This window comes from Hemitrygon akajei, chromosome 22 (assembly GCF_048418815.1).
Source record: "Hemitrygon akajei chromosome 22, sHemAka1.3, whole genome shotgun sequence".
Lineage (NCBI taxonomy): Eukaryota > Metazoa > Chordata > Chondrichthyes > Myliobatiformes > Dasyatidae > Hemitrygon > Hemitrygon akajei.
The window spans coordinates 44,355,369-44,643,726 of NC_133145.1; the positions used below are offsets into that span (position 1 = coordinate 44,355,369).

A 288,358-nucleotide genomic window follows, 5' to 3' on the forward strand; every position below is an offset into this window, starting at 1 on the left:
TGATCTCTGACCTCAGTTAGATTCAAAGCACCCCATACTAGGTTCTGGAAGAGCTTAGAAGTAATTATAATGCCTTTTACACAGACTGGTCTCTAAACAGCTCTATTCAGTCATTTCTTCTCTTACAGATGGTATTTGCTAGTCCAATTTTTGTCTTAAAACAATGTTCTGTATGTTAGAATTACCTTCATTTTTTTCTCAGAATGTAATTTCCTTTCTGCTTTCAAATGCTATACAAAATGGAACAATATTTGAAAACAACACAGAAATGTAAAATAACATAAAGCAATTATTTTCAGTTACATCAACTAGGCTCATCCGGTAGTCACTTGGTTCAAGTCAGTTGGAAAGTTTAATTTCACTTTCAATTCCAAAGACTCGAACATTCCAGAGCTCTATCAGGGAAATGCATCACTGCTTGAGGAACTATTCTTCAAGCGAGATTTTCAGATGAGTTCCAGGTTTGTTCTGATCCCCAAAGAGCACCACTAAGGAAAATGTTAGTGTTTTGTCCAATCCTTGATATCACTGAGAAGAAAAAAAAATTGGTCACTTACACTCAGTGTTCACTTTATTAGGTACAATATATCTGCTTGATAATGCAATTATGCAATCAGCCAATGATGCGGCAGCAACTCATTACATAAAAGTATGCAGACGTGGTCAAGAGATTCAGTTGTTGTTCAGGCCAGTCATCAGAATGGTGGAAGAAATGTGCTTTTGACTGTGAAATGATGGTACCATACGGGATGGTTTGAGTAGCTCAGAAATAGCTGATCTTCTCAGAATTTCATGCACAACAGTCTCTAGAGTTTACAGAGAATGGTGCAAAAAATAGAAAAATTAAAATCCAGTGAACGGCAGTTCTGTGGGCACAATTGCCAAGAGAGGTCAGCAGAGAATGGCCAGACTAGCTCAAGCTGACAGGAAGATGCAGTTAACTTAAATAACCACGTGTTACAACAGCTGTGTGCAGAACAGCATCTCTGAATGTGCCACACATTGAACCTTGAAGTGGATGGGTTACAGCAGCAGAAGACCACAAACATGCACTCAATGGCCACTTTATTAGGTATAGGTGGTACCAAAATAGGATGCAGCTAATAAGTGAAGAACAAAGTCAGAGGATTGGAAAGATTTGTCTCTTTTGTGTTATTGTCATTTAGATATTTGCTAAAAAGCTGCTGGAATAAGGAATTCCACAGATTAAACATTCACTGTACAAAAAGGATTAAATTAAGTGGAGCAAAAATAGGAAGATCACTAAATACATTTCCCTCTGCCAGATTTAATACTGAAGAGTGTGGCATTATGTTTTATAAGGAAGACTGAAATAAAAGAATGAAAACTTGGGAGCACAGTTCTGAAAGGAAGTAAAAGATGTATTTCAAGGCATAGGTGAATGTTTGATTTAGGGTGGCATGCCAAGTTGACAAAGTGCTTAAAAATGTATTTTGGATCTAGGCAAGAGTACAAGAGCTGGATACAAATGCTTGATTAATAATCAAATATTTTGTTAATTTGGTTTAAGTTGATTCTGGGTGTCTCATATCAGTGGTAATCATAAGATTCTAAAATAGCAGCACACTTGCATAGTGGTTAGCATAATGCTTTACAGCACCAGCAATTGAAAGGTCAAGGTTCAATTCCTGGCACGGTCTGTAAGGAGTGTCTACATTCTCCCCATTACTGAGTTGGTATCTCCCACGTTCTCTGGTTCCTCCCACATTCCAAGAGACATACTGGTTAGGTTTTGTAAGTTGTGGGCATGCTATGTTGCCACCTGGAAGCTTGGTAACACTTGTGCGCCCAGTACATCTTTGTATTGGTCATTAATGCAAATGATGCATCACTATATGTACGTGTGAAAATAAAATTAATATTTAACTTTGAAGGTCAAAATTGACACAAGATAAACAATGGGTAGAAATCAAAGTACATCTTTTATCAAAGTAGGTATTTAAAATAATCCAAAACATAATCCATTCATTTTAGAAATAATTCAAAAGCAAAATACGCTGCCTGGCCCATTATATATTCTCAATAATTTGTGCATCATTCTAGAGCAAATACAGGCTTTCAAATCAAGAAACTGGGTGGAGTCCATAATCAAATGAAAACGTGGCAAATACTTGGCAGATAAGGCAGCCTCTGAGGAGAGATTAATAAAGTTTTGTTTCAATGATCATCGGGTTCCACTTCTTTCAGCAGATACCCCTCCAGCAGTTTTTAAATCTTATATCCAACGTCTGCCCTATTTTTTGTTTTTGAGCTAACGAGGTATTCCTGTATGGTGGGAGGACCCACTTTGCCAGGGCAACTATCGTCCAAAATTTACAAACATCTACTGTTTTCAATTCATTCCACTGGGTGATAGGCATCTCCTCTTTTTTTTTCCAGTCGCGTGGTGGCGCTTGAAAGCTTATTTTCAATTTCACTTTTAACAATCACTGCAATTGTGCACTTTAAATATAAGATGTTCTTTTTTTATTGTTGCAAAGTAGCTGAGTAGTCTGCTTGAGTAACGGCGCCAGCAGCCCATCCAGCTGTTAAAACCTTAGAGGTAACAGCAGTATCTGTGTCGAAGGCGGAGCAGGTCTAGCCAGCCTAAGTGCACATTATTCCCAATCCCGTTTTGTGGAATGACTTTTAGGGAGGGATCCCGAGTAAATGAGTCAGTGAAGAGCAGGACGGAGCACCACACTCTCCTCGCAGGAACGCCGCCCAGCTGAGGGATGCGCGTGCGCAGTGGCGGGACGGCGAACACGTCACTATGAACGCGTCTGAGGCGCGGCCCCGCCTCTCAGACGCGCGCCTCCGCCCCGCCCCCTCAGGCCCGAGGGCAGCGCAGACGCAGCGAGCAGCAGCCGTGGTTAGATGTTATCAGACGGCAGGTGAGTACCGGCTCCGCCGCTCTGCCGCCTCGCCGTGCGGCTGTGGGGCCAGCTGGGCCGTGGGGAAGCGGCAGTGGGCTGTCAGGGGCCGAGCCCGATTCGGGGCATGTCACTCGGCTGAGGGGGTGAAGGAGAAGGGCTGGGGTGGTTGCCCGGGGCCTGCTGTGCCTTGGGAGGCGATCTGGTGGGGCATTGACGGTCAGATGAGCTCGAGATGGAACGGGGGCTCCTCGGATCCGGGGCATCTCCGGTTAGAAAGCGACAGGGGGCTGTGTGCGAGTGGCAGTCGTTGTGTCGAGGCCCAGTAGCGTAGGCGGCAGTGTAGCTTGTGTGGAAATACATGTATTCAGGCGTTTCACTGAAGGAGGATCTGCGCTGGTCTGTTCCAGCGCTCGCCTGCTGGGCCATGTGGGATTTTGGAGTGGGTTGGCCTGGAATAAGGGATCAGAGTCAGTCACCTTTCATGGCACAGTCTGATTGTCCAGGGTTTTGTTTTCCCTTGATATCCCAAATAGGGTGGCAATTCGTAAATTTTGGTTTGATTAACCTGCATGGGTACAGTTGCTTCGACTGTTTGGGTTGGTATAAGTGACTCTTCAGTTGAGCTTTTAAATCGTGTAATTTTTTAAATGAGCAGGTTCACAGCCACATTGCCAAGGATTTCCCCCTGCATTTACAGTATATTATCAGTAGTTCATTGTTTTTTGTTGTTGGCTAGAGTGAATGAATGACTTTATCCAGTGGTTTCCCTTTAAATAAATAAGAGTGATCGAATGTGCAAGTTAGCTGAATTAAAGCCGTGAAGAGGAAAATTCTGTATTAACACTTTTTCAACATTTTCATAGTTCATTGGCAAATCCATGATATCTTGGTGGTATATAATATTCAGTTTGCTTTTTATCTTCTAGGCAATTTGTTACCTTGGTGCTTTGCAGTCTCTCCCATACAGTAAGGGTTGAGTAATTTCCCACTGATGGTAAACTTGAGCAACTGTTAATCTTGGCAATGTGAAATGGTGTATTTGGTATTCTGATGTTTAATCTGGATTAACAGCAGTTTGTACGTACCAAGCTCCTGCATAACCATTTTCTGGAAACCAGTTAAACTGTTAAGGTGCTGTTGAGTAGGGATAAACGTTGGGCACAGCTCCCTTAGTTTTCAAAGTACTCCCATGGGATATTTTGCCACCTTTGAAAAACAAGCGAAGTCTCACTTTGACATCTCATCCAAAAAAGGCATCTCTAAAAGGGTCACTGTCCTTACACAGAACTTGTATGTAACCATGTCTATTTGTGCTCAAGGGACTGCAAAAGCATTTAACACTCAACCTTATGTTCATTTTACCAACTGATCCACAGCTAACTTGAAACACCTCTAAATTTAGCATGTGCGTTGAAATTTATAATGCCAAGATTATCTTTGTTTAACCACCTTAGTTTTTTTGCATTATGCTTGGCATTAGGCTCAGTCAGAGCAAATATATTATCAGTTGGTGAGCTTTTTTTTACATTTTAAATACAAACTTGTCATACCTATCACTAAATAATTTTCCGACAAGATCTGCCTTTATATTGCATAAGTTTGTTATATTATCTCATAAGTATTGAGCATTGATGGCTGAGTAATTCTTCACTAGAAAGCCACTCTCCTCCCCCCCCCCCGGAACTAAGTTACCAAAACACAAATATTTGGTGAATTGGTTTATTATTGTCTCATGTACTGGGATACAGGGACGAGCTTGTCTTGCACACCATTCAAACAGATCAGTTCAATACAATAATGCGTTGAGGTTGTGCAAGTTTAGAAAAGTGCAAAATGGTAATTCTTAGTGACATGAATCTAGATTTAAGAGTAGAATGATGATGAAGGTAATGAATAAGTGTTCTGAGATTACCTCACAGAGGCACTGCTCTCTGACAACTTGCTATTCCTTTTCTTTTGCTTCAAAAAGTTCAAAGTAAATTTATTGTCAAAGTACATATTTGTCACCATATACAGTCCTGAGATTCATTTTCTTGCAGGCATGCTCAATAAATCCAATAACCATAATAGAATCAATGAAAGACTGCACCAACAGGGCAGACAACCAATGTACAAAAAAAGGTTATTAATATTATTAAAGAAATAGGCAATAAAATCGACAACATGAGATGAAGAGTATTTGAAAATAAATCTTTAGGTTGTGGGAACAGTTCAGTGATGAGGCAAGTGAAGTTATCCCCTCTGGTTTAAGAGCCTGGTGGTTGAGGGATAATAACTGTTCCTGAACTTAGTGGTGTGAGTCCTGAGACTCCTGTACCTTCTTCCTGATGGCAACAGTGAGAAGATAGCATGACTTGGGTGGTGGGACTGATGCTGCTTTCCTGTGACAACGCTCTGTGTAGATGTGCTCAGTGGTGAGGAGGGCTTTATCTGTGATCGAGGTCTTGCAGTCCCTTGTTGCTTGTTAAGCAAACAAGTAAAGAGTCATGTTAAAAAGTATAAATTTTCTGTAATGGCTGTACCAATTAAATTGTCATGTCATGGCAGGAAAATGTGTTCTAATGTATTAAGAGTACTAAATCTCTGAATTAGTCCTCTTATTTGGGAGGATAAGTGGGTGGCACAGAGATAATGAACTCATTCTCGGAACTGGCTGCCTTTCAATCTGAAGTGAGAATCAAAAAGCAGTGGATGCTGAAAACCTGAAATAAAAGAAAATGCTGGAACTATTCTTCAGGTCAGTCAGCACATGCAAAGAGGGTGGACTAACATTTCAAGTCTAAGGGCCTTCATATTCTTGAAAGCTTTGCTATACAGTGTAGGCCATTAAGCAGACATTGTACCATGGTACATTTCAGATGATTCCTTAAAAGGCAATTTTGCTATAATGTATAAGTGTTATTGTCTCCGTACATCCAGGATAAAATACATTGGCAGTCAAACCTCCATTGTATAGCTTTAAGGGAACAATCAGCTTCTAAATGACTAGTGATGGGGTCCAATTGATCTGTGGCAGATGTAGAGCACAGTTCAACCTTGATGCTGTACCAGACAGAAAAATGTGGGGCTGTCAGACGCAACTGGAAAGATTACTGATCCAGAGGTTATTGTAGGGTAAATCATTGAATGGAAAATGCACGTTCATTGATACATTCTGAGATGCATTTATGTCTATTGATCTGAGAATTTGTAAACATTGTGTGACCATGCATCACAAGACTTCCCACATTGTCTTCCTTACAGAGCTTTCATATCTTCTGTATTAAGCAACATGTGAATAGACTCTTCAGTTCTTTGATCCTGTTGTCATCCAGTTATATTATGACCTATCTATATTTTTCTCCTAATTCTAGAACTAGTTCCATAACCTTTCATTTATTTGTTTACCATGCAAAACAAGTATAAAACTTCCTTAATGGCTTTTACTAATTAAATTGCTGAGTCATGGGGAGCCTCAACAGTATCTTCATGTAGTGGGCTTTGAGGTGGGGTGTAGAGGACATCATCATTCATCAAAATCAAGTTTATATCACTGGCATTTGCTGTGAAATTTGTTATGCGGCACCACTGCATTGCAATACATAATAAAAACTGAATTACAGTAAATATATATGTTAAATAAGTAGTGGGGAAAGAAGTAGTGAGCAAGTGTTCATGGGTTCAATATCCATTTCGAAATCTGATAGTATAGGGGAAGAAGTTGCTCCTGAATTGTTGAGTGTGTGTCTTCAGGCTCCTGTACCACCTTACTAATGTTAACAATGAGAAGGCATGCCTTGGGTGATGGGAGTCCTTGATGATGGATGGCCTTTTTGAGGCATTTTTTTTCTTGAAGATGTCCTGGAAACTACGGAGGTCCATGATGGAGCCGACTGAGTTCACAATTTTCTGCATCTTGCAGAATTTCATTAATATTTCTCTGAAGAAAAGCTGCCTATCGTCATCCTATGTGATCCAACTGTAGCTTTATCATTGCACTTTTAATCTCATATATGCCTACAATCCTGCTCAAGAGAATGTAATTTTGGGATCTGACAGTAACCAAAGAAGATGGTTAATAAAAACTGTAAAATAAAAATCATCGCCATGACCAAGCTTGTAATTTACCATCCCAATACAGCGATTTTACTTGGATATAGTGGTTTTGCTAGTATCTAATTCCAACACTGAAGACACCTCTTATTAAATTAGTGATATAACAATGTTGAAGTTGGATGTAATAAGAGCATTGCAAAAGTGCTTGCTAAATTAGGATTTGGGCTGCTGTGTTTTGTTAAAATCATTTTCAAAATACAATATCGTCTCAGAAGTTCCATCAACTTATTGCGCTTAGAATGGGCAGAATTGATTAAACTGACTGCATTTGATGAAAACATTAATTGAGAGCATTATTGTTCTAATTACGTACACTTAAATTTTCTGATGTTAGTGCAGATTCAAACTGTGGTTGGAAAAACAGAAGAAAATGGTCATTTTAAATATGTTAGCTAACCAGAGTCAACTTTACATCTTAGATACATGCTGTACTTTCCACATAGCTAAGCAAAATACTCACTTGTTCCACTGAGAAAAATTGCTAAGTCATTAGATCAATTATGGATAAAACATTCTGGGGATGCAAGATAACAGTAGACTGACTTCCATTTTTTGCTACTTAGGAACTTTCTAAAACACTTTACAGAAGAGGTACAGCAGTTGTCTATCCTGTAGACCTAGGGGTCATTGTTTTTTTTTAAAAAAGATGTAACCTATTTAAGATGGATGCAGAGATTAGGTGAATTTTTGAACACTTCAAAGGGTAGTGGAAGTCAAGCCCTTGAATATTTTGAGGGATGGTTAATAGGTTCTTGATTAGCAAGGCATGAAGAGGGGGTGAGAAATCTCAAAGATTAGACAGGTTGAAATGACAAGCAAATGAGCTATAATATAAATTAGATAGCAAAGCAAGATCAAAGTGCAGACTGTCTTAACTCCTAATTTGTATGCTCATAATAGATTGGATCATGTTAAATATGACCCATGCCTCATGTTTATCTTTTCAAGAAGTCTCTTGCATTTATTTTATGTGCCAGCATGATCTTTAGCATTCTGCCAGCTTTGCTGCTGCTGAAGCTGTTTCTCGAGGCAGAGCACTGCAGGGGCAACAGGCTGGAGGTGGTGGAAACACGGGCCCCAGCCATGGATCAAGTTGTCAAAATGCCTTTCCAAATGTCTCAAAAGATTGTCAGCAGTTAAACAGTATAAATGAACATATTAAAACCACAATAAATTTAAAAAGAAAACCACTGATAATGGAAAGTCAGCAATTCCATTCGAGTGAATGTTGCGTTTCAGCTCATCAATTTACTGAACATCCCCGGACAAGGTGGCAAGTCCAGCAACAGGCAGCTGCATCTCGCCTCCATTGCATTCCATATTTTTGTCTGGCGTGCAGAGGAATAAGTGACCATGATGTATGTGTTCATCACAACTTGCTGGGTTTTTTTCCCACAAAACCACTGGCTAGCCGTCAGCAAAATCTGATCTGCTGTACAAAATGTAGCATTGACTTTGCATACATTGAAAGTAATACATTTTGATGGAGGTGTCAGTGGCCACAATACTAGTTAAAAACAATCTCTCCTGCATTTAATAGTGGAGGCTTATAACCACTAGTCAGGTCTTACTTTAACATCTGAAAGCAGCTGTGTAGCATTCTTTCACCTGCTAGGGTGTGAGTTAGAATTATGTGCTCAAACCCCTAGAGAGTGAGAATACTACTGAGTCTAGACATTTGAGTGATTGTGCTGATAAAATCTAACCAGAGCATAGTAAAATGGCTAGAGAAGGGCAACAGAACAAATTCCTTCATATTAATTAGGGCATGTTTCACCAGGAAGTACATTATTAGCTACACTGGATAAGGATTATAGATTTCACAATGAACTCGATGAGATTTCCTAAGAGGTCAATAATTTAATGACCACAGTGTCTGATACTTTTATTTCAAATTGCATAATTAATTGAATAAATTCCCCAATTGCTGTCGAATGTTTCACCAGCAGCAACCATATTGCCATCATTTTTTTAAATTGTGAAGTCTCATTGTAGCATTATAGCTATACAACTATACACTAGTATGTAAGGGAAAAGGAGTAACTAGAGGGAGAAAAGAGCCCCTCAGATACCAAAACAGACATCTTTGTGTGGAACCAAAAGGAGATGGGCAAGTCCTTAATGATTTTCTCCTCTGTTTTTACTGAGGAGAAAGACAAGGACTTTGGAACTAGAGAATGTAAGTGTGGAGGTCTCAGGATAGACTGTCTTACAATAAAGGAGGTGCTAGATGTTGTAAAAAGTATGACGGTAGACAAATCTCCAGGCCCTGACCACGTATTTCCAAAAACACTGGGAGCCGAGAGAAGAAATTGCAGGAGCCCTGGCTTAAATGTTTATTAGCCATGGGTGAGATACTGGTAAACTGGAGGGTGCCTTTATTGAAGAAGATCAGCAAAGTAAGGCCTGGGAACTATAGACTGGTAAATATACCATTTGTGGTAGGTGAATTACCAGAGCGGATTTTGAGGATAAGATATGCGTATATATGGAAAGGCAGATGTTAATTAGGATAGTCAGCATGACTTTATGCATAGATCTTGTGTTACAGACCTGATTGAGTTTTCTTAGTAATGTGACCAAGAAGGTTGATGAGGATAGGATGGTAGATGTGATTTTTATGGACTTTGATGAGGTTCTGGAAGTTTAGATTGCATGGAATCCAGGGAAAGCTGCTAATTGGATACACAGTGAAGATTGAGGCAAACAAGTCTCTCCCTTCCCACCAACCCCCCTCCCCCCATCCTAACCAATTTTATCAGGAATTGAAAGTGTCCTGACCAGCTGCATCACCATTTGATATTGAAATTGCGAGGCATCTGACCCTAGAAAGGATTGCGAGAACTGCTAAGAGGATTACTGGGGCCTCTCTTCCACCCATCCGAGATATTTATCAGGAGTTACATACACAGGGACTTTGGCATTGTCAAAGATCTGTCTCGTCCATGCCGCAATCTCTTTGAAGACTTACCATCAGGCAGAGGTACTTGATCTTCAGATATTTCCAGGTCATCCCTACTTAAAACTTTACAACTTTTTTAAAACGTTTTTTTAACCTCAAAGTTAGTGACCTTTGCCTAAATTGAAGTTCATTTTCAACAATTTTGCCTATTAATTTAATATGTAAATATCTTTTTAATCCTTTCAACTACATAGCTCACAATGCTGTTGTATCTTTGTCATGGATAAACTTTGATTCATGCCCTACAGTGTAGGACCTACACCATTATCAAAATTGTTTGTAAATGTGTTGAATTGTTGCTACTCCAATAATTTTTATTCGCCAAATCTTTGTGGGATTTGTCTAGTAGCCAATTTAGATACTGAAAATGAGTGATACTGAGTGAGATAGGAATGAGATGTGGCTGATGTCCTACGACTTGTTGGTTGAATTCAAAGTAAGATGGGGTGGTGTAGACGGAAGCAATTGTTGCTATGTCGTAACACAATTCCCCTTACTGCTTCTCCAAAATAACCCCAGCAGATACCCGGCACAAGATTGAATGACTAGGATCCGAGGATTGTGGTTTTGTGTGACACTACACTGGATTTTCATGCATAGATAACTTCTATTCAAAGTTCTGGATAATTTGCTATCCTTGGCCCTAAAGTCATTACATGTAGCTTTATAATCTTAGTTGTCTATCATTCAAGTACCTCTGGTTGGAAGATTTTGCTCCTGGTATAACTTCCTTTTTTTTTTCTCTCCACGCAATCTTGTCCTTCCATATTTCAGGAAGCGAAGACGGAGCTGTAAGGATGAGGAAAGCCAGCCTGTCCCACCACCAAAACGTCTCAGCAACAATAATTTGTTGCAGGATCTACCAAGAGACAGCTGGGATTGCGAGGTTAGATATTAACTGCAAAGTTGTTGTATTATGTAACCATAGAACAATGCTTTTCATCAACTGATGTACCAATGACCAGGTTAACATATTCTGGTATGAATTATCACCATTTGGGAAAAGGAAGAGGAGAGCAAAAATATAGAGATCCACAGGATTTCTCACCAGAAATGTGGATTTTACATCCTCTGCAGAGAGTTACTTTCTAAACTTGTCAGTATCTCATTTATTCTTTTACTTTTGTTTTATAAATTAGAGATGGCTTTATTAACCTTCCTCAAAAATATTCTTTGGTATGACACATCTTGTATATCTTGTTTATTTTGACGAAAGTGTAGGTAAAAAGTATTAATTACAATAACAATGAGCTCAGGAGTTGCCTTAGACTAAGGGAAAAAGTGGTGGCATTGGGAGGTGGAATGGATACCTTCACTTAAATTTCTCATACGATAATTGTGAGAAAACAGTGACGTAAGTTCCGAGTGGTGCTGTATATAACTGCCATTGTTTCTGAATTTGAGCTGGTGTTAAGTAAGACTGTGTCATAGTCCCAGCATTCAATCCTCCCTAGTGTGATGCTGTACCTTGCTTCCAAAATGCTTCTCAGTGGAGTGTTACTAAACTACGGGACAAATGGAGAAACTCTTCAATGTATGGTACCTCCAAACTATGGGAAATGACAGCATCCTTTATGGCAAACACAAGGAAATATGCAGAGCTGGAAATTCAAGCAACACACAAAAAATTCTGGTGGAATGCAGCAGGTCAGGCAGCATCTATAGGGAGAAGCGCTATCAACGTTTCGGGCCGAGACCCTTTGTCAGGACTAACTGAAAGGAAAGATAGTAAGAGATTTGAAAGTAGGAGGGGAAAATGCGAAATGATAGGAGAAGACCGGAGGGGGTGTGGTGAAGCTGAGAGCTGGAAAGGTGATTGGCAAAAGGGATACAGAGCTAGAGAAGGGAAAGGATCATGGGACGGGAGGCCTAGGGAGAAAGAAAGGAGGAGGGGAGCACCAGAGGGAGATGGAGAACAGAGTGATGGGCAGAAAGAGAGAAAAAACAGAGAAAAAAGGAGGGGGGGAAGCTAAATATATCAGGGATGGGGTAAGAAGTTCTAATTCCAATTCCAATTCCAACACTCCTTCCGAACGCTCTGCTCTCCGCTCCCTCCGCACCAATCCCAACCTTGCTATAGAACCCGCTAATAAGGGGGTTGCTGTTGAGGTCTAGCATACTGACCTCTACCTGGCTGAGGCACAGTGACAACTCTCTGATACCTCCTCTTATTTACCCCTTGATCATGGCCCCACTAAGGAGCACCAGGCCACTGTCTCCTATACCATCACCAACCTTATCAGCTCTGGGGATCTCCCATCCACTGCCGCCAACCTCATAGTTCCCACACCCCGCACTTCCCGTTTCTACCTCCTACCCAAGATCCACAAACCTGCCTGTCCAGGTAGACCCATTGTCTCAGCTTGCTCCTGCCTCACTGAAGTCATTTCTGCATACCTTGACACTGTTTTATCCCACCTTGTTCAATCCCTTCCCACCTATGTTTGTGACACTTCTCAGGCTTTGAATTTTTTCAATGATTTTAAGTTCCCTGGCCCCCACCGCCTTATTTTCACTATGGACATTCAGTCCCTATATACCTCCATCCCCCACCAGGAAGGTCTCAAAGCTCTCCGCTTCTTTTTGAATTCCAAACCTGGCCAATTCCCCTCTACCACCACTCTCCTCTGTCTAGTGGAATTAGTTCTTACTCCCAATAATTTCTCCTTTGGCTCCTCCCACTTCCTCCAAGCCAAAGGTGTAGCCATGGGCACCCGCATGGGTCCCTGTTATGCCTGCATTTTTGTTGGCTTTGTGGAACAGTCCATGTTCCAAGCCTATACAGGCATCCGTCCCCCTCGTTTCCCTCGCTACATCGACGACTGCATTGGTGCTGCCTCCTGCACGCATGCTGAGCTTGTTGATTTCATTAACTTTGCCTCCAACTTTCACCTTGCCCTCAAATTTACCTGGTCCATTTCTGACACCTCCCTCCCCTTTCTTGATCTTTCTGTCTCCATCTCTGGAGACAGCTTATCTACTGATATCTACTATAAGCCTACAGACTCTCACAGCTACCTGGACTATTCCTCTTCCCACCGTGTCTCTTGCAAAAATGATATCCCCTTCTCGCAATTACTACGTCTTCGCCGCATCTGCTCTCAGGATGAGGCTTTTCATACCAGGACGAAGGAGATGTCTTTTTTAAACGAAGGGGCTTCCCTTCTTCCACGATCAACTCTGCTCTCAAACACATCTCTCCCATTTCCCGCACATCTGCCCTCACCCCATCTGCCCACCACCCCGCTCAGGATAAGGTCCCCCTTGTCCTCACCTACCATCCCACCAGCCTCTGGATCCAACATATAATTCTCCGTAACTTCTGCCACCTCCAACGGGATCCCACTACCAAGCACATCTTTCCCTCCCCCCCCCCCTTCTGCTTTCCGCAGGGATCACTCCCTACGCGACTCCCTTGTCCATTCATCCCCCCCATCCCTTCCCACTGATCTCCCTCCTGGCACTTATTCTTGCAAGCGGAACAAGTGCTACACCTGCCCTTACACTTCCTCCCTCACCACCATTCAGGGCCCCAGACAGTCCTTCCAGGTGAGGCGACACTTCACCTGTGAGTCAGCTGGTGTGGTATACTGCATCCGGTGCTCCCGGTGTGGCCTTTTATATATTGGTGAGACCCGACGCAGACTGGGAGACCGTTCCGCTGAACACCTACACTCAGTCTGCCAGAGAAAGCAGGATCTCCCAGTGGCCATACATTTTAATTCCACGTCCCATTCCCATTCTGATATGTCTATCCATGGCCTCCTCTACTTTCAAAATGAAACCACACTCAGGTTGGAGGAACAACACCTTATATACCGGCTGGGTAGCCTCCAACCTGATGGCATGAACATTGACTTCTCTAACTTCCATTAATGCCCCTCCTCCCCTTCTTAACCCATTCCTGACATATTTAGCTTTTCTCCCCCCTCCTCCTTTTTTCTCTCTCTCTTTCTGCCCATCACTCTGCCTGTTCTCTGTCTCCCTCTGGTGCTCCCCTTCCCCTTTCTTTCTCCCTAGGCCTCCCGTCCCATGATCCTTTCCCTTCTCCAGATCTGTATCCCTTTTGCCAATCACCTTTCCGGCTTTCAGCTTCACCCCATCCCCTCCGGTCTTCTCCTATCATTTCGCATTTTCCTCTCTCCCTCCTACTTTCAAATCTCTTACTATCTTTCCTTTCAGTTAGTCCTGACGAAGGGTCTCGGCCCGAAACGTCGACAGTGCTTCTCCCTATAGATGCTGCCTGGCCTGCTGCGTTCCACCGGCATTTTGTGTGTGTTGCATCCTTTATGGTGCTGACACAGAAATTGAGTCCAGGGGAAGAAGGGTTAGGATTTCTGAGTGTGCAATAATGTACGGTTGCAGGAAAACGTTTATAAACCCTTTGCAATTACCTGTTTTACTACATTAGTTACTCATAAAATGTGGTCTGATCTTCATCTGAGTCATAATAATAGTCAAACACAATCTGCCTAAGCTAACACACAAATAATTGTACTTTACATGTCTTTATTGAACACATTGCTTAGTCATTCACCGTCCAGGCTGGAAAAAGTATGTGAACTATTGTATTTTAAGAATTGGTAGAATCTTCTTTAGCACAAAACATTCCCTGTACCTGCTGATTAGACGTGCACAATGGTGAGGAGGAATTTTAGACCATTCCTCTATACAAAACTTCCAGTTAATCAATATTTCTGGGATACCTTGCATGAACAGCCCTCTTCAGGTCATGCCACAACATCTCAACTGGGTTAAGATCTGGACTCTGACTTGGCCATTCCAAAATATGAATTTTCTTCTTTTTAAACCAATCTGTTGTTGATTTACTCTTGTACTTTGGATCATTTTCTTGTTGCATCATCCATCTTCTATTAAGCTTCAGATAACGGACTGCTACCCTGACATTCTCCTGTAAGGTGTCTTGATACAATTTTTAGTTAGTTGTTCCGTCAACGATTGCGTTGTCTATTTTCCCTGAGGCAGCAAAACAGCCCCAAACTAAAATGCTCCTTTCACCATGCTTCACAGTTGGGTTGAGGTTTTGGTGTTGGTGTGCAGTGCCTATTTTCCTCCAAACATAGCAGTGTGCATTTCTGCCAAAAAGTTCAACTTTTGTCTCATCTGTGTGCAGAACATTGTCACAGAAGTTTTACCAGACATCTCCTTTAGTACAAGCTACCCTACACTGATTTTCCTAATTTGTTTAACACATTGCTTGTTCCAGTGTCATTTCACTTATTAGGATTCATTTAGTTAAACATTTAACTGGTGAGATTAATATTTTTTGATTCTGATAATTGCTTATCCAACTTGGAATGAGTATTTAATTTCTTAATGTTGAACCATTTCTTGGGCCTGAATATATGCACTGTACTGTGAAGTTTGTATTTATGCAGCAATATGAAATGTTACAAATGTTGACTGATTGCATTTCTTTGAGTGAACGTACATGCAACTGTTTTAAAAAATACGAAAGCTCGATGCAGATGCTAAACAGAAGGAAAAGTCATTTCTATTTATTAACAATAGACATAGCTTAGAGTTGTTACAACACAGAAGGTGATTCAGCCCCGACTGCTGCCTCTTCATAGACCAGAACTCAGTACCATACCCTTTGTCCTCCTCCTGGAAAATGACTTTTAATCATGATTCTCTGCTTTATGTTTCTTTTCCAGGTCATTGCTGACTCTTCAATTTAGCCAGCATTTTTGTGTGTAAATTTAGTAAAAAAATTAAGAAAATCTGAGTAAACAGCATCCAAAAGATATGTTTTGTTTTTCAAAGACCAAGCTAATTATTCTTTAAAGTCACACATCTTCAAGAATCTACTCATTTCTTTTCTGATTATTGTTTCTACAAACTTCCCCACAATTAAACTTACCAACCTGTAGTTACTAGGTTTGTCTTTAACAGCACAATTTGAATAAAGTGTTACATTTGTATTCAGTTGTTTTGATAAGCAGAGATATGAATGAGCAAATCTAAAAAAAAGTTAAAAGTTCCTTTGTGTATGCTATACCTTACAGTTGTAGCTTTTGTTCTTACCAGTTAACTCAGTCTCTTTCTCTCTCTGCAGTCCTCAAGCAGTGATAGCAGCAGTATTGTCAGCAGTCCTGACAGACTGAATGGACACTTACCGGCTGAAGCCAATTTAAACTGGACCAAGCCAGGCAACAGCTCAACTATGCTTCAATTTTCTGATTCCATTGAACAGTCTGCACAAGGTCCATACTTGCAAATCAATCAGATCCTGAAAGAGGCACACTTCTATAGCTTGCATCAGCGTGGACATCAAACGTGACCAGACTGAGACTGTGTGCCTTCAATGAAGGACGGGGACTGTAAATGTAATTTTTTTTGCAGTGGATGTTTGTATTTAGATGATTGAAATTGCACAATCTTTTTCCTTTTTGCTCCATTTGGTTTAAAATAATATCATCTCTTCACTCTTCAAATGCCCTTGGACATAGATAATATCAAAATTGTGGGGACTATAACAGCACAACTGTAGCCTTGATTGCTTCATTTACCCTGTGTGGCACAAATCTGACTCAGTAAATCTATTCTCTGAAGAATTAGCCAACAATTGAGCAAAGTCTTCCCAATAATATTGCAAGAATTTGTAGTTGTTTTATAATGAGAAATAATGTGATGGTGTTTATATTTCATACACAGTAAGTTCAACTTGGTCAAAGAAATGGTTTTGTATTTCCATTGTATTTAAAAAAAATGAATCTGCTTTACAGCCAAATTGAAGGTGTTAAAAACGAATGTATAATGCACTAGGATTGCAAATTATTTTACAAACAGATCTTTGAGAGCCCATAAAGTGCATATAGTACATTTTTTAGTTTCCTGTTTAAGCTTGTACATGTGATTTGATGTGGAATCCTATATAACAAAAAAAATCAAAATGGGTTCTTTTAATCCATGGCTATATTATTCTTTTATTGAGATTCTATTTGGAAAACACCCTAAACTGCATTAAAGCAGAACAAGTACCCTTAAAGTCTTTAAATTTGGTTACAGTTATAAGCCATTCCCAGAGAAGTATTTTTTAGCTTTAACATGCAAATGAAATTGATGGCTGTGAGAAAATTGAGAAATTAGTCCACTGGTCTAGAGGTTTGATTCCCTAGTTTTTGTTACTATTTGATCTTGATTGTAAAGAGTCGAAGGCTTTTTTTTTTACTGGTTATCCATAGCAGATGTGTTCACGCAGCAAAGTGGTCAAAAACTGCTGACGGTTGGCTGGTATAAGAGAGGCAACCTATTGAGAGTCACAACTTGAGGGCAAGAGGAAAATAAAATTAAATAGTTATCTTAAGTTATTTAACTGTTGTTTGGATAAAAGCATTTCAGAAGTATTAGTCAATGACACACTTAATGACATTCCTGTTTTTATATGAAAGCCTCAGGGTGTACCAGCCTGAATCTTAATTTAGAATGGAACTGCAAATTTGATTTTTGTCAGGGATTTTTTTTTTAAATTTGTTGTAGATCTGAAATTTCATTTGTAAGACTAAAATTACCAAATTTATCCTTAGAAGAAAACTGCAAAATTATTGTAACCATTTTTGCTCAATAAAATTTAATAAGATCATTTGAAATACAATCAAGAATACAGTGATGTGGAAGTCCAGAGTACGTGAATGTTAGTTTTGACACTAACTTGCCGCTGTATTGAAGATCAGGTTCAGCCTGGAACAGTTCAGAATATTATAACATTAAGATTCTGGATAGCTTGCTCTTTAAAATGTTTTAAATAACTTTTACCTGTCAGTAAATTCATCAGTTTGTTCTTCAGTGTTCATGGGCTCTACAGTTTAATTGCACTCATTTTTCAATAAATCACTGATCAATTTGAATTGGGAACAAGTGACTACATTTTAAAGTGAGAACATTTTAAATGAGTACATATGTTGATGTTAAGTAAGAAATTGGTCTTCTGGATGATGAAAAAAATACTATATTGATACTAGCTTTAGTTAGAATTTCTTCTCATGGCAGAACTTGGATTATCACAGTTGACTTTATCATCTGGAAAAGTACTACAACAGGCATCTCACTGAGATCTACAATCACAGCGAATAATTTGAAGGATGAAATACATCCTTTCTGAAGGATTTATTTGCACTTTGCCAAGGATAAAATGCAAATAATAATTTGAAGTATGTCGGTTTGGTTTCTGCTTGCTCTACAATCTACAATACTCTACAATCATTTCACTGTGCGTTGAGGTGATGCACATTAGGGAGGCAGCAAGTAAAAAGATAATATGGACAAGGTTTTAGAATGAAGAGCCAGTACATTTTTTCCAAAATGTTATAATTTTTTTCATAAAGCAGTATGTACAAAGTGATGTTACATTGCTAGTTAGGTCATCAATAAATCTCATTAGAGCAATATGTGGAGAGCCACAATGGAAAGGAAACAGAACACTGTACCTCAAATGTGGTGTTTGCAACTTTTGACATCAGTTCCTGGCAAATAAGAAAGTACTGATCTAACTTGGCTTGCATTCAGTAACCATTTTAGGACTTAATTTTAACCAGTAAGTGTAATTTGACGGTCTTTGTTTACCCTCATACATGCAACATACAAGTAAGTGGATTTGCACAGATTAGAGTTGTTTTAAATTTTAAAATAGTTATTTTGGACATTTAAGCTGTAACAAAAATCATGGCTATTCAAGATCTCGTATTGGCAAAGCCTATTGTAGAAACTTCATTTTTTAAGAGAAGTCCATTTCTTGCTTTCAACAATTTTGAAATAAAATTTATTTTACTTAAATTTTTGATGCCTTGGTCTTTGATTTCAGAGTTATTGAAAGCACTGCCAGTTTCTTGATATTGGCCCTTCTTTAATATGTTTACCTTTGAAATTGCCTTTGTTCAATACATTGTGGAAAGTTAGTTCAGCTGATAACAAATTGTGATGGTTGCTTTATTTTAGTCTAATAGCTCATTTGATTCTTCTTATTTTAAGTGGTCTTATGGTAGTATTTGCATTTGATCTGAAATACATTCAGATTTGGGACATTGAGAAAGGTGAAGAATTTTAGCTATATTGATCTTTAATGTGTTATCACTGAGAAATGGCTAATTAATTCATGTCATGAACTAAAGGTGTGGTTCGGGCTCAAAGGAAGAAAGTAAACCAAAATTGGTTAATGTTGTGATGCCTTATGCTCTCTCATAGTTGGCCAAAGAACCAAGTAATGGATTTGATAGCTGAGATGTCTGATAAGATCGAATTCCAGGTATAAGTTGGGCATGAATATTATATAAATGTTACTGAAGACATTTTGGAAATTAATTTGTGTTGTAATTTAAGTATTCTCACCTATAAACTTGGATATACATCTCTGTGAATATAGATTTTAGAACAGTGCTTTTCGCTTAGCTATTGTATTCTATGGTTGTAAGGAAAGAAGGTGATACTGTTCACCTAAAAAGATCTTCTGTTTATACATTGTTTCTTGTGTCCACATTAGTGGTTCCATGGTATTTACATTTGGAAGAATAGTCACAAACTGAGGATCTACAATACCCCACAAAAAATGTAGCAATACCAAACTATCTGAGTGATGTTGCGGGAATAAAATAATGGATAGAACAGCAGGGACAGACATCCACACACTTAGCGGCACCATCATCAGGTCTATAGTGTATATATTAGAAAACAGATAGATTTAAATGTCTCGAGCAAAATCAGTTACATCTACTTCTGCAGCCACTCCCTCAGTACTATAGAGTCAATGGTCAACTTGGCTTTTTGTACTTGCATTTTGTGAAGTACCACTTTAACTCAACCTCACTTTGTTGAGCATGAGTATGTGTTAATAAATGAGCCACAGCTGACCTACAAGACAGATATTGCAACAGCATGGAGGCAATATAGACCACCGATTTAGAAATTTTGCTGATGCTGTAAGAGGTGCTCTGGTGCTGTTGGATTTAAGGTGTATTCTTAGATCATAGATTTCTCCACAATTTTTATAAGATTAAAATAACTCATTCTTCCCCATGAGCTGTTCAAATAACATGCTGCAGTGAAAAGTGAGACAAAATCTTCATGCTATTAGCATTCTTTCTATTCTTAAGGAAAAGCAGAACAAAATGATCCCAATGTAGATATGTACAGTGGATTCTGGTTAACTGGGACACAACAGGTCCAGTACATTTTGACCCAATTAAGCAGCTTCCCTAATTAGCCCAAGTTTCATGGAAATAGTTAAAAATGTATTTTTAAAAAAAGACAAACTACTGTTTAGTTGAGTAACAAATCAAGTATAGAACAAATTAAAGCACTAACAATACTTCCACAGTACTATAAAATTGTAGTTCCTGATAGTTATCATTGAAGGAATTTATCCAGTGTTCTTTGGATTGACTGTAGATGAACAAAATCAGCACAGACACAATTTTCATCTTACAAAAATTGTGGAGAAATCAATGATCTAGATAATAGATTGTCCTAATACTAATCTTTTGATGATTGCATCCTCCAAACCTTCATTTTTGATTTGAACATTTAAGATTATTTGCGATACTTCAGATTCTTTATGGTTCCTAACTTGAAGTGAAATCATTTCATTTTCATTCCTGGCCATGTCTAGCATCTCCAAGCCTGAACGCTTGAAACTGCAGAGAGCAAAACAATTCAAACTGGCTTGCTGCTTATTTTACATCAACTATGTGATAAAAAAATCGCTGATTTTTGATCACACACAACTGATGTTATTTAAAAACTCTCACAAAATGCTGCAAGTACTTAGTAGATCAGGTGGCATCTATGGAATTGAATAGATGGTCAACATTTCCAGCTGAAACCCTGCTTCAGGACCTGAAATGTCAACCACCTATGATTAATTCCTGACCTGCTGAATACCTCCAGCATTTTGTGTGTGTTGCTTTGGATTTCAAGCATCTGCAGACTTTCTCATGTTTACGATTTGCTATTTAAAAACTCTTCATTCTAAGCATGGTGCAGTGTTTAATGGCCACAAGTGCACACGACTCATACTAGTTAGAAACTTTTCCAACAGTCTCCTATCCCAATTAAGTGAGTGTCCCAAATAAATGAAGAGAACCCTGCCTATTTTTCCGATTTTTTTTTTGTTCTTTAAGAGTTGGCCCAATTAACTAGAATCTACTATATTTTAAAATCCTAAGCAGATTGCCTTAAAAATGAAATGCAAAAAAATACTAAAGAGAAATGTTTGGAAGGAACCAACAGAGGAGTTGGTAGAGGCAGGTAACAGTTCCATTAGCAATAAATGATAACTTTATCATGTAGGTCCTAGATGTTCTTAAGTTGAATCACACATGATGGCAAATTAGTACCATCACTTTAGATAATTCATTGGCAGAGTCTCTAAGTGCTTTCTTCAAACTTAAATGAAGCACTCTCAGGAAGACTGGGCCACATGACTGGAGTCCCAAGAACTTGATAGATCATGTGGGAACTTCCAAGGTTTACAGTCATTTAAATGGCTGAACATGGCTTGTCTCAATTGAAAGTGCTGGCAAAATCCACAGGTCTTGGGCTATAAAGGCAGTTGCTCTAGTTTTTGAGCCACATTATTTTTGATTCCCAAGGCTGATGTTTCCCCACTCCAGTAAGAAAAACTATATCATTCAGGAATCTCTGCATAATAACATGTCCTTTTACCAAATGGATAATGGCAGAAACATTGTCTGTACAAAACTGGTAGTGATCAGTATAGGTAATTGATACATGCAGAAAAAAATGGGGAAGGAATAGCAAAACAAATCAATCTGATAAATTAGAATGTTTTAAAAAAAATATTTGTATTGTTTAAGAACCTGTCTTCAAACATCTTCCTCATTCTTAATTCCAATGTATCCTTGGATTACACTGCGCATGAAAATTAACAGATTTGATACACATGACGAAATTAAATGTGTACTTGTTGCTATTTATCACCAATAAACAACACTGTATCAGCTTATGAAACACACTGGTGTGTTAGTGTCAAATAAAATGTCAGAATGAACTCAGCAAATTTAAGAACAGATGAAATCTAAAAATTATTTTTCAGGATGTAGTTCTTTAAGATGTTTATAGTTTTATTTTTGATTGTGACATATCTAGTGTAATCTACAGCTGCCATAAAGCAGGAAGTAGGCTACCACAACTTGCAATACATCAAAACACACATATTTCAGCTGCACTTCCAATACAATGAATCCATCCCTTCTCAAACTGAATAGGCAGACAGCTGTCAGAAACCAACTTCAAAATTGCAAACCATTTCATTTCATACTTGATCATAACAGTTGGCAGCCCAACTAGATAAAAGAAATCTGCTCTTGTGCTTTTTATTTATCATGATCTTTTGGAGCATGCTTTTATTGTGATATGAAACTACATAAATAATAAATACTTTTCAGTTTCATTGATATAAAGAGTTCAAGTATGCTGCAAAAGAATGTATGACATGCAATTAAATGTTTTCACAAACAATGTTAAACTGCCACATTCAATAGTCACACTTAAATGTTCCATTGTAGTATTTTGAAGGCACAAAATTAATCACTTGGCTTCAAATCGGCCTCAATTTGAGCAACAAATGTCCTCAAATTTTCTGCTTGATGGTGTTCATAGCTCTGTGTCACCCAAGTGTACAAATACTGCATTCTGAAACCAAGGCTTTGACAAACAGGTAAGGCAAAGTTCTGTGTGTCCGAGCAGGAACAAAAGTTAAAGTACCTTGTGAGGGAAAGTGCAATATTAGTTTAACCTTAATTTACAGCCAAATTGACACAAGAACTCATCCACTGCATGAAGGTGTATTAAGAAATGAGAATGCAGATGGTTGGTTAGATTCAGAGTCAGTCTGACCAAGATTACTGTGCAGAAGATTCACTTCTGTTTTACTGCACATTTTGTTCTGTTCTGTTACACTCTGCATTTCACTTGAAAATCTTTGGTTGACACAGGCCTCCAGACATGGACGAGATGCTTCATATCCCACGAGAACCATATCAGTAAACAGAGAGGGTCTATTGTCTGTCGTGTCCTCAGAGCGTGTGCTCTGGCTCTCAGTTAGTATGGTTTGCTGCTCATTATGGAAATTATGCTTGCCTGTTGGTGGCAGCGTACTTAGGTTTACAGGTGGGTTTCTATTATCAGCACCCACTATAAAGGATGTATTTTGAGTCACGTTTGTATTTTGAGCTTTGCATTCTGATGGTGGAAATAATGAGTCTTTGTTTTCCTGCGTCTCTGCTTCTTGTGAAGATGAAGGTAAGCACAATAATGATACCGGTGTTTTCTCTGATGGGAAAATCTTTTCCGAGTCAATATGAAACTGGAGTGGCGGAACCATCATCTTCTCTTTCATCCCTGAGGTGAGTCCCATTAAAGGGGTTACAGTTACACGACAGTGTTTGCCACTGGAAACAGCCTGAGAGATTTCTGATGATGAAACCTGTGTTATTGATTTATTTCCATTCAAAGCCTGAAACTGCCTCAGTATCTTGAAAAGAAATGAAAAAAATGTTAATGGATCTGAATCTTTTGATGGCTGTGACCTGTTGTCTTCAGTGTGCAATGTAACTCTGAATCGTCTGAAGATTAGAGGTCTTAATTCCTGTAAATAATGCACACATTAATAATATCAGAACATTTTCTGCCCGCTTCCAACCGAATTTCCTTCTTTAATTAACTTTTTTTTTGCTGTAAAAGTTTCTATGGCAATGCTTTCTCAAATTATCAACATTTGTAGTTGATTGTACACTCTTTGGATTAGTATTATGATGGCTACGGTAGAATTTGTGCCCAGTCCTGACCTCATAGGAAGTGCAGAGTAGGCAGCATGGTAACTCAGAAGCTAGAGCAAGCAAAACTTTGGTCCAATCTGTCCCATGCTCATATCGCTCTGGGTCTCAGAACCATTGTGGACATAGTTTGCCTGGGCTCTCTCAACAATGTTCCTATCAATTAATCCAGAAGTACCCTTCAGCAAGTTGGATCACATTGACAATGAACTGGCTGTTACAAAAATACAAAACCACCATTAACTAACATCTTTGTTAAACAGTTTCCATGGAATATTCTGGCAACCTTCCAGTGGTTATGCTGGATATCAGTGGAACCACAGGAGAGTATTGTAGCTTTCCAACCAAGTGACTATCTCAGTTAAACCCAAACAACCAAAAGTGTGACTAGTAGAAGTCCCTGGATTATGCTCTGGAGCAAGAATCATATCCAAAACATGCTGATACCAACTCCAGAAGCTGTTCTAGTTTATGGGATCACATATTTTATATTGTAACTTCATCAGACAGGAAAAGGAATTGTGAAATGCTCTTCCACAACCAACCAAATTATCCTCATGGTGCCTTCCTCACTTTTCTATCCACTGCCTGTATGCTCTCTGACCATTCTCCTTTGACCTTTCTCATTAATAATGTGTTTGCACCCACAGAACTACTGCTCACTACATGTTTTTGTTTTTCACACCATTCTTTGTAAACTCTAGAGACTGTCGTGCGTAAGATTCCCAGGAGATCAGCAATTTCTGAGATACCCATCTGGCACCAACAATCATTCTGTGGTCAACATCGCTTGGATCACATTTCTTCCCCATTCTGATATTTGGTCTGAACAATAACCAAACTTCTTGACCATGTCTGCATGCATTTATGCATTGAGTTGCTGCCACATGATTCGCTGATTAGATAATTGCATTAACAAGATGTACAGGTGTATCTAATAATGTGGCCACTGAATATATGTCCAGAAAGAATTTTTAAGTTTTTTCTGTGTTCTACTGAAAACTCTTCTGTGCAGTAACAAGAATCCTTACCCTTGGTAGTACTTCATTTGAAAAGGGGAAATTCTGCATGCACACTTCAATCACCGTCAAGGAAGAACATATATTAAGTGTATACAGGTTGGCCACCTCAAATCAAGCAATCAGTAATTTGGTTCCATTGCTGGTTCATACATGATTTTTGCTGGCCTAATTTCAAATTTCCCCCGTCGCCACTGTTTTGATAGTGCCATTAGCAGAAATAGCTGTTGGCACGGTCATTAAAAGAAGCAAGTCATTCCTGTGTTATTCTGCATTTATTTTTATAACCTGTGCTTATCTAGCCACAGTCATGTCTTTATTGAATAAAGGAAGCGCTTCTCGTGGTGTAAAGTGTAAACACCATACGTTATCTATACAAGGTGGAAGTTCTGAAAAAGCTTGATAGTGGTGTGTCTGTGGAAAGCACATGCAACTTGTATAACATTGGCTCTATCACAGTTTGTGATATAAAGAAACAAAAAGAAAATTTGCTCCAGTTTTTTGCTGACGGTGAATCTAAAAAACAGGCGTGCGTAAGGAAAACAATGAAAGATGGAAGATGTTCACAACCACATAAAGTGGTTTAAACTTCACATTAGTGAAGGTGTAGAACTGTCAAGAGAGATAGTGAAGGAAGTGAAATTAGTTGATGAAGAATTAGAACTGGATTATGAGTGTGATTACAGGGAAGAGTGGCTTCAATGTTTCAAGCAGCGACCTGGCATAACATTTCATCCAGAGCTTTCAGAGGTATTAAGTAGTTTCCAGTAAATAATGTGCCAACAAAAAAGGATGGATTACAACTGACATTACATTGCAATGGTCTGAACATTATTTTGTTTCAGAAAAGACAGCCTACTGTGACACTGGACAAAAATTGTAAAAAAAAATGCCGACTTAAAAAAAATTGCTCTGCGCATCCAAAATAAGAATCCTTGGTACTATTTACAGGGTACTTTAAAGGTAGGGCAAGGAGATTATCAAGTGGTTAGATGTGTTTGTTTATTTAGTTATAACCTAACCATCTGTGATTCCGCAAAATCATTAATCCAGCACAGGTCCCAATCACTTTGGGTTTGTGGGGTCAACCTGTATTAAGTCTCCAATCCGCATCAGGCAGGCCCAAGGTAATTCTGAAATATAGTCACTAATGTATGTGTGAGTAAATATGGAAGCAATCAAGTCCATTACAGTCCCAAGCAATAAAAATTACAAATAATCTGGAGGATTGTTTCAGGCTGTGGTGGTGGAAGGAAGAATTTTAGCCATTCAATTTCCTTGTTCTTACTGAAATTCTGCGACATTCACCTAAACAAGATCCTATCTCATTTTAGGGCACTATTCCATTGTGTTCTAAAGTGTGGGACTGTAATAATCAGCTAACAATTAAGATTTATATCTTCATAGGTCAAAGTATAACATAAAAAATTATAAATTCCAATTGACTGGAATGATATAGTTTAAGGTAAAACAACCAAACAACAGGTCGATAAGGGGAATAATTAAAAGAAAATAAAACTGAGTAACAATATACAGTACAATTTTAAAGAGTGAAATATTAACATTGAATAACTACAGCATTGACTCTTAGGCTAGAACATAAATTACTCAAACGGTTATTAAAATTAAAGGCATACGGAGAGTATTTTAAAGTATTATAAATGCTCAAAAGTTTCAGGGAAATATTTTCTTAACCACAGTAAATGGCTGATACTGACAGAAAACTTACCTTTGTGGCTCGATTGGTCACAGGTCCTGATTCACCCTCACTCAACTGTTGCAAACATTTGTGGGTGACTGCAAATATTTGGTCAGTTGATAACAGGTCGGAGCACATCAGGGTGGTAAGAATGCTCATCGATCGCTTCAGCAAACAGCATTAACAGAAAAAATACATTAAAAGAGGGCAAGCAATGTCTCCAAACACACATTAAAAATTGAACAAGTAAAGATGTATAACTTGCTTGCAGTTATTTTTAAACAGATGTGGGTTAAATAATCCAAGCTGTCTGTGGAGGTCTAGCTCTAGGATTATCAATTGCTCAGAAAGAACATCAACATCCAAGGCAGCATCTCATGAATTACTGGATGCAGTGGTTCTATATAATAAATACTAACTCAGGGAATCGCACTGAATGTCAAATTCCAGGCATCGTGCACAGGATGGTGGTTTATTAGCCTAATGTACGTATTAGCAAGTTTTGAAAAAGAAAGGCCTACATTTGCATTGTATCTTATCTATGTGATCTGTGACATTTCTGAGACTTACAAGGATAACAAAGTACAAATAAACTTTTGTTAAGAGAAAATAAAGTTCAATATTTCACAGAAAGTACCATGTTGACTATATCAGAGGGGTCCTTCAGTTTCTCGTTGAGAAGCTCTACAACCGCTTCACAGTTGAGCAATGCACACCTGAGGGCAGTCAGAAAAATATAGCGAGTTACTACAAAATGATTTTTGCAAAACAAAGCAATTTCCTAGAACGAAGTTTAAAATAGCTAAGTTGTTAAAATGGTTAATGCTGAAATACATTTTCTATATATCTTTGGTGATGTCCTTTTCTTTCTCTTAGTCTACGTTTTTTTCTGCTAGTCTTTTCTAGGAGAGGGGGATTCATGATGAGCATGGGCTGCTTTAGGACGCAGTGCTTCCCAGCTGGTCTTTCATGATACCAATTTCATATCTTATAAAGATTAGCTTTATTTGTCACATGCACATCAAAGCATACAGTCAAATCGAATCAGCGAGGATCGTGATGGGCAGCCCTCAAGTGTTGCCACGTTTCAGATGCAAACACAGCATACCCACAATTCATTAACCCATTAACCCTCAATCACACATCTTTAGAATGTGAGAGGAAACTATTGCCGTCATGGGGAGTATGTTCAAACTCCTTACACCTTAAAGACAGCAGCAGGAATCGAACCCCAATCTTACAGATGGCATGCTACGCTACCACGCCACCCACAAACAATGAGTTTGTTTGTTCATGATTTCTGTCCATAAGCAGCCATTTATCAAAGTATAACTGATTTGATTTATTTCTCTGGAGCAGTTGGGCACTTAGGCCTCAGTGATTTGGATTCTCTAACTACCTGATGAAATGGTTTTGAAAATACCATTGGTTTTCAATATTGTGAAGGAAAGGAATGTTCCTAAAACATAAATCTAAGATCAGAAACCTGAACCCAGAAATAATGCTCCTGTTTGAATTTTAGAAGACATTACTAAGGGCTACTTTACCAAGAGACCAAAGACATTAACTCTGAGTTCCCCATCTTGCAAAGCTACATGATCTACCACATTTTAGATAGATAGATAGATAGATAGATAGATAGATACTTTATTCATCCCCATGGGGAAATTCAACATTTTTTTTCCAATGTCCCATACACTTGTTGTAGCAAAAACTCATTACATACAATACTTAACTCAGTAATAATATGATATGCATCTAAATCACTAACTCAAAAAGCATTAATAATAGCTTTAAAAAATAGATTTTAAACTTTTAGTTCAGATTTGCAATATCTCCTGGATTCTGCCCTTAGATTGGCAGGAGACTAAAACAAATCTGCATTTGATTCATAAAGATAATTCAGTTTTGGCCCACTGAGTCTAATCTAATTTATACCATTTTACATAATTCCACACTAATCCTATTCTATTCTTCCCACATTCCCATCAGTTCCCCACAAATTCTACCATTTGTCAACACACTAGGAACAACTTCCAGCAAGCAATTAACACACAGCACCAGAAGCCAGATTCAAAGCCAGGTCGCTCAGGCCATGAGGCCACTGTACCATTCATTTATTTTTTTTAAAAAAGACCCTTCTCAGAACTGAAGACAAACCTTAAACCTATTAATTGCCAAGAATTTCCTTATGATAACTGATTATAATAAAACATCATTCTTGAAACTTTCAATCAGAATTTAAACTATGAGAACCCCAAATTTATTAACGGTCAGGATATCTAGATTTTAATCTTAAACGTATCAGGTTTCCACCATGAGTCCATTAAAGTGTATGTTAAATATGTAAAAATCTGCTGATGGTTACCTAACCCAAACTCATACATGTGATTTGTTTAAGTGGCTCATTAACCGAAACATACTCACTCTTTGATAAAATACTGCATTTCATCTCTGGTCAGGAACACATTAGACCCTTGGATCAGGTTGTTCACCAAACTTATTTCTTGCATGCAGTCATTCAAGTTGACTGATTCAACTCTAACAAACAAGAATCAGAGAGATTCATAAGACAGTTTAAACCTTCAAAAAAAATTCCAAACATAAATTAAATTTTGGTTTGCCTGTGAAATTTGCTGAGCTATATTAGGTCAAAATGTTTGTTAAGATCAATTGCTATTAAGTAAATAGATAACAAAAGATGTATTCATTATATTATTTTAGCCACTTTAAAAGAAACAAGCTTGGAGAATAGCAGAACTTGTTAGAAAGGCTATCTGCAGAATGTGATGATAAACTTGGAAAACTTCAGCATTGTTCATCACAGAGATCTCGGTAGGATATGGTGCCTCAGAAGGCTCTCTCTAGAAGCAGTGATTGCCTCCTGACCACAGGTCATTATTCACCATCACATTGATCTCTGGAAAGTGGGGTGCCTCCTTCCCAGAGGTCACTAATTCAGTGTCACATTATTAACAACGTATCTTGTAACAGTGTGTCGCCATGAAGCTCTCAATAAACAAGCATCCCTGCAGTAACTACTGGAGGAAGGACAATGTGGACTCAAACTGTGAGCATGTTCTGGCTCCTACTCATTCTCCATCTGCCAGAAAAGCAACAAACCACTGCATATGTACTCCTATTTTGAGAAGGACCGTCCCTTGATGAACATTCTGTGCAGTATTGATAATGGCCACTGTGAGATTTGTGGTTCTGGCATTTTCTCAGTCCTGAAGAAGGGGGTCAGCCCGAAACGTTGACGATCTACTCATTTCCACAGATGTTGCCTGACCTGCTGAGTTCCTCCAGCATTCTGTGTGTGTGTTGTGTGTGATTTATAGTGTTTGCTAATGTGGGGGTTATGCCAGATGAGAGGGGATCACAACTAAAGTGAATGGCCCAATATTATGATTGGTACAGTTTCATCTGGAAATTACTACCGATTTGATTTCCAAAGGTACAACTGAAACTGGATCTTTTTTCCCCATACTGTGCTTGGCAACAGCACTCCATCTGTCACTGTGGGCCAACTGGCTCTGCACGTTCCTCACAGTTCACTTTTCTGCCTAACTTGAATATACTTTAGCTGCTCCATTCACCCCAGTGATAACTGTGGGTTGTAAAGAGCTGAAGGCACACAGAAAAAAAAACACAAATCCAGTTCACTGTACTCAATCCTCCATGCAACCAGTCTTTTTCACCAGTTGTTTATGTTCCCAGACATCCAACTGTTAACTTCTCTGATGTTCTCAAATGCGTTTGTTGATGCTCTGTGATCAGCGACAAGGCCCACATTTGTGCTTATATTAACTCCAACAAAGGCTGGCATCAAATTGTCATGTACCTTTCCATCAAGTCTCCACTCTCTCTGCTGCCTCCTGACTGGCTGTCTGTGGCTGCTTTGCCACTGCTGCCATCTGAAATATAATTAGTCTGGGACGAATTCTGGGAACTGTGCCCACTGTCACTTTCTTCCCAGCCTCCACCTGGTTGACCAGGTTGATGACGAGACACTATAAAGGAATAGAAGTAACAATAATGGGACAAAATATAACCATAGGACAAACATGGTAATCCCTCGATGTTTGACTGGCTAATACCACGGACATAACTTTTAGAGGAAAATACGGTGGGAGGGTGGGGGGGAATGTCAGAGGTACTTTTTTAACCACAGAGAGTGGTAGGTGCGTGGAACATGCTATCGGGGTTGTGGTAGAGGCTGATACTTTAGGAACATTTAAGGGAACCTTAGAAAGGCACAAGAATGAAAGAAAAATGGAGGGCTATGTGGAAGGCAGGGTTATATTGATCTTGAAGTAGGTTAACAGATTGGCACAATTTTGTGCACCGAAGGGCCTGTACTGTACTGTAATGTTCACGTTCTTTTATATTTCAAAAGTAAATCCCTGCTGTTGTATTTGTGTAAAGATTACATATTAAAGACAAGCTAAAGGCCAAGATAGGTTAATCTAAGACATTGAGGGAGAAAGATGTTTTCAAAAATGTAATTCATTTTCAGGTTAAGAAATGTCAATTAGCTTGAAGACAAGGAAGAAATGAGAAGTGAGAAGAAATTAAAGCTTCATTTGTCCATCAGTACACTGTTCAAGTACAAGTTGATGTACGATTGAAAATTGTCTAGTGCCTGAAGGTTAACTTACATTTTGCACTCTGTGCACTAACAGGATTTTTAGGTTTTGTTTCTTTTGCTTCACAGGAGTTTGACAGCACTGGCTGGTAGCCCTCGCCATTGCAACTGTTTCCATAGTCTCTGGGACTTTCTGGAGGAAGTACAACATTCACTACTGCTTCTGCTGCTTTCTGTATCTTATTAAGAATAGCATCGCTGGCAGAACCTAACAAAAACAACAACAATTTTAACTGCTGACTGTAAGAGCCAGACTAATGACAAGCATAGGTAACTTGAAGCTACATGTTGAGGTAACACAGAGTTGATAAGTCAACACATGGAAATGTAAGCAAAAAAACATTTTTAACTCATTCATGGGTCATTGCAGGCAAAGTCAGTTTATTGTCCATTTATACCCGTCGTGAAATGGGTGGAACCACATTCATAGTGGTACAATTCATGTGGTGAAGGTACAATGGGGAGGAATGCCACAACCCAGAAAAAAAGAAAGAAATCCTGTATAACTTCAGACCAGGAAAATTAATGACATGGAGGACCGCCTTTGATTTCTAGGCAATAGAGATCACAACTTTGGGAAGTGCTGTTCAAGAATCATTATAATTAACTATAGGCCTTTTTGCAAATCATGGTGTATTGATGGTTGTGGTTGGAAATAAATATTTAAGGTGATGGATAGAAAGTTCAATGAAGCAGCCTTCCGTGTCCTCAATGGTGTTAGGCTTTTTTCTTAAATGTACAGTTAGAACTACGCTTGTTCAAGCAAATGGAAGGAATTCCATTGTACTCCTGACTTGCACCTCAGAATAACAGGAACACAACCTTTGACCTGCTCTTGTAGCCATACAAATACTCTGGCTATATCCTAATCAATAGTGACACCCAGGATGTTGATGATGGGAAATTTGTTGATTTTAACACTGTGGAACTTTAGGTGAAGATGATTAAACCCTTTTGCTCTAAACAGTCTTTGCCTGCCACATGGTGTTCATTTTACATCCCACTCATCGGATCAAATTTCAATGTTATCTGGATGTTGCTGTCCATAATGTTGTTTTTCTTTGTAAAATTAGTTTTTTTACGATCCAAAGACAAGTCTACTCCAAGAACGTCACATACTACAGGGCTATTCCATCAGTGAGCTGCTCGTTGATTGGAGTAGCTGGGCTGGTTGTCGGTAGCAGAGCCGGCTGAGGTGTTGAGGGTGCCAGCCAAGGCCGGGATGGTGGAGAAGGAGCCAGCTGAGGTGTCAAAGGAACCGGTCGGGATATCGGAGGAGCTGGTTTGGGTTCGGAGGAGCTGACTTGGCTGCAGTCCATATTGCTGCCTGCTACTCGGAGGCATCAAAGTTGGTGTAGTATAACCATGCGAGATTGTCTTGAATATTTCATTTGCGATCACAAGACTCTGTTGGACAGTGATAATCTAAGCCGCCACGGGTCTGTTACCTTTGTTGGGTGGAGGGACAGTCGACATAGGAGCTGTATAGCCTCAGCTGTAGTGAGAACTAGACCATAAGCCTCGGGCTTGCCTGCTGCTGCAGACCAGGTGGGAGACATGGAAGTGCTACAGTGTGGTTGAGCTCAGCTGGGGCATGACCTTGCCCGCCAGTGCTGCCCTTCCATGTTCAAGCGGTGGAATGACAGGTTGGATTGCGTGCGCCTGTACACTGCTGGTACTCTGTACCATCGATTTGTCGGACACTGTGATATGCTTCTTTGAATTTGCTACTCGCTTATTTCGAATGTTTGCTTGTTAAGTTTCAAAGTTTTGCACCTTGGCCCCAGAGAAACGCTGTCCCATTCAGCTGTACCTATGTATGGCTTGAATGATAATTAAACTTGATTTGACGAGCACTGGCTGGTTCATCATTTGAAGAGTTGTGATTGGAACTGAAAGCAATGCAATCATACCACTTCCACATTTGGGATGGAAAGATTGTCATTAACAAGTATCTGAAAACTATTTTAAACTGCCTCTCTACTTGTTTATGTGACCAAAGTCTGAGTGCTCTGGATGCAGCAAAGGTTGAGGCCCTGGGCAGACTTGTGCTCCTGAACTAGTTGTACCTCTAGTTTAATTTATTGCAACACATACTAGTATCTGTGGGGAAAAAATAGTCATAGAATACCTCTCATTAGAACAGAGATTAGGAGGAATTTCTTTAGCGAGAAGATAGTGAATCTATGGCACTGCACTGAGGAACTGCTGCATCAGTGGCTGATCTCAGATTAACCTTGTTATAATGAATGTTTTCATGCCACTTTCAATCATGTTTTTTAGATGTTAAGAACAATCATACAATCATACTCACCTCAGCCAGGGAACTTAACCCGTTTTTGCAAACATTAAGCATATTGTCAGTGTAGAATTAGGCCATTCGGCCTTTCAAGTCTGCTCCACCATTCCATCATGGCTGATTTACTCATTGCAACTCCATTCTCCTGCCTTCTCTCTGTAAACTTTGATGCCCTAACTAATCAACCACTTTAAATATACCCAATAACTTGGCCTCCATAGCTGTTTGTGGCAATGAATTCCACAGATACACCACCCTCTGGCTAAAGAAATTCTTCCTAATCTCTGTTCTAAAGGGAGGCATCTACAGCAATTTATTTTCCACAGATACTAGGACTGTATATGCTGCAATAAATTAAACTAGCGGTATAACTAGTCTTCAGTATCTCTGCCCAGATTTTGTCAGGGCCTCAAGCCATAGTAATGAAGTCACCCCACACGTCAAGTCATTGAGATTATCCACAAAAATACGGTATTCAAATGATAATTATTCAAGATTCAAAAACTTTATTGTCATTCTAACCGTACATCAGCTCTGCGGGGCAGAATGAGACAGCGTTTCCCAGGAGCAGTGCAATCATAACATAACAAACGCAACACTAAATAATAAACATAACAATAAATAGTAAAACACAACAGCCACATGTCAGTTAAAAACAAGTTATAAGCATCCAAAGCAGAGTCAGGTAGAGCAGCTATTTAGCAGTCTGACTGCCTGTGGGAGGAAGCTGTTTAGTAGCCTTGTGGTTTTTGTTTTGATGCTCCTGTAACGTTTGCCTGATGGCAGAAGAACAAACAGTTCATGGAGAGGGTGTGAGGGGTCTTTAATGATGTACCGTGTCTTCTGGAGGCATCGCCTCTGAAAGAGGTCTTGAACAGAAGGTAGGGAGACCCCAATAACCTTCTCTGCTCCCCTAACCACCCTCTGCAAGGCTCTTTTGTCGACAGCACTGCAGCTGGAGTACCAGTTGGAGTTAGGGGGCGGAGTTTTAAAATGCCCAAAATAAATCTCAAAGCACATAGGTGGAGGCTTTTTAAAATAAATGAACATCAAAAATCAAATAAATATCTGTGCTCAATAGCACAATCTGAGGAACAGTAATAAAATGTGATGAAAGGAAACCCAAATGGCTTCATTCCAGTCAATGCCTAACAATATGAACAAAGGTAAAGAAAGAAAGCCTCACACTAAAGCTGTGAATGTATAATTCATTACAGAGATATATTCTGCATTTCTTTAGGCAGTTTCAGGGAGAGAAGAGGCTGTGAATTAAGCGATAGTTCAGAATACATACTACAGATGCTGAAAATCTGAAATGAAAGAGAAAACGGTGGAAATACTCGGAAGGTAAAGCAGTCTCAGCCAGCTCCACCTGGCTAACAGTGAGGCACTAGCCTCCCTACCATCAAGGACATCTTCAAATGATAATAGACAATAGGTGCAGCCATTCGGCCCTTCTAGCCAGCACCGCCATTCACTGTGATCATGGCTGATCATACACAATCAGTATCCCGTTCCTGCCCTCTCCCCATATCCCTTGACCCCGCTATCTATAAGAGCTCTATCTAACTCTCTCTTGAATGCATCCAGAGACTTGGCCTCCACTGCCTTCTGGGGCAGAGCATTCCACATATCCACCACTCTCTGGTTGAAAAAGTTTTTCCGCATCTCTGTTCTAAATGGCCTACCCCTTATTCTTAAACTGTGGCCTCTAGTTCTGGACTCACCCATCAGCAGGAACATGCTTCCTGCCTCCAACGTGTTCAATCCCTTAATAATCTTATATGTTTCAATCAGATCCCCTCTCATCCTTCTAAATTCCAGTGTATACAAGCCCAGTCGCTCCAATCTTTCAACATATGACAGTCTCGCCATTCCGGGAATTAACCTTGTGAACCTACGCTGCACTCCCTCAATAGCAAGAATGTCCTTCCTCAAATTTAGAGACCAAAACTGCACACAATACTCCAGGTGGGGTCTCACCAGGGCCCTGTACAGCTGCAGAAGGACCTTTTTACTCCTATACTCAATTCCTCTTGTTATAAAGGCCAGCATGCCTGCTGTCTCAAGAAGGCAATACCCATCATTAAGAACCCTCACCATTCAGGACATGCCCTCTTCTCATTACTACAGGAGGTACAGGAGCCTGCAAACACACGTTTGAGGAACAATTTAATCTTCTCCAGCAGATTTCTGAACTGCCCATGAACCACACTATTTTTCTCCTGTTTTGCACCAATTATTTATTTTTATTATTCTTATTGTAACCTACTGCAAAGTAATTTTTTGTACTGCACTGCACTGCTACCTCAAAACAACAAATTTCACAACATCTGGCAGTGGCAGTAAACCTGATTCTGAAGCTCAGCATTGGTTAAGAAATAGTTAATGATTATAAACAGTTGAAGGTCATCAATTTGAAACATCAACTCTACTTCACTCTCCAAAAGTGTGCCTGAATTCTTGAGTACTTGTATCATGTAGAACTAAAACAATAAGCATTATATCAATTTCAGAACTCACCTGAAGACATTTTCCTTGCTGTGCACCCAAAGCCTTGCATTATGGACCTGGATGAAGGGCTTGATCCCATTCCTATAAAAGCAGGAACTTTTTTTCCCAAATTAGTTCTAATAACCTTTACTCTTCATTATATTTATAAACATATACTTATCTGCAAAACTGAACCAAAATTTGATCTCACAGTCTCTTGTACTTAGCTTTAATATACATAGACCATTTACTTGGAATGCATTAGTCAAGAACAAAGCATTTCAAATATCTAATCACTGTGATCAACTAAACCCCAATGAACATTTTGGAAATTGAAAGAAGAAACTGGTATGGAAACATCAATGCCCTTGAATGTAAATCCTACAAAAGTAGTGGAGATGGCCCAATCTATCATGGGTAAAACTCTCCGCACCATTGAGAACATCTATACAAAATGCTGTCACAGGAAAGCAGCATCCATTATCAGAAACCTACCACCCAGGATATGCTTTCTTCTCACTGCTTCCATCAGGAATAAGGTACAGGAGCCTCAGGACTCACATCACCAGGTTCATGAACAGTTATTGCCCCTCAACCATCAAGCTCTTCAACCAAAGGGTATAACTTCACTCATTTTCACTTGCCCCATCATTGAAAAGTTCCACAGCCTATGAACTCACTTTCAAGAACCCTTTATCTCGTGTTCTCATTATTTATTGCTTATTTATTTTTTATTATTATGTATTTCTTTTTGTATTTGCATTTTCTTGTTTTTTGCACACTGGATGAACACCCATTGATTCTGTTGTGGTTAATATTTTAATATGGATTTATTAAGTATGCCCACAAGAAAATGAATGTCAGGGTTGTATATGGTGACATATATGTACTTTGGTAATATATTTACTTTGAACTTTGATCATTGAATAAATGGTGTTCTTTCTTTAAAGAAGTTAGACAGTCCCAGTTATTAACTTAACCAGGGGCTTCTCTCTTTGGAGTGAAGGAGAATGACAGGTGACTTGATAAAGGTATTCAAAATGATAAGAGGCATACTGTACATTGAGTGGATAGCCAGAGACTTTATTCCCCCAGTGCAGAAATGGCTAATAAGGAGGTCATAATTTTAAGGTATTTGGAGGACAGTATAATGGAGATATCAGAGATATATTTTTTTTAAACACATGAGTGCTTGGATCGTACAGCCAGGGGTGGTGGTAGAGACAAGTACATTAAGAGCATTTAAGAAACTCTTAGATTGAAATGTATGATTGAAAAATGCAGGGCTATGTAGGAGTAAAGGTTTAGATTGATCTTAGAGTACATTAAAATGTCAGTACAACATCATGGGCCAAAGGGCCTGTATTTAATAAATTTTCAGCTAAAGGTTTCTTTGTGTTGCATATAAGGAGGTGCCTATCCCTTTCAAATAGACCTAGACCAGCTCTTTTCTGTCAATGATTAATACTCTCATTTTATTTAATCATATTGACCTGATATTTTACATAGTGGCAGGTAATAATGTATTATCTATCGATCTGAAACCACTTACTAAACTCTATTCAACACATGTAGGTATTTTCTTTCAAAGTGTTTACAGAATACATTAAATCTATCAAATGCAACATTCAGTGTTCTATGTTCAACTGATAATATTCCTTTTACAAAACAACATTTAGAAGCAACACATCAAAATATAACAAGCAGACTACACTACAAATATAATCTGGTTTAATAAGTTTTTATGATTTTAATTCAATGGCAATTTAACATTTTAAATTGTACTGTTGCTTTGACCACAGCATCTGCAGTGCACATTTTAAATTAATTTCAATGATATTGTGACTAATACATTTAAACCTTCAACACAGTTAAACAACATCAGCCTGGTTAACTGAAGTAGTTGCCCCAAAATCCAATAAACCAAATCATTATGAATAGATTTTTTTTAAAAATATGTACAAAGTCACAGACAAGGGACTCAAGAAAATGGCAAAATATTATGATAGTCAGAACTTGAAAGTAAATTACAAAATTAATTGGTGCATTTCAAACCTTAGCAGTTTATAAACAACAATCCTTACCTGTCTGTGGACCCAGTCGGGAAGGGGATGAAGTGGAAGATGATTGAAATGGCAAAGCATCAGAGAATAACAAATTTGCTAATTCCTGTCAAAAGAAAAGACAACAGTAATCACTGGCCCCACAGATTTCATGACCTCAAAATATAAATGACAACATCCACAGAACTAATATTCCATAATTTCAAACATTATTAATTTGAAAGCCAATACATGACTCAAAACACACTGATTTAACCAAGCTTTAGGAATGTAAATACCTCTGCAGTTTTTCGTACTCTTTGGTATAAAGCATTTCCATGAAGTAGATCTGGTGGCCCACTGAAAACTGGCAAAAGAGAACAACCCATTTACTAGTTAGAAACTACAGGATTGTTAGGAGCATGACTTTTACAGTCTTACAAATGACATGTCAGAGTTTTGTTTTTCAATAAAATTATCATTCGAATACACATTCCTTTTCTGGCTCAACTCATATCTGAATTTAAAAATTAGACGCAGCAACTAGTATGGTGTTCACTAAGAGTAACTGTAGATACAATGAACAAACCAGGTAAGGGAAGTGAAATTGTGGTGCAAGACTGTAATATAATAGCTGAAAAAATATTTAATTGCCAAAATACTGAAATCTTTATCAAACAAACTCAGCAGGCCGTTCCGAGACTATGAAGGCTAAATTCTGCAGCCCCTTTAAATGAGTTTGGGTTTAATTCATGCCTGTTGCTTCTAATGCAGGCTGTATGCCAACACTGAACAGTCTGCTAACTACAATGACTGTAGTGCACAGTTAGTATGAAACACCCTGTTGAATTGTCGCATTCAGATGTGGGGGGAGGTGGGGGTAGAGAGATGACGCGCAAATCTGGCACCATTTAAAGCTAGCCTCCAGTACCAAAACCCAGCCTCTGCCTGTTAGAGAGGCTCCATTGTGGCTGGAGTAGATGATATAATTCAGGGAAGGTGATCTTACTGAAACTGCAGTTATCTGACAAACTCTTCCTTCCAAGCATTGAGAGTAGATATGACATACTCCAGATAACTCTTCACCTCTCTCCGGCTCCCCACTTTCCCTGCACATGCTCTGCTATTCTCCCGCCATGAAATACTAGTGCATTCACTCCTGGGAGCAGCTGCTTTGTGCATCAGGTTTGACGGGAGAAAGCATGAGTCATTCTCAGCATGACTCCTTAGACTTGAGCAACTTTAGAAAGTGATGTACATATGTAGCAAAGGCAATAGAAATCAGTCAGCAATTCGAAAGCAGGTGATGATTCTCCTGAATAGCATTAGAGGTTATGGGGCAGTGGAGATCTTTTTGAACTGAATACACTTTCAGCCATGCATGAATAACACAGGGCTTTAGCTGGAGTGTTGAGCTCCACATTGTCAGCCCTGGCATCAAATCAATGCTGTACACTGTGAAGGACATCACGATCTGTCACGATATTTCCAGCAGACATTAGCCGCAGATGCACATGTCCCACAGAACTGAAATACTCAGTTAGATCTATAAATCAACAGCCAATTTCTTGCAATTCCTCTTGCCCTCCGGAAATAGACTTTAACATCACTATTTTCCAATTACATTCTCAGCCTTTTTGAGAACTATTCAAGATCATTGCCTCAGTTAATCCCTTGTGAGAAACTTGGTAAAAATCCTGTGAAAAATTGAGTTAATGGAAATAGGCCTCTAGTTATCAATATTCCATAGTATGACCAGTTTGTGAGATTTTGGTACAAAGGTAGTTAACTATAGTTAAATGTTATTTATCACTTTACCACAGAATAAAACTGTACTAAAATCTCAATACCCATACCTGACCTCACTAAGTTTTAAACAATCCTGGCCAGCAGCTTATCCGTTTAAAAAAAACAAGAACTTCCCCAACCTCAGCAACACAAGCTAATAACAAACAAGTTCACACTATTCATTCTAAACATACATGAACCAAACTTTGTATACTTGCCTAGTTGTTACTGAACACAAATTATAAATTCCTTCTAAAATACAGATTAATAATGGTCAGACTAAATTAACTGGGCTGCTCATTAAACACCTCATTAATGCTCTTCCGTCTTCATTAAGCAAATGCATTTCTAAGTATTCACTTTTACATTTAGCAAAACATTTTCTTGTCCACAAGTTGGAAAACCCTCTTCTCTTTAACTTCACACCTTTTTTTGAAAGAGTGTTATTACTCTTCAAATCAACAAGCTGGAAATTTTTGACAGGGGTACAATACAATGTCATCAGCCTTTTAATTCTTTCTTAATATTGATACCTCTTGAAGATGTGTGATAGACACTCTATTATAATGCATATTTCCCTTCCTCACTCTATCATAGCAAATTAGACACTCGCCAGAAGCACCTACATTTGCCATACCAAAACTCAACTCTTTGTTGTCTACACTTTCACTCTTGACACTGTTTGTAGCTGTTTCATTCTCTTCAATGTTCCCACCCAACGTCCTTCTCTTCTAGCACTGAAAACCTGCTCATAACCATCACACATGCTACTTTATCAGATGGCTCTCTTGGGTGCCATTTATAAGATTAATATTCTTTCTTTGTTCATAGCTAAAGTCCAAATTAATAACTTGTCTGTGTCTTTTTTGGTATAAGTAAATGAGGGTGTAGCTTTTTTAAAAACAATAAAACATCAGAGAACTACAGTATTTAATAAGTTTTGAGTTAAAGTTCTCTTTGTGTTGCAGACGAGGTGCCTATCCCTTTCAAATTGACCTAGAGCAGCTCTTTTCTGTCCACCATTAATACTCTCAATTATATTGACCTGATATTTTACATAGGGGCAGGCAGTAATGTATTATCTATCGATCTTATTATACTGCTTATACTAAACTCTATTCAACACATGAAGGTATTTCCTTACAAAGTGTTTATAGAATACATTAAATGCCATCAACTCATCAATGCACTGTTCACAATATAACCCCCGATAGGATACACAATCTTCATTTTTTTAATAACACCAAGCAATGTCATTAGCCTTAGACTCCAGAATGCTATTCCTTGTAGACCTTTTACAACTTAAAATAGACCAGTAAAATTAACATCTAAAACTTCAGAATCTAAAATGTTAATTAAAATATCAAAACTGTCATTAGACTGGGACTCTTAAAAAAAAGTTAAAATATCAAGATTAATACCAAAGCATGTTACCGTCACATTTAAATCCTCACCACACTTAATACCCTCAACACACACTAAAATGGAGGTCCCATAGGGAGCAAAAGGTATATAGATAACATGCATCATCCTCAAAAGTTGGAGCTCCCTAGGTAAATTCAAGCACCAGCTGGGTTGAAGAGAGCCTGTCCACATCAGATGCACTTACCTCATGAAGTTCCTGCTGAGTCCTCAGCAGGGGAACTGTTTCTCCCCAGGACCAACCACATCTACATCTGGATACCCCATTTGGTCGACCTCAGCATCATTATTTTTAAGCTACATATGCAATATCTTGTATTTCCCAATGATAAACAGTACCTACTCAGTAGATGAAGCTGCTCCTTGTATGCCCTTGCCAATTTGCTGATCCATCTTTTTGTTTATTTTCTACCATTTGAACCTTACTCCTAGCTGAGGCTAAAATTGCTCAATACTTTCTTTAGTCTATAATCTGTGTTCATCACAGATTCAAAAATAGTACACAAATATTTGAAGCATCAGTCTGGGCATGTTTAAGCTGTCAACTTAGCAGTTGACAGCGTCTCTTCCAAAACAGCGGAGGGAGCAATTTAAAGAAACTTGTAAGACAGATACTAGCAATTGACAATGAAACATGTATCATAAACCTGTGTTATTATCTACATCTCCTTTTTTAAGTCGGCTGTATTTATTCTGCTGATATATGAAGCATAGAGTTTATTGCCCATTCTTTTGCCTGCACTTTAATAATGATAACTTTAACTATTTTATAGGTGGCAGTCACAATCTCCACTCAAAGTTTATTCTTAACAATCCAAATGTTTGTAATTTGCGCTATGATTCTCTTGTTGCCACTTTACAAATAGTCACAACCAATATGGTCCTATTGCTGCTGGAGCACTGAGGTAAAGACAATATAAATGTGTTCAAATCTGCATTCTATCTGTATTTTTCCACAACACTTTGGGCTCCTTATTTAATCAGGAAATAGAGTTCCTATGTTTTGTAATGAACAATCAGCGCAAGTGTAATTATGAGCTCATTTTCAAGTCATTGTCATAAAATGAACATAGGTACAAAAAATCTTCCAGGCTTATACAAACACATGAAAATGTCAATCACCTTTATAACTTAGAGTGGTCCTAAGAAAGCCCTGGAGGTAGCCCTGGGATATTCTCTCTCAGAAATAGGTTAAATTGATTTGACTGCTGAAATGTGATTAGCACAATGTTTCATTTGGCAAAGTTACAGATGCTTCGAGTAGAAAGAGAAAAACAAATTCTCAAGTTCAATTTCTTCCTCTAATAATTTCAATTAGCTTAATAATCAATAAAAGGCATTTTCTAATGTCTGAGCAGGAAAGTCTGAATGTAGATGGCTCATATTCACTGGAGTTTAGTAAAGTGAGATGGGACCTCGATGAGGCTTACAGAATTCTAAGAGAAATGATAAGGATAGATGCCATGAGGTTGTTTGTTCAGGATAGAGGATCTAAAACTGAGGATCACAGTCGCAAGATCAGGAATTGGTCAATTCACAGAGCAATGAGAAGAAATCTTGCTACCGGGTACTTCATGGTGTGTGGATGTCATTTAAATTACGTATGTGATTTTCACTGAAGATTTGACTTTCAATAATGAAGGAAGATTATTGCTGAAACACCTGAAGGCTGTTGGATTTAGTACACTATCTTGAAGAACTGCTACACTGAGGTCCTGATTAACTTCTTAAACCTCAGCCATCTCCTTTTGCCTGACAGCCCACTCCTGCTTAGTGGGGAGTTTATTCCTTAGTTCTCGTTACTAAATCTCCTTTGAGTCAAACTCAGTGGGTTGAGCAGAAGGAGAAAAAAAAGCAACACATGGGATGCAGGTTACATTAAATTGGAAAATTCAATGTTAATACCATCAATTTGTAGGTTATCCAGGTGGAATATGAGACACTGAGTCAAATATTACTGGAATTCTTCAGCCCAGGCTTGGACCACAGCTATAATGGTATCTAAAGCAGTGATAAAGTCCAAACTGAACATCTGTGAATGAGTGCTGACTAAGTAAATACTGTTTCATACAACTTCTATCAGTACAGTCGGCCCTCCTTATCCGCGAGGGATTGGTTCCGGGACCCCTCGCGGATACCAAAATTCGCGGATGCTCAAGTCCCTTATTCAACCTGTATCAATGCGCTGGATCTTAGGACAAAGTGGAACCCAAAACCTTATTTAACCTGTCCCGGTGTGGTGGACATTAGGACCCAGCGGCAGAGATCTGAATCCGCAGCGTTTCTGTTCACGAAAATAATCACAATAATGATTGAAAATAAAGTGGAAATAATAAAACGATTGGAAAGAGGTGAAACGCCATAGGTCATTGGAAAAGCATTAGGCTACGTTGGTCAACGATCGGAACAATTTTAAAGGATAAAGTGAGAAAGGCTGTGCCCCGATGAAAGCTACAATTATTACTAAGCAAAACAGTGGTTTAATTATTGGGCTTTGGGTTCTTGATCCTCCACATCAAACCAGCACGGTGGACAGCGCACTCCATAGCAATCTGTCACTAGATTGAACTCAGGAACTTCCCCAGCCTGGCGCTGAAACATACATTTGTTTTATATGCATAGAAAGGTAAAATATATACTATATACGAATGCAAACATTTGACTAACTGATGCTAAATAATACCAGATGTACCTGTTCCGACTTAGTTAGTAAGAGAACTTCTGATTTTTTTCGATCCCAATCTACGATAACCCATGCACATCCTCCCCTATAATTTAAATCATCTCTAGATTACTTATAATACCTAATACAATGTAAATGCTATGTAAAATAGTTGTTATACTGCATTGCTTAGGGAATAATGACAAGAAAAAAAAAGTCTGTACATGCTCAAACAACAAGTGCTGGAAGAGCACTTCCGGGTTTTCGCGATTCGCGGTTGGTTGAATTCGCGGATGTGGAATTCGCGGGCAGACTGTAATTGGCAAAAGCAGCAATTAACCTGTTTTTTGCTGACTAATCATTCATGGACAATTTTCCAGTTATATAGGTGCGAATATGATAACTGTACTGAAACAGCTTGGCTATGATTGCATTTAGTTTTCAGAAGAATTCTTTGTACCATGATGGGATATTCAGAATCAAAATCAAGTTTATTATCACTGTCATATATGATGTGAAATTTGTTGTTCTGCGGTGCCAGTACAGTGCAAGACACAAAGTTATTATAAATGTTTAAAAATTGTGCAAAAATAATGAGGTGGTACTCATAAGTTAATGGACTATTCAGATATTTGCATAGGAGAAGAAGCTGTTACTGAACCATTAAGTTTTGGTCCTCAGGTTCCTACATCTCTTCTCTGATGGTACTAACAAGAAGGGGTGAGTACCCTTAAAGGCCAATTTATACTTTTGCATCGAATCTACACCCTAGGTACGGCGTAGCCACGTACCCTACTCTGTAGCCTGACGCACACTTCCCCAAAAATGTAACTACACATCACGGGAACGCAGACCGCAACAACCGTGATCGGTCCACTTGGTAGCATCGCATTTCCGAGTTGCTTCTGAACAATGAACCACATCATCAAATCTACCTGCCGACATCTGAAAATATTTGAAATGCATTTCCTCGTCCATGTCTCTCAGTGGCCCGACAAGCACAGAAAGTTCACCCTCCTTCTGCCTCAATCCGTTCAACGGTCATACACACCATCTCCTCCGATGTCTTCTCTCTTTTCTGCATTGCAGTAATTTCAATAAAAGGTAACTCTAGTTCAACGTTTATTAGCTCCGACTCCAACATGATGCGCTCAGTTTCAGTTGCCATTGTTTGAAATACACAAAGAAACTCAACACAGTGGCATAGAAACCCCACCACCACTGGCGGTGAATTGCAGAGTGATGCAGACACACCAACGCACAAGTACAAATGCTCACAATGGCGTAGGCCACTTGTGTAGTGCCTACGCAGAAGTATAAATCAGCCTTAAAGACGTCATCAATTATTATAGCTGTGATGGAGCTGGTAAAGTCTACAGTCCTCTGAAGTCTCTTGTGATCTTGTGCATTGGAGCCTCCAAACCACACAGTGATGCAAACAGTCAAAATGCTCCCAATTGTAAAAACTTGCAAGAGTCTTTGGTGACATACCAAATTTCCTTAAACTCCTACAAAGTGGAGCTACTGATGTGCCTTTTGTTCATGATTGCCATTCTATCCATACTCAATATAAGGAACCTATGTTCTCATTTGAGTTGTATTTACAGGAGTGATGATCACTCCCACCGACACCATCATGGGCAGATCCAAAGGTTCCCCCTCCATACGTGGATCCAGTCTTATGACTGTGCATTCTAGATTTGGCCAAATTAATCATTGGTTGTACTGTCAAGTCACCCCCGATGATGGACACTGAAGCCTGCCTCCCAGAATACATTCTGCTCCTGTCACTTTCAAGCTTCTTTCAGCTATTGTTCAGTACAAAGATATGGTACATTTAACAGCAGAGGGAGGTGGTAATCAATCAACAGACGTTTTTCATACCCAGACTTCATGGGGTTCTGGAGTTCCAGGGCCACTCCTTCTCAATTGTACAAGTGGTGGCTCTGTCATGACTGTGAACTTAACCTATAAATGGACTGTGATGAAGGAAAATGGAATGTTGGCTGAAATACATAATTCCATGAGTTGGCTGTTATTTAGTCTATGGGACAGCTCTGCAGATTGGACAGTCCCTATAGTCTGTGAGGAATTTTTTTGCAAGTTCAATTGGGCTGGCAATGATAACATTACATCAGTGTTTATTAATTCAATAAAGTAATAAGAAACATATTATATTGATCATTTACAACCTTCTAATTGGGGAAGTATTTAAATGCAAGTTTCTTACTAATGATGTGGTGAGACACAATAATGGTTAAAAGTACTAAACACACAATCATCAGAAATTTAATTTAGAAATAAGGAATGGAAAGTTGTTGGGAACTGAAAACAAATGGAATTTGTTTACACTCCAGATTTTCACTCTGCTTAAAGTTCCTTGAAAATCCTCTGGGCCGTCTTTGCCATCATTTTATATGCAGAAACTGAAGCTGGCACTTCGTTATATCAATAGAAACAGCATCTTTTAAAACATATTCATTTTTTTATAGCTCTTACCTGTTACCTCCTGAATAAGAGTGGCATTCCTCCGAAGCTCCAATGTAAACCGAGGGGAACCATGGCCACAGACATGCTGCAATATCTTGAGAACCTATCAATTAACACAAAGATTGAGAAGACAGTTTTGTTGCATAGTGGTGCAGTCATTCAGAATAGGACTGCGTTTGTTGTGTGTAGTTTTTCATTGATTCTAATGCATTTCTTCCACTGTGAAAGCCCGCAAGAAAATGAGTCTCAGGGGAGTATATGGTAACATATATGTACTTTGATAATAAATTTACTTTGAACTTTGGTAAATTTTTCTCTATCCATGGTTTGTTATTCTTTCTGATCTTCATACAACCAGATAAATAATGAGACTTCTCAGATACAGTAGGTTGTAGGTGTTGAATCCTTACTCAAGATGATTGGAAACAAAAGCCTCACTATGTCAAAATATTGGGAATATAACTTCTGTAATTCATTTATATATACCAGTTGTTCTTCTATTACATTGGCAAGGTAACCAAACCAAGGAAATTGCAGAAACTTGATTGGAAATCACGGACCTGAATTAACTTTGCATTTGTTGCAGTCATAAACATACGTTTATTCCTGGGGTTCCATATATTCCTTGGTTAATGGTAGGAGTCCATGGCATAAAAAAGGTTGGGAACCCCTGGTTTATTCCCTTTTTTAGCCCAAAATTTAATCTAATATATTTATGGGCAATGCTTTAATAAACATTTATATCCCTTTTGTAAATTTCAAACTAAATTATAACTACTGTATTACAAGTAACTTATTGAAATTTTAGACTGCACTAAAGACATCCTTCTAAGCTATCCAGAAGAGAAAAGAAAGTGTTAAAATAGCGATATAAATTAAATGCTGATTGCATTAAAACTACTTACCCATTGTATAGAATATCCTGAGGTAGACAATTTTAGATTAATTGGCCCAAGAACAATGTCAAGCATAGAGCATTAACTCCCGATGTTCAAGGTTAATTAGGAATCACCTAGCTCAAACAACTGCACGAATAAAAACAAACCACAAATCCCAATTCATCAAGTTTTGGGAAGGTCAACACCAACCTTCTCATTATTCCTGAATATCACAACATCCTCTTGGATACATGGCAATATAAAAGCCAATGAAATTAACATTTCAAACTAAATTTATAAACCATAGTATGTCAACCACTGTACAGACTTTATCTAATTCTCTTAGTTCCTCTATTGATCATGCTTTTATGTGTCCTAGTGCCCCTATCCAATTACCGTAGCATAACTGCTGGAAAGCTGTTCAGCTCTGTGGTTTTTTGAGCTGGTGAAACTCAGCAACTTCAGGCTGGTGTCAATGAAACAAAGCAAATAACTAAATGTTTAGTTAATCACATTTTTTTCCAGTAAACGATCATTGCAAACAATGGCATGTAATTTCCCTTTGGACTTGGAGGCAAATCAATGCAGCAGAACCGAGGTGAGGCAGCAGGCCCATTGCTGAGAGCAAGGAAGACCCAAGGTTCAATTGATTTAAGTGTGGGCCAAATTGAAAACGTCAGGTACAGGCCAAGTCAGGCGGTGGGGACAGACCCCAGAGCATATCGAAACAACAGAACCCAATACTTGGACAACGATTTAAGCACTGGGACAGACTGAAAACGTCAGGGCGTCGGGGCCGGAGGTGAGGGATAGGGCAATTGAGCTCACTGCTCTGCAAGGTTGGCCCCGTACTGAAATAAGGGTCTGTGGACGGACTCTCTTTGTTGACTTCAGTTCAGAATGTTATTTGCTTGCATTTATTGTTTGCATGATTTGCTTTTTTTTCCTCTGCACATTGGGTGTTTGACGGTCTCTTTTTTAAATGGGTTCTTTTGTGTTTCTTTGTTTTGTGGCTGCCTGTAAGGAGACAAATCACAGGGTTGTATAATGTATACATACTTTGATAACAAATGTACTTTTAACTTTTAAATGATCTCAAGCAGCTCTTGGTATGAGTGCAGTGGTCTGGATGTTTCTAACTGTGCCATAAAATGAAAAGTGGCAATTGAGGGAGCATGAAGGGTGGCATTTTAAGACTGATGTACCCGTGAGGCTCTGCCACAATGAACTAGGTCGTTGTGTCTGTGTCCAACTACATATATATTAAATAAAAGCATGCACATGGGAGATGGCTTTAACTGGTGTATTCTCATTGCAGTGAGAGAGCAAGAGCAGTGTGCATTCATAAACAGCGCACGCGCAGACAACAGATCAATACGTACTGCTGGGAGGTGGGAACTGGTCATTGCTCAAAAAGAAATAGATCCATATATTACATAGGTGATCTCTTGCAGGACAGAGATGCTGTGTTGTAACCATCATACATGCCACCATCCACATACCCCAGCCATCGGATTTAACGTCACATTTTGTTGGCACATTGTTGCAGTACATTTCCGCAAAACAGAAAAGAGCTTACAGAACAATGAAGACAAACAAGATTTTCAGAGAACTGAGGGCTTCAAAACTAACTATGCTTGATCTGTAGTGGCAAAGAATACATGAAGTCAAAGGAAAGGACCACCAACCTTCAGTTTGACATTACAGGAATTGCTTTGCAGTCGCTCCAGCAAATACTCAAGCAGGCACAGACAAGTTCCCACAGACTCATGAGAAATCTCTGTAGTTCCATTCAGTTATGGAAAAAAAAAGAAAAGAAAACTTGCACCATCCACATAAGAACATTTATTTCTCTCGCACATAATCTGCTAGATAAAAGAATAAATAGCACCAGTGTTTCATACTTTTAATGCACAATACATTTCTGAGTATCTTACAAAGGAAAAGCAACAGAAACACCAAACCAGGTAAATAATGAAAGATGTGTAAAATGAGATATGAGAAGTAGAAATAATGGATTAAAGGGTTTAGGAAGCAAGTTCCAAGTTAGACAAAGGCAAAAGATAGTTCTCCCACCGCGGGTGGCACAATGGCATAGTGGTTAGCACAATGCTTTACAGTACCAGTGACTTGGATTGATTTCCTGCCACTGCCTGTAAGGAGTTTGTACATTCTCCCCGGACTGTGTGGGTTTCCTCTGGGTGCTCCGGTTTCCTCCCACAGTCCAAATACGTACTGGTTGGTAGATTAACTGGTAACTGTAAATTGTCCCGTGATTAGGCTAGGTTAAATCAGGGGTTGCTGGACAGCACGGCTCAAAGGGCTGTAAGGGCCTGTTCTGCACTGTATCTCAATAAATAACTAACAGAGCAAGAAAGAAAGGATGCACATCAGCATTAAAAATAACATCTTGGAGGTAGGCTGTAATGAACTGATGAAAAACAAAATAAAGATATTAAAATGTAAAGAAGAGATTATTAGCTTCAATGTAACTAAAACAGGTAATGCTTTTAATTGTTATTCTGGGTATCACTGGCAGGAAGTTTGAAATGGGGGAGTGGCAAAAGAACAAAGTTGGTTGCTGAAATAAGTGATGGTTGCAATGGAGATGATATAGACAGTGCACCACAGCTTGTGGCTGACATAATTAATGTCAATGGCTTCACACAGCCCAAGGCTAAGAAATAAAATGAAATTAACTTCAACAGAACAGGCTTTGAGTTAAGGTCAGAAAATACCATCTTCGCAATGCATCAATGCACATGATCAAAAGAGGCTGCAGAGGATTGTAGACTCATACAGCTCCATCAGCGGCACAAAGCTCCCCACAATCAAGGACATCATCAAAAGGCAGTGCCTCAAGAAGGTAATATCCATCGTTAAGGACCCTCACTGTCTGGAACATGCTTTCTTATCACTACCATCAGGGAGGAGGTATTGGAGCCTGCAGACCCACACTCAACACTTTAGGAACAGCTTTTTCCCCTCTGCCGTCAGTTTTCTGAATGTTCCATGAACTCATGAACACTACCTCACTATTCCTCCTTTGTACTACATATTTATTTTAATCTTCATTGTAGCTTGGAGCAATTTTTTACGTCTTGCACTGTACTGTTACCACATGACATACAGTGTGTCAGTGATAATAAACTTGATTCTGATTCAACAGGAATCTGCAACTCACTGAAGATCTGATGTGCAACAAGCAGCCTGCCAATGCAGAGACAACTTGGGATTTATGTAGGCATAGATAAATCTATTAAAATTAAAATAAAAATGGATACAGGGCTACAGACGTTGTCAGTAAAGATTAAATGAAACAAAATGACAGGATATGTGAGACTGGAACACTGAAGGACCAGACATAAAGCTGAATAATGGAATGGGCGGTAAGAGACAAGAAATTATAATCAATTTATTAAACTTTCAATTGATTTGTTATAACCTACAAAGCTACAGGTTGGTTTGCTGTTTTACAACCGTAATGAACATGATGGATTGAAATGTTTCTGTCCGTTTCTACATCCATAGAGAACAATAAATATAGTAACAATTGTGTCACTGCCGTTTGTTTAGGCTGGCCAGATAAAATAATAGAAGGATCAGAATGTATAATTTGGGGAGATCTAGAAAAGGAGCTGGGGAGGGAAGGCATATTAGGATTTCAGAGGAAATTCATTGAAAAGAATCAGTTTCAGTCCTTTAGATTTTCCACTATGCAAGAACTTAACTACCTTTTGTAATGAAGTGAAACCAGAAATTGTTTGTTACAATCATCATCAGTTTCATTTTTCCGGATAAACACTGGGCAGTTGAAATTATTGTTCAAATAAATAAACAAATCTCTGTTTTCAGGACACCATGGTCCTGAAAAACATTGTCTCATTTTTACCATGTACTGTACCAGCAGTTATGGTCGAAATGACAATAAAACTGACTTGACTTGACTTGTTCCTCCAAATAAGTTCAAATTTTCTACTGTCTTTAGACTTGTTTGTAGCTTTTTATACAAATGTCAAGTCAAGTCAAGTCACTTTTACTGTCATTTCGACCATAACTGCTGGTACAATACATAGTAAAAATGAGACAATGTTTTTCAGGACCATGGTGTTACATGACACAGTACAAAAACTAGACTGAACTACATTAAAAAAAAACACAAAGAAAAAAACCACACAACAACTACACTAGACTACAGACCTACACTGGACTGCATAAAGTGCACAAAACAGTGCAGGCATTACAATAAATAATAAACAAGACAATAGGGCAGTAAGGTGTCAGTCCAGATTCTGGGTATTGAGGAGTCTGATGGCTTGGGGGAAGAAACTGTTACATAGTCTGGTCGTGAGAGCCCAAATGCCTTTTCCCAGATGGCAGGAGGGAGAAGAGTTTGTATGAGGGGTGCATGGGGTCCTTCATAATGCTGTTTGCTTTGCAGATGCAGCGTGTAGTGTAAATGTCCGTGATGGCGGAAAGAGAGACCCCGATGATCTTCTCAGCTCATGTGATCTTTAAGTACTTTTTCACTGTTGTCCAACTTTCACATTCGACCTTTGCACATTCACTTTGCTACCTTCCAAGCTATTCAGCTACAGAATATTCTGCAATTTCTTTTCTCACATATGCACCATTCCTTCTGGTTTCTTTTAGACTGCCTCTGAACAACATCATCCAAAACCAAGGCCCATTCCTATCTGCATACTGACACCATTTAGTTCTGTCGCGCCTCCACTGTCATTGTCAGATATTTAAAATTAATTGAGCAGGACTTACCAATTAAGTAATGAGATAATCAAATCCACTGCTCCATTCCACAAAGATCAACTCTATATTTCTCCCTGGTAGTTATCTGAGAATGGCTGGAACTTCAATATCATATCTGCCCTGAGATTAACTATAAACTGACCAGTTAACATGTCTACCATTATTCTGATCTCTTTTTATCTTCTCAACTTTTCCCTTCACATCAGGATCAGGGCATCTGCAGCCATATACCTCAATCATGTCTTTGGTAGCTCTAGACTTGACTATTCCAACACACTCCTGACCTGCCTCCTCAGTCTAGAAACTCAGGAGATCATTCAAAATATCTACTGCCCATTTCCTAACTTGCACCTTACCTTATTTCCCATCATATGTGTACGCAGTGACTCAGATTAAATACCTTGATTTTAAAACACTGATTTTTCCCTCCTTTCAAAAATATTCTCCCATACATTAAATCGTACATGAAACTCTCTGTAATCTTTTCCAGTCTTTCAAACCTTCACAAAGAAATACAGGACTTCTTTAATTTTCTTTCCAAACATTTGATTTTCATTGTTCCACCACCTGGAGGACATCTCTTCACTTATCAAGGCCCTAGACCAGGCCATTTCTCTAGCTTCCTTTACAATTACTCCTTCAAACCTAACTCATTGTCTAAGCAGTTTGTTTTGCAGTAACATTGTATATTGAAAACACTCCTTTTATGTGCCTTAGAACACAAAAGGCACATTATAATCACATTCTGTTGTTATACAGGAGATATATATAATGCCCACATCAATAAGCAATGACCCTCTCGGGAAGTCAACAAAGAATCATTTTGCAAGATCTTGAAATAATTAGACTGAAATAGAAGTATATTTTCCATTAGAATTACATTTGGTGGCTCTTTATCATAGCCATGCTCAACGAATTGGATTTTCAGAATAATACAACTTTTAAAAATGGGAATATATGGTCACGTTGTTTACTAGAAGAATCAGAATCAGGTTTAATATCACCAGTATATGTCGTGAAATTTAACTTTGTGGCAGCAGTACAATAGAAAGGAAAAAACTGTGCGTAGTTAAATAAGTAGTGCAAGAATAAGGACAGAAAAATGTAATGAGGTACTAGAAGAGTTCATCTTTAGAAAAATTCAGTATAAATCCAGGATGATGAAATTATATAGATGGTATTACACAAAATTCTAATAATTTACACGAAGATCATGACAATGAGTCAGAGCTGTTAAGTTGTTTAGCACAGAAACGGGCCCTTCAGCCCAACTTGCCGATGCTAACCATGATGCCTAACTACCTTAATCTCATCTGCCCACATTAGGCAATACACCTCCATTTGCTTCCTAGCCAGTGACCTGTCCAAATGTCTTTTAAACATTGTATCTATCTCTACCACCTCCTATACACTTTCAGCCCATGTCATCCTTTTCAGCGAATATGAACTTGCACCCCAAGCTCCTCCTGTACGTCAACACTTCTGCGGTCCCTGTCATTTACTGAATATGCCCTGAGTTGTGATTTGCTAAAATCAGACAACAGTGCAGTGCCAAGTCTCAAAAGCAGCTTTTGTTTCTTAAGTTTTGTGAATTAAGCTTTCTTATCAAGTACTTGCTATTTATCTAACAGTCCTCATAAAATACAAAATTTGGTGACCACTTTCCAAACATTTCCACTCTGTTAACAAACATGATAATACCCTCCCTGTCTCCTGCCACTACAGTTCATTCTCACTATTAAATACTGTATTTTTCTGTCTTTGGTTTATTTTCCAAAACTTCATGAAAATAGTCCACTTAATTTAAATAGTGCCCTTTAGAATGTTAATGTATAATAAAAGAAGCTAATTACCACATAACCGTCAAACAAAAGGAAATCTGCAGATGCTGGAAATCCAAGTAACACACACAAAATGCTGGAGAAACTCAGCAGACCAGGCAGTATCTATGGAAAAGAGTACAGTCGACGTTTCAGGTCAAGACCCTTCATCAGGACTGGAAAAAAGATGAGGACTCCAGCTTTTTGTGTGTGTGTTACCACATAAACCTAATTAGTTTTACAACTCGTAAACATGTTCGGATCCAATTGCAAATGATTTTGGTTTATAATGTAAAATGCCAGTACTTTTAACAACTACTGTATAATTAAATTGAGGATTTACTTGTGTACATTAGTGCTTTACTTACTTATACATATATTATCATGCAAAATGAATGTCTCCTAAATTGCACTGCAGTATTTCATAGGTTTATATTTTAATGATTATTCATTCTTTGTAACATATTTTTACATAGTCCCTTCCTAATTGCAGACTTTAACAATCATAATGATAACTCCAAATTTGTATTTCATAAATACAATGTAACTCTTCAATCAGTCAGTTCAATCAGTCTGTTTCTCATAATTAACAACACTGGGATTAACATATCTTAAATGAATCAAATACAAGGATACTGACAATCTCTTCAAACAGATACCCAGGACATGGTATTTCATCATCCGACGTGGCTTTCATTAGCATAGGAAGCTGGAAAGGAACAGTGATAATAAAGAGGTGAATGGATCTTAAATACAGCAGCCAGCTTTTGTACAGAAACAAAGTCGCAGACAATGTCTGTTGTTTAGATGTGGCATGTACAACTACTCTGCAAGACACAAACCCTAATGACCTACAACTGATTAAGCTTTTATTCATTCTGCAAAGAGTACAACCTGCCCATTGTAGTTTCTTCTTACTATCACAACTAAAAGTGTAATTTGAATTTGTCACAGCAAGAAACCAATGGGAGAGGTTTTGGAGGTGCCACGAAGACAAAGAAGCTGAGCAATAGGAAGAATTCAGAAATTCAAGCAATTGGACAAACAAGAAAATCTGAGGTTCTTAAATCCCATATTTGCTGTTTGGTGAAAAGTGCTGGACTTTAGATGGAAAAACAAAATCTACGATGATCGTGGGCCTCACATTTTAATTAGTCACCAATGAGGAGTTTCAACATAGAATATGTACATAGAATTCTATGTTCAATAACATAGAATAAATTTACCTATTAAAAGACTATGATGACTTTGCCCACAGAGCGAATTAATATAATTTGAAATTTGTGTTTATGTACATCTATTGTATGATTCCATCTCAAAGTTTAATAAAAATTGCCAAAGTACTTAGTCGGAAGGAAATTTAAAATAAAGCAATTTGATAGTACTTTCTAGATTTCTTATTGTGTAAATGGACACGGGATAAATAAGCCATTCGAATCATTTAGAAGTTACAATGTTTTACTGCTTAAAAGTTCAGGCAAGAAAGGTTTTAACTAAAAGGTTTTATGGGAACCATAAAATCGACAGCAGTGTCATTCTTTAAGAATAGTTATGTTATCCTCCTGCTTTTGCAGTATTATAAAAGTGGAAAAAAATCTCCAGGTCTAGACATAATATATTTAAGCACTTGTGGTTTATCAGCTCTATTCTTAAATACAGTAAAAGTTGAAAGCCAGCCTTGGGTTGATGTGTCAGAAATCAGTGGTTCAAACTTGTATCTGTGCACAAAGGGTATTATTTCAGAATACAGTAGTGCTGAGAAAAAACTTGGTGCCAAAGAATGAGCTTTTAAATGAGAATGAATTGAAGGGTCTCTGTTTTCTCAGATGATTGTATAATGATCCACTAACAGTAAATGAAGGAGTTTAAAGAACACCCTAGCCAATAATCTGTCAAACATCAAATAGATCATCAGGGCATTTATTGTATTGCTTTTGGGAAACTTTCTTGTATTTGTCAACAGCCATATCTTTTAAAAATTTATTTTTGGTATGTATGTCTACCCCTAATTGCAAAGGGGGAATTAAGATCTATAATGGCTCTGGAGTCACATACACTGGATGGCCAATTTACTAGGTACATCTGTATACCTGCTCGTTAATGCAAACATCTAATTAGCCAATCATGTGTCAGCACTCAAAGCATAAAAGTATACAGACATGGTCAAGAGCTTGACCAAACATCAGAATGGGGGAATAAATGTGATCCAAGTGACTTTGACTGGGGAATGAATGCTGGTGCCAGATGGGTTGGTTTGAGTATCTCAGAAATTGCTGATCTCCTGGGATTTTCAAGCACAACTGTTTCTAGAGTTTAGAGAATGGTGCGAAAAACAGAAAAAAAAGCATCCAGTGAGTGGTAGTTCTGTGGGTGATAGAAAGGTTGGACTGGTTCAAACTGAGAGGAAGATGACAGTAACTCAGCAAACCACGTGTTACAACAGTGGTGTGCAGAAGATCATCCCTGAATGCACAATCTTGAAGGCGACAGTGTACAGCAACATAAGACCACTCCTGTACCTAATAAAGTGGCCACTCAGTGGAAGCCCTTTATCAGAGAAGAACAGCAAATTCCCTTCTCCAACGAATAATTAGTCAGCCACACGGGGTTTTACAACAACCAAGTAGCTTTGTTATTGTTGCTAGTGTGACTAGCCTTTATATGAATCTTAGAATTATTGAAATACTTAAATTTAAATTCCCCAGCTGCCACTGTTGCTTTCATAATCACGTCTAGAACAATGACCTCGAACTCTGGTCACATAAAACTATGTAACTAACAAACTGATGGAGGATCTCAGCGGGCTGAGCAGCGTCTGTGGGAGGATAGGAAATGTTTACTTCTTGGATCGAAAACTTTTTTTAAAAAAGTTCTCATATCTGGAAGAGTCGTCGCAGTGGTGACACGAGAGACCTCAAATGTTGTAATGTGGAGCAGATTTCTTTTCCTCCTGCTGACTGGTTCGCTTGGATGGTTTCGAGCTTCAGATTCCAGCACCTGGGGTCTCTTGTGTCTCCTCTGTTGGGGTGTAAGGATGGTGTATTCAAGGATAATGAATACACTGACCTGCCCGTAAATTGGCTACAGTAACATTGATCTGGGATCTTGCTGATACAGTACTTGAATTATGTCTGTGGCTACCGATGGATGGAACCCAGGGCACTCGCCCCGGTCTCCCAGAGGCTTCCGGCTCTGGGAAGCGGCCAGGAGCCCGTTGTTTATAGCCCTGTGTGAATTTGAGCCGCGCCCGGGCCCCACGCTACTCCAGACCCTTCCAACTTCATGATTTACAATGGAGTCCCCTCACCCCACCCCACCCCACCCCACAACACAACACGCCGCCACCCAACATCACCTACTCTCTGCAGAAATCCCAGCTTCTCCCCGACCGTTGCCATCACCTCGACCACGTCAGACCTTAACTGGCATGTGGCTGGTCCAATCCGCTGGCCGCAGCGCTCCGCCCCGTCCCCTCAGCGGCTCCACCTGCCAATCAGTAGCCGGCGGAGGGCGGGAGTAGGAATGATGTCATTCTACCGCGACGGGGGGTGGGAGCAATTATGGCTGCGCTCTAGAGATACCTGGTTGCTGGGGCGATTTCTCTGGCTTTACTTCGGGACGATGCCGGGGAATGAGGTGTGGATCCGCACGAGAGAAAAACTCAGGAGGTTCCCGCAGATCATGGCAGCGTGCACGGAAGAAGTGAGTAAATACACTTATAATTTTGTGACATCCAACTGTTGCACCAATGTTGTTAGCTCCTCTTTTCAGGAATAACTTGTATTCAGCGCTCCTAGCACAAAGAAACACCACAGATGTAAATACTGAGGCTGCAGCTGTTATTAAGGGGCAATATATGGTGAAAATGAAGAGGGATTTTTTTTTTGGGTTGAAACACAAGTGACAAGCAGATGCCAGAATCTGGAGCAACAAAAATCTGTTGGAAAAACTCAGCAGGTCTAACAGCATCTGTGGGAGGGAAAGGAGTCTTCGACGTTTTGGGTCGAAACACTGCTTCAGGACACTTTCTAATTATTAATTTTTCAGGATCTGATGGTCGCTGGGAAGGCCATTATTTACTGACTTTCTCCAATTGCCCTTCAGTATGTAGTGGATGAGCTGCCACTTTGAACTTCTGCACTTCTGGTGAAGATTCTCCCACAGTGCTGTAGGAGGGAGTTCTAGGATCTAGACGTAGCGGGAATGGTGATATAGTGGACTCCAGATAGTTGGGCCATTAGTAAATCAGAGCAGCTGTTTATCTGGGACAACGCTTAAAGAACAAAAACTAAATCGAGAAAATAGCCAAGATTCCTTTGTTTATTTCGGACACTAGGCCACTTAATTGAGACAGGAGACTGTTGCCAAACAGTTTCTAACCAGCGACTCATCAGTCGTGTGCACTTGCATCGCCACAAGACACTACATCGTGCTTAGAGCAGTCAGTTTTTTTTAAGTAAGCAATAAGACTTTCTAAACTGTTTTGCTCACTGCAGTTTCAAGTAGTTAGGCCTGCAATAACAACTGGAAGTGAAAATGAAACAATTTTATTACTTCAAGTTAGGAATTATGAAGAATTTGAAGATATTTTGAATATTACAATGAAAATGAAGATTTGGAGGATGCAGTCGTCTAAAATATTGTATGAAGACAGTCCATTATCTGCACTAATCTGCTGATTTTGTTTATTACAGTCAATCAGAAGAACTGGGCAGATGAGTTCTTCTAGCGATAACTGAGGAATTAATAGACAGCTTTGTAGTACTATAAATGTTTTGGTAGTCTAATGCTTTCTGTATTTCATTTAAGTATATAAATTGTTACTCGGTTAAACAATAGTTTGCCTTTTTTTTAACCTTTTTAACTAGTTCCATGAAACTTTGGCTAATTGGGACAGCCACTTAATTGGGCCAAAAAGTACTGGTCCTGACGTGTCCCAATTAATCAGAATCCACTGTATTTCCAAAGCAGGCTGGTGTATGATGAACGGGGATCAGGACAGCAGTTAGTCACTGAGGCTACTGTGAGAGTGTTGTGTATTTAATATTATTGTAATATTCAAGTAAGGTTGTAAATATATTCCGTCTGTGTCCAACCCAGATGGCATGAACATCGATTTCTTGAACTTCTAGTGGTTGCCACCCCCCTTCACCATTTTCTATTCCTGTTTCCCTCTCTCACCTATCTCTTTACCTGCCCATCGCCTCCTGGTGCTCCTCCTCCAGCCCTCTATCTGTTTCACCAATCAACTTCCCAGTTCTTTACTTCACTCCTCCCCCTTTGGTTTCAGTGGAATCTACAAGAAGGGGAGTCCATTTCAGCACACATGGCTGAATTGAAGAAATTGTCTGAGCATTGTTAGTTCAGTGATGGGATTAATGATGCACTAAAAAGATTATTTAGTTTGTGGAATCTTACAAGAAAGCATTCAAAAACAGTTCCTAACTAAAGCCCAACTTATACTTAAAAGAGCAGTTGAAAACTCAGGGCAAACTGCAGAGAGAGATGCAATTGAGTTACAGTCTGGAATGAAAGTGAGCGGGAAGAAAATTGCAACGCCTAAACAAAAACCGCCTGGCCAAACAATTTGTGCTACCATTGTGGCAGGTGAAACTTACAGAATATGTAACAAAGTAGGACATAATGCAATAAGTATGACAGGCAGGCAAAAATAAATAGGCTGCACAGAGGAGAGAAAAAGTTTAAAAAGTCAAGTTGCATTTTCAAAAATAGCACAAATTTGCAGTCTGTTGTTGGACAAAGCTGATAATGAGAATGATGCAGGACTAGGTAACCTTGAGAGTTACAGTGTGAAGACTAATAATAGATAAGCAATATGACTTATACCAGAAGTGAATGGCAAATTAATTAAAATGGAACTGGACACTGGCTCAGCTGTTTCAGTCATTCCACAAAGTGGGCTTGAATGGCAATAGACAATAAACAATAGGTGCAGAAGTAGACCATTCAGCCCTACGAGCCTGCACCGCCATTTTGAGATCATGGCTGATCATCTACTATCAATACCCGGTTCCTGCCTTGTCCCCACATCGCTTGATTCCCCTATTCATAAGATAGATAGATAGATAGATACTTTATTCATCCCCATGGGGAAATTCAACTTTTTTTCCAATGTCCCATACACTTGTTGTAGCAAAACTAATTACATACAATACTTAACGCAGTAAAAAAAAATATGATATGCATCTAAATCACCGTCTCAAAAAGCATTAATAATAGCTTTTTAAAAGTTCTTAAGTCCTGGCGGTAGAATTGTAAAGCCTAATGGCATTGGGGAGTATTGACCTCTTCATCCTGTCTGAGGAGCATTGCATCGATAGTAACCTGTCACTGAAACTGCTTCTCTGTCTCTGGATGGTGCTATGTAGAGGATGTTCAGAGTTATCCATAATTGACCGTAGCTTACTCAGCGCCCTTCGCTCAGCTACCGATGTTAAACTCTCCAGTACTTTGCCCACGACAGAGCCCGCCTTCCTTACCAGCTTATTAAGACATGAGGCGTCCCTCTTCTTAATGCTTCCTCCCCAACACGCCACCACAAAGAAGAGGGCGCTCTCCACAACTGACCTATAGAACATCTTCAGCATCTCACTACAGACATTGAATGACGCCAACCTTCTTAGGAAGTACATTCGACTCTGTGCCTTCCTGCACAAGGCATCTGTGTTGGCAGTCCAGTCAAGCTTCTCGTCTAACTGTACTCCCAGATACTTGTAGGTCTTAATCCACACATTCTCCATTAATGATCACTGGCTCCATATGGGGCCTAGATCTCCTAAAGTCCACCACCATCTCCTTGGTCTTGGTGATATTGAGACGCAGGTAGTTTGAGTTGCACCATATCACAAAGTCCTGTATCAGTTTCCTATACTCCTCCTCCTGTCCATTCCTGACACACCCCACTATGGCCGTGTCATCAGCGAACTTCTGCACATGGCAGGACTCTGAGTTATATTGGAAGTCTGATGTGTACAGGGTGAACAGGACCGGAGAGAGTACGGTTCCCTGCGGCGCCCCTGTGCTGCTGACCACCGTGTCAGACCTACAGTCTCCCAACTATCTTATCTTATAGATAAGATACCTATCTAGCTCCTTCTTGAAAGCATCCAGAGAATTGGCCTCCACTACCTTCCGAGGCAGTGCATTCCAGACCCCCACAACTCTCTGGGAGAATAAGTTTTTCCTTAACAAATGGCATTTCAGAGATACTGAGCTGAAGCCTTCAGATATCCAACTAAGAACTTATTCTGGAGGAAAAGTATTTCCTGTGGGAATGACATTTGCAATATTGAAATACAACAACCAACAAGCCACATTGGGTTTATGTGTTTTCAAAACAGGAGAGCCAGCGTTGTGGGGATGTGACTGACTGAGACAACTACAACTTGATTGGAGTTCCATCTGCCATTTGTATGCCACAACTGTCTCCATGCTATACACCATGAACTGTTGCCCAACAGAGGGCAAACCTGTTGGTGCCAACCTCTGTTGGAAAGTATTTTGGACCAAGGAAATGACCATGCTGCTCAGAGAAATCATGAAAGTGGCAAAAGCAGTGGTTGAACTACAGTAGTTTCTTGTAGACATCATATCCGAGAAAGCTGCTGGTATGTTAATCAGGCAGTTACTTGCTAAATGTGGCTTGGTTTTAAACTGCAAGAGAGCTCAAGTCACTTCAGGAAAGTTGCAAGCATTTGGCATTTGTGATTACAAAGAAACAAAATCTACTCTACTTGTGTTGAGGTTATTGCATGAACTTCAAGTGGGAGACAAAAAGCTGCTTATAAAAGTAGAGGCAGAAACCAAAGTTCAGCTGGATGAATGGAATGGAGTCAATTGAGATCTGAAAACAGAGGTTTTGTCAGATGATGTTGTGCATGAGGAGAGATCAGATTGTAAAGGGAGCAATAGAAGGATTAATAAGAGAATATTCCAATGAACTAAATATACCTTCCCAATATCAAGATGCATAAACTAGAAAGAACAGAAAGGAAAAGCAAGAGGAAGATGGCATGCATGCTATCAAAATGGAAGAGGATAAACAAGACCTAATTTCGCAAGAAATTAGCAACTTCAGAGATGCTCACAAGAAACTAGAAGAAGAAAAAGGAAGACAATGTTGAAAAGGATCGAAGTAGATCCACTGAGAAAAGGAGAGGAAGACATCCAGAGTGGTTGGTGCTGCTTCCTGCAACCTGCAGACTTGACTCCTGCCACCACCATGGAGGAGGCCCTAGGGCCTGAGATTGTTTCACAGCCACAGGTCTCACCTGCCAAGTAGAGTGATCTCCCTTGTCAGAAAAGACGTTATCCCACAGAAGTAAGAAAACCTCCACGGCAATTAAATCTTTAGGACTGAATGGGATAGTTTAAAAGTTGACTAGGCTGTGGATGTCTGTTGTATTATATAGTATATAGTAGTTGTATTATATAGTATACTGTGTATATAGTTGAAATGCATTCTATAGTTAAGCAGGGCGTTGTGTTTTTAATATTTGAGTAATATTGTAAATATGTTGATTAAACATACTTGTTTAAGTAATTCATTATGGATTATGTAAAAATACGTGAATTGCATACGCCATGGCACTACCAAGTGCTACGTATGCATCTCGCTGAAAGTAAAAATGAACATACATGATTTATTTCCCGGGCTCCCATTTTTTAAATTCCAATTAGTTTTGATATTTTGGTGTTCAAGAAGGTAACAGTAACCTCTGTTGCCTTGAAGATAAAGGGCAGCAGCACATGGGAATACTGCCACCTGCAGGTTCCCCTGCAATCATACAGCTAACTAGAAAATAGATTTTCCATCTATCTTCTCAAGGTCACAGGGATGGGCAATGAAAATTGGCACAGATCTCATGATTGGTTTTAAAAAAAGAAAATTGATAACTCTAGTCTTTTGCAATAATTACCTGGAGAAAAAGAAACATATTTGGACATGAATATTAAGGAAGTTAGGTTTGTAACATTGCAGGTGACACAAAACCTGCAAATTTGCTAACCTTACTTCCATAACGTTCATATCCAAATGTTTTTTATTTTTGTGGACTTGACGGCAAGTATGTCCACGAGGATATTGATCAGTTGTTAAAATGTACAAGACAGTGGCAGATGGAATTTAATCCTGACGTGCAAAATGTTGTGTTTTGGAATGTCTAATGAAGGTAGGATATACACCATTCTCTTTGAGAGTAATGTACCCAAAGATCCCTGAAGGTGTCAGCACAGTAGTTAAGGAAGTGATGAAGGCATACAGGATACTAACTTATATTACTCAGGACCCAAAATATAAGATCAGATAGGATGTAGAACAGCTTTACACAACATTTGTAAAGCCACATCGGGAATACAGTACTGTACTGTATGCAGTTCTGGTTACCACCCTATCAGAATGATGGGATTGGACTGGAGAAGTTCCATCAGAGAATGTCTAGGATAAAGTGCTTCACTTGTAAAGTGAAGTTGGATAGGTTGAGTTTGTTTTTCCTTGGAGCAAGCGTGGACAGTGGGGTGCTGTGCATGGTGGAGATCTGATAAATGCATACAAAAATTGAGGACATAGTTTTAGGGTTTTTTCAGTGGTGTGTTTTTATTGCCTAGCTATGATCTCTTCATTCTGAAGTTATTCAGCGCAATACTTATGTGATTACCAGTCATTGTCAGGCCTGTATTATAATGGCCTGGGCTTTCATACCTGCTCTCGTCCATCTCAGCTGGCACTGGAGCTTGCCAACTGCCCACCCCATCACAAACTCCAAAACTAGCTTGGTTTTGCAAAACCATCCATTGAACCAAACCAATCATGTCCCAGGAGTGCAGTATAATGAACAAAGGAATGTGTTTTGGTGAGGTGAGGGGGGGGGGGGGGTAAGGAATCTCCAGGTATTTAAATAGTTACAGTTTTAACTGGTGCTATCAACTCATATTTGCAAAGTGTTTTATCTTGTATTCTTTCAGATATATTTTTGGAAACTAACCTTAACAAATTACTGCAATTAACTACTTCTCCATAATTTTATCTGCTTTGTCCACAACTTTTGATGCTCATCCATAATTTACATAAGCCTTGGTGATTACCTGCTGTTGCCTTTTGTTTCTTTCTTCTGCATGACTATGATAGATAGATAGATAGATACTTTATTCATCCCCATGGGGAAATTCAACTTTTTTTCCAATGTCCCATACACTTCTTGTAGCAAAACTAATTACATACAATACTTAACTCAGTAAAAAATATGATATGCATCTAAATCACTATCTCAAAAAGCATTAATAATAGCCTTTAAAAAAGTTCTTAAGTCCTGGCGGTTGAATTGTAAAACCTAATGGCATTGGGGAGTATTGACCTCTTCATCCTGTCTGAGGAACATTGCATCGATAGTAACCTGTCGCTGAAACTGCTTCTCTGTCTCTGGATGGTGCTATGTAGAGGATGTTCAGAGTTTTCCATAATTGACCGTAGCCTACTCAGCGCCCTTCGCTCAGCTACCGATGTTAAACTCTCCAGTACTTTGCCCACGACAGAGCCCGCCTTCCTTACCAGCTTATTAAGACGTGAGGCGTCCCTCTTCTTAATGCTTCCTCCCCAACACGCCACCACAAAGAAGAGGGCGCTCTCCACAACTGACCTATAGAACATCTTCAGCATCTCACTACAGACATTGAATGACGCCAACCTTCTAAGGAAGTACAGTCGACTCTGTGCCTTCCTGCACAAGGCATCTGTGTTGGCAGTCCAGTCTAGCTTCTCGTCTAACTGTACTCCCAGATACTTGTAGGTCTTAACCTGCTCCACACATTCTCCATTAATGATCACTGGCTCCATATGAGGCCTAGATCTCCTAAAGTCCACCACCATCTCCTTGGTCTTGGTGATATTGAGACGCAGGTAGTTTGAGTTGCACCATATCACAAAGTCCTGTATCAGTTTCCTATACTCCTCCTCCTGTCCATTCCTGACACACCCCACTATGGCCGTGTCATCAGCGAACTTCTGCACATGGCAGGACTCCGAGTTATATTGGAAGTCTGATGTGTACAGGGTGAACAGGACCGGAGAGAGCACGGTCCTCTGCGGCGCTCCTGTGCTGCTGACCACCGTGTCAGACCTACAGTCTCCCAACCGCACATACTGAGGTCTATCTGTCAAGTAGTCCACTATCCAATCCACCATGTGAGAGTCTACTCCCATCTCCATTAGTTTGTGCCTTAAGATCTTGGGCTGGATAGTCCACTATCCAATCCACCATGTGAGAGTCTACTCCCATCTCCGTTAGTTTGTGCCTTAAGATCTTGGGCTGGACTATGTTGCTTTTCCCTTCTGCAGTTCTACATCTAAAACATTAACCTGTCATTATAAATGTCGACTGACCTATCCTATGCATGTTCACTACTTTTAGTATAATATTAGTGCAGTTCCACGAATAATAGCCTTTTTTCCACAGTAATTTCAAACTTTCTACAGTATGTCTGCTCATTTCATCTCCTTTTTCTTGATTTAAAGGCATCAGCATATGGGAGATGTGTGGCTGCAAATGCTCAAGGAAGTCAGGACCTGAGAAAGAACATGTGTGCCAAAGAGTTTCTGGCCTTAAAGAAATGCTTTACATTAAATGTAAGTTTTACTGGTACCTGCATATTTGTTGGAAAATGGATACAGCATTGTTTCTTTAAGAATGTGAGAAATAAGAGCAGAAATTGTTCATATGTTCATCATTCATAGATTCTAGGTAGTAGCTGGTCTCTGCACTGGCGCCATTTTGCATACCCCTGGTTTCCCTAAATGCCTTGAAATTGATTACACTGTTTTTTGATTGAACATAACTGAGCTTCACAGCTATCTGAAGTAGAGAATTCTAATTCTGTACTCTCTGAGTGAAGAAATATCTCCTTCATTGCAGTCTTAAATGCCATCCCCTTATTCTCAACTGCGCCCCTGGGTCTTAGACTCATGAGTCAAGGGAAACATCCTCCATACATCTACTTTGTCAAGCGCTTTAGAATTTTGTAGGATTTCATTAAATCTTATCCCAAGTTCAATCTGATTTCTCTTGAAAAAGATCTGTTAATTCTGATTCTGACTGCTACATGATAACCAATCTTCAATCCTTACTGAACCATTTCCCCCTATACAACCGCCTTCTAAAAATGTAAATATATTAAAGCAACAGGTTATCATCTAATGTTACATGCTCGAAGAACACTAACAGATTTGTCAAGCATGATTTACCCTTTACATGGGACTAATACAAATGAAGTAATGGAGTAGTTTACTTGAGACTTGGGTGAACTAGGTCAACCTGCTATCTTTGCTACCGGTTTAGGCATTCCCTCTATGGCAAGTTTAAATTTTGAGGGTAAAGAGATCAAACCTGTATACAATAGTCCCAATGTGGTCTCACCAGGGCAATAAGACTTTTTGCCCCTCTAATCAAACTCTTATACAAGCTGATGTGCCAGTTGCGCTTGTCATCACTTGCTTCTCCTTTATATTGCCTATCATTGATTTGTGATCCCTTTGAATTTCAACCCTATATTCCACTGTCTAACAAACCTATTATATGTTATATACTTTTTATAACTGAAGAAATCTGAAATATTTTTTACAATTGCAATGTCTTTATCTCCCAAGACTAAAGTTAAAATTCTGTCCAGATTATTAATTTGAACTTTTTCACAGTTAATCATTTAAAAACCCATGTTATGGAAAATGGAGTGCTAAGATCCAAGTGAAAAGTGATCATGTTCCAACATTAGTCCTGGGTAAATGATACTTGACAGATCTACTATAATTTTTCGAGAATGTATCAAGCAGAGTCATTAAAGAAGAATCTGTAGATTTAATTTGGATTTTTGGAAGGCATACGCCAATCTGCCTTTGTGTAGAAGAGCACATGGGGGAAGTGTTTAAGCATGGATTGAAAATTGGTTATCACATAGGAGAAAAATCAGAATATATCAGTCTTTTTCAAGAGTTCCCAAGGAACAGCTCTTGGTCTTCAATTCTTTTATGATTTGTATTAATAACCTTGAGGATGAACGGTGTGTAGTGAATCTAGAGAACAGATAACACAAAAATAGCTAGCTGAGAGTGGAGCTAAGAGGACATTTAGACTCTAGCAGGATAAATAGAGAAAATCACAATCGGGTTCATTATCAATAGCTTACTGTGTGTTGAAGTTTGCTGTTATTTTTATAAGTTACAAAAATAAATAAGCAGAAGACAAATAGCAAGGTAGTGTTCATAAGTTTATGGACCATTCAGAAATCTCATGGCAGAGGGTAAGCTGCTGTCCTAAAACATTGTGTAGCGTCAGGCTCCTGTATCTCCTTACCAATGGTACTAATGTGAGGAGGGCATATACTAGAGAGTGCGGGTCTTTAATGATGAATGCCGCCTTGAAGATTCGGAAGTTCTGACGATTTTGAAGCTTAGAAAAACTTGGCAGAGCAAAGTTCAAAGTACATTTATGTCACCATATACCACGTTGAAATTCATTTTCTTGTGGGTAATTTAGGGATGGGCCATAAATGCTGGCTTAGCTGGCAACGCCCACATCCCGTAAATGAATTTTGTTTTAAATCATAATAAATACAAGAAGCACAACAGAGTCAATGAAAGACTGCACTCAATAGGGCGGACAACAACCAGCGCGCAAAATGAAGTTTAAAAACTATGCAAAAACAGAAAGAAGGGAGATAAAACAAGAAATAACAATAACTAAATAAATAAATAAACAAACAAACAAGCAAGCAAGCAATAAATATCAAGAACACAAGAACATGAGATGAAGTCTTTGAAATTGAGTCCATAGTTTGTGGGAACAGGTCTGTGATGGGGCTTTGTGCTTTAAATGGAGTTTAATATGGGAATGTTAAGGACCTTGTATTTATTAACAGGAATCAAAAAGTAGATTTTTATCTAAATGGAGAATTATTGCTGATGAGCAAAGTACAGAGGGATTGAGATGTTCTTGTGTGCAGATCATTAAAATCTCTGAGCTGGCAGTTGCAGGGAGTGTTCAGAAAAGGTGGTAGCATATTAATTCGTATTGCAAGACGATTAGAATTTAGAAAGATGCAACTATTACAGTTGTTCAGGGAATTGGTGAGATCACACATGAAGTACCATGCACTGTTCTGGTTTCATTATTTCAGAAAGGATATATTGTCATTGGAGACAGTCCAAAATAAATTAACTCAGCTAATTCCTATTATGACTATTATAAAGAAATTTATATTCTTATTGAAACATTTAGGTGAAACGTACAGGGTAGAGATGAAGATGCTTCCACTAGTGGGAGAATCTCAAGTGAGGAGGCATAGTTACAAGATTATGGACAACCAATTAAAACAGGAGTACAGAAGAATTCACAGAGGGTGTTGAATCTCAACTCCCTACTCCGGAGGGTTGTGAAAGCTAATCACTGAAGATATTTAAAGAGGAAGAATATATACTTTTGGAACATCATGGAACAGAGGATTATGGGGACTGTCACAGAAGAGAGATGCATATATTGAATGATAGTGAAGGCCCAAAGGGCCGATTAGCCAACTTTGCTCCTCTGCTCTTGTGTTTTTCTGTGTACTATGGTGTTCATCGCTGGACTGTCCCATCTGTTTTAATTTAACTCAACCCCCAATTTTTGTTAAATCTGTCATTTGAGTAATTGATACAGAAATATTCTGCAGGTTAATTCATCCTGTTGTAAGATATCAAATCTTCTGATCTGCCTCTGTGCTGTGAAAAACTGTGTCACTTTAGTAGGATAAATGACCTGTGAAGTTTATTTGTAAATTAATCATTTTGCCATACTTTGTTTTGTTCAAGTTCCAAACAGGATAACGCTGAGACTCCAGAACAGTCATTCTATAAAACAATTTTTATGAAGTCTGATTTTTCTTTCATGACTCTTTTGAAATAGAACAGCCACTGTCAAGGTTCTTGACACTCGGAGACTTGGGCCTCCCACTAACGGCGAGCTGGATATCCTGTCCTCTAACATCTCCATCCTTTTTCACCACTCATTGTACATTGTGCTTCCTGTGATTAGAGACTCATTGAGAGATGTCAACTCACTTCCTCAACACCGAACAGATTTCACAACTGATTGACTCACTTTCAAGGACTCAGCAACTCATGTTTTAAACATTATTGTTGTTGTTGTTATTGTTATTATTGTAGTTGCAATTTGTCCTATTTTGCATATTAGTTGTGTGTCCATCTTTGTGTATAGTTTTTCATTGATTGCATCATATTTCTTTGTACCTGCTGTGAATGCCCGCATATATAGTTGAATCTCAGGGTAGTATATGGTAATATATAGGTACATTGATGATAATTTTAATGTGAACTTTAAATTTATCACTGCTTTTCACATTATGTTTGATCAATGTTTTTTATTTTCTGTAACACTGATTTGACTTTTATTTCCTTCAGGCCAAGAAAGCATGGTAAGATACAAATCTGAGATCAGAAACGAGGTCTTCTGGACATCGCTGAATGAAAGGGATCTCCAGCCTGTCATCCAGAAGATTTGAACATTACCATCCATTGTAATTAAGCACTATCTTAAAGAAAAGGATGAACTCAAACACACAATTCTTTAAATTTTTCTTGTGGCTTTGTACATCTTAGATTTTTATTTGAAAGATGGTAGAAAATTAACCACTTTGCATCTTATGTTTCTGGACTTAGAAGTGATATATTGCTGGGCCCAAGATACTGAACTAGTATAACTTTGGAGTTCCCACCACACTTCCTCATTTTAATATTGAACAATGGTAGTCTAATTTGTTAAGAATAATCGGGTTTTGTTTGAGAATTAAATGGATTAAGACTTGATGTGTCTCTTTGACAAATTGCTGCTGGACCTGGTTTTCTGCCTATTTGATAGGTTGCCAATTAAATACAGTTTGTATATTAAAATAAATTTATGTTTATTTTCAGAACATTTCATGAAAGGAATATTCGTTCAACTATTAAATACATCTGCAGAACTGATCAGAGTCCCCAACTACAAGGTGTGATTGATAAGTTTGTGGCCCAAGGTAGAAGGAGTCAATTTTAGAAAACCTAGCACATTTATTTTTCAACATATTCCCCCTCCTACATTTACACACTTAGTCCAGCAGTCATGGAGCATACGGATCTTGGACCTCCAGAAAGTGTCCACAGATGGGTGATGGATAAGTTTGTGACCTAAGGTAGAAGGAGATGAGTTATACAGCTCTCGTTACATGTACATGCAGGTCAACTCTTTGAGTGACTATGCAGAAAGTTTGAAGTTAATAACTCATCTTCTTGCCTGACATCTTACCAACTCAGGTTCCCATCAGCAGCAATTCTAGTTTAAACCCAACCATGCAGCATTAACAAACCTTCCCGCTAGGATATTAGTCCCCTGTAGTTGAGGTGCAAACTGTCCCTTCCGTACAGGTCCCATCTTCCCTGGGAGAGAGCCCAATGATACAAAAATCGTCTGCCCTCCCTCCTACAACAACTCCTTAGCCACATGCTAAACTGTATAATCTTCCTAGTTCTGGCCTCACTAGCACGTGGTATGTGTAGTAATCATGAGATCTCAACCCTGGAGGTCATGCTCTTTAACTCCCTACTCAGAACCTCTGCTTTCATCCTACCCATGCTTTTGGTACCTACATGGGCTAGGGCCTCTGGTTGTTCACCCTCCCACTTAAGAATGCTGAGGACTTGATCTGAGGTGTCCTGGGCCCTGGCACCCGTGAGACAACATACCATCTGGGAATCTCATTCTTGCCCATAGAACCTCCAGTCTGTTTGCCTAACTAACAAATTCCCTATCACCACAGTCCCCCCCTCCCTTTCTGAGTCACAGAGCTAGACTCAGTGCCAGAGACCCAACCACTGTGCCTTTCCTCAGTTAAGTCAGCCCACCCCCAACAGTATCCAAAGTGATGGACCTGTTGTTGAGGGGGATGACCACAGGGGTACTCTTCACTGGCTCCTTAATCCCTTCCCCTTCCTGACTGTTACTGCACCTTGGGTGTAACTACCTCTCTATATGTCCTATCTATCACCCTTCCACCTTCCGAATAATCTGGAGTTCATCCAGCTCCAGCTCCAACTCCTTAACATGGATTGTTATAAGCTGCTACAGGATAAACTTCTCTCCAATGTTTATGGAGAAGGATAAAGATTTGACATTTTGGGCTGAGATCTTTCATCAGGCCTGAAACACTGACTCTTTATACCTCTCCATAGATGCTGTCTGACCTGCTGAGTTTCTCCAGCATTTTGTGTGTATTACTCTGGATTTTCAGCATCTGCAGAAAATCTGGTGTTTATGATTTCCTCTCCATAATGAATTTGCTGGAGGGACTGCTTGTACATAAAACATACTATTGGCCACATCTGCATGGAGATGCTGAGGAATGCTCTCCATTTGAACCTGCTGTTGATTGGTTATGTATAGGAGCACTGAGATCTCCAGGAATAGTTTAGAGTGTGGATTCTTGTGATCTGCTCCTGCCCCAACAAATAAATAAAAATGAAATAGCCTCTTGGGAAAAGTCATGAGAGCATCATCCATATCTGGAAAATTTCCCAAATATATCATTTTGTGATGGGCTTTAATTTTCCAAAATAAAGAACAAAAAATACATCTGAAGGCAAATTCTAAGCCAGTTTTTAACAGAATAATAAAATTTATTTAAATATCTCATGAAGTTACCTTGGTCATCTGAAACTACAGTTAACAGTTTTATAATGTATACATTCGAATTTCGGGATCAAGATGTCCTAATCATCAATATAAGCATTTGCTCAGTTCTGGGGCTTTCTGCCTCACTTGCATTTGCATTCAAGGCCAAGTAATTAGTAGACTTATAAGGTAGCAAGTTTACATTGCATCTTTTCCATTGGCGTAGATTGTGGTAGGCCATTTGGCCCATTGAGTGCGTTGCAGCTCCATGTCCCAGTCCCCGGCCCTGTACTCAATACCCTGCAAAATCACTGACTTTCTGATGCTACCACCTCCCTTTTGAATGCTACTAATGAATCTGTCTGCACCATTCCCCCTGAAATTATATTGCAGACCCTACCACTCTCTCCATGCAAACCATTTTCATCTCACTTTTCCACTTGACATTCTTCTGCCAATCACTGGACACAATACTCTAACTGTGGCTGAACTAGTGTTTTACAAAAGCTTAACCGTGACTTCCTTGCTCTGTACTCCATGCCTTTATTTATAAAGTCCAGAATCCTTCATGCTGTCTTTAACCACTTAGTTAACCTGCTCTGCCATTTAAAGAAATAATGCACAGATACCTTCAGAACTTTTTTTTAAGTGCTGAAGAACCCAGCAGCTCAAGCAACATCTCACTGAGTTTTTCAGAAAAATCCTTTAGGTTGTTGTCTACTGGTAGATAATTATAGTTGTTCCCCCTTCATTTCTTAGTTACTGTGTCTCTTATTGTTATTTTTACCAAAATGTAACATTTTCTCAGCATTATATTTCATCTACCACCTCGCAGTCTATTCCACCAGCCTATAAATATATCAAATCATATCCTCCCACTTCTCCACATCTCCAAGTTTGAAGTCATTTGTACATTTAGAATTTAAATCCTAACCCCCTAGATCCAAATCTTTATTATATATTTTTAAAAAAGACCCTAGGGAATCCCTCTACACACCTCCCCCTAATAAGGAAAGCAATTTTTCTTTGTCATTCATTATTTCCTGTCACTTAGCCAACATTTTATCCAAGTTAATACAGCCCCTTTTGTTTCGTACCATTCAGTCTCGAGAATGGCCTATTTTGTGGTGGCTTATCAGATGCTTTATGAGGTCTATAGTGATGCGTTTGTTAATTAACTGGACAAGTAACCTAGAAAGTTGCAGTAAAAATATGCCATGCCAGCTGTGGAATGTAAATGCAGCAACTAGTCTGGAGTTATAAACAAACTGGCCAAGCACACCAATGACATCCAGAAAAGTACTGACTTATTGTAAAAGCCGAACAGATTCACTAACATTCAGGGAAGGAAATCCCACTGCCCTTATCTGGCCTGACCTATATATGACTTTAGACTCACATCATTGTGACTAACAGCCACACCTCATAACATCCAAGAACAGGCAACAAATGCTGGCTTTGGAAAGGGCAACAATGCTCTACAGCGCAAGCAATCAGGATTTTAATTCCCATCACTGTCTGTAAGGAGTTTATAGGTTCTCCCCTGTGACTGTGTGGGTTTCTCTGGGTGTTCTGGTTTCTTCCCAATTACAAAGATATAGGGGTTGGCAAGTTGTCAGCATGCTATGCTGGCACCAGAAGCATGGTGATACCCCAGCAAATCCTTGGGCTGTTTGTCCTTGATGGAAATGATGCACTTCACTGTATGTTTTGATGTACAGTGCCTCAAAAAAGGACAAACTCCAAGGCAGAGTACAAAGTAAATGGCAGGATACTTGGAAGCATGGAGGAGCAGAGGGATCTGGGGATATATGTCCACACAGGCAGATAGGATAGTTAAGAAAGCTTATGGAGTATTAGCTTTCATAAGTCGAGGGATAGAGTTTAAGAGTAGTGGGGTAATGATGCAGCTCTATAAAACTCTAGTTAGGCCGCACTTGGAGTACTGTGTCCAGTTCTGGTCGCCTCACTATAGGAAGGATGTGGAAGCATTGGAAAGGGTGTAGAGGAGATTTACCAGGATGCTGCCTGGTTTAGAGAGTATGCATTATGATCAGAGATTAAGGGAGCTAGGGCTTTACTCTTTGGAGAGAAGGAGGATGAGAGGAGACATGATAGAGGTATACAAGATATTAAGAGGAATAGATAGAGTGGACAGCCAGCACCTCTTCCCCAGGGCACCACTGCTCAATACAAGAGGACATGGCTTTAAGGTAAGGGGAGGGAAGTTCAAGGGGGATATTAGAGGAAGGTTTTTCACTCAGAGAGTGGTTGGTGCATGGAATGCACTGCCTGAGTCAGTGGTGGAGGCAGATACACTAGTGAAATTTAAGAGACTACTAGACAGGTATATGGAGGAGTTTAAGGTGGGGGGTTATATGGGAGGCAGGGTTTGAGGGTTGGCACAACATTGTGGGCCGAAGGGCCTGTACTGTGCTGTATTGTTCTATGTTCTGTGTTAAATAAAGGGCCTAAAACTGCTCACAATACTCCATGTACAGTCTGACCAATGCCTTATAAACCCTTCTCGCGTAGAAGAAGTAGAATTAACATTGACAAGTCAGATTAGTATTGCATAAGCATGATGGTGAGCATAGATGTGATAGGTCAATGCACCTGCTTCCTCATTATACGTCTCTAGGTCTACGATTGTTCTTTCTGGAACTTTCCCAACCACTGAGCAGATTGCTTGTAGTCGCTGTGTTTATCCACAAATTGTAATTTTCAAAAGGGTGCAACGATTGTATTTTCCTTGATTGGATCCTCAATTTCATCGCTTGCAGACCCCAGTCAGTTTGAATTGGCAACAGCATCTCCTCCACAATCACCATTAGCAGAGGTACACCACAAGGCTGTGTACTTAGCCCCCTGCTCTCCTCCCCTTATATTTATGACTGTGAGGCTAAGTGCATATCCAGAGTCATATTTAAGTTTGCTGATGACAGTACTGTTTCTGCCAAATCAAAGGTGGCAGCGAATCAGCATATGAAAGGGAGATTGAAAACCTGTCTGAGAGGTGCCACAACAACCTCTCACTCAAGAGCCGATTATTGACCACAGAAAGAGGAAACCGGAGGTCTGTAAGCCAGTCTGCATCAGCATATCAGAGGTGGAGAGGGTCAGTAACTTTAAATTGCATGGCATTATCTTCTCAGAGGACCTGTCCTGGGTCCAGCAGGTAAGTGGCATTATAAAGAAGGCATGGTAGTAGTGCCTCCACTTTCTTAGAAATTTGCAAAGATTCAGCCTGTAAACTAAAATGTTGACTAATTTCTATAGATGCATAGTGGAAAGTATAATGACTGGTTGCATTATGACCTGCTACAGGAACACCAATGTCCTTGAACAGGAAAAGGTAGTGGGTACAGCCCAGTCCATCTTAGGTAAAGCCCTCGCTCCCATCGAGCACATCTACAAGGAGCGCTGTCGCAGGAAAGCAATATCCATGAACAAGGACCCCCACCATGCAGGCCATGCTCTCTTCTCACTACATCAGGAAAAGAAGCCTTGAGTCTCACAACAGAAATAGTCATTACCCCTCAGCCATCATGCACTGGAACCAGGGTGGAAAACTTCACTCACCCCAACACTGAACAGATTCCATAGCCTATAGACTCTACAACTCATGTTCTCAATATCTATTTATAGCTTTTTTTTGTATTTGCACGATCTATTGCCTTTTGCACATTAGCTGTTTATCTGTCTTTGTTGTGTGTGGTTTTTGATTGATTCTATTGTGTTTTATTGTATTTACTGTGAATATCCACAATTAATTTATCTCAGGGTAGCACGTAGTAACAAGTATATATTTTGATAATAAATTTACTTTGAACTTTCCAGTCCTCAGGCACCAACTGAATCTATAATTGCTTGGAGGAAGGTGGTTACAGGATCCGCAATATTATCCCGTTCTTCCCTAGCAGCCTTTTGGATCAGGTGGTTTATCCATTTTCAAATGTATTGGCTCTTTCGCAAAACTCCTGTTTGTCAATTATTAATGCAGTGGATGTCTCAAAGTGCTTCACAATGGCAAACAGATGGTCAATCAGATGGACAAGAAGAATTTAGGCTGATGAAAGGCAAGGATGAATATTAACTTTTGACGCTACGCTGAGAAGAAGCAAAGCAGAAAAACTGATTAGGCTTTAAAGATAGAATAATATTTGGATAGGGTAAAAGGGTCAGAGAGAACAGAGCAAAGGACCAACGAGCAGTGATGATTGGTGGAACAGGTTTCTGTCTGCTTCAAGGGTGGGTTTGAAAGGCAGTAGAGTAACATTAGTGGGTCAAAGTAAAGTGGAAGTGAGGTTAAACTTGAATGGATAAAGAGAAAATGGAAATCACTATATATTTTTACACTTGCTGATAAGAGTAGCTGAAACATGAGCTTTAAAGCTTAGCAGTACGTTGTACCCTAGTAAAAGCAGCAATATTTAAAACAAATCGGGCACAATAAAACAATGTTCTTTTCCCCAATTATCCCTCTGCAGTTCATTAAATTTTTCAGAATTGGCGCCATTGTGTCTGCTACTAGACTAAACCTCAGAGTGAGAGGATGCCCAAATGCACCAATGGAATGTAAGAGGTTGGTGAGCCAAATGGAAGTGCAATAGCAGGATGAGTGGCCACTGTAAAGACCAAGAATATTCATCTGAAAATGAGACGCATATAATAACGCCCTAGAATATGGCAAAATGTAGTGGTAACTGAGCATACAATGAGATTACGCAGCTTCTGAGCTGAATAACAATGAAGTTTTTAGAAATAAATCCATAAGACATATGTGCAGAAATAGGCCATTCAGCTCATCTATCATACCATCATGGCTGATTTATTATCCCTCTTAACCCCATTCTGTGATCCCTTAGTAATCAAGAACCTATCAACCTTTGCTTTATATATACCCAATGGCTTCACTTCCACAGTTGTCAGTGACAAGGAATTCGACAGGTTCACCACCCTCTGGCTAATGAAATTCCTGATTTCCATTCTAAAGGGACATCCTTCAGTTCTCAGGATGTGACCTGTGAACTTTCTACTGGAAACACCCTCACTGCCTAAATCCTTCAATATTCAATAGGTTTCAATTAAATTCCACCTCTGCCCCATTCTGCTAAACTCCAGCGAGTACAGGCCCAGAGCCATCAAACGCTTCTCATACACTAATCATATTTCTTGTGAACCTCTGGATCTTCTCTAATGACAGCACATCCTTTCTGAGATAAAGGCCATCTTACAAGAAAACTCATATTTTTATTTCATAAATTAATGCAATTCTATGTTTTACGTTGTTGGACAAACTATTTCTATTCCCAAAGTGAGAGATTAGGATATTTATATTTTTAAATTACTCTGTTATCCATATATGTTACATTCATTTGTGTACCTACTGTCTCATTTTAGTCTTAAAGCTTTCTAAAAGTCTTTTATTCTCCCATTGTAGCTTAGAGTAAATCCTTGTTCTCAGATGAAAAAAATCTCAATGGCTCATTTACTCAGATCTTTAATTTTCCTGAGCACTGACCTTTAGTATCTAAACATTATCATTTTTTTCTGGAATAATAAATATTACTTCTGCTTTTAATTTATACTTGCACCCAAGGTTAATATGCTTCACACTGGTCTTGGATATACATTTCATGATTCTGATTTTTAGACAGCACAGTTGGAAAGTAATTCTGTGACACTTCACTCATGTCTTTTTGTACCAGGCACAGTTCAGTTCTGATCAACTTTTCTATTTGTATCTCAGAAATGAAGATGTGATTACATAGAACTTTACAGCACAATACAGGCCCTTCAACCAATAATGTTGTGCCAAATCTTTTAACTTGCTCTGAGATCAAACTAGCCCTGCCCTTTTACACAGCACTCAATTTTTCTGTCATCCAAGTGCCTAAGAATTTCTTAAATGCCACAAATATATCTGCCTTTATCACCAACCCTGGCACAGCGTTCCACACACACAACTCACTGTGTAAAGAACTTCCCACAAGACCATCAGACATTGGAGCAGAATTTAGCCATTCAGCCCATTGAGTCTGCTCTACCACTTCATCATGGCTGACCCATTTCTCTCTCAACCCCATTCTCCTGCCTTCTCCTCATAACTTTTCACATCCTGACTAATCAAGAACCTATCAACCTCTGCCTAAACGCACCCAGTGACTTGGCATCCACAGCCACCTGTGACAATGAATTCCACAGATTCACCACCCTCTGGCTTAAGAAATTCCTCATTTCAGTTCTTCTATTCTGAGGCTGTACCCTCTGATCCTAGACTTCCCCACTACAGGAAACATCTTCTCCAGATCTTCTCTTTCATCAAGACCTCACGATATTTGGTAGGTTTCAATGAGATCTCCCCTCATTCTTCTAAATTCCACTGAGCACAGGCCCAGAGTCTTTAATCACTGCTCACATGATAACTTTTCATTCCAAAAATCATTCTTGTGAACCTCCTCTGAACCTTCTCCAACATCAGCATATCCTTTCTTAAATACGTGGTCTGAAGCTGCTCACAATACTCTAAATGAGGCCTCACCAGTGCTTTATAAAGCTTTGGCATTGCATCCTTGCTTTTATATTCTAGCTGCTCTTGAAATGAATACTAACATTACATTCACCTTCCTCACCACTGATTCAACCTGCAAATTAACCTTTAGGGATTCCTGCTTAAATCACCTTTAGCCACAGATTTTTTTAATTTTATCCCCATTTAGAAAATAGTCTATGCTTTTATTTCATCTCCCAAAGTGCGTGATCATACACTTCCCTACACTGTTTCTATCCGTCACCTCTTTGCCCATTCTCCTAATCTGCATCTTCAACACTACCGGTTGGTTCACCTACCTTCATATTGTCCAGGTGACTTAACAACCTTCTGACCTTTCAGTTTCCCAAGTATCATCTCCCTTGTAATAGCATCTGCACTCACTACTGCTTCTTGACACTCATGGACTTCTTGCATACTACTAGCGTCTTCCACAGTGAAGACTGATGCAAAATACTTATTCAGTTCATCCTCCATTTCCTTGTCCGCCACCCACCCTTACTACTCTCCAGTGACATTTTCCAGCAGTCCAATATCTATTCTCTCCTCACTACTTTTCATATAGCTGAAGAAAACTTTTGGTATCCTTTTTAATATTAATGGTTACCATACTTTTGTATTCATCATTCCTTTTGTAATGACTTTTTTAGTTGCCTAAGATTTTTTTTAAATTCTCAGTCCTCTAAAATCCCACTACTTTTCGCTCCATTATATGCCCTCCCATTTGCTTTTCATTATGGCTTTGACAGTATGGTTGTGTCATCCTGCATTTAGAAAACACCCTCTTCTTTGGGATATATCTATCCTGTGCCTTCCAAATTGCCCTCAGAAACCCCAGCCATTGCTGTTCAGTCATCCTTGCTAGTGTTCCCTTCCAATTAACTTTGGCCAGCAGCTCTCTCATGCCTCTGCAGTTCCCTTTATTCCACTGTAACATCAACACATCTGACTTTAGCCTCCCCTCTCAAATTGCAGGGTGAATTCAATCATATTATGAGTACTGCTTCCCAAGTGTTCCTCTAACTTAAGCTCCCTAATCGTATTTGGCTCATTACACAAAACCCAATCCAGAATAGCTGATCCCCTAGTGGCCTCAACCACAAGCTGCTCCAAAAAGCCATCTCAAAGACATTCCCCAAATTCTCTCTTGGTATCCAGCATCAACTTGATTTTCCCCAATCTATCTGCATATTGAAATGTTATATTAAGCTCCCAACTAAATAATCTTTCAGCTATGAATATGATACCCACATCATACCTGCCAATCTTTAACTGTGCTAAAAGATCATCTACCTTATTTCATATACTGTGTGCATTCAAATGTAACACCTTCAGTCTAGTATTTGTCCCCCTTTTATATTCCACTCACTGCAATTTTGTCCGATCATCTGCCTGTCCTTCCCGCCAGCCTCACTCTGCTTGTAAACAAACATCGCTATCCTCAACTCTATCACTCTGGTTCCCATCCCCCCACTAAATTCATTTAAATCCTCTCCAACAGCTCTAGCAAGCCTGCCAACAAGGATATTGGTTGCCCTTGGGTTCTGATGTAGTCTGTCTTTTTTTGTACAGGTCACAGATGAGCCCAGGTGAGATCTCAATGATCTATCTATGCCTTCTATCATTTATGTGCTTCTGTTTCTTGGTTATATTTGCATCTCATATAAAAACAGATTTGTTTGACAAGCCAGTTTTTAAGAAATAGATGGATATAATGTGATAAGTGCTGTATCTCTGCAGGGGACTTGTGTAGTTAGGTGTGTGGCCAGACCTGGGATCCAATGTGGTTAAATGGATCACTTGAGCTCAGGTCTGAAGTGTTTGGGCAGAGCATGGACTTGGGGACCTTTGCTGGAGCCAGGGACTGGGAGATGGCCTGCAGCTGGGCAAGCTCTGAGTGAGCCCAGGGAGAGGTAGGCACGGACACATGAAGCTTTATATACATTGTGCCTCTGGAGCAAGACCCAGCTTGGTGAAGCCCTCGTAGCAGTAGATGTATAGTGACCACCATCTGTTCAATTGTGAGAACCTACAGTTCCAGACTGATCGGAAGAGCCACCTTAGAAGCCAAAAATCTGAAGTGGAATCAAGATTTCCTTAATCGCGAGGAACTACCCAAGTAAAAGATTTTCCCCACATACCCGTACTGCTTTATTCTGCCTGTGGCTTGGGAGGTGCTGTGTGAATAATCTGAGCAAAGAACTGTAGTGCACCAAACTGAGTTTACACTTCTAAATCTTTATGGAATTTCAAACTGGAATCTCTAGGTAGAAATTAATAGAGATGCATATGCTATGGTCTGTCTGATTTGCATTCTATTACAATAGCTGGCCCAATGTAAGGGAATCCCATCATGATTGAGTTGGTTACAAGGCAGAGAGAAGAGGTTTGTGATTCCCTTCACAATCACTGGCTACTGTTAACAAACTGGCCCATTATTCAGTCCTGTTAATGCTTACATCATTACTTTAAAAATGCTAGAGAACTCTGTTATCATGGAAAAGAATTTTTGCACTATTTTAATTGTATCTTAGTATTTTTCATGTCTTGCACTGTACTGCTGTCACTAAACAACAAATTCCACAACATACGTCAATGATAATAAACCTAATTATGATCCAATGTCAGCACAAATAGGAGAATATAATTATATTGGCTGTTTCCAATCTGAATAAGGGCATAAATTGTTCAAAAATTGTGACAAAGTGGACCTACAAAGTTAGAATTGTAATATTTCATCATTTATGTGAACTATTCATATTAAAATGACAATGCTTCTGACTCAGGTAAAGGACGTGCAAAGCAAAACATTGCTCCAACATCACTGATGCAAAATTACTAATGGGATTTACATAATCAATCTTTATGTAAGAGCCTACTGAAAAAACACCGGCTTTTAAAAATTCTCAAATAAAATCAGTCCACCTCTTATCCCCATAGCAGCATAAAAATTTAATGTCCAATATAAAGTTTAATTTGAATTAATTCTTCCGTCTGGACATCAATTCAGACTGTTGCTGAATCACAACTAACAATAAAAAAACTGATAAGTAAATATGGAACTGAGAAGGGTAAGTATTAAATACATTTGGAAGTGGATTTAGATCTCAGAATCAACTCTTCAGGAAATGACCACTAAATTAATTATAATCCTTAGACACTTTTATAGTTCATTATCTTTATGCAATCAATTAATTAAAATGGAAACGGCTGACAGGGAAATAAATTTTTACTACTGCTGTACATTTAGTCGCAACATTTCCAGAAAATACAATAAATGCAATTTTATACCAGTATTTGTTAATCGCACTTTATTGATAAGCCATCCATTTACATTGGAAAACAACAATGTATCTGTGTGTTCCATTTCCTTCTCCATCTGCAGTTAATATTCATTTGGAATGTTATCTTGTACTCTCATCAGTGAAATTTTCTGACTTGTCAATGGTTTAGTTCACTTTCACTTTTTGCACTTAAAAGTTAATCCATCCTTTTTTCAAATGAAAAGGTGAACTGTTGAAAGACATCCTGAATTAACTGAGCAATAGCATCTTCAAACATTAGCAAAATGATGACAGGCTTACACAAGATCTGACCACAAGTATTAGGGGAGTATTAAATAACAGCACAATAAGTAATATTTTAAAACCTGCAATGGATGAAAATGTCGGAAAGATAGATAAAATGTAAATAACTTCCAGGAGGAATGTGAAAAATTCACTTTCATCTCAACTTTATGAAACTCAGATGCAGTTAATGTACAGGAAATACTGACCCAAAGTGTTAGCCTTTTTAAAAACTAGCTCAGTGTTTGCCATCTTTTTAACTCTGGACGGCAGTCAGATGAAAACAACTAAGGTAGAAAATGTGATAAACATTGATATTTAAATTTGGAAATTGGATTCAACTATTTCCAGCAAGAAAAATGTACTTGGTAAAAGCTACAGGAAGTAGTATGGTATTCACCTCCCATATATTGGTTTATAGACTAACAGCACCTCAAGAGAAGGCAACAAGTGGAACTCAGGCACTTATCTACAAGAAACAATGAACTCAAATGGTAAGACAATAATCATTTCTGCTTGTTTCCCATAGGGAGCTTAAGGAACACTATCCAAGGTCTGAGTACAGACCATCCATTTCTCTGAAATGTTGCAGAATGTATAACTAAACTAACAGAATATTATTTGTATAAAAAGTGTAACATTTACAGGTATTATAATGTTGCAAAAGGATACAGAAACTCATGTATCAAATGAAGACACACAGGAAATGAAACATTACTCATGGGACATGGATGATTTTAAACTTTGATTCCTTGAGGCACTGGTAATGAAAGACAGCAATTAGTAAATGAGTAATAAGTAGTTTAAGAAAAAATTATGTAACAATCATATTTGCAGTTTGTTGACAGAATGGAAAGTTAAGTCATTGGAAGAATTTTGTGGCTTAAAAATATTTGCAAAAATAATTATATTTAGGCCACATTAATGTCAGCCATTATAAATAACCTGCTTCTCTTCCCTGATCAGTTTCCATAAATAAAACTGATATTCTAACAAGGATTTGGAAATTGAAAAAAAATTACTGACTGTTCTGAACCCTATATAGAATCTATCATACCATCTGTTTTAATACTATTATTTACAAGTGTGCCGAGTTTATATAACTTTGAACATAGATCTTTAAATTAGACACATTCAGACAAAAAAAATATATCCGTGAAAAGCCTGTAAATCGGTAGTGCTAACATGGCATTATCTAAATCATCCATCTAATTCAATGCAAATAATTCCAGACTTGTGTTCATATAATTACATCAAAAATATGAATATTTAAGTACCATCTCCCAGCCCCATGAGAAAAAAGAAACTTGGTAACTACTTCGTCTTAAGGCAATTCTATGGAATGAATACAGACACCTCATATTCCAATGCTGACTGACCCTTGAGATGATGTCAGTTGTGTATGGAAAATAGTCAAGAATTGAGAACCCAGTTCTTAAACTCGAAACATAATTGGCAGCCAGAGAACAATTACATAATCGGTTTTCAAAAGTTAATTCTTCAGAAAAGTATACAAAGAAAAGTGTTTCTTTATATAAATAATGCATTGTTCCGGAATTTATTCTGGATTATTATTTAAAATATACATTTCCTTCTTCTGGGCATAAAGGCTGACCTACATACCTTGCCTACAGGTGTGCTGAGAGAGTTAGATAAATGGCTACAATTAAATATTGCACCTTTTGCCCATCATAAAACACACAATTAATTCAAAACACTGAAAATAACTCTTGAAAAATAATTTATCAGCTTTTCAGAATGCCAAAGTTATGATAGGGTAGCCATTATAAAATTCAATGCACAATGGATTAATAGAGAACCGAGCACATTTTAATGCATAAAATGTGATCTGAATTAAGTTTATTTTAGCAGGAAAAGAAAGGTCGTAAATCAACTATTGATATTTCAACCATAAAATTTGTATCTCAGAGTTTAGATGGTAACTTTCTCGTGCACACATGTAAAAAAATAGGCACTAATCAAATTATTTTATATTAAAATATACAATCAATTGCCCTAATGAATATCCATTTAGAAACATCCAATAAGAAAAGCTTGCTGTTTACATTGAACCAGCTTGCTGTCCCTGAGAGGAAACTGAAGACACTAGGAATTGGGTAGTTTAGTTGCACTTCAAAGATTTGGAAGCGGCCTTCATACAATCAATGGTACATTTAGTTGTCACGATTCCAATAGGCTGCACAGTATATTTTTTACTCATTCTTGGTGGCTTCTAGTAATAGATGTACAGAACAACAGGACTTGAATTTTTCTATAATTCAGACACTTTTAGAATTTCTTAATTATCCACTCGCTTCTAATAATCGAATGATCCAGATGCAATCATTGATTAACCTCGTTTACAATTCCTAATCAGCAGGGAACCAAATTCCAAAAGCTGTTTTTCTGAATTACTTTAAAACGCTTCTTAAAATCCTATTGTGATTTGTTGTCTGTTGACTTCATTCACGCAATGCAATGCAGATGGGAGACTATAAGCTGCATGTGGCACACAAAGGAATCTTAGTATACCAACCAAGAAATATTTTGTCTGAACCCTAATATGTCCTCTGGACGACAGACAAAAATCATGTATCACTTTCAGCACTGGTCACTTGTTTCATCTTTCGAATCTGAACTATCTGGAATGACCCTCCTGCCACCTGCTTCAGCTGGTTTTCCAGTGCACCTCGGAGATTATCAGTTTTAAAGTTCGGCACTGGATCAAGGTTGATGATCAGTTTATCTCCATTATCCTGATACCCTTCGTCCATTTGTGACCTCAGGTCCCTCTTTTTTCTGCGTAGATCACCATCTCCATCAACTTTCAGGTCTTTGTATGGTTCACCATTTTTATGGCCTGGATTCTTTTCCTTGTGTTCTGGCACAATGTTTGGGTCTGGCTGCATCTGATCATCTAAAGCTTTTCTGTGATTTTTCAAAGAATCCTCTTCAACTTGTATTTTGTTGAATTCCTGTGCTCTGTCATTGAGATTTTCTTCTGGATTTTTTGGAATTTTAGCTGCTTTCACTGGCTGCTCAATTTTGTTCTTCCCATCTTCCATGTTTCCAGCTGGATGATCATCCTTCCTCTCATATACATTCTTAGCTTCAACTTGCACTTTTTCATTCTTCTCATCTTGCCCCAGTTTTTCTATTAAAGAATCGTGCTCAATTTTCATTTCAATGCCATGAGCATCATTTTTTGATTTTACTTCAACATTGAACCTTGTATCTTTATCTGGGATCTTCAGATTTTGATCCCCAGCTTCAGCTTCCTTCCTCTGAACTCTGACCCCATTCTCTAAGGGAATGTTTGGATTTCTCAATTCACGCTCTTGGGCAGATTTAGCTGCTGCTCCAGGAACTTCAGCATCATTCTTAAGTATCATCTTTTCACCATCTTTTCTTTTCAGAAGTAGTTCTGGGGCCCCAATGTTTCGGTCAATTTCTTTCATTCCATCTTTCAGTTTTGGGGGAGCCTTTTGAGCTTCGTCGTGAATTTCCTGCTTAGGATTATTAACCTGATCCTGATTTTCTAGGGCACTGTGCTGAGCTTTGTGCAGGACATGTTTTGGATCAACATTATCTATTTTGTGATCAGCTGCTGGCAAATTTTGATCAAACTTAGGGGCGTCTCCCTTCAAACCAGCATTGATTACATGAGGCTTCTCTGCCTTTTGTTCATTGATAGCCTCGACGTGTTTTTTCCGATCTTCACTCCCTTGATCTATTTTCTCTTTCGCAAGTTTTTCATTGTCTACAGAAATTTAAACAAAAAAAGGGAAAGAGATGCAGGTGTATTATAAAAGCACAATAAGTAAACACATCAGTTTCATTAGATACAGAACAACACCGGTCATAGCAATTTTATCCATTGTGTCAGTTAAAAAGTTAGCCACTCTAATCCCACTTTCTGGTATAAGAGCTGTGGCTTGCAGTAAACCTACACGTATTTATCAAAGGTAACAAGGCTTTCTCTCTCCACCACTGTCCTGGAGAGTTCCAGAACCTTTCTACCGTCTGGGTGAAAATTGTTTTCTGTACTTTCCTTCCTATTCTACTACCTGTCTGTTAATGAAAATGGATCCTTCCTCTATACTCTGCATGGGTGTCTCACAATTTTATTTTTCACAGAGATAGAGAAACCTACAAGAATTACGACACAGACAACAGTAAAATGGAGAGGCGTTTGAGAGGAAAGGATTAGATTGATATGAGAGTAAGCTAAAAGTTCAGCACCACATTGTGGGCCAAAGGGCCTGTACTGTGCTATAATGCTCTATGTTCTATATCAGTAAACATGTCCGAAAGTGAAGAATGCTGAATGAATCTACCTTTTGAAGAGCTGTCACCCACATTAAAAGCACTGCTTAATTTTATTCTCTTCGCTATAAATGGCTCTTACCCTGCAGTCCTTTGTCCTCCTCATCATTCTTTTGCTGGTGGATCTCCTTGTGCTGTTCCTGAATGACAGCCAGTAGTTTCTCCTGTTGGTCCAACAGTCGCTTCTGCTGTTCCTGCTGCTCTTTAATCACATTCAGTAAAGCTACATGGTCCATGTGTTTACCTTCACCTATACCAGGGAAAAAAGAAAAATAAACTTAATATTTTTTCATGAAGCTACACTGCTCTGAGTGTATAGGCCAACACAATTACAATCTATGGATTCACTTTAAAGAAATTATCCTCTTTCAGTCAGTCATTCAATCTGAGCGTTAATGATTGTCAGCAAAGCCTCACTTGATCATCTTTCGATGATCTTTAACCAAACAAAAGGCATTACCAACTCCAATCGCTTTATCATCTTTCCTGGAGGATGGTCCTGGAATTCTTTTTATTACAAGTATGTGTAGAAAAATGCTCCAAATTTCATTCTAAATAACCTATTGGTAACGTAACATACATGGCCTAGCTCCTAGTTCATGGCCCCATGTCCTCAATTTCTCATCTCCAGAAGAAATTATTTCCTTGTGTCTACCTCATCCATTCCTTTTCACATTTTAAGTACCTTCAGCAGTTCACTCAATGACCTTACACTCCAGACAAGGTTACGTAATTTATCTTCATAATTAACCTCTAGATCCAATATCATTATCAGCTTCTGGTGCCAAATGTCCATCCATGTTTTCCTGACAGATAGTGCTTAAAAATGAATATGGTACTCCAGACAGGATTTGACCAAAACTCCAAATACTGTATGAAATACAAAAATTACCATCTTATTTCCAAGTAACCTTCTTTTACAGGTTGCTAAAAAGGCACTTTTAATATGTTTTTTTCTTCAAAAGTGTTTGGGGTTTAATGAAGCACCACCAACATATCGATGTAACAACCCAAATTTAACTCAAAGTTTATTAATAAGCAATATAGACTTCAAAATTTCAGAGTGGTAGAAGTGGCGCTGTTTATAATTCCCCATTTTCATGATGTACAAACTATAGCTGTTCATCCACAAGAAGAGCTATAGCTGGCTAGTTCTCAATATTTTAACACGGACAACACGCTGGAGGAACTCAGCAGGTCGGGCAGCATCCGTGGAAATGAGCAGCCAATGTTTTAATATTTTAATATTTCAATATTTTAAACTGGATATTTAGGAGGGGACCTAAAACTGGAGAGATAAATTAAAATAATTTAATTAAATATGTAAATTCTGCTGAGTTCAACTTTCAGACCACAGAGCTTTCCAGTTTTATTTTTCAATCTGATCAGTTAAGTTATGAATCATAATAGGAGTAAGCTATTATCATGCATTCTGTTTACTGGGCAAGTAAAATTATCAGAGACCAACATTTTTAAGAAATTACAACAACTTTTGCAATTATGTTTTTCAGCTTAAGCAATTTATGATGCTCTGGGAGAAATTTTAACGGACATGGAACAATAATGTTCTACAATTAATTCTACAAAAGTTAAAAAGCAATTGGTGAATAAAAAGTCTGAAAGGGGAGAGGAGGTAGTAATAAAGGCCAAAGACAACAGGATAATATAGAAAGGACAAATGAATTGCTTACAATTGTATTTGCTTTGAACCAAACACCTTCAGTCAGCTTTATAGATCAGTAAACGTCTTGCCACCACTCACCCTCTGCTATTTCTCCATCTTGCTTTATGTCGACGATTGCATTTTCACTGTCTCTCTCATCTCTGATGCGTAACTGTGGCTCTCCAGCTGCAACAACCTTTTCCAAAGATGGCACATCTTTCTTGTTACCTTTATAGCAGCGGCAGGGTGAGAGGCGTGGAGAGAAAATAGAGGAAAATATATATTCAAGTTACTCCGAATGCCAGATAAAGTACTTCGAGTATTACACTAGAACATTAACTACGAAATGTACAGAATTTCCTAACAGCCAGTTATCCATATTTGCTATGGACATACACAATTCCCTAGTTATCTTTGATAATGTAGTAGTGCTCTCCACCTCAGCCAAAACACCCTTCACCAATGTAATGAACAGAGCATTGTGTGTACAAGATGCTAAATTTAAAATATGCCAAAACTGGCAATCAAGCAAATACAGAAAATGTTGGGGGAGGGGTGAAGAGAACAGCAAATCAGACAGCATCTATGGAAAGAGACATGGTCAACATCTCAGGTCTATCACCCTTTGTCAGATCAACAATGAGATTTTCCAGCATTTCCTGTCTTTGTATGCAAAATACTACTGAACAGAGAATAGGGACCTACAACCCTTTAAACTGTTGGAGAAACAACCTTGACAAATGGCTACACTGAGTTACTCAAGTACCTGGCTGAGAAACATGAAGACTTGGTACATTTAGAAACCTTTCTGATATTCTGAAACACTTAAACATTTAACAATCCAAACTTACAAACATAAAGTGAAGTTAAAACACTTAAACGTACAAGAACATAAAAACAATCAAAACACTTAACTAACCTCAACATGTTCAATAAAAATATTACCCAGTAACGCTCTCAGCTGCTCCTCTCTTTTGAAGTGAGAGGCACTGCTGTCCCTGTGCCAAGTGTAATTTGGCAAAGATTGTGTCTATGGTTTCCCCAGTGCAATTTGTGCTCCTTGCTAGATTCATAAAGAATTCAATTCACAAAGGCAAGGAAGGAACCACCCACAAATTTAGGGCTTTAAAATTCATTCACAGTCACACACTTTCTGGTATTTAAACAGGGAAATTTTGTCATTTCCATAAAACCATAGAGTTTTTTCTATTATTTGCTTTGTCGGTAATTGTAATAATGCAATAGCAACACTAGAGGGCTTCAATAGCCTTCATAAACTCAGTGAAATTCTGAGTAAACCCAAAAAGTACATTTTTCTAGTTTATTTCAATTAACCTGTAGTTCTAGTTTGTTGTCAGTAGATAACCATCTGATAAATATTGGTGGCTCTCCTGCAGTGTATTCACAAAGAGGTAGGTATTACACTACTAATAAGGCAGGGGCACAGGGCCTGAAAACAGGAAACCTTTTTGCTGAAATGCAATAATTAAAGTTACAATGGGGAAAAAATGGAAATACAGAAGGTTTCTGTTCTGTCTGACCAAAAAATTACTGAAGTACTGATAAAACTTATAGATTGACGATGACCACAACAGATAATAGGCTCAAAATATTCAAGTATTGCCCAAATATCCTGAAGAAAAATAAGATGGCCTTGCTCCATTAAAACAACAAAGACATTGCTGTGACACCTATTAACAGATTATCAGTATAGGTGCTGGTTAAACTAGTACTATCCCCAACTTCTCTTGTTTCTGCCCAGACCACAGGGAGATTAATCAGGCTTAAAAGGTGCAGTTCTGCTGATGTTAGCTGCATTGAAGAAATTTAAGTCAGCAAATTAAAATGCAAAACCATTTTTGCTAACACACCAAATGATACTAAAATAGTTTTGGCCAAAATAAGCATCAGCAGTCATTGAGGAAATGTCCAATTTCTGCAGGAAACAATTAAATGAATGGATTAATTCATTTGAACTGTCCAAACAGGAAAACTGAAGTCCAGCAGATAGACTGCTGCAATTCTTTTTTTTTTACATTACTCAATCTCTCCTAGCTTTTCATAAATTGGCAAATAAATGTGAGGGAAAGGAGGTGGAAATAGGAAAACTGTGCCAATTTCCTCCAACAACATCTGGAATTTGGGATGAGTGGGTGGATAGGGTGAGAGGAGTGGAAGGTCACTCGTAATTAGAAGCCAACTGAATTAGACAAGCCATATTAATAACATGGCTAAAGCTAATGAGCAGATATTACACTCTGGGTTGAATAGCTCACCACTTGACTCTCCCAAGTCTACTCAACATCTTTTCCAACAAATCAATATGGCTTGGAAGTGTGAAGGAAGTTTATACTTCCATGCTGGTTGTAAACAGAAGGGAAAAAAAACTGTTCAGGAACATTCCAGACGAAGCAGAACACCCGATTAATGCCTCTGCCAATGAACATGATGTGTAGTCCACCTCTGTATATTGTCTACAGGAGCTAATGCAGTAACCTGCCAAGTTTACCTTGGATCTGACCAGATGCATCTTACCATTTTTAAATTCTTGGTTGTTCATGTTTTCTACCATTCCTCCTTGATTATGAATCACTGAATTATCGTTTCCAGGAACTTGGCCATGATTGTCCATCTTTTGTGGATGTATTTCTACACCCGCTTGGGGCAATGCATCTTTCACTTTCATTTCCACCTCCATCTTGGCTGGCTGTTCCTTCTGATCTGATTTAACTTCCGGTGCATTTCCAGGATTATTGATATCATTTCCAATTTTTTCACCTTGTTCTTTTCCCCCAGGATTAATCTTTGCTTCCTCTTTTGATTCTTTTATCTCCTTTTCTTTAAAATTTATTTTGGCATCTTCCTTTACATTATTTGCCTGCTCAGCTTTTATCATAGGTAGTTTCTTTTCGTTCGATTCATCACCATCCATACCTTCATCAACAATAACCTCATCGTGTGGATTAGGTGGTTCGTGTCGATGAGCCTCTCCAACAGGATGAGCAACACCTGCAGAGTAAAAGTTAAAAAGCTGCACATTTTTCAGAACCATACAATATCACCTGGTAATTTTTCATTTTTTTAAGTAGCCGTTATTTTAAATTTTAAAAACATTTTTGATCTTATTCCAATACTATATTCTACTCATCTAACAACAATTGCTTTACAACACTATATTCAAGACTGAACTGGTTTCAGTATGCTTCAGCATTTCTGCTTCCTATCACAACCAACATGACTGTAGTTTATTTTTCAAAAGAAGCCATTTATTTAGTTGACTTGAAAGGAAGCGATCTAGCTACTTTTCAACAACAAAATATTTATCAGGGAGTTCAGATTAAACCTTCCCAGCACAGTTGTTTATCTTGAGCAGATCAATCCACAAAATCAACTGATCAAGTCTGTTGCTCGTGGGCTGAAGGGCCTATACCGTGCTCTGATGTTCTATGTTCTAAATTAAGCGTCAGACAGCAGATGGGTAAAACTAACATCTCCTAAATTTTTGGTTGTATTTCACATTGAAAGAGAAAACAGTATGCTTCAGATTTTAAAACTGCAGATAATACTTCGTATGTAACAACTATACTTGTTTGATCTTGGTTTGCAGATGGATTTTTGTTATACTTATTTTTGATCTGGTTAATGATAGTAAACTCCAGTTCCTACTATTATTTATTAGGTTAGCAAGTGCAAAGAAAAGGTTTTCTCTCCTGAAAAGGTTCATTTCTGATTTTGTATGAACATTAAACCATTATTATATTCGAGGCATTCTCTTTTAGTAGATTACAAGCTGTTTTCCTGAAGCAATAACTTAAAGTTAGTCTAATTTCTAAAACAACCGTGGGATGGATGCAATATTGCAATCATTCCAGAAGCTGCTAAATTTTGGCATTTCCCTGCACTGAGGAGGAAATCTGGAAAGAAGATAAGCCTCTTTTTGCAAATTTCCAAGGGTTAACCTGTGCATTACAGAATGAAAACAGAAGCTGCCTTCCAAAAAAAGGCATAGAAATAATACCCCTCCACTTTTCCTCCTTGATATAAGGAAATAAAATTTTTGCACAATGTTTGGAACAAAAGCAGAACAAATAAAAAATGACGACAGAGGTCAGAACGAAGCTATCAGCTCATAAATAAAATCATCATCTTGCATTCAAAACGCATTCCACAAAGGAACACCTTGCAGTACCTTGATCAGGGCGATCCAGCTGGACTTCCTCGCCTTTGTTGTTCCTACCTTCTTCTGGCTCTATTGGGACCTTTATCTGAGGTTGTTCTACAATATTTTTCTCCAATTTTGGACGGTCTCTATCATCGTTTGCTTCCTTAATCACAATGTTTTGAGCTAAAAATACAGAAATCCAAAAATAACCCATTATTCCACACTCAAAAACTCAATGAAAATTATTGCCAAAATGAGCAATACTTAGCAGGCATCTTGTTAGCTGCCAAATTAAACAAATTTAGATAATGCTGAAATAACTTCAGTGACTTTACACTTAATTTAACTTTCTTTGTCTGCAGCAATATTCAATGTGGGTGAGGTTTTAACGTTTGAATTGCCATAACTGACCCCACAGAAATCACTCCTTTAAAATTTCAACACTGACTTTTCTTTCTGAACAGTTTGGGAGTATTATCTTTTTGCAAACCCAAATCAGTATGCACACTAGAGAGTGTGCATTCCTTTCACATTTCTTTACAAAATAATTAGATTATCCATAAAATACTGTATGCCACATTTGAACAACTTTCTTTTAACTTGTCTAAGTTAGCAGTCATTACTAAGTTGAACACATTGATCCGAATGTCAAAACATTAAGGTACAAGGTCAAAACTGCTCAAACTAATATCTTAAAAAAAACATCAGGATCATAAATAAGGTGAAAAGCACATATGAAATGCACACAAATGAAAGCATTAAGAAATGTTTTTACAGTCAAAATATTTAATTAACACATGAATAACTAGAAAATTTTATTCAATCTGTCAACTGACAGTCCCCAAAATGAACCATAGGTGGCACTGTATACCACTACAAGAATGGGTATGTAGAACTACTGAAATATAATGTCTGGAACTAACTATCATATTTAACTTTACTGTCATATTGATTGTTCTCTGCAGCTGAAAATATACTCAAAACTTTCATGGATTTCTACAACTGAATATTTAAAACAGAATTAACCAATATTAAAATTTAACACGCAACACACACAAATTGCTAGAGGAACTCAGCAGGCCAGGCAGCATCTTTGGAAAAAGAGTGCAATCGACATTTCGGGCCGAGACCTTTAGACAGTACCGCCACAACAGACAGGATCTCCCGGTTGCCACCCACTTCAACTCTGCTTCACATTCCCATTCAGATATGTCCATACATGGCCTCCTCTACTGCCATGATGAGGCCAAACTCAGGTTGGAGGAGCAACCGTCTGGGTAGTCTCCAGCCCCTTGGTATGAACATCGAATTCTCCAACTTCCGGTAATTCCCTCCCTCTCCCTTCCCCCATCCCACTTTCACTCTGCCTCCTCTGCTAGCTGCCTATCACCTCTCTCATGATTCTGCCTTCTTCTACTATCCATAGTGCTTCCCCTTTAGATTCCTTCTTCACCTCTCCTGCCTATCCCCTCCCTGCTTCCCCTCCCCCACCCCTTGATCTTTCCTCTGATTGGTTTTTCACCTGGCACCTTCCACCCTCCCCCCATCTTCTTTATAGGGCCCCTGCCCCCTCCCCCTTCAGTCCTGACGAAGGGTCTCGGCCCGAAACTTTGACTGCTCCTTTCAACGGATGCTGCCCGACCTGCTGAGTTCATCCAGTTTGTTTGTACGTGTTGATTTAACCACAGCATCTGCAGTGTACTTTGTGTTTATTTTCCATAGATGCTGCCTGGCTTGCTGAGTTCCTCCAGCATTGTGTGTGTGTTGTTTGGAATTCCAGCATCTGCAGATTTTCTCTTGTTTTAAATTTAATAAACTTATTCTAAATTTATATTCTGTTTATCCTTAATGGAACAGATTATAGGTGCAAAAGTCAAACTGTTTTTGTGCTAAATGGTTTTCTGAAACAAGTTCCAATTTCACTTTGATTAGTTAGCAATCTCAAATTGGAAGACAAATGGATTTCTATTTCCTGATAACTCATTCACCCACAGACCACACGTGCAGTAGAAACCAGGCTAATGGACAATAGCACAACCTACCACGAGGGAGTTCATTCTACTTTTGACAGTTTCAGGCACAGGTTTTGTTTTTTGTTAAAGCTTTGCCTTTGCACACACAGCCAAGATTTTGGGACTAAGAATATAGATTATCAAGACTTTATCTACCGTGACCATCCTACGACCTGTTGATGTTAGCACACTGAAGGAAATAAACAAGTTTCAGTTTATTCTCAAAGCACCACACTGCTGATTTCAAATGCACAAAATTGTTTTGCTCTGCAAGAAAATCACTTGTTATCAGGAGAACATTATGTTTTAACCAGCTGCCAGGAAGGAGGACTTTCCTGCTGCTCTCCTCTTGCTGACAAGATGATTTAATCACAGGAAGACACCACTTTTGAAGAATCATGGCAGAGACTTGCATCATTACTTGTGCACTGGCCAGTTATAACTCTACTAAGCAAATCCACTTTCCAAGTATTAGAAAATTACTTCTGCTGGTAGTTTTGAATGAGCGCTCAACACAGTATTATATAGAACACTTCTTTAAAATAATGTCCATACTACCAATTTAAAGCTAAACTTTTATTCCATTTCCTAACATTAAGGTTTTGTCTAGAAATATGCACAAAGACTCTGGTTTACTGTGAGCAAAGCTGATTTGACAGTTAAACTTTACTTCTTTTAGAACAGCCAAATCCATAATTTCAGAAATAATCAAATCAAGCATATTACAGTACTAAGCAAATTAAAATCAAATCTATAGTTAGAAATCCTGTCTTATACAATAATTATTTTCAAAATCTACTTCATATAGGTACTTAAGAGTCCATATATCACTACAAGCTGTGAACAATTTAAATAAATATTTCTTTACATGTTTGATAAACAGGAATTTCTATCCTGGAACAAATGAGCTCATGATGAAAGCTGTCAACATTTATGTTTGTGCTTTCATCAGCTCTTTCACCTAGTTCTAGTGGAGAACATATATTACAGTATACCATCCCACCAGCCTCTGCATGCAGCACGAAATTCTCTCTAACTTACGCCATCTCCAACAGGATCCCACCGCCAAGCACATTTTCCCTCCTGCCCACTTTCTGCTTTCCGCAGGGTTCGCTCCCTACACAACTCCCTTGTCCATTTCACTCCTCCCCACTGATCTCCCTCCTGGCACTTATCCTTGAAAACTGAACAAGTGCTACACCTGCTCCTACACCTCCTCCTTCACTACCATTCAGGGCCCCAAACAGTCCTTCCAGGTGAGGCGACAGACTGTTGGGGCCAACTACTGAACCTGGTGCTCCTGGTGTGGCCTTCTGTAGATCAGTGAGACCCAACATAAATTGGGAGACTGCTTTGCCAAGTACCTACTCTCTGCCCACTAGAAAAAGCAGGATCTCTCAGTGGCCACCTATTTTAATTGCACTTCCTGTTTCCACATGTCAGTCCATGGCCTCCTCTGCTGTCGCAACAAGGCCCCAGTTTGGAGGAGCAACACCTCATACTCTGGTCTGGGTAGCCTCCAACCTAATGGCATGAACATTGATTTCTTGAACGTGAACTGCCAGTAATGCCCCCCTCCTCACCATTCCCATTTCCCTCTCTCACCTTATCTTTTTACCTGCCTGTCACCTCCCTCTGCTCCTCCCCCTTTTCTTTTTTCCATGGCCTTCTGTCCTCTCCTATCAGATTCCCTCCTCTCCAGTCCTGCATTTCTTTCACCAACCAACTTCCCAGCTCTTTACTTCACCACCCCCCCCCCCACATTTTCTCCTACTACCTCGTGTTTCTTCCTTCCCTCTCCCCACCTTCTTACTCTAACTCATCTTTTTTCCTCCAGTCCTGATGGGTCTCAGCCTGAAACGTTGACTGTACTCTTTTCCATAGATGTCACTAGGTCTGCTGAGTTCCTCCAGCATTTTGTTTTCCTAACTCACTGAAAGACAAACACTTCTTGGCTTGGCTAAGCTAATATCATTAGTGAATGAATCAATGAAGTGTGATGCAGATAATGTGTTATAGATATTGGTTGTCAAACCTCACACTGCTTATATACTGCAGACAATCAAAAAGTAGCAAATATCTGTACAGAAACTTTCTTACTTTACTATATTTCTATTAGATTGCTGCCTTATAATTTCACCAGGAGTTAGAAAATGTAGTTGGCTGAGTATTTGCTAAATTAATGAAAGGATTCAACACCCATTCCACAATTGACAATTCCAATGCCGAATCACAGTAGTGTGAAGATAGCTGAATCTGTAATCACATTCCATAAACACCAGAACAAAGTAGAACATGTTGCTTTGTACATAGGGAATTTATTTCATTTCAATCATTCTGGGCCTTGACATGCAATCACCATAACACAAATTAATTATGATAGGATCCCCAAATCTCTCTACATAAACACTGAATGTACAGTACACATGTACTGCCTCTTGCTGCAGACTCAAATGAGTTTGTGCAATGAATACAATATATTTGTAACTTTTCAAAAGTAAAACTGCTGAGTTAGACATTTGTGATTGGGAAGGTGCTACCAAATTGCTAACTAGTTATTAAAACTTTCCATGCAAGTCTGCTAACTTACTGAATTATCAGTAGGCAACTAGGACTACTATCAATTTTCACATTTGGTTAACAGCACTCCACAACTTCACACGTGAATGAGATGTATTTAATGGTTTTATTAAACCATTAAATTCAGACAAATAATCAAGCATGCTTAACAGTACAGGGAATTTTTTCTTAAAAATATACTTAGTACATGACCACAACCTGGCATTTTGAAGTACATCAGATGTGTCATTTGACCCATTACAAAGAAATTACAAATATATTGTACTTGTTGCACAAGCTCATTTGAGTCTGCAGCAAGAGGTAGTACATTTGTTCTATACATTTGGTGTTTATGTAGAGAGATTTGGGGACCCTATAATGATCCTACAAAAAAGTCACCAACAACATGAATGAACTATATTAAGATGTTTAATGTATCAATGACCAAGCTTTGGCAATAGATGCTTTTTGACAGAAGGGCAAGAAAAAGAAACTGCAGCCATTTATGAAACCTATCACGTAGCCAACAAAAGCACGACATACATAGTGCCTTAGAAAATGCATGCTCCATGTAAGAAAATGAAAATAGTTACTTAGCATTAAAAAAACAGAAGCTCACGCCCCAAAGAAACATTTTATTGTAAAACTCTGATAATCCATTATCCCATTGTTTGGAAATGCCAATTATTCAGCATTTTGCTCACAGGTGCCGATTTGCAAACTGCATATATGGAAGTCCCATGTCCCCTTTAAATACAAAGGCCTCTCAACTGCCCCACCTAATTTACACTATTGCACATAATGTAAAAAGGTGAATAAAATACAATGGGTGTATTAATAGCAATAATATACAACAGTTTGGTAGATTTGTCAGTTTGGCACTCAAGTCCTGATCATGTCAGGTTAACAGTTTTATTGTAATATATTGCAAACAATTCTAAAAAATAATTACAAATTGATTTTTCTTGACATTATTCAGAAAAATAGGATAACTCGTAATTCAAATCCAACAAGAACTTTGATGCAGGCTCTTAAGAGTCAAAGCACAGAAACAGGCCTTTCAGCCCAACTCATTCATGCTGAGCAAGATGCTTAACCATGCTAGTCCTATTTTCTTTCCTGTTCATGCACCTAAACAAATGCCTTTTATATGCTATGATTGTACCTGCCTCCACATGTCCCGCAGCTTGCTCCACATACAACCCACTTGACCCTCACAACCCCTTCAAATATTAATCTTGTATCCTCTAGTTTTAAACTCCCCTATATTTGGAAAAAGATCTACCCTATCTATGGCTTGAGTAATTTTATAAACTTCCCCCCCATAAGGTCACCTGCCAGCCTCCTAAAGCCAGTAAAAACAATTTCAGCCAATCCAATCTCTCCACCATTTCAGGCAACTTCCTGGTACATCTCTTCATTTTTTAAATATATATACTATCACATCATTTCTACACTGTGGTGCCCAGAATGGCATACAATATTCCAAACTGTTATAGTCAATACCAATCTTTGAAAGCAAGCAAACCTAATGCCTTGCCCTCTACCCAATCCATCTCTGTCACCATTTTAGGGAGCTATGAATATCCCAAGGTCCTTCTATAGATCCAAGGTCCCTAGTACCACTGTATATATCCTGCTAGTATTAGATGACCCATACTTGTGTGGATTAAATTTCATCTGCCACTGTTCCACTCAATTTTCCAGCTGATTTTAAAGAATGATTAGCTTTGTTTGATTCACTTTAATTATCACATGCACATTGAATATCAAAACATATAGTGAAATGTGTCCTTTGCTTCAAAGACCAACACAGTCTGAGGATGTAATGGGGGCAGTCCGCGTCACTGTTTCCAATGGCAACACAGCATGCCCACATTACCAATCCACGTCTCTGGACTGTGGGAGGAAACTAGGGCACCTGAAGGGAGTCCACACGGTCACGGGGAGAACGAACAAACTTCTTACAGACAGCAACCGGACTTGAACCCCAATCGCTGGCACTGTAAAGAGTTATGCTATCCACGATGCAGCAACACCATTCTTGGTTTTGTTCTAAGTCGCCAAGGTCTTTTACTCTGTCAAATGCTCATGTCTGCAGAATATCCTCAAATTCACCATCCCTATCATCACTTTATCTTTGCATGATCCTAACCAATAGACTTACAACAGAGGCAACCCAGTGATCTCTGTCAAACCTTCACACTTCTTTTCTTGCAGCCATGCTGTACTTCATGGCCAAAAAACACCCCTTTGGCATGTTTCAAAAATAATGGGAAACTGTTCAACCTACAGTGGCTACAGCCCAGAACCATGATCATCCTAACCTCAGTGGTCAGGTTGTAGTCAACAGATGATGCCTGTATGTCCTTGGAGGTCCAGGCTCTAGCCTACATGCACTCAGTTCAGTATAAACATTCAACATAAATGTTTATAGACTTCAAGTAAAGAGATGAGGTAAAACAATAGCGTACAAAGAGCTCTATTTCATCTGAAAAAAATATTAAGCGATATGGATTTTAATTAGCATGTACAGTTCTGTACAGCATTTACTGAGCTGCAGGAGTTTACTTATTCTTCAAAGTAAATTTATTATCACAGTGCATTTATGTCACCATATATGATCCTGAGATCAATTTTCTTGTGGGCATTCACAGTAAATACAAGAAACACAATAGAATCAATGAAAGACTGCACCCAACAGGACAGAAAAACAACCAACGTGCACAGGACAAGATGTGCACATACAAAAAGAAACAATAATGAATAAGCAATAACTATGTGCAACTGAGGACCAACTGAGTGGCAAGTTGATTTTAAAAAATTTACTTTGGGCCAGCTGCTCTGCTTACTGTGGTACAATAGAAGTACCAGCCACTTGCTTATAAATCAAATCTTTACTTTTGTGGTGGCATTTAGCACACTAACAGGTGTCCTGTAGTAACAATGAAACTCTGGATATGGTAGAGTGCAGTGTATAGTATAAGCATTTTGAAAACAGCATTTCTTCCAAGGGAATTTCAATTACCTTAAACAATTTTCTGCATTCCATTTTTATTCAGTATTTTCCAGTCTTCCTTTTTATCTTCATTACTGCCTTTGGGAAACAGTGCCACCAGACTCTTCTGATAATTCAATAACTTAAAACTTTGACAATCATGTTGCAATATCTTTATTTTTCACAAACATAATAGAGTGTTTGCTTAAGGTACCAGAAATCATATAGGCACTGCTGTTCTCAATCCAACCATGGAGCACATAAAATGCTTCTTGATAATGAACATAGTGCATGAGGTAAACCAGTGCCTGTACTTTGCCCTCATATTCCTGCTAGACATCTAATAACACGAGACTCAGAATGCGACAGAAGGCAGCCAATGACACATGGTAATCTCACTGGTTCCAGTATCGGGTCCAGATTCATGCTCATTCTCCATTGCCCTGAAATAGTTTTCATTTATATCATTTTTCCAATTCCACACCCCCCCCCCCACCCCCACATAGTGGGTCTAAGTTGAGAATTTGAGACAGGATCTCAGAACAGTGCAACACTCCCTCAATTCTGCAAATGAACTGACATAAAACACTCAAGTCAGAGCAGAACGTGAGCACATAATTTTGAGACTCAGTAAAAATTGCTACCACAGAACCAAGATAAATGTGAGCTGGTTTAAATACCACAGTCTGAAACACTGGATTTCCAGAACTTCGTTATTTCCAGTTTGTCTTCCCTGTGGAAGGAGGGAAATCATACTAGGGAATGATGATTTTCTGCATTGCTAATGTGCAAAAAAGCTATATGTGCACGCAGGATTTCAAATATACTTAAAATTACAGGAGTATATTTGGGGATAGATGAAGTGGAATAACCTTCATCAACTGAATGCAGAAATCACAAAAATTTCAGCCATCATGGCTTTTACTGTGCCCCCCCCCCCCCACACATTAACTAGTTTATTTGTAAGAAATGCAGTTTTAAAATGGTTATTGTGGAGTTCTATGGCATATCACAGCCTCAATGTGAAAGGTAATCAGGATTATACCATTAACATTATTGTTTCTTGGCATGTTTACTAATGAAGGAATAGGAAATGATATGCTATTTTAATAAACTTAGAACATAGTGCACATAGGGTTAAATGCTAATAGAAAACAAATTAAAATGCCAAGTCTTCAAATGAATTAACATGGACAGATTTCAGGGAACTTCAATATGTGCAAAGCTTAAAACAGTATGAACCACACACTGTTCTAAATCTTAGCCACACACAAAGAGGAACTTCCTGACCAGTCAACCTTTGGCCTTTTCATCAGTGACGTACATTCAGAATGACATATAGAGCTTTCATGTGCATTCTAACAAGGCCCCCACACTAAAAAAGGGCAGGAATCTACACAAAACCAGATCCCTTTATGCATTACAAAACAGAAAGGCTTATTAGAGCCAGGAAAACCCTTCACTATGGTGCATGGCTCAAGAGGTGAAGTCTCATAGCACATCTATGGACAAAAGACTGCCAAGAATGGATAATCTGCTCTTATATGCTACAAAATTAAAGTTAGATTTTAATAAGCTTGAAGAAAACACACAGCATAAGGCTGCCTCCAACTCAAATATGGAACAATAAAGGGAGTATTGGAATATTTAATGCAGCCATGTTTTTCAAAATGTAGTTTTATCAAGCAACTTTAATCAAATTCATCTAACAATGATCTGCATATATGGCAAAGTTTCTCAAAGATGGCTTTACTGAAATCATTTTCCCTGCTTTGGACCAGAGATCAACTTCATTAGTGTGATGTAGGAATTTTTCTTGCACTACAGAAATCTCCAAGCCAGCTCATATTTATACTTCTCAGATTCTTGCATGTACGAGCTATGCCCTTTCAAGGCAGTTAGGCGTCAACATAAACCACTCGTCAGACCCCATTTGCATCAAATTTAATCACGGGCCAGATGTAGGTAAATTCTGCCCCGAATTAAGCTTTGGATTAGTCGAACCTATATTCTATACCCAGCCAGAGAGCTTACAGCAGTTATTTAGAAGTAGCCAGGTTTGTAATATTGTTTACAATTCTCTAAGTATATGGAGTATGAATAGATCACAAAATATTGAAGAGCTGTTTAATCTGAAGGTTTAATTCCTTCAACAACATGCTTTAAAGTATTAATTAAGAGTTGCCTGATAGGTCAAGTGGTCCGGCATTTGACTCCCAACTGGCAGTGAAGAGCCCCTGTTCCAGGACACCCATTACCAAGCTCGGATAATCTGATAAGCAAGCACCGCACTGCAGGGAAGTGTTTCACCTGCAAGTGAGGCTTAAGCGTTGTACTCCTGCATCTTAATGACACAGAAGAGCCAACAGCCTATGTCTTAACAATCTAATTGGAATGATATGTCAGCTGGCAAAGACCCTTCATGCTACAAGTTGTTAGTTCTGCTGTTACTCAGAGCTGAGAACTGTGATACCATACAAAATGTGGTTCTTACTGAAACAGAACAAATGCCTGAGTAGAAAGCAAAATGGTTTAACAGGCACAACTGCACATAACACTGCAGAAAGTCAATGTTTATTCCCACTTACAAGATACCCATAACTTCTTATGATCAATTGTGATACTGAAATTATAAATTTCCTGCAAATCCGATCTATACAGTGCATTCTGGAGTATACTCTGTTCAAATCATGATGTATATTTTTTGTACTGTAAGGATAGCAAGGTCCCACAGTGATGACTCTGCTACAGCAGTGAAACCTAGGTGGCAATGTTTTTCTTAATGACTACAAATCTAGCTGATTCCACAGAATTCTGTTAAACATTATTCAGATCCAATGATCTGTAACCTAATTTGCATGCTTAAAACAAACAAAAACCCAAAGACAGCCTTAAAGATGGGATTCTACCAACTGTGTAAATTAGCTAAAGATAACTTTATATAGCACCAGAAAACACATAGGCAACACTGTAATAAAATTTGATTCAAGTAAGATTATTGATAGCTTCATCACTGTAGCATGAGGTTAATGGGCAAGTCTCATTGCTGGGTTTCAAACTTGTTTCAAACTTCAAACTTCAAACTAGTAAAATTACTATTACTTGTAATAGTAATAGTAATACCATTACTATTAAGTGCATAGTAATGGTAATGCACTTAACCATTACTAAGTGCATGGTTAAAATCCAACAGCAGTGAAAGTAAGATCTGCAGACACTGCAGGTGAATTGGAATAAAAACAAGAAATTAAATTCCAACCAAGCTGGACATAACCAAGTAATGGTAATGCTCTCTATGAACCATTCACTCTCCATCTCCACACCTTCTGACTGATTACAGAAAATGCTTTGTATCAAATATGTATTTCAAGCAACTAAACGTCACTCAAGCTTGTAACTCGGTATATTCATACAATGTAACTATCAAACTTGTAACCCTATAAGTACACTCAAGGATGTACGGAAATCTACAATAGCAGAACAACTAAATGGTCAAAGGTTCCAAAAACCTCAACATTTGATAACGATTTTTATTTGCAAAATCCTAGCAGAGCTGCAAAAATTTCCTGTTTAAGAGAGTTCGGTCTAATCCTAAAGCAGCCATGCTGTAAATAGTAAAAGCTGCATTGACATAAATGTTAAACACAAGAGATCCTGCAGATGCTGGAAATCCAGGGCAACACACACAATTTGCTGGAGGAATTCAACAAATCAGGCAACATCGAAGGAGAGGAGTGAACAGTCACTGCTTCAGGTTCAAACCCTTCAACAGGACTGGATGGGAAATGGGACAAAAGCCTCATTCTGCACCCGTGCCAAGCTCACCAACTTAGTCAATTTTGCCTCCAACATCCACCCTGCACCCTACTTGGCTCATCTTTTCCATCTCTCTCTTCTTTCTCTATTTCCATCTGTGGAAACTTATCTTTTATAAATCTACTGATCCTCACAGCTATCTTGACTATACCTTTTTCCACTCTTTCACTTGTAAAAATGACATTCCCTTTTCTCAGTTCCATCGTCTCCACTGATTTTGTTCTCAAGATGGTGTTATCCATTCCAGAACATCTAAGATGTCCTCTTTCAAAGAATGGGGTTTCCCTTCCACTACCATCAATACTGCCTTCACTCTCATCTCCTCCATTTCCCTCATTGAATCTTCCCACTGCCATAACAGGGTTAGGGTTCCCATGTCTTTGCCTACTAGCCCACGAGTTTCTGTATCCAGCGTATCATTCTCTGTAACTTCTGCCATCTAAAACAGTATCTTACCACTAAGCACATTTTTCCCACCATGCTCAGATTTTCACAGGGATTGCTCTCTACATATCTCACTAGTTCACTCATTGCTCCCCAGTGATCTCCCCTCTGGCACATCCCTGCAAGTGGGACAAAAGCTACACCTGCCCCTATACCACTTCCCTCATCACCATTCAGAGGTCCAACCAGCCCTTCCAGGTGAGGCATTACTTCACCTGGGAGCCTGTCAGGGCCATCTACTATATTCACTGTGCTCTCCATCAGGCTTACTCTACATTGCTGAGACCTGACATCATTATACTCACCTATGAGATTCTTTCTTCTTCAGCCCTTTATCTCTTCCACCCATCATCTCCCAGCTACTCAGTTCATCCCTTCCCACACCCACATTTTCTCTCACCTGGTTTCTCCTATCACCTGCCAGACTGAATTCTTCCCCTCCCATCATCATATACTGGCTTAGACCGTAAGATATAGGAGCAGAATTAGGCCATTTCACCCGTAGAGTCTACTCCTCCATTTCATCATGGCTGATCCAATTTTCCTTTCAGCCCTAGTTTCCTGCCTTCTCCCTGTATCCTTCCACCTATCAACTTCTGCCTTAAATATACATAACTACGGCCCCCATCACTGACTGTGGCAAACAATTCCACAAATTCACCACCTTCCAGCTAAAGAAAACTCTCTTCAATGCTTCTTCCCCCTTCCTTTCCAGTCCTGAAGAAGGTCTCAGCATGAAACTTCAATTGTTTATTCCTCTCTATAGATATTGCTTGACCTGCTGAGTTCCTCAAGCATTTTAATATAAATACACCAATGTGCTTTGCAAAAGCGTGGGTTCAGAGACGATTTGACTGACGTCTGAAATAATGAAAGAGATAGATGACCTACTAGTTAACAAACCACTTCAATGAAATAGGTTGGCAGATCAGGGGTATAGTACCTAACATATCAACATCAAGCTGTACTCATCATAACCATAAACTCAAGGCACAAGTTGAGGTTAATGCAGTATATAGAAACATAGAAAACCTACAGCACAATACAGGCCCTTTGGCCCACAAAGTTGTGCCGAACATGTCCCTACCTTAGAAATTACTAGGCTTACCTATAGCCCTTTATTTTACTAAGCTCAATGTACCTATCTAAAAGACTCTTAAAAGACCCTATCGTATCTGCCTCCACCACCATTGCCGGCTGCTCATTCCACACACTCACCACTCTCTGCGTAAAAAACTTACCCCTGACATCTCCTCTGTACCTACTCCCCAGCACCTTAAACCTGTGTCCTCTTGTGGCAACCATTTCAACCCTGGGAAAAAACCTCTGCCTATCCACATGATCAATGCCTCTCATCATCTTGTACACCTCTATCAGGTCACTTCTCATCCTCCTTCGCTCCAAGGAGAAAAGGCCAAGTTCACTCAACCTATTCTCATAAGGCATGCTCCCCAATCCAGGCAACATCCTTGTAAATCTCCTCTGCACCCTTACTATGGTTTGCACAACCTTCCTGTAGTGAGGCGACCAAAACTGAGCACAGTACTCCAAGTGGGGTCTGACCAGGGTCCTATATAGCTGCAACATTACCTCTCGACTCCTAAATTCAATTCCACGATTGCTGAAGGCCAATACACCATATGCCTTCTTAACCACAGAGTCAATCTGCACAGCTGCTTTGAGTGTTCTACGGACTCGGACCCCAAGATCCCTCTGATCCTCCACATTACCAAGAGTATTACCATTAATACTGCCATCATATTTGACCTACCAAAATGAACCACTTCACACTTATCTGGGTTGAACTCCATCTGCCACTTCTCAGCCCAGTTTTGCATCCTATCAATGTCTCGCTGTAACCTCTGACAGCCCTCCACACTATCTACAACACCCCCAACCTTTGTGTCATCAGCAAACTTACTAACCCTTCCTCATCCAGGTCATATATAAAAATCACGAAGAGTAAGGGTCCCAGAACAGATCCCTGAGACACTCCACTGGTGACAGACCTCCATGCAGAATATGACCCATCAACAATCACTCTTTGCCTTCTGTGGGCAAGCCAGTTCTGGATCCACAAAACTGATTCATTGTTTATCTTCTTCAAGGGAACTCATGCCATTTGCATGCAAAGTAATCTTCAACCCAGCCAAAAAAATGATTACCATTTAAATAAATCATGGTCAACATAGTTTCATGGATTGGATTCAAATACCAAAGAAATTTTCCAGTTTTTGTACTGCTAATTGACCTTGGACTTTTTGCTTCTCCAAGAAACTACATAGTGTCTAAATAAAAGGAATTTTTGAAATGCTACAATAGGAGCCACAACTTCACTGGGAAAGCTAGATAGACCAGCTGATGTTTTCACATTTGGCATTGCAATGTGAATGCAAAAGACATAATACATGTAGTCTCCTTACACATGAACTACAAAGACAACAACACGACGACAAAATAAAGGTGACAAAAATAAAAGATGCCAACATCAAAGCAGGCAAACATCTCGACTAAGCAACTACTGCATGACTAAATTGTAGCTAAAACCAACTACAGGTATCTTCTTTTACCAATCATTTCAGTGGCGGTAGGTCCCAACAAAGCTGTAAAAGCAAACACGAGGAAATCTGCAGATGCTGGAAGTTCAAACAACACACACAAAATGCCGCTGGAACGCAGCAGGTCTTGGCCCAAAACGCCGACAGTGCTTCTCCTTATAGATGCTGCCTGGCCTGCTTTGTTCCACCAGCATTTTGTGTGTGAAAGCTGTAAAAGAATTGTTCTAAATAAAGGAATAAATTTTTGAAACCATATCAGTTCCTTTATTATGCACTATAATGGAAACTGGCGGCTGCACCTCAAATGAGGATTGTGGTATGGAAACATCAATGGCCAGGGAAGGAAAAGAATGCAGAAAGTGGTGGATACAGCCCAGTCCATCACACGCAAAGCCAACCCCCACCATCACCAATGAGCGCATTTACAAGGAGTGCTGCCACAAGAAAACAGCACTAATCATCAAGTAACTTCACCATCCAGGCTATGCTCCCTTCTCACTACTACCACTCTCTGGAGGTACAGGAGCATTTCATTTTCCTGTAAATGCCTACAAGAAAATGAATCTCAAGGTAGTATAATTTACTTGATAATAAATTTGCTTTGGAGGTACGAGGGTAAGTGAGTCCGAGTCCAAGGTCTGTGCAAGTCCTGGAGTCAACACTGGACAATGAAGCTCAAAATTCAAGGTTAAAGATAGCGAATCTAGAAGTTCAGATGCAATGATCAAAGCCCCTAGGTCAGGGACCAGATGTCAGCAAGACCACTGGGGGCCCAGATGGGGCCTGTACTGGGGTTGGAGGTCTGTCTGTGTGTGCATGAGTGGGTGGCTGGGTGACAGGGAGGAAAGAGGCTTGATTTGCTGCTGTTGCTTCCTTTCTGTTGTTGTGCCATTCTACATGTCAGTCCTCCTCAAGGAGGATGCAACATTGCATCAAATGTTATTTGAGTGTCAAGGGTAGTCACAATTCTCACCTCTGAAATGATGCTCTTCGCTCCAGGCTTGGAAGTTTGAAACAAAATGAGCAAATTAATAGTGAAGTCTGTAACCCATCCCAAGGAACTGGACAAAATGTTAGCTCTTAATACTATATAACATTAATGTGGAAAATGCCAGTAATGTTTAATAACTTTAATTTAAATTTTAGGCTGCAAGTAGACTTTTATTTCAAAGAAAATTGCTAAAGGTACTTCAAAGACATTATTGTTATGCAAGGATATTAAACACTGCCTTAAAATATTTTACAAATGTGTAAACTGCATTGCGACCTTTCTCTCAAGCTAGCCATTTCCACAGCAAGATATAGGATTAAAGGGAGCAAAAGGATGCAAGTTAACATATTCTTAGAGTTAAATGATCATCAAGGAGCTATATTCATCTCATAAGAAACATTCTAAGTTGGAATACATAATTATTACGGTAATCTAATAATCACCCTGGAGGTTGTTTTATATAATGCTGGCAAAATAGTGTGGCACTTAAGACTTTATGAGTGGTGTCTGCTTTTACAAGCTGAGTGTGTTGGACTATAAAACCTGCTTTCTCCCGGAATTACAATCAACAAATTCTTACAGGCTAAGCAAATTCCTGGAGCAATATCCTGAAGGTTGCTCTAGTACTGCCTACTATCTTAGCTGCAGATCTCATAAATTAATAATATGTGCTAACAAAATTTATATTTATTAGCAGGCTAATCATGAAATTCTGCTTTAGAATTTCCATTTCACAATATTTAATAGCAAGTATCAGTATTACCTATGTAAATATGGAACACGCATATTTAGAAAGCTGTATTCCCTTCTGAATAATCTTCAAGGTTCTTACTGGGGTACACAACAGTAATAAAAGCTGGATTTAAAGTAGAACAACTATCAATGCTAGAGTTGTAGCAAAGCTGTAGAAGAACAGCATCATAGGATTAGTTATCTATCCTCCAGACTTCATCAAGCGACCACAGTCAGTGCAGATTGGAAGTATCTCCTCCTCATTGACAATAAACACAGGGGCACCTCAAGGCTACATACGTAACCTGCTGCTCTGTTCTCTCTACACTAATAACAGTGTGGCTTGGCACAGCACAAACGCCATCAACATATATGTCGATGAAACTACTGTTACTGGCAGAATCTCAGATGGCAATGAGGTGGTGTACAGGAGTGAGATACCAAGCTTGTGGTGTACAGCTTGTTGAGTGTTACCAAGACAACCTTGCACTCAATGTCAGTGAGACCAAGGAATTGATTGTGGACTTCAGGAAGGGGAAGTTGGGAGAACACACGCCAGCTCTCATTAAGGGGTCAGCAGTGGAAGTGGAGTATAGCTCCAAGTTCCCAGGTGCCAACATCTCTGAGAATCTATCCTGGGCCCAACATATTGATGCAATTATGAAGGTGACATGCCAGCAACCATATTTCATTTGAAATTTGAAAAAACTTGGAAAGTCACCAAAGGCTCTATAAAATTTCCACACATATTGTGGACAGCATTTTGACTGGTTACATCAAAATTTACAACTAATATTTATCAAAATCTACAGCCAATTTTGAAAATGCAATGTAGAAATGCCTAAAAAAAAGGTTCTCAGTTAACAATAAAATTGGACTTGTACTCATTAACCTGTTAACATTTCAAATAATTAAAAGAAATAACAGTAACCTGAGAAAAGATATTTTTTTTTAGTGATAATAATTGCAGATTACTACTCCCTCTTCTAAATTGATTTTAAAATGCAGGTAATTTGAAGGATTTTGACCTTTACATTTGCAATCAGACTTCATTTTCCATGTACCCACTCTACAGATACGAGTAAAATAATTAGCTATCAAGCTTGTCAACATCAATTAGACTTGTTGAATTCAAGGGTATCAATCCTGGCCGTTTTGTTAATTATCCTCAATGGTTATGCAGAAGTTGGCATTGCCACCTCAAGTCCATAGACCCAGTTGCAAACCCAATCTTGGGTGCTTTCTGTGCAGTTTGTATGCCCTCACTGTGACACTTGGCTTTCCTCTGTGTGTTGCAGTTTTGTCCCACGTTGCAAAGATATACATGTGGGTTAATTAGCTACCCATTAGCACACATTCACGGCAAAAAAGTATCAGAGTACTCATGGGTATATGAAAGATAAAGCAAGTTACACAGAATCAGAAATACAGGAGGAATGAGAATATTTGCTTAACTGGGAGCCAAAACGAAGCTGATGGGTCTCATGTGTCATTATAAGATAAGAAACCATAGGAATAAACTACTAAGAGTCCATAATACACACAATGTGCTGGAGAAAGTCGGGCAGCATCTATGGATGGGAATAAACAGTTGACATTTCAGGCCGAGATCCTTCAACGGGAGCCAAGCTGACTAAGAATCCACAAGCTGATTACTAAGTATTATCACTGACAAATCTTTACTTAAATTAATTACAAAGTAGAACTGAAATCTCTTTTGGACACCCTACACTAAAACTGGTGCTCTATCCACCAACAGGATGCATTTCCACCACCTTCCTATTTCTTTTTCACTTTAAATTGCATTTTATTACATCTTGCATTACTAATAAACAAGCAACCTTCATAAATGCTAAATTAAAGCAGTACTTTGAATGCTTAGATCATTTAAGTAAAAAAAAAAGTAGCACATTCCTAATTTGAGTGATTCTCTCAAGAAATAAATAGGCCAGCAAACACATTAAAAAGTCAACTCTTTTGCTTATTACATAGTTACAATTCTCCCATGGTATGGAACTTTTAAAATATATTAGGGCCACCCACAGTTATCGGATTCATCACTTTATCTTTCACTTTCTGAATGACCCTCTTTATTTACACAAGCATTCCATTTTTAAGAAACCTGTCTTACAGACCGTTCAATGCCTTTTTTTGTATTAGTGAGATATTTCAGGGTATAGGATATTCAGGATTTATTAACTTACTCCTACATTTCTTGAATTAATTGGGACCGGAATGTTGGTAGTATTCAAACATGCAGAAAACTTCCATATTTTCCTCCTACAGAGAATAAGTAACTGGCTTCAAGGAACCAAGGGAGAATGTAATTGCTCTGCCAGGAGCTGCCATGGATACAATAACCTCCTATGTTGTAAATAAATAAACAAATTTGAATTCAGACGGTATAAGAATGCAAATAACAAATTATGATACAAACTTGCTACATGTTCCATGAAAAAGGTCACACTGTCCTGACAGTATAACTAGACTGGGCTAGCTCATCTGCTTCAACTTACAAAATGCTTCATGACACATTGATTTCTACTGGGTATACGCCATGCACTCATCGTAATTTCTCGCTGATGTTCTGGCCATACTGAACATCACAAATATAACTCACAGGATTACTTCAACAACAGTAAAACAACAACGAAAGCTGCTTCTTAATGTCTGTAGCATTGTTGGGTTCCAGCAAATTGAGGATTTCAAAGTTCAGTCCATGGGCCAGTTTGTCCATTCGTACACTACATGTTCCTGTTAGCCATCAATAAATAATACATTGACAAGAAATTTTTTAATTTTACCAATAACTCTATTACCTGATTGAGGATATAAACATCCACAAATTAATTACCACTTGTATAGATCAGCTTGCAGGTTAAAAGTGAATAAGGTAGGCATTTACAGTACTTTATGATTAACCACGAAAATATTCAGCTATGCCAGAAAAATAATTTAATCATTTACATACAATATATGTATACATATACACATACATACACACATATATACAGACATACATATACACACTCACAGTTGCAAGAAAATGTTTGTGAACCCTTTGCAATTACCTGGTTTTCTGCATTAATTACTTATAAAGCATGGTCTGATCATCATCTGAGTCACAATAATAGACAAACAAAATCTGCCTTTAAGTATTACTCCTATTAAAAAAAAATCAAGCTTGGTAAATAGATAATACTGCCATGTTTTTCTGGGTTTGCATCACACAAATATACAGATTATCCTCAAATTCATTTCGAATTATGATTTGCATCATTAACTCTTGGTACACCAGACAAAACTTGAACATCGAGGTGGAGTGAGCATATGGCTACATTCTAAATGAAGCCTCTTTTCAAGTATTTGTAATAACTTCCATTTAATGTACTGTATTTAGCCAACTGCTTTCTGCTCTGCCTTTCAGCTAAGTATCATTTGACACCTCATGATGGAAAAGTGCCAAACTTGATGACGAAATCCCACAAACTAGTAAATACCTTCAGCTTAATCTTATTTCTTTCACATAGCTTAAACAAGTTTTTTGAATACCTTGTGAAAGTATATGCAGAACAGCACATTTCACAAGAACATGCAAGGGAACCTTTGTATTATAGCCATGGGTCAACCTGAATAAGCCAAAATCTATCCAAATGTTGCATTATTTCAACCAATGGTTCTTAAACTACAGGTTTCCCCCACTATCCGAAAGTAGAGCGTCCCTATGAAGCTGCTCGTAAGCCAAAATGGTGTAATGCGAAGAAGCAATTACCATTAATTTATATGGGAAAATTTTTGAGCATTCCCAGACACAAAAAATAATCTACCAAATAGCACATAAAACCTCAAATAACACTGACATATAGTAAAAATAGGAATGATATCATAAATACACAGCCTATATAAAGTAAAAATTATTGCTATAATATAAAAATAGTGTAGTTTCACTTACCAGAATCAGGAAGATATAGCCAAAAACTGATTTGTAGGAAAAAAATCTGCACGTACACGCACGCACGCACGCACACTTGCCCGTGCAAGGCTTCATGGTCGTGGTAGTCTTTCTCGGGGTAAACACAAGTTTAAAGCAGGCGCCTTTTTTTGTAAAAGCAAAAATCCTCTTCAGATTTCTTTCGGTTAGCGAAAACAGATACTAATGTGGGTCTTTCGTAAAAGCGAAGTAGCGTAAAGCGAACTTTCGTAAAGCGGGTGACACCTGGATAGGTTATAAATTCTGTTTCTTTTTGATGGGTTCAATTCCTGCCATTGTCTGTAAGGAGTCTGTACTTTCTCCCTGTGATGTGGGTTTCCTCCATTTTTTCCAGCTTCTTCCCACATCCCAAAGACATATCATTAAAATAATGAGTTGTGGGCTTGTAATATTGGCATGGGAGTGTGGACAGAGCAATAGGATTGTGGGCTGCCTAGCACAATCCTCGCTGATTTGATTTGATGCAAAACAATGCATTTCACTATAACAAATAAAGCAATTTTTTTTTAAAACAAAAAGGATCCTGTAAAATGTAATCCTCACACACCAGATGGAGCTCATAAGGTGATTTTTCTGCTTGAAAACTTGGTGACATAGATTTTGGGGAGTGGGGAGTGGGCAGAGTCAGAGAGAAACCAACTGATCACAGGTCCCCAGACTATTGTCAGAAGGGATGGAAGCTGCTGGTGGCATATAGTAGTATTACCTCAAAAGAAAATAGGTGGGAACTTGTTGGGAGAGCAGAGGGCAGGAAACAACAGGAGAGAAGGAACTGAAGACAGGACACTTAGGAAAAGGGTCGAAGAATGAGAACACTTTTATAGCAGAGGACATCTGCGTGTAGGAATGCGTATACTGCCACTTTGAAATTGGAGTTTAAGGAGTAGACTTTTTTCCATAGTATTACCAACCAAGGTTTCCTAATCTTGTTCCTGCTGGCCCATAATGTCTGTAGATGTCCATTCAGATGGAATACTCATATTATAAGTACAATCCTAAACAGAATTATTCCCAAAAATAAGCGCTAAAAGCTGAATAATTGATTACATTATTTCAATTAATGGCAATTGAGTCACAAACTTTGAAAGACACAGTAGACAAAGGCAAATTGCCAGGATTAAAAGTGGGAAACACTAGCATATTCAAACACAAAACTACCGGTAGTCTTGAAAAACTGAGCCATTGCTGAGTCTGACATCAGGAAGTTTAAAATCCTTGATGTGGACTCCAGAAAGATGCAGTGCTCTGATCAAAATCCATCAAGCTGTTTGCAGAAACACACCTTGGTGTTCTTGCAGTAGTCCATAGCTTTTCTCCCTCAACTCTAACAGTTGTTTTTTTTTATTTCATGAACTCATCCTTCTGACATTGAAAACCATTCAGGTCCGTGCTTGCCCCAAGCAGAGCAAGTTCCATTAGTCCCATTCCCTCTGTAGACTTGCGCCTTATCTTCTTATGCTCATCACCTGATAGAAGGTTGTGTAAATTATAACTGACATTACAGTATTACATTTGAACAGCTTCTTTTCACTACAAAGTTTTCCATTTTTGAAAAAATGTAATTGGAAATAACATTTTGATGAGCTGTTCAGAAGCCCCAGATGTCTTGCTAAACCTTTCCCAACGACCTGTTACTTATATGCAAAATGAAGCTGACGTTTTCGGCAAGCACTGGTAATCTTCATTCAAGGCAACAGATGAGTAATACACGGTCAGACACAACCTTCTGCAAGGGATATTTGAACAGCATCAAATACCTTGATAACTTTCCCCTGCCTAATCCATAAATAACAAGTTCAACTGTGGATCCTTCATGTTCACCACGATTCAAAATACATTAGCTTTAAAGCTGGGCTTCTTAAATCTGAGACTTGCTGATTAAATTTACTGCGCCATTTTACTTTTACTTAAAGTATGAATATATTGACAATATCATTATGATACATAATACAGACGTTTAGCCTCAATAGAAACTTTTCAAAGCAAGGTAGCAAGAACAGATTTGCGAAATACACTATTTCAAAGAAGTCTTGATCAATGGAGATCTAAAAACTGCAGATGATGCGAATCTGAAACAAAAAGTGCTGAAAATACTTAGTAGGTCAAGCTGCAAACATAAGAGTCACTGCTGCATATGGATCTTTCAACAAAATTGAATGTTTAGAAAGTAGGAATAGTTAAATTGCAGGGAATGAGAAAAGGTTTTGTTAATGGTGGCAGTCAATTTATCTAGAGGTGCAAATTGGGGGAGAAGCAAAATCTGGAAATTTGAAACTAGGAAGGAAGAGAGAAAGTGCACGTGAGCTACTGCATCAGATCAATGACACCCCATCATCGCCCTGCCCTGCACCTGTCATTTCCCACTGAGCATAAAGCTACACCCATCATCCAATTACATACCACAGGCCATTAAGTACAGGAACAATGGTAGATAATGCCTATAACTGGGAAGATAAAATGTTTATACAAGTGGCATTTAACATAAGCGCTATAAACCTGCACAAATAGCTTCACTAAAAATGGGAACTATGAAGTGAACCCAGATATAGTAGAGAAAATTGTGGGGTAGGCTTTCTGGTATGGCCTAGAGACAGCAATTAAAAATCCTTGGGCAGCAGCAAGAACAAATGAAATCCTAAAACAGCACAAACACACAACAAAAATAGCAGCAGTACACTTACTCAAATTAAGAGATTTTCTTAAATTTAAAAACTTGTGTGGATAACTTCAATCATTTAATATTATATCTGGATTTAGTATTGTTATTGCCTCCAAAGATTAATGAAATATACACAATCCTTGTAGTGGCTTGGCTCCACAAAATATCAACAATCATAGCACTGACATGCAGAGATTTTAACTCCATTAATCCAGTTGACGTTGATGGTAAGAAATAATTGTCTTTAAGAAACCAAAAGGGAGAGGGAAAGAGCCATTATTACATTTTAGACATTATTTCCACTAAATAATGAGAAACTTGATCACACAATTGGTTGCGCTTTGCTGTGATATCAACAAGTCAGCCTTTGTTTTCTTCAACCTTTGTTTTTGTTGGATAAACAGACCTGGGTTTATAAAGTAAGGTATATTCACCTGCACACAAACGCACACTATTACCTTTTATGAAATTTGGAACAGTACAGTACAAGAACAGGCCCTGGGCCATCACATCTGTGCCAATCATGATGCCAATCCAAACTAAGCCCATCTGCCTGCATGTGGTCTGTACTCTTCTATCACCTGTCTGTTCATGTGCCTGAATTAATGCCTCAAACATTTCTATTGAATCCACTTTTACCACTTCCCTGGTACTGCATTCGAAACAAAAAAAAAAGTTGTCTTACAAATCTTCTTTAAACTTCCTCCTCGCACCTTAAACTTGTGCCCTCTGAAATTTGGCATTTCTACCCAGGGAAAAAAATCTACCAAATCTATCCACATTCTTCATAATTTTTAAACTTCTATCAATTTACTCCTCAGCCTCTGACACAAAAACCTTTGATCAGATACATTTCTTTTATTAATGTCCCTGAGCCTACTGGGCCTGAACACCTCCCTCTGCAACTGGATCCTAGACTTCCCAACTGGGAGACCTCAGTCAGTCCGGATTGGGAGCAGCCTCTCCAACACCATCACACAGAGCATGGGGGCCCCCCAGGGCTGCGTGCTCAGTCCACTGCTGTTCACTCTGCTGACCCACTACTGTACTGCAACACACAGCTCGAACCACATCATCAAGTTCGCCGATGACACAACCGTGGTGGGTCTCATCAGCAAGAACGACGAGTCAGCTTACAGAGAGGAGGTGCAGCGGCTAACGGACTGGTGCAGAGCCAACAACCTGTCTCTTAATGTGAACAAATCAAAAGAGATGGTTGTTGACTTCAGGAGGGCACAGAGCCACCATTCCCCGCTGAACATCAATGGCTCCTCGGTAGAGATCGTTAAGAGCACCAAATTTCTTGGTGTTCACGTGGTGGAGAATCTCACCTGGTCCCTCAACACCAGCTCCATAGCAAAGAAAGCCCAGCAGCGTCTCTACTTTTGGCGAAGGCTGAGGTAATTCCATCTCCCACCCCTCATCCTCATCACAGTCTACAGGGGTTGTATTGAGAGCATCCTGAGCAGCTGCATCACTGCCTGGTTTGGAAATTGCACCATCTCGGATCCTGCAGTGGATAGTGAGGTCAGCTGAGAAGATCATCGGGGTCTTTCTTCCCGCCATCATGGATATTTACACTACATGCTGCATCCGCAAAGGAAACAGCATTATGAAGGACCCACGCACCCCTCATACAATCTCTTCACCCTCCTGCCGTCTGGGAAAAGGCTCCGAAGCATTCAGGCTCTCACGACCAGACTATATAACAGTTTCTTCCCCCAAGCTATCAGACTCCTCAATACCCGGAGCCTGGACTGACACCTTACTGCCCTATTGTCCTGTTTATGATTTATTGTAATGCCTGCACTGTTTTTGTGCACTTTATGCAGTCCTGTGTAGGTCTGTAGTCTAGTGTAGCTTTCTCTGTATTTTTTACGTAGTTCAGTCTAGTTTTGTACTGTGTCATGTAACACCATGGTCCTGAAAAACGTTGTCTCATTTTTACTATGTACTGTACCAGCAGTTATGGTCGAAATGACAATAAAAGTGACTTGACTTGACTTGATGTCAGATTAGTCTCCTACGTGGTCTCAGACTGACTTGTAGCTGAGGCATATCAACTTTAATCCACAAAATGCGTGTAATGGAAACTGGAAACAAAATGTTGCAGTAATATGCCCTTGCATGCACCTAATATAAACAAAAACAGATTTAAAAAGATGGAGGTACAGTTTGTAGCAATGGGAGTTATTCCCTGCCTCCATTTTCATTTACACTTTCCATAAAGCAGTGCCAAATAGTTTTGACCCAAAACGACTGCTTTCATTTTTGCTCTTCACTAACAAAAACATTAACCAACTCCACCAGCCAGCCTATTAATTAAAAATCAATCTGCAGAGCAAAAACAATGTACTTGCTCAAAGTAAAACCATATGTTAAAATAAAACAAGCCTGGGTAAATTGAATGGGAAACAGATGCTTATTGATTAAGGAGAACAGGTGATGTAAAAGCTGAGTGGGTACATAGCGCACATGCTGTTAACCAGAAAGGAGATGTTTCCCAGATTCTTCAGCACATCAATAGCAGCTGCTATTTCAAGGTTAGATCTGATTATGGCTTAATTCACCTGGGCTGTTAGCTACTTGAATACTTTTCCCTCAATAGATCATCAAAACAGGGAGAAAGTACAATGCTCAAACAGTGACATTCAGAGTTAAATCGAGTTTTGAAAGATTTGCCTCATGGAAAACAATATTCTTCAATAAGTGTGCTTTTTAAAAATACTCTCATAACACAGCTGTGCAAGTACAGTAAGTTCAATATTCTTCAATATCAATCCAAAGTTGTACCCTATAACACAGCACTGAACCTTTTTCAACTTCTTCCACTAGGCACCCACGTAGCTTGATGGAATTTAACAAGCTATACACATTTAACACAATCTACACATTTCATATGATGCATGGTATATAGCTATTGAACTGCTCAGACTAATTTTAATATGGATCTTTACTATCACAGAAATTTCATACAATTTCTTCCTATTTGCTTCTACAGAGTCAACTCTTCAATTGTATTTTGCTAGATCTTTTCAGTTCATTTCAATTAATGGTTAAAGCCAAAGGAATTTTAACTCCAAATTTTAATATACATCCTTTTATAAGTAGCTTATACACAATCATAAATCAAGATGAGTCTTTGATATAATTATTTTGTCTTCAGGCTGCATGCTTCAAGATTCATGACTTCCCCATGCATACAAAAGTTAAACAAACCATCACACAGTGGACATGAAATTTGTCACTTTTTTTTCCCCTTTGCAAAGACCAACATGTGGTAAAAATAGCATATGCATTTTACATTCTGGAATTCTGTGAATCACTGCACTGACAATATGAACAAGCAAACATATTTTACCAGAATTACGCTCATTTCATATGCCATCCAGAAAAAATTAAATATTATTCTGTGAAACAAAATTTCACAATTAAAATGCCCCTGTTGCATTCATCACTTTGATCAGACATTTTCATGCTGAATACAACCACACGTGTTATCCATTCCTCGTCAAGGTTTGCTATCTACAGCCCCGTTAAGTTGTCTTGGTGGGTACAGTTAAATGCTTGTTATTAAATATGCTTGCAGATTCCTTTCCTTAATAAAGCCTTAGGATGTGGTTTAGAAATGGACTTCAAATTTTTACTATCTTTCTCTTAACGTAGCCGCATGCTAATGAACAAAGAACATCACCGTATTTTTTATTTTTATTTAAGAGATACAACATGAAACAACCCCTTCCAGCCTAATGAACAGCACCACCCGTCAACACACTTATTTAACACTAGCCTAATCACAGGACCATTTATAACATCAATTAACCGACGAACCAGTATATCTTCGGACTTTAGGAGGAAACTGGATCATCTGGTTGAAATCCACGCATTCACAGGGAGAACGTACAAACTCTTTACAGGTGGCACTGATACTGTACTCCAAACTGCCCCAAGCTGCAAGTGTCATGCTAACTGCTACTCACATTTCGTGGATTTTATTACCTATTCTCAAGGCTGATTCAACTCAGACAATAGTTGTTTACCAAGTTTTCCTTCACCGTTGGGCCTTTTCTTACGTAGACTTCTCCACGATAATGTTGGGAAAGACGCAGGTACTAGAACACCAGTTGGATTGTATTCTGCCTCAGCTGAGTTATCTGTGCTGTTCATGTCATCTGACATTAGTACATAAGCATTGAAATACTAGCAATCCAACTTTCGATTCAGTGAATCCAACTGTGAAGCAACAGGACTTTGAGCAATGGCCAAACATGCACCACATTCAGTTCCGAAAAGCAACATGGTCTTCACTGTTTATTCAAGGTAAGCAACCCTTTTCAAAGGAACAAGTATAGGTAGGTGAGTTTCCAGTTTCACCTTCATTTTTAATTTCTATTTTATACCTTAAGTTCTTATAATTTTTTCAATTATTTTTATTCAATTGAGCCGTATGAGTACATCTTTGCTAATTTAATGTAATTGTGATTATATGGGATTTAGCTACCTTAAAATAGATCGGGATATGAAAAAAATCATGATCAATTGGGATGCACACTAAAAATATGTGTATGGCTTGTAAAAAGTACTGTACTAGATCTTGCCAAAAGTCATTTGGAGAGTGAAATATATAACCCTTCTAGATTCACAGTTAAAATGCAGGGGCAAAATAAATAAAGGCTCTAGAGTTGAGAATAGCAAAAATAACTCCTCCTTAATCAACCCCTTGGGTGATTTGCCTCCGTTGTTTTTGGGCTTTGAGTTGACTGATAAGGCCAATGAGAATCACAGGCTTTTTCCACAGATGGGGTAGGAGGTGCAGGTAGACAATTTAAGAGATGGTGTATTTTTCTTGCTGTTGACACAGGTTTCTGTGCACTCTTTGATGCATGAACTCATGATCCTCAATATTGTCCCCAATGCTCTTATTCCACTTTGAGTGTTCTTGGGACATGGATTCCCAAGAATCAGTAGAGGTGCTTGCCCCAAGGAGATACCGAGTACTCCCTCATATCTTTTCCTCCATTCTCCAGGCAAACATTTCCCAAGGCACAGCGTGGAATAAACTAATTGAAATTACTTACAGCAAACCAGTAGTGGGAGCTGCTTCAACAAAAAATGGATCAAGTACAGGTTAAATACAGGTACATCAAACAGTAAAGATATATAAGCCACAGGGCAGAGTTCCATCCAACAGTACAAAAGTAAATCTTTGTCCTTGAAGGCATTATAAATGGGAATACAGAAGAAGAATACTAAGAAAATTAGAAAGAGCAAATCAAAAGACAGGATAACAGGAGAAGAAAAACAAAAGGTGATGCAAGACCACAAAGATGCTTTGAAAGCAAGTAGATTGGAAAGCTAGTAGCCACGTACATGCCCGATCAAATATCGGAGACAAATTCTCCCAGAAAATGGCTTTAAGCATAAACTTTATGACTATATCTTTATATCAGTATATCTTTATATCAGTAGTGTCTGGAATCAGCTGGGAATTACTAACCACTAAAAGAAAATAAGCTAAAACAAATATACCCCTATTCAAAAAGCTAGGAGAGCACAATCCTCTGCCTAAAGGTAATTTGAAATATTATTGAACATTTGGAAAGAAAGCAGCCAATTAGGAACTGTTAGTATTGATCCAAAAACAAATCATGATTATCCAATTCAACTATGTAATAATCACAGATCAAAAGGAGGTTGATATTTGAAAATGTGTATTATGGCAATTAATTAGATATGAAAATTAAGACATTTACTATTCAAGATATTGTTCTAAGGAGTGTCATGATACTGGACGAAAAGGAAGTTTTAATTAGATGTCTACTTTTCAGTGTGGATAGTTGCATATAAAGGCATTTGCTTTTGGTTCTATTAAAGATTCAAACATAGGCATGTTGAATTGTACTGAAACTAGGAACATTATGATCCATCAAGAATAAATAAGATTGCAAGAGGACATTGACAGGTTAACAGTTAGATAAACGGCAAATACAAATCAATGTAGAAGAATTTAAAACAATGCAATAAAGGAAAAAGCAGCAAAGATAGGTTTACCATAAATGGTAAAATTAGTTAGCAAAAAGGTGGAGAATTCAAGGACTATCTATGCAAAGATCTTTAAAAGGTTACAATGAAACTAGAGACAGCTGGAAAAAAAATAACAGAATTATAGTTGCTTAATAATAGGGGCATTATAGTGTTTTAATAATAGGGACATTATAGGATTTTAATAATGAGGCACTTAATATTAAGTCAAAGAAGTGATGCTGAATTCGTAAAAGATAATACTTGGATAACATTCAGACCATTGCGTCTAGCTTCAGGCAGGATATTACAGCCATGCAGTGGGTAAAGTTAATAATTTACTTAAAAAATAACACCGGCAAAGAAATTATTAAAAGAGCCTTTAGATAGAAAGCATTTTTTCCACGTATCGGAAGAATATAGGCCCAAATGAAAGCTTTTAAAGGGATAGGTAATGGATCAAAAAAGGGTGGGAGTTGCAAGCTCAGGATGTCATAAAAAGGGTAGTTAGAAGAGTTTCCCCCCATATTGAAAGTTAAGATTCAGAACATGGTCACGCTAACTTATTTAAACAAAGTATCAATTTAAAGGCAATCTAAATATCTAAAGAAGTAACAATATGAAGAGTGATTGGGGTGGAAATATTTTATTAGCCATCAATCTAACAATGAAAGTAGCAAATCATCATGCTGATTTTCCAGGTAGAGCTCAAACAGTTGAGTTTTATATAATTTGCAAAGCAAGCCATGGGAAGAGCTTGTTTTCAACAATGTCATTCATACACATTTTCTTTAGCAATTCCATGTCTACACATCTCCTGAAAAAAGAGTTAGTTCTTGTATTTTCTGACCTATTGAACTTGGCGATTTTAAGCAAATTATCTAGATTTGCACGGAGTCTTACATAAAAGAAATAAGCAGCTTGGGACATGCCTGTCAAACATCATCCATTCAGACCTTTGTCAAGTGGTTGCACTTGGCAGATATTCAACATTCCAGATCCATCTTGTGCCATATTTTTAATCAAAATATGTAATTCTTTTCATCTTTATTCATCACTTACTGTTCAACACTGAGAATTCTCTGAAATTTAAATATTTCCATACTGCTGTGCAATTACAACTAGTTTTCAGCCTTCTAACACAATAGGTTCATTATATTTATTTATTACAAAACATCTAAAAATTATGATACAAAAATAAAAGGAACATACCTACTTATTGAAAAATACTAAAGGTATTACTATTTAAAAGTATACTCTCCCCTGTCAACATTCTCACTGACATTTTAAATACAGCTCTATTACAGTAGCATTGCAAGCTTGAATGAGCTTTGGTGTAGTGCCAACATTTCTGCCAGAGATCAATTCTGGATAACTAACAAATAAAGCCCCCGGTTTCCAATCTCCAAACACAGAAACCACATCCAATGCTACACACTGACACAATGAGAAGAACGGAGCTGAGTATCACACTGGCTAACTGCCTTTGTTAAGAAAAAGGTATCTTGGATGCAAACAACTAAGATTATGATGTGTTGGATATAAAAGCAGTCAAATAAATAGGATCCACTGAAAGTAATATGTAGTAATGACCGGCTTGATGGTTAATAGCAATGAAAGTTATTTAGTATGTCCAATGACCCAATAACAGATTTTGATACAAATGTTATTTGTGAATGCGCTCATGGTTTTTAGGGTTGGCTTGGTGCTGTTAATTCATTTGAAGGCTTTTACTGGCAAACTTCTGACAGATTACACAACAAAGGCCCATCTGATAAATTCTTAATATGCAAAAACAGTGACATCTGACCAGTTAATTGAACTTTTTACACACAGTTCCCAGAAGTATTTAAAACATAGCCCTGTACCAAACCGAATGAAAGCAGCTAAAAGATATTTTAAAAATCCCAAAACATCAAGAGTTACACAAAGTCATTTAATAAATAATGTATCCATGTTATTAGTTCACTGCATTTTTCAGATATAATTGACAATAGTTTAAGACAATAAATTACTTAGAAGTGCACAGTCTTGTACAGGCAAGTGTAGTAACTATTTTGCATACGTTAAATTTCCAAATATAAAATACTACAAAACCCTAAAATTAATCAGTTGTTAGTGGAATTGTTGAAGGATTTAAAAGAATACACGGTTTATAATTGTATCATGTACTTTTAAGCTCCACTTGAGCCAGGGGAACAAAACACTGATTTAGTTTAATACTTCACTGCAATTGAAGGAGAATCCTACATTCAATATAATTAAAATATCAAAGGTAGTTGAAACTCAGACTTGAAAACCCAAATGAGCACTGCTGAGGAAAAATAATCAAGAGTTTACCATGAAGGCTATGTACATTACTTTTTTAACAAGCCTCCTCCACACACTTTAGAACTACATATATTTTTACAAAATTGGCAAACCACAAGTCTATATTCTATAAAGGCAATTATTTCTTCTCATAGAAACTTCTGAATTGGACATTGTGTAATAAATACAATTACAGAAAAGCACTCACAAAGAAATACTGGTCCAAGGTAACTGTAACTGAGTTACTGATACTTTCAATTAGGTTTATAAGGAATGCATTGAAAAAAGTGCTATTCAAACTTCAAGGACATATTTGTTTTAAGTTTCAATAACAAATCTATAACAGACATTATGATATAAGGTAACAGAACAATGCAGAACTAGTGGATTGTACCTCTGCCTCAACAGCCCAATGACCTGGATATAATCCCGATATGGCTGCAGAAAGTTTGCATGTTCTCCCTGTGACTTCACAACTTTCCCTATATGCTCCAGTTCATTCCCAATTATCAAAATTATGCTGAATGATAACTTGATTACTGTAAAATAATGTTCTTGATAGGAGAATCAGGGCAAGACTTGATAAGCATGTGAGAGATAATTTACTGTGAAATAAGAAGGGGATTTGGGATTATTCAGAGCTGGCATATACTTAAAGTGCTCAAAGTTCAAAGATTTTCTGTTCAAGGGCATTGGTGTTTCCGTACCAGGTCAAGATGCAACCAGTTGATACACTTTCCAATGCACATCTATAGAATTTTGTCAAAGTTTTAGATGACCACAAATCTACGCAAACTGGTAAGAAAGTAAAGGCACTGCCACACTTTCTTTGTGGCACTTGCATGCTGGACCAAAGACAGATCCTCTGAAATGATAATGCCGAGGAATTTAATGTTGCTACCGCTCTCCATCTTTGATCCCCCAATGAGGACTGGCTCATGGACCCCCAGTTTCCTCCTCCTGTAGTCAATAATCTGCTCCTTGGTCTTGCTGGAATTTTAAGAGGTGGTTGTTGTGAAACCACTCAACCAGATCTCCCTCTTATCCACTGATTTGTCAACACCTTTGATTCAGCCAACAGATGTCATCAGCAAACAAATCTAGCACTGGAGCTGTGCTTAGCTTCACATAAGTATAAAGCAAGTGGGGGGAGGGCACGCTAAAGACACAGTCTTGTGGTGCACCTCTGCTGATGGTCATTACGAAGGAGATATTGTTGTCAATCCGCATTGACTGGGGTCTGCAAGTGAGGAAATTGAGAATCCAGCTGCACAAGTTGTGAATGAGGCCTAGGTCTTGAAGATTATTGATTAGTTTTAATGGGATGATTGCACTGAATGCCGAGCTGTAGTCAATGAAGAGTATCCTGATGTATGTCAAAGTGTTCTAGAGTTGAGGGAAGAACCAATGAAATGGCACCTGTTGTGATGAAAGGCAAATTGGAGTGGATCCAAGTTGCTTCTCAGGCAGGAGTTGATATGTTTCAGCACCAACCTCTCAAAGCACTTCATCACAGTGGATGCAAGTGCTGCTGGTCGATAGTCATTGAGGCAGGTTACCACAGTCTTCTTAAGCACTGGTATAATTGAAGCCTGCTTGAAGCAGCTGGGTACTTCAGACTGCTGAAGTGAGAGGTTAAAGACATCAGTGAATAAGAATCAGCCAGTTGATCAGCACAGACCTTTAGTACTCAGCCAGGTACCCCACCTGGACCAGATGCTTTCCAAGTGTTCATCCTCCTGAAGAATGCTTTCATGTCAACATCAGAGACTAGGATCACAGGGTCAATGGGGGCTGTGGGAGTTTGTGAAGATGGTTCCATGTTTTGATGGCCAAAGCAAGCACAAAAGGAATTGAGCCTATCCGGAAGTGAAACCTTGTTGTCAGCGATATTGCTTGGTTTCACTTTGTGGAAAGTGATAGCATTCAAGCCCTGTCACTGTTCTCGAGCATCCTTCAGTGACTCAGGTTTGGTCCAGAAATGTCACTTCACAAGAGATGGCTTTCCAGAGGTTGTATCTGGACCTCTTGTATTTTACTTGGTCGTCAGACCCGAACACCACTGACCTGGCCCTCAGCAGGTATGTATCGCATGATTCATCAAGGACTTCTAGTTGGGGAAAACGCTGAATGATTTTGTGGGGACACACTCAACAACAACTGTTTCATGAAATACATGACAATCGCGGTGTAATCAGTCAGATCCTCTGATGAGTCCTCGGACACATCCCAGTCCACCACTCAAAACAATCCCATAGCTACTCCTTTGCCTCCCATGTCCTCCTCTTTGTTGCCTGCACCCCTGGAGTCATGCTCTTTAACATCTATCTGTATGCATGGAGGAGGAGGACAGCCAAATGATCAGATTTCCCAAAATGCAGTCTCGGGATGGAACAGTAAGCATTCCAGATCGTAGTATAACAGTGAAGAGTGTGTTGGGATCCTCTGTTATCTTGATAACTGGGCAGAGAGTTCTTCAAACAAGCTTAATTGAAGTTCCAGCAATGACCTGAAAAGCATCCAGGAGCAGGCTGTTTCTTGTTTACTGATTGGAGAACTCCATTCACAACACTTCAGATTCAGTGGACTGAATGGTCACCTCTTACATGAGGAAACAAAAAATAGCAGGAAAAGGTCACTTAGGTTCTTAGAAACCTAGAAATCATCTTGTGCCTGTTGCACCATTTAATAAGATCATAGTGGAATTTTAGAAGATGATAACTAAATCTTCCTTCTCTCCATAACACCTTATAAAACGTTGGATGTACATCATTTAGTCCTTGAGATTTATTAGCTTGTATGCTCATTTCTCTATAATAACATGAATATGGTGTATAAAATATACCACCACTTTATATAATACTATTCAGCTCACTTTTAAAACGAGAATTTTTAAAAACTGAGCAGTGCAGGCTAGAATAATTTTTTTTTCAGACTTTCAAAACTATGAGGAACAGTATCCCTAAAATGTGCATGTTTCAATCATTTGCGGTAGTTCAACACACATGCATTTTAAACTTGAGATCTTGTTCACAGTTGCAAGCGTTCTTTTTCTGCAACTACAAGATATACTGATTTCATCGATAAATTCTGTTTTCACTAATTCCAACATCAAAATGACGATCAAAAAACCACTTCAACAAACTCACAAGAATGACTGATTTTTGACACAGTATGGAAGTACTGGTGGTTACTTATGGTTCACAGCGCCTTAGCCATCACATTATGAAGAGAAAGAACAAAGGTACACAAAATATTGAAAACTGGATACCACTACAAGCTTCCATTCCCAAATAAGACATAATACAAGTACTTTTTTTCCCTCTTCAATTAGAAAAGCATGCAATTCCCATCCAGGAAAGTCGGGATAAGCCATGTGAAAGGATTTAGACAATTAACATAGTGACAATTACTGCCAAAGCTCGTACAATTATCATATTAAACATTACTATCATTGCGTTAAAGATAATCAATATTTTGTCTCATCAGGACTAGTTAATTTGGTAATCAATTATTGTGACAGCCCCAATGTTAAGATAATCCCCAGGATACATGTTTTACATTTGCTCTTTTGAATGCAGAATTGGAGTATTTTTACATCGGGAAAAACAGGACACAGATGGTGAAGGTCAGACCTGGGTCACATAGCACCTGCTTAAAAAGACCTTGCTGACAGGCTCTTGTTGAAGCAGGTGCCCTAAACCTAGCTCTATTTTGTAGACTTTGTACTTTAGAGCAAATTTAGAATTACTAATACCTCCAAACCTCAAATATGATGGTGGTTCTAATTTGCAAAAGCTATTGGAATGTCAAAAGAACTGAGATGTTGATATTCAGTATTAACTAAAATAAAAATCATGTTTCCTGAACATTTCAGAAACAAAATTCAGTGACTAAAAGCAGTATTTCAATTTGCCTTGACAGTGATAAACTGACAGAAAAATCGGAGGGCAGCATTTGAAATATCCAAACAAAACATTAGAATTTGTAATGATTTTGGGATGGGATATTCAAAATTTGATTATTCTGTCTGTGGTGATAGAATTAATAGGCTACAACTGTTATTGAAACTTCAAAATCTGCACTGAGATAGATCAAACAGTACTTGATGTGCAATTTTTATAAAATTAGTTTGATCAAAGATTTCAAATCAGCAGTCTTTTTCCCTACTTTTAATTTTGGTGGATCCTGCTGTCGCACCTTTTAGGATAATCATGAGCGTAAATTGTCATTTCAGCTCTGTAATCCTACCCTCTCCAATAATCTTTCACTATTTAATTACCGTTTAGCTATTTTACTTCTAAAATACTCAGACTCCTCTTCCACTGCCTTTTGAGCAAGAGTTCTAAAGACTCGTAGCACTCAAGGGAAAAATACTCCAGCCACTTTAAACGAGTGACGCCTTATTCCTGAGAGAGCAACTCCTAGTTCTAGATATCCAACAAAAGGTCAAGATCTCTCCAGTCAGGACCTTCAGGATCTTGTATGCTCCAATCAAAGTTAGGCTGAGCATGTATAAATCAATTTGTGGACATTATTACAATGACATGTAGCTGAACAGCATGTTTCACACTATTGGCTTGGCTGATTTTGTTTAGAACAGTTTATCAGTGCACTCCTGGAACAAATAACACTAGAAAACCACGAGCACAAAATCGGAGTCACTGCTTCACCTCGAGGAAACAATTCCTATAAAAAGCAAAAGGCTTGCACAAAAATACCAAGAGCAGAATCTGCACATGACTTTCATGAATGCAACACAATGGCTACAGACAAACCCATTTTTGAGTGGATCTTACACTCATTAATGCTCATGTTTAAAAAGGAATTTCCCTATCATTCACCATTACAGCGTATTTACTTCACTGTTTGATGAAGAAAATTAAAACTCAAATGCAAGAGAGTACGCAAAACAAAATTTAATGCATCCTATCCTTCACTGAAATCAATATCAAGGTCATCATACTATAAAACCAATGAAACACCTCACACACACACCACCTGGGAATAATAACTAGACAACATTTAGGCAGGGAAGTAAGGGCAACTCAAAATATTCATTGTGTTCTTATCATCATCTCAAAACAATTGTTTGCATACTGATTAATTTATTAATGCTTAAAACTGCATGATAAATATTTCATTGATGCACAAATAACTAAACTACAATTAACAAATTATACAGACTGCAGCAAAGTTTCACCTCAGATTTTACTTTCTAAATAAACAAAAATAAGACAATTAAAATGCAAAATCAGGTGGATTGCAGCCTATATCATATCTTTTTAAGGTTTACTCAATCTCAGGATTTCTAATTGAATGCTATACAGTGGTTTACTGATAACCTACATATTACTGATTACTTTAAATCTCTTGTATAATTTTACTTTGTTCCAATGAAACTCAATTTATATTGAGGAACAATGGCTCATCTTTCAGCAAATCACAATGCAACCTTTCAAGTTCTCAGCGTCATACAGCCCAGAAACAGGTTCTTCAGCTAATGGCCTGAAGTCTGCACTACCCATCAAATATCCACATAACCGCCCACATTTCCATCAACTTCTCCCACATTTAATCTCCGACATATTAAAGGCAATTTACAGTGGTCAGTTTACTTGCCAACCCACACAAGAATGGAGACGGGCTAACCCCTATTGACATCAATGGATCTGGGATTGAGAGGGTGAACAGCTTTAAGTTCCTCAGCATCCACATCACCGAGGACCTCCAGTGATTTGTACACACCAGCTGTGTGGTGAAAAAGGTGATTGACGAAGTTTATTATGGGTCCCCAAATCCTAAGAACTTTCTACAGGGGCACAATTGAGAGCATCCTGACTGGCTGCATCACTGTCTGGAATGGGAACTGTACATCCCTTAATCGTAGGATTCTGCAGAAAGTGGTGCGGACAGCCCAGCGCATCTGTAGTTGTGAACTTGCCATTGATTCAGGACGTTTACAAAGGCAGGTGTGAAAAAAGGGCCCGAAGAAGCACTGGGGACCCGAGTCACCCCAACCACAGTCTATTCCAGTTGCTACCATCCAGGAAACGGTACCACAGCATAAAAGCCATGACCAAGAGGCTCCGGGACAGCTTCTTCCACCAGGCCATCAGACTGATTAACTCACGCTGATTTGAGTGTATATCTATGTTACATTGACTGTTCTAATTATTATAAATTACTATGATTGTACATTGCACATTTAGACAGAGACGTAACATAAAGATATTTACTCCTCGAGTTTGTGAAGGATGTAAGAAATAAAGTCAATTCATCTTTGGGACATGGGACAAAATCCATGTAATCACAGGGAGCATATGCAAGCTCCACACGAACAGCAGAAGTCACGATGGAACTTGAGTTGTGAGGCAGCAGCTCTACTAGCCATGCCACAAAATTTCTGACGACATGGCTTTTCTTATTTATACCCCTTTCAATTTTTATCAGGGAAATTTAGTTATGAATTAGGCAACGTGCCAAAGAAGAGCAGGGTGAGCTGCCTCAATGACTATGGCCCAGTTGCTCTCACATCCACCGTGATGAAGTGTTTTAAGAGGTTGGTCATGACCAGAATCAACTCCTGCTTAAGCAAGGATCTTGGACCCACTGCAATTTGCCTAATTGCCACAATAGGTCTACAGTGGATGCAATCTCACTGGCTCTCCTTTCGACCTTGGATCACCTAGACAATAGCATCATCTACATCCAGCTATTGTTATTGATATCCAGCTCAGTGCTCAAGACAATAGTACCTTCAGTTCAAATGATCCTATTTATTATCAGAGAACATATACAGTATACAACTTGAAATACTTAGTCTTTGCAGACATCCACAAAAAGCAGAACACCAAAAAATGAATAACAAAAAACCTAAGAACCCCACTCCCCCATGCAAGCAGCAACAAAGCATCATCAACCTGACCCCAACCACTTCAGCAAAAAAGTGTCGGCTCCAACCACCCACCAAGTAATAGCACAGCACAAAGCGAGACCATGACCTGCAGTCATCAGAAACAATTATTTACCCAACAGTTCGACATGCTCCAAAAACCTCCAAAACCTGGGCCTCTGTACCTCCCTCTGCAACTGGATCCTCAACATCCTCACTGAGAGACCACAGTGTGAATCAGAAATAATATCTCCTTCACCCTGACCATCAGCCCTGGCACACCTCAAGGATCTGTGCTTAGTCCTCTGCTCTATTCTCTCTACACAAGACCATGTGGCTAATCAAACACCATCAATAAATTTGCTGATGAGAACTATTATTGGTAGAATTTCAGACGGTGACAAGGTGGTGTACAGAGCTAGACAGATCAGCTGGTTGAGTGGTGCCACAACAACAATCTTGCACTCAATGTCAGTAAGACTAAGGAATTGATTGTGGTCTCCAGGAAGAAGTTGAGGGAACACACACTAGTCCTCACCGAGGGATCCGCAGCGGAAAGGTGAGCAGCTGAAAGTTCCTGGGTGTCAACGTTTCTGCAGATCTACCCTGGGCCCAACTTATTGATGCAGAAAGTTATAAACTCAGAGAGCTCCATCATTGGCACTGGCCTCCCCAGTATCAAGGATACCTAAAAGGCAGTATCCATCATTAAGGACTCTCATCACTCAGATCATAACCTCCTCTCATTGCTACCATCAAGGTGGTACAGGAGCCTGAAGACACACACGTTTCAAGAACAGCTTCTTCCCCTCCATCAAATTTCTGAATGGACAGTGAACCCATGAAGGCTACCTACTCCTTTTTGCATTACTATTTAATTCAAGTTTTAAGATATACTTATTATTGTAATTTATAGGTTTTTTATTGTTATGCAAGGTACTGCTGCTGCAAAACTAATTTCACAACATATGCCCGTAACCCGATTCTGAACTAGTTTATTTGATACTCTTGGGTATGAATGCTGGAAATCAGAATGCTGACATTTTCTCAATTATGCTCTCAACATGTGTCCAACAAATAGTTCTGTGTTAGACTAAAACTGAAGATGTTGCTTGAGAAAGCCATGCCTCATTCCATCTCCATTTAGCAGAGGGGAACTGCCACAGTGGAAGGAGCATCTATTAGATTTACTTCTTTTGACTTAAATTTAGTTAAATATTTTGGTTGCTCTTAAGTGCTCTAATTAATTTAAAAAGTCTTTGTTTTTATTTACTAATTGATTAGTTTGCCAAGGTCTGAGCATTTTTTGAGTTTCTGACTGTCAGAAGGTGATGCCTCACCTATACTGCTGAGCTTAGCAACTCATTAAGGACCTGCACGCATTTGTCCAACAAATTCAAATCTAATGTAAATTAGGTTAATTTAGCTCTTGGCTTGTGGATTAGTTGCAAGTTGGCTCTGGAAAATTCAGGCCATGAATCGAGTGAAAATTGGCAGATAAAAATAAGCTTCTAATTAAATATGCAAATTTTACATTGTTTGCAATTTGTGTACACTTGCACACGTATTAATCCAGCATTGCCAATTTAAGGATGCAAAATGTCCAAGTCTGTGAAACTGACTTCAAGAATCAGGACATTTAAATCCATGCATCTAAAATTGTTCATGAATATTTTCCAACATCTGAAATTGTCAAAGTATAGTAATCTATTGCTTTGTCCATTAAATACACACCATTTTGCTTCAAAGTAAAAACATTTTGACATTCTAGAATTTTCTTTCCGTAACTAAAAGCATTTTCAACTAATAAGTGATCCATAGAGCTCTTTTGTTCCCCTAAGCACTTATGTTTATAACCTCGCCTGATTTTGGTTTCATTTAAATTAACAAAACACCAGAAAAAGTAATACTTATTACAATGTAATATTCACAAGTCCATAGTGTTGCAACGTACCATGAAATTATATTTAATCCTGTATAATTCAAGTATGGAATGAGCAGATCATAATCCAAGTTTACAAGGTGAAAAATTTAAAGAAAAACTAGCAGTTTCAGACCATAATTGCTAATGACTATTTGAGAGAGAATAAAGCACATAAAATTGTAACAACTCCTATTTAAATTGAAACACTGCTCAGTGCAAATTGCTTAAAAGGATAAAAATCCAGGGATTATTCCTGGAAGATTAGAAATTGATGCCAGAATAACTTTATTAACTTCAGCATACTATACTAGCAAAGTCAGGAAAACAAATTTTGGTTCAGTCAATATACTGATCAGCTATTTCATACTGCCTTTTCCCCATACTCACTTAGCTATATTTTTCCTCTCCTCATCTCAAAGATTACACAGTATTAACCAATTCTGGTTTTAACAACTGAAGTACAGAGCTTCATTATCAACAACACTTCTTGTAGAGAGGGTGGGCTTTTGGGAGATGAAACATGACTGCTAGTTTTTAAAAATATTCAACTATTATCAAAGATGATATCATTGTCAATAATGTTGTATTCAACAGTTTTCAATTTTCTCTCATTCCTTTTTAGGAAGCAATACTCAGTCAGTTCAATCATGAACAGTGTATCAGAACCCATAAATAATCAATGAATTAAAATCCAACATACTGGTTTTGCCCACAAACTTTCTATAGGTTATGTTCAAGTTAATAAGTTCCAAAACTGCAAAAATGCAACAGCTATCCATATAGATTGCTCATTTTTCCCAATACTTGAATTGATCACAGAAGTTTAAACATCTCACAACCACCAAGGTCTCCCTCTCTCCTCTTACCTGAGATTTTCTGCTGTGCATTAATGTCATTTTGTAACTTCTCAGGGTTAATGTCCTGAAGTGGCTTTTCAGGTGTGACAAGCTGGTCATTTGTAGCAGACAGAGTAGAAAATGTGCTGATCACCAGAATAATGAGACCAGTCCAGAGAATGATCTGAAGAAATTCAAAGATAAAGCTATATAGTATTCAACTTCGAAAACTGAAGATTTAAAATATCTAGCAGCTATAGCTTAATCATTAATAATCAATTATGACTATCAACTATGCAACTAGAGGGTTTTGTTCCTAAAAAGTCCTTTAAATGTCAGCGAAGAAACATGAGGAACATGAAAATTTGTCTAACACCCAACTTGATGTAAACCAATTTACCACAGGAGATGATCAAAATATTACCGTAATTCCATTTCCAGTAAAACTAGATCCCAGCCCTAGCTGTATGCTCACTTCTACTCTAAAACTTCATATTCTGGACTAGTAAGTGAACCAGATTGAATTACCAGGATTTCAAATAAATTAGATGCTAGGTAATCAGAATTTAATTGTATTTATGATGTATTAACATAAGTATATTCTTTAGCTACCTAAATGACTGCCCAATTCTGAATTAACCTCTTGAAATGAGCAAACCAATGTTTTTAATAACCAAATGAAGATCAAATAAAAACTGCGGAGCTACAAATCTAAAAAAAATAGAAATGCTGAAAGTATTCAGGTCAGACTGCATCTGGTTCTGATGACAGGTCTTCAACTTTAAATGTTAATTTTCTTCCCTCCCCATAGATGTGCCCTGACCAGCTGAGTATTTTCAGACTTTCCTGTTTTTGCTTTAAGAACCAGACTGAATTGTATCTCACTGTTTGAAACATAAAAAAGCTTCTGACAATGCATCACGGTCCCAGATTCAACACCAATATCAGCTCTGGAGTTAGAGAATTATATTGGACTGAAACTAGTTCCAGGGAGACAGGAAAGAACAGGCTTCCTATTATTCCAAATAATAATAAACCACACACTAATCACTTATGAATAAATTGCATTCAAATTCACTTGGTAATCAAACTACATTTTGCACATTTACTTTTAAAGAAAACAAAAAAGCTAAGACAAATTGTTATACAATGCCTGGCATTTTTAGCAACATGTGAAAAGTGCTGAAGGAACGCAGCAGGCCAGGCAGCATCTATGAAGGGGTATGCACAGTTGATGTTTCAGGCAGAGACTTTTCATCAGGACTCATTTATTATCCAGCATTTTAATTAGTTTTATCTAATCTTTGGTAGATTTACATCAATAACAAAAAAATTACTTCACTCATGTGCAAATCTTGACAATGTGCTTGAAAATATATAGTTTGACATTTATTACAGGTTTATCAAAAAGAACATCTATGTCAATTCGGTGGTGAATTCTTTGAGTTGGAAGTGCTTGCAGGTACAATGAGCTAGATCTTCCACATAAACAAATGTGCAAGAGAGGTTACTGGAGAACAGAGACTCAATCACACCGACTTTGAAACAGCTGCAATCTTCTCTCACCTCAGAGTCAGCAAGTTCAAATATATGACCTAGTCTGACACTAGTTTCATACTAATCAGCACTGCACTGGCAAATGTACTGCTCTTTCAAGAAGATGCTAATTGGAGGTTTCATCTACCATCTCAAGTGAACAAATAAACTAATTTAAACAAGATCCACATTTGCCAAAAACTAAGACAAAATAAAATTGAAATAGTAAGATAATGTTCTTCACTAAGCAGAGCACTTTGCCAAACACCATTCAGGCCACTGGATGTAAACCCACAGGACTGCATTATATCACATCGATTAATAAAACAGTTTATTAATTGAGTTAATTATAATTTATTAATTACAATTAATACATTTACTGTTAAATTTATTGAATATACAATTATAAAATTTGGTAATTTATAAACTATAGACAGGAAAAGCATAAAATTAGTCCAGTTCTTCATAACAGCCAGCAGGTCCTTGTGGAACTATCAATTTCTAGTTTTGTTAACTATGCAGAAGTCTGAGACTCTAATCTAGATAGACGGTGCAAAAACAAAGCCATTTATTTAATAGTATGTTTAATTTTCAATTTTTGTATGTATACCTACAGTACTGTGCATACGTCCTAGATAATGCACAGCCGAGACTCCAAGCAAGATCATTTGACTGCAACAATTGGCTTATTAATCATTACAGAATGTCTCTCTGGTACTTCCCACCCCCCTTTTCCCAACCATGATTCCTCTCTCCCTGCCCCTTCCCACACTCAGTCCATAATAGAGACCCAAATCAGAATCAGGTTTATCATCACTCACATATGTCATGAAATTAGTTTTTTTTTCCCTCGCTGCAGTACAGTGAGATTAGACAGATAATCTTCCTGCAGGTTATTTTCACCCCATTAGAGTTTGCTCTTTGCTTTTTGCTTTTATTGAAGAATTTGCTAAGTGTTTAGCTCAAATGAAAGTGATCCCTAGTGGCCATCTTGCACACTAGATGGCTACATCGTCAACCAGCATTGCAAGGTTCTTCTTTTAGATGTCAATAGTGGGCCTTTCCAAAGAGCTAGCTCTCTATATTAAAAAAAAGTGCTTGGGAATTTCTCTCATCGTTCACTACAAATACACCCAAATCATCAAAATTTGCAATATTATCCTTCCAAACTTTCGAGTGTACATTGTACATGGAAGCTACTTAATTCCATTGCTCAAATGAAGTAGAATTCAGATTTCAGTAACTTACTATACTTTGAGGGCCACTGAATCCTTGCAGGTTGAGTTAAGAAACTGCAAGAGTGAAAGGACCCTGATGGCAGTTCTATGCAGGCCTCCCAACAACGGCTGGGAGGTGGACCACAGATTACAACAGGAAATAGAAAAGGCAAGTCAAAAGGGCAATGTTATGATAATCATGAGAGATTTCAACATGCGGGTTGATTGGGAAAATCAGGTTGGTAAAGGATCTCAAGAGAGTGAGTTAGTTGAATAGCTAAGAGATGGCTTTTTAAGAGCAATTTGCCACTGAGCCTACTAGGGAATCAGCTACACTGGACTGGGTGTTATGTAATGAAACAGAGGTGATTAGGTAGCTTAAGATAAAAGAACCCTTAGGAACTTATGATCACAATATGATTGAGTTCAACTTGAAATTTGATAAGGAGAAAGTCTAACATAGGATTACTTCAGTGGAGTAAAGGAAATTACAGTGGTATGTGAGAGGGAGATGGCTGCAGTAAATTGGAAGGAGATGCTGGCAGGAATGACAACAGAGCAGCAATGACTTGAGTTTCTGGGGAAAAATGAGGAAGGTGCAGGATGGATGTACTCCAAAGACGAAAAAATACTCATGTCAAAATAGTACAACCGTCGTTGACATGGCAAGTCAAAGCTATAGTAAAAACAAAAGTGAAGGCATACATTAGTGGGAAGCCAGAGGACTGGGAAGCTTTTAAATACCTACAGAAAGCGCCTAAAAGAATCATGGGGTGGGGGAGTGAAATATGAAAGCAAGCTAACAAACAGTATCAAAGTAGATGGTAAAAGCTTTGTCAAGTATGAAAAAAATTAAGAGATTGAAGTGGATACATGGCCACTAAAAATGAGGCTGGAGAAATGGGGACAAGGACAGGTGAGATGAACTAAATGAGTATTTTGCATCAGTATTCCCTGTGGAAGACATCAGCAGTGTACCAGATGTTGTAGGGTGTGAGGGAAGAGAAGCGAGTGCAGTTACTATTACAAGGGAGAAGGTGCTCAAAAAGCTGAAAGACCCAAGTCACCTGGACCAGATGAACTGCATCCTAGGGTTCTGAAAGAGGTAGCAGTAGAGATTGTGGAGGCATTAGCAATGATCTTTCAAAATCACTGGAGTATGGCATGGTGCCAGGACTGGAAAATTGCAAATTTAAGAAAGGATGGAGGCAGTAGAAAGGAAATTATAGACCAGTCAGCCTAACCACAGTGGTTCGGAAGATGTTGGAATCAATTGGGATGAGGTTATGGAGTACTTGGTGACACAGGTCAAGAAAGGACAAAGTCAGAATGGTTTCCTTCAGGGAAAATCTTGCCAGATGAATCTGTTAGAATCCTTTGAGGAGATTCCAAGTCGGATTGATAAAGGGGATACAGTGGATGTTGTATATTTGGACTTTCAGAAGGCCTTTGACAAAGTGCCACACATGAGGCTGCTCACCAGGTTAAAAGCCCATGGTATTACAGGAAAGTTACTGGTATGGTTAGAGCACTGGCTGATTGGTAGGAAGCAGTGAGTGGGAATAAAAGGATCCTTCTCCGGTTGGCTGTCAGTGAGTAGTGGCATTCTGCAGGGGTCGGTGTTGGGACCATTTCTTTTAATGCTGTATATCAATGATTTAGATGATGGAATAGATGGCTTTGTTGCCAATGATATGAAGATTGGTGGAGAGACAGGTAGTGTCAAGGAAACAGGAAGGCTGCAGAAGGAATTAGACAGATTTGGAGAATGGGAAAGAAAGTGGCAAATGACATACAATGTTGAAAAATGCATGGCCACGCACTTTGGTAATAGAAATAAATGTGCCGACTATTTTCTAAGATGGGGAAAAAATCCAAAAATTTGAGCTAGAAAGTGACTTGGGAGTCCTTATGCATAACACCCTAAAGGTTAATTTGCAGGTAGAGTCGATGGTGAGGAAGGCAAATGCAATGTTAGCATTCATTTCAGGAGGTCAAGAATACAAGAGCAGGTTTGTGATGCTGAGGCTTTGTAAGGCACCGGTGAAGCCCAAAAACAGATTTGGGCTCCTTCTCTAAGAAAAGATGTGTTGGCATTGGAGGGGATACAGAGGAGGTTCACAAGAATGAAAGGAAATGAAAGAATCATACAAGGAACATTTGATAGCTCTGGGTCTGTACTCACTGGAATTTAGAAGGATGAGGGGAGATCTCATTGAAACCTTTTGAATGTTGAAAGGCCTAGACAAAGTAGATGAGGAAAGGATGTTTCCCACGGTGGGGGAAGTCTACGATGAGAAGGCACAGCCTCAGGATAGAGGGGTGTTCATTTAAAACAAAGATGCTGAGAAATTTCTTTAGCCAAAGGGAGATGAGTTTGTGGAATTTGTTCCCACAGGCAGCTGTGGAGGCCAGGTCATTGGGTGTATTAAAGGCAGAGCTTGATAGATTCTTGATTAGACATGGCATCAAAGGTCATAGGATGAAGGATGGGGAGTGGGGCTGAGGAGGGGGGAAAAGGATCAGCTATGGCTGAATGGTGAAGCAGACTCGAAGGGCCAAATGGCCTAATTCTGCTCCTGTCTTATGTTCTTATAAAAACTTTGCATAGAAGCCTCCTCAGCACAGCCTGGGGCCTAACTAGATGTCAAATCCATTCTACGGACAATACTTGCCATTTACAATAGGAAAGGGTCACTGCTTAGCCTGAACCCAGCTTAATTGAGGCAGCAAGCATCTTAACAAATATTCCATACCTAAATGTTTCCACTTTTTGAAACTGTCAAGTGAAAAGTCAAAGCTGTCAAGAAGAAATATGGCTATGACGCCATGTGCCTATGGCAAAATAATCTGGCAACATTTGCATCCAAGCTAGCAGGTAGAGTGTCGGCACACTGCTAATACATGAAGAGATATACAAGCACCTTTTGGAATACCAGAAAAGAGCACTAAGAGGGAAGAATTTTCTACTATACAATGTATTTAAAATGTAATAACAGTTTCTTATTTATAAACTTTCATATTTATTGTAGAGAAAATCTCACATTTTCTTTATACCTACTGTGATGGAAAACACACAGTAAATGCACTCCACACACACAAACACACAGAGATTTTTCTTAGTAATGGGATGTGCAAATGTGCATACATTATTTGTATACTGTACTTAAGGGAGATTCTTGTTTATTTTGTAATATGATCATAACTACATTGTGGACATCATATTCTAATTCATGTATAGTCCTATATTCATTTTGTGGGTAATTAAAGATGTTATGTCTTGATGCCAAATAAAAGGGGCTCATCGCCCCGAATGGTAGTTTTGGGGTTTGGGGGGGGGGGGGGGAGGAGAAAGAAGAGGGGCTTCTTGGAGCTCACACTGGACAGGGAGCTACTATTGTATTTTCTGGGAGATACATTTTTGTAAATATTGGCAGGTTTCTTTTCACTGTTTTCACTAATTTTTGTAAGTTTGAGTTTTGACACACCTAATAAACACCCTCGCACTAAAGTGCGAAGCGCCTCCAGCCATTTTTTCCTTTGGACATCAGAATCAGAATCAGGTTTATTATCACCGGCATGTGACGTGAAATTTGTTAACTTAGCAGCAGCAGTTCAATGCAATATAAAATACAGAAGAGAAAAAATAATTAAAATAAAATAAATAATAATTAAAAAATCAATTACACCTATTGAATAGATTAAAAATTGTGCAGAAAACAGAAATACTGTATATTTAAAAAAGTGAGGTAGAGTCTAAGGGTTCAATGTCCACTTAGGAATTGGATGGCAGAGTGGAAGTTGTTACTAAATCGCTGAGTGTGAGTCTTCAGGCTTCTGTACCTCCTACCTGACAGTAACAGTGCGAAAAAGGTATGCTCTGGGTGCTGGAGGTCCTTAATAATGGACGCTGCCTTTCTGAGACAGCGCTCCCTAAAGATGTCCTGGGTACTTTGTACGCTAGTACCCAAGATGGAGCTGACTAGATTTACAACCCTCTGCAGCTTCTTTCGGTCCTGTGCAGTAGCAACCCCCCACCCCCCATACCAGACAGTGATGCAACCTGTCAGAATGCTCTCCACGGTACATCTATAGAAGTTTTTGAGTGTATTTGTTGACATGCCAAATCTCTTCAAACTCCTAATAAATTATAGCCGCTCTTTTGCCTTCTTTATAACTACATAGATATGTTGGGTCCAGGTTAGATCCTCAGAGATCTTGACACCCAGGAACTTGAAATTGCTCACTCTCTGATCCCTCTATGAGGATTGGTATGTGTTCCTTTGTCTTACACTTCCTGAAGTCCACAATCAGCTCTTCCATCTTACTGACGTTCGTATATCACTCCTGTACATAACCCTCGTATTTAACATCTACACTCTTTCTATAATCCAAAGATCCTTCAGACATGAAAACTAAAGCTTAAAGTAATGTGTATTACCATAATTATTGCCTTGCAGGAAGTTTGTAACCATTCATAAAATGCTGCTACATTGGTCTTATTGAAGGAGATATATTAATGCTCCATTTGCCTCCGCAATGCTGATCTGAATTGGTTTATAGATCGGACCTCCTTACACCTTTGCATGAGGTGCATATTCCTTTTTAATACAGATTTTTTTATTAAAACCTACAACTGCCATAATTTGAAATCCTTCTAGCTATTTAAATTTCCTTTGATCAAAATCATAATTTAAAATGGCAACTGTGGGTTGTATTTAAGCTAAAATAAAAAAAATCTCATTACTTTAAGTGGACTCAGCAGTCCACTGGTTGGATTTCAGCCCCCCCCCAACCCCCAAGCTATATCTTAATACATGTGTCAATGTATTTTGCAACAGTTTTCTGCATGGATGACACTTCTGTGCAGGAAAATGAAACAAAAGCAGGAACTCAGCTGTCATAAAAACAGTTGACCACTTTCTCACAGAAATACAGCAGTCGCGAAGTCAAGAGAAACATCTGGTTTTCAAAGCAGGAAACAGAAAATAACATAAATAATATGCCATAAAGTCTTGGTTTTCTTTTAACAATTCCTTTATATATTGTAACATGATAGATTTCAATTTATAGTTTTAAGTATTGCCAATTTTCATAAATATAATACAATTTAAATTCCCATAAATTTAATAGCCTGTTTCGGCCACACCCAAGATTGACTTAATGGATTATAAATGGCTTTGAGAAGTGCAGGTTAGGTGACATCCCAACCTAGATTCAATAAATCTTAACTGGCAATAAAAGCATACTTTCTCTTGAGGGTACTTATTTAAAAAGAATCACAGTAATTGAAGTTTTATAAAGATTGCTCCGTAAGCTGATTGTTACAGCTAAAACAGGCTGCTACATCGAAATTTCTTAAAGTCCCAATGCTACTTGTCTCCCAAATCCACCTGCCAATTAGGAAATGTCTAATGAGAAAGTTATTAGAATTATGCCAAAATGGTTGATAAATCTGTATTGATGAAAATGAGTTTGTAATTGTATAACATTATTATAAAGGACATCTATGTAACAATGTCATATTAATGTAGATAAGTGTTAATATTTGAGTATTAGCACTTTACAAATACAAAAAAAAATTCCCATTTAAACCAGATGTGAAAATATCTGAATTTCACTGCTGTATCTGGCACTCTCAACTAACATTCTAAAAGCAATTCATCCTGAAACACCAGCTGCAATATCAATTGTCACAGCAGGGTTGAGTGATAAGTATTTCAATTTAACATTCATTGAGAATTAACTGTAATATGAGCAAGGTGTCACTAACAAGACCATTGATACAGAACAAAGAAAAACAATTAAGAGAATTGCATACCAGAAGATTAATATAATTTCTAACGTATGGATAAAAATCCAAATGCAGAATTAGATTCATGGAAGAAAGAATAAAATGTGAACTATGCTTCTAATATTTAGTTGTTTCAGTAACAAGTTGTCCTGGCCAGATAAAGGTACATCGTTTATAGGTAATCAGACAATCCAAACTCTCAAAGCACTTGTCCATAATAGTAATGACAAGCATTTAAATGCAATACCATGACCACAGATCATCAAACTGAGGAATCCAATTAAGGAGAGCTTCCATTTTTTAAAAATGTGCTTTCTGAATCAAAAGTTTAAAAATTTCTTCAAGCTGGCACAAGTGGTATACCTAGAAAGTTAAAGATATAATGGTTCCTAGCCCACCATAACGTTAAGCCTCATATAAGCTTTCATCATCTTTTATTAGTGAATTATGTTGTAGCATTTGAAGTTCAAATGCACCAAGTAAAACATGCGCGATTATGGAACAAGACCATTGACTCAATTTTCCTCCAGAGTTCCATGCAACTACCTCCCTCATAAATGAACTGCATAATTGCTAAAGGATAAATTCCTCCAATTTTTCACTAAACATGTCAACTTGAAGATCAATCAACCCTTCTAGAGATCTTACACCTTCAGATTCCCAGCCTGTTCATTCATTAACTCATCTCTTGATATCTGATACTAAGATAACAAGATAACCCAAGACTGTAAACATTAAGTGTCTTCTCAAATGTTTTAGATCACCATTAAAACTAAATAGTCAACAAAAATAATTTAAAAGCCAATGTACTGGTTTAGAAAGCCAGTTCAACCACCCCAAACAAGAGAAACAAATATGAAAGACCCAACCCCCCACCGCCTTATTTTCACCATGGACGTCCAGTCCCTATATACCTCTATCCCCCCACCAGGAACGTCTCAAAGCTCTCCACTTCTTTTGGGATTCCAGACCTAACCAATTCCCCTCTATCACCACTCTCCTCTGTCTAGCGGAATTAGTTCTTACTCTCAATAATTTCTCCTTTGGCTCCTCCCACTTCCTCCAAACCAAAGGTGTAGCCATGGGCACCCACAAGGGTCCCAGCTAGGCCTGCCTTTTTGTTGGCTTTGTGGAACAGTCCATGTTCCAAGCCTATACTGGTATCCATCCCCCTCTTTTCCTTCGCTACATCGACGACTGCACTGGCACTGCCTTCTGCACGCATGCTGAACTCGTTGACTTCATTAACTTTGCCTCCAACTTTCACCCTGCCCTCAAATTTACCTGGTCCATTTCCAACACTTCCCTCTCCTTTCTAGATCTTTCTGTCTCCATCTCTGGAGACAGCTTATCTACTGATATTTACTATAAGCCTACAGTCTCCCACAGTACCTGGACTATTCCCACCCTGTCTCTTGGAAAAATGCTATCCCCTTCTCGCAATTCTTCCGTCTCCGCCGCATCTGCTCTCAGGATGAGGATTTTCATTCCAGAACGAAGGAAATGTCTTCCTTTTTTAAACAAAGGGGCTTCCCTTCTTCCACCATCAACTCTGCTCTCAAACGCATCTCTCCCATTTCCCGCACATCTGCCCTCACCCCATCCGCCGCTATCCCACTCGGGATAGGGTTCCCCTTGTCCTCACCTACCACCCCACCAGCCTCCAGGTCCAACGTATAATTCTCCGTAACCTCTGCCACCTCCAACGGGATCCCACTACCAAGCACATCTTTCCCTCCCCCCACTTTCTGCTTTCCACAGGGATCACTCCCTATGCAACTCCCTTGTCCATTTGTCCCCCACATCCCTTCCCACCGATCTCCCTCCTGGCATTTATCCTTGTAAGCGGAACAAGTGCTACACCTGCCCTTACACTTCCTCCCTCGTCACCATTCAGGGCCCCAGACAGTCCTTCCAGGTGAGGCGACACTTCACCTGTGAGTCGGCTGGTGTGGTATACTGTGTCCGGTGTTCCCAGTATGGCCGCCTTTTTACTGGTGAGACCCAACGCAGACTGGGAGACCATTTCGCTGAACACCTACGCTTTGTCCACCAGAGAAAGCAGGATCTCCCAGTGGCCACACATTTTAATTCCACGTCCCATTCTGATATGTCTATCCATGGCCTCCTCTATTGTCAAGATGAAGCCACACTCAGGTTGGAGGAACACCACCTTATATACCACCTGGGTAGCCTCCAACCTGATGGCATGAACATTGACTTCTCTAACTTCCGTTAATGTCCCCTCTCCCCTTCTTAACCCATCCCTGATATATTTAGTTCCCCCCCCCACTTTTTTCTCTCTCTCTCTGCCCATCACTCTGCCTGTTCTCCATCTCCCTCTGGTGCTCCCCTCCCCCTTTCTTTCTCCCTAGGCCTCCCATCCCATGATCCTTTCCCTTCTCCAGCTCTGTATCCCTTTTGCCAATCACCTTTCCGGCTCTCAGCTTCACCCCACCCCCTCCGGTCTTCTCCTATCATTTTGCATTTCCCCCTCCTACTTTCAAATCTCTTACTATCTTTCCTTTCAGTTAGTCCTGACGAAGGGTCTCGGCCCTAATCGTCGACAGCGCTTCTTCCTATAGATGCTGCCTGGCCTGCTGCGTTACACCAGCATTGTGTGTGTGTTGCTTGAAAGACCCTACATTTCACTGGAACTGAATATAATGAGCTGAGAAAAATCCATTATTCCAAAATGATTTACTGTTAACTAACCTTTTTTTTTAAAATCCTCTTACCAATCTCTCATCTAAAGCCTGATGATTTTGATTTTAGGTCTACAGTGAGAAGCGAGCACAAATTTAAACCAACATCCTTGCAATACCAAGGAAAGGACTCACTTTTGGAGATGATTTCATTCAAAAGAAAGTATCTCTGACAGGCTTGCTCTTGGTAAATAGATGGCATCCATAAAGCAATAGCTCCATAAAAGTATTAAGAGCCAAGCATGGATCATGGGACTGTTATCATTCATACACCACATCAGGGCTTCATACTCCCATTTATGGAGGAAATATACTGACCCACTTGAGCTACTATAAGAATCTACTAGTTTGTTCATGTTAATCCTCAAATTTAATTACATACACTGACATGCTAGAATTTGAATTCAGGAATCCAGTAGCAGATTTTTCCAGAAACTCTATTTGGTAGCTCAGTTTCTGAAAATAATTTGGCATTGGCATTTTAAAATTTTACCCATCTAAGCCTACACCAGATAAAGAAGCAAGGATCTAGCCACTAATATTACAGTAAACTTTATAGTTTAATTGACCAAATCAAAGAATTTTTGTACGTTCGCACAGCACACTAACAGTCAAGGATTTCATTCAGTATTAAATAGCTTTCTTAGTGAAGGTTGATTTGGTCCACCAGTAATAAAGTTCCTTTCTTAAATAATTTCAGCTTGACTAAAACGTTAATGGTGTGCAATTTGATGTCCACAAAAATTTAAACATATCTTTGCAGTGTACACGGTAAAATAAATACTGCATTAAACTGTGCAGAGTGGCACTGTTTGTCCCACTCCCATCAGGGAGGAGGCTACGTTATATCTACAGTAGTCAGGACCACCAGAGTCAAAAACAATTATTTTCCTCAAGCAGTGAGGATGATCATCACCTCCACCTATGAACTCCACACTACTTTATTATTTCCTGTCAGTCACCTTACGTATAGCCTAGTATCACTTTATGGACACAATCTATGCATATAAGTTACCTTAAGTATTTGTATTTATTGTGTTTATCATTATTTTCTTAATCTTTTATATTTTTTGTGCTGCATTGGACCCAGAGTAACAATTATTTTGTTCTTCTTGCACTTGTGAACTCAGAGCCAAAGTAAAAGCAAAAGTGAGGGGATGTACAAGGAAGCCAAAACTAGTGGGAAGATAGAGGATTGGGAAGCTTTTAAAAACTTGCAGAAGGAAACTAAGAAGGTCATTAGAAAGGAAAAGATGAAATATGAAAGGAAGCTGGTGACTAATATCAAAGATACTAAAAGCTTTTTTAAGTATATAAAGGGTAAAAGAAAGTCGAGGGTAGATATAGGACCAGTAGAAAATGATGCTGGAGATATCACAATGAGAGACGCAGAGATGGCAGAGGAACTGAATGCGTATAATTTCATAGTGGAAGACACCTGCAGTATACTGGACGTTCAAGAGTGTCATGGAAGTGAAGTATGTGCAGTGAAAATTATGACCGAGAAGGTACTCAGACAGCTTAATGGTCTGAGGGTGGATAAATCTCCTGGACCTGATGGAATATACCCTTGGGTTCTGAAGGAAGTAACAGGAGAGATTGCAGAGGCATTAACAATGATCTTTCAAGAATCAATAGACTCTGGCACTATACCAGATGACTGGAAAATTGCAAATGTTACTCTGCTATTTAAGAAGGGTGGGAGGCAGCAGAAAGGAAACTATAGACCTTTTAGCCTGACATCAGTGGTTTGAAAACTGATGGAATCAATTGTTAGGGATGAGATTACAGAGTGCCTGGAGGTACATGACAAGACAGGCCAAAGCCAGCATGGTTTCCTGAAAGGAAAATCTTGCCTGACTAACCTACTGCAATTTTGAGAAATTTACAAGCAGGGTAGACAAAAGAGATGTAGTAGACGTGGTGTACTTGGATTTTCAGAAGGCCTTTGACAAGGTGCCACATGAGGCTGCTTAGCAAGATAAGAGCCCATGGAATTACAGGGAAGTCACTAGCATGGGTGGAGCATTGGCTGATCAGCAGAAAACAGAGAGTGGGAATAAAGGAATCCTATTCTGGCTGGCTGCCAGTTACCAGTGGCGTTCCACAGGGGTCAGTGTTGGGACCTCTGATTTTTACTATGTTTGTCAATAATTTGGACTATGGGATTAATGGATTTGAGGCTAAATTTGCCGATGATACAAACATTGGTGGAGGAGTGGGTAGTGTTGTAGAAACAGAGAGCCTGCAGAGTGACTTAGGTAATTTAGGGGATTGGGCAAAGAAGTGGCAAATGAAATACAATGTTGGAAAGTATATGGTCATGCTCTTTGGTGGAAGAAATAAACAGACAGACTATTATTCAGATGGGGAGAGAATTCAAAATGCATAGATGCAAAGGGACATGGGAGTCCTTGCGCAGGATACATTAAAGGTCAACCCCCAGGTTGAGTCGATGGTGAAGGCAGCCAATGCAATGTTGACATTCATTTCTAGAGGTATAGAATAGCAGAGCAGGGGTGTGATGTTGAGGCTCTATAAGGCACTCATGAGACTATATTGGAGTACTGTGTGCAGTTTTGGGCTCCTTATTTTATAAAGGATATACTGACGTTGGAGAGGGTTCACAGAAGTTTCGTGAGATTGATTCCAGGAATGAAAGGGTTACCATATGAGGAATGTCTGGAAGCTCTTGGGCTGTATTCCCTGGAGTTCAGGAGAATGAGGGGGGAACTCATGAAATATTCCGAATGTTAAAAGACCTGAACAGATTAGATATGGCAAAGTTATTTCCCATGGCAGGGGAGTCTAGATCAAGAGGGAACGACTTCAGGACTGAAGGGCATCAATTTAGAACAGAGATGCAGAAAAATTACTTTAGTCAGAGGGTGGTAAATCTGTGGAATTTGATGCCATGAGCGGCTGTGGAAGCCAAGTCATTGGGTGTATTTCAGGCAGAGATAGACAGGTTCTTGATTAGCCAGGGCATCGAAGGGTATGGGGAGAACACAGGGGAGTGGGAATGACTGGAGGGATTGGATCAGCCCATGACTGAATGGCAGAAAGACTTGATGGGCCAAATGGCCTACTTCCGCTCCTATCTTATGGTCTTGTGTAGAGTAAATGACATTAAACAATTCTGAACCTTCAGAGAAACAGGTGCAGTAGGATGCAATTAAAAGCTAAATAAAATTGCAATAATATCAGCCAAACTTCAATTGAAAACTAGTGAAGCATGTTACTGAACACTGCAAAATTTCAGTTGACAGTCACATACTCTGATAACTTTAATTTTTAGTGTTTGCACTATGCATAAGTACATTGAGTTGAATTTTAAATGCTCTAAGCCCTACCTCAAAGGGACAAGGAAAGAATTATTTTGTAATTGCAAATACTGCAGTTCATATTCTTCAATCCTACTTGACAATTCAAGAAATTAAAAAATATATACTTTTGTATACATATAAAATGCATGAATGTGTTCTGAAAGCTATAGGTCCTATTCAGTCCTTACAGTATTGTGACTGTGTCATTTAAGACAACAAAACTAGCAGCTTGGGCAGAATTTCTGGTTACAATTGCCAGAGGATAATTAAACTAGAAAAATTATGTAGGTATAAATTTACTGTGACACTGATATAATTCAGGTTATTGCAAATGGAATAAAAATGCCAGCTTTCCTTAATTGTCATCCAGTCCTCTTGAATAGAAATGCCCCAAGCAACTACAATAGATTATAAAAATGCACAGTATTTTTGTACCTCAAAACTATTCATCTCCTGTTTTTTTCTTCACTCTCTCCCACTGTGAAAGTTGCTTAATTTTACACAGCCTCTCTCAGGAAGGATGAAAAAGTAATCCCGATTATGCCATTACAAGATAAACAGACAAAAAGGGCATACTTTAAATGGAAGGATACACCTTCAGTTTCCTTTCTGCCACGGGGAACACTGCTTCGCTGCCGAATACTCTACATCATAGAATAGACTTAATTGTTCCAATAAGAGATAGTTTTTCGAGAAGTGAAATGCTTCCTCATCAGATTAACTAGTTAATGATTTACTATGTGTTTGCTTCTGAAAATTAATGTGAACTGGAGTAACATGCTTTAGAATATAACTTTTATAGGAACAGCTAAAGAAAAATACTGACTGTGTAACTGCTATGTTACTCACAAGAAAGGTACTTTATTTTTCAAAACAATTTCCCATACAAACACAATTAATAGTTTTGAAAGGAATAATGGTAGCTAGCAATACTGATGCACACAATTCAGAAGCAACAGCCAAGATGAGGATTTAAAAACACAGCTGTTACATGACAAAACTCAATACTCACTAATATAACATTAGGAAATTGAATTCTGACACCAACAATCATGGGATGTTAAAATGGGAATTTACACAACTAAAATTAAAGGCATGGCATCAGCAGTTAACCCTGAAGGGGAGGATGCAGAGCAAAAGTAAACTCATTCCAGTTTCTACTCCGGAATAGGAGAAACTAACCTGTGCAGAGAAACCATCTTTCTGAATTTTTCTGTAGATAAGGGCTGGACAAATAAAACAGATAAGACTCCCCATGGTAGCACCCGTCAATCCAAGGATAGTTTCCACTAGCAAAAGAAGAGTACAAGATGAGTGAATTATTCTTTGTTTAATGAGCAAGTACAATATAAACTAAAATAATTTTGTATTTATATAGTCTATAACTGAAATAAATAACTTGGTAACTTTAACTGAAAAACATTATTGTCCAGAACAGCAAACCATACTCTGATTTTAGCTCGACTTGATAAATATGCAAATTATTCTGAAAATAATCTAGCCACTATTGACAAGAGCCTGAAGTGTCCTTTCAAATAAATAAAACAGCTCTGCCAAAGCATCACATCAAATAAGAGTCTGACCAAGAATGAAGCAACTGATCAGCTGCTCAGTAGATGGCAGTTAAAGGCATCCACTGAGCATTCAATACCACTAAATAGCCTTTCCAAAATAGATATGCATCTTCTCTTAGCCATTTCTGAGTTGATGTAACAGTGAAAAATACACTGCCTTTGTATGAACATGGTACCACTGGTATCAAAGAACAACTTATTCTTTAGCAAAAGTTAATACAAATGCCATTAAGGTAATTGTATGTCAAACATCTACTTCCCACATCATCCATCTACACCAGTCTTGATCATCAAAATAATTTTTCTTTCATTTAGAATCATTAATGACTGCAGGACATCTCTAATCACTTCACAGCTAATGAAGTTTATTTGATATGCTGACATGCCACAGAAGGAACCCAACAGCAATTCCAGCGCAACAAACTCACAGAAAAAGCAACAGAACAATAACATAATCATATAATCTGTGGGGTTTTTTTTGAAAAGAGTGATTTTGATTAAACACTGCCAGTGCATCATCCAACTCAAAGGTGAGACTGCCTACATTGAGCCATTTCTGGCTGAACTGTCAACAACCTAAGAAAATTTCAGACAGTCAGAATTACTGTTTTAAAAGAGACTTAGCATTGGAAGGAATTTCAGGATCACGGAAAAACTGAAGTAATTGTAAGATGATGAGTAAGCAGAAAATGGTCAGCATAGGTTTAGATGAGTTCTCTTGGAAGCTGGCAGAGCAGCAGGGAGAGAAAGCAAGGCTTGAACGCTTCAAAAGGTATTGAAAATGATATCAGGAAGAAGATTGAAGACCAAGGTGAGGCAGAGCCAAGCTATATTACAGAATTAGAAACAAGCAATTTCTACATCAATTATGTTATGGGGTTGGAATTTCTGGTTCAAGCCAAATGAGAAAGGAGCTATCAAATGGCCCATTTCAGCCAAAGGTAGCAATGAGGAAACCTATGGAGTCACTGGTTTAGTGACAGGAGAAAAATGATGATCAGGATGGAATGAAAATAGTAAAATGATGGGAACAATCAGGTCAGGCTGCATCTGCAAAAGGAGAAACAGTTACTATTTCAGTTTGAATGTCTTTCATCAGAAAAAAGCACAACAGCTGTAGTCTTGTAAATATCTAATTAGAAAATTATGGCTGTCCCAATCTGCTTGTGGAGGAGCAGAAGACCTAGGTGACATTGGCTCAAGCTTAGAAGCAGACCTCATGTCTCAGAGTAATGTAACTAGGGTGGAAACGCAAACGTAGAAACAAGTATCGATTTTTTGAGATTTCATAGATAGCCAAACTTTCACGCAACACAGCGTGGTGACTAATTAAGAGACATTTCTCTTTTCTTCAATGTTATTCCCTAGCTTTTAAAGATGGCACTTAATTTCAATCTTAAACAATAAACGAATTGGAAGCTAGTCATTAAGATGATTCATAGACAGGTACTGGAAAGTACAACTGTCCTTATTGTGCTTTACTGCTAAAACATCCAAGATGTTATCGGTTATACTATACATTTTAAGTTACATTAGAATAAATCAAAAGGCATAGCAATTAAGTCAGGGAATTACTAGCTCTGTAAGAGATTAGAATACCATGTAACAATATATCATTCTAATGTTGTATCAATGTATGCATTCTATTCTTTAACAGCTATAAGTAGGTACAATATATGAACAATGCACACTAATACTGGCAATGTTTAGGGTAGCTGCTTTGTATACTGGCAAGCACTTATAAGTCACCGTTTCAAGATTATTTGAATTGACATGCTTGTTGATCCTATGTTTCTCTAAAAAATGTCAGGAAAACCCAGGAAATGATTGTTACAGCTAGAAATTATTCCGCATCTGCAACATGTAATAAACTAGAAACAATAAAAGACAAGAAAATGAGGAATAAGAGGCTAATTAAACCCTTGAGCCAGCTCCTTATTCAATCTCACAACTGATCTCAAAATCACTTTCTCCTGCTCTCCTAACATCTGACTCCCTTCTAGTTCAAATATTTGACATTGTTGGTCTTGAATATATTTAAAAGTTTCATCTCCACAGCTTTGTAAAGTAAATTTCAAAAATTCACCATTGGAAGAATTCCTCACCTCTTGCTCAATTGGGCAATAACTCATTCTGAAACTTTCACCTAATTCTCAACATCTCCTACAAGGATACTCATCCTCAAAGTATCTGTCGATCCCTATTAAAACCCTAAATGCTTCAAAAAATCTTCCATTATACTAAACCCCAAAGAATGTAAGATAAACCTTTCATATTTCAATCCCTTTATTACTCAATTCAACTTGGTTAACTTTTACTCCATTATCTGCAATGCCAGGGTAATAATTCCTTAAATATGGAAACCCAATACAAGTATAGCACACCAGATGTAGATGCACCAGCAACCTGTAAACCTGCATCAAAACCTTTATCCTTCCAATAAAAAGCCAACATTCCATTAAACTACTATTTCAAACTACAACATATGACAAGTTAAAAGTCCTTCCAAAGGCTGCATATTTTTTATTAAACTGCAAAAATAGCTAGCACACCAGTGCGACACAACATTTGTATCATCAGAGCTAGATTAATAAACAGAATTAATTTTAAGGGGCATTCATATGAACAAAGAAAACAATGAAATCCCAGTCAGGATGAACACTGCTGAAATTCAAAATATAGTCAGATGTTGGGCTCCTCATGGAGGAGCACCAATTTTCTCCGGTTTCCCCATAATTAAACTGCAAATCTGCCTACTGAAGATTCAGTGACTCATTTTAATAGACAGGGACAGCTCCATGGGAGAAAGGCACATTTCAGGTAATTTACATTTTTTATTTAATTTAAAATGTCATTGTTTAAGAGTTTTCTGAAGATTTAATAATTTGTCAAAATCTAATTTAAATCTTTAAATGTTTCAATAACATGATTAATTTTTAAACAGCAAATATTTTGCAATGTTTGTTAATGTTGCACATTGGTGAATATTCAAAGTCCTTTAACAGTTTAAACAACTATCAAGGAGGGACTGGATTTGCTGATTACAGTAAGAGGATATCTTTGGGTGCCCAACATACTGAAGTTGGTAACTGCACATAGTGAAATAGTAAACAGCTCACTGAGGCAGGATGCTGAACAAAAATATCTCTTCATTGCTCCAAACAAATGAACAGAACTTGGTTATCATTTGTCACAAAAATGAAATTCTTCCCCATTTCTGCAACATTTTTCCATCTTAAGTGGCCAGTAATTTTGACGTAATGTAATATTAAGGTTACATCACTACACACGCTCACGTTAAAAGGTGACTTCTGCCACAAACTCAAACAAGCAAATTACCAGAAGGAAATTACCTAATGGATAGGGAAAATGTTATTGGGACTTTTAACTTATTGAGGCCATAGGTTAAAGTTCATGGATCACACGGAAAAACATCATACATTGTAACAAGTATGAGAAAAGCTGTCATGCCAAATCTCTACAAGAAATAAGAACTGTATGGAAACAAAATCACTTAGATCTGAGAGCTGTAGCAAGAGAATAGATCAGCTGACTGATGGAGAATCTTTATTATTTTGCCTAGCCTCTGGGAGAAGCAAAAGCACTGTTGCAAAAACTGAAATTGTCCTGATGGATTTCTGCAAGAAAGCAAGGCTATTACACCAGTTGAAGACTTTACAGGGTAGTTGCTGCAAGAAAGAACAGTATCACATCAAACTACGTGTGACAAGCATTATGGCAAAGCGTGCTGATCCAGGGTGTCCTCGGGAGATAGAATGCCCTGACTGCTGTGGTAAACTATAGAATGAATCTCGGAGCAAAGAAGGAAGTAACTATGAAATTAAGACTAATGATGAAAGGAACTGGATGTGGCTGTGAACGCTAACCTACCTAAACATGACATGAATCATTTCTAAGAGATTTGGACACAATTTTGTCTCACTACGAGAAATGAACGCACCAGATTTATTTGTTGGGAGGTTTACGTCCATCCTGAAGCAGCGTTAAGTAAGAGAACTGAATTCATAGCAAACATGAGAAATTCACAGCATGTCACAAATAATCACTGCTAACAAAAGTTTTGGTGGCGCCACGATATCTGGCACCTGTTTCCATCCACATGTCATTTAATAGGCATCTGTAGGAGCTACTCACTCAGAAGCAAAATTAAATTTTTGATTCTCAGTCTTAGGGGCATATGGAAAGTAATATTTATTAGCTTAAAATACTCCAGTTACCCAAGTAGGATATTTAAAAAATGTTTTTTCTTTAGAAGCTTGAACTCCAAAAAGGTTCATGTAGATGGAGGTACAGACTGTATCCATATGGATTTCATTGAGGTAATTCAAAGAGGCCTGGAGTCATGGATTTAAATCGGGCTAGAGTAACAACTAGGAGTCCCCAGAGATCAAGCTTAAAGTTATTGTCATTTCAATCGTATACATGTATACAGCGACACAAAACAATCTTCCTCTGGACCATGATGCACAACAGCATGTATTATTCATGCACAATACGAAGAAATATTACAACAAATAAATTCAGAATCAGGTTTGATATCATCGGCATATGTCGCGAAATTTGTTAACTTTGTGGCAGCAGTGCAATGCAATACATGACAATATAGAAAAACTGAATTACAGTAAATATATATCAAATAGTTAAATTAAATAAGAGGTACAAAAATAGAAATACAAAAGTACTGAGGTACTGTTCATGGGTTCAATGTCCAGTCAGAAATCAGATGGCAGAGGGGAAGAAGCTGTTCCTGAATTGCTGAGTGTGCCTTCAAGGCTCCTGTACCTCCTTCCTGATGGTAGCAATGAGAACAAGACATGACCTGGATGATGATGGCCCTTAATAACGGACGCTGCCATTTTGAGGCATTGCTGCTTGAAGATGTCCTAGATACTACAGAGGATAGTGCCCATGATGGGGCTAGGTTTACAACTCTCTGCAGCTTACTTCAATCTTGTCCAGTAGCACCCCCACATACCAGACAGGAATTAAATAATAAGGTGCTTTTATGCTACAAGTTAAAAAATGAAACAGTGTAACGCTTCTGGCGCTTCATACGTGCTGACACCTGGGTTGTGGCAGGAAGTTCAGTCCTCTCACGGCCTGGAGAAAGAAGCTATTTCCCATCCGAACAGTCCTTGTCCTGATGCTATGGTACCACCTGCCTGATTGTAGGGGATCAAAGAGATTGCTGGAAGGATGGGAGGAATCATTAACAATGTTGAGGGCCCTAAATACGTAGTGCTTCTGGTAAGCATCATGGATGGGTGGAAGAGAAACCCCAATGATCCTCTCAACAGTCCTCACAGGTCTTGGAGTTTGCTGATTAGTCTTGAGGGGATGATAGTGTTAAATGCTGAGTTGTAATCGATAAAGAGCATCCTAATGTATGCATCTTTACTGTTGAGATATTCCAGGGTTGTGTGAAAGGCCAACAAGATAGCATCTGTTGTAGACTTGTTGCTTTGGTGGCAAATTGGAGTTGATCCAAGTCGCCACTCAGACAGGTGCTGATATGCTTCAACACCAGCCTCTCAAAACACCTCACTGAGTGTAAGTGCCACTGGACGACAGTCAGATATGACTACTGACAGGTATAGACAGGGTACCATGCTCTTCTTGGGCACCGGTATGATTGAAGCCTGCTTGAAGGAAGTGGGTACCACACACTGCTGGAGCAAGAGGTTGAAGATATCTGTGAATACACCAGCCAGTTGGTCAGCACAGGTCTTCATTACTCGGCCAGGTACTCCATCTGGACTGGATGCTTTCCTTGGATTCACTCTCTTGAAGTCAGTCTGTGCATCATCTTCAGATACTGAAGATGCAGATTTTGTTCTCAAAGTCACTACAGAACATCAAAATAGGATTAACCCACTTTGTTAGCGAAGATATTGGAAATTCACAAGGACTTCAATGGACCGGGGCTGCTTTAGGCAAATTTGTGCTTGCAATAAATGTGAATAGCAGATGTGGGGAATTTACTGCTCATGGCAAATTCCATTTCACAACAGTGTGCAGATTCTGAGTTACTCCACTCAGTTATGTGTTTTGCAATTTCATTTGTTAGTTTTAATGATCTGTCATTTCACTTATCGCATGGGCATGTTCAATTCCATTTTTCTTCCCTACACCTTTGAAGTGTCTCTGGACTTTCAAATTCAAGGCACAATATAAACTTAAGAAGCCCATAATAAATAGTTCCAACATCATCACCGACCACCAAGACTACTGCTAAGAAGCAAATTAATTCAAGTTTTAAGCTTACAATTTAGAATCACTGATAATAGGCCACTTCCATGACTTGACATTGAATACAGATTCCAAATGTTGAGGGGTAAAAAATATCACATTTCAAAAATATAAAGACAACTTTTAAAGTTCTTAATTCTTTACAAAACATGTTTAATATCCAAGTAACTTATTCCCATTAGCTGCTGCACAGTACCTACAACTTAACATTCAGAAATTTCTGGATTCAATCCCCATTCCTGAAATGCCCAAATATCTAAGGTCAACTTACTAATTATGATTAAGTCCTGGACTATCAAAAGTGCCATTTATCAGTAACATGTTCAAATAGATCATCTGCCCTTAGCAACTTAAACAGTGCAACATCCTGCCACCCTACCCTAATCTGACCCAAAATTGATCTCCTCAACCAATATCTTAATGGATTATCTGCTCAAGTCATATTATGGGACCCCCGTATGACAGAAAGTAATTATCACATTCCCTTGCATCAAAGCAGCAACTACACTTCAAGGTGACGAATTAGTTATGAAACACTTTGGGATATTCTGAAATGCTATGTATCTGTTTAAGTATTTTCTTTTCAAAATATATTTTATTCACTACTGTTATTTTCATGTGCTTTATGCCTCACAGTGGAATTCTCTTCATAAAATCTTATAGCATTGATGATCATTTCACCAACCTACTGCCGATTCTTTAAGGACATTGCAATTAGTCTCTATTCCCTATATTCATAATTATTATATTAATAATTATTTACTATTCCCTATAGCCCTGTAAATTTATTCTTTATGGATATTTACAGATTCCTTCTGAAAGTTACTATTGAAATACCTCTCTGTGGCCTTAGGGGAAAAAAATGGTCCAAAGTAAGTCCTCCCTCCAGCTTTTTAGTTGTGTTTTTTTAAAAACTCTCTCTCAAAAGCACCAATATATTGACATTTCCATTACTCCAGGGTGTCCACTTAATTCCTGTCTGAAGATAATTCAGGAAGCATGTGAATTTGTTTATAATAAACTTATTATTGAAGCTGTATATTCAATGTGCAGCTAATGTAAAACAACATGGGAGCCATGATTCTACTATGACCATAACACGTGATCCTGCAGGAACACAAAATAAATCTTCAACTCTTTGTACCCTTAAGACTTATCAAATGAGATGAATTAAGCTGTATAGCAGTGAAATCATGTTTGCTGAATGTACTGCCAAAGCCTTATTAAACTTAGACAACATAATTGCTTCATTCAACAGTGCTAGACCATGAGGTAGTCACATGCAGCTTAAATATGCAGAAAGCCGACTGCTTGCAATTAATTCACTGGGTACCATTTTACAAGGAACTTTAAGTAAACTATTTGTACAATTGATTCAATAACTAAATAGTTGGAAAAGATAAAGCAAGAACTTAAAAGTTTTCATGTAAGTATGTCAATCAGACGATACATTACACAGGCTGGAAATCCAACAAGTGACAGACCCAAGAAACAACTATACACAACTATTCAGTCTATAGCCAGGGTACAAATAATAGTACAAGCTTAAGCAACCAGGATAAATCTCCCGCAGTTCTTCATAAAACCTGCTACTAAGCAAGACATTTATAATTTCTTGGATGTCTGCATCACAACCTGGTACTCCAGCTGCAGTGCTGCCAACAAAAGAGCCTTGTAGAGGGTGGTTAGGGGAGCAGAGAAGGTTATTGGGGTCTCCCTACCTTCTGTCCAAGACCTCTTTCAGAGTCAATGCCTCCAGAAGACACAGTACATCATTAAAGACCCCTCACAACCTCTCCATGAACTGTTTGTTCTTTTGCCATCAGGTAAACATTACAGGAGCATCAAAACTAAAACCACAAGGCTACTGAACAGCTTCCTCCCACAGGCAGTCAGACTGCTAAATAGCTGCTCTACCTGACTCTGCTTTGGACACTTTTAACTTGCACTGGACACTTATAACTTGTTTTTAACTGACATGTGGCTGTTGTGTTTTACCATTTATTGTTATGTTTATTATTTAGTGTTGCGTTTGTTATGTTATGATTGCACTGCTCCTGGGAAACACTGTCTCATACTGCCCTGCAGAGCTGATGTACAGTTAGAATGACAATGAAGTTTTTGAATCTTGAATCAGATCAACTGAAAATACTGCCACGATTCTTTGTTTTTCAGAAACTTCACAGCAAAACTTAGTACAGACAAAATTTGCAACAATGGAAAACAAGATGAAAGACAGAGTTTGCACGTTACCAAATTATGGTGGTGCAAAATTGCAATTGCTTTGAAAAAAAATCTGAATATAATTGTTGCTAGAATTACTGAATTGTCTGAACAGGCTATTTTTTCCATTATTAAGGTGTCAGGAAGAAAGAATGAAAAAGGCATTCTATCAAAGTCAGGAGCAAACAGAGATTTGCTGTCGTTATTTAACACAACACTTCTGCACAGACATTCAATAAACTGTTTAAGTGAAGCACATCTTACCATTAGGAATGAGAATTCCACCCAACATTGTGCCAAACACTATCGCTGCTGTAATGAGCTTAAACCGCAAAGGCGGCATGTAGCCTCCTGCAGCAAAAGTACCATCTTTCTGCTGAAATAAATGGAATGGTAGATTATTCCACAGCCTTCCAAACAATAAGACCACAAAATATAACCAAATAAATGTGTAAACCCACATTTTGCAGTCAAAACCTGCTATCTTAAGATTTGAAATTAATAAAAGCATACTGTAAGTAAAGTCACCCTGCTGAACAAAAAACATTGACCATTACACTGCACTACATGTTGAATACAACTGAATTATATAGTCTATTGGCATTGAGAAAGAAGTAAATCTCATTGAATTATGTCATGTGCAAAGGATCACATCTGTGATGAGATTCAAATATGAGGGAGCACATTATTGGAAATTTTCTCATTTATGAAATAGCACAGTGCAAGAATAGGGATGAGCATGATGCCGATTAAATTATTAGCTTCTGCCTGCATCTGATCTGTTCCGTTTATTTTCTGCCTGTTCAGATGTGTACCTAAAACCTACAAATATCACTAGCATTTTCTACCATCCACTGTATTCCAGGCGCCTATTACTCTCTTTAAAAAAACTGCCTTTTAAGTTTCCTTTAAATTTTTTCTCTTTCACGTTAAACCTATGCCCACTAGCATTTGACAATTACACCCTGGGCAAAAGCTTTGAACTACCCAACCCACTTCTGTTTCACATAATTTTATATTCTTCTATCAGGTTGTCTTCTGCACTCTCTCCATAGTATCCACATCCTTCCTGTAGTGAGGTGACCAGAATTAAACACAGAACCCCAAGTGGGGTTTAACTAAGGTCTTGTATAGCTGTTAGATTACCCCATGACTCTTGAACTCAGTCCCACTGCTGGAGGAGACCAACACACCATACACCTTCTTAATAACACAGCAGCTTTGAGTGTCCTCTGGACATGGACCCCAAGATCTCTATGATCCTCCACATTGCCAAGGGTCTTACCATTAACATTGTATTCTGCCTTCAAATTTGACTTACCAAAATGAACCACCGCACTTACCTGGGTTGAATTCCATTTGCCACTCTCAGTCCAGTTCTGCATCCTATCGATGTCCCACTGTAACCGCTGACAACACCAACTTCTGTGTCATCAGCAAACTCACTAACCCACCCTTCTACTTCCTCATCCAGGTTATTTATAAAAGTAATAAAGAGGAGGGGTCCCAGAACAGATCTCTGAGGAACACCACTGGTCACCGTCCTCCATGCAGAATATGAACTATCTACAACCATTCTTTGCCTTCTGTGGGCAAGCAATTTTGGATCCACAAAGCAAGTCTCCTTGGATCCCATGCCTTCTTACTTTCTGAATGATCCTTGCATGGGAAACCTTTATCAAATGCCTTACCGAAATCCATATACACTACATCCACTGCTCTACCTTCAATGTGTTTTGTTACATGCTCAAAGAATTCAATCAGGCTCATAAGACATGACCTGTCCTTGACAAAGCCATGCTGATTATCCCTAATCAGACTATGTCTCTCCAGATGCTCAGAAATCCTGCCTCTCAGGATCTTCTCCAACAACTTGCCCACTACTGAAGTAAGACTCACTGGTCTATAATTTGATGGGTTATCTTCACTCCCTCTCTCGAACAGGATTTGAAACAATTTGCAACACTCCAGTCCTCTGGTAATTCTCCCATCCCTACTGATAATGATGATGCAAAGATCATCGCCAGAGGCTCAGCAATCTCCTCTCTCGTTTTCCACAGTAGCCTGGGGTATATCTCGTCCACACCCGGTGATTTATCTAACTTAATGCTTTTCAAAAGCTCCAGCACATCCTTTTTCTTAATGTCTATATTTTCAAGCATTTCAGTCCACTTTAAGTCATCCCCACAATTGCCAAGGTCCTTTTCAGTGAATACTGAAGTATTCATTAATTACCTCCGCTACCTCTTATGACTCCATGCACGTTTCCACTATCACACCTGATTGGTTCTATTCCCACAGCTCATTCTTTTGCTCTTCATCTACTAGTAGAATACTTTGGGGTTATCCTTATTCCTGCTCACCAAGGCCTTCTCATGGCCTCTTCTAGCTCTCCTAATTTTATTCTTAAGCTCCTTCCTGGTAACCTTGTAATTTTCTAGACCTTGAACAGTAGTTTCTTGAACCTTTTGTAAGCTTTTCTTTTCTTCTTAACTAGATTTTCAACATCCTTTGTACACCATGTTTCTTTTACCCTACCATCTTTGCCCTGCCTCAAAGAAACACACCAATGCAGAATGCCATGCAAATGTTCCCTAAACATTTTCCACATACCTGCTGTGCACTTCCCTGAGAACCTCTGCTCCCAAGTTTCTGCCTAATAGCATCATATTTCCCCCTACCCCAATGAAATGTTTTCCCAAATTGTCTGCTCCTATCCAACGCTATGGCAAAGGAGATAAGAGTTGTGATCACTACCATCAAAATGCTCTCCCACTGACAGATCTGACTCCTGACCAGATTCACTTCCCAAAACCAGATCACGTCCAGCCTCTCTAGTTGGCTTATCTACATATTGCATCAGGAAACCTTCTTGAACACACTAACACCCCATCCAAACCCCTTGCTCTAAGGATATGCCAGTCAACATTAGGAAAGTTAAAATCACCCATCATAACAACCCTATTATTATTGCATCATTCCAGAATCTGCCTTCATATCTGCTCCTTGTTGGCTCTGTTACAATTGGCAGGGGGGTCTATAAAAAACACCCAGCAGAGTTATTGGCCACTTCCTGTTTCTGACCTCCACCCACACTGACTCAGTACACAATTCCTCCATGACTTCCTCCTTTTCTGCAGCCGTGATACTATCCCTGACTAGCAATGCCACACGCCCACCTTTTCTGCCTCTCTCCGTCCTTTTTGAAACATCTGAAGCCCAGCACAATCAGCAGCATTCAGTCAGCTGAGACATCCAAGTCTCTGTAATAGCCACAACGTCAGAGTTCCATGTATTGATCAGTGTTCTAACTTCACCCATCTTGTTTATGATATTCCTTGCATTAAAATAAACACATCTCAAACCATCTGGCTGAGTGCATCTTTGCTCTATCATCTGCCTATCCTTCCTCACAAATTCCCTACTCTCTACTTGAGCACCAACCGTACCATCCTCTGCCTCTTTACTTTAGTTCCCACCCTCCTGCAAATCTATTTTAAGCCCTCCCCAATAGCATTAGCAAACCTCCCTCCCAGGATCCCCACCAGTTCAGATGCAACCTGTCCCAGTTGTACAGGTCACTCCTTCCCCAGAAAAGGTTCCAGTGATCCAAGCACTTGAAATGTGTCCCACCTGCACCATCTCCTCAGCCACTCATTCGTCTGCACTACCTTCTGTTCTGACCTTCCCTAGCTCTTTGCAGTGGGTGTAATCCAGAGATGTCCACTTTGGAGGTCCTGCTCTTCAGCCTCCTTCCTATTTCCCTAAACTTACTGTGCAGGATCTCTACCCGTCTACTGCCAATGTCACTGGTACCAATATGTACCATGACCTCTGGCTGCTCACCCTCCCTTTGAAGAATATTTTATAATTGCTCAGAGTCATCTTGGACCCTAGCACCCAGGAGGCAACACACTACCCTGGCATCTCTTTTGCTGCCGCAGATCTCCTATCTGTCCCCCTAACTATCAAGTCCCCTCCACCTGACTTCACCCTACCATTCTGAGGCTCAGAGCTGACCACAGTGCTATTGGTCTGGCTGCTGCAGCCTTGCCCAGATAGGTCATCCCCCTCATCAGTATCCAAAGGGGTCGACCTGTTGCTGAGGTGAATGGCCACTGGGGGACCCTACACTGACTTCTTTCTCCCTTTTTGGTGTTCACCCATCCACTCCCTGAAGTTTGCACTCTGGGTGTAACCACCTGCTCAAACATCTTATCTATCAATTGCTCCACCTCCCAGACCATCCTTAGTTCATCCAACTCCAGCTCCTTAATGCAGTCTTTCAGGAGCTGGAGTTGGCTGCACTTCCTGCAGGCGTAGTCATCAGGGAGACCATCAAAAATAAAAACAAGTTTCATGAAAATACATCTCAATGACATGCAATAAAAAGAGTCAACATGTGAAACAACAGATTTCAAAATTAAAGCTTAAAACATATGCTATAATAGACTATCTTAATTTTTTAATGTCACTCCATTTTGTGTACATTTGAAATCTGCTATATTTACACTGTAATTTACACTTACCTGCAATTGTTCAAAGAGAAAAGTGTTCAGAGCTTGTCTACAAGGAAGAATCATCATAGGAAACCCCACAGCAACAGACATCATAAATCCTACACGAATCATCTCTGTGACTACGTTGGAGGGGAAGTTCATCATAACATTCCCAGCAATGTTATCAGTATAGCTGATATAGCCAAAAGATCCAACCTGTAGGACAACAATATATTCACAGATATTGCAACTTTATTACTTTAACTGATTAAAACTGATTACATGATTAAATTTTATATTAATGCAATACATATTTGTGTTTGCAATGTATGAAGGTGCACCCCATTCAAAACATTGTAAGCATTGAAATAATAACAGTTGATTTATTAGGTATACAAATTTTGACGATAACAAAATAAAGAACTATCATTAGGGGTACTACATTACAGGAATAACTATGAGAGTACGTACATTAAATCTATTACTGAGAAACGCAAAAGTTGCCTTTAAAATTCAAAGTAAATATTCTGCTTAAGGTTATGATGAAATAGCAGCAATATAAAATAATTGCAAGCCATGCAGCATTTCTAAGCTTTATTTAAACACACTAGCCTAAAATTTAAAGAGAAACAATTTTCCTCAGAAAACGTATAACCTCACTATCTGAACTCTCTGTATTTCAGATTCTGCAGATCACCCTACATAACACTTCAGGCAAATGTTCACTGCTCATTACTGATGCATATCTTTCAAATAAGTCTGGGAGAATAAATGCAAATATACACATTTGCTTTTATATGGAACAAATTCATATTACTTCAACACCACTAGCAACGTCAGCACTTATTGTCCATTCCTACATGCACCTTAAATCTATTTTGTTTGCTAGACCAATTACATTTTTTTCCTGTATAAGCCCTTCACAATTTTATCTATTGAAAACTTAAAGCAATCATTTTACATTACATATGATGCTCTTTGATCTTTTTACTAGCCACAACACTAAAACACAGACAAATTTAGCCCAATTCTTGATTTGCAATATGATTCAAAGACAACAAGAGTGGCTGTCGGGGGCATCTGCACTCACTGATCGATTGCTCTCACTCTTTCTCGATGGTAAGAGAGAGTCGGGGAACTCAAAATAAAAAGCAATGCTTCAGACTGTGATTGTTACATCGAAACAGCGACTGCTCGTCTCCCCTCTCACTGTGAAAAGAACGATACCTGTCTCTTCCTCATCAGTGAGAGAGAGAAACCTGAGGGATGTCCAAATGTTGGAATGAACAGTTAGTTTTTGATGTACTGCAGTCCATGGTCTCTCTTTGAGGGCTTTGCTGTTGCTTGCACTGTAGGTATGCTGATGCTTTATGCTAGAATTTATGCTTTATGCTAGGTTGATGTTGCTTGTGTGTGGGAGAGGGAAGGGGGCTTTGGGGCTCTTACGTTTTTTTTCGGCCATTCTTTGGGGGGTTTCCTTCTGTTTCAAGGATGTCTGTGGAGAGTAGGAATCTCAGGTTGTATTTTGCCTACATTCTCTGATATTAAATGGAACCATTGAACCATTCACTTCTTATTTCAAAATCTAGCTATGCTATATTACACATGTTCTGTAATTCATTCCTAATAGGAATTACTTCTATTAAAATACTCAAGTTGCAATCAGTATAAATTAGACACTTACAGTAATGTAAAATGTATTAACAACATTGAGGGCTGATGAGAAGATCGTACTCATTCTTTTCACAGATGGTTCATCCAAACTGTCATATGTCGGCAACACTTGACTATAAAGAAATGGTGAAAATGAATTTGTAATTCCTACCAACATATTCTATTTGTCATATATCCAACGCATAAACAAGAAACCAACTTGGATCACTAATACTTTGTCTTTAATATAGGTCACTACATATCAATATTTGCATCAGATAAGTAGTTGGAACTATGGGTACCAACACCTACAAGCATGCAAAATACCAATGGATGAAAAGTTAAAAATTCAACCACCAGATAATGCAGAGATAACTCAAATGACAAGTTCAAAGAGAAACTGGCAACTGAACAAAAACTTAATTTCAGAAAATAATTAAGTTTCCATGAAACTGTGAGCTAAATTCCTAACCCATTCTTATGTAATGGAAAAACATTTACTGCTAGTTGATAAAAAGGAGTTCTCCCAGTATCATCCCAACCACTCTTCCTTCGAAAAATTAATTAATTCTTCAAGGATTCTTAATCTCATGTTCTCAATATGCATTGCTTATTTTTTTTAAAGTTTTTTTTCCTTTTTTATGTTGTCTTTTGCACACTGGTTAGACGTCCAAGTTGGTGTGGTCTTCCATTGACTATTATGGTTATTATTCTATTATAGATTTATTGAGTATGCCTGCAAGAAAATGAATCTCAGGGTTGTATATGGTGACATATATGGACTTCGATAATAAATTTATTTTGAACTTTTTATACTTCCTTTTCAGGATTATAAAATGCAAATAACAAATTTATATTTGCCTATGAATGTAATTCAGCGTATAAAATATTAAGGCTTTTGAACAGTTTCTTATAATCATCTAATTATTTTGTAGAGAAAATGTTGAATCTGAATATTTGCAAACTTTTCAGGAAAGATTTTTATTTCTATAATGTCTGGCCCATTTTATTTCATCCCAATGAACTTCACAACAAACGAAGAAACGTAATGCAAGATAAATAACCGATGATTCATAGACAGTAAGTTCAAACAATTAGCAATGCAATAATCAGATAATCAGTTTCAGTGATGTTTATTGTGGCTTTAATATTGGCCACAACATTGGTTCTGCAATGGAATGCTAGCTGTAGAAGCTTGCATCTTCGAGACAGTAGACAGGATCTCAGTTTTAACATCTTATGTGATGACAGAGCTCCTTCAACACTAGAGTCGGCCCCATGTTTTTAGAGCAAGATCCAACACACAATATACCAGCTCAGATGGAGAATGACTGACTGACCCTTAGCAAAAAGTTAACCATAAAGAATACTTCATCCCAGATGATGAAGTATTAGGTTTATTTTGCAAGTTCAATAAATTTGAGATAAAGAGAGTGAGTGAGTGAGTGAGTGAGAGTGTGTGTGTATGCACACATACACACGTTGGCAAGAAATAGTTTTAAAAAGCAATCTTATATTTTAAAATGTTTAAAGTAGCTAAGATTTTGGTTAGCTACAGCTACTGCAAAATTGACTCAGCCAGTTTGCTTAATTGTAGCAGAATTTTTTTTTGTTGCTGACAAAATGATACTTGATACATTTAAAGCACTACCTTTTATGAGGATACATCAAAATGTTATCAAACAAGCCTAATTCAGTCCTTATAAAAAATGCATAGATAAATGGATCTCCATTTTACACAAAAGATTTCACTTTAGTGGATAATGTGAATTCAGCAAAAACTACTGCTGTTTTGTATTATATCGCTATAAAAGGCAACCACAAATGGAAGTCTTTCAATGCCTCCAATTTCAAATTCTTGTCTTCATTTAAATCCCTGTGATTTCACCCCTACTATATTTTTTCAGCTAACCTACTCCACCAACAAACTTTTCATTTTCAACTTGAGCATTCCTCTCTTTTGTTCCATTATTTGTTCCATGTTTTGAAACACCTAAAATGTATGAATTTCCTCAATCCTATAAACCTCTAAGCTATCTACCTAATGATGATCTCAAATGCTGCCTCCGATCAAGTTTTGGTCACAAAGAATGTGAAAACAAAGTACTTACGATTGACAGGCAAATGACATGCCATAGATGGGAATGCATCGAAATATTCCATCCCAGCGAATATAACCAACTCTTCTCAGCCACTCACCACTGAAGAGACCGTGTTTAAATGACGACAGCACAATCTGTGCGTGAGGAACACCACAGGTAACAGCTAATAAACAATGTTCAGAGCAGTATTTCATTGACAAGTGCTATGAACTCGTGAGCACAATATAAACAAAAACGTTTATTTGGCCCACTGTATCCATTCACAAAAATTTCTAAATTATTTTTTTTATCAAAATGATTCCAGAGCTTTCACCCCATTAATACCCAGGAGCCCATTCTGCTAGATGACTTCTTGACTATGCTGACATTTCTCCTCCATCTGACTTTCAACAATTTTAGCCCAAAGCACATTGTTCTATTCTTGAAATTTAAAGCTATTTAAAAGGGATATCTCTTACACTAGTTATATTCTTTGTAAGGACATCACTCGGATGCTTCTTTTTGAGGCTAAAAACTTAATTTCCCCTAATTAATAACTCACAAATATCTTCTGGCTGGTCTCAACGTTATGTCTATTCCTAACAATTTTATGTCCAGAACTTAATGTTACACAAGGCATAATTTTTATCATAGCACTTTAAAGCCTGAGAAGTGACCTTGCCACAGTTCAGCTATATCCATCCATACAAATTAAGAACCTGTAAACTAAACCACAAATCACATCCAAAACATTTAAAAATCTAATGCAATTGTATCCCAACATTAGCAGGACGTATTTCATAAGTGCACTCCATCTCATTGTGGGATTTATAATTTGATGCATTATAATGACTCATTCCAAGTCCATGAAAAAGACCACTGATTACTGTAATGTATTAAATGCATTACAGATCAATGCAGCAATTTTTTGCAGTACGAGGCCATATATTGCACTAAGTCTCAAAGCCAAACCTCAGCCAGGCTGGAAGAACTTTAAGGCATCAAGAAAAACATCATGGGATTTCATATGGGAAGATTGGACTGAGCTGATCATGAAAATCATTATTTTGTTCAAATGGGAAAACATTACAGAGAAATCTTATGCTGTATTAACAAACCTTTGCAAGGGCTGAAAATGATTCAAAATTTTATGAAAATCTTTTAAGGTTACTTCTGGTTTCAAATCTAAATTGGAAAACAAATCTAACTGAAATATGCCTAAAATATTACAAAATGATATTAAATTAACAAATGTGAATTGTGATCAAGAAGAGGTAGAATATGGAACAGTACAGAACAGAAACAGCCCCTTTGGCTCTCGATACCTGCACTGAAGGCGATGACAAATTAAACTATTTCTTTTGCCTGTACATAATCAATATCCCTCCAGTCCCTGCATGTCCATGTGTCTACCTAAAAGTCTCAAATGTCACTATCATTTCTGCTTCCAGCACTACCGTTTTAGGCACCTACCAAGTGCGTAAAAAAAAAGCTTACAGGCCCATCATCTTTAAACTTCACCTCTTTCACCTTGAAACTTATGTCCTCTAGCACTTGCAATTTCTACCCCAGGCAAGACTGACTGCCTACCTTATCCGTGCTTCTTAACTTGTGAAATTTTAATCAGGTTTCTCTTAGCTTCCAGTGCTCCAGAGAACACAACCCTAGTATGTCCAACTTCTCCAAGTTTATACCCTAATTCCGGCAGCATCCTGGCAAAACTCTTCTGCATCTTTTCCAAAGCCTCCACAACCTTCCTTAGTGTAGCACATAATACTCCAAGTGCAGCTTCACCAAAGTTTTATTTTTGCCACAACCATGACTTCCTGACTCTTGCATTCAACATCTCAAACAACCAATAAAAGCAATCACATTATATGCCTTCTTTACAACCTGATTTATTTGCATGGTCACTTTCTGTGAGGTACGGATATACCCCAAGATCCCTCAGCATATCAGCACTACAATTTACTGTACACTTGCCCTTACGTTAGGCCTCCCAAAGTATAACATTTCACACTGGCTTGGATTAAACTCCATTTGCCATTTCTCCACTCACATTTGTAATGATCAATATTTTGCTATACCTTTTCAGAGTCCATTACATCGTCCATAACTCCACCGATCTTTGTGTCATCTGCAAACTTACTAACCCACGTATAGTCATTTTTGTTCAAGTGATTCATATATATCGCAGAGTTTCCAGCATTGTTCCAGAGAACCATTGTTCTGGAACCATTGTTCCAGAAGGTTCCAGAGAACCTTCATCCAAATTAATACACTTTAATCACTACCTTCTGTCTTCTACAGCAAAGCCAATTCTAAATTCCAACTACTCTATCACCATGGATTACCAAACACAAGGGACCTTGTCAAATGCCTTGCTGGTCTTGAGGCACATAAAAATGGATAAATCCCAGTGGCCTGATCAAGCGTACACTAGGATGCTGTGGAAGGTATGGAAAGAAACTACAGGGGTCTTGACATCCTTAGCCACAAGTGATATACTGGAACTCTGGATAGTGGCCAAGGTTGTGTCCTTATTTAAGTGCTACAAAGGCAAGCAAAGGAACTACAGGCTGGTGAGCCCAACATCATTGGCTGGAAAGTTAAAGTGGATTCTGAGACACAAAATCTATCTGCATTTGGAAAAGCAAAATCTAATTAAGGGTAGCCAGTGTGACTTTGTGCATGCTAATTCATTGCTCATGAATTTGAGTTTTTTTTGCCAAGGTGACTAAGAAGATTGACGAGGTTAGCTGGTAGACTTCATGGATTTCAGCAGAGTTTTTAGACCATAAGACCATAATACATAGGAGCAGAATTAGGCCATTCAGCCCAGAGTCTTCCGCTATTCCATCATGGCTGATTTATTACCCTCTCAGCCCTATTCTCCTGCCTTCTCCTCGTAACCTGTGACACCTTTACTCACCAAGAACCTATCAACCACCACTTTAAATAGACCCAATGACCTGGCCTCCACAGCCATCTGTAGCAAAGAATTCTACTAGTTCCTCTTCATCTTTGTTCTAAACGGACATCCCTTTATTATGAGGCTGTGCCCACTAGTCCTAGACTTCCTCAATATAGAACCCATCCTTTATCCTTTCCACAGCCATTCTCTCTAGGCCTTTCAATATTTTATAGGTTTCAATGAGACCCCTCCCCCACCCCTCTAAACTCCAGCGAATATAGGCCCTGAGCTGTCAAATGCTCTACCCATGTTAATTCTTTCATTCCCAGGACCATTCTTGTGTACAAGGTCCCACATGATAGGTTGGTCTTGAAGGTGAGATCACATGGGATCCAGGTTGGGTTTGCCAATTGGACACAAAATTAATTTAGCTGGAGGAGAAAGAATGGTAGTCGAGGGCCGTTTTCACATTGGAATCCTGTAACTCGAGATGTGCCTCAGAAATAGGTGCTGTGTCCAATGGCAGTTTTTCATATACATTACCAAAAGACGACAGGTGACATGATTAGTAAGCTTGTGGATGACACCAAAGTTGGCAGTGTGGACTAGAGTGGGGGTTGTCTAAGGCTACAACAGGATATAAATCAACTAGGGAAGTGGACCAAGAAATGGCAAATGAAATTTAACCATGAACAATTGTGAAGCATTGCATTTTAGGAAGTTAAAACAAGGCAAGACCCATGCAATAAATGACCAGGCCCTGGGGAACATGCAAAACACAGAGACCTAGTGATACAAGTACTAGCTCTCCGAAAATAGTGAAAAAAAGTGGACAATGTGAAGAACATGGAATACAGCTTGCTTGCCTTCATCTTACTGGGCATTTGAGTACAGAAGTTGGGAACAACTATTTAAGACATTAGTGAAACCTCACCCGAAATACCAGGTGCAATTCTAGTCGCCATACTAGAGAAAGGGTGTGATTCAGAGGAGGTTCCAAAAAAGATTCACAAAGATGATTGGTGGAACAAAAAGGGTTGAATTGTAAGGAGAGATTAGATAGTCTGGGACTGTTTCTCCTGGAACAAAGGAGGCCTGGGAATGATGTTATAGAGTTTGTAAATCATGAAGGACAAAAATAAGACAGTTAGTCATCCTTTTTCACAGGGTAGGGGAGTCTAAAACTAAAGAGCATAGTTTTAAGATAGAGGGGAAAATTTAAATGAGAACCAAGAGGCAAGTGTTTCCACAGAGTGTAGTGGTATATGGAATAAGCTGTCCGAGAAAATGGTAAAGACAGATAACATTTAAAATGTTTAAAAGACATTTGGACAGTTATGTGACTAGGAACTATTTAGGGAGCTACAAACCAAACACAGCAGACAAATGTAACTAGCTCATAAAGACTCCTGGGTTAGCATAGTTCAGTTGGGCCACAGGACCGCTTCTGTGCTGTACAACTCTGACTCTAAAGGCTGTGAACTGACATTAGTACATGTTTCAGTTAAAGCTTTCTGCAAATTTATTCTAGCTGCAAATACAAAACAAGAAACGACAAAAATGTTTAAGTAATCCTTTCAATGTTACCCATTTCTCTGAAGTTTATTCAAGTTTTTTAAAAATAAAGTATTATAAAATTACCAAACATGGCATTAAGTATATTCTAACAAATCTTCATGTCATATAACCATATAACAATTACAGCATGGAAACAGGCCATCTCGGCCCTTCTAGTCCACGCCAAATGCTTACTCTCACCTAGTCCCACCGACGTGCACTCAGCCCATAACCCTCCATTCCTTTCCTGTCCATATACCTATCCAATTTTTTTTTTTTTTAATAAATGACAATATCGAACCTGCCTCTACCACTTCTACTGGAAGCTCGTTCCACACAGCTACCACACTGAGTAAAGAAGTTCCCCCCTCGTGTTACCCCTAAACTTTTGACCCCTAACTCTCAACTCAAGTCCTCTTGTTTGAATCTCCCCTACTCTCAATGGAAAATGCCTATCCACATCAACTCTATCTATCCCCCTCATAATTTTAAATACTTCTATCAAATACCTCCTTAACCTTCTATGCTCCAAAGAATAAAGAGCTAACTTGTTTAACCTTTCTCTTTAACTTAGGTTCTGAAACCCAGGTAACATTCTAGTAAATCTTTTCTGTACTCTCTCTATTTTGTTGACATCTTTCCTATAACTTGGTGACCAGAACCGTACACAATACTCCAAATTTGGCCTCACCAATCCCTTGTATAATTTTAACAATTGCCTTGTACAATTTTGTCTCTGGATTATTATACAATTACAATATCAAAATTAAGTCTATTTTGCTAACATAATAATTTAGCTCCTGAACAAGAAATCATGCAGATGCTGGAAATCCAGAGCAACACACAAAACTCGAGAGGAACTCAGCATCTTTGGAGAGGAGTAAACAGTCAAGACTTTGGGCCAAGACCCAAAGGTCTGGAAATGGAGGAGGAAGCCAGAATAATAAGGTGGGGGAAGCGAAAGTAGTACAAGCTGGCTGGTGACAGGTGAGGGAGGAGGGGGATGAAGTGAGAAGCTTGAAGTTGATAGGCAGGAAAGCAAAAGAACTGAAGGAGGAATCTGATAGGAATGGGAGAAAAGGAAGGAGGAGCACAAGAGGGAGAAAATGGGCAGGTGGGAAGAAGTGAAGGGGTAAGAGTGGATCCAGAATTGGGAACTGAAAAGGGAGAAGGGGAAGGGAAAGGGAAATAAATTACCGGAAGTTAGAGATAAGACATGTTCATGCCATCAAGCTGGAAGCTACCCTGACAGAATGTGAAGTGTTACTCCTCCAACCTGAGCACGGCCTCATTGTGGCAGTAGAGAAGTAGAGACCGACATATCAAAATGGGAACGGGAAGTTGAATTAAAATGGGTAGCTATTGGGAAATTCCACCTATTGCAGCAGATGGCATGAAGGTGCTTGATGAAGCAGTCACCCAATCTACGTCAGATCTCACCAATGTAGAGGAGGCTGCACCGGGAGTACCGGATACAACTGATGACCCCCACAGATTCACAAGTGAAGAGTTGCCTGACCATGAAGGACTTGTGGGGGCCCTGAACAGTGGTGAGGAAGGAAATGAAGAAGCAGGTGTAGCATTGCCTCACTTGCAGGGATAAGTGGCAGGAGGGAGATTCAGTGGGGAGGGATGAATGGACAATGGAGTCATGGAGAGCAAAGCCTATAGAGAGTGGGCAGGGTGGGGAAGAATCTCTTTAATGGTAGGTTCCCATTGAAGATGGCAGACATTGAGGAGAATAATGTGCTGGATATGGAACTTCGTGGGATTGTAGATAAGGCCAAGGAGAACTTCATCCTTGTTATTACAATGGGAATTCAGCTCCCATTTGGGAATGTGTGCCAAAGCTTAACTATTTGGTAAAAAGGAAAGGATATTAAAACATTGTGCGCTCAGAATGATGATGGAATAATATCTTATATGTCTCTGGTAAGCAAATACTGCATAATATATTTTAAATACATTAATACATTGAATCTTTTCACTATTTTAGGAATTAACTGCTCAATATTACCTTAGAAAGATCAAAGCCAACTCCAATTACAACTTGAGGCATAATCAGCTACGTTTAAAATCTGTTCATCGAATTGCTGTGACCAAACAGAAGAAAACTGAAAATATCCTAAATAACTAGACAGCAGAACATAAATGAGGATACTTACCACAAACATGAAGAGCGTGTAGAATATTAAAGCCATAGCACTGAAGGATTGTATAGAAGCCATCATATTCCTCTGTAAACTCAATGGCAGCACTATAAATACAGAAACAGCAAACAGCAAGAACACACGGACTCCTTGCGTTACCTAAAGCAAAAAAAAGGCAGTAAAACTAAAAAGTCACACTTTTCTTACCCAGACTAGACACAGTGGATTTTTCAGGAGACATTTTCCTATAGTAAATAGATGACAAGATCTAAAAGTACATTTAACATACAAAACTGGTTGATGTAACTATAATGTACTTTGAGTACTCAGATAAAATAACCAAAGTGAATCCTAAATGGTTTATGGTTGTGACATAAAAGTTCAATTATGTCAGTTAAATGCAGCATTAGAAGTATAAAACTTAAAACTCAAGGGCTTTTGTGTAGTTGGACCATTTGACCGTAAAAAAATTCAAACTAGCTAATCCCCTAGAGAGGAAACAAAAAAATGGGCTGCAAAAGTTACTCAGTTTGGAGTTATAGACAAGTTTATGGGGTATTCAGTGAACTCAGGTTCAGAATCAGGTTTAATATCACTGGCATATACATGTCATAAAATCTGTTGTTCAACTTTTGATCACTTGAACTCCCAAAGAAATGGGAATTTTACATAATATAAATCAATTGGCATAGTTACATGACTTTAACATCCTTTAATGAGAGTACATAATCTTCTGTTGCTAATGAAATTGTAATGAACTAGGTTAGCAGTACCAATCAACTTTTAAAATACACAGTACATATACTTTTCATCTGGTTGCAGGGACTTTGTTATGTAATTGTGGCCCTCCTTAACTTTGTCGTCCAGTACAACAGTCACTCCAGCATTGTGTTTAGTTCTGGTTGCCTAGCTATAGCAAGGATGTCAAGAAAACGTGCAAGATACAGATAAACTAGATAGGCTGTAGCTTTTCTCCCCCTAAAGTTTAGAAGACTTTATGGAGATACATAAATTAGTGGGGAGGGGGGTAAGGTGAATGGTGTAGCCTTTTCCCCCATGGTATGGGAGTGTAAAACTAGAGGGCATAGGTTTAAGGTAAGAGAGAAAAGATTTAAAGAGGACCCAAGAGACAACTTTCCCCCCTACACAGAATGGTATGCATATAGAACAAGCTGCAAGAAGTGGTAGAGTACAATTATAATGCTTCAAAGTAACTTAGGGATGCAGCTAATAGGAAAAGTTTAGATTGATGGGCCAAATGTAGGAAAATGGAACCACCTCAACTAGATAGCTTTGTCAGTACAAGTGAGATGGGCTGACAGTCCTGTTTCTGTACTATCTTAATCAATGTATAGGGGTTCCCAACCTTTTTTTATCCCATGGACCAATATCACTAAGCAAGAAGTCTGGGAACCCCTGCTCTACGACCAAAGTGTTAAGTTATTCTACTCAGTTTGGTCCAACTGCCTGGGCACTTGTGCACTGCTGTCAAAATGAGTTTTTCCCAGTTTGGTTATACACAACAAAAAAATAGCCTGCTTACCTGAAGTCCAAGCAAGTGAGCAAAGAAATTTGATCCCAAATCAGCGATAACAACATAAAAAGCAATGCATGTCCCCAACATCAAGCCAATCAAGCTATAAAATAACAGAGCAAATTTTAATTAATGTCTTAACAATAAAAATCACTTCATGTCATATAAGCTATTGTTCCAGATCAAGTTATATGAAATCATAACCAACAAGGAAATCACTGTCTTAAGCTGCACTGTACTAAATAACATCTAGCTAGAATGGCAGAAGGCACCAATACTCCTTTGAGATCACCATCCAGAAACCTTTGGAGGAAAAATGCATTTGTGCAGATATTAGATAAAAATTAAATTACGTGGTTGCAACATGACAACAAATCGAATAGCCTACTAAAGTCAACCATCGTGGTAGTTATTTCAAGATTGATGGTATCAACTGCAATGAAAGAACTGCCTTTGTAGAATACTTGTAAAACAAAATGTCTGTCATGAAAAAGGTATAGGCGTCAATGGTGTGCAGTACAACTAAATTGAAACGATGCAGCAGCTGAAGCCATCTATCCCAGGTGAGAGCAAATAAATGCTTAACAGCTCAATTTTTGTCTGGTTTTTAAAATTCCATTTCAGATATGATACAGGGTTTAAAGAAATACAAACCACAGACACAGAAAAACACATTAAATACTTGTCAACTAAAACCATTAGCAATTTTTAAATTCCTCTAGTTTATTTGGGTGTATTCCCCTAATTGCCACAAAACCTATTATAACAAACAAATGCAAGGCACACATTCATCCCAATATGAGCTTTTGTTAGAGAACAAATGTGTCTTTACTGTTTAAACTGGCACTTATTCATGTACTTTTCTGACTTTTCCATTTCTAGCTTTAAGGAACAATTTAAAGTTTTAATGGTAGTTTCAACATTCAAGCATTACCCATCACACTCTCTGGACTGAATGTCATTTGGCATACTTGTGATCACTTGGGCAGTCATTAGTGTTTTCCTACAGCATAGATCTTCCTCTATCAATTTTGGTATGGTGGATTAGATATGATTAGGTAAGACTGAAAAAAGCAGAAGTAGGCAAGCAGAAACAGGTCAACATGTTAATGTAGAGGAAATAAGAACTTAAAAAATTACTGAGATGAGGAAGAAAAAAAGAGGACGAGAAATGTTAATTGAATCTAAGATCCCGATGAAGGGTCTTGGCCCGAAACGTCCAATGTACGCCTCTCCATAGATGCCACCTGGCCTGCTGAGTTCCTCCAGCATTTTGTGCGCGTTGTTCGAAGAGAAATGTTGAGATAAATTGCCAATAATTTACCTAGTATTTCAGTGCCAAATTTTGGCTAAGCAATTGGTCATAACTAGAATATCTGGATTTTATAATTAACATTGTGTGATAAGGAATTAATTTGGAAAAAAATGTTGTACAAGGTCAATCAGTTCAACACAAATATATATATATATCAAACATAACTCCTAAATGATGCAGCACTTCTTTTGTGCACCTTTGGTGTACCGTTAAACAATATGGCACAATTGTGGATCTGCCATGGAATCAATTGTTGCAGATGGCACAAAAATTCATATGGTAAACTTTTAACAAGATAGACAAGAAAATTCATTATCTGAAGATATCAGCTGTTATTGGCAAGGCTGATCAATTACACCATATACTAGAGTAAGAGTATAGTCATTCACTTCTGATGCAACCCATTTGGCAGGGACACTGGGAATCAAACTGGAAAGTATCATACATTAAAAAAAAGGATATCTAACTTGAAGCACTCAGATACTAATGTCATAAACACTCTTCTTTTATGAACGTAGATCATAATGCACACTTACAGGTCAATGTCCGCATGTCAATAAACCAGTCTGGCAAAATAGTGCACTGTGCAGTTGGCTTTCTGTACTCAGAAAAGTGTGTCAGAATGAGCAAAAGTTGTCTGCCTTAGTTTGGAAAGATTCTAGATTGCCTAAGCATCTTTTGACATATGTTCTTAACAGTGCTTATATTGAGCCAGTCCAAAGCCAGATGGTGATGATGGTGATCATTAGAAGCATTTTCATTTGAGGAAAAATACAGAAATCATGAATTTAAATTTCAAGTTCTACTACTTTATTTCCATAAAATTACAGTAGAATAACAGTATCCTGAGACAATATTAAAACAAAAAAAATTGAAAACACTTTTCTACAATTTCACAAAGCTTTATTTCAACTAAAGATGTAAAAAAGATGTCAAGCAGTAGAGACCTGTCCTTTCAGTCCAAGGCAATTATACTCTAATTACTGAAGAAAGGAAGTCTATAATTAGCAAAGAATAGTGTTCTACAATTATTCAGCTGCATAGATTAGATGTCAAGACTGAAATATTACATTTTAAATTGTAAATGACCTCTGGAGTAATGTGATCAGAGTTTTAATAGGATGCAAGTGTTAACAGTTATCAGTTGAAAATGAAAGCTTGTAGATTTCATGAGCATTTCTATCTTATATTTTCCTTTTCCTCTCTGAATATTTAAGATTTTAAAAGCTGTATAATATACTTTCTTGCTTTTCATTAAGTACCGTAGGTATATTTCACCTCTGCCAGAGTCTAACAAAACATATGAAAATATCATACAAACTAGTCCATGACACTTACACCATAATAGCACCAAGGAGATTTATTGGATGTCCCATGGAAGATGAACTCAGCAAACAGCTTTAGCCAGCATTGGAAAAATAGTCTGAAGAACTTCTCTGCAATCCCCAGAGGCAACCAAAACAAGTTCATTGGTGACTGAGACACCCACCCCACCACTTCTTTGCACACACAGTTCTGAGGAGACACTGGATTATGTAGAGGGAGAGTGAGCATAAACGAAGCGAGCAGGGGAAGTCGGCATGTGTTGCATGCCACAGGAGACACTGGATTGCATAGAGGGAGTGTTTAAAAGAAGCAAGCAGGGGCAGTGGGCACATTTTGCGCACCACAATTCCCAGACAATGGATTGTGCATATTTAGGCACTTGGCAAGGACCAATAAAAAAAAGTTAGGTTTAAGCAGAGGGGCCATTGTGGGAGAAGCCACAGTTGGAGTGGGGAGTTGAGACTTTAACTCATTGGGACTTTGGCAAGTAAAAGGTCAGGCCGTAGCTAGAATTTTTTACAATTTATTCTTTATTTCATTTTTATTGCACATTTAGAATAGTGGGCATGCCAGACAGGATACTGGACTCCTCATGCAGAACGAGGGAAGTCATGAAAACCTCCAGTGTCCCTGACAACTACACCTGCAAGGAGTGAATCCAGCAGCAGCTTCTAACGAAGTGCGTGAAAGAGCTGGAGCCAGAACAGGAAGCTGAAGAGTTGATAGACAGGATATACAGGGAGTTAGTTACACCCAAGGTGCAGGGCATGTGTAACTGGGTGACCATTAAGAAAGGGAAAGAGGTTAGGCAGCCAGTGCTGAGTACCCCTGTAGCTGTTCTCAACAAGTTATCCCACTTTGGGTACTGTTGGGTGGGGATGACTAGCAGTGGAAAGCTACAGTGGTCTGGTCTCTGGCACTGAGCCTGGCTGTGACTCAGAAGGGGGTGGGGAGGGGGAAGGAGAGAAGAAGAGGCAAGTTGCAGTGATAGGGAATTAATTGGTTCAGAGAATAGAAAGGAGAGGAACTCCAGGGTTGGATTTCAGGATTGCCACCCGTGCCAAGTGCTGGTGAGGGCATAACTAGGAAGATCATACAGTTTAACACGTGGCTAAGGAGTTGGTGCAGGAGGGAGCGCTTCAGATTTTTGGATCACTGAACACTCTTCCAGCAAAGATGGGACTTGTACAGAAGGGATGGTTTGCACCTGAAATGGAGGCGGGGGGTGGGGGGGTAAGCAGTGTTGGTGGTGGTAGTTTAAGCTAGAGTCGCAGGGGGATGGGAACCAAAGTGCCAAAACAAATAGTAAAGTGGGTGTGGAGAAAGATCTTGTTAAGCTTACATGCAAAATGAGGAAATGAAAGGTCCGGTATGGTGGAACTAAAGTTCTGAGCTGGGTATGTTTCAAAACAACAACTATTGTAAAAAAGACGAATGAGGTTAGGGGATGGATCAGTATGTGGAATTATGACATTGTAGCTATTAGTGCGTCTTGGTTACAGGAGGGGCAGAGATGGCAGCTCAGTGTTCCAGGGTTCTGTTGTTTTAGATGTGATAGAATACAGATGGGATTAAAGGAGGCGGGGTGGCATTACTAGTAGGAGAAAATGTCATGTTAATGCTCAGTCAGGACAGACTGGAGAGCTTGTCTAGTGAGGTAGAACTGAGGAATAAGAAAGCTATGATTACGTTAATGGGAATATATTATAGATTGCCCAACAGTCCACAGGATTTAGAGAGCAAATTTGTAAAGAGATCACAGACAGTTACAAGATTGTGATAGTAGTTGATTTTAAACTTCCCACATATTGGATGGGACTGTAAAAAGGGCTAGATGGGCAAGCTTGTCAAATGCGTACAGGAAAGTTTCCTTGATCAGTACATAGAAGTCACAACTACAGAGACTGCGATACTATATCTCTTATTAGGGAATGAAGCAGCAGGTGACAGATCTTTGTGTAGGGGAACCCTTTGCCTCTTGTGACCAAAATGCTATTAGTTTAAAGGTAGTTATGGAAAACATTGGGTCTGGTCCTTGGGTTGAGATTCTGAATTGGGAGAAAGGCCAATTCTGATGGCATCAGAAAAGATCTGGCAAGTGTGGATTGGGACAGGTTGCTTTCTGTTAAAGTGTACTTAGTAAGTGGGAGGTCTTCAAAAGTGAAATTTTTTTTAGAGCACAGAATTTGTATGTTCCTGTCAGAATAAAAGGATAAAAGGTTTAACTTTGGTTTTCAAACACTGAGGTGCTGGTTAAGAAAAAGAAGGTGCATAGCAGGTAGAGGCAGGCAGGAGAGGTCTTTGAGTATAAGAAATGCAAGAGAACACTTAAGGAAATCAAGAGGGTTAAAAGAACACGAGGTTGCTCTAGCAGACAAGGTGAAGGAGAATCCTAAGGGTTTCTACCAATACATTAACAGCAAAAGGATAGCAAGGGACAAAATTGGTTGTCTATGGTAATCTATGCATGAAGTCGAAAGACTCGGGAGATGGACACTGGGACTACAGATGATAGGCAAGGAAGGAGCAATGTCATAGACCCTATACAGATTACCAAGCAGGGGATGTTTGCAATCTAGAGGCAAATTAGGGTGGACAAATCCCCAGTGCCTGACAACGTGCTTCCTCAGGCCCTGTAGGAGGCTTCTGCAGAAATTTCAGGGGCCCTTGCAGACATCTAAAATACTCTTAGACAAAGGCAAGGTGTCAGTGGATTTGAGGATAGCTAATGTTGTACCATTGTTTCAGAAGGCTCGAAGAATAAGCCAAGAAATTATAGGCCAGTGAGTCTGACATCAGTAGTGGGAAAGTTACTGGAAAGTATTCTAAGGAACCAGATATACAATTATTTGGATAGATAGCGACTGATTAGGAATAGTCAATATAGCTTTGTGTGTGATTGTCGTGTCTAACCTACCTTAATGTTTTGAGGAAGTTACCAGGAAAGCTGATGAATGCAAGGCAGTGGATGGTTTCTACATGAACTTTAGCAAGGCCTTTGACAAGATCCCGCGTGGGAGGTTGGTCAAAAAAGTTTAATCCCTTGGCATTTGAGATTGGATTAAACACTGGCTTGAGGGAAGAAGCCAGAGTTATTAAAAATGGTTGTCTCTCTGACCGGAGGCCTATGACTAGATGCGTGCCGCAGGGATCAGTGCTGGAACTGTTGTTGTTTGTCACCTATGACAATGATCTGGTTGATAATGTGGTAAACTGGATCAGCAAATTTGCAGATGACACCAAGATTAGAGGTACAGTGGACAGCAAAGAAGACCATCAAAGCATGCAGTAGGACCAGCTGAAAAATGGCAGATGGAATCTAATGCAGACAAGTGTCTGCATTTGTCCACTTTGGGAGGACAAACCAGGGCAGGACTTACATGATGAACAGTAGGGCACCGAGGAGTGCAATAGAACAGAGGGATCTGGGAATACAAACCCATAATTCCTTGAAAGTACTGTCACTGATAGGTAGAGTCATAAAGACAGCTTTTGGCACATTGGCATTCATAAATCAATGTACTGAGTACAGGAGTTGGAATGTTATGTTGTAATTGTATATTGGTGAGGCCAAATTTGGAGTATTATGCCCAGTTTTGGTCACCTCCCTACAGGAAAGATACAAATAAGATTGAAAGAATGCAGAGAAAATTTACGAGGATATTGTCGGGACTTGAGGACCTGAGTTATTGGGAAAGGTTGAATAGTTAGGACCTTATTACATAGAATGTAGAAGATCGAGGAGAGATTTGATAAAGGTACAAACGTAGGAGGGGAATAGATGGAGGAACGGCAAGGAAGCTTTTTTCCAAACTGAGGTTGGGTGAGACTGCAAGAGGTCATGGGTTAAGGCCGAAAGGGGAAATTATTAAGGGGAGGCGCCAGAGGGTGGTGAATGTGTGGAATGAGCTGCCAGTGCCAAGTGGTGGATGTGGGGTCAATTTCAACATTTAAAGAAATTTGAATAGGTATACGGATGGGAGGAGTATGGAGGGTATGGTCCAGGTGCAAGTCGATGGGACTGGGCAGATTAATGGCTTGGTACAAATTTGATGCGTGGAAGGGCCTGTTTCTGTGCTGCAGTTTTCTACAACTGACTCTATAACCAACCTACCTTGCGCAGTTTTGTTGGCTTCTCAAGAACTAATGGCCTTCTTGCCAATCTGCTTAACTTCAACCCACGTTGAAATTAATTCAAAAGTTTGCAAGTTATGCCATACCATCACCAAGGTCCACTTCCTCAGCAAACCTGTCCCTTGATCTGCATTGACTTCTGGTTCCTAAGAGCTACCAATTTAAAATTATTGTGCTTTAATCTCTTCGTGGCTCTGCAGTTCCATCTATCTAACTTCCTCAAACCCATATCAACCTGCAGGTAAGGGCAGGCCTTGTGTAATATGCAGTCTGACAAGGTGTGCCCATGAAGCAGTAAAAATCCTGACAGCCAGCAAACAGGATTTACAAGGCACTTGAATATCTGATGTTCAAAACAATTTCTTAAACGGCAATTAACCAATAAAGATCAACAAAAATTAAATCTGTGAAACCAGCTCCATTATAAACAATAAACCATTTGAATTGTAGATTACGTGATAGTTACCAATCTTTGCAGCTGCTTCTATCCATTCAAATGTTGAAGCTCTATCTTCCTGTGTCAAACCTAACATGGTGCAGATTCACAGATTGCTGGTGAATTCAACGAATTTCAGCTCTACTTGTGTAATTCAAAATCAAAGCAGAGATGGGAAATCTCCAGAACTATGCCAATATGGTGTCAATTGTGGGAAAATTACAGCTAGTATTTCCCACCATCCATGACAATCATCAAACTCCCTTCAGATGCTTCCTACATTAGTTTATATTCCTGCATTATACGTTTATATACAATGAGACAATACATCTCAAAGTCATTTTTTGCAGTTGCAATAGCCTTGTAAGATTGACCTCAGAGCTTTCAAAAACCAAATATTACAATAACTAGGTCAATTTCCAAACACATGGTTCTACCCTGAATGGTTACTTTTTCAATATCCCTGCCTAATTAATATAGGGAACCGTTTACGCTCACAACCTACCATTTCTGAGAATGCACCTACGGTAGTTTCCGTAGCCAATCCAAAATCTGCACATTAATTCCACAGGGTTCTTTCTTCTTTACATCTATTTTACTGTAGATCATTCAATAAGACTGGAACATAATGCTAACATTCTATGAAGAATTTTTAACTATCCTTGAAGGATGAGATCTTAGCCAGAGCAGTGAATACATTAGCTTTTTATTAAGCAGATTACAAATGTGCAAAATAAAATCTACAGCAATGCATCAGAATTATACATTTTCAAACTAAAAATGCTTCAATGATCAGAAAATTTCCATCTGTAACAGCAGGACAAAATAATAGCAAATTGCCCAGTGACAAAAAGCTAAACAAGACTCTGCCATTTTATGGAGAATGTTTTAATTCTTGAGAGAACAGAAATAGCGTATTCACTTATGTGGAGAAAAATAACAGTGCATTTCAGATATTTAGCAGGAAATTTGGAACATTTAGCTAGCATCAACATTTTATAAGTGCCACACTGAAGAATGTCCAATTTTGCACATTTCTCAGCATATATGAAAAATACTGAAAATCTGAGAAAAGGAGGTGGAAGTGCTATTTTCCTAAACAATGATTCTTCCCTCAAAAACCTATAGAAAAGCTCTCCACTACAGAAATAAAGTCAAAACTAAACATTGCCAACTTAGGTATTGAAATATGACATCTCCCCCAATACTTCCCAGCAGTTTGGCCCATCACAGCAAAACATCAGGGTTAAACAAGTGGAACATTCTTTACAATTATGACAATCTTCATCATTTTCAATTAAGTGGCAAATTTTATGCTTAGCTTGAGCTGTGAGATTCATACAAAAAAGTTATCCTTATTCATGTATTCACAGGGACCCTTGCTGTTAAACATAAGTATTTCATTTTATCAGTCTTAGTTTGATTTTATCCAAGGTTCCAGTGGTTAAAGGCCAATGAGTTAATTCACAATGGCACTGGGTTCTACAGATGACAATTTCTTTTACCAAGAACTACCAATTAGTCTTCACATATAAAGGGTGAAGTGCATACCACAACATGTTTCAGCTGATGCCTTTCCTCCAACATGAAATGCATTATTCAGATACTTCAGAACTGCAAGTTTTTTCTGTAATATGGATTTGAGTCCCTCAATGATAGATGTCACATTGGTAACATCTTGTTTTAATCTGGAAAGCCTCATTTAAAAGAAAAACATTTTTGAAAGCTACTATGACTGTCATCTATTTAATTCATTTGACATTAACTACTGCACTGAAAAGTCAGAACAAATTTTTAAGAGCTTTTAACAGCAGTGCAAGTTAACTTAACAAAATATCACAACTTAAATTTTTTTTTACCTTGTTTCAACCAGCATTTTGCCTGCTTTTCCATAGGCATGGAAAGCTATAAAGTTGAAAAGTAATTGATTAGAAATCATTAGAGTGCCAAACACTTACATAGAATTTAAAGTTTTCATTGCATTTCATAAAACATTCTTGCATAGTAACTGTACTGAAGGAAAAATAATTTGAAAGCACATGCATGTGACATAGGATCAAGCTACGCTACATTCTCTACTGGAGTTATAAAAGCAGACCTTTAGTCATGAATCACAAATGCTAAATACTATTTCAATACAAGTCAATTCTGAAAATTGAGTTGTATCCGTTTTGCTCAAATTTTGTGTGGGAGGAGGGATTTTAAGGGGAGGGGTGTGGTTGATGTGCCTAATCCGTTTTGTGCAAGAGGAGGAATTTGGGGGTTGATATACCTGTTACGTCTTTGATCCTTTTTTGTGCCGGGAGGTGGGATTTGGGGGCTGAAGATTGTGCTGCTTTGGTTTCATGGCTACCCAGAGAATTGAAAGTTGTACACTTTGATAATAAAATGAACCACTGAAAGCAGCTAAAAAGGTTAAAAAAAAGCACTGGCATGCACTTTACCAGTAACAAACCACTCCTATGTTACGGATTTTTGGGTAATGGAAATACACCCTGACAGAAATCACAAATTGCTACTCAAAATTTTAAGATACAGAATTTGCTGAAACAGAATTTATGCACAAAACATAAATAAAAAATTTTGCTCTTTAAACCTGTGTTTCTTGACATGTGCAGATGACGCAGCTTTGTACTAGGGAAAACAACAATATGGAAAACAAACCACTCTCCTATAGCTGCATCTGATCTCCTATATTTTTTAAATAATATTTTAAAAGGAAGAGGTGCATGGATGAATATCCTTAAAGTATAGTATTCCTCTGTGGAATACTCTTGTCTCCAATGAAACCGTAATAAATCCAAAACAATAAAATGCCCATTAAGCAGAATTAGATACTAGACACAAGCCAACTAAATTCTGGTAAAAATTTAATTTGCTGTATCAGCCATTTTAAGTGCATCAACAAGAGGGAATGTTGCCATATGATATCAAGACACCCAATACTTTGGCAAACATATACTTAGCTTCATTCTGCTTTGCGTCAGTAAGCAGCACAGTAAAAATCTGATAATCAGTCACATTCACTACTTTGGAGGTACTCGGCAGGCAGATTTTACAATAATGAAATATTACTCCTATTAATACCTCAGCACATTTAAGACACTTAAAAACAATACAGTAATGTAAATGTTGCAGTGAAACCAGTGAATTGAAAGAGAAGGTTGGATTGCTCTAGATGCCAAGCTGATCTGAAGAGCTCGAGAGCAGCTTCGGGCTGGGAGATGGAATCTGTGCCTGAAGCAAGTTGCTGGGCAGCGTGGTCTAGGCCCGGTGCCTGGTTCCTAGTGCAAGGTACGATACACTGTTTAGACAATTTAAATGCCAGCCCAGATCAGAGGTGAGGGCTGATTTTGCTTGCTCTCCACATTTTTCACTCCTCTCTCCTGGGCACCAGATCCTTTAGTTGTTCCATCATTGGGTCAATTTAAACACTGGTCCAGATAGACCGAAAGGACAGTGCACCGGCTGGGATGAGAACCGAATTCACTCGCTCTCCGCGATGGTCAACTCCATGGTGCTGAGTCTATGAAGATTGTCGCAGCTGCTGTACTCTGTATCCCCGTAATATGATGAACTGATGAGCGAGGCTTTGGGCCTATTCTGGGCTGCTCCAGGGTTCAGGATCTGAGGACTCCATTTTGGTTCGGAATTGAGGGGGGCTGTTGTTGTTCACTTTAATTGTTTGCATTATTTTTTCCCTTTCTCTTACGCATCAAGTGTTGGTCTTTTACTTTTATTCTTTTTCTTTAATTGGGTTCTTTCAGGTTTGTTGAGTTGTGAGCAAGCAAATCTCAAGGTTGTACAATTTATACATTCTTTGATAATAAATGAATCTTGAAATGAGCACATAAGCAAGAGGAACCACTGGATTCCTGAACAGATATCAGATGATCTGAGGTTTAAAGACTCAGTAATACCACTTACTGTCACATGATTTTTATATTAAAGATACAGGTTCAAGAATAAGACAAGCAGCTCAATTATAAATTTAAATTTATAGATAAATATTCATTAGTGACATATCCCCAGGGTTACTACAGATTAACCCTGTAATCTCTACAGATTAAGGATCTTTAGAGGCAATGTTATGAAACAAAAAGTCAAAAGTAGCACATGAAATATAAACTTACACACAATAAAGAAACAGACTTAAAAAAACTATACAAAACATTGGTCAGGTCATAATGAAATGTGTTAAGTACTCCTCCCCACTACCTCCTTTAAAATCAGCAGTTTCGCTTAACCCAATTGTAATTTCTTCACTAAGAATTATTTGTATTCTTTCTTGAATCTCTTAACTCAGCAACTTCCCATGCATTGTGATTTAATTCTTCACCTAAGCTTTGCTCCTTTCCATTTACTCAGGTTTTGGCTATTATCTTCACTTAACTTTGATGCACCTAAACTCCCCCGAGGACATGCCCTCAGTTTTACCGTTCCCAAGTTCTGCTCTTTGAAGAGATTTTCTCTAATTACCAGATATCCAAGCCCAACACAATAGTTGTCCTGTAATTTTGACCCTATTTTTAAACTATTTGTCCTTAATTAAACTATAGTTGGGTTTCATGACCTGTGACCACCCATAACCTCTTCTCTAATCATCACCTCCCTTTCCCTGCCAATTTTCTAAACAGATGCTACCTTTTTCTTGAGCCAGTGCCCATTATCACTCACTACAAACAAATGCTGGATCCCATTCTCTTCAAAGCAATTAACAACCAGACCTTGGCACAAAATCATTTAATTCTACATACTTCCTGACAGCCATCCGATATCAAACCTCTCTTTCATCTTTAAAGTTCTGAAATAAATTGGGTTGGATTGCATTGATTGTTCCACAGAAAAGCATCGGCAAACATTAGAGCACATATCAGTGAGCTCCAGACTTGCATGCCTACACACTGCAGAACAGAAGTACAAAACATATTGGAAGAAATTCCACTCCTGGATTCATCACTAAATCCAGGTTTGGCCCTGAACCTTTTGATCATATGTTTCCTCTGCTTTACATCAGCACTAGTTGCTGAATCTAGCCCAAACATATCTGTTCAAATGGGAATGATGAATTCCTGTTACAGTATGTTGACAGGCCGACTAGGGAGAATGCCATACTAGATCTAGTATTAGGTAACGAACCGGGTCAGGTCACAGATCTGTCAGTGGGTGAGCATCTGGGGGACAGTGATCACCGCTCCCTGACCTTTAGCATTATCATGGAAAAGGATAGAATCAGAGAGGACAGGAAAATTTTTAATTGGGGAAGGGCAAATTATGAGGCTATAAGGCTAGAACTTGCGGGTGTGAATTGGGATGATGTTTTTGCAGGGAAATGTACTACGGACATGTGGTCGATGTTTAAGGATCTCTTGCAGGATGTTAGGGATAAATTTGTCCCGGTGAGGAAGATAAAGAATGGTAGGGTGAAGGAAACATGGGTGACAAGTGAGTTGGAAAATCTAGTCAGGTGGAAGAAGGCAGCATACATGAGGATATATAATGGAAGCAAGGATCAGATGGGTCTATTGAGGAATATAGGGTAGCAAGAAAGGAGCTTAAGAAAGGGCTGAGAAGAGCAAGAAGGGAGCATGAGAAGGCCTTGGTGAGTAGGGTAAAGGAAAACCCCAAGGTATTCTTCAATTATGTGAAGAACAAAAGGATGACAGGAGTGAAGGTAGGACCGATTAGAGATAAAAGTGGGAAGGTGTGCCTGGAGGCTGTGGAAGTGAGCGAGGTCCTCAATGAATACTTCTCTTCTGTATTCACTACTGAGAGGGAACTTGATGATGGTGAGGACAATATGAGTGAGGTTGATGTTCTGGAGCATGTTGATATTAAGGGAGAGGAGGTGTTGGGGAGTTGTTAAAATACATTAGGACAGTTAAGTCCCGGGGCCTGACGGAATATTTCCCAGGCTGCTCCACGAGGCAAGTGAAGAGATTGCTGAACCTCTGGCTAGGATCTTTATGTTCTCGTCCACGGGAATGGTACCGGAGGATTGGAGGGAGGCGAATGTTGTCCCCTTGTTCAAAAAAGGTAGTACGGATAGTCCAGGTAATTATAGACCAGTGAGTGTTACGTCTGTGGTGGGAAAGCTGTTGGAAAAGATTCTTAGAGATAGGATCTATGGGCATTTACAGAATCATGGTCTGATCAGGGACAGTCAGCATGGCTTTGTGAAGGGCAGATCGTGCCTAACAAGCCTGATAGAGTTCTTTGAGGAGGTGACCAGGCATATAGATGAGGGTAGTGCAGTGGATGTGATCTACATGGATTTTAATAAGGCATTTGACAAGGTTCCACACGGTAGGCTTATTCAGAAAGTCAGAAGGCATCGGATCCAGGGAAGTTTGGCCAGGTGGATTCAGAATTGGCTTGCCTGCAGAAGGCAGAGGGTTGTGGTGGAGAGAGTACATTCAGATTGGAGGGTTATGACTAGTGGAGTCCCACAAGGATCTGTTCTGGGATCTCTACTTTTTGTGATTTTTATTAACGACCTGGATGTGGGGGTAGAAGGGTGGGTTGATAAGTTTGCAGACGACACAAAGGTTGGTGGTGTTGTAGATAATGTAGAGGATTATCAAAGATTGCAGAGAGACATTGATAGGATGCAGAAGTGGGCTGAGAAGTGGCAGATGGAGTTCAACCCAGAGAAGTGTGAGGTGGTACACTTTGGAAGGACAAACTCCAAGGCAGAGTACAAAGTAAATGGCAGGATACTTAGTAGCGTGGAGGAGCAGAGGGATCTGGGGGTACATGTCCACAGATCCCTGAAAGTTGCCTCACAGGTAGATAGGGTAGTTAAGAAAGCTTATGGGGTGTTAGCTTTCATAAGTCGAGGGATAGAGTTTAAGAGACGTGATGTAATGATGCAGCTCTATAAAACTCTGGTTAGGCCACACTTGGAGTACTGTGTCCAGTTCTGGTCGCCTCACTACAGGAAGGATGTGGAAGCATTGGAAAGGGTACAGAGGAGATTTACCAGGATGCTGCCTGGTTTAGAGAGTATGGATTATGATCGGAGATTAAGGGAGCTAGGGCTTTACTCTTTGGAGAGAAGGATGAGAGGAGACATGATAGAGGTGTACAAGATATTAAGAGGAATAGACAGAGTGGACAGCCAGCACCTCTTCCCCAGGGCACCACTGCTCAGCACAAGAGGACATGGCTTTAAGGTAAGGGGAGGGAAATCCAAGGGGGATATTAGAGGAAGGATTTTTACTCAGAGAGTGGTTGGTGCGTGGAATGCACTGCCTGAGTCAGTGGTGGAGGCAGATACACTAGTGAAGTTTAAGAGACTACTAGACAGATATATGGAGGAATTTAAGGTGGGGGGTTATATGGGAGGCAGGGTTTGAGGGTCGGCACAACATTGTGGGCCGAAGGGCCTGTAATGTGCTGTACTATTCTATGTTCTATGAATCAAACTTCAATACAACTTGGTATTTTTCCCACTTTTAGTTAGTTTTTAAAATTTAGAAAAGGCGTAATTTCATTCAAATGCATTTAATTGCCTCTAAATGCCTTAGATTAGTAGAGACCATCACAATTAAGAATGGGAACAGCACAATGATGAGAAGATCTGTAGATGCTGGAAGTAACAGGACAAGCAGTCATCAGACCTATCCAGGAAAAAAAGGGCCTCATTCTCTGCCAGTTGAAGCTTAATCAGGGCATAGATTATTCTGCAGCACACCTAGCAGAGACCAGCAGCGGAGTGAGAGTAGTATGGCCTCTGGGCGTACATGCAAATACGTGCATTGCATGTAAAGCAAATGCAAGGTACAAACAGTATTTCACATCATGTAGTCCTAAATCACTTCAACTCCTGGCTGAGATGGAGGTCGTCCAGAAACACAAGTCTTCCACCTATGCAGTCCGGACATTGTCCAATCCCAAATCTTAGCTGTATCAAACGTGCAAAACTGTTTCTTGATTTTAGCCAATTATCAAGTTACATTGAACAATAATACCGCCTGCAAAGGTAGTAACCTCAAAAGGAGTTGCAGAGAAAGTAAACTTCTGCTGCACCAAGGATACCAGCCGAACTTTTTGAAGACAAACACTGAGGTTAGAAGAGGAAACAGCTTGGCACTCAGGCTAGACAATCTCCAAATTGGTCAACAATTAATTCAAGTGCAAAGAAGTTTTAATACAGACGACGGAACCCCTCCCCCAATGCCTATCAGACAGGTAAGAGAATTTAATGGTGTAACTCACAACAAGTAGTTTAGGTTTTACAACTTGCACTTGCAACTACTGGCCTGTTTCAGACAATGAGGATAAATAACATGGAAAGCTCTTGAAAATCCTGCTTGACAGCAAAATTAACCCAGCACATTAAATAAAAACACATTATCTGCACCTGTCAAGAAATGAGTCAAAAAAGTAAAAAAATAGACTAAAAATATTTTTCGCGCATTTTTTGTATTTAATGTTTACTCCCACATAAATTCCATAATAGTGAATTTTATTCCATAACTTGGATTTTTGGGTTGTCTTAGGGTCAAAGTTAGGCAGCACTAAATTGATCTTTCAGCCCAACTCACCCATGCCAAACCTTGCCTACCTAAGCTGGTCTTGTTTGGCTGCATTTGGCCCAGTTCCCTTTAAACCATTTCTATCCACATGCCTGTCCTAATATACAGAACCTATAAAACCAATTCACTCCCCTCCCCAAACGGGTTTTCATGTTTGTTTTACAACATTGAATCACAGTGGATTTAATTTGACTTTTTTTTGACACTGATCAACAGAAAACAACTCTTTCCACAAAGTGATCCAAATTAATTACAAATATAAAACAATAACTGATTGCATAAGTATTCACTCCCTTAAATATGACACACCAAATCATCACTGGTGCAGCCAACTGGTTCAGGCGTTTTAGTTATATATAAAGCTGTGTGCAGTCAAGGTGTTTCAATTGGCTGTAGTAAAAATACACCATTATCTGAAAGTTCCAACTGTTGGTGAGTCAGTATCCTGGCAAAAACTACACCACTGTTAGGGTTAATGTTAGGGTTAATTCGAGACTGCCATTACAGGTCAGGAGTGGCTCACGTAATATTAGGAGACCGGAATGCGAGGGAGGGGGGAAGCGAAACTGGGGATTCCGCTACACCAAAACTACTAGTGTCACGCGATTCAGTAAACAAAAGAAACAGGTAACTCGTGAGTGTATGGCATCGGGCCAATAAGATGGACACAAGTGCCCGATATTACCTAATATGTAGCGGGGGGTTGTGCTGGCGGGAAAAGGGGTATAAATAAGAGCAGATTGTAAGGGGAAGACAGAACGCGCCTTCTCCAGCGACTCCGTGGATTCGCTGTGCCAGTTACGAATTCTGCAATAAACCCAAGTTTTGTAATATTCCGGTGTTGGTTGTCTCTCTTCCTAAACGAACACAGGGCAGAATTTCAAGCCCAACATTACGAAGACAAAAGAACACTCCAAGCAAATCCATGAAAAATATATTGAAAGGCACAAATCAGGAGATGCATACAAGTAAATTTCCAAGTCACTGAATATCCCTTAGAGTACAGTTAAGTCAATCATCAAGAAATGGAAAGAATATGGCACAGATGTAAGTCTGCCGAGAGCAGGCTGTCCTCAAAAACTGAGTGACTGTACAAGAAGGGGACTAGTGAGGGAGGCCACTAAGAGACCAATGACAACTCTGAAAGAGTTACAAGCTTCAGTGGCTGAGATGGGAGAGCGAAAAAATTCACATGAAATCTCAGCTAGAGTTTGCCAGAAAGCATGTGGGAGACTCTGAAGTCAATTGGAAGAAGGTTCTATGGTCTGATTAAACCAAAATTGTGCTTTTTGGCCATCAGACTGAACACTATGTTTGGCGTAAGCCAAACACCACATATCATCAAAAATACACCATCCCTTCCATGAAGCATGAAGCATGCTGGTGGCTGCATCATTCTGTGGGGATGCTTCACTGGAACAGGTCCTGGAAGGCTTGTGAAGGTAGACGGTAAAATGAATGCAACAAAATACAGGGAAATCCTAGAGGAAAACCTGATGCAGTCTGCAAGAGAACTACGACTTATTTAAGCCATTCCTATGTAGCCTGGGTTTTATGCTTGAGGTTATTGTCTTGCTGGAAAACAAATCTAGTTAATGTCCTGGAGTGGCCAAGTCAGATTCCACACCTGAATCCAATTGAGAATTTGTGGCTGGACTTGAAAAGGGATGTTCACTCACAATCCCAATGCAATCCAACAGAGCTTGAGCAGTTTTGTAAAGAACGGGGAAAAACTGCAGAGTCCAGATGTGCAAAGGTGATAGAGACCTTTCGACATAGACTCAAGGCTGTAATTGCTGCCAAAGGTGCATCTACTAAATACTGACTCGAAGGGGGTGAATAATATAGGTGTTTAGTAAATGTAATTAATTTAGATCTGTTTTCACTTTGACACAAAAAACATTCTGTTGATCAGTGTCATAAAAGCCAAATTAAGTCCACTGTGATTCAATGTTGTAAAACTTCTGGGGGCCAGAGTTAATAATTTTTATAGGAACTGTATTTTAAATATAGTAATTCTACCTGCCTCTACCATTTCCTCCAACAGCTCATTCTTTATTCCAATTATTGAGTGCAAAAGCTGCCCCTCGGGTTCTCTATAAAATACTTTCCCCCTCACCTTAAATGTATGTCCCCTAGTTTTCGACTCTCCTGTCCTGAGAATAAGACTGTGACAACTCACCTCATGTATGCCTCTCACAACTGTATATACCTCAAAAACATCACCCATCAGCCTTCTACACTCCAGAGAAAATAGCCCCAGCCTACTGAGTCTCACCTCATAACTCAAGGCCTCCAGCCCCAGTAACATCCCTGCATCACTCCCAGCTGGATGACATTCTTCCTATACCTAATTATTTGAGAATTCCAAGAGCAAACTTCTATGACCATAATTCAGGCATTACCTACATTTGAACTCAACCACACACTATTTAAAAAAAACACTACAGGTTCCCATCTTTTCTTAATTTTTGGCACATTACATCACAAAAAGGTGTAAAAAGGAAATTATCAAAGTAAGAAGCAAATTGCTGGAAGAATTCCAAGCAACATCTGAGGGGGGGAAACTGTCAACATAGATTGGCATTGGTTTATTATGCTCACATTTCCTGGGGTACAGTGAAAAGGTTATCTTGCACACGGTTCATATAGATCAAATCATTACAAAGTTAAACAATAATAGTGTGCAGAATAAAGTGTAACAGCTAAAGAGAAAAAGGATCTAGGGCTTCCATATGATGAATAAACTCTTCTTGGGCTTCCAGCCAGTTATGGGTAGTTATTATAACTGACATTTCGATGACAAACTCTGCCATCTTCTTCAGGATGATGCCTGGGCATGTCTAGTCTGGTGGTAACCTTTATTCCCTTTATTTCCACGGTTTCTGGAAGAATCACCAGGATCCTGAAGAAATACCAAATTAATACCATCCACAAACCTGTGAGGAAGCTCAAATCACAGCTTCTGCGGGTCAAAAGTGACCTGGGATTCAGGACAGCTGGTGTTCACTGAATTCCCTGTGAAAGCAGAGCAGCGCATTTTGGCCGGATGGGATGCACAGTGGAAACACACATCAAGGAGCACAGGAGGTGTATCCGTTTAGGTTACCCGGAGAAATCTGTGGTAGTAGGACACTGCATTCGCAATGGCTGTAAGACTGACTTTGACGGCAAACTACTGTGCCATGCCGATGGCTTTTGGGGCAGCCTGGTAAAGGAAACAATTGAAATAAAACTAGAAGAATTTTAACAAAGACAAAGGAGCGCTCTATGTAAGAACTGGAATTCGATTGTAAACAAGTTGGGAGAGCAGAAAACTGATTAGGTAAGGACTAACCCATCAGCAGAGGTGGACTACAGGGGTATAAATACCACCTGACTAGACATGCCCAGGCATCATTCCTGAAGATGGCAGAGTTTGTCATCGAAAGGTTGGTTATAATTGATACCTATACCCAGCTGGAAGCCCGAGAAAATTTTATTAGCTACAGAGAAAACACAACACAGGTAGAAAATAAGGTACAAGATCATAACTCAATAGACTGTAAGGTCAAAAGTCCATCTTAATGTATGAGGGAATTATTCAATACACTCACAACAATGTGTACAAGCTGTCCTTGAGGCAGGTGAACCATGTATTCAGCCTTTTGTATCTTCTACCCAATGGGAAAAGGGAGAGAAGAGGATGCCCAAAGTGGGTGGATGGCATCTTTGACTATGTTGGCTGCTTTACATCCCACAGGTACTGCTAAACTCACTTAGTTCCTCAAGCAAATTGTTTTTTGCTGCAGATTCCAGACTCTGCAGTCTCATGTCTCCAGGAAACAGCCAAAGATACTTCCACTATGAACACCACCAAATAATCTCATCCTCCTGTCTCCTTACACATTTTTAAACCTGCATGGAATCTGTTGACTTTAGAGTAGTCTTGCACCAGTAATTCCTGAAGTTCACCTGAGTGCATGTCAATTGAATATGATTGTTTCAAAGTGCTTTGCGAAGTTGAGAACGTTCATTTCACTCGGTCCAGCAAAGATGCAACAGCTTAAATTGCTGTGCAAGGACTGGGTTGTAGATTTTACAAATTACATCACCTGGTACCACGCAAATGTGACTTACCAAGACCAGCATATGTCCTCCGCTTGCTCGTGTTTGCTGCCTTCACCAGGAACATACAGGACTGGTGGGTCATCCAGGAACAGAAGAGGAGCAGCACAACACCTAATGCAATTCCACACTAAGGGTTAAAAAAAAACAAGACATCTATTTTAATAGGAACACATCACCAGAGCTTATGAACCAGAGAAGAATTGATCTTACTGAACATGCATTAACAATTTTAAATCAGTTATTAATAATTCAGTCCACTCTGAACTGTTTGCCTGTCTGCCTTGTGCTGAAAGCATTTTGAATCTGACCTAAACATCAGATAATTGTATGTAACTGAGCTGTACACCTTAGTCCACAAGACTATTAAAGATGGATTTCATTTTAATTCCCAAAAATCTGAAATCAAATAAAGACATTCGTACTATTCATCTAAGTTATAGAGTCATAAAGTACTGCAGCATAGAAACAGGCCCTTTGGACCATCTGGTCTATGCTGAGCTATTAATCTGCCTAGTATTTTATTTACTTGAGTAATTCCTTATGTGCTATTATGAAAGTAGAGTTTTAAAATCCAGGAAGCTGATTTTCTTGGCCTTTAGTTAAGAATGCCTGTTCTTTAGACAGAAAGAAATAAAAGGAAGACCAATAATGAATTACAAATATTGCAGAGCAGCTGGAAATTAAAAGAGAGAAGGAAGAGTTAATGTTTCATCTTAATGAACTTTTGTTGCAACAAATGCATGAACATAAAACAGATAAAAATGAAATAACAAAATTCCCAACACCCCAAAGTGCAAAATTTCAAGATGGGCATTCGTAAAAATGGCAGTTTATTAAACACTGTGGATACAGCAATTCAAGGTTTCATTATATTTAGCAGATCAGTTATAGGACATCTCTATTTCATCTACATCCACATTTTCCAGGGAATTGATAGAATGAAGCATAGCAAAAACAAGTAATTATGGAGATACAAGGCAGGTATCACAAGAGGCAGAGGGAGCACTTCTGCCCTGGACTTGCTGCTATAAGAAAAACATGCAGCAGTAGTCAAAACACCGCTTTAGGCATGCCCCAGAGCTGCCACTTCAGCCTTTTTAGCCTAAACAACAAAAATAAGCCAAAGAGCTGCTCATCTTTAAACCAGTGAATCCTACAAGTTTCTGCGGCAGTCGTGATACCTCAAGGTCAGTAACCAAAATATTCATGCAAATCTCACATATAGTCAAAGCTATAGAGTACCTGACTATAGGCCCATTGAGTCCATGCTGAACTGTTATTCTGCCTAGTCCCATCAACTTGATCCTGGACCACAGCCCTCCATACGGCTCCCATCCATGTACTTGTGTGAATGTTACAATCAAACCCACATACAGAACTTCTGCTGGCAGTTCGTTCCACACTCACACCAATCTGTTGAAGATGTTCCCCCTCAGGTTCCCCCTCAATTCTTCCTTTGACCCCCTAACCTATGACCTCTAGTTCTAGTCTTACCCAACCTCAGTGGAAAAAGCCTGCTTGCATTTATCCTATCTATACCCTTTATGATTTTATATATCTCTATCAAATCTGCCCTCATTCTCCTATGCTTTAGAGAATGAAGTCCAAACGGATTCAACCTTTCCCTATAAATTCTTATAAATCCTTATAAATTTATGTTTTCTTTCAATCTTCTTGATACCTTTCCTATAGGTAGAAGACTAGAACTGCACAGGAGAATGGGATTCATGCCATCCCAGGATGGAAGCTACCCAGCCAAGCACCTATGCTCTGTCCATCAGGAAAAGTGGGATCTCCCAGTAGCCACCCATTTTAATTCCACTTCCCATTCCCATTCTGACATTTCAGTCCATGGCTTCCTTTACTGCCACAATGAAGCCACACTCAGGATTGGAGGAGCAACACCTTATATTCTACGCCTCCAGCCTGATGGCACGAACATCATTTTCTCAAACTTCCGGTGTCCCCCACCCCCCTCACTATTCCCCATTCTACTTCCCTCTCTCACCTTATCTCCATTCCTACCCATCACCTCTCTCTGGTACTCCTCCCTCTTCCCTTTCTTCCACTGCCTTCTGTCCTCTCATCAGATTCCGCCTTCTCCAGCCCTTTATCTCTTTCAATCGACTTCCCAGCTCTTTACTTCAACCCTCCCCTTCTCCTGGTTTCACCTGTCACCTACTACCTTGTATTTCTTCCTCCCCTCCCCCACCTTCTTACTCTGACCTCAAACACGAGGAAATCTGCAGATGCTGGAAATTCAAGCAATACACACAAAATGCTGGTGAAACGCAGCAGGCCAGGCAGCATCCATAGGAAGTACAGTCGACATTTCGGACCGAGACTCTTCATCAGAACTCTCTGACCTTGTCTTCTCCCCCCCCACCCCCCCCCCCCCCAAAGTCCTGAGGAAGATTTTTGGCCCAAAACTTTATTGTCACCAAACAATTGATACTAGAGCATACAATCATCACAGTGATATTTGTTTCTGCGTTTCGCGCTCCCTGAAGTACAAATCAAAGTATAATAAAAATTTAAATTATAAATCATAATTAGAAAATAGAAAAGGGAAAGTAAGGTAGTGCAAATCAGGTCCAGATATTTGGAAGGTACGGCCCAGATCCGGGTCAGGATCTGTTCGGCAGTCTTATCACAGTTGAAAGAAGCTGTTCCCAAATCTGGCCATACGAATCTTCATTCTCCTGAACCTTCTCCCGGAGCGAAGAGGGACAAAAAGTGTGTTGGCTGGGTGGGTCTTGTCCTTGATTATCCTGGCAGCACTGCTCCGACAGCGTGTGGTGTAAAGTGGGTCCAAGGATGGAAGATTGGTTTGTGTGATGTGCTGGGCTATGTTCCCTATCTTCTGCAGCTTCTTCCGGTCTTGGACAGGACAACTTCCATACCAGGTTGTGTAAATGTCAATTGTTACTCTTTCCTATAGAGATGCTGCCTGGCCTGTTGAGTTCCTCCAGCATTTTTGTGTGTGTTGCTTAACAATTAAGAGACAACTCCAGATTTGCCTAACACAGTGACACCATTTGATGCAGCAATCAGAGAATTTTAAATGTGGTAAAAATCTTAGTCAGCTTTTGGGCAAACCTGTCATACTGAATTGACCAGTCTTAAAAACCTTGATCAAAATAACCCCTGAAGTTTAAAAGAAACAAAAATCTACAATGATGCTTGTTGCTACTTCCTATCCAATATGACTTTACCCAGCAGGACAACCATAAAAGGTAGTCATTGATGTTAGAGTCTAACAGCTTTATGAATCTTTTAAAAGACACACAAACTACAGACATGGGCAAATCCTGTATTGAATATGGACCTAAAAGGCAAATGGGAACCAAACTGAAATGAATTAGAAACAATAAAAATGCAATTCTCTCTAATACCAAGAATCTTATGTTTAACAAAACTGAAACTCGTTAGGACCCACACTTTTCAGTAGGATTATCCTTTCAAAAGATAAAGAACACTGATTACTTTTCAGTAAAATACTGTGTGTCATGTGAGCTGAAGCCAGATGGCAAGACAATGTCTGTGAAATACCAATGAGGCATCATACAACTCTAATACCTGCTACGTTAACAATAAAAAAGATGTCTGAGAGAGATAGTGGAATGAAACATGACCCAAGCCTACAAGACATGAAAGAAGTTAATGTTACTACTGCATCTTGATTATACTTCCAGACCGTATTTACTTTTAAAATATATAATCATTGAAATTCTGTGTAAAGCAAATTTGGATTATTCAATAAATTTGTATGAGTGGATTACATTTTAATGCAATTTGGTATAAAAGCATAAGACACACCTAGGACACAGACAGTTTCAGCCATACTGGCAACATGAAAAGGGGTTAAACACCAAATGATGCCACATCTATGATAAACATTATACCAGAGAACAGATCCAAGGTTCCAATTCGGTCAAAATGTGAAAGATGCCATTCAAAATTAATGGAACCCTCGATTCCTTTCTTGAAAAGCTATATCATATATACAATAAATACGAATTCCGTAGATACTGAAAATCCAAAGCAACACACACAAATTGCTAGAGAAATGCAGCGGGTCAGGCAGCATTTATGGAAATGAAGAAACATAAGACATTTCAGGCGGAGACCCTTCTTTAAGGTTGGGAAGGATTAGGGTTGGAAGATGCTATAATAAAAAGTGGGGTAGGGGAAGGAGGATAGCTGGAAGGCGATAGGTGAGGCCAGGTGGGTAGAAAAAAGGTAAGGGCTAGAGAGGAAGGAATCTGATCAAAGTTCAAAGTAAATTTTATTATCAAAGTACAAAGGCCTGGAGAAGAAGGAATCTGATTTCTTCTATTCTCCACTCCGGCCTCACCTGTCTATAACTCCCCCAAGACCCCTCCTCCTTTCTTTTCTGCTACGGCCCACTCTCATCTCTTATCTATTCTATAGATTTACCACGTATGCCCACAGGAAAATAAATCTCAGGGTTGTATGCGGTGATATAGATGTACTTTGATAATAAAATTTACGTTTAACCTTCTAGCTATCCTCCTTCCCCTCCCCCCACCTTTTTATTCTGCCAACTTCCCACTTCCTTTCTAGTCCTGAAGAAGGGTTGATTGTTTATTCATTTCCATAGATGCTGACTGACCTGCAGAGCTCCTCCAGCATTTTGTGTGCGTTTACTTCAAGTTTTAATTTAATTACAGAAATCAGGAGATGATTGGAAAGCGACAAACTGGAGTCATGGTTAAACTACAAAAACAAAATGAGGCATGAATTTTTACATAATAATTGTGCCTCAGACAGTTTACATGCAATAAGTTCAATGTAAAATTGCTGCACAAGGTGATAAGACAAGACTGCTGTTTGAGCACACTAATGCAAAAGATTACTAAATCATGTGGTGCTTGCACAGGTGAGAATATTGTCCAAAACAGAACTTCCTCAATGAACAACGATTCCTTTGCATCAGCATTCATTTCTTCAACATTTAAATTAACTACAGAAGCAGGCAAACATCAAATTCCAAGAACAACACCTGAAGCCACACACTTTCAGTACCAAACAACAGATCTGCTGAGATTCTGTCGTCATCTATAAATTCAGCAGTTCCATCACGGGCACAAGCTGCGGAGGACATCTTCCGGAAGCAGCGCCTAAAGGCGGCTGCATCCATCATAAAGGGCTCTCGCCATCCGGGTTATGTCCTCTTCTCACTACTACCATTAGGGAGGAGGTACAGGAGCCTGGAGACCCTCATTCAATGTTTTACATCACAACTTCTCTTCAGCACTGTATTTTTATTGTGCCTTATAGTAATTTGTTATGTCTGTACTGTGGTCCTGCCACAGAACAAACTTCATGACTTATGACAATTAGCCTGATTCTCAGCCCAAAACATGGGACTCTTTTCCATAGATGCTACATGTCCTACCGAGTTCCTCCAGCACTTTTCGTGTGTTGCTTAGATTTCCAGCATCTGCACACTTTCTCATCTTTTTATGTGAATATTTTTGCCAAATGAGTAGTTTGAACCAGGGCCTCCATGCAATTTGTGGCAATTTACCTCAAAGCAGTATTCCCAATACATTTCCTCCACCTCTCCTCCCCCCACACACACAGACGCTATTTTCTGTCCTGTGTTGTCTCTTTACAATTTCACCTTCCTTCTCTACAAAGCTCCATTCTTTCCTCTTCCCACCGTATCAGCAGCAAGATTAGGAACAAGCACTAAGAGTACAAATAGCTTCAAAAACAAAGTTTGGATTTGAACCTTACTGGCATATAATTGCTATTCTCTTGCTACTTTACTGCTGCTTTGTATTTGGTTGTAAACTAATTACATAACTAGTTACATTCCCTCTTATGGTTCCTAATCACATTTCTTTCAATTCATTTCCAGAAAATTGTTTTTGAATATTTCTACATTTTAAAAGACTACATACAAATAACACTTCTTTAAAAAATCATGCTGAAGCAACATGTTGATCAACTTTAAAAAATAGTAACTCATCCACAATTTTGTAAGAGAAAGTCTGCAGATGCTGGAAATCCAAAATGCTGGAGGACTCAGCAGGCCAGGCAGCATCTATGGGGGGGAAAGTACAGTTGGCATTTCGGGCTGACGCTCTGCCAGGGTCTCAGCCTGAAAGGTTAACTGTACTCTTCCCCCACTGTATCCAGAGATACCGGCCACGTGACAGACGCACTGCCACCTGGCTGGTCGGAGGACACACCACACGCCAATCAACATTTGGTCCCTCCCAACTAATCAATGCACACCTAAATTATTGGTCACCTTAATTGGATTATCTCGCCCAGCCCCATGCTATAAAAGGTGAGACTTGGCCCTGGCTTGCGCTCTCTTACAGACCACCTCATTGAAGGTAAGTGCATTGATTTATGTTTGGGAAGGTCTATCGTTTGTCCTGGTAAGGGAGCCGTGGCTATCCAAGGTCAAGGGGGATAGCTGTCGTAGTGCTTTTCCCTTGTTCTTTGTTTGTGTAACCGTACCCTGTCCCCACACCGCTTCCTGTGTATTGTAGTTGCTTGTGTTAACCCGACTTCCCCTTGTAAATAAATTCCTTATTATTAAAACTGTGTGTGTCCAGGCCTCTACTGTTGAGACTCAAAGAACCAGTTATTTCCATCACAACATCCCCCCCCCCCCCAATAGATGCTGCCTGGCCTGCTGAGTTCCTCCAGCATTTTATGTGTGTTGCAGAGTTCTATAGGAATGGATATGAGGAGAATAGTGCAACTATTGATAAAATACCCATGCAGTGACCTCCTTATGATAACTTACTTGCAACTTTTAAAACACCAAGTTATTCCCATTTAGTTGAAGCAGTTACTGTTGATAAACATAATATTGTTTATAGATACTAACATCACTACTAACAGATGATTTTTATTGTGTAACTTACAGTACACAAGTTACAGAAGTTACAGTAATAATGAAAAATGGAAAAATTTGACAGCTTTTAAACTTGCTGGAGAAGGTGGATGTTGGGGAAACGGATGAAGGTGGTGGGAGAGACAAATGGTAAAGATGAACAATGCGAGGTATTGTTCATGGATCATTCAGAAATCTGAATTCCCTAAAACGATGAGTGTGGGTCTTCAGGCTCCTGAACCTCCTCCACAAAGGCAGTAATGGGAAGAGGAAATGTTCCACATAGTGTGGGCCTAGATGATGGATGCTGCCTTCTTGAAGTACCACCTCTTGAAGATGTCCACTATGGTGAGCAGAGTTGTGCTTGTGTTGGAGTTGACCAAGTCTACGACCTTATGACTCAGAATGCTCTCCACCAAATAAAGACATGTCTTTGGTGACATATCAAATTCCCTTAATAAAGTATGGCCACTGGTATGCCTTCTTTGTGATTGCATGTGTTGGGCCCAAGATAGATGCTCTGAGATGCTGACACTCTGTGCATACCATTGAGGTGCATCTTTCCCAGCAAAATTTGAGGAAATAATATTTTGCAATAAATATTGCAGGAATAATCCATTAACCTACTTCAATATTGTATGATAAAGTCAAGACACTAAATTTACCTACTCTTCTCCAAATAATGGCTCTTAAGGTTCTTACAGTGACTGGAGGAACCTTAAAGTCAATATTTGGAGAACAGCAGGTAAATGACAGCAACCAAACTGCATATTACTTACGTACTGCAGTAACCACAACTTCCTAGCTAAAGCGTATTTACTATCATGTCATTTAAATTGAGTCTTTCACACTTAAAAAGATTGTTAATACACAAGATACTAAAAGTATGCCTCAGCTAAACAAATCATCACTCACCTGTCTAAAGCAGAACGGCATGGTGAGTACGCTGACTCCCACGATACTGTTCACCACGTTCATGACGAGGCCCCAGGTCGAAGCAGTCATGTTTAATTATTTAGAGGAGGTAACGTACCTCAAAACTGGAAAAAAAAAGCTGACTTGTTTTGGATTACTTTTCACTTGCTGGCAAAATTATCAGGGTTGACCATCAGTAAATGTCAACGGGGAAGAGCTGCCTATCAAGTCATGTCCATATTGGGGGGGGAAAAAAACTAAATATAATTTTTCCCCCAAGTTCCAATTTTGATTTCGTTATTATAAACTGTACTAGTTACAAATAGTACAGGTTCTCAAAACCAGTGCTCTTCAAAGAAAAAAAAAGGCTTGGCATAAAAGAAAACTGATGATACCCCACCCAAAATCCTCGCTTGGAATAGCACTGACACGAGCAACCACGCCTACAGCTTTGGTCTACGACACTTAAAATTAAGTGGTCTTCTGGTTCAATAAGGTGTTGTATACAATTCGATTACAGGTAATGCTGTTCGCAAAATCGAAATATACACCCAGTAAAGACTGTTTAAGACCGTCACAATGTCTGGATGCCAAAAAAAAAAATCAAAGTTACTTTTTAAAAAAAACAAATGAGAAGGGAAAGCGTATGCAACGTGAAGGCAAATCTGGCGCAGGAGGAACGTGGAGGGTAGCGGCTGGCAGGACTTTCCGTGACGTGGCGAAACCTCGGCGCTGTGTTTACAATCCGCTGGCCCGGCCCGGCCCGGTCCCTGCCGTGACACCGGCCGTCGCCGCCGCCGCCGCTGCCGCCACCTGGGCCACTTTTCACCTGTCCCCGGGGAACACCGACAGCTCCCGAAGGCGCCGCTTCCGCGCCAGCGCCCACGCCCACTGACACACTCCCGTCCCCGCTTGTCGCCGTCCGACACCCAGCCGCCGCCAGCGAGTTTCCGCGTATTCAAATCGCCCAACGCCTCCACTCCCCTTCCCGCCGTCTCCAGGAAGTCGCGACTGACAACAAGCGAGAGATGGGCCGCCCAGCAGCCGAGGCGAGAGCCCCGACACCGGTATCCGCAGCGCCGCCCCTCTGTTTGGGAGGACTCGAAAGATGACGGAGGTTTTCGAAACCGGTGTTCTTCTAAATCCTTTCCTGGTGTTTGGCTTTTTAACATCACTTCATTCTCAATACAACAACACGTTATATTTCTGTCTTTGTGCTCACAAAGGTCTCAAATTTCTTGTTACAGAAACATAGAAAATCTACATGTACTGACTTCAGGAATTACCTAAGGTTACCCATAGCCCTCTATTTTTCTAAGGTCCATGTACCTATCCAGGAGTCTCTTAAAAGACCTTATCATATCTGCCTCCACCACAGTTGCCGGGAGCCCATTCCACACACTCACCACTCTCTGTGTTTATAAAAAAAAACTTACCCCTAACATCTCCTGTTATGAACCCCAGTTTCAACACCTGGGGCGGTATAGTATCAATCAATCTTTGCCATGGTTGAAATGTATTCGCAAAGATCTCCTCAAATTCCTTAACTTGTAATCAAACTTTAGAACCATAGAACACTACAGTACAGTACAGAATATGTACACAATGCTGGAAGAACTCAGCAGGCCAGGCTGAGAAAAGAGTAGCCAACGTTTCGGGCTGAGACCCTTCATCAGGAATGGCACAGTACGACCCATATAATCCTTTAAAAAAAGTACTAAACCCACATTACCCCATAACCTTCAATTTTTCTTTCATCCATGTGCCTGTCCAAGAGGTTCTTAAGTACCCCTAATTTTTTAGCCTCCACCACCATCCCTGGCAAGTCATTCCAGGCACTCACAACCCTCTGTGTGTGTATATATATTAAAAAACTACCCCTGTTGTCTCCCCTAAATATCCCTCCCTTAACTTTGTACATATGCCCTCTGGTGTTTGCTATTTGTGTCCTGGGAAGCAGGTACTGACTATCCACCCTATCAATGCCTCTCATAATCTTGTAGACCTCTATCGTCCCCTCTCATTCTTCTATGCTCCAAAGAGAAAAGTCCCAGCTCTGCTAACCTTGCCTCATATGACTTGTTCTCCAAACCAGGCAACATCCTGGTAAATCTCCAGAGATTTGTAGAGTTGCAACATGACCTCTCTACTCTTGAACTCAATCCCCCTGTTAATGAAGCCTAGCATCCTATAGGCCTTCTTAACTACCCTATCAACCTGTGCAGTGACCTTGAGAGATGTATGGATTTGAACACCAAGGTCCCTTTGTTCATCCACACTCTTAAGTAACTGTTGAACTGTAGAATCCTGATCAAACACACCTCCCTCATGGTTCTACTGTATGAGGATACACACACTTGTTTCTGCATAGCCTACAACAGCTTTCCACCTGTGCCTGCTCTATAACCTCCAGCAGTTCCCAAGGTCTCCTCTGGAAACTACCATTTGTCTAGCTGCCTTTGGTCTTCCATTTCTCACCCGGGCTACCCTAATGACAATGTTAAAGTCAAATTAAATTTATTATCAAAGAACATATATGTCACCATATACTACCATGAGATTCATTTCTTGCAGGCATTTGCAAAAAGTAATGAAATACAATAGAATTTATGAAAAACTGTACACAAATAAAGATTGACAAACAACCAAAACAATACGAAAATGTAAATAAATTATACTGAGAACATTGTTTATGGAGTACTTGAAAGTGACAACAGGTTGTGGAATGAGTTCAAAATTGAGAAGTTATCCATGCAGGTCAAGAGCCTGATAGTTGCAGGGTAATAACAGTTCTTGAACTTAGTGGTGTGGGACCTAAGGCTCCTTTACTTCCTGCCTGATGGTAATAATGAGAAGAGAGCATGGCTTGGATGGTGCTTTTATGTGACAGCACTCCTTGTAAATGTGTCCAATGATGTTGAGAGCTTTGCCTGGATGGACAATGTGATCAAGAAGCATAACGTCCAATTTCTCTGCGTTTGTTTACACAACACCCTATTTTCAGTAATGCGAACATTCTTAAAACATATTAAAAACTCAGAGGATTTCTATCTTAAACATTTAAGATATGTTTATCTTTTTCTAAAACTATTTCTAAAACATGAGGACAATTCCCACAAACTAAAATGAGATACCAACAATGCAGACAAACAAATTGTCCATTGTAGAAATCAAAGCCAGAGGAATGGTTTCTAATTCACCCCATGTTTCTTTTATAGTTTCTTGATGCCCCATTCTTAGTAAGCCTGAAACACGCTCTACACTTATACCCTTTTCTCCTCTTTGATGACTTCACTCATGTATGATACTCTTTTTATACAAGCGGTCTAAAAGCTTTTTGGAAACAAAGTCCTCAGCTAACCACCATTAATGCCGTGAAACTAATTTACCTGAGTACATAAAACTTCCAACATTAGTAAATCATTTTTTTGATATGCTAAATGATATTATCCATCTGGTCTGTAAGCTTCTTTAATTAATCAACTTGTCAGTTTGTCTGTTTGAAACAAGTCAAATTAAATAACCCACACAAAATGCTGGTGGAATGCAGCAGGTCAGGCAGCATCTATAGGGAGAAGCGCTGTCGATGTTTCGGGCCGAGACCCTTCGTCAGGGAGTCCTGATGAAGGGTCTCGGCCTGAAACGTCGACAGCGTTTCTCCCTATAGATGCTGCCTGACCTGCTGCATTCCACCAGCATTTTGTGTGTGTTGTTTGAATTTCCAGCATCTGCAGATTTCTTTGTGTTAGCAAATTAAATAACCCATTGTCTTTTACTGCATCTCTTGAGCAGTAATAAACCAGGTACAGTGAGCTACATCTGCTTCCTACAGTCAGAGTGTCTACTATATACAGAGCTTGTTCTATAGACATTTCTTTATTTTAACTTCAAGCTGATTACTGTTTTCCATTTACATTTTAACAACTGAAGACTGACTCCCTTTTACGACCAGAAGCTAAACAAAGAAATATTAGTTGTAAGTTTACTTGCATCTGTTTGATCTTACAAGAGGCAGCTGCTGTGTTTAGAAACCGAGCTTAGCAATCATGAGGCCTCCTGGCCCAGGAAGCAGATATCCATCAGCAACACCAAAACCACTCCCCCCCCCCCACCCCAACACCACTTTCTAAGCAAAGATTCTAGCCCAGATTCTTCCTACAGATATCAGCATTGAGATCAAGACTCCTCTTGGAAACAAGAGGTCAAATTGCTAGCTCAATGCTCAAACCAGTACGGATGCAAAGCGTGCAAGGAATTGGCCGGATTCGAACTCTGGAACATTTGCCTTGAAGTCTGGGGCTGATGCCACTGCACCACCAACCATCTAATCTCCCATTTTATCTATAGAAAATTATATCCATCAGCTACATGATGTCATAATATAATAATATACATTAAAAATGAAACATTTGCAAAAGTAAGGGAGAGTACAGTTCTCCTGTTGAGGATTCTGTCAATGATTTTAATTCTCGGTTCCTAGAAAAAGATGTCAGAACATAAGGGTTAATTATAATTATATTATATATTATATATATATTCATTCATTCATTCATTCATTCATTCATTCTGGGAGGATAAATCCTACTGGGGTAGTTTTTGATAATATCTATGGAGACAGTTTTACTTATAGTCTTGTTTCCTGTCCTATCATTGATAACCTCTATAATAACAAGCAGGTTTTCATTAAGGATGAAAACTAGGATCAGCATTATTTTTATGGAATTTCTTTTCATGGGCCTTGTCCACCTTTTGTGGTTTCCAATTGTCTTGTCAGGTTCCTTTGTCGTTTCTTGAATTCTCATAAGTTCTCTCAATGCCTTTAGGAGAGTTGTACTGTGTGTAGGCACCTACAACATGTAAGTCCACCAGTATAATATACTGCAGCTAATTTTGAATGAATGGCTTGTCCTCCACCATGACTGTGTCTGAATCCTTTGTGGGCTTCTTGAATCAGTGCATACCCAAGTCTTTCCTTTACCATCAGCTTCATATTTGTACTGTGTTGGCTATCCTTTGGAATTGGGTTTAGTAGTATCTAGGAGAATTCTTAAAGCATCAGACTGGTTATATAGTATCTAGGAGAATTCTTAAAGCATCAGACTGGTTATTTTTATTTGTTAGTAACTAGTAAAACCTTAGCATCCCATGCCATAGTACGGTCATCCCAACAGCTTGTTTTACTTGTTTATTGCTTAGTGTGTTACCATAACCGTATAAGAGGCCTGCAGTGTGCCCCATGATGCACAACACCTATATTAATGGTCAAGTCAATAATAATTCATAAATATTCTTCCAAGTGGAGAAATGTGGAAACAATTCACCTCTGTGTTCTCCATGCTGTAGTTGACCAGATGGGAAGGTCTCTCTCTGTCACATTCTTAACATAATTAGAGTCAGTACATGTCAAGACTGGTTCTCTTGTAGTTACTTGTTTTAGACATAATTCTAGGGCTTTACCCTCTGCAAATTGAATTGTATGATCCCCTAAGGGATGTGTTTGCAATCCATGTGGTTCAAATTCAGTTTCTGATATTAAAAAAATCTTCCTTTTATAATCAAGAGCAGGAATTATAATTGAGTGGATCCATCTTTCTGGCTTTTCATTGCTGTTCCATCATATTACCCTATTTGAGAATAGTGCTCTAAAGGATGTTGTGCTACATTAGATCATGGAGAAGATGGTTCTACATCTTCCATTACAGGTAAGGACTGTAAATCATAGCTTTCAGGGATGTATTTGCACTTTAAGGTGTCATCTTATAAAATGATTTGTCATTTCCCATATCTGGTTATGGTAGCTCTCTGTTCATTTGTTAGTAATTTGCTATCATTTTTCAAGCTCGGTCTGAATAATAATTGGTTTGTCCCCTTGCCTTCTGCAAATAAATATCTGGAGTACCATAGTAAGATGTTATTCTAAAGCAGTAAGTTTCAGTTCTGTTGGGGTGAAATTACATGAGAGATAGTGTATGGGGTCTTGTGTGCCTTCTCCCTCATTATAGCAGATGGCCACAGCGGTTTTTGGAGAAACCAAAATTCACAGGACAAGAGACCTTGTTAGTTTTCTTGTCTGGAGGTCTATTGCTTGTTGAACAACATTCATTAATTTCTCTAATGTCTCATAATCTTCTGGGGTAAAAGCAAAAGGTTCTGCATTTTTCCTGCTTACATCTGTCGTACAATGGTTTTAAAAATTGAGGATAGTCATGTATGAAAGCATAATTCAATAGGTCTAGGATTGATTGTAGGGCTTTTATGGTCATTGGATATCCTACTCGAGTGACTTTTTATCAAGGGTTAAACCATGTCCCTGATTGGTAATTGTCATACCTAGGAAACTTACTTTTGTACAACAGAGTTGTGATTTCTTAATATTAATTGCATAGCCTCTGTCTGTCACTTTCAAGGAGTAGGTGTGGCCAGTAGCCTATGGCCAGATCTGTGCAAGATTTGTACTTTTATGAATCAATCCTTGTAGCATTTGTTGTAATGTCTGCTATTATATCAAAATGGCAGGGTCAAATTTTACCAAAAAAGCAAGGTTTGGCTTATGGAAAGGTAAGACTAGGTATGCCTGTATCCTATTCATCAGGTGGAACATTTTGATTAGAGATGTTGCTGAAGTTCTGTTCAGTGTTTATTAACATTGGCCTTCCCCCTTCACATTTTGTTTTCTCTGAGCTGTAGGGGAAGGAGTGAACGTTTAGGATTGGCCCTGTCCCTTTTTATATTTTGAGATGAAAGATGAGACAGGCCTTGTGGCATGTGCTCGGTTTCACACTCTTCTCTACGATATCAATGTTTCCTCTATCCCGGAACCAGTGTCTTTGTCAAAGACTTTTTTATGCAAAGAATATGGGTAGAACTAAACGCTGTGTCCTTTACCCTACTATCTAGCCACATAGGCTGTGGGTGAACAACTCTTCCTAAGGCTGGCTGTCTCCAGGGGACTTGTTTGGTCTGTTGGTTATGTCTTCGCTGCTGAGGGGCTGGTGAAGGACAGGACTGTTAGACAATAGGTGCAGGAGTAGGCCATTCAGCTCTTCAAGCCAGCACCACCATTCAATGTGATCTTGGCTGATCATCCACAATCAGTACCCAGTTCCTGCCTTCTCCCCATAGCCTTTGACTCTGCTATCTTTAAGAGATCTATCTAACTTTCTTGAAAGCATCCAGAGAATTGGCCTCCACTACCTTCTGAGGCAGAGCATTCCATAGAACCACAACTCTGGGTGAAAAAGTTTTTCCTGAACTCCGTTCTAAATGGCCTACCCCATATTCTTAAACTGTGGCCTCTGGTTCTGGACTCCCCCAACATCGGGAACATGTTTCCTGCCTCAAGCATGTCCAATCCCTTAATAATCTTATGTTTCAATCAGATCCCCTCTCATCCTTCTAAATTCCAGTGTATACAAGCCCAGTTGCTCCAATCTTTTAACATATAACAGTCCTGCCCTCCCAGGAATCAGCCTCATGAACCTACACTGCACTCCCTCTATAGCAAGAATGCACTTCCTCAAATTTGGAGACCAAAACTGAACACAATACACTAGGTGTGGTCTCACCAGGGCCCTGTACAACTGCAGAAGGATCTCTTTGCTCCTATATTCAACTCCCCTTGTTATGAAGGCCAACATGCCATTAGCTTTCTTCACTGCCTGCTGTACCTGCATGCTTACTTTCAGTGACTAATCAACAAGGACACCTAGATCTCGTTGTACTTCCCCTTTTCCTAACTTGACACCATTCAGATAGTAATCTGCCTTCCTGTTCTTGCCACCAAAGTGGATAACCTCACATTTATCCCCATTAAACTGCATCTGCCATGCATCTGCCCACTCACCCAACCTGTCCAAGTCACCCTGCATACTCCTAACATCCTCCTCATATTTCACACTGCCACCCAGCTTTGTGTCATCTGCAAATTTGCTAATGTTACTTTTAGTCACTTCATCTAAATCATTAATGTATATTGTAAATAACTGCGGTACCAGCACCAAGCCTTGTGGTACCCCACTAGTCACTGCCTGCCATTCTGAAAAGGACCCGTTAATCCCTACTTTGTTTCCTGTCTGCCAACCAATTTTCTATCCATGTTAGTACCCTACCCCAATACCATGTGCTCTAATTTTGCCCACTAATCTCCTATGTGGGACCTTATCAAAGTGCAATTGACTCAAGGAATGAGGTTCGTTTGATGACTTTCTTACTGACCCCACGTGCCCTTTAGAGGGAAGAGGGGAGGACCCTGTACCGGCACCTTTTTGACCTTGTGTGGGAACAAGCAGTAATCCATGTGAGTGTGCAGGATCTCTTCGATAATCTGAAATTGTTCGTGCATCGGGTGGTGATTAAGGACTATTCCGCACATGGTGCAGAGGTTTTCACTAGGATAAAGGGTAACATTACCTAACAAACTAGGTCCCAGTCTGCCCTTGTCACTTTTTCTCCACTCTTATAAGCTGGTATTGAACCTTGGCTATAGATGGTTTTAGTCAATACAGGAACAAGTCCTTTGTGTGCACCTGCACCATTAATTTGTTTGTAATCTATTCACACATCTGATATTGATTTCCATAATCCTATAAGCGATAGGAAATAAAGTGAACAAGAATTGCAGAATATGTTGGGAACATGACTGGATCAAAAGTCCTGTAACTTGGCATTCTGAAGTAGCCACTTCAGCAGCAGCTGGAAGTGTAGCGCATACTGCCTGCAAACTCTGATTAGTCAAAGGTTGAAAAAATTGATGGGGAGTTTGTAGTGGGAAGCTGCAGCGGCTCCCTGTACAGGAACTTATCCCTGCATGCTTCTTTTACTGGCTTTAGTCAATCTTTTAGTAATTTAAGTGCACCATTTCAAACAACTGTTCTCCGGGCTTCATTAGTACATCTAGGGTTTAATGAAATGGAATTGATTAGAGAGCTTAAGGTAAAATAACACTTAAGGGTAAACTGATGATAATGATTGAATTCACCCTGAAATTTGAAAAGGAGAAACTGAAGTCAGATGTATTAATATTACAGTGGAGTAAAGGGAATTAAAGAGGCATGAGAGAGGAGTTGTCCAAAATTGAATGGGGAAAAAAACACTGGCAGGGATAACAGCAGAGTGGCAATGGTTGCAATTTCTGGAAGCAATTTGGAAGACACAGGACATATACATCCCAGAGACGAAGAAGTATACTAAAGGCAAGGTGACACAACCGTGGCTAACAAGAGAAGTCAAAGCCAACATAAAAATCAAAGGGAGGCATATAATAGAATAAAAATTAGTGGGAAGCTAGAAGGTGGAGCAGCTAAACAACAGAAGGCAACTAAAATGATCATTAGGGAGGAAAAGATGGAATAGAGAAGGAAGCTAGCCAATAATATTAAAGAGGATACCAAAAGTTTCTTCAGATACATAAAATGTAAAATAGAGGTGAGAGTGGGAATATTGGATCACTGGGAAATGATGTTGGAGAAAAGGAAATGGCAGAAAAACTGAATAAGTATTTTGCATCTGTCTTCACTGTGGAAGACACTAGCTGCATGGTGGAAGTTCCAGAGTGTCAGGGGTCAGAAGTGTGTGAAGATGCCATTACTAGGGAGAAGATTTTGAGAAACTGAGGTCTGAAGGTAGATAAGTCATCTGGACTAAATGGTGTACACCACAGGGCTCTGAAAGGAGTGGCTGAAGAGATTGTGGAGGCATTAGTAATGATCTTTCAAGAATCACTAAGTTCTGGAATGGTTCTGGAAGACTGTAAACTGCAAATGTCATTCCACTCTATAAGAAGGGAGCAGAAAGGATATTATAGGCCACTTAGCCTGACCTCCGTGTTTGGGAATATGTTGGAGTCAATTATTAAGGATGTGGTTTTAGCGTACTTGGAGGCATATGATTAAATAGGCCATGGTTTTCTCAAGGGAAAATCTTACCTGACAAATCTGTTGTAATTCTTTGGAAAAAATAATGAGCAGGATAGACAAAAGAGAATTGGTTGATATTGTGTACTTAAATTTTCAGAAGGCCTTTGACAAGATGCCACACCTAAGGCTGGGTAACAAGTTAAAAGCCCATAGTATTACTGGAAAGATACTAGTATGGATAAAGCAATGGCTGATTAGCAGGAGGAAAAGAGTAGGAATAATGGGGGACTTTTATGGTTGACTGCCGGTGAATAGTGGTGTTCTACGGGGTTCTGTGTTGAGACCAGTTCTTTTCATGTTATATGTCAATGACTTGGATGATGAAATTGATGGTTTTGTTGCAAAGTTTGAAGATCATACGAAGATAGCTGGAAGGGTGGGTAGTTTTGAGGAAGTGGAGAGGCTACAGAAAGACTTAGACAGATTAGGAGAATGGGCAATGATGTGGCAGGTGGATAACAGTGTTGTAAAGTGTATGGTCATACACTTTGGTAGAAGAAATAAAAGGGCTGACTATTTTCTAAATGGACAGAAAATCCTTGTGCAGGACTCCCTAAAAGTTAATTTGCAGGTTGAGTCAGTGGTGAGGAGAACAAATGCAATGTTGGCTTTCATTTCAAGACGACTAGAATATAAAAGCAAGGATGTAGTGTTGAGGCTTCATAAAGCATTTGCGAAGTCTCATATGGAGTATTGTGAGCAGTTTTGGGCCTCAGCTTAGGAAGGATATGATAAAACTGGAGAGGGTTCAAAGGTGGTTCACAAAAATGATTCCAGGATTGAATGGCTTTTCATATGAAGAGTGTTTCATGACTCTGGGCTGAATTCACTAGAATTCAGAAGAATGTGGGGTGGCCTAATTGAAACCTATTGAATGTTGAAGGGCCTCAATAGAGTGGATATGGATAGGATGTTTCACATGGTGGCAGAGTCTAGGACCAGAAGACAGCCTCAGAATAAAGGGGTGTTCTTTTAGAATGAAGATGAGGAAGAATTTCTTTAGCCAGAGAATAGATGGGTGTTCTTTTAGAACAAAGATGAGGAGGAATTTCTTTAGCCAGAGATTAGTGAATTTGTGGAATTTATTGCCACAGGCAGCTGCAGAGGCCAAATGTTTATGTATATTTAAGGCAGAGGTTGATAGATTTTTGATTGGTCAGGGCCTGACGAGAAGGCAGGAGACTGGGGATGAGGAAAAATGAATCAGCCATGATGAAATTGTGGAGCAGACTTGATTGGCTAAATAATGTAATTCTCCTCCTATATCTTTTGGTCTTATGGTTTACTGGCATAGGCACTAGCTCATGTGTGTCTGGGAAGAAAGACACAATATCCCCATGCATCAGCTTTAAAATATGGGTCACAAATTATTCCTGCCTTTTTGGGATCTGTTACAAAGTGTGATGGTCTCAGTCTATTAGGTCATAAAGCAGGATTTGTTCTATCTAATCTGCATCCCACTCTATGACCTATCCCTTCAGCATTGCAATCTCTGACTTGAAGAATAAAATATTCATCACGTTGAATGTGAGGAGCAGTGGGGGCATTATCCCTTAGTTCTGATATATTATTAACACATTCATGATATCGACCTGCTTTTGCCTGCACAACAGCTGGAAACCAGGATGTCAGCCATTTTATAGCACTAGGTGGGGTGCCATAGAATTTGTTGGCAGCTCTCTGGGTTAAACTAGTGCTAAATAATAACTCCTTTTAAAATAATACTTTGGTATAACATGACCACGTCAGGCGCCAGCTGTGATGGTATTCGGTTTGCTGACCACGAAGTTCTAAACTCAAACAAAGACATTAAGCACTATCATAATAAATGGCTACGTGTACTCTCACTAAAGGGAGATTATACTGTAACTACCCAATCTTCAAGGATGAGTTCACTTCCCTGTTTATTCTCCATGGTGGGTGGTGGGTCCCCTCTCCTTACCAAGGGAAAAGAAACTGCCAACTCACAAAGTAGTTTAAAACAGTTCATTTATTTTCAGTGATATATGTTTAAATTCAAACAACATTCTTAAAACTCACAGAGGAATTCTATCTTAAACATTTCCAAGTTATAAATTTCTAAAATGCAAGTACAATACCTATAAACTAAAAAGATATCAAAGATGCAAGCAAACAGATTGCCTGTTGCAGAAATTAAAGCCAGTGGAATGGATTCTAATTCACCCAATGTTTCTTTCATAACTTCTCAATGTTCTTTACCCAACCCCTAAGCCTAAATTTTTCTCAACTTTGATACCCTTTTCTCCTCTTGGGTGACTTCACACATGGTATTTCCTCAGATACCCTTTTTACACAAATGATCTAAAAGCATTTTGGAGACATACAGTAGTTGTCAGTTATCCACCATTAATGTTATGAAGCTAACTTCCTTGAGTACGTAAAACTTCCAACATTAATAAATCAGTTATTTAATATGCTAAATGATATTATTCATCTTGCCGGCTTAGTTCTTTGAACTAAGCAACTTATAGCCAGTTTGTCTATTTGAAACAAGCCAAATTAAATAACCCATCATCTTAACTGCATCGCTTGAGCAACAATAAACCAGGTGCAATGAATGACATCTGCTTCCTACAGACAGATTTTCTGCTTGTTTGTAATGCTGTTCAATGGACCTTACTTTGCTTTAACTTCAAGCTGACTTCTGCTTGACAATTACATTTTAACAACTGAATAATGATTCCTTTTTACGTCCAGAAGCTAAACAAAGAAATATTCATTGGAAGTTTATTTATATCTGTTAGATCTTACAAGTGCCAAGCTTGGCAAACATGAGGCTTCTGGGCCAAGGAAGCAAATACCCATCACACCTCTAACTCATTGCAATGATTTTCTGAAGTGAATTATTGGAGGGGTATAAAACACCCTAGGAGAAGAGAATGGAGAATAGTGAGATCAACAGATCGTGGGGCATGCTGATATTAAGAAGGAGCTGCTGGTTCTCTGGGGGAACAGGAATTCCTCAGGATCTGATAGGATCTTATAGAAAATTAAGTCATCAGGACCTGATGATATCTATTCCATGTTATTGAAAGAAATGAGAGAGGAGTGTGCTGGGGTCTTAGCAGACATCTTTGTCTCCTCTTTGGCACAGGTTAGGTTTCAGATGACTAGAGAATAACCATCATTGTTCCTTTATTTAAGATGTGAAATAGGGACAAACCAGGATATTATAGCCCAGTGAGTCTTATATAAGTAGTTGAAAAAATAGTGAAGAAAATTCATAGGGATAGGAACTACTTACTGTACATCTGGAAAAATATAGTCTTATTAGGAATAGTCAGGGTGACTTTGTGGAAGGAGCTAAAGGATTATTGAGGAATTTTAGATTAGATATTTCATTTACTTCATTGCTTTCTGAAGAATTGACTCAAGTTTATAAAAATATCTATCAATGTTGAATCTAATTGATTTAATTCTAAACAAGTCCCAGTCTTCACAACAAGTAAATAAAAATGTATAATTTTATAATTTAAATGTTTTACTTTCAAAGCCAGCTCTTTCAAAGATCCAGCCAACAATTTCTGAAAAGCCCATGAGAATGCTAAGTATTTAGAGAATCAATAAGTACATTAACACAATGACAAAGTACCCTACTAATCAGCTTTTCCCAATATTCTGGAATACACATAAATAAAGTATAATAAATACTGATTACCTTTGCCTATTAAAGCTGTGTAATATTTATAAGTGCAGTATATTGCAGCCAAACAGATAATATTAAATGACATGGCTAAGTATAACCAATCATGATTTTTTGGTCCATCAGTTAGATAGCCAACTTCCAGGAGAATAGTCTCATACTGGACCACTTAATATATCTCACAACTTGTTTCTTCAATGGGGTGCTACAATTGGAAATAATAATTCAACCGGATTCAGAATGCTTCAGCTGGTGTGTAGTCAGTAAAAGAAATCACATTATTTGAAAATATCTGCATAGTTGTAATGTGTCTCCAATAATCACATGGATGATCTCTTAACTTCTTTGGGTCATAATTCCTTTCTTAAACAATTTGCTACTCTAAATTCCAAAAACTAATATTATTTGTGGGCAACACACACAAAATGCTGGTGGAACACAGCAGGCCAGGCAGCATCTATAGGGAGAAGCACTGTCAACGTTATTTGTGGGCACTAGTTCTAACAAAAGATACTAATTTTCAGCTTTTTGTTTAGACTCTGTTAAATGTGCCACTCCATAATGCAGAGGCCCTACCAGCTGCGGGAGCAGAACAATGCAAACTAAATGAAAGTACTGGAGGGGCAAGCGGAACGGCCATTGTTGGGAGTAGGCCAGTGGCGAGAGTAGAGGTATCAGACTTTAGCTCAAAGGAGGCATTGGCTCTGGGTCAGCTTCTGTTAAGGTTTTCTTTTTGTTTTTCTTTTACTGTACCTGGTATAGTAAATGGCAGTGTGTGTTCCTCATGCCAGATGTTGGAATCCTGGGAGACCCAGAGTCTCCTGGGGAACTACATCTGCATGAAGTGCATCCAGCTGCAGCTCCCCAACCGTGTTAGGGACCTGGAGCAGTAGCTGGATGACCTTCGGCTTGTACGGGAGAGTGAGGAGATAATTGATCAGAGTTACAGGGATGTAGTCTCCCCGAAGTTGCAGGAGGCGAGTAGCCGGGTGACTGTCAGGAGGAATGGAAAAGTGAATAGGCTGTTAGAACCCAGCACACGTGTTGCCATTCCCTTCAAAAATAAGTATACCACTTTGGATACTTTTGTGGGGGATGACCTCCCAGGGGAATGCCACGGCGACTGGGTTACAGGCACAGAACATGGGTCTGTGGTGCAGAAGGGAAAGAGAGAGAAGAAGGGAGCGGTAGTGTTAGGAGACTGAGTAGTGAGGGGAACAGACAGCAGATTCTTTGGACATGAACAGGACACCCGGATGGTATGTAGCCTCCCAGGTGCCAGGGTCAAGGGTGTCTCAGATCTCGTCCGTGACATTTTGGAGAGGGAGGGAGAGCAGCCAGATGTCTTGGTACATATTAGTGCCAATGACATAAGAAAGGAAAAGCAATGAGGTCCTGAAAAGAGAATTTAGAGAGCTAGGTAGAAAGTTGAAAAGCGGGACCTCCAGTAGTAGTAATTTCTAGATTGCTGCCTGTGCCACGCGCCATTGAGGGGAGGGTAGAAACTGGATGATCTGGCAGATAAATGCATGGCTGAGAAGCTGGTGCAGGGGGCAGAGCTTCAGATTCTTGGATCATTGGGATCTCTCCTGGGGGATGTATGACCTGTTCAAAAGTGACGCGTTGCACCTAATCCTGAGGAGGACCAATATTCTTGTGGTCAGGCTTGTTACAGCTGTTGGGGAGGGTTTAAACTAATTTGGCAGGAAGGTGGGAACTGGAGTGATGGGACTCAGGATAGGATGGATAGTTAAAAAAGTAAAGATAGCATGTAGTCAGACTATCAGGAAGGGCAGGCAGGTGACGGGACATAGTCACAGCCAACAAGATGAGTATCAGTACATTAGGAATGCAAAATCAAAAAGGGTCGCAAAAATGGTGCTCAGGGTGTTATATCTCAATGCGCGGAGTATAAGAAATAAGGCGGATGATCTTGTTGCACTATTACAGATAGCCAGGTATGATGTTGTGGCCATCACTGAATCGTGGCTGAAGGGTGGTTCTAACTGGGAGATGAATGTCCAAGTTTACGCGTTGTATTGGAGGGATAGGAAGGTAGGCAGAGGGGAGGTGTGGATCTGTTGGTAAAGAAAGGCATCAAACCCGTAGAAAGATGTGACATCAGATCATAAGATGTTGAATCCTTTTGGGTTGAGTTAAGAAACTACAAGGGTAAAAGGACCCTGATGGCAGTTACTACAGGCCTCCCAACAATAGCTGGGATGTGGACCACAGATTACAATGGTCAATAGAAAAGGCGTGCCAAAAAGACAATGTTATGATTGTCATGGGAGATTTTAACATGCAGGGCAATTGGGAAAATCAGGTTGGTAATGGATCTCAAGGGAATGAGTTTGTTGAATGCTTAAGAGATGGCTTTTTAGAGCAGTTTGCCACTGAGCTGAACAGGGTATCAGCCATACTGGATTGGGGTGTAATGTAATGAACCAGAGGTGATTCGGGAGCTTACGGTAAAAGAACCCTTGGGAACCAGTGATCACAATTTGATTGCATTCAACTTGAAATTTGATGGGGAGAAAGTAAAGTCCGATGTAGCAGTATTTCAGTGGAGTGAGGGAAATTACAGTGGTATGAGAGAGGAGTTGGCCAAAGTAAATTGGAAGGAGCTGCTGGCAGGGATGTCAGCAGAGCAGCAATGGCGTGTGTTTCTGGGGAAAATTAGGAAGGTGCAGGACATGTGTATTCCAAAAATGAAGAAATACTCAAATGGTAAAATAGTACAACCATGGCTGACAAGAGAAGCCAAAGCTAATGTAAAAACAAAAGAAAGGGCATTCAACAAAGCAAAAATTAGTGGGAAGACAGAGGATTGGGAAGTTTTTAAAAACCTACAGAGAGCAACTAAAAGAATCATTAGAAGGGACAAGAAGAAATATGAAAGCAAGCTAGCAAATAATATCAAAGTGGATAGTAAAAGCTTTCTCAAGTATATTAAAAAAATAAAAGCGAGATAAGTGGATACAGGACCACTAGAAAATGAGGCAGGAGAAATAATAACAGGGCACAAGGAGAGGGCAGATGAACTAAATGATTATTTTGCATCAGTCTTCATAGTGGAACACTAGCAGTGTGCCAGATATTGTAGTGTGTGAAGGAAGTGAAGTGGGTGCAATTACTATTACAAGGGAGAAGGTGCTCAAAAAGCTGAAAGACTTAAAAGTTCATAAGTCACCTGGACCAGATGATCTGTCCCTAGGATTCTGAAAGAGGTAGTGTTAGAGATTGCAGTGGCATTAGAAATTACCTTTCAAAGATCACTGGACTCTGGCTTGGTGCCAGAGGACTGGAAAACTGCAAATGCTACTCCACTCTTTAAGAAAGGAGGAAGGCAGCAGAAAGGAAATTATAGACCAGTTAGCCTGACCTCAGTGGTTGGGAAAATGTTAGTCAATTGTTAAGGATGAGGTGATGGTGTATTTGGTGATGGAGGACAAGATAGGACAAAGTCAGCATGGTTTCATTCAAGGAAAATCCTGCCTGACGAACATGTTGGAATTCTTTCAGAATTTTACAAGTAAAATAGATAAAGGGGATGTAGTGGATGTTGTATATTTGGACTTTCAGAAGGCCTTTGAAAAGGTGCCACACATGAGGCTGCTTAGCAAGTTAAGAGTCCATGGTATTACAGGAAAGTTACTAACATGGTTAGAGCATTGGCTGATTCATAGGAGGCAGTGAGTGGGAATAAAAGAATCCTTGTCTGTTTGGCTGCCAGTGACTATTGGTGTTCCGCAGGGGTTGGTGTTGGGACCTCTTCTTTTTATGCTGTATATAAATTATTTAAATGATGAAATAGATGGCTTTGTTGCCAAGTTTACAAATGATATGAAGGTTGGTGGAAGGGCAGGTAGTGTTGAGGAAACGGGTAGGATGCAGAAGAACTTAGACAGATTAGGAGAATGGACAAGAAAGTGGCAAATGAAATATAATGTTGGAAAATTCATGGTCATGCACTTTGGTAGTAGAAATAAATGTGCCGACTATTTTCTAAATGGGGAGGAAATTCAAGAATCTGAGATGTAAAGGAACTTGGGAGTTCTTGTGCAGAACACCCTAAAGGTTAACTCGCAGGTTGAGTTGGTGGTGAGGAAGGCAAATGCAATGTTAGAATTCATTTCAAGAGGTCTAGGATACAAGAGCAGGGGTGTGATGCTGAGGCTTTATAAGGCACCTTGAGTATTGGGTACAGTTTTGGGCCTCCTCATCTTAGAAGAGATGTGCTGGCATTGGAGGGGGTCCAGAGGAGGTTCACAAGAATGTTTCCAGGAATGAAAGGTTTATCATATGAGGAATGTTTGATGGCTCTGGGTCTGTACTTGCTGGAATTTAGAAGGATGAGAGGGGATCTCATTGAAACCTTTTGAATGTTGAAAGGCCTAGACAAAGTAGATGTGGAAAAGATGTTTCCCATGGTGGGAGAGTCTAGGACAATAGGGCACAGCCTCAGGTTAGAGGGGCATCCATTCAAAACAGAGATATGGAGAAATTTCTTTAGCCAGTGGGTTGTGAATTTGTGGAATTTATTGCCATGTGTACCTGTGGAGGCCAGGTCGTTGGGTGTACTTAAGGCAGAGATTGATAGATTCTTGATTGGACATGGCATCAAAAGTTACGGGGAGAAGGCCGGGAAATGGGTTTGAGGAGGAGAAAAAAAAAGGATCAGCCATGATTGAACGGCGGAGCAGATTTGATGAGCCAAATGGCCTAATTCTGCTCCTATGTCTTATGGTCTTATAATAAAGGTATGAATTAAAGGACAAAATGAATCTTGCCCTCAGCTTATTTATCTCAGCCTTACCATTTCTTGGCCTCAACATTCTTTATGTAAAAAAAATGTCACCACAAGACTTTACTCGGATGGCTGCATTCCCATGCCCAAGGCCACCATTACTTACCACAGCTCTCCCATGTAAGAATGGAATGCTTAAAACATCTGTTGCACAGTTACTATTCTTTTTTTAGTAGCTGGAAGATAATAATGACAGAGGTTTAGAGATAGCTTCAAACAGGCTGCGGTCAATTGAAATGAATGGAAGGATAACTTGTATCATTTTGTGAACATTTGTAATAAGGATTGAGTTTAAAACATCATGATCTTAATTGATACATTCATGCACATGATTAGTACTTTAGAAAGCAATATATATTAGAGCATGTGTACATGGCTGTTATTGTATATGCAATTTCCCGTACATAAAGGTGTTCGTCTGAAAGAGTAGATTGGATCAAAGATGCAACCCTGGGGGATGAAGTGATAAAACACAGCAAGACTTGCATTTATATAGTGTCTTTCGTGGCCTCAGGTCAGGTCAGGAGAGTTTTCTGTAGTCTGTGCTGCATGTTTAGAAACTAGTCCAGACCATAGATCTAGCCCTCAAGGCAAAAGAAGCTATAAGGTATTAAAATTTTCATCAGGCACATAATCAATACAGGCCTAACAAATTCCCTTATCCCTTTGGTGTGGTCCCAAACATAGATACATTCCTGGGTTCGTTTCATTGCGCAGCGAAAAATTACATGTCACTGAGGTAATGAAGGAAGCAGGTTGAGGCACTTTGAAAAGAAGATCAAAAACAGGCAACACATTCTATTCAGTGCATATTTGACAATCTGCTAGTACATTAAGATAGACGCTTGACCTTACAATTAATCTCATTATGGCCTTGCACCTTTCTGTCTGCCTGCTCTACACTTCCTCTATAACTGCAACACTTCATTCTCATTCTGCTTTGTTTTCCCTTGTAATAATTCAATGGATTGATCGGGTGAAATAATCTGTGTGGATGGCTTGCAAAACTAAGTTTTTCACTGATCATTGGTGCATGTGACAATAATAAACCAAGTTACCAGTGTTTTTAAGTACATATCTGAATGTGGTTGTCACTTCTGTATCACAGTTCTCCATGTGTGTGACATGGTTACTATGTGCAACCACGCTCAAGCTCTGGAACTGTGACACTTAAACACACAACCCCTTGTACTCTACGTAACCAGGAAGATCCATCCTCATGGCTCCAAAAGGAGAAGTCATTGATTGGTTGTGCATAGCAGTTTTAGTGTACAGTACATACTTCCATGTATCTTAGAACTTCTAAGCCCTTTCTATTGCTAAAGCCACATAGTGATATAAAAATATATATATATACAATTGTCTTCTTCAAATGGCTGGTATTATTGTCGTCCCCATCTCAGCTTTGATACCATACACAGTGTATCTATTCTACTACATACATATTCACCAAACGTTATATCTACAAGAGCAGCTTGTATGTAAATGAAACTCAGTGATCAGTAAAGCTATGGGGAAGTGCTAAAATATACAAAACAATATCATCTCTTCTATTCTCCAGAGAACATATTGCTTCCTATCTTGATTCTTCCCTTGTCCATTTGTCTCACATACATCCATAAAACCTCTGCCATTTTAACAATTCCCAGTTCTTTGAGCCCAACTGGGTTCATTTTCACCAATAACGTCCAATTCTTCTACACTCCCATCCCATGCTAGGATGGTCTGAGGATCTAAGGATTTATTATTATTATTATTTTGGATTTGCACGGTTCATCTTCCTTTCCACATTGGTTGTTTGTCAGTCTTTGTATGTAGTTTTACATTGATGCCATTGTATTTCTTTGTTCTACTGTGAATGCCTGCAAGAAAATGGATCTCAAGGTAGTATTTACTGACATATACATGCTTTGGTAATAAAATTACTTTGAATTTTCACTCTTCCTTGAACAGAAACCCAACAAATTCCCTCATTCACTTGGCTGAACATGTTCTCACATTGAGAGTCTCCTCCTTCATTTCCATTTATTTCTTCCAAAGGTCTGGTGGGTATGAGTCTGAGCAATGCCTATCTCTGTGGGATAAGTACAGTTTATGTGAAACTTCCCACAGTCTGACTCTTTTCATAGTACGGTTATGGCCACATTGGGTGTGACTTCTTGTGCTTTTGAATGTTTTGTCACATGCTCTGCCTACCTTCACCCAATTTCACATGGTCAATTTTTAACTCTCTCCCTTCCTTCCTCTCCAGCCTTCTCTTTTTCTAGCTCTGAGTCAAGTGAGGAGCATGTCCTCATTATAAATGAGGGTCTCCCACAGCTCTTTTAATTCTGCTTCCTCCAAGCCTGCAGCCTGTAACGACTCTATTTCATTCTCCAATTTCTCCAGCTCACTTTCCAATGCTCCCCAACATGACTTTTTCCCCATTATCCTTGACTTCTTTTCCACTACTGTTAGTAGTACTCCCAAATGCACCTGTTCTATTTTTTACACTTCTGTTCTCAAGCCTCCCCTCCCTTGTAAAACAAGGACAAGTTTATCCCTGCCTCTGGCTTGCACCTACTAACCTCCACGTTCAATTAATCATCCTCTATAATCTCTGCTGCCCTCAGTGTGCCTGACAGAGCTTTCCCTCCCCCACCATTTCTGCAACCTGAACAAACTGACCCTTCTGAAACTCCATGAGTGATATTGCAGAGTGCAGATTTTCAGCTCATCATGGCTTTGGTGACAATTGGGTGCCATCCTATACAAATCCCATTTGCTGCTACTTGGTATGTGGTCTTATACTGTATACTTGCCAAAATACTTAGATGTGAGAATACTTGCCTCCATCACCTACTCACACAGGGCATTCAGGATTCACTGCTGCTGCAGCAAATAAGTTTTTCATTGCACCTGTGAATTGTATTTGTACACGTAGCAATAAACTCGACTTTGATTCCACCCTCCCTTTTCCCCAGATCCTGCTTAAGCCAACTTCCTCTAAATTGGTGCTTTAGTTAGGCATGTCTACTATGGGGAAAAATTTCTTCTATCGTAAAAAATCCCTTTGACCCACTATGTCTGTGCTGACCATTTGAAACTAAACTATTTCTTGTTTGTTCACGTGCCTGTCTAAATGTCTCTTATATTTTGCTATCATAGCTACTTTTACCAACTCTTCTAGTAGCTCTTTCCATTCATCACCCTCTATGTTAAATAACTTGACTTGCATACCTCCTTTAAACTTTCCCCTTCCCACATCAAAGCTACGCTGTCTTGTATTTGACATTTCAAACCTGGAAAAAGACCACTTAACCCTATCTTAATTATATAATTCTATCAGCTTGCCTAACACTCCAGAGTTAACAATCCAAGTTTGCCAACCTCTCTTATAGCTAATATTCTTTAATCCGGGCAACATCTCTCTTTAAAAACCCCTTCTACACTCTCTGCAAAGCCTTCACAGCTATGCATAAAGACTTTGCAACGTGTCACTTAGAAGATATTGTAAAAACGTGGAAGAAGTTCTTGTGGTCAGACGAGTCTAAAGAGGAACCTTTTGGCCTCGACACTAAGTGGTACATGTGGCGTAAACCTAATACTGTGCATCAGCCTGGTAACACCATCCCTACTGTAAAAGTATGGTGGAGGTAACATCATGTTGTGGGGATGCTTTTCAACAGCAGGGACTGGAAATCTGGTCAGGATTGATGGGAAGATGAAAGCTGCTAAATACAGCGAGATCCTGGATAAAACCCTGCCAGCCTCTTCCAGAAAGCTTAAACTTGGGAGGAAGTTTGTCTTTCCGCAGGACAACAATCCAAAGTACACTGCCAGAGCAACCGTGGAGTGGCTTCAGATGAAGAAAATTGATGTCCTTGAGTGACCCAGTCAGAGTCCCGACCTTAATCTGAAAAAAACATCTCTGGCAAGACCTCAAAATTGTTGTCCACCACCACTCCCCAACTAACCTGGCACAGCTTGAACAATTTTACAGGGAGAAATGGGAAAATCTTGCTCCATCATGTTCTGAAAAGCTAATAGAGATTTATCCAAAAAGATTACTGGCTGTAATAGCTGTGAGAGGTGGATCAACTAGGTACTGAGCAAAGGAGGATGAATACTTTTGAACTGCTGACACTTCAGTTTTTGAATTTTAAATTTTTCGTGTTTTACAATTTTCCTTGCTTTTTGGGCTTTACCGGGGGGGGGGGGGGGGGGGGATGAAAAAGGAGCAGGTGATTAACAAATAAAAATTCTCAGTTAAATTGATCAAATGCCCTGGTTGCAATATTCATTTATGTGAACAAAGAGTAGGGGACTGAATACTTTTGCAAGGCACTGTAAGGGGCCCAAATCTGCTCACAGTACTCCAAGAGCAGCCCAAGCAATGCCTTTTAAAGCCTTATCTCGATCAATCCCCTCTCTCTTTTTCCACTTCCCAAACATCTGCCCTCACAGTGTACTTCTCCAACCTTACCCTCTAGGGATCTAAATTATTTTAATTTCATTCTGGTGAAGCAGCAATTGACTTGCACTTCTTCCAGTTCAGTTTACTACATTCCATGCTCACAATGTAGTCTCATCTGCATTGGAGAAACCAAATTCAGATTGGGTGAATACTTTGTGGAATATTTCTGCTCAGTCATGAAGGCAGAAAATTGTAATTGCACGTCCTGAATTTTGCAGAAGGTTCTGTTTTTTATCCCAGCTGGAAGCACATAAATTATTTTGATATACAATGATCAAACTGCATCCAGCAAGGTCAGCTTGTCACATCAGTTGTGTGAGTACGATCTTGCTCACGGTGATCCTGCAACCATTTACTCTGTGATTGTGAAATCAGCCGCTATATAAAGTAAGATAAAAGAAACCTCCAAAATGTCTTCTATTGCCATTCTAATTGCTGCTCAAAAAAGACGCATATCTTTGAACGATGAATAGATGAACATACCACTCTGATTGATATCAGGCTGCTATTTATTTCAAAATTTGATTTTAATTAACCTGCCCAAGGCTATTTAGTATTACCAAATCCACAACTAGTAGAGGAACCAGGTCATGAACTGCTGCTGTGCTTACAAAATCTCCATCCTTAACTATCTGCTTGCTTGCAAAGAATAGATGACGACTTTAAAGTATGCAGTGCTTGTTACTGCCAAACTTTTCAAATATAATAAGAACATTTAACATGCTATGATGCTAGATTTCCAAAATAAAATAAGGGCGCTGCTCTGCAGTGACATTTTAGATGGAAAATGGAACAACCTGGAACTGAATCTTATTCAAATAATCTTTGCCATCACAGTGAAATACAGTTGTTTATGTTGAGGCTATTTTTGAAAGCCTTCTAAATTTGTTCATTTTTCTCAAACATTATGTTTGTCCAAATGTAAAACAGCTTTCTGGCAAAATTTAGTTCTGTTCAGGAAAAAATATGCTGTAGAACAGTCATCATCGTTATTTAAATCTTTTAAGCAATACTGTGTGTACATTCTTGAATGAAAATAATATATGATGTTTCAGCATTTTGCTGACCTACTGCTTCTCTCTTCTTAAGGAATGTAGCATTTTTAGAAATGCCCATTCATATTTATATTTTATGAAGAATATTGACATTTTGATTGTACCATGCTGATGGGAGGATGCATTCAAGTTTCTTGGCATGACAGGTTGCATTCAGGGTAATGTGAGTCAAAGAACTGTGGTAATTTGCTTTGTCTTGAATTCTTGGTATTATTTTGAGTTGAGAACAGGGGAAAGTATGAAAGCGATTGCAGAGTAGACACAGAGAAAAGATGATGAAAGTTTTAAATTATTTTTGGCAGCAGAAATCAACATCAATATGCCGTTCCCTCACCCACCCACATTCCTCTTCACCTTGTTCATCTATTACCTTCTCAGTTCTATGCCTTCCTCTCCAATTCCACCCCCCCCCCCCCAATCTTCTTACACTAACTTCGGCCCCCTTCCTTTCCAATCCTGATGAAGGGTTTCAGCCTGAAGTATCAACTGTTAACTCTGCTTTGTTGATGCTGCCTGACTTGCTTGAGTTCCTCCAGCATTTTGGGTGTGTTGCTCAAGATCACCAGTGTCTGCTGAATCACTTATGTTTCTCAATATGGTCTTCATGATACTGAACTCAAAAGGATGAGTAAGGGGTCTTGAGCAGAACTGAAACACAGACTGTTCCACTTATCCCAAAAGAGACAGCATAGCTTGGACTCCCACTGACCAGACCCTTCATTTGGAGGAGTGAATGGAATTAAAGGAGAAGTTATTCAAAGTGGGAACACGTTCGGCCAGGTGGATGAGTGGCCAAGATTTTGCTGATGTTCCCAGAAGGAAGTGGTTGCCCCCTGAGGTGGGAGGAGGATTGATTAGAAAACCATCCAAAGAAAGACAGAAAGAAAGACATTGGTACTTCATTAGTTCCTGACAGAGGTTAAACTTTACTTACTCTGACTGGCAATTTTTTAATCACATAAATTTCAGCCATCTGCTGAAAGTTACCAAAGCAAATGGAAGCAGAGCACTCACACTGTTGTAAGTAAAATGTTGAAATTCGACAACCACAATGAGGCTATGTCACATTGTTATGGAAGGAATCTCTGATTATTAAACTCTTTTTTTCACTTTTCCATCCAATAGTCTTTGAGGATGGTCGTCCTCAATGACCATAATCCAGGAGCACTTACGTCCACAGTCCTGAAATGTTCTGAGAGGTTGCTGACAAAACATGTCAACTCCTGCCTGAGAAGTGACTTGGATCTGCACCAGTTGGGTTACTGGAGCAACAAGTCCACAGCAGATGCCATTTCATTGGCTCTTCACTCAACCCTTGAACACCTGGACAGCAATGATACATCAGGATGTTTTTTTATTGACTACAGCTTGGCATTCAATACCATCAGCTCCTCAAATCTAATCATTAAGCTTCAAGACCTTGGCCTCAATACCTCCTTATGCAATTGGATACTCCACTTCCTCACTTGTAGACCACAGACAGTTCAGTTTGGCAACAACTTTTCCTCCACAATCTTCATCAGCACAGGTGCACAACAATTCTGTGTGCTTAGCACCCTGCTCTACTCGCTTTACACTTATGTCTGTGAGGTTAAGCACAGCTCCAATGGCATTGCTGATGACACCAATGTTATAGGCTGAATCAAAGGTGGTGATGAGTCAGTATATAGGAGGTAGATTGAAAATCTGGCCGAGTGGTGCCATAACAACAACTCTTACTCAACATCAGAAAGTGCAAGGAGATGACTATTGACTTCAGGAGGAGGAAAGCAGAGGTCCATGAACCGGTCCTCATCGGAAGATCAGAGATGGAGAGGGTCAGCAATTTTAAATTCCTTGTTGTTCTCATTTTGTAGACCTGTCCTAGGCCAGCATGTAAGTGCAATTAGGAAGAAAGCATGGCAGTGCCTCTTCTTCCTTTGAAGTTTGCAAAGATTCAGCATGACATCTAAAATTTTGAACTTCTATAGATGTGTCGTGGAGAGTATATTGACTGGTTGCATCACAGCCCAGTATATAAAAACAATAATGCCCTTGAAAGGAAAATCCTACAAAAAGTAGTGGGTACAGCCCAGTTCATTGCGGGTTAAGTCCTCCCCACCACTGAGCACATCTACATGAAATGTTGTCGGAGGAAAGCAGTGTCCATCATCAGGGACCCCCAGCATTCAGGTCAAACTCTCTCCTTGCTGCTGCCATTGAGAGGAAGGTACAGGAGTCTGAGGGCTCACACCACCCCTCAACCATCAGGCTCTTGAACCAAAGGGGATAACTTCACTCAACTTTCTTACATCATCATTGAAATGTTCCCGCAACTTATAGACTCCCTTTCAAGGAATCTTCATCTCATGTTCTTGATGCTTATTACTTATTTTTTATTATTATTTCTTTCTTTTTGTATTTGCACAGTTTGTTGTTCTTTGCTCACTGGTTGGCCACCCTGTTGGTGCAGTCTTTCATTGATTCTATTATGATTATTATTTTATTATGGTTTTATTGAGTATGCCCACAAGGAACACAAAGCTCTGGTTTATAAATGGTGACATACATTACATGTATTTGATTTAAAAAATACTTCGAGTTTTGATCTATTTAGAACGTTGCAGCCTTTATTCATTCCTGAATGCTGCATATTACTCAGCAATATAGTGGACTTTTGGTGGAAAAGGTCACCATGCAGAATTGTTATGACCTACACTAATCAGAAAATTGGACTGAAAAGAGATTAATGATATTATATTGTTAGCACTAATCTTCAACAAGAAGTTCTATGTTAATCCTTTCATCTTTTCTTCTGTAAAGTTTGCAGCTGTGACCTTATCAGGCATTTTGTGCTTATCATAATTGGTTCCTCCTTCCTCATCAAACAGCTAATCACCTTATCCCAATAATAGCAATTTGCACCTGCACCTCACTGTTAATGTAAGGATTATCTAAGGTTTCTCACAGGGGCATTGGGCCAGATTATTTTTCAGAGGTGATTTCATAAGGGAACGCCATCTCTCTTTTTGCTTCCACTTTAGCTTATCTCTCACTTCCTTGTCTGTATACTGAAACACGCAGGTGAGAGGGGCAAGCTGAAGGTCAGATGTTGGTGTATCTGACCACTGCTCCATTGCTACTCTGAGCACTAGGTCAGGTCCTGGACTGAGAATCTGAGTGCGTATCACACCCAGCCCTTTGGCTTATTGCAGGGGTGTCTGGTATAAGAAGTCTAAATGGGTTTGCTAACCCTGAGGAAAAATGAGCGTGCAGGCAAGTGAAACTTTAATTTGTTTTACTTAATGTTTTAACTCATTTCCAATACTCTATGGTATTTTCAAATTATTTTAATTTCTAATAGTTTTTGGATGTCTCTGACAGGGTGAGTGACAGGAAAAGACATCAGGACATTTTGGGGGGAGAGCTTCATGACATGCCAGAAGAGGGCCTGTTGCAATATATTGAATGCCCTTGAGCTTTGGAAGGGCAGCTCATTCAAACCTCCACATCATTTCCAGGTTAGTGTGAGCAGACAGACTCTGCAGGCAGCTAAGTTCCGGCAATAGGCAGATCCAACAAAATCTGATCAAAACAATCGTACATGTTTTATACTCGACAACATGCCAGTGGAGGTGAACAAGTGTTTGGCCAAAGAGCTGGGTGCATCTTATGTATTATTTCAAAGGAAAAGTGTGAAGGAGAGGGTTATTGAAGGAAAAATTTGAGCTTAGGCAGTTGAAGGGGCAATCTGCGGTAGTGACATGGGTAGAGCCAGAACAGTGCAGGAGATCGAAACTGGAGAGGCACAGAGAAAGGAAGGGCAAAGTGTCGATTTTATTGGCAAATAACCATGAAAGTTCTAAAATTGGGATGGTGCCAGACCAGAGAAGATCTGCAAGTTGAAGGCAACAGTGAGCAAGTTTGGGAACACTCGACATAGAAGATACTAGAATACTACAGCACAGTACAGGCCCTTTAGCCCTGGATGTTGTGTCAACCCATATATTCCTTAAAAAAAGTACTAAGCCCATACTACCCCATACCCCATAACATCTATTTTCATCCATGTGCCTGTCCAAGAGGCTCTTAAATACCCCTAATGTTTTAGCCTCCACCACCATCCCTGGCAAGTCATTCTAGGCACCCACAACCCTATGTGTGTTAATAAAAAAAAACTCACCCCTGATGTCTCCCCTAAATTCCCCTCCCTTAACTTTGTACATATGCCCTCTGGTGTTTGCTATTCGTGCCTTGGAAAACAGGTACTGGCTATCCACCCTATCTATGCCTCTCATAATCTTGTAGACCTCTATCAAGTCCCCTCTCATCCTTCTACGCTCCAAAGAGAAAAGTCCCAGCTCTGCTAACCTTGCTTCATATGACTTGTTTTCCAATCCAGGCAACATCCTGGTAAATCTCCTCTGCACCCTCTCCATAGCTTCCACATCCTTCCTATAATGAGGTGACCAGAACTGAACACAATACTCTAAGTGCAGTCTCACCAGAGATTTGTAGAGTTGCAACGTGACCTCTACTCTTGAAATCAATCTCCCTTTTAATGAAGCCTAGCATCCCATAGGCCTGCTTAACCATCCTAGCAACCTGTGCAGTGACCTTGAGGGATGTATGGATTTGAACCCCAAGGTCCCTCTGTTCATCCACATGCTTAAGTAACTGACCATTAACCCTGTACCCAGCCTTCTGATTTGTCCTTCCAAAATGCATCACCTCACACTTATCTGGATTGAACTCCATCTGCCACTTTTCTGGCCAACTCTGTATCCTGTCTATATCCTCTTGTAACCTTCGACAACTTACAGCTTCATTCACAACTCCTCCAATCTTCGTTTTATCTGAAAACTTACTCACCCATCCTTCCACCTCTTCATCCAGGTCATTTATAAAAATCACAAAGAGCAGGGGCCCCAGGACAGACCCTTGCAGCACTCCACTAGTCACCGACCTCCAGGCAGAATAGTTTCCTTCCACTACTACCCTCTGCTTTCTTCCTGTAAGCCAATTTTTTATCCAAACAGTCAAGGTTCCACTGATCCCATGCCTCATGACTTTCTGGATGAGTCTCTCATGGGGGATCTTGTCAAATGCCTTGTAGACCACATCTACCGCCCTACCCTCATTAATTTCTTGTTACCTCTTCAAAAAACTCAATTAGGCTTGTGAGGCACGACTTTCCCTTTGCAAAGCCATGTTGACTACCCTTGAGTAGACTGTACTTCTCCAAATGCTCGTAGATCCTATCCTTAAGAATCCTTTCCAATAGTTTGCAGACCACCGATGTACGACTCACCAGTCTATAGTTCCCAAGATTCTCCCTATTAAATTTTTTAAACAAGGGAACTACATTTGCCATTCTGCAATCCTCCGGCACTTCCCCTGCAGCCAAAGAGGATTCAAAGATCATAGCTACTGCTCCAGCAATCTCTTCTCTTACTTCCCACGGCAACCTGGGGTATATCATATCCAGCCCTGGGGACTTATCAATTTTGATGTTTTTAAGAAGATCCAACACTTCTTCTTCCTTAATCTCCACATTGTCCAGCACACAGGCCTGTTCTATTTCAACCTCACCCTGATCAAGGTCCTTTTCACTTGTGAATACTGAAGCAAAGTATTCATTTAGGACCTTCCCAACCTCCTCCACCTCCAGGCACATGTTGCCTTCTTTATCCTTTAGCAGTCCCACCTTCATTCTTGTCATCCTTCTGTTCTTCACATACACATAGAACGCCTTGGGGTTCTCCTTAATCCTACATGCCAAGGTCTTCTCGTGCCCCCTTCGAGCTCTCCTAAGTCCTTTCTTAAGCTCCTTCCTGGCTACCCTATATTTCTCAGGAGCCCCTCCTGCTTCCTGCTTCTTATATTTAACTTATGCTTCCTTCTTCCTCTTGACAAGTTGCCTCACGTGTTTCGTCAGCCATGGTTCCCTTTAACAAGCTGTAGAGTTTTGAATAAGTTTGAGTTATTGCAGTCTGGATGGTGGATGTCTAGTTAGAAAAGATTATCAAAAGGATTCTAACATTAGATGAATATTCCCTGGTGATGGGTGAAAGCAAACAGTTACAGTGGTGGGCCAACTGTGCAGTTGGACGTTCATCCCCGAATCAAACATCTCAAGCCAGTAGAAGGAAGATGGCATATCTGAAGGGATGTGGCATGTATCCGTGGCATGTATCCATGAGCATGTGAATGACTGGAAGATGTGATTAGTCAGAATGTTACAGTAAGTGAAAATTTAAAAACAAAACAACTGAAAGATACTGGAAACCTAAAATAAAGAGTATGGTCTGAGGAAGGGATTGGGGTTTTGACATGACAAGGAAATATAAATATGGGCAGTGGGTGTGGAGGAGGTATGGAAGGCACAGGGATAAAAAAAGACGTTGTCTGCCTAATGTTTCATCAGCGTTGGGCATTCGATATGGAGATTAATGACTGGGACAGTCATGCTTTAGGGTGGGTACTAACGTGGTTATGTCACAAAGAGTAGCATAATGACAGGAAATGTTATGGAGCCATGGATAAATCCTTCAGGTCTACAAAGATGATAATGCTGGATTAGAAAGAGGAAATACATTACATGATTCTTTGACTGCAACTGAAGAAGATGGATGGAATTAGGAAATAATAACTATTCTGTCTGGATGTTGATGGAATTGAGCCATTGGTGTGCTAAAAAGCAAGTAGATCACAACAAATTAGATGATATAGATTACTATAGTCATAGTCAAATCACTGATATCATAAAAATATTTGAATGTATCTTTTAATCGATAAAAGAAGCAATGAAAAAGTAAAAGCCAGAAATGCTCATAATGGACTGAAATGCTTGCCCATCTTCCTCTTTCTACTTGCTGGGTTCTGACACTCTCTGTTTTTATTTCAGATTTCTTGTAATCAACCCTTTCCTTTTTAGTTCACAAACAACATGTAAATTGATCATTATTGTGATTCTGAATATTATTATAATTAAGTTCTAAATGGCAGCACTTAATAGCATAATCCCTTTTTTGTTTTATTGCACTCTCTGTTATCCTGCTGAAATCCCAGCAGCTTTCAGGCTAAGCTAATGTCCTGAGATCGAGGCTATGCCAAATCCACTTATTGTGGAATCTTGACATGAATCAAATTGTACTATTTTTGCTATTTAGTACTGAGCCAAAGTTAAAAGCTACCAGATTGTGGTGGATTTTCTGGAACAATTTACTTAGTCCCATATGACAGCTTTGAATGTTAAAACAGCAAAAACCCATTTGATGTTAAAATCTTGAACATAACTTTTAAAAAAAAAGTTCCCATGGTTTTGTTCCTATCTGAGTAAAAAATAATCCTTATGTACAGTATAGATCATAGACAGAAATGAAGGCTCTTGGTTTTTTTTTTCCAGAGGGAGTTACATTGATGATGGTTAAATTTCAGACAACCTTCATTTCAAATCACGCAATTGAAACAATTCTTATCTTCAATAATCGAATAAATTTACTTTATATTTAACATTGGGAGATGAGACTCTGTTCCAAAGTTAAAAAATAATAAACAGATATGTGTAATTTGGCCTAGTTACGGACAGAGAAGAGTGAAGGTTTGGTCATTTTTCTGCTTGCTGCTTCAGTAAGGGTGGTTGGTAACAACTTCTGAGATACCCCTACACCTTCAATTAAAAAAAAATATTCTGGCTGGACTTTTTTTAGCTTCCCTAGATGTGGTAGCTGGCACTATTACCAGTGCCTGAGCAAACTGAAGGCTTCTTCCATTAACCATGTTTGGTCAAAAAGGCCCAGTGGTTGATGCTGTACCTTTCATTTTGCACTGAAATGCAGTGAAAACCACGTCCATTGTATTTTTAGATGAGAGAAACTACGTATGTTACTATTCGGGGAGTAACACTTTCTTGGCCACTGGGTGGAGTCAGGAGGTTCCTTGTGAAGATCTTATCCTGTTGCAAACAGTGAGGACACCTCTTTTTTTCATTACTGCAAATCTGCAAATGGATTTGTCACCTTTCTTGTAGGTAGTGCAATGGAATTACCTCAGAGCTTCTTGCACGATCTCCTCTGCTTGTGTAGGGAAGTTAAGGCTGTGATACTTGTGGTCTTCTCTGCCATGACCTAGAGCATCAGCAGCAAACTTCTTTTTGTTTCTCAGTTGCAATATGGCCTTTCCAAATTCTTGTTCTTCTGTGGTGACAACAAATGTGGACCAAAATGATTGTAGTGTGGAGTCAAGGACATTCACATCTACAACTGAGTCATGATTGAGGAGTTTTGAAAAATACTCTTCTCTGCAGACTGCGGTTACATTTGCAACATTGAAAGGTTCTCCTATATTCTTGGATTCTTCTTAAACTCGTCATCCCTACTGGGGCATAGGCTGCTGACAGCAGCTTGTCAGAGTTCTCCATCCTGGGCCAGTCTTTCAAGCCCAAGCATAGCCCATCTATACGTCTTCTAGGTGAAGATCCTTTCTCTACCAGGGATGAGGTCTATGGAGCTTCTGCTGGTATTTCTGTAGCACTAGGTGTATACGGGATGGGGCTGCGAGACCCATGCTCAACCCTTCTCCTTTTGCAATCGGACTTGGGATTGTCTACAGTGGAGTTATATTCTTGGATGCTTGGACCAGAAATGACCTTGACAGAATTCAAGAATTTATGCATGTTGTTGCCACTGTACTGTTGGATTTCCTGAGCTCTATCCACATATTCTTCAAATAAGGTGGTTTTCTGCAGGACCTCAACCTTCAAATGTCTATAAAACTATTTTTCCCTTGAAGATTGGTGTAGTTATCAATTAATAACACATTGTATTTCTGGTTAATTAGCTCCTTGGTCACCTGGTCATACTTGACAAATTAATCTTGATTTTATTTGGTGGATAAGTTAAGAGTTTTGTTGCAGTTATACCTTTGTACATAATACAGACTTCAGAGATGTCCAAACATTGATCATTCTGTGTTGTCTGTGAGGTTCTTTTTGAAAAGAGCTATGATTGCAATGTTCTTGTGATTATTAACAATGATTTTCTTATAGCAGTGTTGCCATTGCTGTTTTTACATTGGGGCCAGACATAAGAGATGAGATGATGGTAAATCCAACAGATATTAGTATGATTAATGCAAATGTACTTGTGATCTCTTATTCAGATAACAATATAATCTAACAGGTGTCAGAGCTGGATCTGGGGTGCAGCCACATAGATTGAGCATGTCTCTCTAATGAAACACAGTAATGGTTATGACATAGCAATGTCCAAAGTACTTTGACACATTTAAGGTGGGGTGGCCTCTGGAATATCTTTTCAAATTTGTCTGTCCTCAGAAATTCACCTCTTTCCCACATTAATGGAGAGGCAGCATGCAATCCATGATTTTAGGCATCGAGTCCACGTGCTCATTCTCATTTCAGTCTTGTGTTGACAAGGCCAAACAGCTTCACGAGTTTTTTGTGCTGAAATATTTCACATCCAAACTTTCCATTGGGATACAGGTATTGATTCTAGTATATGAGAAATTGTCAACCAATGTTTTCTCTACTCCAGAATTCTTAGTTATTGAACGACAGCACAGAGTTCAAAGGTTCATTTTATTGTCAAAGTATGCTTGTGTGGACCCCCCCCCCCCCCCCCAACCAGGCTCGTATGCAAACTTGGCTTGTTAGCCAGCTCTGCTAACAGCTGTGGGACTTGGGGTGAGAAGGCCATCTTTCATAAACAATGTACGCCTAGGGTCGGTATGACTTTGGGGTTCAGCCAAACAGGAACATCGTGACGTTCCGATCAAAGAAACCTCGATTTGAGCCAATGCTGTGTAAATACCACCCATACACAATTGTTGGTCGACAAGAAATAACAAATCAAACACTGCATAAAATTATAAAGGAAATGTATTTCAGCTTCACGGAACAGTTAGTAGGGAAAAAAGGAAAAAAAATAGAAGGCAAACAGGAGGAAATCTGCAGATGCTGGAAATTCAAGCAATACACACAAAATGCTGGTGAAACACAGCAGGCCAGGCAGCATCTATAGGGAGAAGCGCTGTCAACATTTCAGGCCGAGACCCTTCATCCTGACTAAGTGTATCGGCCCGAAACATCGACAGTGCTTCTCCCTATAAGAAAAAATAGAAGGGCCCATTTCAGTTAACCCAGTCCAAATGTGCACATAAAGTTGGAGTTCATCTTGAAGTTGCCCTTTCCACTCGTGCTCTGGGCCCACAGTCTGCATGAAAGCACACACCACGTTCCAAATCCATCTTGAACAAACGGGCTCCCCCACGGGAGTACTAGCTCATCTGCCTTGGAGCCATTCATCTGCACAAAGCACTTTGCGTATCGGGGATGCTCCTTCCCATGGCATTCTTGGCAATTTTCCCCTCTGTCCTCTCTGCAGCTCCCGCCAAAAAGAACCATGAGCCCACCAGTATCCCTCAGAAATCTCTCTAGAACCTTCTCCCAGTTCCACCATCCTGATTGGCTGACACAACATTTCTCAGTTGAACACCATAGGCCCTTATCTTCAGCCGAAACTAAAACATTCCATGAGCAGACACATTGTTTTTACAGAAAGCGACTAAATATAATACCCTCCAGCAATAACAGTAAAAATCTTAACCAAGGCATTACACATGTATAATGCAACTCTCATATTTGTCTTCTCCAGATAGTGATTAAATACAGAAAGAGCAGGGTGTTAATGAAAGAAAAGACATCAACTCCTCCCCTCCACTGGCATGAAATGGAAAAGAAACAAAACTCAGATCCCAAAATCCCCCCCCTCGCCCACAGAAAAAAGCAGCCACAATAACAATCAACGAACCCCTACGCATAATCCCCAACCTCCTCACTCGCAGAAAAGAACTGTGACAGTAGCACTAGACCCCCAACACCCCTCTTACGCACAAAAAAATTAACAGATCATCCACCCGCCAATCATCCACAAGAAAGAAAATACCAAAAAACTGAAGGAAACCAGTATGAATTACAGTCCAATAATCACATAAATCTGAGAATACGGGAAACATTTTTTTAAATCTGCATTTGAGGACAGCAGCTGCACGAACTCAGTGCTTACATCAAGAGTGACCGCCGACTTGGATCCAAACGCGTCGATCCGGCTGCTGACGGTCTCTGTTGGAAGCCATCACTGACCCTCTCCATATTTACCCCAATGCTTCAGTCTTCCCCGCTGCTTCGAGATGCAGTTCCTCCAGCATTTTGCATCTGCAGACTTTCTCCTGTTTATGAGTGTAATTAGAACCTTGATCCTGGGATGTTGGTTACCATTAATTCACTTATCATAACAATGAATTTTGAAACTTTACCAGTGCAGTGGAGTGCACTTACATGTGTATACGTAATGAGACTGGATTCCAAGTCACTGTTAAATTATTCACCTAAACACAAAAGGATGAGTCATACACTTAACATCAAAGGAAAGTCCTTTACCAACCTGTCCTACTGCTCAACACCATCCCTGACAATATAAGTCCATGCTGAGAAAACATGGACCACCTTCCACGTTTCAAGAGTCACCAATTAAATTTCCCAGCGCTTTCTGTGTGGCAGCAGAGTGTTTGGCCATCTGATGAAAAGGAGTATTTGAAGACCAAGACTGGTCAAACAGAAATCCGTGATCTTGTGTATTTTTGAAAATAGACCTCCTGCAACACTTTAAGACATTGTAAAGGTAAAATTTCAAAATCCATTGATACAATAGCCAACATCCCAGGATCGAGGTTCTAATTACACTCATAAACAGGAGAAAGTCTGCAGATGCTGGAAATCCAAAGCAACACACACAAAGTGCTGGAGGAACTCAGCAGGTCAGGCAGCATCTGTGGAAATGAATGAACCATCAACATTTCAGGCCTCAGTTGGCTCCAATAGATGTACAGTATATTGGGTTGGAGGGAATGCACTCTCACTGTGTTCTCATGAATAGACCCAAAATTCTCAATGCTATTCCATGTGTTCCTTCTCTGTTTTGTGTATTCATAGGCCAGTGATTCCCGTGTATTAGTTGAGATGTTACTATTTTTTTGTAAGGTTTCTTTAAGAACAGACCTGAATCCTTTTTTGTCTACCTGATAATCTCCTGTCAAAATGGAGCTGGATTGAAATGCATATTTTAAGAATCTTGGTGTGGCTTGCCCACTGGAGCTGACCGAGTATAATTAGGTATGTTGGCATACAAGAGGACACAGACTTGGTGGTTTTGGTGCATGCTGTTAGTAATCCATGGGTCAGAGGTCTAAGGAGGCCAGGGTTCACTGCTGCCTAGTAGACCATGAATGTTGTGTCAGGTTTGAAGACTTGGTCTTGGCACGCACTCTTCAGATGGCAAAAGACTGTGCCAATGCAAACAAGGTGATGGTGAACTCGCAATCGCCATCACCTCATAGATCTTTGGAGCCTGTACACATACAATTATTATAAATATATCCTTCAAATGTCAAAACAACAGATTCCTTTCTTCTATAAGCCCTTAGCATAAAAGTTCATTTATTTACTTGTTATCAGATTATCTATTACTATGGAGTTTTCCGATTAAGTCTGATATTACTGGCTCCAGACTGACTGGAAGGATAAATATAGGTTTGCAGATCTCCTGAATACAGAGGTGTATGTCAATGGAAATACTAAGAATTGTACACTAAGCACCTTATGGATCTGACTCCATCCTCACCTTTTGTGTAGTAACAAATAAAACTAGTAGTTTTAAAATATCCCCAGGGAATCAACCTTGATATTGAAGTAAAACCCCCTCTGAGAAACTATTGATCAGTTCTAGCCCTTTGATCAACCTGTGAATACAAGAAATTTACATGTGTAAAGATATGGCTGAATAATAATGACTCCCGTGTCAACAGCCACTGACATATTTAACTAACATTCATCCCATGAGAATATTCTACATGTGCAGAAAAATGTTTTTAACTTTGCATTCTAGAGCAAAGTGATCTTTCCATACCTTATACTGTGTTAGTAATGTGTGCTTTGATCAGTGAGAAGAATGCATTAAATTATACAAATACTTCATTTGTTTCACATTTTGTCAAGTCCGCTCATTAGTTTATATGTTTTAACAAACTGGTAAATTTTTGTTAAACCCCCTTCACCATTTCTGAAACGGGTGCCTCTTTTCAAAGTTAGTTCTGATCATGTTTTATGTGATTGACAAACTTCCCTGCTTGATTTTCCTTGCGCTGAAGTCCATGAAGTTTCTGGCACCTGTGAGCTAGCTTTTAATCGTGTATGCGTGCATCTGGACTTCCAACCTCCTCAGTTGCTTCCCTACTTAGAATACATGAAATCTGCACTCTAACTTTATCGCATTAAAATGCATCAGTCAAAAGAATCGCCTACGTGAGTAAAGTGATATCCTTTGGTAATTTTCTGCTCATTTTACAATTTGCTTTGAACTTCCGCACCACTAAGCAAATATCAGCAAATCTGAATAATTGTTGCTTTCTGGCAAGTCCAATTCATTTAAATAATGAATAAAATGTTGGGATACATCATCCGGTGCTGGGTGAATGTAGTTACATATCACTGCTAACATTTTTATACAGTGTATCTGATTTCTATCGCCTAACCAATTTCTGATCAATATCTGTTTTGTCACAAGGTCATCAACCCCAGGTCAACTCTTGTTCTTCCTTCCATGGATGCTGCCTTCTTTGCTGAACATTACCTACCACTCCACCAGGCTCCGGATCCAACACATTATCCTCTGCAACTTCCGCCACCTTCAACAGGACCCCACCACCCAGCACATCTTTCCCTCCCTACCCCTCTCAGCTTTTCGCAGGGATCGTACCCTCCGCGACTACCTGGTCCACACGTCCCTCCCCACAGAACTCCCACCTGGCACTTATCCCTGCAAGTGCAAATGCTACACCTGTCCCCACACCTCCCCTCTTACCACCATTCCGGGCCCCAGACAGTCCTTACAGGTGAGGCAACATTTCACTTGCGAGTCTGCTGGAGTCGTCTATTGCATCCAGTGCTCCCAGTGCGGCCTCCTCTACATCGGCAAGACCCGACGCAGATTGGGGGACTGCTTCGTTGAGCACCTACGCTCCGTCCATCACAATAGACGGGACCTCCCAGTTGCCACCCACTTCAACTCTGCCTCTCATTCCCATCTAGATATGTCCATACATGGCCTCCTCTACTGCCATGATGAGGCCAAATTCAGGTTGGAGGAGCAACACCTCATCTACCGTCTGGGTAGCCTCCAGCCTGGTGGTATGAACATTGAATTCTCCAATTTCTGGTAATTCCCTCCCCTTCCCCCTTCCCCTATCCTAGGTCCCTCTCTGCCTCTCTCCCCTTTCAACTTTCTGCTCCTTTACCTCTACAGTACTTTCATGCTTATCCCCTCCCCCTCCCCCCTTTATCCTTCCTCTGATTGGTTCTCCACCTGGCGCCTCTAGCCCTTCCCCCTCCCCTATCTCTATTACTGGGCTTCGGCCCTCTCTTCCCCACCATTCCTGATGAAGGGTCTCGGCCCGAAACGTTGGCTACTCTTTTCTCATGAATGCTGCCTGACCTGCTGAGTTCTTCCAGCGCCGTGTACGTATCCCCAGTCCTTTCTGCTTTTAAGCCAGTTCACTGTGCAGTCAGGAGATGGCGTCTAGTTCTGTGAGAATATTCATCACTCCACACATAAAATGGCAATGGTGCCAAAGCACACTGAATATCATGGACACAAGAGATTCTGCTGATGTTGGAAAGCCAAGGCAACAAACACACACACACGAAATGCTGGAGGAACTCAGCAAGTGGGGCAAAATCTATGAAAGTGAATAAACAGTTGCTGGTTAGGGCTGAGATCCTTCTTCAGGACTGAAAAGGAAGAGGGAAAATGCTAGTTCTGAAGAAGGGTCTCTGCCCGAAACATTGACTATTCATTTCAACAGATGCTGCCTGACTTGCTGAGTTCTTACAGCATTTTGTGTGTGTTGCCCTGAATACAATGGAACTGATCTCTTCCCATTCATAATTTACCTTTCACATTTCTCCTGGGATCTAGCACCCTTTTCTGCTTGTCCTTAAGAAGACAAACTTAGTGTGGCTAAAGTCCAGACATTTTCATTTAAAGGACACTCCAGTAACGATGGTCTCAGCTCCACCTTAGTATGTGCGACCAGCTCGCCCACGTCTCTTCCGGTTCTGGGATGAACTGCCTGCATTGCACACTGGGAACTCAAGTTCTTTATTACGTACACACCTAATAACACAACACCCACTTGCTTTAGATAGAATGAAATGCTGTGATGGCAATAGGACATGGATGCCACTTCAGAGGAATGAATAGTCAAAGTGAATATTGTGCACCATCATGGTAAAATCCAACAGGTCCATTTGTTAAGTTTAAGGAAAGGGGATGAGCTGCAGCAACCAATATTCCTGTCAAAGACATTACGTGACTATCCAGCCTGCAAACTGCTTACATAAGTTGCTGAAACTATTAGATTATTTAACAATTAGCAGTAGTGAATTAATGTTCAGATATTGGTTGGACGTCTGTAGTTAGTGGAGAACCCTCAATGCTCAGCACTGATCAAATTGTCCCAGTGGCCAAGCAATTACTGGGAAATGAATAGCACATTTCCTAATGCAGGTTACCAGTAGACATAACTTCTAGAGTACCCTGTTATCAAATCACAAGGGTACACTCTCTATCGAAATGAATAGAAAAATTCTCGCAAACATTACAACAGGGCAAAAAAAAAACAATTACCCTCAATCTACTTTTAAAATAGTAGATTTTACTACTTTTATAAAATCAGGTAGACAGGGTTGTAAAGAAGGCTTTTGGCATCCTGGCATTCATAAATCAAAGTACTGAGTATAAGAGTTGGGATGTGTGGTGAACTACATATACCTGTCTGGACACGGCCCCTGCTGACTGCTCCTGTGGCTCCTCCCACAGACCCCTGTATAAAGGCAATTGGAGGCACTGCTCCTCCCTCAGTCTCCAGGATGTTGTGTGGTGGTCTCTTGCTGCTGACGGTGCTGTCTTCCAGCTAATAATGCTTTCTTCCAGCTAATAAAAGCCTATCTCAACTCACGTCCCCAAGAGTTATTTATGGTGCATCAGGATGTTATGGTGAGGTTGTATAAGACATTGGCGAGGCCAAATTTGGAGCATGGTGTGCAGTTCTGGTCACCTAACCATAGGAAAGATGTCAGTAAGATTGAAAGTGTGCAGAGAAGATTTACTAGGATGTTGCCTGGTCTTCAGGAGTCGAGTTACAGGGAAAGATTGAACAGGTTAGGACTTTATTCCTCGGAGCGTAGAAGAATGAGGGGGGATTTGATAGAGGTTTACAAAATTATGAGGGGTATAGACAGAGTAAATGGGAGTAGGCTCTTTCCACTTAGATTAGGAGAGATAAACTTGAGAGGACATGGCTTTAGGGTGAAAGCGGAAAGGTTTAGGGGGAATCTCTTCACTCAGACAGTGGTGGGAGTGTGGAACGAGCTGCCATCCGATGTGGTAAATGCAGGCTCACTCTTAAGTTTTAAGAATAAATTGGATAGATACATGGATGGGAGAGGTCTGGAGGGTTATGGACCGGGTGCAGGTCAATGGCACTAGCGGAATAAAGTCTCGGCACAGACTAGAAGGACCGAATGGCCTGTTTTCTGTGCTGTAGTGTTCTATGGTTCTAAAATATTTTATGGAAATTGAAATGAAGACAATGGTAGGCTAATTTCATAAAGACAATGCAAAAAACAAAATAAATAATTTTAAAATAGTTTCATTATTATTTTAAACAGGTGTAGAATTTTGAAGATATTATAAACAAATAATTCACATATAAAAACCAGATTTTATGGCGGTAGGAGTTGATATACTCCTTACATCATTCTGTCCCCCTTCCTTTTCCTATTTATCTTCCCCCTCTCACCTGGATCTACCTATCACCCACGAGCTCTCACTCTATTCCCTTCTCCCACCCTCTTTTTCTGGCTCTCTCCCTCCTATTTCAAATCTTTAAGAAGGGTCTAGTTCTGAAACATCAACTGTCCATTTCCCCCATTAGATGCTTGGTGACCCACTAAGTTCCTCCTGCATTTTGTGCGTTGCTCTAGATTTCCAGCATCTGTAGTTTCTCTTACATCTGAACCATATAGTTCTTCTAATATATGATGTTTCTCTTAAAATCCATGAGTAGTACAATAATAACTGAGAAAGATCAGCTGGACACACTGGACTTCAGAAAAACAAGAGATGATTCAACTGAGAAAAATAAGTCCTTGAGAAGGTTTGAAGTTCAAAGTAGATTTATTATCAAAGTATCACTGTAAATGTTACCATTTATGACCCTGAGATTCATTTTCCTACTGGAATTTACTGGGGGGAAAAAGAAATATAATCAAACTTTACAAAAATATACATATACAAAGACTGACAAACAACCAGCTGTGCAAATAAAAATAATATTGAGAATATAACTTGTAAAGAGTCTTTGAAAGTGAGTGATAGGATCAGTTCAGATCAGTGATAGAAATTATCCACATTGCTTCAGGACCCTGATGGTTGTTGGGTAATAAATGGACTTGGTGGCATGGGGCCCAAGTCTTTTAAACCTTTTGGCCAATGGTGGTTTTGAGAAGAGAAATGAACTGGATAGTAGGAGTCTTTGATGATGGATGCTGCTTTCTCGTGGCAGCGTTCCATGTAAATATACTCAATGGCGGAGTGGGCTTTGCCTGTGATGGAATGGGCTGTGTCCATCATTCTCTATGGATTTGTCTGTTCCAGGGAAGAGTTAGTTCTTGTAGTCTTACTGCAAGCACCTGTTCTTATTTCTTACGTTGATGTGTGCTTTGAAAATTCTCTCCAAGGAGAAATCTCAGTAATGAATAAATTTCAAGATTCTTCAATTATTATAAGAAGATTAGACATATCTTAATCTGGAAACACAGTGACCTATGTTAGTGGGCAAACCCGGAGGCCTTTTGATCTCTCTTCACTACTAAAAGAGATCTGGATTCTGACTTGGAAAACAGAGAATAAAAATTGAATTTATCAGCACCTGGTTTGTTTTTTTTTTAGCACTAATTGCCCATAAATGAATGTAAAATAGGATGAAACTGCACTCACTGTGAAAGTGAATCACCATATATATTTTTTCATCTGATATTGATCAGGCATCTGGTGTGAACCTCCTGTTGACCTCACTCTTTGCATAAGACCCACCCTGACCAAGCAACACACACAAAATACTGGAGGAACTCAGCAGGCCAGGCAGTACATATGGAAAAGAGTAAACAGTAAATGTTTGGGGCCGAGAAGCTTAATCAGGACCCTGGCCTGCTGAGTTCCTCCAGCATTTTGTGTGTGTCACTTGGATTTCCAGAATCTGCAGTTTTCTTGAGTTTGTCCCACCCTTACCAACATTAATTTAAGTTCAAAGGTGCAACCTGTCTCCTCTGTGGACCCATCACAATATGAAAAATGGCACGACTTGCTATTAGTATTGTTGTTATTGCTACTTAAAGGATCTTTCTAGTGATATTGGTAAGCCTGGTTGAGCTGCTTCTGAACTGACTAAATGCAAAGAAACAGCTTCCAGTGTCCACACAGCACACTAAAGCTAACAGGGAATTCTCTCTCCAGATGTAACAACTGAGAATACCCAGTCATGTGTTGCCACAGTGGTGAATGGTCTCCATTGCTGGACACATTGGTTTGGGAATGACTGGTTCTAGGATCAGCAAATAGACGCAGAGCCTCCGGGACAATGAGATCCAGTCCGAAGAACAGCAGAATCAAAAGAATCAGGAGAGAGGAAAAAATCCCTTCTCAACACACACAATCTGCCTGAGCAGGGGAGGATGGGGATGGATAGAGGTACGTCCACGTGGGATATAGGGGATTCCCATAGTGAGAGGCTTTCTCCTTTCCATCAAAATGCAACATTATCATCTCCAAAGCAGAACCAGTAATCCTTTCTGCATGTCAATAGTCACTAAACAACATCTTCAATAATCAGGCAGGGAGCTCAAGTGAAACTGTATAACTCCCCACAAGATGCTTTGCAGATCTGCATTCACTGATTACATGAAAACTTAGAAAGCAAAAGCAGGGATGGGGTATTTGACCCTTGGGCTGCTACTGCATTAATAATGTTTACTTCCAAATTCAGTACCCTGTTCCAATTTTCCACCATATCTCAGTTCCAAAGAACAATCGCAAACATTTTGAATATGATGGTTTCAAACTGTTTTCTGTGGTCGAGAAATATAAGGCATCACTAAATGAATTCCCAGTCCAATAACCGAATGGTTGCATAAAGTAATACTGTTAAGTAATATCACAGCAATAATGCCATACATAGTTACTGACACCAGACCCCAAAATCTTCTCTTGGTTAGAGTACTGCCACGTTAGTAAAAAAGAATTATGCAAGCATGTGACTTGAGAACATGTCCACTACATGCACGTGTGCCTGTGTAGGGTAATGCGATCGGTGGCAATGTACGTAATTCACAACCATAGACTTTGAGAGGCTGGTCTGACGTGATGATGTAATTACATAAAGGACTTTAGCGTGCTTTTGTGTTGTAGGGTTCAATAAATGTGTTATAGTTTTCTTCAACTTAAAACACCTCAATGTTGTTTTATTCGCGAAAACCTACGTTTGGTGACCTCGATGCTCTAGGACAATTCCAGAGTTATTGAACAGGTCGGCCAATGCAGTCGCTTTGAAATGGTGGGAGTTTTGGGAACAAAATGCCTTTGCTTGGTTTGTACGGGCTGAGGCTCAGTTCTAATATAAGGTAGTGTTGCTTGGAAACTCCACAGCTGCAGGAGCGGTGAGTCTACTCGAACACCTGCCTGAGAACGATAAATACCAATGACTGAAAAACTCACCTTCTACAGACTTTTGGACTATCAGAGTCTGAGCACACCAAACAGTTGCTTTCCTTGCTCAGCCTCGGCGATGCTAAGCTGTCAGAGCTAATGGACCACAATCTGTCTCTCCTAGGAAATCACCATCCTGGATTTATTTTTAAAGAACTCTTTATACAGCAAATACCTGATCAAGTTCACGTAGCCCTTGCTAAGGCACCTGTGAAGGACTAAAATAGCTGATCAACTACTCCCAGCTAGGCAGAGATGCATAATTCCTCCTGCTTTTCCTACCTCAATAAGCCTGGTCAGCAAGGCCCCCAACATAAGGATGCCCACAACTGTGAAACAGACAATGCCAGGCCTGTGTTTTTACCATGCTCGCTTCGGTATGAACGCTAGGAAGTGCTGACTGCCCTGCAGCTTCGACAGTGCCAGTGCGTTGGGACATCATAGGTCTGTGAACACCGTGGGTTCCAGCTGCCAGGGTCGGACACTGTTCATTACAGATGCCTGTTCAGAGGAATGCTTCCTGTGAGATACTGTGAGTGTGCCGCCAGCATTGCCTATTGATGAGGAGGCAAAGAGCAATGAAACCTCACTGGAGGCCGCCAACGGCAGCAGGATCCAGACATACAGGACACGATGGGTGATGCTGTGCTTCAGTGGGCCATGTTATATATATATATGGGGCTTCAACCTGGCTAAAGTGACTAGACCTCTGCTCAGTGCAGATTTCCCGCGTGCCAACTGCCTGCTTGCGGACGTCAAGGACTTTGGGTTGTTACCCTGCTCCTCCGGTAAGTTCCCGCCAATGACTCTGTCGAGCACATGCACCACCGCATTTGAGTTTACTCAACTGCTGGGTGATTCCCAGACCTCGCCAAGCCCACATTCTCCATCACAGTGACAAGACATGGGGTCGAGCACCACATTCCCACAACTGGCCCACCGGTCCATGCCCGTGCGTAGAATAGACCTAGAAAAGCTGGCAATCACGAAGGCTGAGTTTGCCGACATGGAAAGACTTGGCATCGTAGGCTGGTCAAATAGGCCCTGGGCTTCACCCCTTCCTATGGTCCCTAAGTCTAATGGTGGTTGCCACCCATGTGACAATTACTTACGCCTTAAAGAGGCCACCACCCCAGATCATTACCTGGTCCCACACGTCCAAAACTTTTCAGCACATTTAGCCGGAAACTTAAATTTTTCCAAAGTTGATCTAGTTGAGGAGCCTGTGTGCTCGGAGGACATTCCCAAAATGGCTGTGACAACCCTATTTGGCCTCTTTGAGTTTCTGTACATGCCGTTTGGGCTGAAAAATGCAGCACAGACTTTCCATCGGCTGATGGACTCTGTATGAAAAGATCAAGAATTTCCTTTTGTTTTCTTGGATGACATACTTGTCACCAGCATGTCCAAATCCAAACACCTATCTCACCTCCACACACTTTTCAAGTGCTTAAGCCAACACCGGCTGGTTATTAACCCTGCTAAATGCCAGTTTGGGTTGTCATCCATTGACTTTCTCGGCCATTGCATCTCCACAGAAGATGCAAAACCCCTCCCATTAAAAGTAAAGTAGTCGCTATTATCAATTTCCCACAGCTGGAGTTTTTAGGTATGGTGAATTTCTATCACTGCTTCATTCCACGAGCTGCTCAACTTACTGTATGCTGCCCCTGTATAGTGCGCTTTAAAGAGAATACTCCTGATCAGGAGCTTGACTGGCCAGCTGACATGACCAGTGTATTTGATGATACCAAACAAGCTCTTTCCAACATGACCCCACTGGTGCATCCGCTCCCCAATGCACCCATAGCCTTTACTACTGACGCTCCAGACTGTGCTCTGGGTGCTGTGCACAAACTGTTGGTCGGAGGCGTGTGGCAGCCGCTCGCCTTCTTCAGCCAGCAGCTCCGTCCCCCGTCCCCCCCCCCCCCCCCGAAAGGAAGTACAGCACATTTGACCGTGAGCTTCTCGGTCTCTATCTGGCTGTCCGCCATTTTTGTTTTCTTCTGGAGGGTCGCCATTTCACTGCGTCCATTGACCACAAACCTCTCAGTACGCAAAGGCCAAAATATCAGACCCTTGATCTGCGGAGCAGCAATTCCCCCTGCCCGACATATCCAATTTCACAATGGATATACAACATATCAGGGGGAAAAATAATGCCAAGGCTGATTGCCTCTCATGGTCAGCCATTGAGGCCATACACGTAGGTGTTGACTAATGCTGGCATGGCAGTCGAACATGTTACTGACCCAGAGGTCCAGGCTTACCAAACAGCAGTCACTGTGGCCGGCTGTCATTAAGTTCAGGGAAGCAGGGGTTTCTCTCCTACGCAATACCTCAACCGATCGCCCTCGCCCCATAGTGACAGCAAAATGGAGGCACGCCGTTTTTGACTCCATGCATCTGGGCCAGAAGGCTTCACAGAAGCTGGTTGCACTAAACTTTGTGAGGCACAGCCTCAGAAAGACTGCGTGTGATTGTACTGCAGCCTGTGTGGAGTGCCAGCGGGCAAAAATTAACTATCACGTTCAGGCATCATTGGCACCTTTTGAGGTTCCTCAGCAATGGTTTGACCATGTCAATGTGGACCTTGGTGGACCTCTTCCCTCCTCCCATGGTTTCAAGCAAATCCTTAGCATGGTAGACTGTACCACCAGGTGCCCACAGTTTTCCCTCTAGTATTGACAACAGCCGCAGAAGTGGCTCAGGCATTCATCAGCACCTGGGTTGCTCGGTTTGATACCCCATCTGACTGCAGTCCCCAACTCACTTCAGACCTCTGGGCTGTGATGGCCTAGAACCTTGGTGTTAGGCTACAGCACACCACAGCATATCACCCACAGTCCAGTGGCCCATGAGATCCGTTTCACTGCTCCTTAAAGGCTGCTCTGAGGGCTTCCCTGACGGATGGGTGTTGACATGATCATCTCCCATGCTGGGGCTCCGAACAGCTCCAAAAGGGGACCTGCAAAAGTCGGTGGCTGAAGTGCCTGATGCCACGACTGCCTGGTCAGCCTCTCAACAGAGTTCCACCCTCTTCAGTAAATTCAATCCCTTTGCACCTTTTCCTCCTTCCCATCATGGCGTGCGACACGCTTAGGTTGCTGTCGATCTACATTCTGCCTTGTTTGTTTTTGTCTGGCATGATGCACACCCTTAGGTCCCCTTGTGATAACCCGTTTCACATTTTGGAATGGAGAGAAAAGACTTTTGGCATTGCTAAGAGGGGTAAACCTGAATGTGTTTCGGAAGATTGCTTTAAACGGGCCCACCAAAATCTGGAGGACTTTGCTACCATGCCCCTGCCGTCATGACGTGACCACGAGTGTGTCAACACACCTCTGGATGAGCCAGAGGCACCTGCTGTTCTTCCACCCGTGGAACAAAGGGTCCAAGCCAGGCAGCTCGTCTCAGCTCCAGACAGGCTCACAATGCTGGTTTTAGTGAATTCTTGCCAGAGGCTGCTTAGGGTAATGTAACTGGTGGAAATGCATATAATTCACAACCACCGACATTGAGTTGGGGTTCACTTTAAGAGGCTGATCTGACACAAAGACATAATTATGAAGGGTCTCAGCCCGAAATGTCGACTTTCTTTCCTTTCCATAGATGCTGCCTGGCCTGCTGAGTTCCTCCAGCATTTTGTGCATGTTGTGTGTTTTGTATGTGTAATTATGTAAAGTATTTATAATGTGCTTTTGCGTTCTGGTTCTGGAGTTCAATAAATGTGTTACGGTTTTCTTTAAATTAAAAACCTCAAAGTCATTTTATTTGCGAAAACCTACATATGAAGTCTTGGCTACCTTCCTATGAGTAAAACACAGTAGCAATTTTTATTAGATGGTCCCAATGTTGAGAAAACATTCAGCTGATTTCATAATTGGATCTAAATTCACCTTCCACATTTCTGGAGGCGCCAAAGCCATTTGTTTCATTTCATGGCATCAACGTTACATTCCAATTAGCATTCAGACAATGATGCAAAGTGAGGAAAAGTAACATAACTTGAAAGAAACCCCTATAGTTTTCCCTGCTACTGCTAATTGTTTTAAAATATTTTTGGCACAAAAAAACTAAACAATTTGTACAGTATTATTTTGGTCTTCCCACTATTTATGGCAGCTTTGTGAAAATGTATACAATCACTGGCTTCATTTGGTGGAAGATATGCAAATATCTTAGTTGGCACAATTTCAAACCAAACACATCATTTAGATTTTTATGTAAACACAGAGGTTTAAATTAAATTGAGCTCCAAAGATGAAAAGACCTGAGATCGTTACCCTCTCACCATATACTGTAACATTTTGAAAAGAAATTGTACCTCCGATATTATGGCTAGTTGCGTTTTCACGATTATTTATTGTCTTCATTCTGTACGCGACTATAAAGGAGAACTAAATGATTGCTATCCAAGTTCCGATGTAGCACAAAAAAACACAAGAAGCATAAAGAACACAATTTTAAAAACAAAAAAATGCAGTAAGTATAAATATAAAAGTAATCCTATAAAATACAATATACAATTGTTTGAGTGTGGCCATCTATACATAAGGTTATCTTATATGTATACACTGATTGTATGTACATAAAGTGAGGCCAAGTGCAGGAGTATCTGTACATAAGGTGACTCTGACAGGAAATGAAGTAACAAGGTGCCTATTGGCAAGAGGAACTTTTGGTAGCTGCCAGATCTATGAAAACACAGAACAGTGACTGTGTCAGTGTAGGTATGAGGTGTGGAGTATGTGTTAAGTGACAGTACGAGGGAGGATGAGGGGTACTGCGGGTTTGTGTGGAGGATTGGAGGATGTGTATGTGGTGGTGGGGGAGCCCACCAAGTCAGCCCTGACCATTAAGCTTCCATTTCATTAGTCGCTTTTTATTGCCTCATATTCCTACCAATTTCCTCTCCATTCTACTTAAACACGGGAGGCAACTTAGAGCAGCTAACTCAGGAGCACCGTCTGGCTGCATCGTGCGTGGTGCAGAAGCTGCAAGGCTTCAGATCCCAGAGGATGACCAGGTTCTCTCTCCCCACCATTTACCGGGAGCATTGCACACGAAGGGCCTGATTGGTTGAGGGTCTCTACCACCCATCCCACAATCTCTTTGACCCACTACCATCAGGAGGGAGGTACAGGAGCATCAGGACGAGGACTGCCAGGATGGGTAACAGTCTCTTCCCTCAGGCTGTGTGAATAATGAATATTCTGCCGCCACCGACATCTCATCACTAGCAGTTTACTACTTAGCTGTGCACTTTGAATTATATTTTATTAACTTATTTATGGTAATAGTTTGTTTTATGTGCTGTGTGTGATATATGTTTTGTGGGTACACCGCGGTCCAGAGGAACGTTGTATATATGGATAGTCAGATGACAGTGAACTTGACTTGACTTGACTGACTGATTTACCAATTTGCATGCCTCTGGGACGTGAGAGGAAACAAGAGCAGGTGGAGCAACTGTGAAGTCTCAGTGACAGTTCACAAACTTCATGGATACAACGTGGGAATGAAATTAGTTTATTTAAAAGCGTTCTTTTGTTTTTGAGTGTGTGATTCCACTTCTCCCTTGATCTGACCACGCCAGATCTTAGTGAAACAAAAACAAACTTAACCCCTTAAGTCTGCTGGATTTGGTTCCAAAATGAGCATTTGCACAAAATATGACCTTTTTTAAGGCCTAGGAGCAGTTATCAAGTTCATTTTGGTTCTAACCTTTCTGCACTAGATTTAAGTAATTAACTATAATATGACTGAGATGTGCCTGACCTTATAGAGGTATATAATATCATGAGAGGCATAAATAAACTAACTGCACACATTTTTGTTTCCCCCGAGGAGAGGGAACCAATAATTAAAGGACGTGGGTTTAAGGAGGGAGATTTAAAAAGGACATGAATCTCAAGGTACTTTGATAATAAATTTACTTTGAACTTTTGATGAAGGGCAACTTTTCGCACAGACTGTGCTGCGTCTATGGAGGAGCTGCCAATAACAACATTTAAAAGACAATGGTTAAGTACGGGGATGGGAAACTTTAGAGAGACAGAGTGGGCAAATGGGATGGCCACCTTAGTCGGCACTAAGTTGGACCTAAGCGGCCTGTTTCTGTGCTGTGTTACTCTTAGGCCCAGCGTTAGGACTATAGCAAGCATCCCCCTCCACTCATCAACAAGAGAAAATCTGCAGATGGTGGAAATCCAACCAGCACACACAAAATGCTGGAGGAATCCAGCGGGTCAGGCAGCATCCGTGGAAAAGAGTAAACTGTCGATGTTTCGGGCCAAGACCCTTCATTAGGGTCCCTCCGCTCACGTCATATTGATGGTTAAGGTGTATTTGAGAAAACCTACAGCTGTTAGTTTCAAAATTAATGTAATTTAGATTTGTTTATTTTTCCCCGTCACTGGTGAAAAATGCCTTTAACCTCGGCAGGAATTCATCCTCAGGGCCTGAAGCAAGACCCCTCTCCTCACCAATCTGAGAGAAAATACCTGGCGGGTGAAGATCCAACAAGGTTGAGACAGGGCTGGGGAAGTGGAAGTCGCGGTAACTTAGTCTGGGGACATTTGCTGCAGCTGAAAGCGCATGGCCAGACGTCCGCTAGAGCTGAGTGAGTTACAGTCTTTTAACTTAGGTAAGGTGAGTACTTGGGTGGTCAAAGCAGACGAAATATATCTGCAGCGTGACGGGCTAGCGCCCTGCGGATCCTGTCAGCTGACTGGAATTCCTGAAGCATAAATGTCATCAGTCTTCTCGCCAACTACCGGGGTCCAGGTTCCGAGGAGCATTGATCATCAGACCGAACCAAATTCTTGAGGGAGAGAATGAATCAGCTCAGAAAAGGGGAGAGCCTCCTCCTCACACCACTTCAGCACTGTTTCCTGAACGAGACTTGGTAGAAATCCACCTGCCTACCTCGAATAAAATGCTGGGAAAAAGCTGCTCAGAGAGAAGGTACGATAGCAGCTCCAGTGCCCATTTCCAACCGGAGTTATAATGGTTGGGGTGGACGCTAATGATGTAATGGAACTGGTACAGCTTGTTTCAAGGTAGTTAATTCTTAATTCTAAGGAGAAGAATTCAAAGTTTTGTGAACTGTTTATTACAGCCACATTCTTTTCTGAATGAAAATTGATGCATGAGCAATTCCTCAGAACTGTCCTTGATTTATCAAGCACTTACATTAAATAGTCCCAAATCGAAGTGAATACTTTTGAACCAACCGGCTTTATCTCCCACTTTCTAAAAACTCTGCATAAAAACAACTCAAGGGACCCACTCTACAAATCTGTTGAACTTTTGTGCACCAATTTGTATCAATCCATCACCACCCCCTGAAAAATAGTCCCAGTTTTTCAAACTTGCTGCCTGGTCACTCTGAATCCATTCCTTTGAATGACGGAGAAAAATTGTGCTATCTTAGGCCTTTTACATGTATTGTGTATTTAAATTATTTCTGTTACATTTAATTGATAAAATGTTTTAATTGTTTTGGTGTTTAAGCTTTTAACAACCTGACAATCAGAAATAATTAAAGGTATTCAATAAAAGCTAAGTAAAATATTAGAAATAATCAATATGTTGGCAATTTTGATGGCTAGTTGAGATAGGAGCATCTGGTTGTCAGCATTTTTTTTACAACTATTTTGTTGACCCAAGACACCCCACATTTTGAACCTTTTGTGCTTGTTGACTCCTCTAGGCTTGTTTTCATACCCTATAAATAAATCAAATCAACATTAGGTGTGATCACCCTTTAGAACTGTCTGATTTGTAACAAGTCCAGTTTCAAGCACACGCTTTTTGCCACTGGATCCTGGTTTGATTATAGCATGTGTCTTCTGATGTTGGAATAAACATTCTACAGACCTTGTGACTGCTTACAAGCTGCCAAGTAGATTTGTTAAATATCACTTCAGCATGTTAGCAATATATTGTTGTAGTGATGCACTGTAGAGATCAGTACCTTAACTGTCCATTCTTCAAAACTAAGGGTATTAAGCAGTCATTCGTGCTTAACACAACATAAATGAGGTTGTGACCCAGCAAAACACCGTGATGTTCAGAATCATGGGACTCAGTTAATAACCCTAATCAGTTAACAAGCTTCAAGTCCTAGGCCTCAATGTGCAACTGGATCCTCAACTTCTCCACTTGCAGATCCCTATCTGTTCAGATTGGCAGCACCCCCTCCACAATTGCCATCAAGGTGCACTGCAAGATTGTGTGCTTAGTCCCCTGCTCTACTCACTTTATATTTATGACTGTGAGGCTAAGCATAGCTCCAATCCCATTTTAAGTTTGCTGACTATACCACAGGTGTTGGTCAAATCAAAAATGGTGATGACTCAGCATGTAAGAGGGAGACTGAAAAGCTCAAGAATGGAGCCACAACCACAACCTCTCACTAGATGTCAGCAAGGCCAATGAGCTGATTATTGACTACAGGAGAAGGAAACTGGGTGTCCAAGAGTCGGTCCTCAGGGGAATCAGATGTAGGGGGGTTCCACGGTATTATTGTTTCAGGGGGCATATCCTGGGTCCCGCATGGACAGTGTTATGAATGCAGCAACAATCGATATGAAATGGAGACAGTGTTTATAAACAAATCCCGAGATTTATTAGCCTCTGCTCAAAACTTAGAAAAGTAAACAAACGACTAACTTAACCAGAAGTTAACACTTAGGTGGCAATATCTAACAAACAGTCAAACGTAGAAACTGTTCTTAATGAGTTCTCATTCAAGCACAGACTTAAAGTGATAAGTTCAAAAGTCCATGTGATTTATACAGTCATTAAGGAGAGACTTCCCCAAAACAACGGTTCCTTTGAAGTAACAACGATCTACCGATCCCACAGCCAGGAGATGTCTTGTTCGCAGAAATCACAAGGAAATAAAAGGAACTGACCTTTGGACTGGAGGGTGGTCACTGCACAAACCTTCCTGAACTTGCAGGGGTTTAACTCAAATGTGCATGCCACAATCCCTGAATGAAGTCACAAAGGTCTATCATTCCCCAAAACGCTGAACGACATTAACTTTATCTAATCCTTTGAACTCGGATAACTCCAGTAATGCCTTCACTCTCTGATACTGGACTGTAAGGGAAAAACAAACATACAACAAACAAAGCCGATGAAGCCTCCACACCTCCGACCGGCAACAACAACGTTGCACAAAAATAAAAATGAGAACTGCATCACAAATCGCAGGCTTGGTTTTTATGCCGTTTGGAACATGTCATCACATGACATAACATCACGCCACGATCATGAGACAATTACATCATCCCACTCACAAGACCATTGGGCACATCATCTAAAACTTGGACAAACCTCTATAGGTGTGCAGTGTAAAGTATATTGACTGGTTGCATCACAACGTAGTATGGAAACGCCAACGCCCCTGAATGAAAAAGCCTACAAAAAGTAGTGGATATGGCCCAGTTCATCACAGTTAAAGCCCTCCCCATCACTGCTATGTTGAGTGCTATCAGAGGAAAGCAGCATTCATCATCAAAGGATCCCCAACATTCAAGCCATGCTCTTTTCCTTGGTGCTGCTATCAGGAAGGAGATCCCCACACCACCAGGTTCGGGAACAATTATTACCCCTCAACCATCAGGCTCTTGAACCAGAGTGAATAACTTCCTTCAAATTAACTCACCCCACAACCTACAGACTCACTTTCAAGGACACTTCACCTCATGTTCTCGATATTTATTGCTTATTTATTATTATTATTATTATTTATCTTTTTGTACTTGCACAATTTGTCTTTTGCACATTAGTGTTTGTCCATCCTGTTGGGTGTGGTGTTTCACTGACTCTTCTCTGTTTCTTTTATTTTCTGTGAATGCCCACAGGAAAATGAGTCTCAGGATTGTACATGGAGATATATGTATTTTGATAATAAGTTTACTTTGAACTCCAGTGATTCGTTCTGGCTACATTTTTAATGGTTTCACACTGCTCAAGATATACTTTTAATTCAGAATGCCATTTAAACTCAAAATGTAAAGCAAAGCAAACAATATTATCTAGCAGCAGATGTTTACACATTGTGGATTGATACTCAGTTCTGATAGCATGAGCCCCGCCGTAGTTGGATTCCATAGGGCTTATTAAAATAGAAGGTAATTAGATCTTCCTAGTAGCGCAATAGAGATGAAAAGATTTAGATTCTGTCTGGATGGGAGCACTTCATCTGCTGTCTTGTAATACGGCAAAAGCAAGATTCAGGTGGCCTTTGAAATTCTGCCTGTCTCGCCCTTTTAGTTTTAATAAGAATCCAAAGATGTGAAGGAATTGAAGTAATTGATCTCATCTTTCAGGTGGCATATTTTTGGGGATAATTTTTTGATATACATACGGTTTTATGCAAAAGTCTTGGGCATGCTGGAATTGTAAAATGGTTTCAGATGGTACGGCCTACACCGGGTCCTGACCTCAACATCATCGAGGCTGTCTGGGATTACCTGGAGAGACAGAAGCAAGTGAGACAGCTGAAGTCTGCTAAAGAACGGTAGCAAGTTCTCCAAGGTGTCTAGAACAACCATCAGCTGAATTTCCTTATAAAACTACACGACAGGGCACCTAAGAGAATTGATGCAGTTTTAAAGGGTGATCACACTTTATTGATTTGATTCAGTTTTATACTGTTTACTGTTCTTTATAGTAATATTTTTGATATTTAGAAACTTTTCAATTCATTATTTTTGAAAGCATCTTCGCTTTACGGAATTTTATTTTACATATGCTTATGACTTTTGCACAGCAGTGCATTGGCATGTCTGGCTCTGCCATGCACCATGCTGGAAGGGCAAGCTGATACTGAATATATGCTGATAAACTGAGGTGGGCAAATCTCTGTGCCTCTCCATGCTCAAGGAGTTCAAGACTGGGGTATTTTCTGAGATTTTGAATAGGGCATGCAGAGAATAGTCTTGTCATCTACTGTCTTCCACCAATGCATTTTGCTACCCTGACAAAACTTCTGTATTAATGTCTACAGTTTTGACGCATCAAACCCAGTGAGACATTTTCTTTGTGAAGGGTTGATTTTTTTTTTCTCTATCATGAAGGATACGAAAAGAATAACTTGATAATTATGGACAATTACTTCCAGACAATGTTGGAGAAGCCTTCTGGAATGCAGAGATCGCCAGCAAATCCATCATTCATGCCCCATCCCTGGAGGATGCTGAGAAGATGGAGGACTCTTCAAACTTTTAACTGCTGCAGTCCATCTGATAAGGATATTTCCACAGTGAAGTTAGAATGGGAGCTCTGAGATCCGGACTCAGTGATAAAGAAGGAACAGCAGTAAGTTGCCGAATCAGGTTGCTATCTGTCTTGAAGGAACTAGAATATGCTACTTTGCATCTGCTTCCCTTATACTTATGACACGCAGCAGTTCCCAATATGTATAAACCAGACTGGATGGCATTGCTGTTGAACCTGGAGCTCAAAATTTTACAACTGCCCCCTCTGATGTAGTCGCCTGAGCCAATGTTTGTGGAAATATCAGAATTTTAGGAAAATTATAACATAGGGGGTCCTTTGGTTAATGATGTCAGGGAAAATGAAAGGGAATTATCTGGTTTAATTCCAGCACTGAGTCCACAGCTCTGCATGTCATGGCCATTCAGATACTTAACCTCATCACTATCTAAATGTAATGAAGGCTTTCACCTCCACCATTCTTTCAAGCAGTGAGTTTTACACCCCTACCATCCTCCTTTTCCCTCAAATCCCTTATAATCTTTCTATTAATTACTCTAAGCATACTAATTCATCCCTCCTGGTTTTTGAATCTTCTGCTTGTGAAGTAGGTGCTCACTCCAGGTTGCTTAAAATTTTACACACCTCACTCATCTCCCTTCAGTTTCCCTTGTTCCAAAGAAATTAACGTCACCCTGTCCAATGGTTCTTTATACTTACAATTGTCCAGTCCATTCGGATATCCTCAGCACCCTTCCAATGCAATCATATCTTTTTCTGCACATAATGACCAGAACTAGATGCATTACTCAAGTTGTGGCCTAACCAATATTGTATGCTTCCAAGCATTAGATTCCTGTTTGATAATCAAAAGGCATTCTGTTTGCCTTTTTTTGTAGCTGTTTTACTGACTATGGATCTGTCAACACATCTTTCCACTGTCTCTCCCCATCAATCAATGTTTTCCTTTTAACTGTGCATTCTCTAGTCTTGTTGCACTTCCTTAATGCATGCGTCTCCTGAACTGCAGTTTGACAGAGTTCTTGAATATAGCATTGGAGGTACTGGTGGAAGAGATCCAGGAGAGGAGGATTAAGCTTTATCTGCAAATACTACCCTGCGCTCCTTGTCATAGAGTCATAAGAGTACTACAGCACAGAAACAGGTGTTTTGGCTCACCTAATCCATGCCAAATTATTAATGGACTTAGTCCCATTGTCCTGTACCATGATTATAGCCTTCCATACCTCTCCCATCCATGTACCTATCCAAATTTCTCTTAAATGTTGAAAGCAAACCTGCATCCCCTATGTCTGCAGCTCATTCCACACTCCTACCCTCAGAGTGAAGAAGATCCCCCTCATGTTCCATTCAAACATTTCAATAGACAATAGGTGCAGGAGTCGGCCATTTGGCCCTTCTAGCCAGCACCGCCATTCACTGTGATCATGGCTGATCATACACAATCAGTACCCCGTTCCTGCCCTCTCCCCATATCCCTTGACTCCGCTATCTTTAAGAGCTCTATCTAACTCTTTCTTGAAAGCATCCAGAGAATTGGCCTCCACTGCCTTCTAAGGCAGAGCATTCCACAGATCTACAACTCTCAGGGTGAAAAAGTCTGCTTGTATTTACTCTATCTATACCCCTCCTAACTGTCCCTCCTGCTCCTGGTGCTGCCAAATGGTGTGTGACCTCTCTCGATTTGTGTCCTGCTGCCAGAGCTCTGCAGACAAAAAGAACTCCTGGCTGGATGCTGACGAGCAAGCACTTCCTTATCACTGGTGTCAGCAATACAGCAGTTGCTTATTTTAGATCCATTGAGAACTTCGGGGTTAACTGTTGCAGGAGCTTTGTTGATGTCTTGGATAAAATCTGGCATTACATTACAACAGAGGGATTTCTTTAGCCAGAGGCTGGTAAACTGTGGAATTCATAGCCAAGTCAGCGGGGATATTTAAAGTGAGCATTGATAGATTCTTGATTAGCAATAAGGTCAAAGGTTAAGGGGAAAAGGCAGGAGGATGGGGTTGAGAGGGATAATAAATATGTCACGATGGAATGGCTGAGCAGACTAGATGGGCTAAATGGCCTAATCCCGCGTCTATGTCTTATGGAGTAAAGTAGATGGAAAATTTGAGATCATTTAAAAAAAAATGTGAGCTGCCACCTTTGTCTGAATCATTTAGGTGGCACCTGGGGGAAATTAGACACAACAGTCAAATGACATCAAAGCCTTTGTTGTGTACATTTCTTGTGGTTGGCGTGCACAGTTGCTGCAAATTCACAAGTCCTGCTTTCCTTTAGTGTTTGCTCTGTTTATTGATATGCTTCAACAGAATGTGGTTTCTCTGTTTTTAGAAGCAGTTCGAAACTGGGGGCCAGAGGCAGAAGAAGAAGAAAAAAATCAAGTTTCAAAATGAAAAGGACACACATGGCCTCTCCTCAGAAGTGCCTGCAAACGATTGGTAGTTGGGAGGCTTCAGAACACATAACAGTTGGGGGAAGTGTGCTTTGATCTGACTTGCAATGAAAATCTGATGAATAGAAAGTCGTGAGAAAAGTCTAAAATCAGGAAAGATAAAACTTTTTAAAACAACAATTATTCTAGTGGTACACTACCAGTATAATTAATCATGTGTTTTAAATTTAAAATTTAAACAAATTTAATAATGTGTTTTAACATTAAAGTCAAACTGAGATCTTAATGATTTGCAATTATCCAATTTTGTTACAGAAAATAGAAAAGGCTTTCAGCTGCAGGTATAGAACATATGACTGAATGCAGCCTTTCCACTTACTTATTGCTTTTAGCAATTTGACAAAAAAATCGACTAAAAACAAAACAATCTCTGAGAGAGATGTCGAAATCCTCAGCAATTCCATTGCTTTCTCCTTTTACACTGTGTGGCACATGTACATTCATAATACTATTCCATTAAAAAAAGTCTAAGCAGCAATTATGACAATATCAAAGCCCTATGACCAAGACCATCAGATGTCCATGCTAACTTTGGTTTAAGTTCTGCCGAAACATTGAAGCTACAGAATTGAAACGCAGAATCAAGTACTCAGAAATCACTGGTCAGTAATCTTTCTGGAGATCTGGAAGATCACAGCTTTCATTCCATTCTCTGAAAGGAAGGAGACAAAAGCTGGGAAATTATAAACCAGTGGAATTTAGTGGTTGGCAACATTTTTGTGAGGTTTCGAGGTACTTTGAAGCACGTGACAAACTCAAATGAGAATCAGGTTTATCATTACTGAGACAACACACAAAATGCTGGAGGAACTCAGACGCTATGGAAAAGAGTAAACAGTCAACATTTTGGGCTGAGTTCCTTTAGCATTTGTGTGTGTTGCTTTGGATTTCCAGCATCTGCAGAATTCCTTGTGTTTGTCATCACTCAATCTGTTCTGCAGCACTACAGTGTGATGCATTAAAAATACTATGAATTACAAAAAGAAATATATATAGAAAAACAAATAAGTAGTGCAAAAAGAGACCAAAACTAGCGAGGTAGTGTTCATGGGTTTGTTGACTATTCAGAAATCTGATGGTGGAGGGGAAAAGCAGTTCCCAAAACATTGAGTGTGTGTCTTCAGGCTCCTGTACCTCCTCCATGATGTAGTAATGAGAAGAGGGCATGAAAAGAGAGCATGAGAAGAGGTAAATGGGCCAAAGTCAGCATAGTTCCCTTCGGGGGATATCTTGCCTGACAAATCTGTTGGATTATTTGAGGAAGTAACGAGCAGGATGGACAAAGGAGTGTAAGTGGATGCTGTGTCCTTGGATTTTCAGAAGGTCTTTGACAAGGTGGCGCACATGAGGCTGCTAAACAAAGTAGGAGCTCTCAGTATGACAGGAAAAGGGGGTAGCATGGATAAAGTTTCCTGAGTGGCAGAAGGCAAAGAGTGAGAATAAAGGGGGCCTTTTCTGGTTTGGCTGGCGATAACTAGAGGTGTTCTGTAAGGGTTACTACTTCTCACATTATATGTTAAAGGTCTGAGTGATAGAATTGACGCCTTTTTGGGTATGTTTGCAGATGAGGGCAGGTAGGGTTGAAGAAGCAAGGAGTCAGCAATTGACCATTCTGCATGAGCAGAATTAGGCAATTCAACCTATCAGGTCTGCTCCACTATGTCATCATGGCTGATCCATTTTCCCTCTCCTGACTCCTCCCCGTAATCTTTCATGCTCTGACTGATCAAAGAGCTATCAATCTCTGCCCAAAGAGCCAGCCTCCACAACTGCTTATGGCAACGAATTCCAGAAATTTACCACCCTCTGGCAAAAGAAATTCCTCCTCATTTCCGCTCTAAATGGAGGTCCCTCCATTCTGAGGTCAGGTCCAAGACTCCAACAATACAGGAAACATTCTTTCCAAATGCAATCTATCTAGGGCTTTCAACATTCGATAGATTGCAATGAGGTTTCCACCCCCACACTCCCCCCCCCCCCCACCATTCTTCTAAATTCCAGCATGTACAGGCCCAGAGCTGTCAAATGCTCCTCATACAATAACCCTTTCATTCCTGGAATCATTCTCGAGAACCTCCTCTGAACCCTGTCAAATGTCAGTGCATCCTTTCTTAAATAAAGGGGTCAAAAACTGCTCACAATACTCCAAGTGAGGCCTCATGAGTAGCTTATGAAGCCTCAGCATTACATCCTTGCTTTTATATTCTAGTCCTCTCTAAATGAATGCTAACATTGTACTTGCCCTCCTCAAGTCCTTCTTCAGCCTTCCTGCTTCCTCAGAACTACCTGCCTCTTCACTATCTCCATATTGCAAGTAAACGTCGTCACAAAGCCATCAATTCCGTCATCCAAATCATTAACGTATAATGTAAAAATAAGCTGTCCCAACACTGATCACCGCAGGATACCACTAGTCACCGGCAGTCAACCAGGAAAGGCTCCCTTTATCCCCACTCTTTGTCTCCTACCAATCAGCCAAGCCTCTATCCATGCCAGTATTTTTCCTTTAATACCATGGGTTCTTAACTTGTTAAGCAGCTCTATGTGTGGCACTTTGCCAAAGGCCCTCTGAAAATTCAAGTACACAATATCCACCAATTCTCCTTTGTCTATCCTGCTTTCTGTTTCCTCAAAGAATTCCAACAGATATGTATGGCATGATTTTCCCTTAAGTAAACCATGCTGAATTTGTCCTATTTTATCATGTGCCTCTAAGAACCCCAAAGCCACATGCTTAAAAATTGATTCCACATCTTCCCAACAACTGGGGTCAGGCTAACTGGCCTATAACTTCCTTTCTTCTGCTTCACTTTCTTCTTAAAGGGAGGAGTGGCATTTGCAATTTTCCAGTCATTTGAAACCATGCCAGAATCTAGTGATTATTGAAATACTGCTACTAATGCCTCTGCAATCTTTTCAGCTACCTCTTTCAGAACCCTGGGGTATAGTCCATCTGGTGCAGGTGATTTATCTACCTTCAGACCTTTCAGCTTCCTGCACCTTTTCCCTGGTACAGGCAGTCCCCGGGTTACGAACGTCCGACTTAAGGACAACTTGTACTTACAAACAGACTGCCAGAAAGCCTATTATATTAAAAATTTGAGTTAAGTACAAAGGTTTGTAATAATGAATGCTCGCGCTACTTTGTGACGCTCATGATAACATTGCGCGGCTTCAGCGGTCTGTCAGCTCGAGGAAGGAGAACACCGTCCGCCATTTTAAGTCAAATCACGTTGCCATTAACACCGTGTTGAGTGTGTAACTTTGTATTTGGTTTAAATTTTTCTCTTATTTACCCTTGTAACCATGCCTCCAAAACGTAAATCCGATGCAAGTGCTGGTGATGCATCAAAGAAAAGGAAAACAATCACAATTGAAAATAAAGTGGAAATAATAAAGCGATCGGAAAGAGGTGAAGTGCCATCAGTCATTGGAAAAGCATTAGGCTACAGCCGGTCAAAGATCGGAACAATTTTAAAGGATAAAGTGATGATAGCATTTGAGGAAGGACTGGGACCTAAAAACCCCAGAACCGAAAAAGTTTTTGATGAACGAGTTAGCTGAAGCCTTTCGTCTCATTGAGGCAGGGATGGCAAAGTTAGAGGAGCAAGATCCTAATACAGAGTAGTTCTTCAAAGTTTACCGTACAGTTACCGAGGGCCTCAGCTGCTACAAGGCCATTTATGATGAGAAAAAGAAAAGCTCTGCATAGAAAGGTAAAATATATACTCTATACTAAGACAATCATTTGACTAAATGATGCTAAATAAGAACCGTATGTACCTGTTCCGACTTACCTACAAATTCGACTTAAAGACAGACTTAGGAACGGACCTCGTTCATAACCCGGGGACTGCCTGTAATAGCAATTGCACTTACTTCTGCTCCCTGATACTCTCAAACATCTGGCATACTGCTAGTGTTTTCCACAGTGAAGACAGAAGCAAAAATACTTCTTCAGTTTGTCTGCCATTTCCTCATTCCCTATTTCTACCTCTCCAGTGTCATTCCCAGGCGGTCTGATATCTATTCTCACATCTCTTTTACTCATTACATATCTGGAAAACTTTTGGTCTCCTCTTTGATATTATTGGCTAGCTTACCTTCATATTTAATCTTTTCACTCCTTATAACTTTTTTAGTTGCCTTCTATTGTTTTTAAAAAGCTTCCCAATTGTTTAACTTCTCAATAACTTTTGCTGTATCTTATGCTCTCTGTTTTGCTTATGTTGTTTTTGACTTCCTTTCTCAGCCATGTTGCATCATCCTGCTATTAGAATATTGCTTCCTGCGCCTTCCAAATTTCTCCCAGGAGCTCCATTCATTGCTGTTCTGCCATCATCCCTGCTAGTGTCCATTTCCAATCAACTTTGGCTAGTTCCTCTCTCATTCCTGTATAATTCCCTTTACTCCACTTTAATACTGATATATCTCACTTTAGCTTCTTCCTCTCAAATTGCAGGTTGAAGTCTATCATATTTTGATCACTGCCTCTGAACGGTTCCTTTACCTTAAGCTCCCTAATCAAATCCAGTTTGTTACACAACATCCAATCCAGAATAGCCTTTCCCCCAGTGGGCTCAACCACAAGCAGCTCTAAAAAGCCATCTTGCAGGCATTCTACAAATTCTGTCACTTGGGATCCACCACCAACCTGATTTTCCCAATCTACCTGCATATTGAACTCCTCCATAACTATTGTAACATTGCCCTTTTGGCACGTGTTTTCTATCTCCCATTGTAATTTGTCGCCCACAAACTGGCTACTGTCTGGAGGGCTGTATGCAACTCCTATCAGGGTCCTTCTACCCTTGCATTTTCTTAACTCTACCCACAAGGATTCTACATCTTCCAATCCTATGTCACTTCTTTCTAAGAATTTGATTTTTTATTTTATCAGCAGAGCCACCCACCCCCTCAGCCTACCTCCTGTCCTTTTGATACAATTTGTATCCTTGGATGATCTTTTTTCAGCTAGTGATGCCCACAACATCATACCTACTAATCTCTAACTACGCTACGAGATCATTTACCTTATTCAGTATATGGTGTGCATTCAAGTATAACACATTCAGTCCTGTGTTCATCACCCTTTTTGATTTGTCCCCATGTTACACTGCAGCTCATCCCACTGACTGCAATTTTGCCCTATCATCTACTTGTCTTTCCTGACAGTCTCACTGCACGCTGCAGCCAGTTGTATACAAACTGCCCCATTCTAAGCCTTATCACTCTCCCTGCCAAAAGTGAACTTGGATATTTTGGGAGAATGGGCAAAGAAGTGGTAGATGGAGAATAGTATAGGGAAGTGTATGGTTATGCACATTGGTAGAAGGAATAAAGGTGTAGACTATTGTGTAAATGTGGAGAGAGGTGCAAAGGGTCTGGGAGTTCTAGTGCAGGATTTCCTAACGGTTAACTTGCAGGTTGAGTCAGTTATGAGGAAGGCAAGTGCAATGTAGCATTCATTTCCAGAGCACTAGAAAATTAAAGCAAGGCTGTACTACTGAGGCTTTATAAGGCATTAGACCAAAAAACCACATCAGGAGGATTATGAGCAGATTTAGGTCCCATGTCTAAGGAAGAATTGGAGAGGATCCAGAGGAAGTTTATGAGAATGATCCTGGGAATGAAAGGGTTAAAGTATGAGGAGTGGTTGATGGCTCTGGGCCTGTATTTTCTGGAGTTTTTAAGAATGAGTAGGGATCGCATTGTAACCTATCAAATATTGAAAGGCCTGGATAGAGTGGACATGAAGAGGATGTTTCCAGTAGAGGGGGAGTCTAGGACAAGAAGGCACAACCTTAGAATAAAATTGTGTTCCTTTATGATAAAGATGAGGAGGAACTTAGTTAGCCGGAGGTGGTGAATCCATGGAATTCATTGTCACATATGGCTGTGCAGGCCAATTCATTCGACATTGTAAATAATGCTGGATATATATGCAAATCTTCGGTGAATATATGGGGATGTGATCAGATTTGTCAGAACTATTCTTGTGGTCATATACAGGTTGACTCCAGGTTAAGATAGGTGCTGGATCTGATGATATTGATCTAGAAGTTCTTTGGAGTTTAAGAATGAGGTGTAAATCTTGTAATTATAGTTATTTTATTAGGTGTTCATAACTCACTCTCTTGTGAGGGCAGAAGAGAAAGCTATGGAGGAGAAAAAAGCAAAACCAAAGACCAAAGATAGTACTAAAAAAACTTGCTGACTAGAGATTAGGCACTTTCCAATGATAAGAGGTAACCTATGACATAGTCAGGTTCAGTGGCGTGGCAGGGGCTACAGAGAAACTATCAGAAAAATACAGAATCAACTACACTATAATTACTGAAACTCACTGAACAATTACACACATATAGGTGATTACAGTGGCACGCAAAAGTTTGGGCACCCTGGTCAGAATTTCTGTTACTGTGAATAGTTAAGTGAGTAGAAGATGAACTGATCTCCAAAAGTCATAAAGTTAAAGATGAAACATTCTTTTCAACATTTTAAGCAAGATTAGTGCATTATTTTTGTTTTGTACAATTTTAGAGTAGAAAAAAAGGAAAGGAGCACCATGCAAAAGTTTGGGCACCCCAAGAGATTTGAGCTCTCAGATAACTTCTACCAAGGTCTCAGAACTTAATTAGCTTGTTAGGTCTATGGCTTGTTCACAGTCATTGTTAGGAAAGGCCAGGTGATGCAAATTTCAAAGCTTTATAAACACCCTGACTCCTCAAACCTTGTCCCAACAATCAGCAGCTGCCTAGCACTCTGAAAATTAATATAAATGATGCCCACAAAGCAGGAGAAGGCTATAAGAAGATAGCAAAGCATTTTCAGGTAGCCGTTTCCTCTGTTCGTAATGACTGCAAAAGAGCTTCTGGAAGATTTAGCAGACTCTGGAGTGGTGGTGCACTGTTCTACTGTGCAGCGACACCTGCACAAATATGACTTTCATGGAAGAGTCATCAGAAGAAAACATTTACTGCGTCCCCACCACAAAATTCAGTGTCAGAAGTTTGCAAAGGAACATCCAAACAAGCCTAATGCACTTTGGAAACGAGTCCTGTGGACTGATGAAGCTAAAATAGAACTTTTTAGCCGCAATGAGCAAAGATATGTTTGGAGGAAAAAAGGGTGCAGAATTTCATGAAAAGAACACCTCTCCAACTGTTAAGCACGAGGGTGGATCGATCATGCTTTGGGCTTGTGTTGCAGCCAGTGGCACAGGGAACATTTCACTGGTAGAGGGAAGAATGAATTCAATTAAATACCAGCAAATTCTGGAAGCAAACATCACACCGTCTGTAAAAAAGCCGAAGATGAAAAGAGGATGGCTTCTACAACAGGATAATGATCCTAAACACACCTCAAAATCAACAATGGCCTACCTCAAGAGGCGCAAGCTGAAGTTTTTGCCATGGCCCTCACAGTTCTCTGACCTAAACATCATTGAAAATCTGTGGATAGACCTCAAAAGATCAGTGCATGCAAGACGGTCCAAGAATCCAACAGAACTAGAAGACTTTTGCTAGGAAGAATGGGCAAAAATCCCCCAAACAAGAATTGAAAGACTCTTAGCTGGCTACAGAAAGCTTTTACAAGCTGTAATACTTGCCAAAAGGGGTGTTACTAAGTACTGACCATGCAGGGTGCCCAAACTTTTGCTTCTGGCCTTTTTCCTTTTTTGTTATTTTGAAACTGTAAAAGAGGAAGTAAAAAAAGTAATCTTGCTTAAAATATTAAAGAAAAGTGTCATCTTTAATTTTATGCCTTTTGGAAATCAGGTAATCTTTTACTTGCTTAGCTTTTCACAGTAACAGAAATTTTGACCAGGAATGCCCAGACTTTTGCATGCCACTGTATATAAAAGTTATAAGCAAGCATAGGAAAGTTAAACTACATGAAAAAAATTACACTCTAATCCAACATGGGGTTCTTTCCTGAAAACTATTTGTAACTCAATCAATTTGCAAGTCAGCAATGAGGCTGCAAATAATATTGTCACAGGTCAGGGGGTACCTAATAAAGTGGCCACTGAGTGTATTCCTGCATGTTTATGGTCTGCTGCTGTAAGCCCATCCACTCAAGGTTGGACATGTTGTGCTTTCAGAGATGCTTTTCTGCACACCACTGTTGTAATGTGTGGTTATTTAAGTTACTGTCATTTCTGTGTCAGCTTGAACCAGTCAGGCCCCTCTCATTAACAAAAGGTGTTTTCCCCCATAGAGCTACTGCTAACTGCATGTTTTTAATTTGTTTTTCCCACTATTCTCTGTTAACTCTAGAGACTGTTGTACATGAAAATCCTAGGAGATCAGCAGTTTCTGAGATACTCAAACCACCCCGTCTGGCACCAACAATCATTTTACAATCAAAGTTACAAGATTATATTTCCTCCACATTCTGATGTTTGGTCTGAACCTCGGGCATGCTTTGTTTCATTGAGTTGCTGCCACCTGATTGGCTGATTAGATATTTACATTAACGAGCTGGTGTACCTAATGAAATGGCCACTGATTGTACGTAGGCTGCTCATAAATCGGGCATTTGTAATTTGTTGAAATTGTTAAAGGTCAGCTGAATTCAGACCACATGGGGAAGATAGAGCAAAGAATGATTGATACCAGAAAACTTTGTGGAATTTAAGTGCTTGTGAGGTTCAACAATCAATCAAAGGACTATTCACCAAGATATTTGTATATGGTTTACTTCAAAATGAATAAAAATGTCATGAAATGTCAGTACTGTAATAATACCTGGAATACTTTGTTCTTGACGTGAGTGAGCTGCAGTTGGGAAACTTTTACATATCAGATGTAACTTTAGGCCAGCCATGTGACCCCTGATTTGGGCATGGATTGTGCTTCTGTAGCTCAAAATCTCAGCACCAAAGATGTTCCGTTTGTTTTGCCCAATACTGCTCCATTCTCAACCAGAAACTTAACTGACTTTTTTTTACAGAAGTTAATCGACAGTCTTAATTGCATTTGACAGGAGTCTATTCCACATATCTACCCCAAGGGAATTCCTCTAATCTCTCGTCTTCCTTGAGGTTTGCTAATTTTGTCTTTTAGTTTTGAAATATATTTGCATTATCCATGCCTAGGGCGAATGATTTATTGCTCAAATCCGCTTAGGAACCAGTATTTTCACCTTCTTCAAGACCTTTTTATGCAAAATTGGGGTGCTTAGGTTGTAAATCGCAAGACATAGAGTTGGAGTAAAAATTCATAGAATTTGTCACCGGATGTTACCCTCTGCTAAATAATCTGCCCTCTGCATGTATCTCAGTAATTCAGTCATTTTTATCCTATGTTCTTCTATCATGTAAAAGATTTTTTTCTCATTCAGTAATTTATTTAAGAATTATCTCCTTGCTTGTGTTCTATTTTCAGCAATATGCCTAAAAATGCACACACTATTTTTAACATGGATTTACAAATTACATTTTACAGCATTAAAACACTTACTGAAGTCAAGCAAATGTTCTGGAGATGCATATCAGTATCTTATTAGCATTGCTGATAACAGCTTCACACTTTAATCATAATTAGTTAACAATTCTACTTCTCGAGCCAAACCTTAATAATCGAGCCTAGAACACACAAGCTTCTTCCAGCGACTTTTGCAGAGTTCTGTGTTGTCCAGAGCTCTGCATGGAGCATTTGTGACTCTTTGTGCATCAAATATCCTGTGGGTCAGCTGTCCTTTAGACTGTGCGGTTGGAATATTTCTTTTATATGTTAAGTCTCAAATGTAGGGCTAATGACTACTTCCAAGACTGAGGTGTAATCGAAGTATCTAGCAAACTGTGACAAATCTGTGTCTGTTTCTTCTGACTTAATGTCTTCCAGTTTTGTGACGTGTAATGACAGCTAGGGTGAAACTTGTTAGAAATCTCTTATACGCAGTTGGCACCATCTGTATCTTAGGGTTCCTGAGTTCTAATATACTTTTTTGTAGCAATGAGTGTGAATGCGCAACAAATGCTAAGGTTCCAGAAACAAATTAAAATATGGCACTACTTTTAGCTTCTCTAATGAAGCATGTCGTGTAATGAGATGTAAAAAATAAAAGATAACTTAATGGTGAGTATTTGTATCACTGGAACACATGGATAAAGTAGTCCACAAAAGGGATAGTCAGGTCTTTATTCTGCACAATTCCATCACATAAATCCTTGTCTAGAAATCATTCCTATAAGAAAAAGCTAATAGTGGCAATCTTTTCCCTGGAATGTTGTGAGTAGCCTGCTGGGCAACTTAAGAAAAAAACTAGGAATCCATGAAACAAAAATGCAGAATTAGTCCATCAGCCCATTAAGTCTGCTCCACAATCAAGCGGGTCTTGAATCACATATAGTCCAGAATGGGTAAGACAGTAATTTTCCTTCTTTAAGAGATATTAGTGAACTGCTTGTGCTTGACAAAAAGCCATGGTCTCTCTTTATTGATACCAGCTTTTTGTTGCCGGTTTTTTCTAAACTGAATTCAACCTTCTAAGCAGAAATGGTGGAATATTCAATTGATTGAATTGAAATTTCCGAAAGGCTGGCTGAAATCCCAGTCATAATCAGTCAACAACTGCAGGAGGCCGAGGAGCTGAGGTTTATGTCGCCCATGCAACTGATTTCTGGACCGAACATGGAAGTTTGGTGGGACAACTTGAAGGTCAATTCTCTAGTGGCCAAACAGTGTCAGAAAAATATGGTTACATTATCACCAAAACTACCTTGTGACTGCTTTACTAATGGGGATTTCTTTATTTGTTATGCTAATAATGCTTGTTCTTGTATCTATCCCAGTAACCGGTTACTCTGTGCAATGCAAGTGCTTTGCATTGTGCTCATGATTACCTGCTCTGAATGCAGGCTAACCTGCATTTCTCAAAGACGCCACTGGAGGCCACCACCTATAATAATTTTTAAGGCCTCTTCAACCTCCTTTTTGAAGCTGCCGTTTTTCCATCTCCTATTTTGGGCAGTAGGTGAGGTAGACAGCCTGAAATTGTAGGAGATCAGAGAGGCAAATTCCTACTGGAAAAATGATTGGTAAAGGTTGCTTGGCCCAATTTATCACAATAAGACATAAGAACAGAACTAATCCATTCAGCCCGTTGAGTCTTTTTCATCGATTGATCATGGCTGATTTATTTTCCCTCTCATCCCTATTCTTCTACCTCCCCCCGTAATCATTGTCAACCTAACTAAATCAGACCCTGTCAAACTCCGCTTTAAATAGAGTACTGTGCAAAAGTTTTAGGACGGCAAAAAGAGAGGTTAATGATGGATATTGTCTTTTTGAGGCACTGCCCTTTGGAGGCGTCTTTGATGCTGGGGAGGCTTCTGCCTATGATGGAGCTGGCTGAGTTTACAATTTTCTGCAGCTTTTTCTGATCATGTGTGGTGGCCCCCCCCTTCATACCAGATGGTGATGCAAACTCCTAGAATGCTCTCCACAGTTCAACTGTAGAAATTTTCTGGAGTCTTTGGAGACATACCAAGTCTCCTCAAACTCCTAATGAAATCTAGCCACTGTCGTGCCTCCGTAATTGTATCAATATGTTGGACAAATCTTCAGAGATGTTGACACCCAGGGACTTGAAAATGCTCACCCTTTGGCTTCTGGGGGGGGGGGGTGTGTGTGTGTGTGTTTTTCCTCGACTTCTCCTCCCTGAAGTCCACAATCAATTCTTTGGTTGTCGTGACGTTGAGCGCAAGGTTGTTGCCGTAGCCACACGTCAACTAGCTGATCTATCTTGCTCCCGTGCGTCTCCTCGTCACCATTTGAAATACAGCCGAAAATAGTTGCGTCATCAGCAAATTTACTGTGTAGATGGAGACTGAACTGTGTTTAGGTCGAGACCGTTCATCCGGACTGAAAGAATGCAGGGGAGAGGTGAAGAGGGGTCAGGGTGCAGCAAGAGCTGAAAGCTCTTCTGTCTTTATTCAGTGTTTTGTTACTTTGTGTTTCCAATGCTGATATTAATCATTTTAAAAGTTTCCCAATAGTCAGAAGAGCTGGACAGTTTAGAATTGAACAGATTTTGTTCTTTCAGACAGGAATGGAACAGCATGGTAGGGTATTTCTAGATCACGGTCAGTGCGGCCTTAATCTGGGCATTTGATTTATTTTCTAACTTGTTTATCAAAATTACGGACAATCCTTTCTTTAGATTGTATGACAAGTTACGGAATCAGCAGGTGACATTTAAAAGCTTATTAAGGATGGACAAAAATACTGGACAAAAGTATCTTGTAACCTTAATGTAATAGGCCTGCACATGGCTGTGGCAAGTAAATCAGTTATAGGAAAAGTGGATATCTTTTGTTCTTTGAAGAGGATATATAAAGTTTATTATGCTTATTGGAAATGGTGTAATGGGAACAGCTTAGTGACCAAACATGGCACATTGCAAAATCATTAGATTCCTGTGTTGGAAATTGGCTGATTTGTAGATTTGCTGTTTTACTTTTCAAAACAAATAAATGCATATTTACCTCAGCTATAAATAAAATATGCAAACCAATCACAACTCAAATCCAACAATAATCATAACAGAACTCAAACGGACACCATGTTATTTAGTCTGTGTAAATGCCTAATTTCTAAATCTAATGATTCGGCTCATCAACTGTTATGAGCTGAGAGTCAGGAACATGGAGCACGTTCATAATTTTAGGAGGGGCTGTTGATGGAGGGGTGGGAGGAAGTTAGCATCAAACAGGTAATGGAAGAGCAAAGAAAAATATTTTTTTCAACTGTAGAAATAAACTGAACTCTTGACTCATGCCCCTTTCAGAATGAAGGTGTCTTAAGTCTCTTATTGGTAAGAAGTACTGATCAAGCATACCATTTTTTATATGTGCGTCCACTGAATACTTCTACTACTTTCATAGTGGTATGCTGTATCCATTCGCTTTCATTTCCGTACCATTGCAAATGCCTTGGAGGGAGCTAGGGAGGAAATTTGGGGATGGGGTGTGAAGTGATTGATGAAATTCAATTGTTTTAATGGATGGTTGACCATCTCTGCATGATCTATTGAGTTGCAGAAAATTATATGTCAATTACAGCCTCTCTAGTTTGGAAAAATTGATTTATACTTCTTCTGCCGTACCATGATGGATCGCCTGCTGTTGTATCTACTACTTGCCCTTCTCTGTCTTTTCAGATTGCCTTCTCCGTTTGGTTTAGTCCAATTCTACCACACTAAGAACTGGCTATTACATCCATGAATGGTAACTTCAAACATCACAAAGACAACTGCATTTTAAAGATGTCATGTGCCAATTATCTAATCTTTCTGCAGGAATCTGCACATCACCCCCACCCAATTTTCATCACCACATTTAACCATCTGTTGAATGATGCCAGGGATGTCGACTCCACTACCTTATCTGGAAGACAAAGATGTCAGTCATTCATTGTAAAAGAGGATCAACTAAAGCAGTTCATACCCATGTCTCTTTGCTTTGCATTCACAGATTAATTAGGGCTCCAATGTTATCTTTCCTAGTTCATTGTACAATGGAGCTCTGTCACTTACTTTTCAAGGTTCATTCTTAGCTCTGGCTGCAAAAATTAGAAATCTGCTGAATAACTTACCTGCAGGACTTAATATTATTCATATCTTTTATCAATGTGTCCCAAAATTAAGATTACTTGCGTTCTGAAATATTGCAGAGGTTCGTCATTAAAGAGTAAAATCCAGAGAGTGTTTCATTCTTATATACTATCTTTTTACTCTCATTTTTGGAGAAGGGTGTATGATCAAAAATTGTGCTAAAAATTACCTTCTGGTTTCCCTTGTGTTTACTATCAGATATACCAGTCAAATTCATTTTCCCCTTATCCCTGCTTGGGATGTGATCAAACAAAGGGCAGCAGATTTACTTAAAACATTTTCAAGAGCTATTTTTCCAGCAATGAATTAATTGGTAATGGCTTCTGGCAGTGCCCATTCCATAGCGTCAAGTACCTAGCTTCAAATTGTACGTGTGTCACATCCATTGCAAACCTCCTTTCTCTTTTATAAAGTCACAAAAGCATAAGGATCTTACATCATTGTTGTCAGTCATACAAAACAACACGATAACGTGAATCACAGTTCAAAACTTCAAATAGATTTGCCAATACCTAAAAGAAAACTGAGTTTCAGGAATGAGAAACTATCCATACGAACGGTGACGTTGCCAATTGCAAGCATTAAACACCTTACTAGATATAGAGTCTATATAGTCTTTATCCGTACAGGGGATGTGAATCTGCAGCATGTAAGGCTTTGAACACTTCTAGCCACAGAGTCACTTCTCTCATTCATCCGACACAGTGTTGTTTCTGTACCTTGAGGTAGCTGCTAGAGACAGTCTGGCACTCAGAAGCATGTAGGAGGCTGGATTTTATTTTAGCTCAACTTAACAGAAGAATAAAATGCTACACTGAGTTGCAGAAATACATTAAGATCATCCAAGTGTGATTGAACAAACGCTGCTACTATGACACGCTGGAAAATATTATGACATCTTTTTCTCTAGTTTTAAGAGGAAGAAATTCCCTTCATCCTCTTGAAACTAGTGAAAAACCCTGCGCAATCATTTTTGCAAGTGCCAGTATTACTTAAGGAATTTGTTGCTTATACATTGCTTGTTGATTTTCTTCCTTTTGACTGAGAATTTGATTCACACTGAGTTTTTTATTCACCTCATCAATTAATTTCCTAATTATTTGATTAAAATTTCATATCTTTCTCATATTACAATTGATCAACATTTCAGAATGTTATATATTCAAGTAGTGTTGGAGACAACATGGGTTCTCATATGAAGTCACCAGTGTTACTCTTGTCTTCAAAGTTCAACGTCAATTTACTATCAAAGTACATACATGATTGGCTTTCTTGCAGGCATACTCAGTAAATCCAAGAATCAATGAAAGACTGCACCAACAGGGTGGACAAACAACCAATGTGCAAAAGACAACAGATTATGCAAATGCCACAGATATAATGATAAATAAGCAATAAATATTGAGAACATGATATGAACAGTCTTTGAAGTGAGACTTTGTGGGAACAGATGAGTGATGAGGCAAGTGAAGTTGGATGAAGCTCTGGTTCAAGACCCTGTTGGTTGAGGGGTAATAACCCTTCCTGATTCTGGTGGTGTGAGTCCTGAGGCTCCTGTACCACCTTCTTGAGGGCAGCAGCGAGAAGAGAGCATGACCAGGTTGGTGTGTGTCTTTCCCTGAGACAGGAATCCGTGTAGGTGTGCTCAATGGAAGGGAAGACTTTACCCATAATGAACCCTGTCGTATTGACTGTTTTTGCAGGATTTTCTGTTTAAGGGCATTGGTGCTTCCATACCATGCTGTGATGCAGCCAATTAATCTACTCTCCACCGCACCTCTATAGTGGTTTGTCAAAGTACACGATGTCTTCGCAAACTTTGAAGGAAGTAGAGGTGCTGCTGTGCTTTCTTCATAACTGCACTTACGTACTGGCTCTGGGCTGGTCCTCTGAAATGATAAATTGCTGATTCCACCTTTGATCCCCTGATGAGGACCTCAGGTTTCCTTGTTATGAAGTCAATAATCAGCACCTTGATCTTGCTGACTGAGTGAGATGTTGTTTCTGTGGTACCACTCACCTGGATTTTCACTCTCCTTCCTAAATGCTGATTCATCACCACCTTTGATTCAGTCAACAACGGTGGCCTTAGCTATTTCATTGTTGTTTTAGCCTAGGTTGTATCTTCCATCCTCTATAAATTTGAACTTGCTCAACATCCTGCTCTCTGAATACCAACTCACAGCCAATTGCACCTACTGCATGTCTGTTGATCTACATTGGCTCCTGCTCCATAGATACCTCATGTTTAAAATTCTTATCCTTACGTTCATGTTCCAATACGAATTTCTATCTCTCCCTCTCGGTAAGCTTTTCCGGCTCCAAGTTTCTCTAACTGTGGGCTCTAAATACTGCACTGCCTTCACCTCACCATTGGTAGCTGATGCACCATCAATAACTCACGCTGAGACTTAGGAAGCGAGATATCGGCTTTTATTGACTGGAAGAACAAACAACACTACATCCTGGGGAAAATGAGGGAGAGCAGCAGCCCACAGTCGCCTTTATACAGGGGTCTGTGGGAGGAGCCACAGGAGCAGTCAGACAGGTATATCTAGTTCACCACAGTAGCTGAGATTTTCTCCATTACCTTTAAAATTTCTTTCCACATCCAATCTACTTGTTCACCACTGTCCCCCTAAGATTTCTTGACAACTTTATCTCTTGATCAGGCATTCAACGCCTCTCCAAGTGTCTCCTTTAGTTTTGTATGCTTTATTGTCTAATATTTCTGTGGAGTGCCATGGGATGTTTTTACTAGGTTAATAGAACAATGCTAGTTCCTTTGTAGCTTTCATTACTACTAAACAAGATTCCTTGTAAATAACCATGTTTTTAATCACATCTATCTGGGAATTGCATTTTCTCATTTAGATAAAGAAGCTTCTTGCTGTTGGAGCTACTTAATCAGAGTGAGGTTTACAAAATTAAAGAAAGCTGTCTCTCTTCTGTTATTGCTTCAGTTCTTGAGCAGCTAGGAGCTAACGTATGCATGCATCTTATAGCTGCTACAGCAGTCAAACGATAACAATAAAATATAATCCTGGAAGCACACCAAAGCATCTGGGCTTTCTAAATTACTACTGAAGGAAAAAGAAAGGTAATTTCTCTTCAAATCATTAAAATCACATTGAAACCAGTAATTACTATGGTGATTAAATACTTTTTATATCACAGAAGTTAAAAAAACAAGTGTCAGATAGTCTGATTTTATCTCACTGGATGAGTATAGAAAGAGTACCATTCATTCACTGACCAGATTAGGCTCAAATGAGGCCCCAGTTTGTCATCTCTGTAAATGATTCTTTCGCAAAAATCTTCTTTTATCTATTGGGAGTTACGGTCTTTCTCTTGGCTAACTGCAAAGTCTGGAAGGCACATGTTCCTTGATGATAATGTTAAAAGGAAGCTACAGCACTCTGAAGGTATCTGTCCCAGAGATACTGTATATATTCACCACGGGAATCAGACAGGGATGATTTTCTTTGAAGTCACCCAGCAGTCCAGCATTGCGCTTTATATGGTAGATAACAAAATAGATGGAGCAAAGGGCTAAACTGAGAAAACAGCGTTAGGTTACTGTAAGTTTTTCCAGTCTGGGAGTACACCATTTGCACAAATTTATTTAAATAAAAATCATTTTTATCATGTCATTATGGTTTTTATTTCAGCCATGGAGACATATCTGAACTGTGCAAAATGCAACTTAGCTCATTTTCACACAACAAATGCCCACCAACAATGTGATGTGATCAGATTATGTATTGTCAGTGCATTAGTTGAACAGTGGATATTATCAGGGATATCATGGGGAACTCCTCGATGATTGCCAGAGAGACAGGGAAAGCCATGTTCTAACCAGATAGTATTTCCTGACTGTGTAGTTCTGCACTGGAGTCAGCCACGCTCGGTACTCATCCCTTAAATAGGCATGAATGTCCTGATTCAGCGGTGTGAATGCGGTCAGAACAGGTGTTGTAGGATATTGATTCCACAGATAGTCTGGATGAATTCTGCCTTAAAAGTAAGCAAATTACAATTACTATATACAGGCTATTAGATACCAAGCCTATCATAACCTTTGATCCACTTGTTCAGAATGTTCATACACTTGCAACATTACGTACCATGGAAACAGACAGACCCTTTTACCCGACTCTCCCATGCTGACCAGGAAGCTTGCCTGAGCTAGTCCCATTTGCCTGCATTTGGCCCATTTCCATTTATAGGGGATGTAAAAAACTGCAGATGCTGCAATCTTGAGAAACACGCTCAATGCTGGAGAAGCTCAGCGGGTCAGGCAGCATCCATGGAGAGAAACAGGCAGTCGACACTGTGGATTTTATCTGCCTGACCAGCTGAGTTCCTCCAACGTTTTGTATGTTGTGCCTGTCAACATGTCTTTTAAAGGTTGTTGTTTATCTGCCTCTATCGCTTCCTCTGTTGACTCATTCCATAAACCCACTGTCCTCCGTGTCCCTTTTAAATCATTCCCTTAAACCCGTGCCTTCTAGTTTTAGATTTCAATCCCTGCGGATAAAGACAACTGTGACCATTTACGTTATGTCCCTCCTGATTTTATAAGCCTCTGTAAGTTCATCTTTCAGCCTCCTTCACTCCAAGGAAATCAGCCTATCCAGGCCCTCCATACCCAACAACATCCTCGCGAATCTTTTCTACACCATTACTAGCTTAATTACTGTGCATTGTGCCTGAAGTATGGCAACTGGAACCACACATAATGTTCCAGGTGCAGTCTCACCAATGTCTTGTACATCTGTAATACGACACGTTAATTCTTGTACTCTTGTTAGTAAAAGAAATAGCTTAACAATATTTCTATCAAGTTCTGATATCAAAATGTAGTGCTGTATACACAAATGTTTGCATCCAGAATGAATAGTACTGTCTCATACGCGCTGTTGTGCTTTCTCATGCATCTCCACAGGTAAACTTATTAATGGCAGTATCTTTATGCTCATATGCTGCATTACACACTGTGAGGCTGATTTTCATGCCGAGCACATGATGAGCAAATTGCAGGCGTAGTGATCACATCACTACCTAGTGGCACACATTAGAGCTTCAGCCATTTTTTAGAAGTAAAAAACTGTCAAGGGATGGAAATCAAAGTTTTCTGCATTTCAGGTGGCATCTGTGGAGAGATAGAGTCAACATTTCTGATCTATAACCTTTCATAAGAACTTGTTGGACAGCTTGTGCCTGTGATCAATGGTGGATCTGAACTGTGAAAGGTGGAATTTCAGGTGGAAATCAAATGGAATAATTCGGAGCTGGAGGCATTTCGAAGGAAAGATTTGTGGTTATGGAAGCGAGTTTAGGTCAACACCTTAACAAAAACAAGGAGGGAAACAGAAATCATTGAGGGTAAACAAGGTAAAAGAGTTATATGGGAAACTCAAAAGAGATTAGATTAAAAAAGACCTTTATTTGTTATAAGTATATTGAGACATACAGTGAAATGCATTGCTTGCATCAATGACTAACACAGTTTGAGATGTGCTGGGGGCAGCCTACAAATATCGCCATGCTTCTGATGCCAGCGTAGCATGCCCACAGCTTTCTAACCCCAACCCATATGTCTTTGCAATATGGGGTGGGGGGGACCCCACATGGTGACAGGGACAATGCACAAACTCCTTACCTATGATGGAGGGAATTGAACCCCAATTTTATAGCTGGCGCTGTAAAGCGTTACACTAACTGCCCGGAAACTCAAAAGAGCTTTTAAAAGTGGACGTCCATGAAGAAGAAGTGGCAGCAATCAAACAAACTGAAAAACTAAAAAGAAAAGAGCTAAGATCTAGAATAAAACGCTGGCAATGCTCAATGGAAATAATCTTTCAGTTTGATGACCCTTCGATCGGAACTACATACTGTATTTACGTATAGTATTTTAGCAAGAATGTGAGTGGAAGCATCAAATATGGTTGCCAACAACAGACTGTATTTGCTGTATTAGTTACGGCTGGTTTAATAGGGGATATGACCTAACAGGCTGCCTAAGTGTTGAGTAGACTTCACTGTGAAGCATTCCACCTAGTTCTTACCAGAAGCCCTGAAATTGCTGTGTGGTCAAGTTTGATTTATATTAGAGGAAGGCAGAGAGCCAGTAGCATTTCTCGCTGACTTATTCGCCTTGGGCTACTCTGCCCATTGGACAATGTCCAAAGAAACACTGTCTCAGGATCAGCCCCAAGCCAAGAGCAAGGATCAAGAAACCGTAGTGTGCTAATATCGCAAGGGATGGCTGCTTCTTAGAGATACAGCATGGGAGCAGATCCTTCAACCCAACAAGCCCCTGCAACCCAATTACACCCATGTGACTAATTATCCTACTAAACTTGTACATCTTTGGAATATGGGAGGTAACCAGAACATCTGGAGGGAACTCGTAGAGTCATGGGGAGAATGTACAAAGTCCAAAGTAAATTTATTTTCAAGGTACGTACACGTCATCGCATAATACATTAAGATTGATTTTCTTGTGGGCCTTCCCAGTAAATACAAGTAGACACAACAGAATCAGTGAAGAACTGCTTACAAAGATAGAAAAAACAACCAATGTCCAAAAGACAACAAATCGTGCAAAGGCAAAAAAGAGAAAGAAAAAAACAATAATAATGAATAAATAAGTAATAAATATTGAGAGCATGAGTTGTAGAATCCTTGAAACAGTCCATAGGTTGTGGAATCAGTTCAGTGTTGGGGTGAGTGAAGTTATCCAGCCTGGTACAGGAGCCTGAAGGTTGAGGGGTAATAGCTGTTTCTTACAAACTCCTTACGGACAGTGGCAAGATTTTACTCAGATCACTGGGGCTGTAAAAGTGGTACGTTAACCACAATGAGAAACCATCCTGCTCTCATCTCTAGTTAAATATGGGATGCTCTAACCAAAACAGGGCTTGTTTCTATCCACAGCACCAGCTACAGGTTTTGTGAGTTCTAGCAAAACTGAATGGCCAGTGAATTGCAGGAGTTCAAAAATGTTGGTCATTGAATTGAGATGGTGGGTAAATTTAAATATCTGATGTATTTCCACATGTTGAGTATTTAAAGCATATTGATTGTCAAATGTTTGAATCCTTCTGTTTAAGGGCAACCAACAGCCAGTAGATAGAGTGGGTGAAGAACAGCAGCGATCTACAGTAATTACTGACAGATATTGCTCTGTCACTAAATGATTTGCTTGTAAGAACAAGTAAAACAATGAAGGTAAAGTTAAAGTTTAGATGTGTGGTGGACATAGGGCTGCAACAGAACCCTGATTTCTAACGCTGTATTAGAAATAGCCTGTAGAATATAGAAAAGGAGTGGGTTTAGGCTAGTCAACTACATGACTCTGCACCAGCATCCAATATGATTGCTGTTTTTATACTTCAACTCCATTTCCCTCACTGTCTCCACTTTTAAATTTTAGCAAACCAATGCTTGTATACTTAATTTCCTAATTATTACATATCACGAATCAGCCTAATTCAGGCAAATACATCCATTCTCAGGTAGAGAGACAAAAACTCTGTACTCTTCTTCAGAGACTATGTTATCGGAGTGAATGGGCAAGAACATGGCAGATGGCATGAGAGTGGGAAAATTTGAGATCATCTGCACAAAACAAGAGCACAGTATTTTCATCACTCCTGATGAAGGGTTTCGGCCCGAAACGTCGTCACTACCTCCTCCCATAGATGCTGTCTGGCCTGCTGAGTTCTGCCAGCATTTTGTGTTTTTCTGCATCAGTATTTTCCAAATGGTGACATATTAGGGATTAGGTGCCCTCGTACACAAATTGTTTAAAGCTTGCAGAAAAACAGAAAATGCCTAATAAGTCAAGAGGCATCTATAGAGAAGGAGAGGGACAGAGTTAGCATTCCAAGTTGCAGACCTTTTGCATGTTTATTGTTTGTCAGTCTTTCTTTGTGTGTAGTTTTTCATTGATTCTGTTGTATTTCTTTGATGCATTGTGAATGCCTGCAAGAAAATCAATCTCAGGGTAGTATATACTTCGATAATAAATTTACTCTGAACTTTGAACCCTTCATCAGAACCGAAATCCAATGCAGGAAGCCAACAAGAAGGAGCATGATATTTGAGCCTTTATCAGAAGAGGATCTAAGTAAAGATTACAAAGGGCTTTTGTGAGAAGAAAGTTTTAAGTACTGTTGAAGTTTTTGATCTCCTGACCTAAAAAAAGGACAAAGAGACTATAACAAAGATTCACCAGACTGATTACTTGGATGATGGGTTTGCTAAAGAGTTTTCTCTAGAATTTAGAAGAATGAAGGATGATCTCATGGTGATTTACAAATTTCATACAGGGCTCAACAGTCTAGGTGCAGGGAAATTGGCTGAGGTAGAAGATCAGCAATGATCTTGATGAACAGTGAAGTGGGCTTGAAAGGCCAAATGGCATATCCTGTGCCTAATTCATTTAGTCATGAGTTAATTAGAAAGGTTAATGTATTATTTCCTTTCTTTAATGCATGCTGTTTCAATTGGTGGACTGGCTTCAAAGCTTTCAGAGTTATATTTTGGGGTACAAACTTTGAGAAGGGAACATCTGCAAAAATCATATATAATATTATTAGTAGATGGATGATAGAAGGATGTAGGGTGAGGAATTCACTTTGAATTTTGGTTTGAATGATAATTAATCCTAGATTGCTATGAAAACCAATCTTGACTGTGCAATCACATAGAATACTTTATATGCATGTTACATAATGCAGATATTTAATACATGAGTATGTGAAGAAACAAAAGCAAGGAAGGTCATCAAAAGGAAATGTACTGTCAGAATACTGTAGACAATCCAAAGGACACCAAGAGTACAATGATCTCATGTCAAATCTCTGCCAAAGACTATCCAAAGAGATTAAACTCTCTTTTGAGAAGGGCCATAATTTTCTGGCTGCTTTTTGAAACATGTGAACTTCTGTCTTTATTATCTACGCCATGATGCAATGCCATCTTCTGCTGTGGCCATTTTTTGCTGTTTGACAATTTTCTCTTTGCTGAAGGGCATTCTCCCTCAATCCCATCAGTGGCCTGGCATACTTTATTTGTTGTCTCTTGGTATAATATAGGAATGGACCTTGAAAGCTTATTTAATGAGATTGTTTTGCCCACATTTTTTCTTGCCTTTTCCAGCATTCTCGTCAGTTATTCCATTAGAGTTGTCATTAGTTTCTTTCTGTGTTATGATATTAATATTCTGATCTATCTCATAGCTAAGTGATAGCAGAAAGATTACTTGTATAAGATTTGTATGAATTAACGAATTAGTGTTTTCATTTCTACAGTTAAAATAAATTATAGTCTCTCTCTCATATCTAATTTTTATTCAAGCAGAATCTTTAAGGATTGCATAAGATTGGAACTTTGGATTAAATTTGAAGCATGAAATTAAAATCAAATAATTAGTACAAGAGGAGATAATAAGTGTCAAATTAAAATATATCTTTTGAAGTGTGAAGTGTTTAAGAGGACAGGCTGTCATGATAGACTCCATCGGCAGTGGGATAGGAAAGGGTTAGTTCTAAATTATTTATCTAAAATGGGGATGTTATGAAGAAAGCAAGAGATTGGAGAAACTATTCTTAAAATGATATTTCTTATCTCCTTCCTTTTTGTCAGAAATATTGAAATAAAACTCCATGCCAAAGTCTGCAGTAACAGTTTATACAGGAGTCCTGCACTAAAGCAACAATGGCCAAATATGATTAGTTATGTGTAATTAAGGGGGAAAAAAGACTTGGGAATGGTTCAACTGAGGAACAGTGTGGGAAAGCCACCTTGTGCTGGCTTGAAGATGTAAAGCAGTTACCAAATGACTCAATGCCCAAAATAACGTAATGGGACATGGAACACAGAGGAAGGTCATGTTAAAATGTTCACAGATAATGTCAAGGAAAAAAATAAATGGGAAGGGGAGAGAATTTGGAAGTAATAGAAAGAATGCAAAACTAAAAACAGGATGTTGCATGTCTGGCCTTCATAAAAACACTGCTTGCTCAAATAAAACAGACCAAGTGTTTGGCTTTGCTTCCCAAAGTTTACAGTAATTCATCCTCTTTGCCCCCCACATAACAGTGAATGGTGATAACTATTATATTCACTGGAACTGCAAATAGTAGAGTAGGTATTTCACTTTAAATATTGTAATTTTAGAAAAGAAAAATGTAAATATCATCACTCTTTCATTATTGTATTTGTGGCATATGCTAGTTAAAGTGATGGAAATCACAGCTGAATTGCATTAAAGAGCCACCCACATGCTCTGAATGGCCCATTACTTTCAGATTCTTTCCATAACAGTTTTGCAACATATCATTACAAATAACACAACTAGCATTCTTCAGTTATTTCAAGAAAATAGCTCAAAAACAGCTGGCCAGGTTGATGTTCCAAGTGAAAATGTGTTAAAACTATTAAAATAAAAAATTCTTGAGATAAAGTGAATTGTTTCTAATATTCAAACCTTGTGGAGTTCTTCGTATTTTAATATACCTACTTCATTTCTTATTTATCTTCTGAGAGAAGATTTAAGGATTCAGTAAGGTTGGAAATTTGGATTATATCTTTGATGTGTAAGATTTATGCCTGTAGAGGAAAGCAAAACATGTAGATCTGAAACTAGCAGAAAATGTTGGAAATGTTCAGCAGGTCAGGCAGCATCCGTGGAGAGAGATACAGAGATTTTTCTGGTTGATGGATCAAAAACATTAATTTTGATTCTTTGTCCACAGATAATGTCTGAACTGCTAATTCCAGCTTTCTCTGGTTTTATTTTAACTCGGCGCCACATTGTTGGATATTAAGGTGCCAAAATAGTTCTGAAATGGCTTCGAGTGTGTGAATAGTTGTAAATCCTAATGGATGTCATCTGGTTAGCATGAGGCATGTGTACAATTGTCACGCACCAGGGAAGTAAACAGCAGGTGGATTGTATCAACCACTAAGTGATTTGATGCTATTGCTCCCTGTTTGGATCATGGTGTTCCAGCTGATCTTTTCCCTTAACTATGCAGCATTAAGAATACTGTATGCAGACTTTTCAAAGGAATGGTTTTGATTTTGATTTCTTCTGGCTTTTGCTAAAGTCCTACAAGAGCAGAGTGCAACTGAGAGGAACTTCATTCCTTCAACATCCAACGGTTGGCACCATTGGCGATCAGGCCCCTGCGAGCACCCCTTATCTTTCTTCTGCCACGCTCTAATGCACCACCTGCACTTGAACCAAAATGACAAGCCAAGAGGGGAGCTACTAGGCAGTGTCCCTCTCCCAAGGAGATAGCTGAAGATTTCTGTGTGCAATTCCAAACTTTTAGACAGCATCCACAACAAGGAAGTGTAAAATGCTTCCATAAGAGGCCTGGGGGAGGGGTGGTCAGTTGCTGTTGAAGTCATGGGGGAGGATGGGCACAGTAACTATTACCTGTGAACTTTTGTGGGTCAGGGCCTCAAGTGTCATCGACCAGTGACAGCTGATATTGCAAATATAAAGCAGTTTAATCCTCATTGACTGACAAGGTTAATACTTAGGTCCATACCCTTGGGTCCAGCTCTCGTCCACACTTTTTTCACAACAAGACCACAGATAATCAGCCAGGCATGTAACTGGAAGCATTTGCCATCTTATCATGAGTTGGTTATATGACCAATGGAAAATCAGTGGTGGGATTACAATTGTTGTTATTGTGAGGCGGGGGAACAGATTCGTTCTCCTGGAACTACGTCTTTTTTCCGGGAGTAGTGCCCTAGCAATACTGGTACTCTGTCGGACAGATGGATGAGTTATCATGGCAGCCGCAAAGCATTGGGAGCCAGATCCTCGGTGGTAGCAATCCAAACCTTCAGAACCTGACTTTCTTCTGCATGCGCTCCACTGGATATTGAGGCATTGCCCCTCACATGCTGTTCAACTGTTGAGTTCGCAGGAGTGCTAATGGAGCTGAACATACAGGTTGCAGGTTCTGACAAAGCTATGTGCAAGTTTGGTGCGGGATTCCTTCGGGCTCCTTCAAATGCTTTCAATTATAGTTTTCATCCACCTTCAACTTTCCCCTTGTCCTCCTCGCTGGTGACCAGAGCCTAACCCTATAAAATTCCAATATCTAAACCAATTTTGAAAATGCAGTCAATGTAATTTTCTCCACTGGTGATCACAACTGTCGTTGGTCATTTTCACAATTTTCTTAACTAAAGGACCCCTCGGGCGCATGATGTTCTCTAGTTGTTGAATGATGGGAATGTGCTGAGCAATGCCTGAATTTTGTGCCGTTACTTGTGATAATCAAATGCTTGGCACCATATCTTAAGAAAAGGAAGATTTTGGAGATCAATCAACCCTACCCAGGAACATCACTGCAGGAGTTCCTCAGCACTGGTCCTTCACCCAGATCTTTTCCTGCTTTAACAATGACTTTCTTTTCATCATAATGTCAAAATCGGAGATGTTCCCTGATGATTGTGTGGTGTTTAATTCGCTTTGCAGCTGTTCAGCAAGTGAAGCAGTTCAATGCGTTCAGTTGGCAAGAATTAGGCATGGGCTAATAAGCTGCAGATAGTAGCTGCATCGCAAACGTGCATAGAAATGAAGATTTCCAGCAAGAGAAAGCCTTCTCACCAACCCTCGGCATTCAATGGGATTACCATTACCAAGTCCTCAACGATCTGATGGTAATAAAAATAAAAATTTAAAAATCCTGATGTTGCCATTGACCGGAAACTGAATTGGTTTGGCCCCATGTATATTGCATCAGTTCAGAGGCTGGGTACCCTGCCATGAGTTCTTCACCTTCAGACTCTCCATCATCATTCTACATGGCACAAGTCAGGAACCTGATGGAGCTTTCCCAAAAGCTCAAGATCCAGGAAAAGCAGTGTGCTTTATTGGTACCCAATCCACAACTCCTCCCCCCCCCCCCCCAACCCCCTGCCCTGTAAACAATTGTTTCCTTCAATACTATTGCACCACAGCCGCAGAATTTGTGCTGTCGACGTAACGCTAGTCGGTTTGTTGGTGCACGGTCACCTAAGCTTTCCTGGAAAAAATCCAAATCTGCAACATCCCGTACCGAGAAGAATAAGGGCTTCAGATTCATGAGAGCACCACCCTCAAGTCACACACTATCCTAAGTTTAGAAATACAACATCACTTCTTCCTTATCACTGGGTCTAAATCATAGAACTTCCTACTCAACAGATCATCACGAGAACTGCAACAGTTCACGTAGGCAGCTCATCACCACATTCTCAAGCACAACAAACAAGGGCAATGTGCTGGTCTTGCCTGCTCTGTCAAGTGAATAAATGAGTAAGAAAAGGAACTCAATGACCTCTATCAGGCGCCATTGCTCTACCATTGTCATGACATGCTAGACCTTTATCGTGACATGACAACAACTTTCCCCCATGTCAACAACACAGTTGGTCATTAACTTTAGAAGGGGTGATGCATATGCTTCGGTCTTCATTAATGGTGTTAAGATCGAGAGGATTGGGAGCTTCAGGTCCCTAGGTGTGAACGTCACCAATAGCCTGTCCTTGTCTCTGCTGATGTCACAGCCAAGAAAGATCACCGCACTTCTACTTTTTCAGGAGGCTAAAATCTTTGGCATGTCCCCACCAACTTTTACTAATTTTTTATTGACGTACCATGAAGAGCATTCTGTCTGGATGCATAACAGCTTGGTATGGCAAGTACTCTGCACGCGACCGTAAGAAGCTGCAGAGAGTTGTGTACACAGCTCAGCACATCACAGGAACCAGCCTCCCAACCAAGGACTCTGCCTATACTCCTCGCTGACTACATAATCAAAGAGCCCGTCCATCCTAGGCGCTCTTTTTACTCCCCTCTCCCATCAGGTAGAAGATACAAAAACCTGAAAGCACAAACCGCCAGGCTCTGGGATCGTTTCTAGCCCACAGAACGAACCCCTTGCACGACGAGGTGTGCTCTTGGACTCCCGATCGACCTCATTATGATCTTGCAGTTTGTTGTTCACCTGCACCGCACTTTCTTGCTAGCTTTTACATTTTATTCTGCATTGTTACTGTTCTACCTTATTTTAGCTCAATGTACTGTGTAATGATTTGATCCGTATAAACAGTACGCAGGCAAGCTTTTATTTATTGATCGATTGAGGTACAGTGCGGAATAGGGGCTTCCGGCCCTTCGAGCTGTGCTGCCCAGTAGTCCCTGATTCAATCCTAAACTAATCACAGGACAATTTACAACGACCAATTAACCTACCAAACTTTGAACCGTGGGAGGAAACTGGAGCACCGAGAGGAAACCCATTCAGTCACGAGGAAAGCGTACAAACTGTGTCTTGGTACATGTGACACTAATAAGCCAATACTAATACCAATATCATAAGGTGTTAAACTTCTGCCTTGTCTCATTTTTCTAGGACTGTAGAGTTTAGCCCATATCTTCTGCAGTCTACAGTGAAAATGGTTTCAAGGCTAAGTCAGAATCAACTAAATTATTTTCTGTTTCAGTGTGAGATCACATTCAGTAAAGATTCAGCAGCTTTCTGTTGATGTTGCCAGGCCATGAATAATCGGGAGATGTTAGTTCAAAACTTATAACAACAATCAAGGATTTTAAAATCAATTAATTAAATATTTTCTTAATAAAAAGCTGCTTTCGGTAATGATGATTAAGCTATTGCATTATTGTAAAAACCCATGCCATTCATCAACTGGGAAGGAAAGTTGCTATCCTTCCCTGGTCTGGTCTATAAGTGACTCCAGGCCTGCAGAAATGTGAATTCACTCTTATGTGCTGTCTGGATAAAGCCCAGAAAACTATTTTGTTGTATGAAAACAGCCACAAGAATCTACTGTAATATTAAAACCAGACATCCCACCCGGTATTGATCTAGGCAATGGCCCAGAAAATGCAATCGACCCTGAAAAGTCATCCTCACTAAAATCTGGGGACTTGTGCCAGAACTGAGAGAACTGTCTTACAGACTAATCAAGCAGCAGTCTGGTATGAGAACTGACAGGATCATATCTTTCAACCAATAGCCCAGACTTGGAGATTTTGCGAAGAGCATTGAAACTGTAGCTTTGGGTGTGTACAAGGTTTGTGAGCTCTGTCGGGTCCCACTGATGAGATATTGCTTGAAATCAGGCAACAGTGACAAAGACAGCCGCTCGTGCCAAGGTGTATGGGTGGGGGAAGTTTTAATCCAGGCCTCCACTGTTACGAAAGTGGTCTTGTAACTTTAGGTGGATATTCTTGAGGGTCAAGAGAAGCAACACCCCACCAGCCCCTCTAGCTCTGCTTATGTGGGAGTTCTGGCCAGAGCACTGAGCCCAAACTGCTGTTTCATCAGGTCCTTGTCTCCATCATAGGGACTATTAAATGGGCAGGAAGATTATAGAGGGCTATAGTCCAGGTTTGGGTCAATGGGACTAGGCAGTATAACAGTTTAGCATGGACTAGATGGGCTGAAGGGCCTATTTCTGTGCTGTAGCATTCTATGACTCTACGAAGTTAGAAGTGGAAGGTCCACTGATAATTCTGCGATGTTTTATTCTGCTTGCAGTCCGTCAGATAATGGCTGCATGTGTAAGACATGCAAAATGTTTGGGCTTGGCTTGATTCGTGGCAGGTTAACGCGCACACTACGCAAGAGGCCAGACAAGGACCATCTCCAACAAGAGAAAGTATAACCTCCTTTCCTTGCCATTCGGAACACATTACCGTCACCATTGCACCAGTTACCTTTGGTCACGAGTTTAATTAAGCCTGCTGTTGCAGTGGATCCGAGGCTGGGTATTCTGTGGAAAGTGACTCACCTCCTGCAATCCCAAGGCCTTAGCACAACCCGCAAAGCGCCATGTCAGGAGTGTGGCGGAATATTCCCCTGGATGAGTATAGTTCCAAAAGCACTCAGGAAGCTTGCCATTTAATGGGGCAAAACAACCTCCTTGATCCACTACCCTAAATGTTTGCTATATCTATTACTGGCCTATAAATGCCACATTGTGTATCATCTGTGAATGGA

At 39.6% G+C, this 288,358-nt stretch overlaps 4 protein-coding genes across 6 annotated transcripts; 2 read left to right on the plus strand and 2 right to left on the minus strand.

The window, feature by feature from the left end:
• The first annotated feature begins 2,766 nt into the window (after window positions 1-2,766).
• Window positions 2,767-18,729, plus strand: LOC140714673 (protein VCF1). Its single transcript, XM_073026124.1, has 3 exons — window positions 2,767-2,894; window positions 10,708-10,819; window positions 16,013-18,729. The coding sequence occupies exons 1-3, from the start codon at window positions 2,878-2,880 to the stop codon at window positions 16,235-16,237; spliced, it is 354 nt and encodes a 117-aa protein (XP_072882225.1). The 5' UTR covers window positions 2,767-2,877; the 3' UTR covers window positions 16,238-18,729.
• On the minus strand, window positions 17,427-57,188 carry tepsin (TEPSIN adaptor related protein complex 4 accessory protein). 2 transcript variants are annotated; one of them, XM_073026123.1, is made up of 13 exons: window positions 57,131-57,188; window positions 54,408-54,480; window positions 48,873-48,964; window positions 46,316-46,409; window positions 38,244-38,311; window positions 37,987-38,071; window positions 35,933-36,004; window positions 31,124-31,318; window positions 30,307-30,475; window positions 28,890-29,003; window positions 27,100-27,178; window positions 26,493-26,627; window positions 17,427-23,443 (listed from the first exon to the last, which is right to left on the minus strand). In XM_073026123.1, exons 1-13 carry the CDS (start codon window positions 57,167-57,169, stop codon window positions 22,736-22,738), a joined length of 1,923 nt encoding a protein of 640 aa, XP_072882224.1. In that variant the 5' UTR covers window positions 57,170-57,188; the 3' UTR covers window positions 17,427-22,735. The 2 variants fall into 2 exon arrangements, with proteins under 2 accessions (XP_072882224.1, XP_072882222.1); XM_073026121.1 differs by having other exon boundaries at window positions 35,933-36,019.
• A 113-nt stretch (window positions 57,189-57,301) lies between these two features.
• ndufaf8 (NADH:ubiquinone oxidoreductase complex assembly factor 8) lies at window positions 57,302-69,749 on the plus strand. Its single transcript, XM_073026125.1, has 3 exons — window positions 57,302-57,473; window positions 65,302-65,412; window positions 69,238-69,749. The coding sequence occupies exons 1-3, from the start codon at window positions 57,393-57,395 to the stop codon at window positions 69,253-69,255; spliced, it is 210 nt and encodes a 69-aa protein (XP_072882226.1). The 5' UTR covers window positions 57,302-57,392; the 3' UTR covers window positions 69,256-69,749.
• An 11,579-nt stretch (window positions 69,750-81,328) lies between these two features.
• slc38a10 (solute carrier family 38 member 10) lies at window positions 81,329-202,181 on the minus strand. Of its 2 annotated transcripts, XM_073026127.1 has the most exons (17): window positions 201,801-202,181; window positions 201,188-201,312; window positions 193,399-193,516; window positions 182,599-182,644; window positions 173,538-173,631; window positions 172,010-172,153; window positions 165,404-165,528; window positions 163,324-163,426; window positions 161,670-161,855; window positions 157,405-157,516; window positions 148,256-148,362; window positions 132,526-132,679; window positions 91,777-91,932; window positions 90,123-90,596; window positions 87,687-87,815; window positions 86,007-86,174; window positions 81,329-85,358 (listed from the first exon to the last, which is right to left on the minus strand). In XM_073026127.1, exons 2-17 carry the CDS (start codon window positions 201,275-201,277, stop codon window positions 84,187-84,189), a joined length of 3,378 nt encoding a protein of 1,125 aa, XP_072882228.1. In that variant the 5' UTR covers window positions 201,278-201,312; window positions 201,801-202,181; the 3' UTR covers window positions 81,329-84,186. The 2 variants fall into 2 exon arrangements, with proteins under 2 accessions (XP_072882228.1, XP_072882227.1); XM_073026126.1 differs by having other exon boundaries at window positions 201,188-202,181.
• Between the last annotated feature and the right edge of the window lie 86,177 nt (window positions 202,182-288,358).

Bases quoted from the DNA above. Each gene is read 5' to 3' on its own strand.
- LOC140714673 (XM_073026124.1), top strand. The intron at 10,820-16,012 runs GTTAGATATTAA...CTCTCTCTGCAG, and splicing joins GAGACAGCTGGGATTGCGAG to TCCTCAAGCAGTGATAGCAG.
- tepsin (XM_073026121.1), bottom strand. From the start codon at position 57,169: ATGGCAACGGTCGGGGAGAAGCTGGGATTTCTGCAGAGA. The intron at 31,319-35,932 runs GTGAGTTCTGAA...TGTTTTTGTTAG, and splicing joins AGCAAGGAAAATGTCTTCAG to GTTCTGCCAGCGATGCTATT. The intron at 26,628-27,099 runs GTACTTTCTGTG...TGTTTGCTGAAG, and splicing joins CCTCTGATATAGTCAACATG to CGATCGATGAGCATTCTTAC.
- ndufaf8 (XM_073026125.1), top strand. From the start codon at position 57,393: ATGCCGGGGAATGAGGTGTGGATCCGCACGAGAGAAAAACTCAGGAGG. The intron at 57,474-65,301 runs GTGAGTAAATAC...CTTGATTTAAAG, and splicing joins TGGCAGCGTGCACGGAAGAA to GCATCAGCATATGGGAGATG.
- slc38a10 (XM_073026127.1), bottom strand. From the start codon at position 201,277: ATGACTGCTTCGACCTGGGGCCTCGTCATGAACGTGGTGAACAGTATC. The intron at 182,645-193,398 runs GTAAGTCACATT...TCAACTTTATAG, and splicing joins GAGGACATATGCTGGTCTTG to CTTTCCATGCCTATGGAAAA. The intron at 91,933-132,525 runs GTAAGAGGAGAG...CTGTATTTTTAG, and splicing joins TGCACAGCAGAAAATCTCAG to CTCAAAACATTGTGATTAAG.